Source organism: Podarcis gaigeae, assembly GCF_964106915.1.
Source record: "Podarcis gaigeae genome assembly, chromosome: 10".
NCBI lineage: Eukaryota > Metazoa > Chordata > Lepidosauria > Squamata > Lacertidae > Podarcis > Podarcis gaigeae.
The window spans coordinates 25,554,505-25,798,891 of NC_139686.1; the positions used below are offsets into that span (position 1 = coordinate 25,554,505).

At 42.2% G+C, this 244,387-nt stretch overlaps 1 protein-coding gene across 5 annotated transcripts; it reads left to right on the forward strand.

The window, feature by feature from the left end:
- Positions 1 to 7,472: 7,472 nt before the first annotated feature.
- Positions 7,473 to 235,976, forward strand: ABTB3 (ankyrin repeat and BTB domain containing 3). 5 transcript variants are annotated; one of them, XM_083700016.1, is made up of 19 exons: positions 9,812 to 11,112; positions 148,727 to 148,876; positions 160,783 to 160,987; positions 179,013 to 179,165; positions 199,168 to 199,333; positions 200,342 to 200,431; positions 205,118 to 205,219; positions 209,638 to 209,731; positions 209,821 to 209,956; positions 213,607 to 213,645; positions 214,009 to 214,229; positions 217,068 to 217,246; positions 219,501 to 219,572; positions 224,265 to 224,370; positions 226,035 to 226,137; positions 228,126 to 228,207; positions 229,409 to 229,477; positions 231,615 to 231,728; positions 232,859 to 235,976. In XM_083700016.1, the coding sequence occupies exons 1-19, from the start codon at positions 9,885 to 9,887 to the stop codon at positions 233,066 to 233,068; spliced, it is 3,519 nt and encodes a 1,172-aa protein (XP_083556142.1). In that variant the 5' UTR covers positions 9,812 to 9,884; the 3' UTR covers positions 233,069 to 235,976. The 5 variants fall into 5 exon arrangements, with proteins under 5 accessions (XP_083556144.1, XP_083556143.1, XP_083556146.1 ...); XM_083700018.1 differs by lacking the exon at positions 219,501 to 219,572 and having other exon boundaries at positions 7,473 to 11,112; XM_083700017.1 differs by lacking the exon at positions 213,607 to 213,645 and having other exon boundaries at positions 7,473 to 11,112.
- Positions 235,977 to 244,387: the final 8,411 nt, after the last annotated feature.

Genomic DNA, 244,387 nt, shown 5'->3' on the forward strand with positions numbered 1-244,387 from the left:
ATCACAATTAGGTTCAGTGCTCAGAGAACACCTTCTCCACCAATCTTTTAAATCTACAGATTCTTTTTTGGGGGTGGGATGGGTATAACACTTACAGTTTGGAACAAGAGCTTTTTGGCAAAAGGAATTGCCACTGTCACACAGGTGGTGGGTGCCAAGAGACATGGAGCCAAAGCAGGGAGGTATCAGAATTCTTGAAGGAACTCCAAGGTTTGCAGAAGTAGAAAAATTTTGTTTAAACAAAAATGGGGGCGGGCACAGACCAATGAGCATATTGTCAGTAATCAGACACCGAGTCAGAAGCTGCAGAGGCACCAGATGGGGAGTCATTTCAGGGCACAGAGGTGATTGCTAATGATAGAGAGAGCATTGTACCTGAAGCTGTTAGGCAGAAGCTCCTAGAGGAAACTCCCAGGACTATAGGGACAGAGACTGGGTGCCTTCCACCACATGTCAACAGTCCAGTGGTTCAAGGAGTTCACTGGGAGGAAGCGTATGGAACAGAGGAGGGGGACCCCATCTTCAGGCTAGAGAGCTGGCCCTTTAGGGCTCTGAAGGCCTCTACAAAGAGGTGGAGACTGAAGGAAGGCATCTGGAGACAGAGGCTTAAAAGGCCTCATTCTACTTCCAACCTTTGCTAGAGCAAGTTTCTCACTTACAGCTAACCATGGTCTGGCAAGCTTTGACCCTGCCTCACCTTGTCCTTTGTGAAATCAGACCAGAACATGACAGATGTTGAATGTCAACTGGAAAAGAAAAATGGAAACTGAAGATATGGGAATACAATGGCCTGCTGGAGGAAGGCATGTCTGGAACCATGAAGAGGAGCAATCTTATTATGAGTTTATCCTGTAACATATTGTTGCATGTCACACTTGTAGAACAGGATATTTGGGGGTTTGCACCAGTCTTTATGTAATTTTGGTCAGCAGGTAACAACTTTTAGATATAAACAAGCATTTTTTTTAAAAAAATGCTTAAATCTCCACCTTTATGACTCCTTTCTTGTTGTTACTAATGACAGTTTCCCTCTTAATTATTGTTTACTGTGATCTTATGCTTGTTTCATTGTGCTTATTTCCATTTTGACAGCCACCTTAAATCCTGTGAATGGCTGGGTAAAAATAGCCTTTTCACAAGACTGTCATTCCAATCCAGCAAGAGAGAGACCCTGAGCATCAGTGTGGCTGATGTGGTGGGTGTGCATTGTGTTGCTGCTCCAGCCCCGCTGAACTTAATAGATGCTTCTGATGAGGATGCAGAAGTGAATTCCCCTGGGACCCTGGGTGGCATGTAAACAATAGAACCTATTCTAGTGGCGAAAGCCATTCCTGCAAATTTCAGTCTTGCTACATTGAACAGCGGTGAGCTCCTGCTGAAAAGCCTTTATTAAAACACTATCACTGAAGCATGGTTTGCAGGCTTTTATTTCAAATACAGCTCATTGGGGAGCCGTAGGGCTGCAAAGGAGAAAGTATATCCCCTCTCCCACTAGGACACACTCTGCCACTTTACTAGTCCTCTGTACTGCTAAGCCTTTAGGCATCTGCTGACTTGAAGGATATTTAAGTTACAAGAACTGGAAGTGGCAGCTTGGTGGATCATATTTCTCTTAAGTACATGAATCTCTGTTTAAGTCACCAGCTGTGCAAAGTGAATAAACCACACTCCATTCCCATACTCTAAATAGTTTGTCTGCTACTGGTATGTGAGTGTGGTGTGGTATTTGGGATTGCCTGAGGGGTTTTTCAAAGGAACAGAATCTACCACCGTGTATAGCCTATTCCACACTCCCCTCAATTTCTCCTTTGTTAAGGTGTCATAATTAACCTTCAAGCTATTATCTGAGATCAGGACGTTCAAGGGCAATTTGGGGTGGGGTGAGGGGGCTGGCGCCTTTTCAAAAGAAAACTCTGTTGGAAAAAAAAATATGGGTGTGTTCATGGAATGTACTGCATGCACATTCCTCTAGGATCCTGATCCAGACTTATTAAGGATTGTGACAGAATGCAAGAAGCTGACTGAGCAGCTATAATAACTCTGATCAGCTGGCTAATGTGTGAGATTACCTTCTGTTCTCATGAACTACACACACACATCTCGTTTTAACTAGGGCTGGAACTTAATAATAACAACAATTAATTGCTTAATTGTGTGGATTTTAACTGACCATTCTGTTGGGTAAATGTGCCCATCTGGGTAAATGCAATATTCGTTTGCTTTGAAAATTTAACGAAGAAAAGGATGGGGGAAGAGAAAAAAAATTAAAGACAGTAAAATAAAGAATACAGTGTGTGTGTGTGTGTGTGTGTGTGTGTGTGTGTGTGTGTGTGTGTGTGTTAATAGTAAAAAGCAACAACACACCACTCTACTATTCAATCCATGAAAACAATCCTAAAGCAAGAGGTATTGCCTCTTGTGTAAGAGAGAAATGAGTGCTCTTCTTTTAAGATGGTGCTTCTTGTCAAGCTTATTTTTATCAGCACTTGTATCAGGGACATAAGTAGTTGCCTTATGTGGATTAGGTGCACTGGTCGATCTAGTTCAGAATTGTTCACACTTACTGACAGTGGCTTTCCAGAGTCTCAGGCAGGGGGCTATGTGATAGATAGATAAAATCTGCTGCTTCAATTGCAGTTAGTTGCTGCAATGTTTTAAAATTAATCTAGCCAATTATTACTCTATTAAATGTTCCAGCTCTAATTTTATCTACCACCAGCTCCTACACACCGGCCATCATACTGTGGCTACCAACTCAAATTAGCTTCCGCTTAGTCCTTGTAGCAGATATGACAGATGTGCAGCCTGGCTTATGAGCTATTGTGCCACCTTATGCATGTTTAGGAGGGTTAGGATAGGTTCTGTGTCAGCAGTGTCAATGCACTGATGCAGAATGTCATGTAGTCACAGCAGTACAGGGCAGCATGCTACAACAATAGCAGTACCCCTGTTGCTGGAAATAAAGTAATGGCCTTGCACAAAGCAGTTGTATGATGCAGAATTGGACACAGAGGTATGTGGCATTTGGGATTATTCATAAATTACATTGATTTATGTTTAATGAATTCTGCTGCACTGAGAAGCCTGGAATAAATATATTTTATTGAACTAGCTCCAGGTTAAAAGAAAGGGAGCATTTCCCCACTTCTCTCCCATACTAGACTAGGTACCTCCAGCAATGTGGCCCAGTGCAGGGACCAATGAAGAAATGCATTCTATTTGCACCACTAGGGAGGCCACATTTAGAAACTGCAGGTTGTCTCTTCTGCTCTTTTTCATTTAACCCCAAGAAGGAAGGAGGAAATTAAAAAGGAGGTTTGGGGTTGCTCAGTGCAGCCTGTATGTACACCCATACATTGCCAAAAAAGAGAGAATGCATCACTAAAGAAAGAGGACATCAAGAGGGCATGTAGTTGCAGAAAAATTGCATTTGCTGATTTATATGTATATATGCATATTTAGCAATACTTGCTATCCTGTAAAACAGGAGTGAGTGGCCCACCAGGGGTTCAAATTTAACCTGTAAAGTTGTTTTCCCCAAAATATCCTGTCCTCCCCAACACTTGACATCAAATGTGATGTCAGGTGCAGGGCAGTTAGAGAGATGGCTGCAAATGCTCAGTTGGAGCCTTCAAGCGTGCTCCTGATTGTGCACTGGCAAATCAAAGCAGGTTTTGATTTTACCAACCAGTGCTTGGAGTAATAGCACCAGCAAGTTTCCTAAGGGTGACATCAGGTGACTGACAAGTTGGCTTCTTTGCTTACCTGTCAAATTTGGCCCACGAGGCTGGGATCCAATAAGAATCTGGTCCATGGAGCCAAAAAGGTTCCCTCACTCTGATTTAAATAGAAATGCAATAGATCTCACCTAGAGGGAAGACTGGGACCAGGTGACCTGCACGTTCTCAGTCTGGGGTCAATGTGCAAGTTGTAGAGGGGCAGCTTCAAGGCTCCTGCTGCTCTCCCTTCTTATGGTTCTTTATCTTGAAACCACACTTGGACCAGGAAACCCTTTGGACAGAGAACACATTCAAATGGATGACAGCTTCAGTTCCTCAAAGAGGACTGTTCTCTGTCATTTAAGATGCATGGCATCCTAGCGGCCAAGGAAAGATGTATTGAAATATGGAGTCATTCTTCTTCCAAGCTTAGGCCCTTTCTACTTTGCCATAGCAAGTGGAGAGGCCACAAGGAGTACAGCAGATTACTCCAAGGCCAGATTCACACTATACAGAGTTCCCTGTAAAGAGCGATTGATTGTTAAATCACTCTGGGAATTGTAACTTTGTGAGAGGAGTAGGGTTCTCCTAACAACTCTCAGAACCCTTAACAAATGACAGCTCCCAGAATCATTTGGGGGTAAGCCATGAGTACCGTATTTTTCGCTCTATAAGACGCACCAGACCACAAGATGCACCTAATTTTTGGAGGAGGAAAACAAGAAAAAAAATATTCTGAATCGCAGAAGCCAGAACAGCAAGAGGGATCGCTGCGCAGTGAAAGCAGCAATCTCTCTTGCTGTTCTGGCTTCTGGGATAGCTGCGCAGCCTGCATTTGCTCCATAAGACACACACACATTTCCCATTACTTTTTAGGAGGAAAAAAGTGAGTCTTATAGAGCAAAAAATACGGTATTTAAAGAGGTATCATACTGCTTTAAATGCATGGTGTGAATGTGGTCTTAGTCTCTTACACAAAGCAGAATGAGTCTGTGGATATGTTTTATGCCCCTAGTTTCACAAGAGGGCCATTTTGAGGAAAGGTTGAAGGCTCTTGGGCCAATTCCATACACATATCACCCAGGGAACTACTAGCAAGTCCCAATCCAAGGCAACCAGTCCTTCCATACACTTTCCTGGGCAGAGAGCCAGACCAACACTGTTTATTACATGAGGCAAAAGACAAGATGGCGCCCCGTGCTCATTCCGTGTACAGAGGCTGACTAGACTTGTAGGTAAATCTTGTGTCAGCCCTGACAATGGAATGACATCTTCAAGGGCACCTGTGGGCAGCAGGCTAGTTTAGGAGGTGTATGACAGGGTTGTAGATGGCTAGGGTTCGAGAGGAGTTGGTGGGGTGTTGACCTTTAAAACCCTGCATGGCTTCGGCCCTGTATACCTGAAGGAACGTCTCCACCCCTGTTGTTCAGCCTGGACACTGAGGTCCAACTCTGAGGGTCTTCTGGTGGTTCCTGCACTGCAAGAAGTGAGGTTACAGGGAACCAGACAGAAGGTTGTTTTGGTAGTCATATGCACCGTGTGGAATGCCCTCCTGGCAGATGTAAAAGAGTTTAAGAAACTGCATAACTTTTTGTAGACTTCTGTTTCAAGAAGCCTTTAGTGCTTGATGTTATTGTTGTGGTTGTTGTTTTTCCCATATTTTTTATTGGAATCTTCCCAGATTGGCTGGGGCAACCCAGTCAGACAGGTGGGGTGTAAGGAATAAATAAATAATAGTTGTTGTTGTTGTTGGTATGCTGCATCCCAGCACATGAGATCTGAGGTGATTGCCTCACTCTGCCTAATGGTTGGACCAGACTTACCTGGGTAGATGCAATTAAAAGTTAAGTCATGTGATCTTACTTTAGTTAATCACTGTAGTTTATATTGATGATAATGAGTATAAGGTGAATATTTATAAATGACTAAAAAGTGTTTCTACAAGAGTTATGAAAATATAACACCTTTGGTTAATAAAAATAGATCTCAATCAGAGGCTAGAGAAACTGGGGCGGGGGGGGGGGCGGAAATAACTCTTGCATCAAAAGAGATATATGTTGGGCTTGTTCCATAGTATAAACTATGCTGACCTCTTACTGTTTTGTTTACAGTGATTTAGTTATTCTTGGGTGGAGAAGGGAGCTAACCTTTGGCTGAGTTCATTTTTACTCCCCTTTTAAGGGTGGGCCTCCACCCACAATCCGTTTCTCATTACCCTGACCAAATAATGATACATAAGGGGGGGAAACAGTGTCAGTGTTATGTTCCTCCTGGTATGGTTTGTGGAAGCTGCCTCTGTTTGCTGTCCAGATGGATGGATTGACTTTGAAATGCCTGGCTCACTTCTTTCTGACACCAAGCAAAATAAACTTTAGGAAATAATGTTGAGGTCAGCTACATCCTAGCTGCCCAGGCAGTTTGGGAGTGTCTAATATAGATGGAATCCATCATCATCATCATCATCAATAAAATAGCAACAACATCAGACTAGAAACCCAAAGTGTTTTTCCACCCCAGGAAACAGAGGCCCTCAAACATTTCTACTTTCTGACTTGTTATTTTGACCTTATTTGTTCCTGTTACGCAACAAAAGCTACAGTATCCACACTGGACTCTTGCTGTGAGAGTCAACAAAAGCCTTTCCATCAGTTCTAGTTGTTCCAGTATGTTGACTGTAATATCTAGTGTGTTCATTATTCATCTATTAATTGTAATTTTAAAAAATGGTTCTTAGACTCCCATTTTGGAATCCAACCCATTAGGAAGGGCCTTTGAAAAGCTCAGTGGCATTTCCTATTTGTGTGAACTTCCAGTCAGTTTCTTCTTTATCTATGTGTGCTGTGTGAAATCTAATCTATGTTGCTTCAGGTGAAATCTCATCTGAATTTCTGCAGGAAAACTATTGCATGTTATAATTAATACAGTATTTGCTCAGACATTTCCCCCTGGCAGATCAGTATGCTTGGGACAGGCATGACTAATTGCTGTCCCATAGAGGGAGACAAAATCTGCTACTTGTTTTCTTTATTTAAGACATTCTTTAAAAAAATAAACAGTAACAGAAAAAGGAGCAAACTTGAGAAAATGAATGCTGATGGTAACCATTGAGAGAGTAGCACATAAATCAGTAACAGAGTAGGAACCTGAAGTGTTTCAAATCATAAACATTTCCAAATAAAACTATATTTTAAAGGGATCTGCTGACTCACTGTCTCTGATGACAAATAGATTACAAATCCATTTCTATTTCACCCTTCAAAAATATTGCCCCCGAAGATGCAGGGTATCTGTCCTGGTCTACACTGTTTGCCTCTGAGCTCCACCACCCTCTTGTCCTGCCACTGGTCATGCCTTTACTTTCTGCAAGCTCTTCTTAGTTCTGGACCTGGTCTCCTGAAGGTGCTGCAACCACTCCCACTGGCGAATTAGCTAATCCAGTGTGTTGAGAGCAGAAGAATTCCTGGGCAGCCAGTGTGCCAGGTTCAGGTGAAAGAAGAAGAGGAGGAGGAGTTTGGATTTGATATCCCGCCTTTCACTCCCTTTAAGGAGTCTCAAAACGGCTAACATTCTCCTTTCCCTTCCTCCCCTGCAACAAACACTCTGTGAGGTGAGTGGGGCTGAGAGACTTCAGAGAAGTGTGACTGGCCCAAGGTCACCCAGCAGCTGCATGTGGAGGAGCAGAGACGCGAACCCGGTTCCCCAGATTACGAGTCCACTGCTCTTAACCACTACACCACACGGGCTCTCAAAAGTTTGTGGGTGAAGCATGTTGCCTGCCAGGGCTGCCTCCAGGTTTGAGAAGGCCCTTGGCAAAGCGCCATCTTCTGGTGGCCTTTTTATGTCAGTGCCCCTCCAGTGTGGGTGAGCTTACCTGTGGCAGTGGAAGGCTGCTGTAAATGGTTATCTGTACTGCTTTCTCTCCCTTCTTGGAACTGCCTCTAAATGTGTTGCTTTCTGTGCTTTTAGCCCCTGGCTGTCTGAGTGTGTCTCACTCTCTTGTGGGACTTCCCTGCCCAGCCTCTTCTAGGCTGTTTGGCTCACCTCTGCTGCTGACTGTTGAGCTGACAGCGTGAGCAGGGAGCTGCTGCACCAGCTGTTTCTGACAAACACACCAGTGTGGCTGGTGCTTTACAAAGTACAGGATGGCAGGTCCCTGCCCCAAGGTGCTTACAATCTAAAATCTTGAGTAAATGTAGGGTTACAGTGGATCTTGGTGACACTGCAAGATCTTTTGCTGTTTAAATAGTGGGCTTTATAGGCAAACCCCCAAGTGGCCATGCAAGTGTCCTTCCTTTCCAAATGGTCACTGAAATACACTGAGATTGCTGAGTTTTTTTCCCAGCCATGTGGAAGCACCAGGAGTAGTAGATGCCATTGTTTTTAATGTCATTCCCCATTTGGGGCTTCTTGGCTCTGAAATGGTTCCATTGTGTAGAGTGCACTGAGATGCTCTGTATCAAATCTGATAACCCAGCAGGGCCTGAGGTTTGACATCCTGGCTTAAAGGATAGATGACAGAAGGCTGGGGAAAACCTGCAGCCCTCTAGAGGTTGGGACTCCAACTCCCATCTGCCCCAGCTAGCAGGGGCAACAGTCAGGGACGGTGGGATTTGGAGCCAGCATCTGGAGGGCTACAGCTTCTGCATCCCAGTGCCAAGATATTTCTGGGAAGAGCTTCGTTTTCAGTTTAATGTAACCTGCATACAGTTTCGCCACAGTGAACTGCGTCCTCTAAGGCAGCTCAGGATTAAACATAAACTATCAATACACAGCATCATAATCATGATTGGGATATATGTGTATTACAACTAGGCACCTCGAGGGCTCGTGTTTTGAGTTGGCGTTAGATAATCTTAGGCTGGTTAGGAAAGGCTCGAGCAAATCCATTACTCTGCACCACGCAGAGGCTCTTTTTCTTCACCCTCCTCCTTGTTTTGAAGTACGTGTTGCTGCGCCATCTGGGCTCCCCTGTAACGATGCATTCTGTAGCCAGTGCCAACGGTGCTCGGATCCCTTCACACACACCCCGCAGCCCCACAGCACACGTTAAGGAAAACGCATGAGACTACAGGTCCTCACCTGCAGAGGAGATGCCACACATCCCAAAACGGTTTCCTGGCTCTGAGCTGGAATGTTAATATTTCAGGGCTGTAGTGTGCAAAGCAACTTGAAGGGGGGAGACGACAGGCTCTCCGGCAAGAATCTGCAGCTGCCGCTGCTGCAGCCTTCGTATCTTGGTTTCTAATTTCTACTACCTGCTTCAGAGAAATAAATGCATGCCAAGTCTGGAATTTGTAGGGCTGGTCCAGCAAACGAAAATCACTGCTGCTCATTCCCACCGTCTATTTTGGATCAGCTAAATATATCCTGCGGGTTCCTCTCTCTCTCACACTTTTGGCCCTATTTTTCCTTCCCCTCATCTCTCTCTCTCTCCCCCCGCACTTCTCAACTGCAGAGTAACGGAGAAAGACAAATAAAATCACCCTGGAGCGGGCTCGAGACAGCGACGAAGGAAACCCACCACCCACTTCCAGCTCAGCACACCCAAGCGAACGCGGGAGAGAGCGAGAGCGAGAAGGCTTGGAGAGCCTGTGGATCCCACTACGAATTCCAAAAAGAAGAGAGGGGGAGAAGGGGAGGGGAAAGTGACGCGAGGGGAGAGGGAGGGTTGGGTGGGAGAAAGGTAGCAATGAAATTAGCATCGGCGCTCCCATTGGATCTCTCCGCGTGCGATTTGCATTAGCCTCGCCTCTTCTCCCAGCCGCCCCTCCCGCCTCTGCCGTTCTTTGGTTGGCTTGGGTTTTGCGGGCTAGTGCAGTGCAGGAGTCAGGGAACCGAGGAGGAGACAAGCACCCGAGGCGGCCAGCGCTGCTGCTGCTGCTGCCGCCGGGAGTTGGGCAAGAGACCGAGGGACCTTCGACGCCGCGATCCTTTGGCCGCGCGCTCTCTCCCATGCCTGTGCGCATCGCGTTTGCGGGTGGCGGCGGCGGCATTTCTTTATTTTGATCGCGAAGGAGCTGCTCTGCGCGCGTGCCAAAGCGAGGAAGCTGCGAAATAAGTACGTGAGAGAGGAGGAGGAGGAGGAGGAGGAGGAGGAGGAGGAGGGCGCAGGTCTGTTACTTTCTCTTCTCAAAGTTTCCTGCTGGTGCAGTATGAAGTGCAGCGATGGCAAGGAGAGGTAAGACGGTGGTGAGGACGCTGGAAGATCTGACCCTCGACTCGGGTTATGGTGGTGCGGCAGACTCCGTCCGGTCCTCCAACTTGTCTCTGTGCTGCTCCGATTCCCCCCACGCGGCTCACCCCTATGGAGGAAACGGCTGGCAGCATCTAACTGACTCGATGCACAGTAGACACAACAGCTTTGACACCGTCAACACTGTCCTGGTGGAAGACTCCGAAGTGCTGGACTGCGCCGAGCAGCACTGCTCCAGGCTGCTGCCTGACCTTGAGGAGGTCCCCTGGAGCCTCGACGAGGTGGAGGCGGTTCTCCTCCTCCTGCAGCGCAAAGAGGCCAGGGGGCCGGTGGGGGTGGGCGCCGCCGCCGCCAGCTCCAGCAGCGTCGCCAGCTCCACCACCACCATCAGCAGCAGCGGCGGCGGCGGCGGAGCCCCCCCTTCCAAAGATGCCCTGGCCAGACTCTCCACCTTGGTCAGCCGCGCGCTGGTCCGGCTGGCCCGGGAGGCTCAGCGCCTGAGCCTGCGCTTCGCCAAGTGCACCAGGTACGAGGTGCAGAGCGCCATGGAGATCGTCCTGGGCTGGAGCCTGGCTTCCAGCTGCACGGCGGCCGCCCTGGGCGCGCTCTCGCTCTACAACATGAGCAGCAGCGGCGGCGACCGCTTCAGCCGAGGCAAGTCGACCCGCTGCGGCCTGACCTTCTCGGTGGGCAAGTTCTACCGCTGGATGGTGGACAGCCGGGTGGCCGTGCGCATCCACGAGCACGCCGCCATCTACCTGACCGCCTGCATGGAGAACCTCTTCCGAGAGATCTACGCCAGGGTCCTGCAGCTGGGCGCCGGGGCCGCCGCGCCCCACCTCCACCCCCAGCCCCACCTGCACCACCTCCAGGCGCAGCAGCACCCAAACAACCCCCCGCAGCTGCCGCCGCCGCCGCCGCCCCCGCACCACCACCGGGGCCAGTGCTCGGGCGCCGCCGCCGCCGCCGCTCTGCCTCCTCCGGCTCCGGGAGCCGCTCCTGTCGCCGCTTCGGACAACAAGGACCGAGAGAGCAGCGGCAGCAGCAGCGCCGCCGCCGCCGCCGCCACCAACCACCACCACAGCAACGAAGCGCCAAAGTTTACGCTGGAGTCCCTGGAGCAGACGGTCAACAACGACTCGGAGCTGTGGGGGCTGCTGCAGCCTTACCAGCACCTCATCTGCGGGAAAAACGCCAGCGGTGAGTCAGGCGGGCGATGCGCAGGGCCCTGCCCACCTGTTGTTGTTGGAGTGCCAGGGACGGGCGGGAGAGGGCTGCAGGCGGGGTGCGCGCTTGGCGTGCGTGCGCGCAGCCCGCCCACTAGGGGTGGATGGGGGAGATGTCTGTGCACCTCCCAGGGCCACCCAGTAGGAGGGACATCACACAGTGTTTAGCCCTTTACAGAAGAAGACCAAACATCTTGTGGGCGGGGAATGGCCAAAGGATGACTTGTATGGGAGTTGCACCTGCAAAGTTTGCTTGTCATTATTAGACTGCAATCTATATGCGGAGCTAGTGGTCTTGTTCCTTATGGGAGAGAAGCCTCAGTGAAGAGATGAGACTTGTGTCTAGAGTTGTGCTATAAATCTGTACATGAACTCGGAGGCATCTCCAGGCACTTTTGTTGTGCATACTTGGGAGTCAGCTCCCATTGAACTCATTATTTGCTTGTGAAAATTAATGGTATTTCCTGAGAGGTACCTTGGAGTTGTTGGGGTGGGGTGGGGGAGTGGCAGTGCAGTTGGGATGTTATTTCTCATCCACTGTTGTTGGTTTTACATCCATGCTCTTGATGCTAACGCTAAGTGGCTGAACTTGATTTCCACTTACCTGTAACAATGGAATAAGCTGCTCTCCCAAGGTTGCCAATTCACCCCTCTGACAGGGCTCCTGTGTAGCATGCCAGAGAGAAATGAGTTGCTGCTCATCACCGAATCTCCATACAGGGAAAAGCTTCAGTTTCTGCCTGATGTGCAGCTGTTGAATAAGAAGGTCTCTTCCCTGCTCTGGAATGTGGCAGCTTCAGTCTACTGTTAATTATGTTCTTGCATAAGGCTATACTTTGTGCCCAATTTTGATGGAGAGCTGTATTCTGTGGTTGTCTTTGGAGAAGGGCTGTACACTGTAAAGACAAGGTGTCAGGTGGTTCTAGAGAAGGTGGTATTCTGTTTCCTCTGATAGTATCTGTGTTGAAGCGGGCTGTGGGCTGCATACCTGTAATTGTTTTCAGTGGAGAGATGTACACTGCAGTTCTAGTGCTGAGGAGAAAGCTTGTGAACTATGCTCATCTAAACTGCTTGGAGCTAAGGGTTGTGTGCTGTGCCCAGACATTTATTGTGCAGGGATGCTCATGGCCATGCTGAATGTGGTTGTGCTTTGCACCCACTTGTGTAGTCACTAGCTAAAATGTAGTTCTGGTAAGAAATCTGAACAGAAGTGTTCCTGAAATATTGCCTCTTGCTCTGATAATGGTGTAGAAATGGTGAGACTGTGTTGTAGATGGCCGCACTTCATGTCTACCTGTAGTGCATGGAGATGGGTAATAGGGAAGCAGTTTTTTGGGGGGTGGTAGGGATGTTCAGGAGGGCTGTCTTTCTCCTGTACCCTGTATAATGCATTGCTGGGCATTCTGGGGGAATTATTCCACCTAGGTTGGCTTCATCACCATCTTAGATTGCTTGCATTCTTTTATTCACAATGCTTCAGGGATCTGCTTTAAAATCTAATCATCTGTAAACCTGGCTGGCTTCTAGAATAATTACCTGCTTCTTAGGGGGAAGGGCTATAGCTCAGGGGAAGAGCATCTGCCTTGCATACAGAAGGGCCCAGGTTCAATCCCTGGTATCTCCAGGCAGGGATAGTCTGAAATCCTGGAGAGCCCCTGCCAGTCAGTGTAGACAGGTTTGAGCAATGGTCTGCAGCTTTCTACGTTATTCTCCTCAGCCTCCCTCAAACCTTCAGTATGTTACATTTATTTATTCTTATTTTGTATAGACCTCTGAATCATAAAACTGTCTTAAGTGGTGCACACACTAAAATTATCAGTAAAACACAAATAAAATCAGCAAAATATTTTTAAAAGGCCCAGCATACAGAAAGCAATTGCAGTACGACACGGTTGTATAAAACAGTAAGCAAATAGTTGCATCAGCAACTGTTGGGGAGCTTGGCTCCTTGGTTTCACCAAATCCCACTGGACTTTGCACACTTTCCAGATGTGCCACAGCCAGTTAAGAAGCAGCTGATTTGGCATGCTACAAAAGGGGAAGGAATCCTCAGCCCAGGTGATGGGAAAAGTGCCAGCTCCCAGCTTCCCAGAGACTTCAGATTAATGACTTCAAAATGGCTTTGGATATATCACTGATTAATCTTCATTGCCACTACTCTAGTTCAGCCACACGAGGCCCATCCATACTGTTGTCTGAAGTGGATTATAAGCTTCCTGCACCTCCATTAATTTGCCATTGTCCATATGACCTCCTCCAAATTGCTATCTCCACATACTTTCCTCTCCCTCAGTCTGGATTCTCTCATACCAAGGATACTCTGGAAAGCGGAGGATATGTGCAAATTTGTGATCTTTCTTCAACAAAGGTAACTGCAGAGGTACCAGCTGCAGCGAGTGCGTTGGGTGGAACGGGGGGCTGCCTCACTGAGCTCAGTCTGCCCATTGGTCTACTTTCTCACTTACATCCAATCCAGAGAGCAGCTCTGGCTGTTGGTTTCCTCTTCCTTCATCTCAGTTGGGAGGAGGGAGACAAATTAGCTGGCTCTGCCTGTCATTGGCTTTGGCATCACCTACTGTAGACTGCTCTGCCTTCTGTTTTACTAGTCCCAATGGGCACCAGCCACCACTGAGAGGTACTTTATGCTCCCTCTGTTCACAGCTGTGACGGTCACCATATTTCTTGCCAGCTAGTTTGGAAGCTAGTTTGCTTGCCTAGTCTGGGGAAGTTTGTGTCTGTAGGTTTTACACTGAACAATGGAGGGCTGACAGTGTCCTTCACATCAAACCTTTTGCACACGTGGCACAGAAAGCACATGAGGACACTGAAATATGAATGCGGCCCTTAACTGATTCTAAAAACTGGGTGCACGTGCATTCCAAAAGCCATTGCTGTTGCCCCCATGCATGTGTGCACACAGCTCAAGGAAAGCTCAAGGTCTCCTCCAATTTGCAGGACAAGGCCATTGAATCCCGTCCCATTTTTCCTTCTTCTGCTTAGTGGCTCACCAAGGACAGGGCTTGGTGGTTGCCTTCAGGTTTGGGCTTGAGGCAATCATGAATAAGCCCCACCCTGCTGCTTCCTCATTCCAGTTCCTTCCTATGTCCTCTTCATTCTGAGACTGCTAAGTAGGTTTTTATTTTATTTTTAATGTGAGGTAGCAGTATAATTATTTTAAGAAACCTACCTTTTTACAGTACCCAAGTCCTTTCCACCCCTTAACTTCTAACAATTTTAATGGTACATGGAAAAGCCGAGAACCTGGGATGGATACCAGCTTCTTCGTTGAATTTTGACCCTCTTTTCACTTTACCAGCCCCTTTCCCACTCATCTCTCTCCCCCATTTGTGAGCAAAGCACTGAACTGTTGGTGGCTATCCATAAGGTTTGAATCATACAGATCAAGGATGTCTCGTGGGGGGAAGAGACGGGGACCAGGATTGTTATTATTATCTTCACTTGTGTATCTTCAGAAATGTGCACAGTTCTGTTAAGGACTGGTCGCGGAGGCAGGGGAAACTTCCTGACATTCCTGGCTTTTCCTTTTCAGTAGGTATGTGTGTGGATAAGGATAAAAAACACATATGGTACTCCCTCCCCTCCCCCAGAAACTGCAGTTACAGTGGATGGCATGGTGGGAGGGAGGAAAGAGATATTTGGGGAGGGGGACGTCTCTGAGCATTATTTACTATAACATCTGCAGTGAACTCCAGGACCGAGTGTTTGGCTGAGTACCTCTGTTTTGTCTCCCTCTTCGCTGCTGTGTATATTTTTGTAGAGGCTTCTCATATGTTTGGGCTGCATATTGCGTACACACACACACACACACACACACACACTTCAAAAGCCTTCGTTTTTCCACAGGAAATGGTAGAACTGTAACTGAAGCTGAGAGACAGACAGAGAGAGAGAGAGAGAGAGAGAGAGAAGAAATAAAATTTTGTTACGTGGGAGCTGCTCAACGCAGTCTTTTGCTGGGGAGATTTCATTCATGTCGCTGCTTGTTTACTGAAAGCTTCAGGCACAGAAGATGCAACAAAGCTGATGCATCAGCCTCCCTGGGATAGTTTTTCATCTTTTAAAAAAGGTGTCCAACCAAACTGTAATGCTTCTCCTCCCTGCCAACAAATCCAGACAGCTTCATAATGGGAAAGGCATTACAGTGTGTTATTCAGATGCACGCATACTGTAGGTGCAGGGCTGCAGTATGAGCTTTCACGTTCAATGGGATCTAAGCTGTGTTTGCATTATTATGTGTGTCTCACCTCCACCAAGAGATGTACCCTTCTGATATAAACCTTGGGAGGCAAAACCAGAATCTGAACAAGCCAAGGTGCAGAATGCTGAAATCAAGGGAACAAAACTGAAGCAACTGATTGGAATCTCTTGTTCTGATACTCTGTTGTATTTTAAGATTCTTCTAAAGGGCACAAAAGGATATTTCATAATGACCGACTCATGTTGAACACTGTACAGTGTTAGCTTTCCTTTTGGTATTATGGCCCACTTTGCACATAACACAAAGCCAAACCTAGCATGAATGAGTCAATGTTCAGGCTTCCGGTGAGGAGATTGCCGCTGCTTTGCTCCCCTCCAGTCATTTTGCTCCTGTGCTGATCTTAGACCATGATTTGGCTTAGTGTGTCACCTAAGCCAGGGCTTGTGGCTTAGCTTTGTCCAGATGGCTAAAAACAAGACCGTCCATATACAGTTTAGCTTAGTTCGTAATGGCTCTGGTGGTGCAAGAGATAAACAGGTAGCATTATGAGACACAGCTGAAAGGAGGACCTTCTCATTTTACATTCATGGATTACCAAGGCAAGGTTTAACTGTATCCCTTAGCTTAACAAGACACTGGAGGGACCTGTCAGGAGTAAGCATGGATCAATGGTACCAAATAGTATGGAAAACAGCCCTACTAGAAAAATTAACCAATAAACTGAAATTGACACGGGGTCAAACAGAAGAAGACGCCTTTACCCCGGTATGCCTCCCCTTTATCACATACACAGCCCAACAAGACAATGACAAGAATCCACCAACAGCATACAAATCAATATGGCTAACCTGATCCAAAACACCCACCCACCCCACTCCCATGAAAGCAAAGATCACCACAGTCAATCACAAACAAACAACCACACCCTAGGCCAACCCCAACCTCTCTCACCACCAAAGGAACACAAGTGAACAGCACAAGCAACGCTGACACCAAACCCTACATTAAGCATAATAGAAACATCGCCACCCGACCCCACCCCTACCCATCTTCCCTCCCTCCCCCCCTTTTCCCCCCTCCCCCTAATGTCTCAACAAATGAAATGGATTTGTAAAAATGTTACATGGAAAAAATACGAGAGATGTTACACTTCTGTAAAACAATAAAATCTTTCATAATAATAAGAAACTGTATCCCTTAGCTCATGCTGTATAAGTGAATGGTTAACATTCATTCCTATGGGGGAAATGAAAAAGCAGCATGTGACAAGATTATGCTTGCTAGCTCACCGTCCCAACCCTGCATGGCAATTCTAGGGCATGACTTCATTGATGGATGGGAGGGTGAGGGGTAGAGCAGAAGGATTCAGGTAAGGAGTAGAATCTTCCCATCCCTTCTAATCAAATTTAGCTAGTGTGATATAATAGTGCATGCAATTAACAGTAAGAGTCCATCTGTCACTAAAATCAATGGCATGACTTCCACTGATTACAATGGACCATGATCACACCATCTCTGTTGCAGCTTACTCTAATATTTACGAATGGTCAAGAGTAATGCTCGCTGCTACTCAATGCATGTACCTGGTCATTGTCAATCTTCCCTTATTTGTAAGACAGAACCCTCCAGATGTTGTTGGACTACAATTTCCATTGGCCATGCCATTATATGTACATTCTAATTTTAACATACTTACCTCTTGCAAGATTTGATGATTTCATCATACAAAGAGTTCTCCTTCAATCTAGCAGCTCAGCTCATGCAAAGCTTATTGTTAGAATCACCAGATGCAATGAGACCAGAGATTCTGTACCTCTTAATTATTGTACAGAAGCAGAGGAAAATTCAGCAGTCATAGCTTTTCTGATCCCTGCATGATGAGTTGCACTCACTGAAGCTACCTTGTATAAAGTTACAAGAGCTCTTCTACCTTTTGGTATCTAGGCACACTATCTGTATTGCAGTGGCATGTTCTTGCAGTGGAGGTTGCCTTGATCTGCCAGGCTTAGCATTTGCAAAGCTTTCTGTGCTATAGCGTTACTTAACATCACAACACTGGTGCATTAACCCTGGATTTTGGAGGCAACTGAGTCTTACAGTACAATCCTATGTGTGTTCACTCAGATGCTGAACTGGTTCAATGAGTTTTGCGCCAATATAAGTGTGCATAGGATTGACAGCATGTTCATAGTAGAGCTAGTTAGTGGTTATAATAATGAATCTTGTGTTATTGGATACTCCTGCATTTGGCTTAGTTTATTGCCAAACAGTAGAATGCTATCTTATGTTAAAAGAATAATAGTGTTTAGAAGGCTTGCATGAAGTGTAAACATCTTTTCAGAAGATAAGAACAAAACCTAAAAGCAAAGGAGGTAGATAAGATTATTTCCCTTTGTTGAAAGCTCAGACATACTCTAAATTTTTAGAATACCAAAAGGGAGGTTTTTGCCCCATATATCACCCTGATTCATGGCTGAATTCATACACCAGAAACTCTTTGGTTCAGGTACAGGTATGGAACATAAGGTAGTAGATCAAGGAATTGGCACAAAATTGGAATTGCATTAATCAAGGTTTCACCCCGAACAAGTATATATCTTTTCCATTCAAATATCTGATGAAGAAATAAAGGTGTATTGCATCATAATGAAGATTCTGCCAAGGCAGTTCTTTATAAAATTAAAAACAGCTGCCCTCACTTGGTTGCTTCTGTTTAACCCATTTCAATCTTTTTGGTTCCTGTCTCTCCACTTCTGTGCTGCTCTTTTGTGTACTACTGTTGTTAGTTTATTGTAGATGAGTGCTTTACTGTATTGTTTACAGCGTTGGGTGCAATTGGTAGAAAGCCAGGATATAAACAGTAATGAATAAAACAAAACACGAATTGATTTCATAAGCTGCCTAACAATTTTTGGGCACCATTCAAAGTGCTGATTATGGCTTGGGACCAGTATATTTAAATGACGTATTGCTGATAAATGAAACCAACAGGACAGACCTTTCTGGTAGAAATACAAAATAGGCATACTTAGTAGCAGACTGTAGAGTTCTTGGTTTTTGGAGATCCATTTATCCATTTTTGTTTGGGGTAACTTGTTCTCCGCTTACCTTGATTTCCTTTGTTTGCCCCGTCTGATACTTTTCTTTTTTTAAGGCACCTGCTTTGCTGTTTTTGTGATGGTTGTCGTTGTTGCTGCTATTGTTTTTATAACGGAGTATGGCAACCTTTGCTAACCTGTTGCCCTACTGAGGTTTTGGACTAAAGCGCCTATCAGCCTTAGCCCGGCATGTTGACTGCCTTCACCAGGCTGGTGCCCTCCAAATCTGCATGTTGATCAGGGCTGATGGGAGTTGTAGTCCAAAACATTTGGAGGATACCGAGTTGAAGGCTGATGCATTTTTAATTGAGGTTAGTCAATAGCCACCTTGATGCATTTTTAATTGAGGTTAGTCAATTGCTATCGAGTGCTCTGTGCTTCAAACTGGAAAAGCAGGTTAACAGTCTCATAATACTTAAACAGCTGATGAAGTGGACTGTAGTCTCGAAATGCTTGTGCTTTAAAAAATAAAGTGCATTAATCTTTAGGGTGCTACAAAGACAAAGTCTCTTCATATTTAATCAGCTACTTCAAACCAACATGGCTATGAACCTGGAAAGCATATAAGTAACTTGTGTTCTTTGCCGACTATTGTTGCTGGAACCTGGGTCTATAAAGGTGTTATCCAGTATGAAACCTGCTAGATCACTGAAGGGTGCTCCAAGAGATGTTACATCCTGTGTCTCATACTATACCAGATATTATACTAATGACGGCATCTGGAGGATGAGACCAGTACTGTATGTGCATCAAATCCAAGATGTGCATTTATAGGTAATGCTTCCAGGTGAGGATTTGGAGCTTGTGTTCTCTTGCTTTTAAGTACTAAATATGGAAGACAGGTGGATGGGTCTGTCATTACATTACATACCCCAGCTGTGGAAAATCTCCACTGCTTTGTTCTCTTATCATGTTTTTCTTTCCTTGGTCCTCCAGGAGTAATGAAGTCATAATAGCTTACAATTTTATTGGGCTGCTGCTAGTCCCCTAAGGTATAGCTGGGATTCTTTAAAGGTGAACATACCTATTTCACACTTTCCAAAACAACATGCGAACCGGAACACAAGCCCTCCTTCAAAATTGGCACTTAGCTGAATTTTGCAATGTAGTTCTCTAGCAAAATGTTGTTGTTGTTTAGTCGTTTAGTAGTGTCCGACTCGTCGTGACCCCATGGACCAGAGCACGCCAGGCACTTCTGTCTTCCACTGCCTCCCGCAGTTTGGTCAAACTCATGCTGGTAGCTTCGAGAACACTATCCAACCATCTCATCCTCTGTCGTCCCCTTCTCCTTGTGCCCTCCATCTTTCCCAACACCAGGGTCTTTTCCAGGGAGTTTTCTCTTCTCATGAGGTGGCCAAAGTATTGGAGCCTCAGTTTCACGATCAGTCCTTCCAGTGAGCACTCAGGGCTGATTTCCTTAAGAATGGAGAGGTTTGATCTTCTTGCAGTCCATGGGACTCTCAAGAGTCTCCTCCAGCACCATAATTCAAAAGCAGCAATTCTAGCAAAATAGAGCAAGCAAATATGCATCTACTAGCCATAAGTGTGCATATAGTACTACTACAAATATATTATATATGCATTATATTAGCAGGGGTTCCTTTGCAAAAGAAATGTGTGCATTAGGAGATGTTCATGCTAAAATGCTAATGAAATAATGCTGTAAAAAATATCACAAAGGGAATACAGAGAACTAAAGAGTGGGAAAACGTGAAACAGAGAGAAACTGAAACTGACAGGTTTGCCCATCTCTGAGGACTAGCTATGTGCAATATGAGTGAGAGAAACAAGCATAGTGTGGGGTCTGATATCACTGAGCTAGCATGACATCATGTGGGCTGAGCTGCCATATGGTGAAGCAGTAGCATGCTCACAAAACTGTGGTTAATAGCTTGGCTTGATGGAAAATATGACTCTGGTTGAAGCACATCTATGACTTGTGCACAGTCAAAATCTACCACTACACAATATTCATTTGTGAAAGTAAGAGCGGTGTTTTTTCTATCAAGCCCTTAGCAAGAATATTAGACCTACAAACACTGGGATGCATGGGTGTGTGGAATCCATGGGGAAGTTCCTTTGCACAGTTTCCTGCTGAAGTGAATTGGTTTTGTGCAAAAATGGTTTTTTTAAAAATAAAAAACTTAGTCCTTATTAATTTCAGTGGGGCTTGCACACAGGGTGGATTGTTTTCAGAATGTTTGTGTATGAATGTTTGTGTATCCTGGGAATACAACTTGCAGTCAATTTTCCCTTCGCACATTCTTAAGAAGGTCCGCCTGGTAAGCTGCCTGAAGATGGGTAGCTTTTGTAACATTTGGGTGGTAGGATGAACATCTTCGGATGTGTGTCTGAGAAACACATTAAAAGCTGTAAAATTATGCATAGTAGCTGCCTCCTTGTATCGTTGATGAGAACTGCACATGTCCCTGAAAAGTCACCAAGTGGCCTAATTCCGATTGGGACTGTAGCACATGGGGAGAGGCACATAGAACTCTTCCACTTGCCTTGCCACTTTCTCCAGGAAAAACCCAATGTTTACCACTGAATTGGAACAACCATCAATGGGATTGATGTTTGCTCTGATTTCGTGCTAGTGGACAAGCTGTTATGCCTTTCCTCCAGCACTGTGGTTCTGATGAAAACCATTCCCTACAGAAGCTTTTACTTGACTTGGAAAGGAAGCTCCTGGTGGTTCCTGATTTTGAGAAGCCTCTGTTGCTTCCACCCCTCCTGCACCCACACCCACTAGGGCTGGCTGAACCACCAGGCAGAGTGAGGTGGCTGCATGTGGTTGCAGATGCTGGGTGGTAATTGGAGCCCCTGTTCTTGATCTGCCTAACCAGAACCCTGGAGTTGGCAGTGGCTGTTCATTGCTGACCTGGGCTAGGTTGCCTATCTTGCCTATTCATTTTCTCCCAATGCCTCACAGACTGTTAGAATTCCTGCTCCGTGATTGCAGTCATGGGATTTTTGTCTATCACATGACAGTGTATGTTTTGACTCCACAAAGTGAGAAGTGATGGAGACAGGATGTTTGTGTTACTGTGTTCTGTGAAGTGGAACTATTCTCCTTTGTTCTTTCTCTTTGCTGTCTGATGCTAGAGAGAGAGGGAGCCATGTTGCAGTGCTCCGTGTGTGTTTATATGTAAATAAAGTAGATTAGCCAAAATGCTGAGTTGCTGAGGTCTGTCACGTGAACTGCGAAGACTCTGCGGATCCCTAAGTGTGCTGGTGTCTGTTGGCATTGGTTGCTGTGATGTTCAGGCAGAAGAAAGCTTTTGAAGCTCCCGAACGAACTACCAGGAGGGAGAGAACATGCCAGTCGGGCATGTGCCTCTGCCAGGGCCCTACTCAAGAGTAGGACAAGCTCCTGACACAGACATCACTGGGGGGGGGGAACGCCCCTTGACCCAAGTGAGCAGGCATTGTGTCTGCCTGGTACTTAAAATGGCATTGCAAATGCGTACACATTATCTGGTGACGTGTTGTTATGCTGTTGCCAACCTGTTACAACATTTGTTTGAGCAGCCTGGGATCAGGTGCCAGGTGGAGTAGCGAGTGAGTGGGTGCAAGAAATTGGAGGACAGAGGCACGTGTGTCATATGGCCTGCCATGGCCGCCTCCTCTCCCCTTCTAGGCTTCTACCCTCAGGTGTGGTGGAGGATGCTCTCCCATTGCCAGTGTTGAAGCAAGATTCAGTGGCCAGTCTGTTTGGCTCCTGGATGTGGAATTTGCTCTTTGCTTCAGCTAGCAAAATGTATTGGGGCGTGCCATGCCTCTCACACTGTCCAACAGAGCCCAGCAATCCTCCAGAGATGCTCTTCTTTTTTAAGGGTGTGTGTGTGTGTGTGTGTGTGTGTGTGCGCGCGCGCGTGCAGGTGGCAGCAGTGGAGTAGAGAGGATGGGAAAGTCCCCTTCTACAGGCTTTATTCTTCTTCAGCATTTCTGGATCCAAGCCATTGTATTATTTAAATCTTTGTTCAAAAATTAAGTTAACGTTTAAAAAATCAATTAATATTTAAAGCACTGCTTGATGGAAGTTCAAGCAGAGAGATTAATAGCAGTGCAAACTTAACAGTATATTGTTGGATTTGGCAGTTGCAAAATGAGAGGGTCTGAAAATCTCTCCTATCCTTCCAGCGTCCTTCGTAAGAGAGTGAATTATGCAAGCAAAGCATGTGAACTCGTGTGTACAAACACAAAATCTGAAAAAATTGTACCTACTGCTTTACTTGTCAAATGATTTCCTGTCTATTGAGCCAGTCTGCTATGAAAAACGTAATAGATTGCATGTCTTTTCAGCTTGGTCGAGCCAAACTGATTTTCACAGAGGTAAGGAATTCCTAAGCTGTTCAGACAAATATCAGCACAGACAGCTCATTTAAAGAAATCCTCTGCTTTGTTCATAACACATCATCAGCATCGTCCAGAGGATCTGAGGCCCCAAATAGCCCTCCATTGCTTTCCTAAAGCGACCTGGTCCAGTTGCGCTTGGAGTTCTGAAAAATGACATGTTATATAAGGACCTTCTTAGGCAAAAAGAGGCAGCTAAGTAGGGTGACAGGAAGGGGCAGCAAACTGAGACTTGTTTAATGTATTGTTCTTGCATTTTTACTGCCAGGGAGGTGGAGATGTGCCTGTGGGATTTTTTTGCCTATGGTGCCAAAGCAACTTTTCCTGTGCCTTGAAACTTTGCATCGTGACTTTGGGAAGGGGGTGCCATTTTGTATTGTCTTTTTTAGTCCTGGTACCACCAATAAATTTCAAGGAGTGGCCCTGCATTGGTAGGGCATTTAAGAAGGGGGAAACTGGAGTCACTTACTGAAAATTGAGAGCGGTGGGACGTAAAAAAAAAAACAATCACCATGGCGGAAGAAGAAAAAAGTAATTTAATTTTGCCCTGGGCACTCAGACTGTGTAGCTGTTTCAGTGCTACTGGGCAGAAACCTAGGAAACCCTCTGAAGACAAAACATAATAATAGTGCAAGCAAGCCGGTGGTAGTAAAACAACTCAGAAATGCCTTCTTGGTGACCCCCACAAGTGGCATGTCTGATACTAAAGAAGTTCAAAGCATGAATACAGGCAGTCCTTTTTTTCCTCTAAAAAAATAGGTACTCTCATTTTGACTCAAGAAAGCCACCATTTTATAGTTCAAATCGGGAAAAATAAATACAGTAAATAGACAAAAGTACAAAGATTCACAAAATGTTTAGAGGGATACGTACCCCTACGTCCCCCCAGAAAAAAGCACTGAATACAGGTCTGATGGCTGGTGAGGACTGTAGCTCAGTGGTAGAGCATATGTGCCACATTGACAAGGTGCCCCATTCAGTTTGTGGCATCTCCACTCAAAAGCATCCAGTAGTAACTGGATCAGCATAGGCAGTTTGACTATGACTGCCATCATATCTGGCCATTGGCCATGGTGTCGGGGGCTGATGGGAGCTGAAACTTGACATTATGTGGAGTGAACCACATTGGCAACTTCTAGTCTAGATGGACAAATAATCTGGCCTGGTATAAGGCAGGTTCCTGTAATTGCTCAATATCTTAAACTTACATTCCCAGAAATTTGTATGTGATGATGGGCAGTGTCTGAATGGGTGGTTGAGTACCAGCTCCAGTTGCCCTTCCCAATTAAGTTTGCCCACCTTTCCCCTTTGGTCCATACTTCCTCTGTTCCTCCATTTCTTTAGATTCTTGTCTTTGTACCTTCTTCGCCCAAATCCTGTACTGTCACTCAGTTGCTCTACAGACAGTGACTGTGTTAATGCTACTGTGGTCCAGACAATATCACAGTTACTGTAAGGCACTGTATGTGGGCTACTGTTGTTCTTGTTTGGAAGCTGTAGCTAGTACAGAATGCAGCAGCTAGGGTGCTCAGTGAGACCCACAGTTATATACACACCACAGCTGTGCTGAAATAACTGTGCTGGCTGCCTGTTAGGTATCAAGCCATGTTCAAGTTTTCATTACTGATGTGTAAAGCTCTAAATAGCTTGGGATCCGGAAACCTAACTGATCACCTTTCTCACCTTCCTTATTATCTCCCTGGCCAATCTCTCAGATATTCCAATGAGGCCTTGCTCATAATATCTGTAATTGGCAGAACGTCATCATATGATAACTTGAAAGTGGGCCTTTTCAGTAGTGGCACCCACTCTCTGGGACACTCTCCTACATGGTGTTTATGAGGAGGAAACAGTGGCAAGTTTCAAATGCTTTCTGAAGATCCATCTAATTGTGCAGGATTTCTCTGGTTCACAAAATTCAGTGCACTGCTCTGTTTTAGTGATTTTTTTTTTTTTACTGATGGATACTCTGCTTTTGTTGATGTTATTTCTTTTCTTTTTTGTGTTCTAATGTGGTACATACATTTCATTTTTTTCTTTAAGCATTTTACTGTGTTTTATGTAAACTACATAGAAATGTTTCATGTTAAACTGTGTGTGGGGTGTGTATGTAAATAAATAATCTGGTGCCCTCCAGATTTTTTTGTACCAGGTTGGCAAATGCTCCAGTAAGCTATGATGGCAGTATTTGTGAATTGCAGTGATATCTGTTAAAGCTGAATTCAAATCCCCACTCAGCCACATGTGCCATCTTCTTTTTTTATTAACAGAGCTAGAAACACAAGGTGGATGATTAGCAAAAATATATATTAAAAACCTGCTGAGCCACTTGCAATGCACTGCAGAGGCAATTGGCAAATCCTTGAAGAGTTGAGCAATATTTCCTTTGCTGAGAGGATGCCAAGTTTTTCAGCAGCATCAGAAAGCTAAAAAGAGGAAAGAAAGATAGAAGGTCTGCTTGTGAATCTGAAATAAAATACAATACAGAAAACAACTGGAGAAGGTTTATTTTTCAAAACATATTCTAGAACCTATTTTATGTCATCAAATGCCATAATACCTGGTGGGTGGGGGAATAAATTACTAGAACTGGTGAATGTTTATGGACTAATTGGCACATGGCCTGAAGAGAGCGTGAGCAGTGCAAACTTTCACCTTTTCCTGTGAGTAAGAGCCACTGAACACAGGTGGACTCACTTCTGCTTAGGGCTGAGCTACCCAGGGTTCCAGTTATGACTGACCGGATGCTTATAAGACAGTCATCACAGAGCCTGTTTGATTTGATTTGTGTGCCCTCCCTTTTAGAAGCCATTTCTGTGTTAATTTGAAATTCTTTTTCTTTCTCTCTCTTGTGTGTGTTTTGGTTTTGTGCTGGAATGACAAAGATGGGGCAGAAACAAGATTGCACTTACAAATTGCTTTTGAATTGTCAGCTATCTCTTTTTCTTTATTTCTAGCTTAGACCTTTCTCTATTTGGGGAACCTGTAGCACTCACCTCACAAGCTTCTCTTGGCGGCGGGGGGGGGGGGGAGGAACAGGAAATTGTTAGAAGGTTTCAGATTGAAGGTCTCTGGTCCCCTCTCAGCAACCATGAACTTGGCAGATGGTATATGGTTGTGGCACATATGTGGGCACATCCTAGGTCACAGCATTTGGAACAGACTACATGCAGCTGTTCTTAACCTAGCAGAAAAGGCAGGTAGCTCATTCTGAACTTCTAAAAGGGGGTTTGGATTAGTTCCTAGTGTAGCTATTAAAATTGAGGGGAAATACTGATTCAGGGTTTTTTTGCATATTTGTTTTGGGGAGGAACCTTCCTTGCACTTTCAGTGAACAGCACCCAGCAGTGTCAAACAAAGTTACCAATGGCCACAAGTCATGGTGGCTGTGTGCAGTCTTCAGTAGTGGAAGTAGTATGCCTCTCAGTATCAGTGGCTGAAAATATTCACACGTGGGAAAGTGCTGTTGCATCCAGGTTCTGCTTGTAGGCTTTTGCATAGACATCTGGTTGGCCACCATGAGAACAGAATCCTGGACTAGATGAGCCACCAGTAGGGTTCTTACGTTCTTAGTAAAAGACACAGAATGGGCAATGGGAGCTGGTCCTCAAAGCATCATTACAGAGCCATGTGAAGTAAGTCTCCCCTTCACAACAGGAAGTATACATCCTGACAATCTTGATGGGGGCAGATAGAGCATGAGTGAAAGGGAACCTCAGTGTTGGTGGGGAGATGAAGAGGAAGTGTCTCACAAAACAGTCCGTGCGGACTTCAGTATGAAGCATGGGTACCACATATGAAACAGAAAACAGGTGTTTGTGACAATTTGGACCAGGAGCAAGGGAGCCCCTCAGAGGGATGGCACCCCATTAAGCTTATATACGGTACTTACCTACTGCTTCTCCAGCACTAGGGCAAAACTATCCTTAGGAAGTGGAGGAAATGGATGAGCAGTGATGATTATCAAGTGCACTCCTTCATGCTTTGGATTTGATGCAGCACACTTGCCAAAAATAAGGATGGTCACCACTGAGAGTTATGTTCTGTTTATCATTACAGAGCCACATGGTGCCTGTTTTCCAAGTTGTTAATTTACTTAACTGTTTTGCACAAGGTTAACTATGAAACCTCTAACCATGAATCAGAAAGCTCTAATCAACCAGCAGGCTGTTGGGTGCTTGGGAAAGAAAGTGTTTTGCAAGCCCTATGCTTGGCACTTCCCAAATGCCAAGTGTAGGGCTGGCAAAACCCCTGCACAGCAGTTTCAAGCTGGTTGTAGGGCATTTGGGAGATGCTGTGCAAGGGACTTTGACAGCTGTCAGTAACCTGATGTCAATATGCTATCAGGTAATTAACAGGTAGCTTGTTCTGCCCACCTGCCAAAGTTGGCCTGCGGGATGGGAAGAGATAAGAATCTTACCCCACTGGGCCAAAAAGTTCCCTCCTTCCACTCTAATGTGACATTATACCTCAGGATGGAATCAAGAAGCAGATTTCAACTTTAAGTGGGCAAAGCTCCTGCTGATTTTACATCAGTAGGCTTTGTCTGTCTCCTTCCTATCTTTAATAGAGAAATAACAGGAAGACATTTATAACAGTATTTTGTAGTGTCCTTTCATAATGCACTTTGAAAATTGATCAGTCACTTTTCGAAAGGATTCCAAGTGGCACAGATCTGCTGGAGGGTAACTTTTTTCTTCCTTTAATGTTGAAATAATAGCTGGGTTTTAGCTTTTAATTTAAGTTTAAAAGCAACTGTGACACATTTAGCTGCATCGCGGACAGATATTTCTAAGGCATAATATTCTTCTGACTCTGTTTGTAGGTGATGGCAACCTAGTACAAAACCTGGATACTTTCTGAGAATCAGATGTTAATTTCCTGGCTTAAGCTACTTCTTTCCTCAAAACTCAAAAGGAACTGAATGAGATAAAACACCTAGAATGTTCTCAAAAGCAGCTTGGGCACAGGTTACAAAAAGTACTTGTGTTTTGCATTTGGCAGCTATGGGGTTATGCAAGTGATGTGGAATGCATTTTCACATCAGTGGAACAGGACTGTTCTTATTTGTGCATAGGAAATTGGTTTGTACCAGGGTCAGACTATCTATCCAGCTCAGTATTGTCTACCCTGACCAGCATTATGTCTTCCCTACCTCAGTTACCAGGTCCTTTTAACTGGAGATGCCAGGGATTGAACCTTTTGTATGCCCAGCACTGGAGAGCCAGTGTGGTATAGTGGTTAGGGTGTTGGGCTAGTTGTGTTTCTCTAACTTGGAACTCTAGCTGTTGTTGGACTACAACTCCCATTATCCCTGACCACTGGTCCTGCTAGCTAGGGCTGGTGGGAGTTTTGTAGTCCCAACACCATCTGAAGACCCAAATTTGAGAAACACTGGGCTAGGGCCTAGGAGACCAGGGTTTAAATTTCCACTTAGTCATGAAGCTCACCTGGAGTGACCCTGAGCCAGTGGCAGAATCTTAGCCTAAGCAACATCACCAGGTTGTTGTGAGGATTAAATAGGGAAGAGAGAATGCTGTATGCCCCCTTGACTTCCTTGGAAATTGTTGATATGCAGCGTCCCGTGCACAGCGGAAGGATGAGGAGTACGTGCCACATACTCTATATTGCTTTATTTACATTTCAAAGCTGTTAGGTAACAGAAAAACATCTTGCCTCTGCTGGAGCAGAGAAAGCATCCTCTCTCCTCTAAAGCACGGAGAGAACAACAACTGAACTGCAAAGAACAGTGAGAAACAGGAAACCAGTGTACGTCACATCCAGTCTCCTTTCCCGTGAGAAAACCCAACAGCAACTGACTGTGGAATGTAAACATTGTCTTGTGACAAGCATTTCGCTGCTCAGTGAAGCAAGCAGAAACCAACATCCTCCCCCTTTCTGTGAACATCACTGGGCAGCGTGTTCGTACAATATCAGTACAAACCCAACTTCTGCACATAGGTACAGTGTTGATCCCTTGATACAATCTTGGACAATACATCAGCAGGAATTGCATTACCTGGCATATAGGACACCGTTACGAGTCCCTTCTGAATACGTTCCCTAGCATGTTGCACCTTCAATTGCAAGTGCTTCGTGCTTTGCTTACAACCTTCAGAATTCAGCAAAGCCAAACATGCTTTGTTGTCCTGGTAAACCTGGATTGGACATTTGACAGGAATTTTCATGTCTTTGCACAATTGTAACAACCATTCACAATCTTTAAGTGAATAAGACAGTGCATTCAGTTCAGCTTCACAAGTACTTAAGCTAACTGTTGTTTGCTTCTTGCATGACCAATCAAATAGACCCTGATTGTACATATAGCAAACTCCAGACGTACTTTTCCTGTCTGTAGTGTCACTTCCAAAACTTGCATCTGCAAATATCTCAAGACCACCAGACTTCTGATTGTTAAATCTCAGTCTGTAATGCATAGTGCCTTTCAAATACCGCGCTATGCGTTTCAGAGCTTTCCAATCCTTAACAGTAGGACTGTTGACTTGTCTGCTTAGCAAATTACAGCTAACAGCAATGTCAGGTCTTGAACATCTGGCAATGAAGTTTAGCTTGCCTAGCACACTTCTGTACAGTGTAGTGTCAGAAAATGCTTCTTCAGTGTCATCTACCTGATAACCTGTTGTCATCGGTGTGTCTACAGGGTTAGCATCCATCAGGTTTAGTTTGCTTAACACATCAGCAATTTTACGTGACTGGTGTACTAGAATGTTACCATCTTGATCTCTCTCTATTTCCAGAGATAGGTAGTTGTTTACCTCACCAAGATCTTTCATGTCAAAGTGCTCTTTCAGTTGAGCTAGGGCATTATTGTACATTGTGACATCCTTCCAAAAGAATAAAAGATCATCAACATAAAACAAACAATACAGTTTCTTTTGCCCCTCCTCTTTGACAAACACACATGGATCAGCTTTCCCTTGCTTAAAACCTAGAGAAAACAATACTTCAGTGAGTTTTGTGTGCCAACACCGTGCACTTTGTTTTAGACCATAAAGGGACTTCTTCAGAGCACAAACAAATCCCTGTTTTACCTGTACGCCATCAGGTGGAAGCATATAAAGTGATTCATCTAGAGATCCGTACAGAAAAGCTGTATTCACATCATGGTGACTAATGTGTAGATTCTCCTCTGCAGCTAGCTTGAGCATAAGCCTAATGCTCTCATACCTCACGGTGGGTGAATAGGTCTCATGATAGTCTTCACCTGGTACCTGTGCAAAACCTCTGGCTACCAATCTGGCTTTGTGTCTGACTATCTTGCCATTTTGATCAGTCTTCGCTTTGAAGACCCATTTGCTTCCAAGCAGTTTCATTCCTGGAACTACTGGAACAAGGTCCCATGTTTTGTTCCTTTCCAAGGAATCAAGCTCAGCCTTCATGGCATTTAACCATGGCTCAGCTTCCTTTGAATCCAAATCCTGGATTTCTTGGAAACTTGAAGGTTCAAATACCTTCTTGGAGCTTTTAATAGCTGTTGCTGCTATCTTAGCAAATTCATCAGCAAATCTCTTTGGAGGTCTGCCTTTTGTGGCTCTCTGTGACCTACGAATTAGCCTTAAGTCTTCAACACTCTCCTCTTCCTTCTTAGGAGAAAAGTGACCTATTGTGAACAATGGTTCTTCCAATTCTTGATCAGAGCTTTCAGAGGGTCGCATAGAGGCTTTCGCACTCTTGAAATCCTCTGAATCACCCGATTCAGTGTCAGACTCAGAATCAGAACCTTCATCAGTGGGTGTGGGTTGTTGTGGTTGCTTTTGACTATCCTCAGTCTCATCACTGTCATCAGGATAACATTGGAAAATTCCCACATTCTCCCCCCACTTGGCATTGTACTCAACACTTCTTGTGAGCTTAATTGTCTTTGAGTCAGTCATCATTATTCTGTAAGACCCTTTCTGATAACCTAGAAAGATACTATGCAATCCACGCTTGTCTAACTTGGAGCTTTGTGGTGAGTGAACCCACATGTCAGAACCAAAAATTTTCATGTGTTTGATGTATGGCTTCTTGCCAAACATCTTCTCATAGGGGGTACAACCAATCGCTGAAGATAACCTGCGATTATAACTGTAAACATAACACGAGAGAGATTCGGCCCAATAACTCTCTGGAAGATTTGCATCATGCAGCAAGGTTTTTAACCCTTGAAGCAATGTCTGATTTGCCCTCTCGCAAAGTCCATTCTGCCATGGCGAGCGAGGACTAGACAAATCGTGTTGAATTCCTTTCTCAGTCAGAAAAGCTTCAAACTGCTGAGAAGTGAATTCTCCCCCGCGATCAGTGAAAAGAATTTTTATCTTCTTACCATGCACATTTTCCAACCAAGCACAGAATTCATAGAACCTAGGAAAAGCCTCTGATTTCTGCTTGAGATTGTACACATAAATATATCTGGAAAATGCATCAATGAGAACCATGAAGTACCTGTTTCCACCCAAAGAGGGCGCTAGTGGTCCAACCAAATCAGCATGAACAACCTGGTATGGTTCTGTAGCTTGCCTACTAGACACCTTACCTTTCGCAGCCATTTTCACCTTGTTTGCTGCGCATGCCTTGCCCTTCATGTGGTACCTGCAGGGTTTAATAGTCATACCTTCAACCAAGGCAGGCATTTTAGATACTGCCTCAAAATGCAAATGACCAAATTTTCGATGAAAATCATGAATACATTCTGCATGCAAACTTTTGTTAGTACCTGCAATGCAACAAGTGTCATCCTGCACAACATCATCAAAATACAAAACATACAAACGATCAACATATTCAGCATGCAATACATAATCATTTTTCTTTGTGATGATGCACCTTTTGTTCTTAAAGGAAACGTCAATTTTCCGCTCATTCAGCTGTCCAACGCTGAGCAGATTATGCTTGGCATCTGGCACATAAAGCACATCCTGTATCGATAAGTCCAAACTGTGAAGAACAACAGTTCCGTAGCCTTTACTGGGGATTGTGTGGTCATCCGCCTGGTGAATCGCACCTTCCTGCAGTGTAAAAGACACGAACAGTCGCTTATCGTTGCACATGTGATGCGTTGCAGCCGAATCAACAACGAAGAAAGATCTAGACGTCTTCTGGACCTCTGCAACTTTTGGAGTGAAGCGTGAGACCATTGCCTTGTGCTGCGTTGTCCTGGACACCGGACCTTTGCCTTTGCCTCGGCCTTTTCCACGCGATGAGCTTTCGCTGCGCTGCTCTGTCTTGGCCCTGGGATATTTACATTCCCTTTTCATATGGCCTAGACGTCCACACGAGTAGCATTTCACTGCCTTCAAAGCTTTGGCGCCATCTGGTGGTTCCACTGCACTATGGGATGACGTCTGTGAAGTCTCCCCCTTGCCCATGCAGCTATCACCCTGGCGATCTGCTTCATTCTGAATCACGGCAGTATCACAGGCTACTGTGAGTTGAGCATTTGGCTGAATGGCATCAAATTCCCCACTTGCCTCAGCCAGCCATCTGCAGCTAGCCATCATGATTCTGGCATTAGCCTTCTGCGTCATCTCTGCTGCTTTAAATCAGGCTGCTTTATACAAGCTGTGTCTGTGTACAGCTGCTTCATTCCAAAAGTAAGTTCAAAACAGCCTCTGCCTGTGAGCCTGTGCCACTCTGCTTAATTGCAGCTGCTTCAAATCTCATTCCAAAGGCAAGTTCAAAAGTGCTTTCTCTCTGCTGCCTTAAATTCATGCTGCGTCACTGCTGCAGCTGCTTTATTCCAAAAGCACTTTTAAAAGGTACTTTCGATTTCCCCAGCATAGGAAATTGTTCCTTTGAGCCTTTGCCTGTGCCCGGCAAAACGGCCTTAAAAGTCCAAAGTCCAGCCATAAAGCCATTAATTAGAAGCTGGCAGGCTGCCCGGAGCAGTAGCACATACCTCATCAATCATCTTGACGCGCAGAGCAGGTACCGTTCCGATCCGTCCCTCTGCATTCCGATCCTTTTGCCAGCACTCCGATTCGACTTCTGGAGCCCATAACCATGTATTGTTGATATGCAGCGTCCCGTGCACAGCGGAAGGATGAGGAGTACGTGCCACATACTCTATATTGCTTTATTTACATTTCAAAGCTGTTAGGTAACAGAAAAACATCTTGCCTCTGCCGGAGCAGAGAAAGCATCCTCTCTCCTCTAAAGCACGGAGAGAACAACAACTGAACTGCAAAGAACAGTGAGAAACAGGAAACCAGTGTACGTCACATCCAGTCTCCTTTCCCGTGAGAAAACCCAACAGCAACTGACTGTGGAATGTAAACATTGTCTTGTGACAAGCATTTCGCTGCTCAGTGAAGCAAGCAGAAACCAACAGAAATAAGGTGGGATATATATGTTTTAATACAATAAAGAAAAATAAGAGAAAAAGCCTTTGCTCTGCTTACTTGTACATAGTTGTATAATATAGTTTTGGTCTTTTTGCATGAATTTTGCTGCTTCAGCCATTTTAAAAGCTGTCATATTGAGCAACTTTTCTGGAAACCCTCCCATAGTATCCCAAAGCAGGGCCTTTGGCACTGCAAAACCAGACCTGTGGAAAATCTGACCTGGTGGACATTTGGCAGGCACCAGCTGTACTAGGTTTTTGATGCCCACTGAAGACTTTTAAAAAATTTAGACAAGCCTTCTTAGAGGATTGATCCCAGCTGTGCATACTGTTATTTTATGTGAATGGTAAGAACTGCTTTTTTATTATATACAGATGTGTTAAATTCTTGTATACCACTTTGAAATGTTCTGAATTTAACACAATTAACTTTTTAAAAATAAATATGCACATCATCTTAAAATTATGCCTTTTCCCTTCCAAACCATTGTTTCAGACATATGCAAATATATGCAGATAATCTCATCCAAGACTTTTTTTAAAAAATTGGGGAACAGTAGCTCTAATATTTATTCCTATAACCTCCAGGATTGCCATCTGCTGAAAGCAAGGGAATGCTCAGAACAGCTCAAATACTTTACTGTTTCTGAGCTAACCAAATAAAACTTGATGATGTGTTCTCCATACATGGTGAGCAATCTGTCAGGCAGGGCAAAACTGTCCTGTATAACAGGACTGGTTATTTACAGGGCTAGTACCAGACTTGAGAGGATCCTCAACACTGCGCTGCCACTGGGCTCCCAGCCCCCCAACACCCCCTCCATGTGGCTGTGCAATATTTCCCCTCTCTGTCATTCCTGCTGCTGTGCAGGTGGAAGCATCATCATCACTGACCACCCACCCCCAGAGACCACCCACCCCCAGAGACCCCCTCTTTGATGGCTGGGCGGAGGTGCTGCTTTTGAAATGGATCTAATACTGGCTCCCATCTGCAGTGGATGCTTTCCATCTTAATTTACCCAGAATGCAATACCCTAGCCCTACCCTTGTGAAATGTGGTCTAGAGAGGGGCCCTTCTGAGGCTCAGATTATAGATTCTTTTGTAATAAATAAACACAAAAATATTCAAAATTTTAATTAAAAACTTGCTTCCTGATTAATTAGGAATTCCTTTTTATAATGCAGCCCCTAAACATGTTTACTCAGGAGACAATCCTATTGAGTTCAGTGAAATTTAGTCTTTAGCCTAGAAAGTGTGTTTACAATTGTGTCTTTTAAAAAGGTTTTTAGTCTATTAATTTAACTGCACCCTAGTCAATGCTCACAGCAGCTCTGCTTCAACACTCGCAGTGTGAAAATCTGGAAGGCATCTGGGACTGTCAAGCAGAGACTATCAAGCAGATAATATCTAAAGAGTCCTCCAAGGGAATGTTTACAAAGTCTGGGGCTCTTTAATACAGCCTTGTAAATAAGTCTACAAAAGTTACTAGCCTGCATTTTTTAAAATTAGCCTGTTGGGGGTTGACAGAGGTGGGATAAAAACTTGGCCTCTTCTCCAACAGCCTGATGGCTATTTGCATTGGTGTGGAGGAATGGAGGGCCAGAGCACCCCATCTGTCTTCTGCCAGCTTTTTCACTCATGGCATCCTGCAGGAAGGGCCATAGCTCTGTGGTGGTGCATCTGATTTGCTTATGGAAGGTCCCAGGTTCAATGTCTGGTAGACAATATTGGGCTATATGGACCAATGGTGAGCACTTGAATCCCAGGCTCCTTTAACAAATGCATCTGTGAGACAGCTGTGGCTCACTTTAACTAGATGAAGACCTTCTACAAGGCTGGGTTTGAGACCTGCTCAAACAAAGTTTGTGCCGGTGATTAAAGCAAAGGAGGCAGCCCATTTAAACCGATAAACGAGCAAAACTTTCAAGGAACTCGGCAAAAGAGTTCAGTGCTGAAAAGCAGCCAAGACTGCTGTGCAAGTAAGTACTGGACTGACCTGTTCAATAAATGCAAACGGTGTTTGGCTTTGCTTGATGTATGAAAGGAGTAAGGAAAAACCTTTGCACTTGTGCAGCTGATGTTGTCCCCACTCCCTTTAAGGCACCAGATGCCAAGATGATCACAGAGAGGGACAAGCAAATGTCACAGTGGAGGAGACTCTATCCTGAGCTGTGTGTTCATGGAACAAATGTCTCTCAGAATTTCCAGATACAGGTAGCTTGACATACAGCCCATGCAAAGAAAAGTGTGCCATGGCCTTGGCAAGTGGGAAAGCACCCGAAAACGATGCCATGCTAGTCAAAGGTCTATAGGCATTTAATGTGCACACTTTTAAATCTTTAAATAGCAGCCATGGGAGAGGGGTAGAGATTGTGACACATGGATATTTCCTCTATGATTAGTGCTGGAAGGGAAAATTTCCATTGATGCCAGTGGAAATTTTCCTCCTGGGGTTAAACTACACAGCTCATAACTATTAGAAAACATGCTTCCGTAGCTGTGGTCCCTTCAAAATGAGATCAGACTGGCACCCTCCTTGTTGAACCTCAGGTGCATGGCAACGACTTTCTTATTCCAGCAGGCATTTAAAGTAGTGATCAGTTTTATATTTGGCTTTATGGTGAATGATTATTGTTTTACTATTTATGGTCTGTTTTTATGTACATTGCCGAGAAACGCTTATCTAAGGTATATAAATGACATAGACAGAGCAATAGATAAATATGTACATATATTTAACATCATGTGTAGTTTGGCACAGAGAAAAGTCTCAGCAATAACTAAAGGAGCCATGAGAATAAGGAATAGGTGCCTATTGCCAGTGAATGTTTGTTATTAGACATGTACTTTTAAGAATCACATGTTGCATTTCTAAGGTGTGTCATAAAACATAAAGTATGAGACTATCCCAAGTGTGGGCAGACCAACTTGTTATTACATTTCCATGGTTTCAGCTTGGTTACTGGAAGAGAAGTAATCATTCTGAGGCCATGCATTATACTAACATTGCATAATTTTATTTTCATTCATTTCATTTATATCTGCCTTTTTGCAATGCAACTTAAGGTGGCATGGCATACATAGCACCCCCATTTATTCTCGTAAGAACCATGCAAGATAGTTTATCTGAGAGTTAGTGACTGGCCCAGGGTCACCCAGTGAAGTTTGTGACTGTGGTTCTCACTGATCCTAGATTGACACTTGTAACTACTATACCACACTGACTCTCAAAGATCAATGGTGACACTAGAGACTGCAGAGATTACAACAATGCTAAGATAAATATTTGTGTAAAACTGCTTTCTCCATTAGAATTGAAGAGGAAAGTTCTATACCATAACTAGGGATGGGGAAGAAATTCTACTCAATTCATGTTTAAATATGAACCTACCTAATTTTCCCTTTCCGAAACAATGTACAAACTGAAATGCAGCTAGCTATCTTTTGAAATTTGTACTTCTCTGAATTTCGCAATGCAGTTCTCTTGTAATGTATACAAAAATGCATATACGAAGGTGCATAAAAATGCATGTCTTAGTGAAAATAAGAGACAAAAATTGATTATTTTAGAAAATGCTTTGCAAAATGAGTATATTAGGCAAGATTGCATACAAAAATGTGTGTATGAGGAGAAATTCACACTAAAATGTCTACAAATGTTAATGAGAACCCCCCCCCCTTTTTTTAATGCAAACTGGTATGGAAATGTGGAGAACTGTAGAGTAGAAAAATAACAAATTGAGAAAAACTGAAATTGACAGGTTCTCCCATCCTTGCCCTCAACAAATAGTTGAATCAGGGGCTGAATCCAGAAAAAAATGGCTGAATCACATGGAAGTGCCTGTCTTAGTAAAGGAACACATGTTTCCTTTTGACAGTTAGAATGATCACTTATTGTTCCTGAATCTGTTGTGTACTCCGCAAATGTGATGCTTTCATACATAAAAAATGATGCTTGAAAATCGTCCCCCCCCCCCAAGTTGATCTTCAGTTACTTTCTTCTTTGTTGTATTCTGAATGCCACTATTGAGGGAGGAGAGCTCTGGAGTGATATGCACTTAATCATCCACAAAGTGAACAACTGACACCAGATATAAGTACATATTATATCAAAAGCTTTAGTGTTTCACTCATCTGTAGCAAGCAATGATGAGAGGGATGCTCCCCTCACCTGGCAAATTTGCCATTCCCATCAAGTGGCACAATGACCTGTTGCTATCAGATTGCCTGGTACTTGCTGTCAGAAATAGCTGGCAAAATTCCTCTCCAGGTACTCTTTTTTTTTTTTAAGGGCTTGCTGCCTTAGGGCAATGTCCAGAGCTCCAGCTAGTTAGGCATCAGTTTTGTTCAGAGGTGACTTAGTGTTGGATGGAGAAGCACAACACTGAACATGGGTGAATGTTTTAGGTCATTCTCCATGAATGTTGTAGTTGTGCAGTGATTTTACATTTCGGACTTTCAGGCAGTATGCAAGCCTCAACAACTTGGGGCAAGGTGACTTAATGGATCCACCTTGTCACATACAGTATATCCCTGTCTAGCAAGTGAACTCAGATGGGGCACTGCTCAGAGTATCACATGCCTCAAAGGTGCAGGTATTTTGTACTAGAAACTGGCTTTTTAGTGTCACAGTGCCAGCCCTCTGGAATAGATTACCAGCAGGAATTAGACAGGTACCCAGTGTTTAGGCACCTACTGAAGATGTTTTTGTTAAAAGGCTTTCCCAGAGTGTATACAATGCTGACCTAAATTGGGCCAACAGTCTGACTCCATATATGGTGGCTTCCTATGTCCCCCTATGGCCTTCTTGCTTAAGCATGACTCAGCTGAAACTGAAAGTCTTTGATATTCCTTTCTGCCCAGAAAGATCCAAGGGCCACATTCAGCAGGCAGCCCAGGGCCAGAAGGTTCTTCACTGTGAAGGCTGCCAGCTGCGGTTCAGTGACACAAGGCCACTGCATACAGATCCAGCAGTTTCTGACAGGTCACCCTGTTAACAGATGGACAAAGCTTTCCCTCAAATGTGTCAGGTTCACTAGACTCTGGAGTGGGTTAGGGAGGGAGGAAATTGGCATTGAACGGACTAAGAAACCTTTTCCTCGGGCATGTCAGTTTCACTGGGGACTGCAATGGTGAGGGAAAGCAACAGTGGAACTGGGAGGCAGACTGTGCAGAAAGAGGGCACAGACCATCGACTGTAGCCTACCACATCATGCATTAGAGGCTAGCTGCAGCCATGGAAGCAGAAGAGGAAAGGGGACTGGCCTCTCCCCCCACTAGCTGGAGGGAAGGTAAAGGTAAAGGTACCCCTGACCATTAGGTCCAGTCGTGGCCGACTCTGGGGTTGCGGCGCTCATCTCGCTTTATTGGCCGAGGGAGCTGGCATACAGCTTCCGGGTCATATGGCCAGCATGGCTAAACTGCTTCTGGCAAACCAGAGCAGCGCACGGAAACATCGTTTACCTTCCCGCTGGAACGGTACCTATTTATCTACTTGCAATTTGTGCTTTCAAACTGCTAGGTTGGCAGGAGCAGGGACCGAGCAACGGGAGCTCACCCCGTTGCAGGGATTCAAACCACCGACTGATCGGCAAGTCCTAGGCTCTGTGGTTTAACCCACAGTGCCACCTGCGTCCCTTGGAGGGAATATGGTCACCTTCAAAATGAGAAAACCTGAATGGAGGTAGTGTGCATTAAACCTGGCGCTGATAAATATTACCAAGTGGCTATGAAAGGGTTTGAAAATGCATGTATGGTTTCAGCCATCTAGCAACACGTTTGATAGGCAGGGCTGATGTCTACATCCTGCTCTAAAAAGTGCATTGTCAAGCCCTTTAACAACAACTTAGTTCTCCTTTCCTTGTTTTTTTGCCAACCCTGCTCAGATAAGGTTGTATTTCATTGTGCTGCTTTTTCTTTTACATCCCTTAAAGGAGCTCCCCGCCCTACCTTTTGTATGTAAAAGGGAATGGTTCCTGAATCTGCTTTTGGGAACTGACTGTGGAGTTGGTGCAGTCTTTGTCTTCATCTTAGCATAGACAGACCTAACACAACAGCAGGTTGCTGAAATGAGGAGTAGCTGGCTCAGGTTGTGTCTACAGCCTCCAGTGCAGTTTAGGCTCTAGAGATGCTCCTGCTGAATAATTTTATTTAAATGTAAATTTGGGTTACATCCACAGCAAATGGATGGTGTTGTCATGTATCCCATCTCCCTTGGTACTGGGCAACCTTGGGCCAGTTTACTTAATAGTAGCAATTTACTGTATTGTTTTACTGCTCGAGAGAAGCCAGATTTCTGTGCCTTGGAGCAGAGCAGATAATGGAAACCAAATGGAAATTAAACTGTGCTTGCTCTAGCTGCTTTATGCATGCAGAAACTGTAGGAGGAAAGAACATGTTCTTTCCAGTCCTATGAAATTGCTGGACAATACCCTGTCCAGCTGGCCTGTTTGGGAATCGGAGGTCAGGCAGAGGCTCCTTTTTAAATATGTTTCTTCTCCTTCTGAAGATCTGTTTCTAGCATAGTCAGAAAGGCAACACAGGAAGCCAGACCAGGGAAAAATAAAATCCCATAATACCTTCAGGGACTTTATCAGAATCTTGCCAAGACAGTTGGCCACATCCAGAAAATCCTGAACATATGATGTATGGGGGTGGGGACTACAATTTTTTTTCAAGATACTGTAGGGCCAGTCTCCCTAGCGAAGAAAGATTTATCTTGATGCAGTTATGCAAGCAACTTTTCTGGCATGCTGAAACAGGTGTCTCTTATTGGGTGTTTTGTATGTTCTAAACAGGTATATTATTCCAGTTTTAATCAGTATTAACTTTGCTGTGATTCAATGCTATGGAAACTTGTTAGTTAAACTATGGAGCTTGCTAGCACTTGGGTGGCTTTAGGCAAATTCACGGAGGATAAAAAGGCATCGCTCACTACTAGGCATGATGGCTAGAGGCAGAATGTCTTTGAATACCATTTGCTGGGAATCACAAATAGAAATGGTGCAGTTGAACTTATATCCTGCTCATGGGCTTCCCATAAGCATCAGGCTGCCCACTACAAGAACAGAATGTTGGACTAGATCGGCCTTTGCTCTGACACAGGAGGGCTTTTTTATGTTCTTAAATCCTAGCAGTTAAACAATGATCCAGGCTTTTGGCAACCACAATCCAGAAATTTCCCTGACCCTCAAATGAGAGCTTATATTTCGTGATGGCTTCTACAGTGAACAAGAAGCAGAGTTGGCAACGCTTCCATTGTAAGTGGGAACCATGACCCAGTTTTAAGGTTGATCCCCATCATGCTTTGCAATTTTGGCTATATTACTGCTTCATTAAAATCATTTTGCACCCTTAGCCTCTATTTCTATCAATCTTGTTGTCACTGACATTTCCTAAAGCATATTAAAAGATATGCAGACTAACCTGACTGCTGTGGTGGACTGAAAGCTGCTGCTTTGCATTATGCAGCCTTCATAGAATAACGTATGCAGCATTATGAATTACTCCACATAAGCAACAAGTATTCCTACTGCACACATTCTGCTTTCTGCTTGCCATTAATTAGAATACCTGCTGCCTCTAGATTCTGGGTTTCTCTGTATACCTACCAGGCCAGGTTGAAGGTCCTTTAGTTAATTCACAAAGACTTAAGCACCTTGGGTTCAAAGTAGCTTATACTCCATCTTGATTACTGAGATTCTCTGATGTGGCCATGAGGTTCAGTTGTCCTAAACAAGGGACCAAGCTTTTAGGGTGGCAGGTCCTGCCCTGTAGAACTCACTGTTAGAGGTTCAGCAGGAACCAGCCCTGCCTTCTTTCAAATGCCTTCTGAATGTGGTACTATTTAGACCAGGTCTGCACACATATAAGATGGTGGATACCTGGCTTACTAGTAGTACATGTGAAAAGGATCTAGGGGTCTTAGTGGACCACAAGCTCAGCATGGTTCAGCAGCAGCAGCAAAAAAGCTAATGCTATTCTAGATCCATCAATAGAAGTATAGTGTCCAGATCAAGGGAAGTCATAGTACCACTCTATTCTTTGGTCAGACTTCATCTGGAATACTGTGTCCAGTTCTGGGTGCCACAATTTAAGAAGGATGTTGACAAGCTGGGATGTGTGCAGAGGAGAGCAACCAAGATAACCAAAGATCTTGAAACCAAGCCTTATGAGGAATGGTTGAAGGGGCTGGGTATGGTTAGCCTGGAAAAAAGGTGAGTGAGAGGAGATATGATAGCCATCTTCAAATATCTTAAGGGCTGTCACATGGAAGATGGAGCAAGCTTGTTTTCTTCTGCTCTGGAGGGTAGAACTCGAACCAGTGGCTTCAAGTTAAAGGAGATAGGAGATGCCAACTCAACATCAGGAAGAGCTTTCTGACAGTAAGAGCTGTTCAACAGTGGAACAGTCTTCCTTGGGAGGTTTTGGACTCTCCTTCATTGGAGGTTTTTAAGCAGAGGTTGGGTGGTCAACTGTCATGGATGCTTTAGTTGAGATTCCTGCATTGCAGGGGGTTGGACTAGAGGCCCTTGGGTCTTCTCCCCAGCTCTACAATTCTTTGATTCTATGAATTTTTCTTTTAACCAACCAGTATTTGTTGATATTTTATTGCTGTTTTTATATTATGTTTTATATATATTTATAGACTGGTTGTATTGTATTTTCATGCCATGAGCTGCCTTGATATATTTTAGGAGTAATAATAATAATAATAATAATAATAGCAATAAAATATAGCTGATACAGGACAGGCATTTGTCAGCGAAATGGATTTGCTTGTACTGTCTTTTTCGTCTCTACCTGCACCCTGATCCAGTTCTGACTTCTGTCACTTTTGAGCTATCTGCAAAGAAGACTTGCAAGCCCAGAAGTGGAAAATTACTAACAGCTGTTGTAGCTATGGTTCATCATATTGATCCAAAGGAATGTCTGGAGCTCGAGACAGAAGACATCATCTTATCATAGCTAGGACTACTTACTTTTTGTTTTGTTTTTGCCTACTCTTTTGTTCTACCTTCTTAATGACAGCTCGACCTGCAGACCTTAGCAGGTGATGATTTTCTTTCCATGCCATGAAGTTTCATCTGCCGATTCCTGTTGATCGGTCTTCTGTAAAACGCACAAAAGTAAAGAAGTAAAGCTTGAGTTTTCCCTTGAGTCTTCCCAGCCCTAAGAAGGCACTGTGAATCACAGTCCTGTTGTTAAAGAAAGGTGCTACTGTAAAAGATTTCCTAGATGTGGCTCCCAACAAAAAATTAAAAACAATAAAACTTCAAATATTAAAAACTTCCCTTCAGATGTCATCTAAAAGTCATATAATTGTTTATCTGTTTGACATCTGGTGGGAGGGTGTTCCACAGGGAAGATCCTCTGCCTGGTTCTCTGTAAATTCTCTTCTGCAATAATAATAATAATAATAATAATAATAATAATAATAATAATTTATTATTTATACCCCGCCCATCTGGCTGGGCCTCCCCAGCCACTCTGGGCGGCTTCCATAAAAACCAAAAATACAGTAAAAATAAGAAATGGCCGAGGCTGTTGCAGGCTTTAAAAGTCAGCACTTTGAATTGTGTTCGGAAATGTATTGGGAGTCAATGCTGATCCTTTAGGACCAGTGTTATATTTGGTCCCAGTGGACCACATATATATACTTGCCCAGGGGTGGCCTGCCCCATTTTGTTCCTTGGGGCAAAATGGGAGGGTGCAGAAGCGTCGCTTACTGGGGTTATGTGGTGGTTTCCTCAGTCTGCCTAATGGGCGGGCTGACCCTGTGCTTGCCTCATCATTCTGTGACAGGTCATGATTTTTCTCCTTTTAAGAGATAGGGAAGAAAGATTGATCAATTAAAACTTGCCAAAGGCCATCCAAACTGTATTGTTGACAAGAATTGAGTTCTTCTAGGGCAGCCTTCAGTAGCCTGGTGCTCTTCAGATGTTTAAAGCTACAACTTCAAGCCCCAGCCAGCATCTGGTGGGCACCTGGGTGCTGAAGGCTGTTGCAGGCCCAAATGTAATCCTGTATACCATGGGTGCATTCTACCTGCTGCCATTCCCCCTTCTATGCAGCATTCCTAACCTTTGCATGACAAGATATGCCCGCTGAAATTCTGTTTTTCATTTTTCTTAAAGCTATAGGATACCTTCCCTTTGTCCCTGATCACCCCAGCCCTTTGACCCTCCTTCACTCAATTTGTTGAAATTAATTTAAAAACATCATCAGTTGAGAAGTTGGGGGTGGGGAACCAGCTAAATATATTGAAACTTAATTAAATTGTGGGAGTTGCGAACCCTGTAGCATAGAAATAGGCATTTGGGAAGCAAATAATGATTAGCTGAATAATAATAATTTATGCAATACAACCAGGAGCAGCAGCAGAGGTAACTGGAGGACTGGGGTGTTTGTGTCATTGTTAACTACTCTTTTCATATATAGAGCAAAGGAGACGGGTATTCGCCAGTCATTCAGAAGCTCACACACCTGCTGTAAATGCTTTGCAACACTTACCAAAATGTCTATTGCAGTGTAATTTTCCACTATAAGCAGCAGTTGTCCCAGGAGAACATGACAATATTTTCTCTCTTTTTAATGATGCACCACCTTCACACAGTCATGCCTGTGACAGCTTCTTTTTAAAGAAAAGTTTGGGAAACGTCAAATAATTTATAAAACTGTATTTTAACGTGTTGCAATGTTACCCTTAAAGCAGGGATTGCCTTCTTGATGTTGTTGGACTACAGCTCCTAGAATTCTTGATCGTTGGCCATATCCAACTCCTTCAACCTTTTCTTATAGGAGTTGGTCTCAAGTCCCTTCACCATCTTGAACACATTCCAGTTTGCTGACATCCTTCTTAAATTGGAGTGCTCAGAACTATAGGCGTCAGATGAGGTCTGACTTACACAGAAAGGATAAAAGGGTGGCTTTTAGTCAAATTACTTTGCAGTTTGAACAATGCATTAGTTATCTTTGCTCCTAGTTTCCACTACCTAGAGAAGAGGAAGCACAAGGAGGGTCCTTGTAGCTTAGAGAATGGGTATTTCTAAAGCTAGCCCCAAAATTATCCTGCTTACATTGAATATTTCAGCACTAAAAGATGTGTTCTGAGATCCAAGGCTACGAAAAAGTCACTTGAAATAATATATGGTTTAGTGAATGAAATGCATGAAAATGAAGATGGCTTCATTTTGGGCTTCTGGGAAAGGGGATATTATGGACAATGCAGGCAGGAAGAAAAATTGATGGGTGATTAAGGATTTTTATCTTTAAATTTGCCCATACTGAGATGTTTGAGAATCGCTAAGATAAGGAGGGAAATGTGCACATTTTAATGGTGATTTCCATGAGGACTAGTGAACCTGAACAAAGAAAGAAGAAGTGCCCACACCGGTTTAGATAAATTTGATCTGCTTAAGGTTTTAAGACCCCTATTCCAGTTAAGAAAAACAAACATATGTTTGCATCTGTTGGCCTTTTGACTTAAAACAATTATAATAGGGCACGCATAATTGTAACTCATAAGTTGTGGGAGCTATAGAAATGAACCTTCAAGTTATAATTTCTAATGTCAAGCTTCTGCAATGCAATCAGTATTTCCATACAACAGTAAATAGAAAGATGTTATGTGGATACAGTCTCCAGCTGTGTAGATTAGCTGCCAGCTGTCGCAAGGTAGCTATGCTGTTAGCTTGTTATGCTAATACTGTAATGCCTGTGACTTATAAATCTATGATCTATTATTATGTCTATCTATTTGTTATTATGTCTATCTATATGTCTATCTATCTATTATCAAAGTGGACTCCTTTGGTATCAAAACCTTTTGAAGAACATGAGGTGACGTTCCCTGTGCCTTACTGTAGATTATTTCTTTTTAAAGAAGCTGTGTTCATAAGAGTACGTTAAATATTCTGTTTTAATTTCTGAAATTAGCAATAGCTGCATTCACACACCGTGATAAAGTTTGCAGCTAAACCATAGTTTATTGTGATGTGAATGAGTCTAGGTGAGCCTTGGGCTTGCATGCTCCCCACCCCGTAAAACAAAATATAGTTAATCTTAATCACAGTTAGTTGAGTCTGATGAAATGACAAACCACAGTTAAACAAAAAAAAGGAGTGAAAGCTTCTGAACTCCTTCTCTGCAGGGAAAAATAAAGGGGCAGGATGCAAGGCCAAGACCTGATTAAGCCCAGTCACATAATGATAAACTGTGTGTGATATACAAACATGTCCATTTTGTCTCCTGCCCTTTTTTTTGTAATGAAGCCACCAGAATTGTGTCTGTACAGGCATGTAGTTCTTAAATTGCCCTAGCTTAAACAGTACAGGTCACTCCTTCTGCGTGTGCCTCATTTTATACATTGCAAACAAGCTCTTGCTTCACGGCTGCAGTGTAGTGAGCTTTGTTCCAATTTGCTATCCACTTATCGCTCCCCAAATTCTTCCCTGTTGTCTGAGCAAATGCCTTTCATTTTGCACTTGTGCTGTGATTTGTTTTCCCTAAGTGTATTACTGTACATTTATCTAAATGAAATCTGATCCTATTTGAATTTGCCCATCTCCCTTAGATCTCTGGATCATTTTGTACTTTCAGTCTCTTTGCCACTGCGTTGGCAAATCCTTCTAGTTTAGCGTTATCTATAGTCTCGATCAAAGGACAATATACTTTATCCTCTTGGCTTTTAATGAAGGCATTGAATAGAAGCTGTACCAAGCACTCCCTCTGGTCATGCACTTCTTCTTTGAGGTCATTCAACCAACTTCACAGTAAAATATTTTTAACAAGGCAATATCTGGGATCTGAGGGCAAGAGTTACGCAAACATTTGAGCCCATGGTTGTGACAGGCTGGGTTGTTAGTGTAAAGGCTGATCATTACTGTCCATTACTGCCCATCATTTCCTGAGCCAAGCCAAGATCAGCTCTTTGAACTCACACCACACCTACAGATTCCTCACAGTTTTGGTTTGTTTATTTACTATTATTTATTCATTCATTGTACTTATACCCGAACTTTCATCTTAATAGACCCTAGGGCAGCTAACAAGAATCTTAAAGCCATGCAAATGTCATCACATCATACAAATATCATAAAACAATTAAAATGAGAAAAAAATAAACATCAACTTTTAAAAATACAGCAGCAAAGCAAGACCTACAGCTAGCCACCAAATGCCCAGCAAGCTTTTATGTCTTGAAGCAATGCTGAAACTTCTGCAGTACTGGGGAAAATCTAATCTCAGTTGGAAGTTCTATAAGTGGGGAGCTGGCCCAAAATATTGTAGGAAAAGCCCGTATGGCTAGTTATGTTGTAGAGATCGTTCTCCCCCAGATTTCTTCTGTCCATCCTTATTCATTTGCCTTCAACATATGTCACAGAAGTGTTCAGACACTTAACAGAGTTGCTCTGTGCTTGAAATTATGCAGTGCTGTGTCATGAGCACATATTATTTAAAGATAAGGCATGTAGCTCCTCAAACTTTGAAGTGGTTTGTTGAGTCAAACTGAGCTACATTGAATTCATTGTCTTCCAGCTACATTTATTCCCTGTTAATAGTGACTGAAAAGACATGGCTTTTTGTCTTAGTAGGACACATATGTACAAGTGTATAAAACCATGAGTTGGGGCTGATGGGAGTTGGAGTCCAACATTTGAAGGGGCACAGGTTCCCCATCCCAGCTATAAAAATAACTCTTTTGTGTTGTCTTTTTGCATTGTGCATGCCTTCAAGGTGGTGGGTGGGGTTTTGGTTGTGGGGAGTCAGCAAGAACAGAAAGATACTGGTTTATGATGGGCTTATTGGTCTCATGGTGGCTTGCCTGTAAGGATGCAGATTGACCTTAGCTGAGTAATACAGTACATTATTTGCATGCTTAATGTCCTGGCCTTAGCATCCTGATCTTTTCCACTGGGGAATAGTTCTGCCTGAGACCTAGGGAGCTGCTGTCTGTCAGAGAAAGCATTGTCATGATTGATAGGCAATTAGTAAGAATTGGTATAATGGTAACCTATGTTCCTTTCTTAAAGTTGCAAGTGTGCAGAGAGAACAAAACTTAATAGAGCAATTTTATGCATGTCTTATGCATCCTTCACAGAATTCCCCAAAACAAACTACAGTTCTCATGCTTCTTTGGGGGAGGCAATGTGATTGAATTGTATGGTGTGTGCACAGCCTTATTCTTAGTTAAGGGAGTACCGTATATGGACATATAGGAATGTAGCCCTAAACTTGTGTCAGCGTCGCTTGTGCAGGTTCTCTTTCCTATTCGCTTGTGTTCCTTTAGTGGTGAGAGAGGTTGGGGTTGGCCTGGGGTGTGGTTGTTTGTTTGTGATTGGCTGTGGTGATCTTTGTTTTCATGTGTGAGTGGGGTGGGTGGATGTTTTGGATCAGGTTAGCCATATTGATTCATATGCTGTTGGTGGATTCTTGTCATTGTCTTGTTGGGCTGTATATGTGATAAAGGTGTCTTTATGCGTGAAGGTGTCTTCTTCTGTTTGTCCCCGTGTCAGTTTCAGTTTATTGGTTAATTTTTCTAGTAAGGCTGTTTCCCATACTGTTTGGTACTGTTGGTCCATGCTTACTCCTGACAGGTCTCTCCAGTGTCTGGTTATGATGTTTCTGGTTGCTGAGAGTATGTGGGTTATGAGTTATTTGTGATGTGAGTGGGCATTATTGTCTTGGAAGATGTTTAATAGGGCCAGTTCTGGGGTTATTTCTAATACATACTTGCTTAATTATTTTGCATATTTCTTTTATGGCTGTTGTCCAGAATAGTTGGATTTTGGGGCATTCCCACCACATATGGAAGTATGTGCCTATGGAGTTGCATCCTCTCCAGCATTTTGTTGAGGTTCCTGGGTGTATTAGCGCTAATTTCCTTGTAGGTGAGTTTTAGAGTGAATTCTTTCCTTTTCGTTGATATGGATTTAAAGGGGGGTTTAAACCACATTCTGGTCCACTGAGTGGAGTTAATCTCATAGCCTATGTTGTCCTCCCATTGTTTTTTGATTATGTCTAGGGGGTTCGTGGGGTTTGGGAGCAGTAATTTGTATATTGCGGATACCATCCTTTTGCCGTGTCCCTTTGTTTTTAGGAGGAGGTTTTCAAAGGTTGTCAGGGGTCTAGTTGCTGCTGATTTTACTACTGGATTGTTTAAGAGGGCATGTAATTGGTGGTGTGTTAACCAGGGCATTTGGGTGTCTTCTAGTTTGTCTTGTATTTCTTGTGTTGATAAGGGTTTGTTATTTTTATAGAATTCTGTTAGGCGATATAGGCCTTTGGTTTGCCAGGTTTTTATTTGGAGGTTTTGTGCTGTGTGATGGAATAATGGATGGTATGCCAGGGGAATTAGTGGGTATGGGGTTGGGGACAGTTTACCTATTTTTGCTTTTCATGCTTTAAGCATGGCCTGGGTGTACCTGTTAAGTTTTGTGGGAATTTTCCTTTGTTTGGGAGGAATGGGTATGCTGTGGTGCAGGTGTTTTCAACTGTGTCCCTCTCTAGATGTATCCATTGTTTTGTCTCATCTTCTAGTATACATGGGATTATGTGGCACACTTGGTTGGCAATGTAATATGCTTATATGTTGGGGATTCCCCATCCTCTCTCTGAGGAGGGGAGGTGCAGGTATTTGTAGCTTATTCTTGTTTTTTTGTGTGAGAAGATAAATAAGTGTATTTTTTTCTGCCATTTACGGAGTTGGGTTGGGGGAATCCAGATTGGGAGGGTTTGGAATGGGTAGGTTAGTTTTGGGAGGGTGATCATTTTGATCTGCAGTCTTACTTCTCTGTAGATATGGGTAGGATTGCACTACATGGCTATGGAGTTATTTTTCAGCTCAGTCTGTATTTGTCTATTCAGATGTAAGCTTCACTGAGTTAAATGGAGCTTCATCCAGTGTAAATATAGGTGTGCAGCCTTATATTTCCATGGGGATAGAGTTTAAAGAACAGAATTTAATTAAGCATTTTACCGCTGACCTTGAGAAGGTTTACATAAAAAGCTATGCTCTTGTTTGTACACCTTTGCTGTTGTAGCAGCTACAACAATGTGACACTTTAATATGTAACAAGTATTCCTAGAACCTTGATAAATTGAGCACTTTTCTAGTGCAGTACATTTGACCTACATAGCATTACTTCCTTTTGGAATCTCATCAATTCTCTGTGGATTTCAAGAAATGATAATTGATGGGTCAGAGTCCATACTATGCATTTCCTTTTGTCAGACAATCTTCATTCCAGCTTTAACAGGTTTGCTGGCTATATATTTAACAAAATATTAAAATGTGAAGCCTCCCCAGTCTTGAAGGTTATAATCTAAATAATATTATATATTCATATGGATTGATACATTAAAAGCAGATGCAGTGAAAGAATGGTAATTTGAAATTAGCTAGACATTTCTGGGTCACATTCATATATTGTGTCATGCCAGTATGTCACTGATTTTATTTGAGTTTCACAATGGGAGAAAATTGGCTCATTAATTTCAAACAGCTATCCTTTCACTTCTCTATTACTGATTGTTTATGCAGTTCTCATGCAGATTGATATCCACATCTCATCTGTAAGATCTGCTCTCTCAATTTCCCCTTCATCCTTCAAAGAGTTTCTGGCTCTTTAAGGCTAGGAGGAAGACCACAGACTTCTACTGATATAAGAAGGGCTGCTGCAGTCCGTGTCCCCTTTGCATCATTTGGATTGTTAGAAGATCTAGGCCACATTGCAAGAGCCCAGGATGTGGGTCCAGCAGTGCCCTATTTCCTGCTGGAGTTGCAGCATTGGTATGGGAAGTAATTGCATAATGAACTTCTCATTACCAGAGTAGCACAGAAGAGACACATTCTGAATTGGTTCACATGCTGCAAAGTAATGCCGGAAGAGGCCCAAAGACAGTTGTGCATGCAGGCTCCCTAGTGCAATCATGTGGGCAGCAATATGGAGGCTGCATGTGTTGTTTGATGCACATTGATGCACTGTCAGGGAGTAGCAATTATCCAGAGGAAGCTATTGGTGATTAAAGGCAACATTCAAATTTACATGCTGAGAATGAACTTCACGATGGCCTATTATGGAAGGATGTTTCAGAATTGGGGGCAGGGACACCACAAAGAACTCATAACCCACCTACTTTCAGCAGCCAGAAACACCATAACCAGACACTGGAGAGACTTGTCAGGAGTAACCATGGACCAATGGTACCAAATAGTATGGGAAACAGCCTTACTAGAAAAATTAACCAATAAACTGAAACTGGCACGGGAACAAACAGAAGAAGACGCCTTTACCCCTTTGTCCCCTTTATCACATACACAGCCCAACAAGACAATGACAAGAATCCACCAACAGCATACAAATCAATATGGCTAACCTGATCCAAAACACACACCCACCCCACTCACACATGAAAACAAAGATCACCACAGCCAATCACAAACAAACAACCACACCCTAGGCCAACCCCAACCTCTCTCACCACCAAAGGAACACAAGTGAACAGCAGAGAACCTGCAAAAGCAACGCTGACACCAAACCCTACATACATTAAGCAAAATAGAAACATCCCCACCTGACCCCACCCATCCTCCCACCCCTCTCCCCCTTTTCTTCCTAATGTCTCAACAAATGAAACTGATTTGTAAAAATGTTGCATGGAAAAAATACAAGAGAGAGACATTACACATACTTCTGTAAATCAAGAAAATCTTTAATAATAATAAAAAAAGAATTGGGGGCGAGGGGGGGCTGTGAACATGTTCTCTCTCTTATTTTATCCTCACATCAACCCTGCAAGGTAGGCTAGGCTGCGAAAACACAATTGGCCCAAGGTCACCCAGTAAGCTTCACAACTGAGTGTGAAAAGGGCCACCCAAATGATCCAGGGGATGGAGTGAACCCTATGAAGAAAGGTTGCTGCGTTTGGAGCCTTTAAGGTTAGAGAACAGATGTCATGGAGGAAATGGATAGAGTAAAGTTGTTCTCATAATGCTAGAACTCATGGACATCAAATGAAGCTGAATGTTGGAAGATTTAGGACAGATAAATGAAAGTCCTTTTTCATGCAGTGTATGGTCAAACTATGGAACTGGCTGCCTCCCAAGAGGCACTGATGGCCATGAACTTGGGTTGGCTTTAAAAGAAGATTAGGCAGATTCATGTAGGACAGGCATAGGCAAACGGCCCTCCAGATGTTTTGCGACTGCAAATCCGAGTCCAGCATTCCAACCGCTACACTGCGCTACCGGAGTTAATTACTGAAAGGTGGGCTGTCCATGTTTCCTTGTGTTGCCTGCTGAGCTTTTTTTAAAAAGGACTTCTGAAATAATGTCAGCTTGCTGAATCCCTACATTATGAGATTGTAAATACCGACAAGCTGGTGACCAAAAATTAATGTGCCCCTTTTCAATTAGCACATTATAAGCTGGTTGAGCGGTTTGCTTCTTGCCATAGGTGAAGTCTAATTTTGTTGATTGAGTCTCTAGTCCCATGGCCTTTTTACCTATTGATTTGCTTGTTGCCTCAGCATCTGCACGTCCCGTTCCTTGTCAGTGGAGATGACCTTGTGCCCATGAAATACCCAAGTGATAGCAATTTACAGCTGAATCAGTCACAGCCTCTGAAACCCTATCAGGGAATAACATGACTTGATAAAGGTTTGCCATGTACTCAGGGTTCTGTTTTCATTCTGCCAGAATTTAAATATCCTGAGACCTGCTCTAGGAAAACAGACTACTCATTAACAAGGAACATTTAAAGGTGTTTAAATCAGGGATCCAGAATTATGCAAGGCTAGAAATGTCCCTGCCATGCATTAAGAAAAAGGGCTGGGGAATAAGTTTTATTTATTTATTTAGTTTTTCCCCTATACTGATTAATGTATGCAAATAAATGTATAATGAAATAATAAAAAGGAATAAAAATAAGTGATGTACAGCACACTAAAACAACAACAAATGTTACAAAAATACACACTAAAACCATTAATGTAAATTAATACTGTAATAAAAAAATACCATTTAAAATTCTTTTTGCTCAGTCAACACCTCTCAGTCTCCTGATTCTCACCGAGGATGTCTGTCTATTTGTAGTTAGAACTGACATGTAAGATGATCTGCAGACAGAGATCTTGTAGCAGAGGAGTAATGGTAAAACAGTGGTCAGGCTTGAGGGACAATATGGGATGTTTGCCCACCTTACATGAGGAATCTATTTTATACTTCTTTAACATGACTTTCATGCAACAGTCAGTCAAGAAGTGAATCTCCCATCAGGAATAGGAGTAGCATTGGTTGTTCCTGATATTTATAGGTATGTTAGGTTTTTTTTTTTTTAACCGCTAGACATATCCTAGACAGTGAAATAAAATGAGCCTGTGGAACCGAAGGGAGATGAGCCATCTGAAGGCTGCTCCTTCTTTTTGTTTACCATCAAGCCAACAAGTTGGTTATTCTGGTGAATAACCTGAGCCTGATAATTCTGTTGTTTAAGGTCAGATTGGTAACTGGTAATATACCTCACCAACCAAGCATTAAATGCTGGAAGAGCATGCTGACCTGACTGGAAATCTGGTTGAGCAGGGAGAGAAAGTGGTTTATTGAGTCAAGAACTATGGAGGTCATGAACCCTCTTTGACCCAAGTTCTGGTCAAGTCCTACTTTTTTTTGTCAGGTGTGGGCCAGGTGGGCATGGCTTAGGGAAAGCAGGTTGGTAGGCCAAATTGTGCTGGAGTTTCCCTAACCTGCCTTAGGGTTATGACTAGCAGCTATAGTAATGGATTGAATTAGCTGATTAAAACATACCTCTTTGCAAGAGCATTCTTGAACACTGCGTTTTAGTATTGCCTCTTTTAGGAATTTTGGATCTCTGTGGTATTTTTGTGTTTTTAGTATTCTATGGTCTTTTTGTATTGAATTTTTGTTATAAACCACCTTGTTATTTTATATGAAAGGCAGTCTATAAAGGTTTTAATGGTTTTTTAAAAATAAAAGTGAACACTTGGAAAATGCTATTGAGACTTTTTAGTAGCAAAGGGGGAAAACATGGGGTTTTTGGGATGAAATTGTGTGATGTGTTTCAAATTAATATTGCGGGCAAAATGGTAACAATTTGTTTTATAATAATAATACTGCTTTCTAGTGATGTATAATTAGGATAAATTTCAGACCTGTGTCAATAAAATTTGGAATAAAAATTGGACTTGGAGAAGTTGGATAACTGGGCAAGGGTCAACAATACTGGGATTTTAATAAAGCAGTGTGCAAACATCAGTTTGTTTGTGGAGAGCAGACGGAGACAGGTAATAACATCAGAGAGCAGTACAAAACGGAAGGGGGGGGAAAGACTGAAGTGTTGCCATGTAGAGTTCCTCTCTGAAAACACCCCTTCAGAAACAGAACATGCATTGTGGTGCTATTGCAAAACAAGCACACACAAGTTATTTTGCAAGTTCCTGATGTGCCTTTTTAAAGCCTCTGTGTACAATAAAGAGGATTCTGTGGCTAGTGCTGCAGACCATTATTAATTTGACAGTACTTTTAATGCTCACAAATGAGTACATAAAATAATGCTTTGAAACAGGCCTACACAAATCCCAAGAGTATGGCATTGATAGCCTACCAGAAGCCTTTTGTAAACAGAGTACATTGGTACCTCAGGTTAAGTACTTAATTCGTTCCGGAGGTCTGTACTTAACCTGAAAATGTTATTAACTTGAAGCACCACTTTAGCTAATGGGGCCTCCTGTGCTGCCGTGCCGCCGGAGCACGATTTCTGTTCTCATCCTGAAGCAAAGTTGTTAACCTGAAGCACTATTTCTGGGTTAGCGGAGTCTGTAACCTGAAGCGTATGTAACCTGAAGCATATGTAACCTGAGGGTACCACTGTATAAATAGGCACCCTTAGAGGCTACCTCAGCTATGATGCCTCACTCTGGCGGTGGTTTGTTGGAGTGAGGTCTTGTCAGATGTGAGGTCCTGGAGAGCCCTGATGGGCTTGCAGTGCTGCAGCGAGGGAAAGAAAAACAGATAAACAAGTGGGTGGCAGGTGGGGGAAGGAGAAAGGGGGGGGGGTCAGCGTGTGGGGCAGGGAAGGCAGTGACTGCGCCTCAGGCTTGTGCTAGGCCTGTTCTCTCCTGAGGCTGATCTTGAGGTAAGAGGGGCAAAATAAGGAAGTCACAGACCAATGAAAGCGAAATAAATAAGGTGATAAAACACCCATACAGCAGTGGACTCAAACATCCAACATCATTTCATGTAACATAATACAGCTACGGATAGCAACCATTTATTTATTTATTGAATTTATATCCGGCCCTTCCTCCCCATGGAGCCCATGCGTCAATGTATCAAATACCCATGTGTCAATGAATATACAGTACAAAACTCTCAGTGGATAAACCAGTATGAAGGCTGTGCAAAACAGAAATAATAAACACTCCCGTACTTCTAATCTTGTTCTTGTGAGTGTTTATAAACACTCCCAAGAAAGCTGTATGTAACTTTCTGGTTTACTGTCTTGAGGTAAGAGAAGCAGGTGCTAGCTACAAAATGGACTCTCACATCAGCACTGTACAATGAAAGCACATTTATACCACTTTAACAGTCATGGCTTCCCTCTAAGACTCATGGGAACTGTAGTTTAACACTCACAACTACAGTTCACAGGATTTTTTAGGGGTGGGGGAAAGTTTTAAATGTATGTTGTGGATGTGACCTCAGAAACAAGGGGTGATTATGGTAAGAACAGGCTCTTGGATTCAGATTCTTCTGTGCAGGAATGAGAGGTCTAGACATCCCTAGAATTAGGAATTAACTGGATGCTATTGTGTGTTTGCTGTTGAATTGGGTGTGGAGACGAATTTTTAATTCCTGTTCACATCCTGGCCTATTTCAAATATGGTACTCTTCAAAAAGATTAACTGGTAAATCTGCCCTCCTAAATTCCAAAATGCATATGGAGTGGTGGTGGGGTGGAGAGAGCTGGTGGTTCATCTGGAAGTAGTTTGTCATTTCCTGAAGGATAAACCACACCAGCCTTACCTAATCAGGTGTTGTCCATGTTTTGGACTAGAACTCCCCCTATCCCTGACCATTGGCTATGATGGTTGGGGCAAATGGGAATTGTTGCTCAAATTATCTAGAGGGCACCAGGTTTGGGAAGGCCGAACTACACATTACATACAAAAACACATAGAGAAGCTCTGATGGGATTTAAAAAAAAATGTTAATTATTTATTATTTGTATTTTTAACATGTCATACAGAAAATGAATATTGACCTTAGATAGCTGTCATCCTGAGTGAATGAGATGCTTAGATTTTCTCTCATGCATCTGTTCTCCTGCTCAAAATCAGTACCCAAGTTGTCTTTGTGCTCCTGTTGAGGTTCCAGATGGATGTTTAGGGAATCCTGTGGGTTGTAAAGCAGCTGTGGTGGAATTGTGAGTATCAAAATATCTGGCAAGGGAAATTTTGCACACCCCTTCAAAATTCCAGTCTTCCAAGTCTGTTGAAAACACATCAAACCGCTGAGGCCTTGTTACACATACTAATATGTAATTTGTAGCTTGCTTGTGAATGCATTATTTCCAATTTTCACGTATGTTATTTTAAAGGAAACCTGAGGAAATGAAGCTTCCTAAAGCCTTTAAGGGGCTTGTAATTTCAATTCCCATTAAAGTTAATATGTGAACAGAGCCACCAAACTCCTTAAGATGGGGTTGAAAACAAGCACTCAATATTATGTTTCCATGTTAACAGAAAAGTTGCCCTAGGGGTGTCATTTTAATAGATGATGGACAAGAGGGTAGTTAAGGGCTTTACAATAGTGAGAATGAACAGGAAGAGCCATGTGTCAACAGGAAGAGAGGACAGTCTCTCTGGAAAATACTCCTACATGCTACAGAAGTGTTTGTAGCGCCCACAAGTCCCTTTCTGGCGATTTAACTAGCTTTATGGAATGCATTTCCTCTTAATTTCTTCACCAAAATCAATCCGTTTGTTTTATGACATCTTTATACAAGCAGAGAGACTCACTGTCTTCTTATATAGCAACTTTGTCCCAGTCCCTAAAGCAATAGAAAGCTGGTTTCTTAATCCTTGCTAATGATTTAAACCCCCATTCACTGAACATCAATCATCTCAGCCTCCAGTGCCTAATTTTTCAGTCACTTCCTCAAAAATATTATATAGTTTTCTACAGGCATCCTCTGCACTTTCTTGCACAACATCTTGAAGCCCTCAGTTTCCCCACTTCAAATAAATTACACACATTTCCAAAATTTCAGAACTGTGCTTTTCATGTTTGTTTGCAGACTCTTTAGATAGAATCTGGAAACTTAATGAGGCCTTGAGCTGGTGGAGCCAATGGAATGATGGGACTTCGGAGCTGTTGGTGAGCACAAATAGTTTCAGATAGTGCCTTGGGTCAAGGATAAAAACAGGAAATGTAGAGCACAGAACCCTCATCTTTTGGGAACATGGCCCATGATACAGCTTTGGGGAAGCTTAGCAAATCCGTACTGTATTTGATAGGTTCCTGCATGGAAACCTACCTGGGAGGCCCATATATGGAATGATGTAGAGAGTATTGGTTTCAGGCAGTTTCCTATGTTTCTCTGTACAGTAGTACCTTGGTTTAAGAACAGCTTAGTTTGTGAACAATTTGGATTAAGAATGCTTCAAACCCAGAAGTAGGTGTTTTGGTTTGTGAACTTTGCCTTGGAAGCAGAACATGTTCTGCTTCCTATTGGGTCTGTTCCATTTGTAAATTGAGTCCCTTGCTGCTATGGGAAAGCACACCTTGGTTTAAGAACGCCTTGGTTTAAGAACGCACTTCCGGAACGGATTAAGTTCATAAACCAAGGTACCACTGTATTTGCAAGTCTGTTCCATCCCCTTTCCACATTTATCTGGGATTTAAAGAAAAACTGCAAGATAATTTTGTATTGAAATGCTCTTTTATCATAAAAACACATATTTAAATGTATTTTATCTTAATGTACTTATTGTACTGTAAAATATGCATATGTAGCACATTTTAGTAGATTTTTTTTTTGAGCCAAGAACTGTGTGGCAAAATTAAGAAAAGCGCAGAATTCAAAGGATAATTATCTTCTGATTTGCACATTAGTCCAGAAGGCACAGATCTGGTTAGTTCACAGCAATCAAATTATTCCATAATGCCTATATTAATGCATATTTTCAAGCTATTATTATATAGAGCATGAATAAAAACTCATTGGGGGAAGAGAAGGGTTATTGGCTTTTTAAGTTTGCATGTTATCAGGCAAAATTGCACTAACCTCAAACCTAAATTCAGTATCTGCAGACATTGCTGATGAGAGAGAGGATATAATCCTATATCAAAGTAATGTAGCCACTGATATCAGTTGAAGCTCATAGAGATTAGGCAGAGCAAATAGAAATTGGGAAAAGTTGGGTTCCAATGAGATGTGAAGTTTTTACAGAGCCCTGGAAGGTACTTGCAGTCATCTTAATGTGGAAAACAAATGTACCACCCAGAAATATGCTGAGTGAAGGGCTTTTGGTGGCTCTGAGCAGTGTGTGTCAATGCCCTCAGTCCACTCCCCAGAAGTAGCTATTTGTGTATAGTTGTGGGGCATTTCTGGGCTGTCACAATTAATCTTCAGCATTCCTTTTTGGAAAATTCAGAAATAGAAAAGAAATTATCTTGGTCTTCCCACCCTGTAATTCTGCAGCATCTGAATGCTACTGCAGTATGTCAAAGGGTGAGCGTGGAAATCAAATGTTTGAAGAAACATTGCTGCCCCAAACCTTTATGCCTTTCTCGGATTAGCTTTTTAAAAAAGCATTTGCTCCCACTAGCCCCCATCTTCAGTGCTTTCATTATCACTTGAGATATAATGGAAAAAACATTTTCATCCCTGCAGTAACATGAATTCCCTTGTGCTTGGAGCAGCCCCTTTATTGGGAAATGTCCTCTATAACCTTAACAAAAACAAAATAAAGCATACTGAAGTTTTATGCCTAATAATATGAGGCAGAAAAACTAAAAAGGGATATGAAAAGTGATACCCTTTTATTTTCAAAGGCAATTAATAGGAAAATCTGTATATTTAATAACATGTCCTTTCTTTCTGTTAGTTTGTTACTTGTTTCTTTCCACATGCCTGTACAAAGTATATGCAGGTTTGTGTCAGGTCAGTTGGCTTTGAATGGTGGTACTAATGTTGCATTCTTCACACTGTGTATGGAGAGAAGCATATTTTGTGCAGATGGTTTCAGGGGTACAATTTTTAATCTCAGTCTCAGTGTTGAAAAGCTTTCCACTGGAGGAAAAACCCCTTGTGTAGCTATTTCCTATTCTATAGAATACATGGGTCCTTGGGAACATGTATATGTGAAAATATAATGAGTGAATGCCACAAAATACAACTGGCTTTGCTATGGTGGAGTGTTATAGCTTGAGGCTCTAATAACCCTCTACATTCTTTGCCAAGACATTTGCATTTACTTGTCATTACACATGCAAGGAACTGGTATATTTGCTTCAGGAAATGTTCTTAATGACCTTTAAAATACACCCTCCCCCCAAGAATCACAGGATCTGGCTTTTTGTAAGCTTTTGCATTGGTTGAAGATTTATATTCCTAGATACACGCCTAGACCAGTAAACATTTCTGACTTTCAGTGGTCTTTCAGTTGCTTTTCTGCCTAGACGATTTTTATTTTATCTTCTCCTCCTCTGTTACTGTTGGATATGAATGTCTGAGTAGTCCTCAGGGTACCTTGTCTTAAATTGTCACGAAATCTTCTTCCCCAGTGAACTGAATGGTTTGCCTTCCAGAGATACTTTAGTTGAGTAGTCTTCAGGTTTTTCAGACCCGCTTTTGTCCATGAACTAATGGGACCTAGTTTTAATGTTTTTTGTAAATGTATCATAGCAACATAAGAAGGTATTGTATATTATGTCAGCCTGTTTGACCATATAGCCCATTGTTGTCTACTGAGCTTGGTAGCAGTTCCATAGGCCTGATCACTTTGCCATCACTTGCTATCTGATCCTTTTAACTAGAGATGTCAGGGATTGAACCATGGTCTTTCTGTGTTTTTCTCAATTTAACATATTTTTCAGTACTATAGGCAGGCTTGTTCAACCATCATTCTTTCCTTTTTTCTAAATATCCCTGGGAAACTGTTTGTGGGTAAGTGTAGAAATCCTGAAGAGAATTTTTGCTGCACAACTATATTGCAGTTCCTCATTGGTTGATTTTGTACCTGTACAATGGACTTTCCCCTCTTTTCCTCTCGTATGCCTCTGCACCCCTGAAACTGGCTATGTGTCTTAAAAATCAGCAGCTTGTAGCTCCAACTGTAACAAAAAATCAATTTGTAATTGTTGTCTGAGTAAGCTGTAAAGTACTTTTAATATACCAGATATGACAAGTCACTGGTAAACCATGCTACACATGATGCATTTTATATTGCTAAAGTATCAAAGTGAATTTTGGTATGTAAAGCATACTTAAGAAAAAAACAACCAAGCTTGGCACCCCCCCCAACAATTTCCCCAAGAATTTTCTGTTCCTCTGTAAAACACAATAGAAAAAATATATTATTATTATTATTATTTGAATTCATATACTGCCCTATACCCGGAGGTCTAGAAAGTGTTATAGTTCTCTTCGTTATATTAGGTTTTGCTGGTAGGTGCCACAGAGGCAGCATGGTTCCAAGTGTTTTAAGAGCTTAGATTTTAAAAGTTCTTTTAAAAAATATTATTGTGGTTTGCTCAAATAATCCTGTGTGCAAATTGGTTATCTCATAGACCACAGGAGCAGAGCTGGAGAGACTTCTCAGTGGATTCTGAAGCTGAGAGATTCTTTGATTACATGGATAGCTGAACTTTCAGTTTCTGTTATATGCTCAAAATAGATGCACCTTGCTTCCTGGTCTCCTCAGTTTTCATTTTCTTCTTTAGGCCAAGCTCTAGAAGGCAGTACAATAAGTATAATGACTAGGTTATAAGTACATTCTGGTCCTCTTCACATTTTTCCCCCAATAGCAGTGCTGAAATACTTTTGGATGACTTCATCCTGAGCTGATATTATAGCAACTCAAACTTATGGATGTGTGTACGCTTTAAGAGCTTTTTATTTTAATTCAGTTAATTTGAAAATATTGAGTTTAAGTGCTTTGCTGGGGGGCATGGAGCCACTAACACAATCTTCCAAGTTGAAGGCTAGCATTACAATTAGCCTTTTTGCTGGTGCAAATAGCAGCGGGAGGGGAAACCATGGCTGAAACTCCAATCTACTGTATTCCCCTTGCTGCAACTGTTACCCGGTAAAAAAAAAACAAGTATGGGAGGGCCAGTCATGTTATTCGCATCTACTTTGGCATGTTTGTGATTATTATTGGAAATGCTAGCTACAAATAAGAATGCTGGAATCCCTGGTAGGAAATTGGAAACAGGGACAGATATATACTCTTTATATGTATTATGAACCTCCACATTTCACTGAATTGTAAACTAGTTTTCTCCTCTGTTAATATGCACAGATCCCCACAGCCTCTTGACTCCTGTACATTTTCTATCTCGCTCTGGTAGCCATTGGCAAAATTGACAGCATTTTGCTTCTCACACTAAGGGCTCATCCACACGTTAGAGACGTTTTTATTTGGTCCCCGTGCTTTCCCTGGGAAAAGTAGCAGGTTTTCTGTGGGTTGATATTTGTTCTGATTCAGCAGTAAACTATGTTTTTCCAGTGAAAGCGGCAAGAAAATAGACCCATGCCTAGAAATCATGGGACCCAAACAAAAGAAATCATGGGACAAAGGGAAGTGTGGTTGATCCCAGAGCTGATTTCTAATATTCCACTGTTCTTTTCTTAGAAAGCTGAAGTGTGAAGTATGTTATCCTGAGAGGGCAAAAATCCAAAATAGCTGTTCTGCGTACTTTTTAGATCCTTATGTGCACACAAAAATACATTATGAATGGATTAGGATTAGGGAGGAAAAACCATCCAGACATCAGTTACTTTTATTAGATTACAACACATACAGTTTTACAAGCTTTCTTTAGGCCTTCACTCATGCAGCAAATGGAATTAAACTGTCCAAACAAATTTAAACTATGAACATCATTATATTGTTAGAAAGTTTCCCCTTTGCATGTCATTCAAGATGATTCAGCCAAAGTTTTATCTTCCACAATCATCTGACCTGCATTCCTGCCACACCCTTGCGTTTAGAAGAGTTTTATTTTCTTTCGCTTAGAGACAGTGAACTCTTGACAGTGCATTCCTGAGCAAAGCTAGAGCCAGTGGGTAGGCTTTGGGAGGATATTTTAGACCACTCTTGTGCATCTTTCCCTTGAGCCATCATTGGCTATTGTGAATCTGCTGAACTCTGAATCCTAGTTCAATAAACGTCTTTGCATAAAAACTCCGGGTTTATTTATTTAATTTCTATGCCGCCATTCATCCAAGGATCACAGGGCGGTTTATAATATGCTAGGCTTACTCAGAGTAAACCAACTGGAGTTAAAGGACATGACTAATTTAGGTTCATAAATTCAGTGATTCAATTTTGAGTCTGTCTTAGTTGGATACAACCCATCATGCCTTGAGTTTTGCTTTTTGACTTCCTTCATCTGCACTGCTTCCACCAGCTCCATGCTTAGCTATCATAAACTGTGGGAGCCAATCCAGCACCTGCCAGTGCATCCACACATTGCCAGCCTCCGCACTGCCTGAGACATCCCAGTAACTACTAGCTATGCTGCTGGTGTGAGGTCAGGTGTGCAGCAGCACCCTTCCCCATCAACCATATCTGCTGCTGGTATGTGACCTCTGATAAATTGCTCCCAAGGGAATGTGGCCCTCAACAGGAAAAGGTTGTTGTTGTTTTTTTGCTAATTTCTTTTGTTCTGTTTGTAAATCCATTGTAGGATCATTCTGATTACAGAGATGCATAAACCAAAGGCTATACAGTGGTACTTCGGGTTACATATGCTTCACGTTACATATGCTTCAGGTTACAAACTCTGCTAACCCAGAAATGGTGCTTCAAGTTAATAACTTTGCTTCAGGATAAGAACAGAAATCAGGCTCTGGTGGTGCGGCAGCAGCAGGAGGCCCCATTAGCTAAAGTGCTGCTTCAGGTTAAGAACAGTTTCAGGTTAAGTACGGACCTCCAGAACGAATTAAGTACTTAACCCAAGGTACCACTGTAAAATTCTTTCTGGGAGTGACCTGAAGGTTACAGATCCAAATAATACTATTATTTAAAGTAGGCTGGAAGAAAAAGGCAGGTGAATGGAAACTTTAAAAGTTGATGCCAGCACCTGGATTTTTTATATTTTCCCAAGTTGGACAGGTTTGTGAATAACATTCATGGTGACGGCATTCTGGATTCCTATCTTCACTGAAACATATAGTTTTGACAATTGATACCTACAACATCCTATACAATTTTGGACCTGGTTGGCCAGTTTTATAAATGCAATGTAATAAAGCCTGATTGAAAGCCTCAATTAGTAAACAGGAAAATCCACATGGCTATCATAATGCCAAACTGTTATGGAATTCTGCAGCTTGGGTAAAATTTAAAACGCAGGTAGGTAGCCCTCATGGTAACAGAGACAGTGATGGGAGGAAATTCTGCTATTTTCTTTTTGCAGAAAAATCTCATATGGTCTATGCCCTAGTGCCCATTCTTCTCAGTCTTCCTGCTTTTAGAAATCTATTCTTTCTCTCTCTCTGGCTTTTCCCATGAGCCCAAATCCTTTCTTTGAAGTAGAACACAAACATATGAATTCCAGGTTCTGAAAAACAGATGGATGGCTTGCGCAATAGTGGAAACACCAGAAAAAAATAGTTGGGGAAGCAAAGGGGTGACAAAAATGGAGAGCAGGGATTCTGCCACACAAACTAAATATAAAACTACTGTGACTGAAATCCAGGGGAAGCGATTGGGGTAGTGGGAGATACTTCGGGGTGGGGAGCCCCCAATTAAACATATATATATATATATCCCAGTAGATATCTGACATGCTTTTATTGGGTTAAAAGACATTCCAAAAAGGCATTGCAAGGATCAGTGCAATGAAGGCCTATTCATTATTATCTTAGGGCACACCCATCACCCCAAAGCATGGTAAATTGGTTTTGAAAATAATGAAAACCTTGTCTGAAGGAAGCATTCGGTGTCAGAGGCAAATCAGCAGATTCTAAAATATTTCTACATGTACCAGGGGTAACATAGTGCTAGACTATTTGAATATCCTACAAGCACTCATGTTCAACCAACAGAGATGTGCATCAGGCTACAGAGGGACCATTACTGCAGGATTTGGCATTTTTCAATGGCATGCAAATGATCTAGTGAGTGCAGAAATCAGTGAATACCATAGTAGGTTTTACTGCTTTGTGCTGTGCTCTTTTACACAAATCTACCATTGATTTTACTGGCAGCTTTGGATACTTTTTTCATAGAAATGTATGAGGCTACTTTATACTGAATCAGTATAAAGCTCAGCAACTTTGGGGTTTGTCTAAAAAAAGCTCAACAACTACTTTTGGGGTGTCCTGGTTCTTACTTTTTGAAATATGGCAACCCTATTGAAGCTAACAGCCATACTCCATTTCTGGGGTGGTTTGAGGGGTAGGAAGGATGGGTTGTTTGGCACCACAATATTTTAAAGCCAAGCCAGAAAGTGTATACTATTAGGAGAGGCCTTGATCTGCCTGTCTGTTCCCCTCCCACACCCAATGCATGCTGGGAGTTCAGAATAAGATTTGCAGCTGATGTCATGGAAGGCTCGCAAACACGCTAATATTTGGGTGCATGAGGGCTATCAGTATCAATTGAGAGCCAGTGTGGTGTAGTGTGGTGTAGTGGTTAAGAGCGGTGGTCTCATAATCTGGGGAACCGGGTTCGCATGTCCACTCCTCCACATGCAGCTGCTGGGTGACCTTGGGCGAGTCACACTTCTCTGAAGTCTCTCAGCCCCACTCACCTCACAGAGTGTTTGTTGTGGGGGAGGAAGGGAAAGGAGAACGTTAGCCGCTTTGAGACTCCTGAAGGGGAGTGAAAGGCGGGGTATCAAATCCAAACTCTTCTTCTTCTTCAGTATAGGATAATTTGTGACAGGCTTCATCTATAAATAAAATGGATTCTAGGCGTGCACAGATTTCCTTAAACAGCAGCCTCTTCCACGCACTTGAGTACTATGGATCAAGGCTTTTCAGGTAGCTGATATTGTGACAAGACAAGTGTGAGCCCCTTTGTAGTAATTAGAAGGTATGGGTGTTATCAATAGGATATTCAAAAATAGCTTATGTGAGGGAAGTGAAAGGTCAGTTGGTTCAGCTTTGCAAAAACTCTCACGGCCCAGGAGCACGAGCAATTGTATTGGCAGGAAAAGCAACCAAATAGAAAGGGAAGCTGAGGGAGGCAGCTTACAGGCGGAATAATTGAATTAAGGGAGCATAGTGGAGAATAGGCTGAGAGCACACACCTGAAGGCTGCAGAGGAAGAAGCAGCTTGAAGCCTCAGGGAACTGTGCAACTGAGGAAATTAAGAGCAAGAATCTCTCACAGAAGGTTATTTTAGTATAATTCAAGTATAGAGGCTATACTTCCATTGCTTATTTTGAAAATAGTGGGCTATCTCCCCTGCACCCCAGTGCGTGTACATCTTCCTTGGTTGCATTGATACTTCAGCTGAACATTTGCTGAATTGCTGCTCTTGGTAGGAAAAAGAAATGTATGCACTGTGGTGCCTTCTCATTAGGAAATGTGCACATGGTTTGCCTGTAGTCATGAGAAAAAGTGTAGCAAAAGCAGTTGACTTGCTACTTGCTGTTGAGAAATATCACTAGCCTAAAAATGTGACCACTCAAAGAAGCCTCTTATTGCTAATGCTCTCTTACTGTCTGACCTTAAACAGGTTTATTCTGAAGTAAATACCAGTCAGTTCTGCAAGAGTTGCTTCCTGATTTGGGCCTAGTTAGTACATTGGTACCTTGGGTTAAGAACTTAATTCGTTCCAGAGGTCCGTTCTTAACCTGAAACTATTCTTAACCTGAAGCACCACTTTAGCTAATGGGGCTTCCTGCTGCTGCGCCGCCGCCGGAGCACGATTTCTGTTCTCATCCTGAATCAAAGTTCTTAACCTGAGGTACTATTTCTGGGATAGTGGAGTCTGTAACCTGAAGCGTATGTAACCCAAGGTACCACTGTACTGGGAGTCACTGAACTGAATGGAGGGCTAGTTATAACAGTCACTTATCCTAGAATAAACTACCCATTTACTTGTAGATTCATGTGGAAGGAGAGGATGAGATGAAGGAGAGGTGGAAGAAGCCCTGATAAAATGTGGAGCTCTTGACTTCCCTCACTTTCATCTTTGGGTAACCGACCCATGTAAGTCAGGTGTGGAAAGCCTCAGGCCTGGGACCAAACGGGGGCCCTCCAATGCTCTCTATCTGGCCTGTGGCCTTCTCTGAAGGCCACACCCCTTACAGACCCTACTCCATACACTGCTTGAGTGCTTGTGCCTGACTGGAATGTGTGCATGAGCTGTGATAAATGCACTTTGTTTGCCTGAATGGAGAGAAGTGTGTAGGGATGTGTGCATAGAAACCAGTGACTTGCATGGCTCTGAAAAAAGTTCTTCAGCCCTGTTGTATGCACTAACAGGGTTGCTATTAATCTCCGGCGCAAAGAGGTGACAAGAGTTTTACATCTAACACACAGTAACTGGTAAATGACTGTCCTTGGTTTTAATTGTGTTGTTTTCATTTTTGTAACTCTTATATGGTAGTATTGGGGCTGCTTTCTTGTAGCTTCTTCCCATGTATCTGAAGTGCCCAGCAGCCAATCACAGCATTGGCCTTGTTCTTACGGATCCTGGATGCAGATGTTACTGGAGTCGTGTGGGAAGAAGTCATAGTGAACCCACACTGATGTTGGTAACATGTGAATTACTTTCTACTCAAAAGCAATGAGAAATCCATAAAATGGAATGGAACAAAGTGATTCAGTATGCTCTTTTTTTGCTCTCAACCCAACCAACCAACATTGTTTATACAGATTGTGTGTTCATTTCCCCCCATGGTAGCCAGCGTGTTGTCCATGGTAGCCAGCGTGTTGTCTTCTGGATGTTGTTGGACTCCAACTCTCATCCTCCCTCATCATTGGCCATGCTTGCTGTGGCTGATGCGAATTGGCATCCAACAACATCCTGAGTACAACATGTTGGCTACCCCCTTCCGGGTGTTCCAAACACAAACTAGCTAGCTTGTGTAATAAGCCAGCTAGCTGTGACATGTTGCCAGTAGCAAGCTTGTATATGTACCTAGAATATTTCTCTATGAATAAATCTCTCACCCTGTTGCTGCTCATTAATGAACTGGGCACCGAGAATAGAGAGAATTCATTTGCAGAGCAGATGAGTTTGGAGTCTAAGCCCTTTCAGGCTTAAATTCCCCACCACCCTTGTTTTTAAATACAAAGCATAGGCGGTGAAACAGCCATTGGAAATCAACAGAAGCCTTGTATATCTGAGCAATACTATTAACATTAACAATATTAACCTTTGGTAAATAAAAGAAGAAAAGCTGTTCAGCACCTCAAGATATTTGCTCTGTCCGTGACAAAAAGAAGCATAATTAGCTATGAAATTAGACATGACATTGGAGAGAGCATTTTGGCACTTAGAAAAGTCGGCAGTGGCATCGGATGCAGTTTTGTGTGAAGCTCTTGCTGAGTGACGTAGAGCAACCAAATCCTCCCTTGAGGCTTCATCTCAAACAGAGCAATGATCTTCACCAGTAGTACGGCGCTGCAGGAAACTCAGACAGAATACTAATGATAGAGCAATGCACAAACAGAGCCTTACTTCAGCGTGGGAGGAGGGGAAATCCCCTAAACAAATCAAGAACATCACCACCATGAATTTATTCAACAGAAGTTTTGTTGGTGAAGTTAATAATTTACAATTGTAGCTGATACCATCACACACAATAGCAATGTGCTCACAAGGCTCCTGATGCTATTAAATATGCATGGAACTGCTGGATGAGATTTCAGAGTAATTAGGGTGAGGAAAGAACGGGGCTATCAATATGTAGATGTGTGCACCATAACTCAACAGTCGCTCTAGCATTATAAGATTTTGTCAGGAAGCTGTTCTTCCCCAGCATCTTTCAAATTTAACTGTGTTGTTTTAAAGAGGGATGCTGCCTTCTGTTCCTTTGATGCTGGTGTACAAGAGAGATAAGGGCAAAGCAATAGAAACACCATCAGTTAGCAGATTGGTTAGTTAAACATTAAAATAATGTTACAGATAGGTAGCCGTGTTGAAAATTCCTTCCAGTAGCCCCTTAAAGACCAACTAAGTCAGTTCTTGGTATGAGCTTTCGTGTGCATGGACACTTCTTCAGATACACTGAAACAGAAGTTTCCAGACCCTTCACTATATAGAAGGGTCTGGAAACTTCTGTTTCAGTGTATCTGAAGAAGTGTGCATGCACACAAAAGCTCATACCAAGAACTGACTTAGTTGGTCTTTAAGGTGCTACTGGAAGGAATTTTTTTTGATTAAAATAATGTGAGAATGGACTTCTTCAAATGCACACCTCCTGTTTTGCAAAAATAAAAAAATCACAGCTCTGTTGACAGTGATGGCTGGAGCTTCTAAACAGAGCTATTTAATCTAGGGGTGAGGATTCTTGGGCCCTCCAGATGCTGTTAAACTACAAGTCCTATCGTCCCTGGCCATTGGCCATGTTTGCTGGGGCTGATGGGGTTGTAGTTTAGCAAGATCAGGAAGGCCAAATTTCCCCACCTCTGGTGTAATCTGATGCTGCAGGATACAGTTTTAGCAAGTGCTGCTAGGTGCACAATCAAGAAACACACACACAATGCCTGTTTTAAAATACAGTAGCTGCATTTGTTGCCGGTTTGTTTACTGGCTGACTTCATAGTGCTCACATTAGTATTTAAAGCCTTAAATGGCTTAGGGCTCAAATATCTCAAAGACTGCCTCCTGCTCTACAGATCCTCCTGGCAGAAGGGCCCTTTTGGTAGTTCCAACTCCTTCAGAAGTTGAGTGGGTGGCAACCTGGGAGAGGGCATTCTCTAAATGGCCCTCAAGATACACAGAGATACATCTGGTGCCTTCTTTATGTAGGGTTTTTTAAGGTAGTTGCATGCTGAACATGCACCTTTTTACCCTTGCCTTTGACACCTGAGATACATATTTTAGGACCCTATTCTCTTGATTGTAATTTGTTTTAACTTTTATTAATATTGTGTTTTTAAAATGTTGTAACTTGCCCTGTGGTCTGTGAAGGTAAGAAATCTTAATAAAAATAACAATAACAACAATATATAATTAATAATGGAATTGCACTGACCATTGATGTGGTAGTGGATGCATTGTAAATCTCTGATGCACATGTGTATAAGGGCATGGTGATGGAAACCAAAGCATCATGCTGCACACTTGCTTAACATGAGGATATATTTTGAACTGGTCATAATCATGTAAGAGAACAGCATATCTATAACCCAAATAACAAACACTCTCAGGTTTTTGAACAGTGGAGGATGAAACTATTGCAAAGTAAATAAATGCAGTGCCTACCTTATGAGGTAGGGTCTTCAGCAATTATGTCAGGGTGGAGGAAGTCTGCGACGCAAACTGTCATAGGAAAAAATGGGTTGCAACAATGTGTGTTCCTATTTTCATTTGTAAAATGTTGAAGGGTATGTTATCGCCTGCTCTCCTTTAACAGACAGGACTTTTTCTAGTTGACTAGATAGGCTTCTTTAAACCATTGTGGTGTGGTGATTAGACTGTAGGGATTAGGAGCTGAGAGACCATGGTCTAAATGTCACTCTGTCATAAAGCTAGCTGGGTGACCTTGAGCCAGTCACTATCTCTCAGCCTGACCTACCTAGCGGGGTTGTTTTGTGGATTAAATGGAGAAGGGGATCCCTGTACATCACCTTGAGCACCTTTGAGGAAAGGTGGGATATACCGTAAATGCAATAATGATGGAAACAATGTGGAAAAGAGTTTGCATCGTCTGAAGGCATATGATGTAGCAACCATGATGAAGCTGAACATGCGTAGAGTCTCGTCAGTGCCTGAATGGAAAACCACCAGGGAACCCTTTGTATGATGCCTTGAGTTCCACAGAAGAAAGGCAGGACATAAACTTAGAAAATATGTTCCCCTTTTGGGCCACTGATGTGCCACATCAGAGTAGTGAAAATGTCTATGGGCTGCTGCATTTTATGGACCTGTCTTCAAGCCTACATTAGCAGTCACTAGCTAAGGCACTATCCAGTAGTTTAAGACAGCTTCATGCAGTAGTATTCTGCTTCCTAGTCTTAATGATTCCAATTTGTGGTTTATTTTAAAGTCAAGGTGACCTGAAGAAGCTGTGTGCTGTTTTTAGGGTGGTGGGTAAATGAGTCGATCATGCAATTACACAGGAAACTCCACAAAGCTTCAAACTGCACATCTTGAACATAAATGAAAATGTCCTTTATTTCTCATTGCTTTTTTGCTCACTACTTTGGCCAGGCTCTTCCCATTTTGGTTCTTTTACAGCACCTAGTGAGCATGGATTGGCACTGAGAGCAGTTCCAGACTGTTGCTGCTTTGTGGGTGGGATTCAGTCAAATATTAGCAAATTCCATTTGCTCAGTTAAAGTGAGCATGTTGCTCTCACCAACAGACCCACTTCCTTCCTTTTGTGGTAAGGAAAGCAATGTGAACATACACTTTAAAGTGTGAGTAACAATTGCTTGAAGGGATGTTGTGTAACCTCCCTGCAAACAAATCAGAATGAATGCTTAATAAACAGCTTATGTCATAAAATCTACCTGCAAACAACACAGGGTGAGTGCTAAAAATAAACAGGTCATCTGGAAGTGCCTGCCCTCCTCCAAAGCAATTTATGGATAGTTAGTTTTCAAGATGTTTGCTGAATTTTATCTCTAAGTATGATGTGAACTACCTTGGTGGGGTTAATCCCTGAAAGGTGATCAATAAAAAACAAAATATATTTTCTCAGGCTTTTAATTTTTGATTAAATTGTTTGACTGTTGTTGTTTTTTCTGTTGCTTTGATTACTGTTTTACTGATTCTTCTAAATTTTATTGTTATTTCGTAAACTGGCCTGGAAATGTTTACCACCACTGAAGGCTGAAGTTTATTTTAAAAATGCAAAAATTTCTTCCCTGACTTCTAACTTGTATGCATTACTCAAGACAGCATACAACCTTTAAAATAACCATATCCCCGTAAAACAGCAGTACCAAATGAAATGGAACGCAGTGGAGGCAGGCACATCCCTTTAAAGCAAGTGGGAAAGGAGCAAGAACAGTCTCAGTTTCCCTTTAAGAATCTGAGATCACAGCATCCGAACTTAAGCATATGTGTAAAGAAGGGATGTGTGTTTGCCTCATGGGAGATTTGTAGGATCAAAAAGTGTATGTTTGTGGGATGATCTGACGATAACTCAACCCTTCAACTTTTACATTGTTGGTTTTATTATTTGTGTTAGTTTGACTTCTGTTGCATGGAAAGATAAGTGTTCTTTGATGGAAAAGAATGCATTGTTCCAAGTGACTCTACCTGAAGTCTATCTAGCTCATTTTGACGAGGCTAACAAAACAGTGTGCCGTCATTTCTTAGACCAGTTTTACAACTTTTTTCAGTTAGAATCCAGCTAACTAGAGAACCACATGATAGATCAGCATTGCAACATTTGTCTTGTGCTAGAGTTGCAGCATTTTCTGGCACAAGGAAAGATTCTTAATGAAGTAACGAGCTTATCACATACTGCATTTTTCTCCAACTAATCCCTGAGTGGCAACATTCGTATAAAATAACGAATACTGTATGCCATAACTCCTAGTCCAAAGTATAAATGCTGAAAACCATATCACGCTGTATGTTGACGGATCCCTTCCCTCCAGCTATGTCATTGAGCCACACAGCTAAAAATATAAAACTTGGAAGAGGTGGGAGCCTGCACAGATAGAAATGGCTATCTGCTTCACAAGTCACCTTTCCACACATAAGGAGCTGGGATAAACTCCATGGCTTTGGGGTGGTGGTGGCAGTACTAAACATGTAGCCCCTTTGTATCCTTGTTGTTGCCTGTTTGCACGAGTAACACACACAGAGGGCTTAATTCATGAGTAGTGCTGCTTTCATTGTCATCATTGTCACTTTCATTTTCTTATGGCTCAATGCGCAAACTGCTGCATGCACACTCCTTTTTTCTCATGGTATTGCTTCAGAAGAACAGTACTGTAGTGCAACACAAAGATGAAAGTTAGCTCCTACTAATCCAATTAATTTGTAGACTGTATGGCTTTTTCCAGTGACTATAACTCCTTTCATTCTTGTTCTCATTTTAATGCATGATGGGGTTGAGGATGAGTGGTGGAGGTTTAACCAAGGGCAACTTTAATGGTTAATAACTTATCGGGGATTTGAAGGCAGGGTTCTCAGGTCAAATCGGTCCATGCTATCTACTAGGTCATTGTGGAAATTTAGTTAGAGATTACCAGACTAAAATCAGTATTAGGCTATGTTGGCCATTGAGAGTTCCCTTTTTGAACAGAAGATGGATCCAGGCCAGAATTCCTAGTAATTTTTCATCTTGTCTCTCTCTGCTTTGACACTGGTTTTAACACTGTTTTACTTAGATTGCTCCTTGAAGAATTGTGAATGTGGGTTTTATAATTTTCCCTTCCCAGGAATGCAGATGTTGTCTAGTTGTACCTATCAAAACACTGATAAACATTCACTAAAAATCAAAATAGAGAGCTGAGGCTTTGTTTGTTAAAATTAGATTAACAAGAACTGTATGCAATGATGTATATTCTCTTTGACCTGCCTCCTACCCATCCTGTGTCTACTCAATCTACTGATTTGGTTGGAAGGCAGAATATCAATCCATCTCCCTGCTCCTGTTGTTGAGGAGTTGTCCATGAGGTTGTTTCCTACTTTTACCAATGATTAACTGTATTAAAGGATTCCTCTCAGAACCACGTGGTTCCGAGCTCTATCATTTGCTTTGATCTGCTTATGTTCTTCTGAGGATAAGAGTGTGGGTTTTTGTGTCATGTCTTTTCTGAATGCTGTTACCTAGACTCGTTCCACTGGAGTTTGGAAAACCTCTTCATAAATGGAAATTTCCTCACTGCATCATAAGGTATTGGGTGAATTCACATTCTGTAGGATCAGTTCATGGAGGTTCAATTTCATAATGTGTGAAGGCTGAAAGGGTTGGGATTTTGAAAGTAAAATGACATGTAAGCAGATTGGTCTGTGACTGCTGCAGTTTTTCAAAAGTTTGTACGTGCCGTTTTGTTGAAACCACTATGTGGGGCAATCAAACCACACTGCTGAAATGTTTTTTCTATCAAGATTCTCCCCTGACTAAGCCCCTCACCAGCCTACTCTGTTGAACTGCATTTAAACTGTGATAGACTCTCTTGCTTGCCTGCATGGTGGATTTGTGTCTGTCTCTCTGTGTGTGTGTGTAGTAGTAGTAGTAGTAGCAGCAGCAGCAGCAGCAGCAGCAGCAGCAGCAGCAGCAAGGGTTGTGTACAGCCCCCCAGATCCATTTTGTGACCTATTCCAGCACTTCATGGTAACCCCATCCTGGGTCAATCGGGGTGATCTAACTTGGATGCAGACCACAAACCGAATTTTGTGCTTGCATAGTGTTTAAAATACTAATTAAAATGTGGTTCAGAGGAGAGGGAGGACTCCACCGAATCCTGGATCCCAATTTGGTTCAGGATCTAGGATTCATCTAGAATTGGTGCACAGCCCTATGACATCTGCATGGCTGGAATGTACCCTACTGCACAAAGGTAAGAGTCATGCAGATTGATCCCCTTGCTTTAGCCTTTGGCCCTTTCCACCCTTGACAGGTGTTGCACCTCCTGGAAGGTTGGTCATGAAGAAATCTTCTGCCCTCGGACTGAAGGGGTTCCCAACCCTGTTAGAGCCTTCCATCCTGTTGAATACCTTCTGGATTGGGGAGCACCACGCAGCGAAAAAGAAGCCCCAAAATGTAGCAAAACCATGCAAAGTCCTACTGAATGCGTAAGTGTATTCTGGACTTGGTTTTTCAAATGATAGAATCACAGACCTGGCTGTTCTTCCTGACAATATTTGCGTGTGGTTGAAGATTAGAATAATCACTAGTGACAACAGTTCTCTAGAGGAAAATGGCCATGAAATTTCCGAGTTCTTTACTAAGGGAATTTAATTACTTTGGACCAGTAATAGCTTTACAGAAAGACAATCCAGAGCCAAATAAATTGCTACAATGAAAATGGATTATTGTCTTTTAAGACAAGACTGTCCATATTATGCAAATTGCAGTGCTTAGCATGCATTGATGGAGAGATTAAAAAAAACATTGCAATCAATTTATCATGGAGTTCAGGATACTCAGGAGAGCTAAGATGAACGGAGCATTCCGCATAACATATCTTCTAGCATTTTTCAGCAAAGGGAATATGTAAATCATTTTTTCACTTAATTTTTAGCCAATGGGCTATTCAAGCAGGGTAAACTTATAGAGCTAATTTCCATACCTCAAAATGAGAAGTTCAGTTTCCATTGGGGAACATTGGTACGCAGGTCCTGTATATTTAATAACATTGCTGTAGAATTTGGAGGCATTCTTCAAAGAATGGAGTAGGAGGAACATAGATCTGTACTCTTTTATCCTATTATTATAAGAAGAAAACCATCTGGGTACATATCAGCATCTAGTAAATATTCTTTGTCCTCCAATCCACCCAGGACATGGTGATTTTATTAGTAAAGCATCATGGTGAAATTGAGGTTATCATGGATAGGGCCTGAGAGTTTTAGGTTTACAAAACATTTGCAGTTTAGTGCTGTATCCCTCCAAAGCTGGAGGGTGTTTTTGATTAACCAATTATCCTGAGCCCCTTGAGGGAGATTTTGAGAATTCAGAGTGGGAAGAGAGGATACTGTGAGTGGATGAATATACAAATCTGTTCACTGCTGAGCCATCTAAGCAGCATTTGGGCTATAATCAACTCAATATGTAATGCAAATTAAAGGTCCATATGAAATGGACTCAAGTCAGGGGAATGTAATCATTTCTGTCTGTCTTTGAGGGTGAAAGCACAGTCTTCAGAGGCTACTTCTGGTATTGGATGCTATAAGAATTCCTTGACAAACAGAGTGGAAGTGGTGCATTAGAAGTAATTGTGGTTTAAAGGATAGGGAGTCTCCCCCCTTTTTTTGTTGAACCTTTCATCGCTTCCTGCTCTCACACAAACACCCCCCCCCCCCCGTTTTGCTAAGTGGTGTAATAGAATGTGTAGTTCAGGTCTGGCAAACCCACAGCTCATGGGAAGAGGTGGGGTCAGGCAGTAATGAGACTGAACCAGAACCATCAGGCCTTATGGCATCCCGGCTTATGTTACCATCACCAATAGAGAGTCAGGACTCACAGGCAGAAGCTGAGCCACCTCCAAGCCCAAGAATAACTTCCATACAAGCTGTGAACCTGATTTCCCTGTGTTTATGGCATCTCTTGCTGATGTTCTCCGACCTCCACACATGACCTTGGACTGTGGCATGACCTTGCTCTCTGGACCATTCCATAAATGGGCTGTTACATGGCAGTCAGCTGCTCCTTCCTTCTGTTTTAAGAACAGAAACAGAGTACCCTTACTCAACAACTGCTTTACTTTCATAGAATCCTAGAATTAAAGAGTTGGAGTGGATCACAAGGATCATCTAGTCCAACCCCCTGCAGTGCAGGATTTTTCACCTGACATCGGGCTCAAACCCATGGCCCTCAGGTTAATAGTCTCATGCTCTACCAACTGAGCTATGATCTGGATTTCATCTTCTTCCAGACTTCCCTTTCCCTTATTAAGTGTGTGTGTGTGTGTGTGTGTGTGTGTGTGTGTGTGTGTGTTTTCATTGGGAGTTCAGCTGGAGACTGCTCAGGGACCACATACATAGTGGCTTAGATTAGTTCAAATTCTGTGCTGAGAAAACTATGGAGATAAGTTAATGTGCATAGGTTTAGATAGTTTGATTTATTCTGTTTACAAAATTCAGGTTTTCAAGTCGGTTGCAACTTGAGCAGGAAGAAATCAAATTTGAATAATGTTATGCGGAGAGTTCAAGGAACTGTGCAGGGCACAAAAATCCCGTCTTTAGACCCCTGGAAAACAAACCCCCAAATTTGCTTCCTCTCTCTCTGTTTGAGACACATGGTCAACACTTTTAAAACACCAGTTTTTCAAGTTTTACATGAGCTTTCAAGTTTTGCACATTTTGAAGTTGTAACTTAAATTCTTAGGCTGACAGACATTATGTCCCATGTTTACGTAATAGATCTGCAGAGATTTTGTAGCCCCTGACTTTAATGGAGCGAATGTTACTCTTTTTAGATTTTTTTTATTTTTATGCATGGATTTTTGTTCAACTAAGCAGAGTCACTTTTGGAGATAAAGGGATTTATTTTACCCTTGCAAGATTAGAAGCTCTGTAAGACTCGCCTTACACTGTCAGGGATGCCCAAGGTGATTACTGAGGCTGTTGATTCACTATCTTTGGTTGCTGTCCGGGGTCACTGTTAGGTGATTTGCTCTGAATTCTAAACTGTGCACACCTCTGCATGCAAATACCAGATATTGGCCTAGAGTGCTTCTTACAACCATTAATCTTATACTGAAAGAGAGAAATGAAGCAAGAACCCACAAATTATCTGAGCATTTTTTCTTTAGCTTCCATCTCCAACTTGCTTCTTATTAACCCTCTGATAGGATAAACTATTTGAACATGTGCTTAATCTCAGGTTTAAAAAAACAATTTGATTTCTAAATCACCACACAATGCTTTTGTTTATACTTTTTATGTGTCATATTTAGTGATAGGTAAATGTGTCAATTTCGGTTCCTATGAACAACATCCAAATTTGAACACACGGGGAGAGATGTCTGATATATCTTCTTTATGGTTTTTTATATTTAGTTCTCCACATTGGTTTGCAGAGTTTCTCTCTCTCAAAATTCATTAGAATTTGAGTGCGCGTGTCTTCTAATATACACATGTTTACATGCAATTTTGCCTAATATACATATCCGTGCAAAACAAGTTTCTCTAATATAATTTATTTTTATTTGATTTTCACTAAATGCCCTTTTTGTTCACATTTCTTTGCTTACCCAAGTAATGGGTAATGTCAAAATGGGCATGTCAAACACTGAAATCCCTTGACAGAGAGATTTGATGCACCTCTGAGAGGATTCCTCCTCCTCTGTCTATTAGGTGATTCCCCCACCCTAAGGGGGAGGAAAGCTTAACTTGGGGGCCATGCAAATGGTGACATTCCTGGCAGTATCCTGGCTTCTTAGATAGGAGGGTCCCCAACCTCTCCCTTCTTTCACTGTGCTTATGGTCAAAGTGGGGAGGAGCTCTCTCTTAATGCTTTGGCATCACCATCTGCTTGGTATCATGGCAGTACCTTGCCATTGACATTTCCCACTGGAGATTATGTATGCTGTAGGTCTACTGCTATGATTCCAAATAGAAGGAAGACACCATAGCATCAGGAAGTTCTACAGGCATTTCCTTTACTGTTGAAAGAAGCATGGAGAAAGATGAGTAGGACTCTACAAGAAGCAACTAGAATATTGATCCCCATGCTAAGCTTTTCTTTCTGGGGGAGGGGATAGTGTGTGTGGGTACGTACCTGTCTAGAATTGGGTGGGTGGCCTGCTGGAGGTGTGCTATACTGCCTTACCTGGTTCTTCTCATAGAAATCAAGCAGCAACAATTACCTGTGTAAGTACTCCTGCTCAGTTTCTTATGATAACCCCAGTTAGTGGGATGTATCCCACCCCTACTCCCCAGCCAACTGCTCTAGGGATCAAATACCCCTTGTAGTCTAGGAGGGAAAGTAAATTAAAAAAAGTCTTGTCTAGGTTGAGGACGTAGGAGACTGAATGTCATAAGCTCTAGAAATGTAGCAGAGCCACTCGGGTAAGGCACCACTGATGATGCCTTGGTTCTTTGTGGGCATGGAAGCCTCTACATTGACTGTGTTGCAATTTGCTGCCTCTATTTGTTCTTCTTCAGACTGGCCCAGAGAGCACATAGGAAACTCTTCTGAAACGAAATATCAAAGCTTCTTTTATTAAAGTTAATTTAGCCTACAAAGCAGAAAGTGGTGGTTTGAGAGAAACAAACTAGAAAAAGAACATGTTACATGATTTCCAGCACCCTGTGAACAACATCCAAATTTGAACACACAAGAGGAGAGACGTCTGATATATCTTCTTTATGGATTTTTATATTATTTTATTATTTATTGAATTTATATATTGCCCTATACCCAGAGGTCTCAGGGTGGTTCACAGAATAATATCAAAATATAACAACACCCCAATAACCCCCCACCCCACCCCCCATTTTAAAAGGGCATAGGATGTCAGTCAAATCAGCCAAAGGCCTGGTTAAAAAGGAACGTTTTTGCTTGGCACCTAAGGATGTATAATGAAGGTGCCATGTGAACTTCTATGGGCAGAGCATTCCACAGACAGGGGGAGGGGGGCACTGCAGAGAAGGTCCGTTCTAATGTTGATCCATTACAACATAAACTGAGCATTGCTAAAATCTTTCTGGCTTCAGGTGGATTGAAATACATTCTTAACTAAACAGATTTGGTTTGCAAAACCAGGAGGGGTAGGAGTTTATGTTTAAATGTTTAGACCATATTGTGTTTTGTTTTGTTTTGTTTTGTTAAATCACAGATACTTGAGTTTTGTTTTTTTAACGAGAGTGGATTTGCCAACATTAAAATAAGCGACTGGTAAATTTAGAATTGTTCCTGGCACACCTTCAGAAGAAAATATATTTCTCTGAATGCAATAGCACACACAAGACAGATAGACAGACAGACTAGTTATAACACTGGTTAAATAGCTCCATGGTTGGCAATACACTAGATAATGCAGGGCTAAATAATGCAGTTACTACAGTAGTTATACAGTAGTTATACAACTGTGATGAATGTGCATATCAAATTATCACCATGACCAAAAGTACTGACATACATTTGTTGGTGAGGAAATGTTACAATGCACAAACCCAGTTACCTTATTCTACCAATACTCATAATGCCTGTCATAGAGGTTTTTAAAACCAATGCATCTGATTATCACTGGGGGTCTATCACTATAGTTAATCTATCCACTGTTTGCCTGTTGGACCAAAGTGTCCTCTTATCAGCTACTTAAACTGGTACTTGGTTGTGGCTTGAGAAATACTAAAAATACTTGATATTCACACGGTTTGTGCCCAGCATTTCTGGAAGCTAGATTTCTTAAAAGCTTCTTTGGATAACTGGCAGGGACTTAATCTTTTTTTTTTTTTAATATACTTGCTAGTCAGTAGCAGCCAATGGGGCAGTGCAGGTGGGGCTCTGTTGCTCTTCCTGCTTCCCAACATTGCAGGTTGCTGCTGCTTACTGGGAGATATAGGATGCAGGGATCTTGATGCAGTGCAGCAAATGGGGGCAGCAGCATTGATTGGCGGCACTATGTGTTGCCACAAAAGCAACAGTGACCTGCAGTCTTGAGAAGCTGGAAGAGCAATGGAGCTGGAAGAGCTGTGCTGCCAGCACCGGCTGCGGCTGTTGCTAGTCATAAACTGTAGTTGCAGCTTCAGTAGTTCATTCTGCACTTGTCAAATATGCTGTGAGTCTTTTGAGGCATCTCTGCTTCAATAGGGAGACTTATTAGGGGAAGTTAAGCGGCAAACGATCAATACAAATTGCAAAAAATAAGGCTTTGGAAATGTAACATGTACCCAAAATGGGACTTTTGAAAGGGTGATACAAAGAGGATACTGATTGGGGTATAATTATCTCTAACTACATGATGAGAAATGATGGCGAACATAAACATAATATCAGTTGAAATGAATAGCAAAGGATTTAAGATATTTCTGGAGAGAACTAGAAGGCACTGAGAAAATAACCAGAAAAGGAACAAAATTTGACATTACCTTTCTGAGCATGTACATCCTTTAGTACTGCAAAAACTTCCGTTGGTAGTTGTATGTACAAGCTAATAGGCTTCTCATCTGGGGGGATTACGTCTTGCCCCACACTGTTTCTGCATCTCTATCATCTCCCCGTTTGCTGCTGCTCAGCTCAGCTGTACCTAAAGTGATATGAGGTGATTATTATTTTTTCCATTGGCATTTCTTAAATGATGTTGCTGCCAGTGGAGATAAGCAAAATAAACTTAGTTGCTGCATTAAACCAGAATCCACTTAGAAGAGCATCAGTGCAAGTTACTGAAGCAAGTTGAGCTTTGTGAGACATCGCTTTTAAGCTGAGATTTGTAGAAGTTGTCACATTGCCCCACCTCCCAAAGATTTAACTCACTTTTATAAAATGTGTACACTTCTTTTCATTGCAGTTGTCTTGAATTTTCACCAAATGAGTTGTCTTGGTTGGTTAGGCCCAAATTACAGTTAAGCATGGCTCTGCCCCAATTGTGTGTAGAGGGTGAGGGGTGGTGGTCCAGTTCAAAGAGCAGAAGTGTGGAGAAGGAGTGCTGTGCCCTCTCCATACCTCTTGCACCCCAGCATTTCTCTCTCAACTCTGCTGACATCTTCTGTGGTAGTGATGAGAGACATCCGGCCCTCCATATGTTGTTAGGCTCCAGATTCCAGCAGCCCCAGCCAGCATGACCAAAGGTCAGGGAGTTGCAGTCCAGCAGCAACTGGAGGGTTCCATATTGGGTAACTCTACTGTTAAGTTGTGGGTGAACACAGCAGTTCTTCAAACAGCTCTTGTTTATTCACAGGGCAGAATAGAACTGAACTGAAGGGTTCAGCCAGCCTGCTTATATAGAGCTCCAGTACAACGCAACTGTAACCACTTTCTGTAACTATCCAATCACTGAATGTCACTTTCAATCCCCTATTTGCATATGTGGACCTGAGTGAAAGCTATCTACAGTATCCCCCTGCTGGCCCAGGGTGAGAACTTCAGTACACAACACCTATGCTATTGGATCCCACAGTTCTTTCTTTGGGGATTTCTTACGAAATATACACAACTTGAAATGAAAAGAATCATTGAAGGCTGGAATAATGACTGTTTACATGGCCAATGCTTCCTTCCAGCCTATAGGAGTACTGTAATTCCAAGAGTGAAGGGCTGAGTAGACTTACTGATTTAATTTATAAATCATTTTCTGTGAGAATCCCAAAACTGTACTTCCAGCCTCGGTCTTAAATAGAAATAAAAGCGTGTCAGCTGCTCGGCTCATTCCTGTATGTGAACCAAAGCACATGCATTGAATAATTCAGGAGCCTAAGAAGAATTGTTGACTATTCTTTGCTAGTGTGCACACTGGATAAGAAAACCTTTGCCCCGATTTCTTAGAATTGTAGAGTTGGAAGGGACCACAAGGGTCCTCTAGTCCAACTCTCTGCAATGCACATAACGAGGGTATAGCTCTGCCAAAGCCTGTCTGCTGCTGCTCCTCACACCACAGAGGAAGAGGTTAAAAAGCCCTTTGTGTTTGTGTCAGTAGGGGAAGCAAATGTTGCTGCCCCATCAGCCCTTCCTCAATTAAAATACAGTCATACTTCATGTTATGTCCGCTTCATGTTACGTTCTTTCAGGTTACGTCCCACAGTGACCCGGAAGTACCGGAAAGGGTTACTTCTGGGTTTTTCTGCTTGCGCATGCGCAGAAGCGCAAAATGACGTCACACGCATGCACAGAAGCGGCGAATCGCAACCCGCATGTGTGCAGACGCGCCACTGTGAGTTGCGTTCTTTTCATGTTGCAAATGGGCCTCCGGAACGGATCCCGTTCGCAACCAGAGGTACCACTGTATGGCCCCTGTGAAGAAAAAGGACCAGAAGATGTGACATCAGCCTTGCCCAAACAGGGAGGAAATTGTGATGGAAATGTGATTACAGCCCACTCACACTATTCTATAAATGGCTTTGATTTGAAGGCCAGTGACTGTTGGTGTACAATGAAACAGAAATGTGTGTGTGATTATGAATTTGACATTGCGACTGTCAGCTAAGGCTGGCGTCTTGTCATGTTGTTGTTCCTGATTCTCTATACTTTCCCTTAACCATGCTAGCTCTTTCAAAGGGCATTGTTTACAAGATTTCTAAATGGGGGACTAAAATGGATAAGTCAATATGAACAAAGGTGTAGAAAATTATCCTTATTATTATTATGCTTATCACATGCTGGGGACAAAAACATGGAGGGCAGACATAATCCTGTCTTCTGATCTTCCTTGGTTGATCTGAAATCATAGAAGGGGTTGGGAGCAAGCCTAGATGAATCGTTACTCAGCATGGAAAGTCTTATGTTCTTAAAGAAGTTAACTGGGCAGCTTAAAAACTCAGAACACCAAGTCTGCAACAATGAAACCACTTATTTTAAAGCCATGCCATTTTTTTTTAAGTTAGCAAGGCCACCTTCAGAGTAAATTGTTATAGGTTGGGGTGATATAGTTTAAGATTAAGAGAAACATTTCTTTGTAGAAAAGATATCTAATAATGGGAGTGTTTAGACTTGAGAATTGCTGATTTATCCAAAAACAATTGGCTTAATCATGCTGCATTTATGAGGAACAGAGAAAGAGAAATTGGAAGATTAAACAACAGTAGTGAAAAATTTGTGCTGCAAAACAAAAATTGTTTCCTTCTATTCTGAGCGGAAGTCTGCAGTACAGATTTAGCTATGATTAAATCTTAAATTTTGCAGAATGTATAAAAACCACCCATTTAAGTTATCAAGGATGATTGCTCCTCATGCATGATTTTTCTCTGAAAAGATGTCGAACAGCATCTTTTCATTCTGTCACAGCAAAGCTGCAGTTTCCCGTTTGTAAAAAAACAGATGTTCAGGATTCTGCTTCCTTCCTTCCCAGCTCCAGCACCTGTTCAATTTTAACATTATCCCTCTACTCGGGGTGCTTTCAGATGTATGCTATGCAGGTGACTGGTGCTGTTATCCAGAACATCAGCTACCTGCATTGTACACATTCATAGTGCTGGTGGTACAAACCAGTGCTGTGCCAAAAATATCTCCTGCAGGCTTTTCTTTTAACCATTCTACATCAATTAATGAGAAAAGAAATTGTATTTGAAACTTATTAAAGAGGAGAGAAGAGTTCAGTGAAATACTCATAAGTGGGGTGCAAGGGTGAGTTACAACGAGTCAGGTAAATTATAAATTCCCATATCCCTGTTGAATATGAAATATTCTTAGAGACCAACTAAGTTTGTTACTGGTATGAGTGTTTGTGTGCATGCACATGAAAGCTCATACCAATAACAAACTTTGTTGGTCTCTAAGGTGCTACTGGAAGGAATTATTTTATTTTTTATTTTGTTTTGACTACGGCAGACCAACACGGCTACCTACCTATAACATGAAATATTCTTGTTGAATATGAAATACAGAGGCAATAGATCTTCTTCAAACAATAGAAAAGGAGGGGGGAATCTAGAGTTGCTGCAGGAGATTAAGGAATTATTTATTTCTTTAAAATGACCCCTGCATTTTTATTCAACAGCTCTTTGTTTTAACAACAGACTATGGCCTAAGGGTGGCTTGTTAGTTGGGGATCCACAAATCATGATCCCTGTTTCAGAAGTAACAGAAAACCAAGTCTTCCTGATATATCTCACTCATGGCAGGGGAGGAGCAAAGTGGGAGTAATCAGGCAGTGTACACTAGCATGCTGCTTATTCACAGTAAACCAGTGTGAGGAATCTTTGTTGATCCAGATACTGCTGAACTGCAACTCTCATTCAGCCCAATGGCCAGGCACCACAGGGCTTGTAGTTCAGCAACATCCGAAGGTCCAAAGGCTCCCCACACATGTAGTAAACCACAATAAGCCAAAAAATCTGGCTTATATTGTTGATATGTGCAAAAATGGCAGTGTGTGTGCGTGCGCAGTTCTAGCACATCTGCACAGGCAGCCAAGGAAAAGAACATTGGAAAAGAGCTGCTGTGCTGTTGAAAACAACAGCTAGTCTTTTGTAGGATCTTTGGATATCTTCCTCATCCTTTTGTTGAACAGTCTTCCAAAAACTTGTGGTGGAAAGCTAGAAATATGTGTCTCTAACTTTCAGACTAGGTGCCTCTGTGCTTGAGATATATATGCTGGTGCAGCAGGCACATTAGCAGCAAGCAGATTTGACAGAATCACCTAGAAGGGTATTTGCAGTGAGATACAAGCCTAATTTCCTCTCTTGGGAGACCCTGACATATCTTCAATTGGTCCTAGAAAATTAGAGAGAGACGGGGAAAGAAAGCTTGTTTGGGGGCAAGGAAGCCTTGGCTGTTTCAGCCTTGGGAGAAATACAGTGTGAAGGAAGAATTTGTGCGGCAACAGTGTGTAATGCAGAAAGCCTGTAGGCCAGAGGCCTGAAAGAATGATCAAAATAAAGTGGAGAGATAACTGCCAGGGGGTGGGAGGTTGGAAAAAGTCTGAGACCTTCTTACAGCCTTAGCTTTCCAGGGCAGGATGGTCAAACACCCAGAATTCTCTTGGCCAGTATAGCAATTTACTGTCTTATCTGGAACAGTTCACCCTATGTGATTAATTGCCTGGAACCTAAGCTCACATACTGTTATGACAGTCAGGAAAGGACTCCAGGCCTCTGTGCCTTTTGCCTGTTGTTATTCTTCCCTATTGGCACCTCTTTCTAACTAGTCCAGGGGTAGGAAGCCTGGTGCCCTCCAGAGGCTACAACTCCCATCAGTTGTAGCCGTCATAGCCAATGGTCAGGGATAAGTTGCAGCCCACCCCCTCACCTGCTGTGTGGCACACCTGAAGCCCTGCTTGCTGCAGAAGTTGTGGGGTCCTTTCTTTTTTCATTGACACACCAGTTTTACCAGCTTCAGGGATTTTTAAATATAAGAAGAACCTGTGGCCCATCTAGTCCAGTTCTCACACTGGCCAAACATATGCCTATGGGAAGCCCACAAACAGGATCTGTGCACAAGAATGCTCCCCTGCTCCTTTGGTTGCATTACTTCCTCCAACCATGGAGACAGAACATATTAGTAGCCATTGGAATCCTTACCCTCCATAGATTTGTCCAATCCTCTTTTAAAGCCATACAAGTTGGAAGCCATCACTGCCTCCTGTGGTAGCAAATTCCATAGTTTTACTATGTGCTGTGTACAGAAGTGCTTTCTTTTGTCTGTTCTGCATCCTCTGCCCACCTGCAGTCTGAAGTGCTACAACCCAGATACAAGTTTATCCATTCAGTGAGAATTAGGCCAGTAGTGTTCAGATTTTCAGGTGCCCACCCTGCATATGAGAATGTGGATAACACTGCCTGGAAATACAGCAGAGTACTAAGGATTGCTGTGCAGTTTTTGACCAAATCAAGTCAGTAGGTTTCTGCTGTTGGCATTGTTGGAGTTAGGGGTTCATCCTTAGCAAATAATCATCAAAGCTTCTAGATCCTTGGATGAAAGGTACTGTAGATGCTTCAGATACCTCATGTACTTAATTAAGTTCATGTTCCATGCAAAGAGATCTGGAGCTCATGTCCTAGATATACTGAAAACATTAATAATCAAAGATGAAAAAAGGTAGACATTTCACACTCTCTCTTTTTGCTTCCTGGTGTATTTCAAAGTAAGTATTCCACCCCTCCCAAATCTTTATACTAGATTCTGACACTTGATTTTAGAGGATGAATATCTATTTCTCATATTACATTCAGAGACAAACATGAGTTCTTGCTAGCTGCACAGGAGCCTTCCAGTGCAACCCTATATGTCTACTTGGAAGTAAGCCCTGTTAAATATAGTGGGACTTCTTCTCAGGTAAGTGTGTATTGGATTGTACTGTTAATGTGAATGAACATGTAATATGGTGTTTCAAATGTTACCCAACCTTTGCCAGTCAAGCCAACCATGTTCTTATGCCTATAGGATAAATGGAATGTAGCACCAGAAGAAGAGAAATTAGGGACAGGAATTATTCAAATCCAGAGTTTCAGTATGGAAGGGGAGGGTCAGGCTTGGAACATGACCCTCTTGCATTTGGGATTTACAAGCTAGAAGCTGCACAGTGATAACCCCAATGTAGCCTTCCCCATGCATATTAAGGCATTTCCCCTCCCTGCCTCTGGGGTTAAGTATAGATTCCTTATTGTGTGGTGAGTTCTCGCCCCCCACCAGGATAAATAAAGACACAAGACACCAAAATTTAAGGTTAAATGGGCGAATTAGGCCACAACTTTATTGAATTCAGGAATGAGAGGCATTGGCTTAGGCATTGGTCCTATCGACTATCCGGCTCCAGCCCATTTGCTGGAGACACGGGAAGGGTTAACACCATAGGGGGGGAGTCTCCTGCTGAGGCACGTCAACTAGGAGCTCCCCTGGGTCACCGCTCGGGGGCGTGCCTTTGGCCCACACCTCCATAGGCTTCAGACAGGGCCACGCCCCCCGGAGTCCTTTAACGGACCACCCTTCATTCACTGGGGGGAGGTGATGGCGTTCCTCCCCCCCCACATCCTCTTAACCCCTTCTTACCAATGCCTAACTGCCACATGAGCAATCGCTCGCCGCCAATACTCTCATGCCTGAAACCAATCCCTTGTCCCCTTTGCTATATCCATCAGCTTTGCTATATCCATCTTCCAAATGTCATTTCCCACATCTGAAAGATGCACGCCATCAAGCCAAATATCATTTCCCGCATCCGAACGATGCACGCCATCAAGCCGGTAGAGGGCCTCGCAGTTGCCCGGGTGGTCAATGACCCACCCACCCAGGGCTGCCACTCTACGCACCACCGTCCGATCCAAGGCTTTCCTAGCCCTATTTATGGCTATCGGGCACCTGCTATCTCTCCAAACCCGCCTTTCCATCAACAAGGCCCAAAGAATGGTGATGTTTGGATAAGAGGCCTTAAGTTCCTCAAAGTCACTAAAGATATGCCACATCAAGTCGACTGCCTTTCTGTAAGCTAAATCCTTTTCGCCTAATTGGATAACTAAAGCATCTGGGGGGCCCTCCGCTGCCGCTCTGGCCCTAATTGCGGGCAACATTTCGGCCCAGCGCATTCCGCTCCAAGAGATCCAAGATATATTGATGTAGTTAGGGTGCGGCCCGAGACCGGAATTGATGGCGCGGGCCCTGGCCCAATGCACAATGCTGTGCCCGATTATCCAGATGCGCGCCCTCATAGCTCCTGCACCCTAGATCCCCGTTAATGGCATGGTTTCTATCCCAGTGGACAGTGCAAGGCCTATAATCCAAATGTGCAGCACAACGTCACCTGAAAGCAAAAGAAGGTAACAAAGCCAGGTCAGGTATACTGTGAACAAGCACAAGGTCTTACGAATATATCCCTTAAATGCATCAGACTTCCACTGCCCCCAAGTCCTTCATCCTTTCAGCTGAGAGTCCCAAATGCACTGCTGTGGTGGCGGCCCCAATCCTAAAGGAGTTAGCTGTGAATTTAGCTGAGGATAAATCGCAGGCAGCAATCTCCCTTCGCATAACGCGCGTGGACTGATGCCGTGCATGGCGGGAGCCAACCAAATGTATAAGGAATGGAACTGAGACGGTTGGTCTCATGTACATGAAATGTTTAGTGTCCTTTACTGCTGATCAGTTTTGGGACATTGGACATGCAGGACTAAATTGGATCTGAACAAGGTCAGGTCTCTCAAACTACCCCAGGCAGCGGAATCTGGTTGGCCCTTACAAACCACTTCGCCAATGCGCATAGTGCCAAAGGCAATGGAGTATACAGCTGAAAATAACCGGGCCTTGTCCTCGGACCAACAGATACTTCTTTTTTTAAAAAAAATAAAATATTATTTTAATTTTATTTATTTATTTTGGAATTGGCATAGAATGTCATAAGGGCCTTCTACCATCACTTTTAGGAGGCTGCAGCCTGCGCCAGCCCTACAATAATAATAATAATTTATTATTTGTACCCCGCCCATCTGGCTGTGTTTCCCCAGCCACTCTGGGCGGCTCCCATAGAAACGTATCACACATTAAAAAACTTCCCTGAACAGCAGCCTTACAGTGCCCTTCACACTATGAAGTCCACACCAGGGTCTAGGGATTAAACAACCTTACAGAAAAAAGGAGAGTCTTTGCTGCACGACCCAGCACCCTCCATTGTACCAAGTATTGCAGAGCTTCAGCCTTGGTAGGAGGTGTGTCAAGCCTAGGATTTTTAATTTGCCTTGAGGCGTGTCAAGCCTAGCTTTTATTTTTATTTTTTATTTTTTAGCTATTATTTATTTATTTATTTATTTATTTATTTATTTATTTATTTGCCTTGGAACTCCATAAAGTCCAACCAAGCCTTTTTATAAGATCTAAGCGTGGGCGGGGCTCCTGAAGCTAATACTCCCTTCAGGACATCACATTCCCAAGGCTCCAAAGGTGCTCCCGGAATGGCTGTGGCAATTTGCTGCGCCTGGGCATCCGTGATGTCATTGTTAACCCTAGGGGTAAATTTTGTAGAGAAATAGATGTTTAATTCTAAGCACAAAAAGACAAAGGTCCGGGGCAGATTTGCCACTCTAGGAGAGTGCGATAATTGCTTTGACAGGACACTGACAACTGTTTGATTGTCGGTCCAGAAGCATACCTGGTGATTCCTGAACTCGTCAGCCCGCAAATGCCATTGCACTTTTCCAGGAACTTTAACCCAACCTTCAGGTCTGACTTGACCACTTTAGAGAGGCGCACTCAGTGTTGCGGAGCACGCAGTCCCGCTGACAGCTTAGCCAATCGCCCACAAAAGGGGCGGCCAGGGGACACTACCCAGCATGCAAAGTTGAGGTGACCGAAGCGTGAATTGACTCTGACCAAAGGTGACCTTCTTGAGGGGAAGAAGTTACAGAATTAATTTTTTAAGTGCTGCTAGCCTCTCCCTTGGTAGGCGGGATGTCTGTGCAATTGTGTCCAATTCAATACCCAAGATAGGTTATGGTCAAAACTGGACCCTCTGTTTTGTCCGCCACCAAAGGTACCCCAAGCTCCTTGGCCAGGGAGGTGAAAGCCTCTAAAAGAGAAGCGCAATCAGGGCTATTACTAATGATGGTGGGGGGGGGGAAGAGTTACCGAGGTACAGTGGTGCCCCGCAAGACGAACGCCTCGCAAGACGGAAATCCCGCTAGATGAAAGGGTTTTCCGTTTTGGAGGCGCTTCGCAAAACGAATTTCCCTATGGGCTTGCTTCGCAAGACAAAAATGTCTTGCGAGTTCCTGCGGGGTTTTTCCCCCTTTTCCTAAGCCCTAAGCCGCTTATCAGCTGATGCGCTGATAAGTCGCTTGTCAGCTGATCCGCTAAAAGCCGCTAAACCGCTAATAGCGCTAATCCGCTAAGCTGTCAGTGGGCTTGCTTCGCAAGACGAAAAAACCGCTATACGAAGAGCCTCACGGAACGGATTAATTTCGTCTTGCGAGGCACCACTGTAATGGGTAACCCCTTCAGCACCAGTTCTAAAGCAAAGACCCCAGTCCAAAATTGCAGTAAATGACTCAAAGGCTGCACAAGCTACTGAGCACCCTATCAGCATAGATTTGTCTATGGAATAAAAGGTAAAGGTAAAGGTACCCCTGCCCGTGCGGGCCAGTCTTGACAGACTCTGGGGTTGGTGCGCCCATCTCACTCAAGAGGCCAGGGGCCAGCGCTGTCCGGAGACACTTCCGGGTCACGTGGCCAGCGTGACAAAGCTGCATCTGGCGAGCCAGCGCAGCACACGGAAACGCCGTTTACCTTCCCGCTGGTAAGCAGTCCCTATTTATCTACTTGCACCCGGGGGTGCTTTCGAACTGCTAGGTTGGCAGGCGCTGGGACCGAGCAGCGGGAGCGCACCCCGCCGCGGGGATTCGAACTGCCGACCTTTCGATCAGCAAGCCCTAGGCGCTGAGGCTTTTACCCACAGCACCACCCGCATCTATGGAATAAGCCCCCTCAAATCTAAAACCGAGCCATAGAAATTCCTCAGGGTGAATTGGCAGAGACGGAAAGTCAACTCAAAGGCTGCACAAGCTACTGAGCACCCTATCGGCATAGATTTGTCTATGGAATAAGCCCCCTCAAATCTAAAACCTAGCCATAGAAATTCCTCAGGATGAATTGGCAGGAGACGGAAAGTCAACTCAATGTCGCACTTAGCCCAGAGCGCCCCCCTGCTGAACCTGCGCATAAGCTTTATAGTCTGATCAAAGGAGGCATATTTCCCAGAACAAGGCTTCTGTGGCATTGCATCATTGACTGAGCCACCTCTAGGGTAGGATAGGTTGTGGATCATAGGATACTCTCCTGGAGTCTATGGGGGGACAATGCCTAAAGGTGAAATGAGTAAACCCGCTATAGGTGGCTCTGAAGGGGCTGGCCACCCTCCCGGCCAGAAATTTCTTTTTGCAATAGCTGGCATTTCCCAAACTGATTCTTTGGTTTGGGGGGGTTCCCTGAGTTAGGGGGTAATGAAACATGGATCTTGAAGGCATAAGAGAAACTCTTTCCCAGGGTACTTTGCTGCCTCTATTTTGGGGTATTTATCAAGAAGGGTACTAAGAAGTGAGAGCTTAACAGAAGAGAACACCACAGTCAAGGGCCAAATTCATACCAGTTTGTGGCTGTTCTTTTTGGCGGGTCTGTGAGCTTTTCACGACCCCTGGTGGAAATGCCCCCTGCTGCCCGGAAAGGGCTGTTTACCTTTAAAACATGAAGACGCTGGGTGGTTACCTAGGCACTTCTCACATTCATGCGCATACTTACAATTTGGCCCCTGGCACACACCTGTGTTGTACTCCCAGCAAACCTCATGGTGAGGGACTCGCTTAGCTTCAAATTTTCCAACTTAGAGGGATCTGGCTGCTTCTTTTCCACATAGGGACCCATATGCTCCATCCAGTAATTCTGGTCGCTCAGGACCCAGCAGGTGGTAGGCAGCAGGAAAGCCTTTCTGAATCGTCTTCGGCATCAGAAGGCTTACTTCTTTTGCTCTTCTTGGCCAAATGCTTCTTCTTACTTAGACTTCTTTCTCCCTTGCCCATCATTGGAGACTGGTGCTGTTCTGTAGCCGCTGACACTTCCTGTTGCCCCTGAGTCTCTTCCTCCGATGATGTTTCGGAGCCCCCTTCCGCGGTAAAGGCTGAGGTTGTGAATCCTGTAGAATACTGGGAAAGTCTGGGGTATACTGAGAGGCAGAAAGGTTATAATTGGAAGCATGAGTCCTACCACCCGAGGATCTGGCATTGGAAACCCAGGGACACGTAGACCGTAATTATGTGTGAGGATGCATAAATGGATTGCTACCCAAATGTGGAACCCTAAATAAGGAGGCCGAAGTGCAAGGGAACTCCTCATTGCTGGACAGAAGTACTCACTATTTGGGAAGAGGCTGCAGTGACCATGGGCCTGAATTGTTGGTAAAAGGTTTCAAAAGCAGAGAAAACACTGACTAGGCCTGTGGGTTGCAGGGCACAGGAGGCTACCTTCCTCAGGAGAGTGTTCAGCTTGTGACCTTTAGCAAAAAATTAATTGGTATTGAACTCAATCATGAAGGATGCTTCTGGGCCATTTTGTAGAACCAAATTATCTTGTATAAAACCTGATGGCTCTTTCTTGTTTGTGTGATGCTCCTTTTGTGTGGGGGAGCAGGAAGGTTGCAAGTTAGGGAAGGTGAAACTGAGGAAAAGTGGACAATGTGGTTTATAAATACCCTACATTAGCAATACTTCAGACACAGTACTTGCTGTTCACTCATCAGTAGATCCACTGGTGGAAAGGGCTCCTGTCCGCTGCTTAATCTTGGCTCCTAACAGTCAGCTGAGCTGCTCTACTACATCAGGGTTTCATTTTATTTATTTCATAAAATTTATATACCACTTGATTGTAGGAAGCAGGTTACAAAAAAGAATGTCTGGCACGAGAGGTGGCAACCATGCTCAGAGGTAGGGCTGTAACCAAATGAAATACAATTTAATTGACAAATCATATGAGTCTTAGTCGATTAATCAAGTAACCTATCAGTTACCTTTGCGTGTGAGTAAAACTATATTTTACACCAATTACATCCTGGTATTTTCTTTGTTTTAGATAATGCACGTGAGCATCGTAGGAGGAGGCGCCTTAAGAAATGATCCTCCTGTGTGTGAGGAAACAAAGAATCCTTCTTTTAAGCTTGTGCTTGCCATCTGCATGTATTTTTTATTAGCACTTGCATTAACCCCTCCCTGCCCCCCAAAAAACTTAAAATATGCTGCTGGATTTATCAGGGCACTTAAAAAACCAGTTAATGGTGTAAATCTAAGCAGTTAATCAACTGAATGTTGAAACAAAATAAAAAAAATTCCTTCCAGTAGCACCTTAGAGACCAACTAAGTTTTTTATTGGTATGAGCTTTCGTGTGCATGCACACTTCTTCAGATACGCATGAAATGTATCTTCAGATACACACGAAAGCTCATACCAATAACAAACTTAGTTGGTCTCTAAGGTGCTACTGGAAGAATTTTTTTTTATTTTTTATTTTGTTCCGACTACGGCAGACCAACACGGCTACCTACCTGTAACTACAACTGAATGTTGGCAGCTCTACTCATGAGTAGTCCTGCTCTTTGTCTGCTTGGGCTGCACATCTGCAGCTTCATTACAGCTCCTGTTGGGAGGAGGAGATGGAACAAGGAGGGGCGACTTTTAGTTCCTTCTCCCTGGAAAAAGAGCTACTTGGTGCAATTGCAGCCTGAATTGCCAAGGATGCCCTTGGCCTGTTTGCCCATATTTTTCTTTTTAAAGCCTATGAGCCATTAATAGGTTGAGGTTGAGTTGTTGCGATGACCTTCTTTTTTCCAGCAAATAACAAGTGCCTTTCATTTGCTGTCCTTTGCACACCCCTTAGCCTGAGAGGGAGCAGAAAACGCCTGCAGTGATTCTCTGCTCAGCACTCTCTCCCATTAGTTGTCTGATTCTAATGTGGGACTCATTAACATAGAAAAGCCACCACTCTTTTGAGGCACCACTCTTTTATTCTGCCTCCCCCTCGCAGTAATGAATGACCTGAGGGAGGCAGTTGGCAAAGAAGACAGGCCTGCCTTGGGTCAGATGAGTGACCCAGTCAGGGATGTCAAGAGTTCTTCTTGTTTATTTTTTTTTTTAAGAAAAAAAATCCCCCCTGGGAGGAGAGGGGGGAAATCACTTGCTCATGGCTGGGGTTACAAAACTCCCTCGTGTAAATGCCAGCTAAAATCGATATATGCAAAATAAATAAAGCCCAAAGAACAAGGTCAAGCTAAAAGCAACAACTTAGTGTTGAACTGCTTGGAAGAATTCTGTTTCAGAGGAAAAATATTCCGTAATTTTATATCTATCCCCTTGTGATGTATAGGCATGGATAGGAGTCACATGCCTTTAAGGCATGCATGTATATGCATTAAGAAGTGGGCAGCACCTTGACTGGGAAACAAAGGACTCGCTGGGGAGAAATTTGTCTTCTATGCAAATCTTTAAAGGTCCATGAGCTGAGTTCTCTTCATGTCTGGACTTTGCAACCCCATTTGTCACATTCCCAGGGTCAATAACGTATTCATAAATAAGAGATGTCTGTTTTTGACTAGGAAGTATGTCATTTGCCTAATTCCCTTTGACAATAAACACAGTGCCCAGATCCTTATATGAATGGAGCCAAAATGTAGTGGTGCACCTTGGTAATTTTAGACCCTGGACGTAATGGTCTTACACCCCCCACCCCCACTTTAGACAGCCATGTTTAGATGCAAAGTACATTGTTTGTACTTCATTCATGATATGTTAGAGGAGGGGTGGGCAATGTTAGAGCTGGCAGCCAAATGTGGTCCTTCAGGTCTCCTCCTCTCACTGGCCCATGGGACTCAGGCCACACCCCTTCATTGGCCCTGCTCCATACTTTCCTCAAGTCCTTTTTCCAACTGAAATGTGCCCCTGAACTCTCCCTGCTTGCCTGTGGAGAATAGAAAGATGAATATGGGGGTGTGGGTGGTGTAGAAACCCCAGTGTTTAGTATGGCTGAAATGTAGCCTATTGGAGAAAGCTGTGAGTTGCTCTCATGCTCCATTCTCTGGCCCTGCCCACCATTGGTAGGCTGCTCAAGAGGGAGTTGTCTGTCTTTAAAAAGCAGGAGGGAAATACTCTGAGCATGTCCAATTTCACATTTGAAACTTGCTTAAATCATGAAAACAGGAATAAATTTGAACTTGCTTGTGTTGCCAGGATGCTAAATACATTTACTTGAGAATAAGCTCCATTTTGGAAGTAGAAAATGATAAAATATATGTTGTTAAAATGAAATATATATCCATGTTCATTCCTAGCCAACTTCCAACAAATTATGCTGGGTGGGGTGCTGGTGGATCTAACCTGTGGCTCTCTAGATGTTGATGGACAACAACATCAACCCTGGCCAGCAACAACTAGAGTGGCAAACACTCTTGGCCTAAGGCAAATGAGGGAAAGGCAGCAGGAGACTCACCCAGACCTAGAATCTTCATAACAGAAGAAGACTATATGTGACACTGCAAGACTTTCACCTGGAGGGGGAAAATGGGCCCCCCAAAGCTCCAAGGCACTTGAAAGAAGTATGACTTCACTATGAGGAAGAAGCACTTTTTAAAAAATTCACCTGTAATATTAATATTTTGCCATTTGTAAATGCCTACATTGAGACTGTCTGAATTGCTTTAGTGCAGTTATATGGGGGGAAAGAGTACTCAGCCATGCACTGAAAGGATATATGTTTAATCTACGAAGTTCGCTTTCTTGAAGAATTAATAAGGATGTGTCTGCCTCCCTGCTTATCTGTCTTTTGACCAACAACAGCTTTGCAGATTGCTTCCCAAGCACAGTGCCCAAGTGACTGTGGATAGATAGTGCTGAGAAACCTCACACTTGGGGGAGAGTATATTGGTTTCGGTGAGTCATCCATTGCTGAAAACTTGATGACACATTATTGCAGTAACAGATTTGGGGAAACAAGTTTGTTTCCTTAAAACACAGGCTGCAATAGAATACATTCTTCCCTTTGCAATGGTGACCTGAGGTATGGCAACACTTAGTCAGCCTCATCAGGTGGTGGAATGTCATACATCAAACATGGATTTTATGGGACTACCTTTGCTGTGCCCTTAAAAGGTCATCTTTGTTTTTTCTTACCATTCCCCTAGTTGTGGTTTGATTTGATGTGTTCCCACCCATCTTGTTTCTTACCTTTAACTTTAGGTGCATGTTCTGACATCAGTGGCACTGGTCTGGTTTTCACATAACACGAAACCTTGGTTTATTAAACAGTGGCTTATGGTGTAGTGTAGTGTAGTGTAGTGTTGTGTGTGAGCCCTGTCCAGCAGCTTAACTATGGTTTGTTTACTGCTAAAAAAAACCATGATATGAAGCCATGCTTTATTGTTTGAATACAACCTTTTGTTAGTTTTAACTATGGCTTGGTGTTATGTCTGACCCTAGCACTCTTTCTTAACCATGGTTTGTCTGACCACACACCCCCAGATGCCCACTAAACTAGAAAGACACAAAGCAAGAGCAGCTGGAAAACAAAGCAGACTTTGGAGAAGCTAGCCATGGTTTGCCTGTGAGACATGTTGTGGTTGACTTGTGACTTGTTAAATGGAACATTGCTTAGCTTAACATGTGAACCAGGCCATTATTTTTAGAATCCTTGCCTTAGGGTGGGTTGAGCCTAGTAACACATTTCAGACAATGATTAAACAATAATAAGCAAACAGGGAGGCAAATCAGCCTTCCCATAATAGCTGATTTGAATGGCTTGTGGTGGCAACAGAGACTCCCTCTTCACCACTGTCTTCTTCCATCTTATGGTGTTGGTTGCAACTAGTAAGCAGGTGGCTTTGACGAAGAGTAGCAGCCACAGCTGAAACTTCCCAAATACTCTTCTTAGATCTTTTGGGGTGGGGTGGAGTGGGAACAGAGTTTCTTCGTTTTGTTTTATACTTGCTTCTTATTAACACCTAGTGCCTGCTGCTGCTACCACCACATTCCTCATTGTGCCTGCACACAGAAAACAGTGATGAGACTTTTGTGTGCTTGTACTTCTTTTTGCCATTGTGGTAAGGATGAGCACCTGCAGCAGACTGTTCTGGTAGGTAGTAGGCCCCCTAAGGAGGCATGAACCTTGGTAGATACTGTTCTGACCTTGAGCAGAAGCCTACAGGGCTTCAGCACCATGGAAAGGTCGAAGTGAGCAACTTGCTCATCAGTATCTGGGAGCTGACTGGAGCCTTTTATGACCCAGATCTAGATCTCCCACTTCCAGAAGTGGTTCACAGCTCTCATAATGTCTAACATTTGACCATGCTGGCTGAGGATGATAGAAATAGGAGTCTAACAACATCTAGAGAGCTGCAAGCTCCTTACCCTTGCTTTGCTAAGCTTAAAAGACAGCAGGGCTTCCATTTAACTCCCACCAATAGATTGATTGGGTCTCTTGCTTAACAAATACCATGACCCTGGTTTGTCCAAGGGTACTAGGCATTTTAAAATTGCCTGGTCACTGATATTGAAAAGAACTTATGGAGGCTGCTTTTCTAACTTAATGAGCCGAGCCATGCTTTGCAGGAATGTTCAGCCTTCCACAGGCAGACTTCCATGGAAATGGACACATGTTCTTGCCTGAGATTTTCCATTCTAAATCAAGAGATTATAAATGCGTTCCAAAAACGGATCTAAAGGTTGACCACCTGCTAGTGTTCCCTACCTCTTAACACAAAGAACAGACCAGCTTCTAGGTGCAAACTCCCTCATTCAGAGCTTCACACTTCTGTATCAAAGAGCTTATCTGAAATGTTGTTTCTGCAGGGGTAGGTAGGAATCATGCAAAGGGCACCCATATGTTATATGCCGAGTACAGCTTGGAACTGAGTATCACCTTAGCAGTGGGCTGTAGGTTTTGGACTGCTTCTGTATTCATATAAGAAATCTGATTAGCGGGTTGGCTAGCATGAATTAGTGTTGCAGAGACATTGCTGGTGGCTATCTGGCCATTTCTGTTAACGGTCAGCAATTTGTTGTAATTTGGCATGTTCTATACCTATTAACAGTTTCTCTTCTTGTTAGCACCTGGCATGTTGCCTCACTTAGCATCTTCATCTGATTAGTATTGGTTAACTTGAGAAATGGTGTGCTTGGACTTCTGTCTCTTTTTGATGCTTATTCTGCTTGGCCCACTGTGATTTCTCCCAGGGGATTGTCCAGCTTAATTTGTATTAGTCAATTTCTGCAGTGAGTAGAACTGCTTACTAGTAACTTTTGAGATTTAAAGATTAATTTGGGTTAGACTGGTGCCTAAAAAAAGCCCTGGTTAAATTCATGCATCTAGCAGAATCAAAACAATTGATTGATGGAAACTTCCTTATCCCAGAATCCTATTTGTTTAACCTGATATCTCTAGCACCTAGCATAGACTTATTCAAACTGCAGTCTGAAAAGATTTTAATTAAATAAGAAAATGTGATGGTGAGATGATCTGTAAAGCCTTGTCTTCATTTATACAGTAATTAATTTTATACAAATAAAAATCTATATGCAACATCCCAAGATTTTCTTACTCCCTTCCAAAGGTGAATGCACTGGAAATTCTTCTGTGATGCTTTGTTTTTCTGCTTAATCTTATGCATCAAGAGAGGTACAGGACTAGGGATACAGTATAGGAAGGCATAAGTTTCTATCACAGCCCATGTTCATCATACGCAGCGCTGTTTTGGTTCTGCAGCAGTTTAGCTTCCAATAAAAACTATTATTGGATAATAAAATTAATGGCCAATAAAATTATGTTTTTATCATGTTACTCCACTTCATTTTAGCGCAAAGGAAACACTTTGCAAATGGGAAAAACTGTTATCAATTACATATTGTTTGAGGACTAAAAACAACAGTGAATACGAATCATATTGACTGGATAACTAACATGGAACTATTCAGTGAACTTTGGTAATTCCTTCTTCCACTTCGATAGGAATTCTCCATCCTCTCTATACCAGACTCATGGGTTGTATTCAACATAGCACTAAGCAGTGCACAGAATGATTTCCCCCTCGCCTCCTCCCATGCCCCCCTCAGATCTGGAGTTTTCTCCAACCCTCCAGAGCAGATTGGGGGATGACACAGGTAGTGCATGGGAAGGGGAGAGGGGGAAGATGCTGCAAAAATGTCATTGAATGCACCTCATGTAAACAGAATATTTAAAAAACAAATAATGTCTATAATTTTACAAAAGTTTAGTAGATACTCAAGAAACCTTTTAAAGAAGCAGCATGTGGATGGCTTAGCTTATACATCAACTTTGAAAACTTTATTGTGTAGCTTTGGCAGAATTATTCAAGCCCTGTTAATTTAATTGATTGTCTGTATATTTTAAGTAGAGGGGAGTTCTTCGTGTTCATTGGGAAATCTTACAGCCTCAGATGCTCCTTGGCTAATTACTGGATCAAAGTGTGGCATGCAGAACATGAGCAGATGGGGAAAGGAAGATTAAATCCATGATGGACTCATTACATTTTTAGATCTAGAACACCAGAGGGTTGTCTCAGCAATAGTATTCCAATTATGGAATACCCTCTCCTCTGGTGTTTAGGCTGGTGCCAACTTTGGTCATTTATCAGCATCAGCTGAAGATTCTCCTCTTCTGCCAGGCATGGTGAATGGGGCTTTATGAGCTTGAGAGACAGTATGCAGGCAAGTAAGTGATATAGTCGATAGATGGACATGGGTGTATTTTAAAGTATTTTTTATTAATATGTTTGTGTTTTACATTGTTGTGACCTGTCTTGAGATCACATGTAGTATGGGACAGGATATGAAATGAATTAACAATTAAAAAAATAAAAAAATATTTGTTTCAGCATCAGAACCAATAATTCAGAGAACATTTCCCCAGTACTGCTCCATCCCAACAGTACAGTAGTCCTATAACTGAATATGAACAACTGAGGCCAAGTCTGACTTTTCTCAGAAGTCTTAGATTTTTTGTTATGATGCAACAGATACAGATTTATTGTCATAATGTTAAAAATGTCAGAATGTGAACAAAGGATTTCACTCTATATTTTGTCTACTTGGGGACAGATGGATTCGTTTGTCTGAAGGAAGTTTATACTGAAATTCTTCCGTGTGTGTGTGTGTGTGTTTCATCTGCTTTCTTTCTGGACTTGGAACAATGCCTTCTGTATAACTTTGTTTTGTTTTGGTAGCGTTGGCTGAAAATAATTCATTTCTAAAAAGACACTTTTAAAGGCTTCCATAAATTCTTTTGCCTGTTGGCATTTTGGATTTGTAAAAAGATTCAACATGAAGCTTTATTAACTGTAGCCATAGTAATTTCAGAGACACTGGTTATGCTGGAAGGCTTTTGGACACTTTGTATTCATAATGTTCTGAGAGTGTCTAAGACAGTGTGATCTATAGCTTTTAATCAGCTAATGGGTTGTCTCCCTCGAAAAAAACCGTAACTGCATTCAATCTTGTTAGAACAGAAAGGGGTTTTCTTAACTTGGAGTAGGATTCCATATGTTCTAGAGCAGGGGTGGGGAATTCCTGGCCCTCCTGATGTTGGTGGACTCAAAGTCCCATCAGTGCCAAGAAGCATGGATGGACAATGGTCAGGAGTGATAGTAATTGTAGACCAGCAGCCACAGGTTCATGTCCCTGTTCTCTACTCTCTGCTAAGGCTGCAAGTGTTGGGCCATTAGAGTGACACAGCAAGTAATACTAAGTTAAGAATAACATACTGTTTTGGTTAAAATACTGGTGTAGTGGCTGAAGCGAGTAGATGTTATGGTTGAACTGGGGTCTGGGAGACCAGGGCTTGAATCCCCCACTCAGTCATGAAGCTGGCTGTGTGATCTTGGGCCAGTCATTGTCTTTGAGCTCCTTGGAGAAAGTTGGGATATAAATGTAGTACATAAAACAGAACAAACCACCTTGGGATATTTTATTCTGCAGAGGTTTTAACTTTGGGGGAGTTATTCTGTCCTGCTTGCCAAGTAGAGAGATTTTCCAATGATGGTAAAAGAGCAGAGTTACATTAGTCAAGCAGAAAATTCATCTTTCATCTCTGGAATTGGAGATGGGAAAGGAGTGACAAGCATTTACTGGCTTCTAGCTACTCCTCATTGGTCAACGGCACAAAGTCATTCCATCTCACTGTTTACAATGCAATGTGCTTGACAGTCTCCCTCTCAGGGGGAGGGTGGACTGATGTGCTAGAACAGAAGGAGGAACAGGACAGGAGTGTCCTGCTAGGCAAAGCCTGCAGGGAGGAATGCACAAGCCAGCTGCCTCGTTAGTTAATTTCTGTGCTATCTGACCCAACATTTCATCTCATTTTAAAAATAAAATAAAGGTAGAGTAGAGAAGATGCTTACAATGATGCAAGGCAATCTATATTTGAGGTATAGCTTGGCTGGAAGCACCTTTTCAGTCATTTTATCCGCTGCATTTTTTCACATGTGTCAGTTTCTACAAATATGAAATGTAGGTACAGTATAAAGTGTGCCTTTTTATATTTTCTAATTTTAAATGTAATAATACAGTGGTACCTCGGGTTACATACGCTTCAGGTTACATATGCTTCAGGTTACACAGTCTGCTAACCCAGAAATAGTGCTTCAGGTTAAGAACTTTGCTTCAGGATAAGAACAGAAATCGTGCTCCGGTGGTGCAGCAGCAGCAGCAGCAGCAGCAGCAGGAGGAGGAGGCCCCATTAGCTAAAGTGGTGCTTCAGGTTAAGAACAGTTTCAGGTTAAGAACAGACCTCCGGAATGAATTAAGTACTTAACCTGAGGTACTAGTGTAATTAAATTTCCCCCTATTTTGTGCAAAAGAACTCCCTAGTGGATGTTAAGACATTTTCTACTAATATAATAAGGCTGGAAAGACTGATTACAAAGGTGTAGATACAAGATGCAAATTCTGTAAGGGTAGAATGTCATGATCCAGAAAAGATGATGTTGCACTGTAATGCAGCAAAGTCTGAAGATGTTTGTAGTCAATATGCAGATGACACTCAGCTCTGTCTCTGTTCCATCTGAATCAGGAGAGGTGACTGAGCTGTTAGACCAGTGCTTGGAGGCAAATATGGGCTGGATGTGGACCAGTAAGAAGCTTAACCCTGAGGTGTTATGTGTCCTGAGTTCTCATGTCTGGGAGGTGAGGAGGCAGCCTGCTTAGGATAAAATTGCACTCCCCTGGAAGGAGCAGGTTCGCAGCTTGGGGATAGTCCTGATTTCAACACTGGAAGATCAGGTGCCTTTCTTCAGCTCCAGTTGGTTCACAAGCTGGACAGATATGACTTGGCCACTGTGCTCCATGTTCTGGTAACTTCTAGATTGGACTAGTATCATGGGGGTACTAAATGGGGCTGCCCTTTAGAAAGCAAAATCAACTAGTCCAAAATACAGCAGCTAGATTACTGGCTGGGGTTCCAGTTTGGTTTTGGGGGACTAATTCAAGGTGCTCACATTAATGTTTAAAGCTCTAAAAGCCTCAAACCAAATCTGAAAGATCAAACCTTACCTGCAGACCCATTCAGGTTTTAAAGTGGGCAGGGCCCCCCTCTTGGTAGTTCCTCTGCCCTCAGAGGCTCAGGGGGTGGTAGCCTAGGATTTGCCATTTTCTGTGGCATCCCTAAGTTGTGGAATTTCCACAGAGGAGCATCTGTTGTCCCCTTCATTATTCAGCTTCTGGTGGTTGCTTGAAGATGCACCTCTTTACCCTGCTTTTGGCATTTTAAGGACCTACCTTATTTTTGTGATTGTAAGTTGTCTTAAACTCTTTCTAATACATGGATGTTGCAACCTGCCTTGAGACCTTAGGGTGAAGAGTCTCTGAACAAATATATGGATGGGAGGCCACTTAGGAACCTCAGGTACCATGCTTTGATCTCCTTGGAGGAACAGTGGAATGTATACACAACAACTGAATACATTGATACCATCTGGAGATTTCATCTCTTGATAGGGTACGTTAGCCATTCTCCTCTGAGTAACACAAAAGATCAGCATTGCATTGCACCACTCACCTGGGGCATGTGAAATCCCTTCAAGGCAAAAAGCTTTGCAGATCCACTGCTGAAGTCTTTTTATGACTCATGTGCAGGTGGGCAGGCTGGTAAAAATTAACCTGAGTCAACACTGTTCCCCCACCATCCCCCTGTACACGTTATGCTTAGTCTTCCAGAAAGGGATTTTATCTCAGACTCAGAAGAGTGTAATTTGGGGATAAGAACTTGTTGAATTTAATTGCTTATTTGGAAGATTTGGAACACAAGAGGGGGTAGGGAGGGGAAGTCCTAGTTATTGGCAAAAGGTTTATAGATTGGATTTAATTTGTTTTGATTTGTTTTAATTTGGAAAACCTTAATAAAAATTATTATAAAACAGAAAGGGATTTTATCTCAGACTTGCAGTCAGTGGAATAAATTGAAGCCCCGGCTCCAGCTTTCAGATCAAGTCTGATTCCGAATCCTTCTCAGCCACACTGTCAATTAATTAAGTGTTGTTCTTGTTTTGTTGCTGTTGTAGTACTTGATTATTTATTTATTTCATAACATTTATACACCACTTGATGGTAAAAAACCTCAAAGCGGTTAACAAAAGACAAAATAGCAAATTCAATAAAATTTACAACTCTACTTCAAAGCCAACAAAAATTGAAATACTAAAATAGATTAAAGTTACCCCAACTTTCTAAGCATCTGGGTAGGCTTGCCTAAAGAGCAATGTTTTTAACAGGTCCCGAAAAGAGTACAGTAATAAAGGCACCTTCTTGATATCAATAGGCGAGGAGTTCCAAAGTGCAGGCGCTGCCACATTAAACAATTGAGTTCTTACAAATGTGGAATGGGTGCCAGTTTGCTGATCAAAGCAATCAAGTGGGCACGTGTGGGGTAAGGCAATCTCCCAGGTAAACTGGTCCCAAGTTGTTAAGGGCTTTATATGCTAATAGTAGCACCTTGAACTTGGCTCAGTACAGTGGAACCTCGGTTTTTGAACATAATCCATTCCGGAAGATAATTCGACTTCCGAAATGTTTGAAAACCGAGGAGCAATGGGTGGTCAGCAAAATCTATTGAGAAAAACGTAAAACACACAGCAGAAGCCATTCGACTTCCGAGATGTGTTTGAAAATGGAAGCAATTACTTCTGGGTTTTTGGCGTTTGGCTTCCAAAACGTTTGACTTACGAGACGCTCAAAAACCGAGGTTCCACTGTAGCAAATTGAAACCAGTGCAGATCTCTGAGCACAGGTGATATATGCTGGCAAGGCCTCACTTCTCTTCCAAGCAGTTCTGGTTCTGATCTGGAGGCTGGGGGAAAGAGAAGCAATAGGTAAAATATAGTATCGGGCCATGTGGGATTTTTGGACCAGGGCAGGGACTTTCTTGGACAGGAGCTCTAACTATACAAAACCCTCATCACTTACAATGTGTCTTTGTACCCCCTACTGATGCAAGCTCATTGCTGTGCCGTAAGGTGACTTATTTTGGTAACACTCTTCTGAGTTTCAAAGTTGCTTTCATACCCTCAGAGTTTTGCATGCCGATGAAACAGAAGAGCCTTATTTCCATTATTAGTTCTGCCATAGCTGTTTCCTTTCATCTTTGACATTACAGTTCTGATGCTGCGTTTTAAGCGTAAATAAATAAATAAATCAAATTGTGTGTTTTGAATTGAGTTCTAGGAAATGACAACTCAGTGGAGATAACAGAGAGTGTGCAGTGTTGGGCCAGGAACCTGAGAAGAGGGTCTTTCCATGAACTACAGCTACTTAAGGATTGACAGAAATATTTATGCTCTTCAAATGCCTTGGGTACAGTCAGTAGCTGGGCCATTCAGAGCATGCAGTAATGCATTAAGACAACTGTGTTTTTTTGGGGGGGAGATCTTGACCTCCAGACTGATTGGCTCCAAATTCTATGTGATGCTCCAGAGGTTTTGTATTGCTGACACAAGTGTGTTGGATGCTGAACTCTGTAAGACCAACACATATGACTTTCTAGAGATTCAGAATCATAGAGTTTTAGAGATGGAAGTGACTGTGAAGGTCATCCAATCCAAACCTCAGCTCCTTGCTATCCTCACGCAACTAGAGCACCCTTTCCAGATGGCACTCCAGACTCCGCATAAACACCATCAGCAAAAGAGAGCCCAACACTTGCCAAGACAGCCTGATAACAATATTATCACAAGAATATCGGCTGCCGTTTACAGTTGCATTACATCTACCAAATTCCCAGGCCAGGATTTCTCTGGCAGCAATAAAAACCAGACTTAACGGTGCATTCTGGGTAAATAAGATACTTTTACTGTCTCAAAAATTAGTTCAGGCTCATAGAAGATAAAATGAAGCGTGGGCAGTTGTGGGTGCCAGAACAAGAGCATACAGAAGTATTAGTGCCCAGGAATTGACTGCAGAAGCTTTGTGCTAAATGGTGCAGGTTCCCCACCAGGGTTCTGAAAATAGCAGGATTTGCAGGTGAGCTAGCTGTTTGGGGCATAGACACTTCACACAGTTGGATGAATATGTTTCTTAACTGGATTAAGCTACAACTGCAAGAGTTGAATTGCCATGCAGGAGGTGCTCTTTGGACAAAATGGGTTTCAGCTAAACAAAATAACATTGATTATTCCCTTGGTTACATATCCAAGTCTGGCAACCACATTCAAAGGAAATTGTTCAGCAAGATAAATTCAGTTAGCACAGCCCTGCAAAGAGTAGGCTCAGGAATCCAGGTGTCATCTTGGCAGAGATAGCTGGCTAGAATCTGTTTTTCATCCTGTCCTCCAGTGCATTCTTGCAGAATAATGTTTGAGCTATCTTAAAAATACTGTTGCATGCCAGCCCATTCTCCGAGCGTTGTGAGACTCCAGGGGTTTGGTTTCTTCAGAATGAGGAGCAGTTGAGGCTGTGGTGTCTTTAGGATATATGGGTTATTTACACACATATACAACCTGAGCATATTATGGAGGGGCTCACAGCATTAGCTCTCTCTTTGCCATTTCCCCTGCCCACCACCAAACCAAAAACAACAATCAGTTTTTTTGGGTTTTTTTAAGTGCTCAAGAATTCAGACCTGAGAACCCTCATCCTCTGGTGGTTGAGATCTTGTGACATAACGGAGGGCAGTGCAATTGTCATGGCAGCAGAGGTGGAGCTAGCTGCTCGTGCACCTGGAGCACATGCTGCCTGCAGGGGCGCCACCTGCACTGAGCGTCAAGCGTCCCAGGGGGGCTGGGGGCGATGTCACCCCCTTCCTCCGCCAGTGCATGGCAGAAGGAACATCTCAATTCCACACATTCCTGGGTGAAGCAGATTTCCTTGAGCAGCCTTGGATGTTTGGGACTGCAACTTCCATGGCTGGGGCTGATGGGAGTTGCAGTCCAACAATATCGGGGCTGCAGTTGGAGAAGCCTGAGCTTGAGCCATTCCTTATTTATTACATTTTTGTGCTACTTTTCCTCCCAAGGTGCTCGGAGTGGACTACATGGTTCAATTCCTGCCCTTTTGATCCCTGCAACAAACACGTGAGCTAAGTTACACAGAGAAATAGAGTGACTGACCTAAGTCAGTAGGAGAGTTTCATAGCTGTGAGAGATCTGGGTCTCCCTGCTCCTAGTCCAGCCATGTCACCAGAGGCCAGCTGATGACTTCATGCAAGAAGTGAGAGGTGAATTGGAAACTTCATAGCTTGCTTGAAGCCACTGTTTTACACCAATTCCTCAAATATACACAATTTCCAAACTAACTAACTAACTAAAGCAAGCAAGCAAACTTGTATCCAAATTGCATATTTAAAAAGACAACACTTCTTGCTGGGTATCTTGGACCTCATGCCCCATCCTGCCTCATGTAATCAATTATATCTCCACACATTCTCTGTTAATATACTTAGTTATCCTTTCTTGAGATGCACCTTTTGATCATCCCTGCTGCCCTGCACCCTTTCACTCCCCCTCCTCTCACACATGCTTCCTCATAGTTGAGCAGGTTTTTTTTTTAAGGTGCCAGTACCCACAATGAATTTGTTACAATAAGTGCTGCACTTTTAACATGGGGGGGGGGGGAGGTGCTGGTTCTGCGTACCCTTGAGTACCTCCAGAAAAAAAGCACTGGTTCTGAGTCTGCTGGATTCATTGTCTGTTCCTCCTGGCTGCCAGCTGCCTCCCTTATCTGTCCCTTGCCTCCCTATGGTGTCAGGTTCTCCATCTTTCTTTCATTCCCTGAAGTCTCAAAATAACAGAAGCATGTGGACTGAGGTGATGCTGGGTAAGAGAGAGTTCCTTTTATCTCCTGCTACTGCAGCTTTTGAAGCTTAAGTGCCTCTTCTTACAAAGTATGGCTCCAGGCAGCGGCTGCTATTGTAAACCACTTTGGGGGTTGTGATCATGGGGAAGCAGGATAGAAATACAAAAAGTCAAGTGGGACCAGAAATAAGAAGTCTCAGAGTGGTCCTCTTCAAAGTTCAAGCCACCCATGTCCTTTTCCAGCTCACTTAATTCCCTTCCTCCTCCTCCTGTCACTTGTCAATAGTCACTCAATAGTTCATGGCCACTAGGAATAGGGGAGCAATTTGATTTTGTCTTCATTTTAGTGAAAAACTACCTAATTCACAGACCTTAAACCAATAGACCAGATGAATACACAGCTATCCTTTGAAATTTGCACTACTCTGAGTTTTGTGATGCAATTCTCCAATCAAAATGTACAAAAAGGTACATATTAGGAGAAAGTGTGCATTAAAATACTTATGTTTGTGGAAACAACATTCAAAAAAATGAATGATATAAATTATTATTATTATTATTATTATTATTATTATTATTATTATTATCCTGCTCTGAAGGAACCCTGGGAGTAGAAATGCATGGTAAGAGTTTCCTTTTGTCCTTCAACTTCTGTATTGCAAATTCAACTTCTCTGAATTTACAATGCAGCTTTCAGCTAAAAAAAGATGCATATTTTAGGAAATCCTACTCTGAGCAGACCCACTGAAATTAATGGAAAGTTAGTCATGTCCATGAACTTACATTGGTCTACTCTTAGTAGGACTTGCATTGGATACAAACCATGCAAAATTGAAACAAACTGGAAATAGAATGGTCTCAGTTGAAGGAGTTCAGATTGAATGAAATTCATGATCAGCTCCTTCAGCCCATGTGTGTCTTCATGCCAAACTGGGCTCCTTCCTATCTCTCTCACTATCCAAACTGCAGGGGATGGTGATTGCTATTCATTTTGCATGGTTAAAACTTTGAACCTGCAAAAAACCAAAACCAAAAATCAATCACTGACTCATTTAAGGTATTCCCCTTATCCTGCTTTCTACTCTGTTTTTCCTTGCAAGCACTGAATGGGAAATTGGGAAGCTGCCAACTGGGTTTGTGCCCACATTTGTTCCATGAATCATAGAGAGATTGATGTTAAATATGTCTGCCAAATCCATAAAACTTCAATGTATAAACAGAATTTTCTTCCAGAACTGAGTAGGTTTTGGCTGTACAATTAGTGTACTTATGTGACTGACTTCAGATTCTCCCCGTCCCCTTAGTCTAGTCTATTTTTCCATATGTATAATATGGAGTTTGTCCAGGTATACAAAAGGCTTGCTTTAGACCTTCTGTGCCATTTAAGTTCAGTTCAGGAGGAATCAATCTCAGCTGATACAAGTAAAACTTCTGCTTCGTTCCAATATAGTGGGTGTCATGGGTGAACAATGTCATTTTGTGTGTATTGTAATTGCTTTCGATTCTGTGGAAGTTAGATGAATAGCAAAATGGAATTTTCAGTATTTCTGTAGCAAGAGGTCAAGGGGGAAGGACAGCCCTGTTGCTGAATATATTATACTGAACCAAATCTATGTTGCCTTTTCTCAGCAGAGCCATCTGTTTTTATTGTACAAATTAGCTGGGCAGCAACATCTAATCCTCTAACTGGTTGGTGGAACATCTAATCCTCTAACTGGTTAGATTACTCAATTAATCCAGTTAATTAATCCAATTAATCCAATTAAGCCAGTGGATTTGTAACTGGCTGACTGACCGAACCCAAAGGGTGCTCATCAATGGTTCCTCTTCATCCTGGAGAAGAGTGACTAGTGGGGTGCCACAGGGTTCTGTCTTGGGCCCGGTCTTATTCAACATCTTTATCAACGACTTGGATGATGGACTCAAGGGCATCCTGATCAAATTTGCAGATGACACCAAACTGGGAGGGGTGGCTAACACCCCAGAGGACAGGATCACACTTCAAAACAACCTTGACAGATTAGAGAACTGGGCCAAAACAAACAAGATGAATTTTAACAGGGAGAAATGTAAAGTATTGCACTTGGGCAAAAAAAAAATTGAGGCACAAATACAAGATGGGTGACACCTGGCTTGAGAGCAGTACATGTGAAAAGGATCTAGGAGTCTTGGTTGACCACAAACTTGACATGAGCCAACAGTGTGACGCGGCAGCTAAAAAAGCCAATGCAATTCTGGGCTGCATCAATAGGAGTATAGCATGTATATCAAGGGAAGTAATAGTGCCACTGTATTCTGCTCTGGTCAGACCTCACCTGGAGTACTGTGTCCAGTTCTGGGCACCACAGTTCAAGAAGGACACTGACAAACTGGAACGTGTCCAGAGGAGGGCAACCAAAATGGTCAAAGGCCTGGAAACGATGCCCTATGAGGAACGGCTAAGGGAGTTGGGCATGTTTAGCCTGGAGAAGAGGAGGTTAAGGGGTGATATGATAGCCATGTTCAAATATATAAAAGGATGTCACATAGAGGAGGGAGAAAGGTTGTTTTCTGCTGCTCCAGAGAAGCGGACACGGAGCAATGGATCCAAACTACAAGAAAGAAGATTCCACCTAAACATTAGGAATAAATTCCTGACAGTAAGAGCTGTTCGACAGTGGAATTTGCTGCCAAGGAGTGTGGTGGAGTCTCCTTCTTTGGAGGTCTTTAAGCAGAGGCTTGACAACCATATGTCAGGAGTGCTCTGATGGTGTTTCCTGCTTGGCAGGGGGTTGAACTCGATGGCCCTTGTGGTGTCTTCCAACTCTATGATTCTGTGATTCTATGATTTTAACCCGGTTAAATCAAGAAGCAGATTTTTAATGTTTTGAATTTTATTTTTAGTGCAAGAATATGGCTACTGGTCTTATAACAGACATTCCTTCCTATGTAAGAAATAATGATGTGTGGTGCTTATTCTGAGATGGTGTTTGCTGTGACATATGCATTTTTCATCCAATAACAAAATAATTGTATTGTTTTATTTTAAATTGTTGGGGATTATTTTTTCTCATCTGCAAGTGTTTGTGGAGTAAATTGATTGCTCAACTAAATTCACATGATTCGGCAAATTCATAGAAGATAAGGCTATTAATGGCTACTAGTCATTTTAGCTGTATATGACCTCCAGGATCAGAGGCACTTTGCCTCTGTGCTACTTGCTGGGGAACAACAATAGAGGAGGGCTTTGTATGGGAATCTGGTTGACCACTGTGAGAAACAGGATGCTGGATTAAATAGACTTTTCTGATCAGGCAGAGTTCTTCTTATGCCTTTATACACAAGCATCTGGAACAATGTGCTTCCTGGGTTTCTCAAAATACTTCAGCTTGAAAGTCAGATACAGGTCTCTCTTTTTTTAAGCTGAAAGTGATTCTTCTGTTTGACTTACATAAAACTAAGTCTTCAGGTTTTGCAAATGAAGAGGCAGTAATAGTAACTCATTTTCCAGGTCAAAGAAGCTGGCGTCTGGCTTTATGGCTGAAGGTAGTTTTGTGGCAGAGGACATTTAATTGCAAAAGATCTTGCGCTCTCAGTTGGTGGCTCAAAATTCAGTCTGCCCTGAAGCAGATGCTGTAAAGCAGGTGTGTGTTAATTTTTTTGTACAGTTGGCATATCAAAACCCTAGCTGAATAAACAGATGGTAGGAGACCGCAGGTACTATAGCTCTATGCTTAGGTATATATTCCATTGATAGGTAGAAGAAACATTGGGGCAGTCGTGTATGATCCCTTTAAGTTGCAATCAGCAAACCTTACATACAGCAATTGCATTCTTTGTGTTACTGCTTATAATGCTACTACAACTAGTTGTTATATATCATCTATAGTATCTTCATTCTTAATAAACATTAGCATTGCAACAAAGACTGAAGCTAGCAGCCAAAGTGTGGAAATTATGATAGCAAATACAATACCCAGTGCAAAATATGTAGTGTATGTATTACTAAGAATAGGGATTCAGATCTAGCATTGCCATCTGCAGTCGTGGATTATAAGAACATTAAAAAGAGCCATGCTGAATCAGACCAGGTGTCCACCTAGTATAGGAACTTAGACTTTGAGCTTAGACAGATGATATAGCTTCAAATCCTGAATGCACTTAATGGTTTCCTATATGACATATGCCTTACCTGCTAAGGCATTTGTGTTATTTAAATATACCCCTTTATCACAAAACACCAGACTTATTTACTACGCATATTATACATATAGTTGCTTGATTGTAGGGTTGTTGTGATACAAGGCGACATTCCTTCTTAAAAGGTGTTATGGGTTAGTGGCAGAAGTAGGATACTCTGATATGGGAGGATCTGGCTGCCAACCACAACAGATACAATGACTGCAAAATTGATTAAAGATTCAGGTCATCATTTTCTGAGTTACTCTTCCTAAAAGTGACAGCACTATTAGAACACAGTACCTGCAAGTGTTTGTGAAAGTGTTGTCATTCCACACTACATTCCTGTAATCCCACATCCACCTGCAGAATACAAAAGGGTAACTTCCCTTTTGTTCCCCTGGCTGTGTAATATGTGCTCTAGAAAACAGCTTGATGTGTAGAGCATTTGGGGGGGAGGGGTTTGGTTGCATGGGGTTCTTTGCAGGTACTAGATTAGTGAGGAAACAATGGGGAATAAACAATGAAATATAGTGGCCTAAAGCTGGTTAACTGTTTCCAATCTCACAAGCATAGTTTGGAGACTGGGAAAGTATTGGAGGCTCTGGTACTCCCTCCCCTCTCTTTCCTTTTCAGAGCTAACCATGGTTCAGCCTGGACCAATGTTGATACAACTGGCCAGCTTCAAGCCAGAGTTTGCAACCATGATTAGAAGCCTGGTTACAGCTAGCCATGGCTAGTGATAACACCAGTGCTGATAAAATGCTGTATTTTGAATATGACTAAGAAGGGAAAGGGGAGAGAGTGTGCAAACCTGCAGCACAGACTCCATGCTGAAGCCATGGTTAAAAGATTGGGGACATAAGTAACAAGGAATCACTGTAATTTTATGGTCTGAGAAAAAAAACACCAGTATGCCCCTAATAGAAGGGCTATAGAGCGAATGGATGTATGTGCAAAGAGACTCTTAGGGCTTACACATTTTTAAAAGTGTAAATGTTCCTGGTTTTTCCTGGACCCTTTTGAATAGTGTTCTGACCTTAATGTTTTCTGACCTTACTGGAAGGTTATGGTGAAATGAGCTAAGGTTTGTATGAAGAAGGGTAAGATTCCCACGGCTGTAGTGTAGTTTCAGGCCTCCTGGAGCACCTAGAGGCACTGTGCATACCACAAGGATGCTCCCTCCCCCAGGAGAAAGCATCCCCAACGGCTGTGCACAGAACTACAAATAAGCCTTTAATTTGAAGTGCTAGTCAAGCTGCCTTTTGCATTTTGTATGAATAAGCTTGTTATAATAACCCATTTACTATGCACCAGTCTCTCCAGCTGCTCTCTTTACATTGAAGCATGTTGTTATTTTGACCACCTGGTCAAAGAGAGCATCTGCTTTAAATTAATTAGGTTCCACTTCTTCTCTCTTTTTTTAGTTTTTAATTAAGAGGCTTCCTGATCCCTTCCTTTGCTTTCTTCCAAAATCCTCTCCAGCTCTTTGTATGTGCCGACAAAAAGGGAAGTAAATCATCTGATAAATAAAAAGCAATGTCATATTGGAGTCGAACTACAGTGAGCCCTGCCAAAAAGATGCACAGAGCACTGTCTGAATCCAGCTGATTTGCCCTCCAACTGATTTTGACAGCGTAGTTGCAAACAAAAATAGTAATAAAAAAGGGATCCTGCTTATACTGCAGTAAGCTTAATGAGCAAAGGAAAACTGCACAATCTTGCAATAAGAGGATAGAAGGCAGAGAAGGCACTAGAAATAAGATGTGTACATCTTGTTGTGTTGAAGATTCTGGTCACCACAAGACTCAGTGTAGCAGACCCTGCCCACAAAACAATAATTGAGTATGAAAGGTAGAGAAACAGACTTCCTCTCCTGTAATATGTGTCTCCTCATCTTGTCTACTTCTTGCTCTCCGCTTCAAAGGGGTTGGTTTGCACAAAATACATTTTCAACAAGCTTGCAGTGCTTCTCAGTGACTCTAAGCTGCCATAGCTAATGCCCCGCCCCAATAACTTAGGCAGCCTATGCAACAGATCATAGAATCATAGAGTTGGACCCTGAGGATAATCTAGTCCAGCATTTCTCAAACTGGGGTCTCCAGCTGTTTGTGGACTGCAACTCCCATCATTCCTAGCTAGAAAGACCAGTGGTCAGGGATGATGGGCAGCTGGAGACCCAGGTTTGGGAAGCACTGAATGCCCTGCAGTGCAGGAATATACAGCTGTCCCATATGGGAATTAAACCTGATGGAGTCATTACACATAAATAGATGAAGGCACCTGAGATGTACTATGAAGTTGCTTTAATTGATTAATTAAAGCAGGGTAACTTATGGATCAATAAAAACAAGGTATCCCCTACCCTCAGGCTCACAATCTAAAATACAAGACAGAAAGGGGAAGAGATATGTGGGGAAAGAGGAACACAAAGAAATCAAGGCACCACTTCTTCAAATGGCCAGCTGGAATAGAAACAGCTTTAGGAAAAGATGCAGCAAAAGGAGTTTGTCCCTAAGCAGAGCCAGTGGAGTGGCCCCAGGGAGGATAAAAATCAATGTTTTAAAAAAAAATATCAGATTTTTAAAAATTTAAATTGGATTTTTACAATCAAAAGCTTTTGGAGTAAAAATCTTTCTAAAGATAGTTTTCTATTTAAGTTACATTCTAGTCCAAAGGCTATTCATCAGGAAATATAAAATCATTTAACCACATTGGTTAACAAACATGGATACATATGCTATAATGTTATTGTTTTAGTTAAATAAATAGTTTAAATTGTTATTAAGGAAATGTTTATTTTTCTCCTTCCAATAAAGTATAGCAGAAAAGTTTTCCAAATATAAACACTAATTTCATAATTATCTGTCTATGTATTTCTAATAGTATAACCAAATCAGTAATTTTTGATATACCGTATTTTTCGCCCTATAGGACACACTTTTCCCCCTCCAAAAATGAAGCAGAAATCTGGGTGCGTCCTATGGGGCGACCCCTCTCGCTCTCCAGGCTTCAGGAAGACACCTGCAGCCTAGGCAGCCCTGTGGGCGTTCCCCGCAGGGCTCCCCACGCTGCGGATAGCAGCCTGCCGCCCGGCGCGAGCAGCGCCCACGAGCTCAGGGGACAGCAGGGAGGCGCAGCGCTGCCATCCCGCTGTTCCTTGACCTGGTTCGGTTTCCCCGACCTGGTTTTTTTTGGGGGGGAAATAAAGGGAAAAAAATCCCCTTTATTCCCCCTCCCCAAAAAAAACCCACCTAGGTGCGTCCTATGGGACGGAGCGTCCTATGGGACGAAAAATACGGTAACTATAAAAACTACTGAACATTTATTATTCCAAAAATGAAACCTTCATCTGGTTGTAAATATTAAGATTATATCAGCAAGAACGAGTCTTTCTGTAAAAAAAGATGTAAATCAAGTCTTACTGACTGGTGATTTAAATCGTGATTTAAATCAATTTGATTTAAATCAAATCCGCCCTGAGTGGCCCTGCTTCCCTTCTCTCTTTCTGCTGCATCCTGATGGAATGGCTGCTGCCTGGTAACAGATGAAGACGGAAGTTGCTCCAGGAGAGGACTATCCCTCAGATACATCACAGTATTTCTGTACAGTATTTTATTTTATTTTTTGGTCTGGCATTTCCAGAATCTGGGTTTGAGAGCAGAGTCATGGAAATAGTGCTTCTATTGTGAAGTGAGGGCACTCTTTGTGTCTAACTGCACAGAATAGGAGGCCCAGGCAGCTTTCTAAGGCTTGATACGGTTTCCAGCAGGGCTTTCTTGACGCATGCCCTTCCAAGTAGTACAGACAGGATATTACGGAGTGTGGCAAAGGAAGGAGGAGCAATTATTCAAAGTACTTTTAATCTTTCTTTAATTAGAAGACATGCTAAATTAAAAGGCCCAAGAGTGATCCCGCAGATGTCAGCTTAGTTTGAGATATTAATTGGTATAAGGAGCTAATGTTGTGCTAAGCTGAATATCTGCATTGTTATGCTTGTACATACTGTATTAACATTTTAGCCAACTTGACCTATATACGGTTCATGCAGCGTATTGTCTCCTCTCCACCCACCCCTTCCAGTTCTGATATTGGGGAAGTCTTATTTAGAAGTTAACAAACAACCGGGCATTTCATAATCCCTTCTCACCCCACCCCCCACTTTAGAGGCCAGATCCCCTTTGAACCCTTTGAAAAACAGTGTTCTATTGTGGCAGCTTTGTTGGGGAAGGTAATCAGGATGTATCTGAACTGTATACAATCACAGTTGGATGCTTACAGAAAAGCCATGCCCCTTGCTTTGAAAAATGGAACTTTGTGTGTATTTAGTTAGTATTTGTGCAGCCAGCAAAAAAGGAGGAGAAAGTTAACTGTGTCTCTCCTCTGGTGCTCTCGGCAAGAATCCAGTGTGTAGAATTTCAAAGGCACTAGTGTAGATTCAACTGAATGTATTTTCCCCATCCCTCCCAAAAAAGAATCTTAAATTTTGTTCCAAGTCAGCTGAAGAAAAACTGCAGCTAATTTGGTATAGATGGCAGCTTGCTAAAATGAGACCCAAGATGGTTGTAATGCAGAGACTGAAGAAGGCAACGTTTGCTTCCCTGGAAGGTTATCTTTCTTAGGCAGATGGAGTAACATAGAAATGAGCAACTCTGTGTGCTTCTTACTATAATTTATTTATGAATACAAATGACTCCAATATGTTCCTTGTCATTTTTTCCTTCCTCAGCAATCACAAGACCCCTAGGTAACTGAGCATAGATGGAAAAGAGCTGGGCATATTGGATTCAGTTCTCTCATGCCCTGCTGGTTTATTTGCATCCGGCTTCCTCCTGGTTCACCCACAAAGCTAAGCCATGGTTTGTTAAACAATTGTTTAATGATCATGAACTATCCCACAGACAATCAAACAAGCCATGGTTTATTTCTCCAAAATTTGGATTGTTTTCCAGCTGCCTTTGTCAGTTGAGTGTCTCAAATGGGATAGGCAAAACAAACCATGCTTAAGGAAGGGTGCTATGTTTTTGCATAACTCCAGGCCATAGCTAAAACAAACCAAGTTCATAAGCCAAAAACAAACCATGGCTTCAGATGGTTGTTTGTTTACAGTAATCAGAAGGTAGCCAACTTTTTCTGGGCCATTTTGAAAAGTGAGCATAGCAACCAATCATATTGTTAGGAGTCATTCTGCAAAGAAACAGAACAGATGATTGTAGCTTTAAGAATTGTTCTGTGAGTGGTTTTCTAGGCTGATTAGGTACCGCTGGTGATGAGTACAAAAGGAGGAGAAGTTGTAGTTTGAATTTGCCTGCAAAAGAGAACACCCACATGCTTTATGTTTGTAAGGTTGTAAATAAAACTCTTGCTTGAGTATTTTACACCTGTCTCACGGTTCTGTCATCTGCTGCCAGGAGGATACAGCGTCAATACATATGACATCAGGTGACTGAAACGTCAAGTCACTACTGCAAATGAAGCATCAGGAGTGTAGTCTTAAATGTGCCCCCAATTCTTCCTTTGCAGCCATAGCTTGAATTTGGCGCTTTTGTGGCACATTTTTCTGCCACTGTGCAGAAGCTCTTTTATGATTTTATTGTCTAAATTATGCCAATAAAGGCTGAATGAATGAATTCCCATGCCTGATGTCATATGACTTCAGGCATGAGAAAGGTGGGTCTGGTTCACCTGACACACACAATCTCTGAGGCCTAATGGGATACACGGGCTAGAGGTTCCTCACTATTGCACTGAACACTTCTGAATATCAGTTTCTGGAAACAGGAGAGTTGAGAATCCTGTTGTTATGCTAAGGTCCTGCTTGAGCATCATATTTCTGGATTTGCCTTGGTACACCTATTTTGTATTGCCACCAGTGCTTAAAATTAGGCACTTAGCACACAGAAACATTCTTAACAGCGCAGTGAATTTGCTCATGCACAGCTAAGGGTGACAATACGGGGGGGGGGGGGGGACTGAGCAAGCTAAGCTCCACTCTGGAAGGGGGAAAAGATTTGGAGCACTGTCCTATGAATATAGATTTCTCTTTCATATGCAAGAGCATTGACACACACCTGGTTCTGAATAGTTAAATTGGCTTTTATCTCTTGCATCTGTTAGGAGATCTTTCCCCATGCTCTGATGAACATTTCCTTCTGCTGATCAGAGCTCCAGTCACTTGTCACTCAAGTACTTCTGCACCTGACAAGTGAGTTCTTATATGAGCATATAACAAGCAGCAGTATGGGTGTTGAAATGACAATTGTGTGTGTATGTGGCACTTGGCAATCACAGTTCTCTGGGCATTTATTTATTTACTTCCTTTATTTTGCCCAGAGCAGCCTAAAGCCAAACAAAAAACCCACATTGATACATTAAAACCAAGGGGGAAACTAATTAACACTAAAACCACCCCACCCTGTCTCATTCTCACATTTGAAATACATATTAGAAGATTTTGAATTTGTTCAAACAAATATATGGTAGCAAGTGTGGTTTCTTGGTATGCTGAAATTAATTGCTAAGTGCAACCAGTGAGACTTCTGATCCCTGTTGAATTAATGGGATTGGAAATATTCAAGGCTGCAATAAAAATGCTGTTAATAACATAGGAAGAGCCTGCTAGATCAGGACAGTGGCCTACCTAGTCCTTCAAACTGTCCTCACAGTAGCCAACCAGGTGCCTATGGGAAGCCTGCAAGCAGGACCCAAGCACAACAGCACTTTCCCTTCGGTTTCCAGCAGCTGATATTCAGAAGGACGCTGCCTCCAACAGTGGGGGAACAACATATCCATCAGAGTTGGCAACCACTGATAATCTACAAATTTGTCTAATCCTCTTATAAAGTCATCAAGTTGGTGGCCACAATCACTGCCTCTTGTGGGAGCTAATTCCATAATTTAAGTATAAAGGTAAAGGGAGCCCTGAGCATTAGGTGTAGTCGTGACTGACTCTGGGGTTGCAGCGCTCATCTCGCTTTATTGGCTGAGGGAGCCGGTGTACAGCTTCTGGGTCATGTGGCCAGCATGACTAAGCCGCTTCTGGCAAGCCAGAGCAACGCATGGAAACGTCGTTTACCTTCCTGCCGGAGTGGTACCTATTTACCTACTTGCACTGTGACTTGCTTTCGAACTGCTAGGTTGGCAGGAGCTGGGACTGAGCAACGGGAGGCACCCTGTTGCGGGGATTCGAACCACTGACCTTCTGATCGGCAAGCCCTAGGCTCTGTGGTTTAACCCCCCCCCCGTGTCCCAATTCAAGTATGTGCTATGTGAAAAAGAGCTTTATTTTGTCCCTTCTGAATCTTCCAACATTTAGTTCCATTGGATGTCCTTGAGTTCTAGGGTTGTAAGAGAGGGAGTGAAACTTTTCTCTACTTTCTCCTTACCGTGCATAATTTTATACATTTCTATCATGTTGCCCCTTACTCACCTTTTCTGCGAACCGAAAAGCCCCCAGTGCTGTAACCTTTCTTCATAGGGAAGTTGCTCTATCTCCTTAATCATTTTGGTTGCCCTTTTCTGAACTTATTCCAACTCCACAATGCCCTGTTTGATGTCAGGCAACCAGAGCTGTACATGGTATGCCAAATGGGGTCATATTGGCAATGACTTCAAGAATAGATAAAGAAAATTGAGAGTGGATGGGTGGGAATTAGTAATGTACATTTTCCAGTAATAATTTTTCCAACTTCAGCAGAGTTACTGCAAAAGTTAGGATATGGGTCAGCAGGGAGAGAATGAAAGTGATATATTAGAATTCTTATCCTGTCTTCTAGGTGGATTTTGAAACTGTGTGAATGAAGTGGAAATCTTGGCTATGAGGCATGTATGTGTATGTGTGTCTTTTTTATTATTATTCCCTCTGTTGTGGTTTCAACCTTCTGTGATTTAACAGTGTGGTGTTAACAGTCATCCAAATTCCCCCACCCTCTCACAGAAGGTTTTAAAAAGGTCTTTGTTTTATGGTTACTCCTCCAGCAATTCCTGTTCTGACACAGGGGAAAGGAGTGACTGAACATTTTTGCAAGCATTAGTGTCTGCACAAATCATGTTAAGTCCACATTCAGAAGGTGATGAAAAGGCTTGGACATATGATTGCACACAATCTACATTGCTGATTTGCAGTGTATAAAGTAAGGTTGGGTAAATCAAATAGAAGTGAAAAGTGATTACAGAACGCCAGCTGAACCTCCCCCCATGTTGTGGGATGATGGAAAGGTGGATGTTGGGGTTAATTAGTAATTAGCAATAAGGCGTTGGGGAACAGCAATGCATTCTTGTGTGAGGTTGGCTTCAGTTATGTTTACTTGAGCATAGGGGCATCATTGTGTGAAAGGCAAGCTAGCAGGAAAGCATAGAGAGTATAGTCAGGCGGTGTTTGCAGGTTATGCTAAATCATGGTGGATGAGTCTGAAGAAAATATTGGGCCCACTTGCTCCCCTTTTCCACATGGTGAGAACGATGACTTCAGCTGAATTCAATTTCACATTTACAAAATCCCAGATTAACACACTTGAACCAGGAATCCTTGTTTAAAAGAAATTTGGGTTAGTTTAACAAGTCATTGTTAACAGCTTCATAACCTATGGGTTCAAGTTGCGCTGATAAGACACTTACATTTGAACATAATGCTATACTGGGATTATGTAAAAAGCGAAACTAAACTCTGCTCCACAGGGGAGAAGGAAAGCTCAAGCTTGTCAGCATATAACACTACCTTCTGGGCACACCCTTGAGGATCCAAATGACTTAATTTCCTCTGATTGCACCCTGTTTCTCCAAACTCAAAGCCACCAAAGGAGGGGAGGATCATTTCCTAGTGCAGATAACTCTATAACTGTGGTGCCTACAGTAGAAGCCTTGTCAAAATGGTCTGCCCTGGAGGTTCTGGAATTTGAAAAGGAACTGAAAAGGAGTTCTGCAGAATATGGAAGAAGTGGACAGCGGTACGTTTCTCTCTCTCTCTTCAACCTGGAGCCATTCAGTGAAGGTTGGATGGTTGCTTATGCAAATTCGGATTAGGCAAATTCATGGAGGATAAAGCTACCAGTGGCTATTCGCCATGGTGGTTATGTATTACCTCTAGTGTTGGAGACAGAATGACTCTGAATACCATTTTCTGGGGATCACCTGTAAGAAGAGTGCTGTGGCGCTCAGGTTCTGCTTGTCAGCTTCCAATAGGCATCTGGTTGGCCACTGTGAGAACAGGATTTTTGACCAGATGTGCCTTTGGCCTGATCCAGCAGGGCTCTTCCTAAGTTTTTTTTTATGTTCCAGCAATTAACCAGTGTTAAAATGCCAGTGCTAACACACCCAAACTTGAGTCATTTTGCTCCCAATTTACTGCAATGAAACTAAAGCAAGTATCAGCCTGAGGGCAGCAACAGGTTGCATTTCCAGATAATGAGGCACTGAGGATCAAGGATGGTTTCAGAATTCCACATTTAAATAGGAAAAGATCAAATAAATGAAGTAGGGAATATCTTCAACTCTCAAGGAGGACAGAAAAAGGTTCCAGTAGGAATACCCTGTTGACTGCCTTTATATACTTAATTCTTTCACCTTTTCTCCTCCTTTTCCTAAGACTGCATTCCTGTTAAAACAAGTTAGCTCTGTGCTTTCAGATTTGATCTAAGAACAGCCTCCCACCCCCAAAGAAGAATGGCTTTGTTTTTAGGGAAAATACAATACTGAATTGCAAAAATTTCATAGACTTGAATTCAATTTGCATTTTGTGTTTTGGGAGGGTGAAAATACATTTTTTAAAAATCATCTGTACATGAGGATTCACTTGTGATTGCTTATGTGATTCTGATTTACAATGTTAGCCATGCACTTCCCCCCATAGCAGTTTTCCAGCTCCAGGCTGGTACAGACATAGCGTCAGCTTGCCTGTTAACTAAGGTTAAGGAAGTAGGAAGAGTGAGCCAACAGAACATGATGTCCCTCTCCCAATCTCTGCCCTGCTGTGTACACATTCACCCCACCTACTCCTCCTCTATCACAGTAAGGCCATATTTGTGTCTGAATGCCCTTAACCCTGCTTACACATGGAAGTAAACTCTGAAAGCAGCCTTTGAAACCCATTCCTAATACCTTGACCCTAGATTAAATTGGAATTGCCTCTCTGCCACTGGTTTGTTTAAAAATGCTATTGTGATTATTGTGAGCCGCTTTGAGCTCAACATTTGTTGTTGGAAAAGCGGAATACAAATATTAAATCAAATCTATTGACTCCACTAGGATTTTTGCAGGGGTTTCAGGCGGAAAGGCCACAAATGCTTAATTACCCTCTGGTATGCCTATGCCTGCCAAACAGGTCTCAAGACTGTGTTCTGACATATTGTTTAGCTTCCAAAACTGATGCATGACAAGTAACAAAGGTATGTATCTAATAGCAATTTTCTTGCAACTGGCAAAGGCTGCAATCCTGCACATTGTTATGCTTCTTAAATCCCATTGAGGTGAAAAGCTGATTGATAATCTGTGCAGGGATATAGCAGAAGAACTAAGTATCTCAGCATCTTGTAAAGTAGCTAAAATGCACACAGATGTTACACACACACACACACACACACACACAGCCCAACATACTTTTTCAGCGTTAACACTGCAGTCATGCACTCTCTGCCTTGGGAGTAAGCTTATCTGAACTCAGCAGGAGTAGTAAACAGGCATAGGATTGCACTGTGAAATGTTCAGAATCCTAGATACTGGATTTTAGGATTACTTTACAATTCTAAAAAGCTCCCCCCTGCTCCCCCCACCCATCCAAATTATACCGTGTAAAATCAATCTAGTACAGAGGAAACAGTTCAGATCCTGTTTGAAGCCAGAGCCATAATCATCATAATTAGTCTATGTTTCTGTTTGCCTGCACTCTTCCTAGAGAGAGAGAGAGAGTGAGAGATGATATTCTGTCAAAATGGAGTAAAACCCTTGCATCTGCGGGTTCTTTTGGAAGGAATTGCATTCCATTGCAGCACGCTGGTCTTCCTTCTCTCCCTCTCCCTCTCCCTCTCCTTCTCCCTCTCCCTCTCTCTCTCTCTCTCTCTCTCTCTCTCTCTCTCTCTCTCCACCCCCCTCCATCTCCACCCTTCAACAGTAATGACAGTGGAGATATGAAATACCTCCAAGAGATCCTGTGGCAGAGACTGGCTGGAAGGAAAAGAAGAGGACAAACTCTCCAGCAAGTTCTACTGGGCAAGCCTTATTGAAAAGGAGAGTTGCACACCAGAGCACATAGTGGTAGTAAATCCAACTTTGACCCAGCCTGGGCTTTCTCAAAGGCATGGGAACATTATACATGGTCAGAGCATTGGTCAATCTGGCTGAAGACTGTGTACACTGACTGGCCACAGCACTCCAGGGCTTTCGGCAACAGACTGTCCCTCACCCACCTAGAGATGCTGGGGATTGAATCTGGGACCACAGCCCTTCATGTGGGCCTCAGGAGGGGGAGGTTTTCCACGCTTGCCCCTTTTGGAGACCTGGATCAGGAACAGCCACACAGAAAAAAGGCTACCCAGAGTTTTGGGACTACAGCATTTCATTCACTTCTGTATTCTGGATTAAGAAAAAGGTGTTTGCAGAGATAAAACAGATGGAAATTAGACAAATTTTGAGTTATAGATCAACTTGAATTTATGACATACATGAAGAATTAACAAACAAGACTAATAAAATAAACTACTATTCCTTCAGTTTCTACAAAGGAAGGTGTCTTGTAAAGTTCCTACATATTTTTTATGGAATGACTGTATTTGAGTAGCTCTCTCTCTGTATGTTTGTGGTGTTAAAGTGTTGATTTCAGAACTATTCAAGTGTTTTCCCCAGGTCCCATAAGAAAAGAAGACAGAATCTCCAGTAAACTGAAAGAAGGATTTGGAAATGGAAATAGGAGGGACTAGGCAGATGTGGCAGAAAAAAATATGACTATTTAATTTTTCCCCTGTTAATATTCAGATTTTGAGCAGATGGTTTGCAACATCTGTGTAGATTCAACACATATGTAAAAAGGACAGTAGGGCATGTTGAAAAGGATGTGGAGAGGAAAGGTTGTCATGAGCATATGTGGCTGTGTTATGAATTTTTGCAAAAATGGACTAGAGAAGATTTAAAAGATCTCTAACCATGGTATTTCCCTATGCCTAAAATTAACCTTGTTAAATGACATTTAGAGGTGTGTGGACTTTTTAAGTTGCAAAACCATTGGTAATTGATTTGCTTATAGTTGTAAAGTTATTTGTAGCTTTGTATTAGAAAATGTTCAGGTTCCTTACATGGCAAGCATTGATGCATTGTAGTTTTGAAAAAACAAAACAAAACCCTATATGGACAGTTAATGGTGTTCAGAAGAAAATTGGCCCCCTTTTCTGACAAATAAGAACAATCTATTTCTGAAAGGTTCAAAATCATTTCTATTTTTTTAAAAGCAAAGGTTGTTTACTTTGGCAATCCATCATGGACTGTACATTTTTTAACACCCTAACTGGCTTGGAAACCAGATACAGTACCCTAAGTTCCAGTTTCTTGTGTGTGAACCTGCCCAAGTATTAACGCCATCTTTGGAAGCTTGCTTCTGGGCTCTCCATCATTACAGGTGAGGTGGTTGGTGAGGATAGAAGAAGGGTCTTCTCAGTTGTGGTGCCTCACTTTAGAAATCTCTTGCACCAGGCAACCCCCCCCCCTTTTGTCCAGGCCTTGTAGGTCTTTTAGTTCTGTTCTTTGTTGGTACTGATATTAACATTTTATTGAAAAGTTTAATTTTATACATAAATTATTTCCACCTCCCCTTCTCCCATCTTCCACCCATAGACATACCGGTATATCTGCAGTGACTAAACAATATGGCAAGGTCTCTGCTAACTTCTTTGGTATTTTAATGTTCTTTATATATATATATATTTAATCACTTAGCTTTTTTTGTAAGCTGTTCTAGAAGTCCTTTTTGACTGAAGTGTGATATTAAATGCTTTTAATAAATAAATAGAATTAACATGTAGTTTAAAACCTTTGAGTATAGGATGGGACTGTGTGGTTGAATAGGATGTTGCTGTTATTGTTATAATGCTCCTTCTCTGTTTGGAAGTACATTTTTCTTTAAAAATCAATTAACATAAGTATAAAAAAGAAGAAAAATACATTGGCCAATCTAAGTACTAATGTAATGGGTGAAACCCATCTAAAGTAATGGATTTGCAAAGAAAAAAGAAAAAAGTTGTGTTAACAAATGTATTTATCCTCAATTAAAAAAGGTAAAAGTAAAGGAACCCCTGACAGTTAAGTCCAGTTTCAAACAACTCTAGGGTTGCAGCGCTCATCTCGCTTTACTGGCCGAGGGAGTCGACGTTTGTCCACAGACAGTTTTTCTGGGTCATGTGGCCAGCATGACTAAGCCACTTCTGGCGAAACCAGAGCAGCACATGGAAATGCCATTTACCTTCCCACCGGAGCAGTACCTATTTATCTACTTGCACTTTGACGTGCTTTCAAACTGCTAGGTTGGCAGGAGCAGGGACCGAGCAACGGGAGCTCACCCCGCCATGGGGATTTGAACTGTCGACCTTCTGATTGGCAAGCCCAAGGCTCAGTGGTTTACATCACAGTGCCACCCGCGTCCCAATTTACATTTTAGTATTATCTCTCTCAAAAGACACTGAAGATCAAGACAGCCTTGCAGAAATGAAGAGGTTTAGAAAGTGCGGCATGAAAATTATTTTGGACTGAATAGGTGCACTCCAAACCATGTGGAATCCAGATGTTTCTTAAGCTTTCTGGTAAGGTAACACATCCAGAGCTGATGACTAAACAAATGGGAATTTTGTTACTGAACACAGTAGGACTTTTGAGAAGAGGATGTGAATAGGCAGGGCAAATGCTACCCCCTCTTTTTTGCTAACTTTGATAGCAAACTGAAAGAATGACAAGGAAATGAAAGAAGATATAAAACAGAAAGCAAAATGTTGCCATCCTTCCCACTGTTTGTCACAGTGGTTTTGCTGAGTGCTGTTCTATGTGTCAGCTAGCCTGTCTTCTCTCCCACAATGTGCGCTAAATAAATCCTTCAAGGAGTATTGTCTCAGAATTACCAGTGCTAATTGTTCAGTGGCTTCAATTACTGGTAATTTGTACTGCAAAATTTGAGTGCTTTGGAAGGGAGTTAGGACGTGTTCCAACATTGTGGCTCTAAGCCTGAATCCAAATTATTTCTAATATTATAGCCATCATAGAGACAAATTTGAGCACTGTTCAGCCTCATTGTGAGAGTTGAAGGTTTGAAATAATCTGATAGGCCAAGGGCCAATGTGGGATTCCTTCGCAATGCAAATATCATCTGAAAATGGCTCTTCAGGGCTGCAGCAAGAGAGAAAAGGCTTAAATTCACCCTCCATGCCTCTTTCGATCCTGTTGGGTATCAGTCCCCACAGCCGGATCAGATTGCATTATTTTAAACTGTACGTTAAATGCAAAGATGTGGTTAACGTGACATCTAATGTGTTCCATAGATCGTATATTTTTTCCTTTCCTAGTCTTTTCACAATGTCATAGTAAGAAATGTTGCTTGGCTGTAAAAGGAGACTGAAATGACATTCCAGGAATATTAGTAGCTGATACGGGTGTAGACAACAGATTTAGATAATGAAATTCTTTTTCGCCAAAAAGAAAAGGAGGAAAAAACAAAGACACACACTCCTGTTTTGAGAATTAATGACACAGTTTCTAAATGTCACACTGTCAGCATCCTCATAAATTTCAGGCAAACCCTTTGTGCAGACTTCTGCACATTAATATTTGTAGGGTTCTTGGAAATCTGGTGCTGCTTATTATAGCAACGAACCTTTAAATTGACCTTAAAGCATATGATATAATGAGATGGCTTTTCATTACAAGAATATGTTTTAAACACCAGCAAAGTGGAGGGAGCAATGTCTTTTCAGAATGTTTCCCAGTCTTTTAGCAGTTATTCAGCTGCCCTACTTAAGGGAGAGGAAGCTGTTGCCTTGGTTAGGCAGGATTTCACATAAGTCCTTTCTTGTGCACGCACACCCCTTTGCAATACAAAGCTTGAATCCTGGGAATTGAAAAAATGTTTTTACTACCCCACACCAGACAAATTTGCTCGTTCCTTTCTTCTCAGGAAGGAAACTGGGATGAATGAAAGGCAGAAGAAAAACAACCACAATCTTCTCCAAAACATAACAAACCCCACCAGATTTGGGAGTAAAGTAGCAATGGGGTGCTTTGTCTCTGCCTTGAAGATCTATCAACTAATGCCTAGAAATCTTTGGGGGAATATGGCATGCATCTGTTTGATACCAAAAGTAGCAGGGCCATGCCTCTGTCTCCCAGTAATTGCTCCCTGTAACAGCAAACTCAAGGGGTGACACTGAGAAATGGAATATCCTGGAAACTCATAGAATCATAGAATCATAGGGTTGGAAGAGGCCACAAGGGCCATCGAGTCCAACCCCCTGCCAAGCAGGAAACACCATCAGAGCACTCCTGACATATGGTTGTCAAGCCTCTGCTTAAAGACCTCCAGAGAAGGAGACTCCACCACACTCCTTGGCAGCAAATTCCACTGTTGAACAGCTCTTACTGTCTGACTATAACCCTGAACAGGAGCACTCTTCTTAGGAGGTAAGGACTCACTGCAGCCTTTTGTTGCAGGTGGTTCAGTTTGTGCTTATAATACAAAACACATGACAGGATGTCACCACAGCCCATATTTCCCTGCTTCTACAAGTGGCAGCCATGAAGTGGAATGGAGCCAAGGAAACTTGCAATGCAATGATATCACCTCATGGCCATAATCCAGCACAGAGTTGCATTTATGCTATTAACTATGCCTAAGACTGCATTGGCCTGTGCATTTTGTATTATTAAATGTTACAGGAGAGGGAAGAAGAGGAGACATGTGGCAGTGCCAAGTGTGGAATTCAGTGCCAAATTGTCTAGTGCAGTGATGGCCAAACCTGGCCATCCAGCTGTTTTGGGACTACAACTCCCATCATCCCAGTGGTTAGGGATGATGGGAATTGTAGTCCCAAAACAGCTGGAGGGCCAAGTTTGGCCATCACTGGTTTAGTGGAATGGGGGGTGGTGGTGGCAGGGATTAACAGAGCAAAAGCCCCCTGAATTGGGAATGCAGGTGGGCAAAGAGCATATTGCTTCCGTGCTTCAACTGTAAGCTTTGTCGAGGAATCTTCCTAGGAGTTTTTGGAAACAAAAGGTTGGACTTTGCAAACCTGGTGTCTTCCAGATGTTTTGAACTACAGTTCCCTCAATCTCAGCCAGTACGGCCTGGGTCTGATAGGAACTGTAGTCCAAGACATCTTGAGAGCACCAAGCTGACAAAGACTGGACTAGATGGACCTGTGGTTTAATCCATCAGGGCTTTTCTTAATGCACTTAAGCGCTGGAAGAAAATAATAGTAATAAAACTAGTAATAATAGTAATAAAATAAATAAAGTAATAAAATAGTAATAATAGTAATAAAATGACAGCAGTTAAAAGCTTGACAGAAGCTGATATACAGTAAGCATCACATTGTAGTTATCAGTTAGGAAGATGAAACAGTAATAAGAATGAGAATTACTGTTTTTCTTCAAAACAAAATACAGAAATGTTGTGTTAGTCTTTTTGCAGTAGCCATGGTAACAATGTCATAGTAGAAGATCAAGTCAAACTAAGAGAGAGATACCAGGTGATCTTTCTCCTAGATGAGGTGATGAAATGCACCAAGCACATGAAAAGCATGATTAAGATTCTTGCCGGATTTTTCTTACAGCAAAGCAAGTAACATTAAACAAAGCCAACTCAGCAAAATACAGGAACCTTGATAACACTTAAAACATGCAGGAAGAAATAATAAAAGTGACTTGAGCAACTTGGAGTCATTTCCCCCACAGAAATGTGTTTGTCATTTAAATGTTCCATGTACATTCTCATAATCTGTTGAATTCTCAGTTCTGTTTAATGTGGGTCTTGGATGTTGCACATGAATTATTTCCTCTCCATCAGACTGCATTGTGGGGTGCAAAATTGTAATAGGTTTTCTAGGAAGAGAGGAGAAATGAGGAAGGGTGTGTGTGTGTCAGTGAAGAAAACTACAGGAGATGTAGTTACTATCTCGTGAATGTGCAGAACACTTGTTGCTTTGAAAGCATTGTATATGTTCAAGGCTGCCAGGCTGTTGCAAATAATTTAAAAACTATCAGCTCTGCCTGAATTGCAGAAGAATTTTAGATACACCCTGAAGGTGTCTGGTTAGGTTGACATAGTCGCTTCTTGTAGGGTGACCATGTGTCTTTCTTGCTTCAGAGACGACAGTCTTCTATTTTGAAGGGCTGTCAAATGACTTTCATCTCTTTGAAAGAGGCGTTTGAAGGGCTCTCCACTCCAAGCCCAGTTTAATGATAAAGAATCATAAGAAGTAAGAGCAACCGTTGCTCATCACACTTAACAGCACCTGGTCAGCAGACTGAGCAGGCCCACACATGGTACCTGATGTCTTCCTCACTAGTGTGCGATGTATTGTATTTTTATTTAAATTATAATAATTGTTTCTGAATTTTCAAAAATTGTAGAAACTACCAAATGCAAATGTCATGCCAATTGGTGTCCTTATTTTTTTGGTGATGCAAATCCTCTTTTTTGCACTAATTAACTGGTTGCTTTAGCTCAGGGGTCAGCAAACATTTTCAGCAGGGGGCCAGTCCACTGTCCCTCAGACCTTGTGGGGGGCTGGACTATATTTTGGAAAGGAAAAAAAAAGAACGAATTCCTATGCCCCACAAATAACCCAGAGATGCATTTTAAATAAAAGGACACATTCTACTCATGTAAAAACATGCTGATTCCTGGACCGTCCGTGGGCCTGAATGAGAAGGTGATTAGGCCGGATCTGGCCCCTGGTTCTTAGTTTGCCTACCCATGGTTTAGCTTCATGGTGGCCAAAATACCATTAATATTGTATCTGTTTCTTTCCTCTTCTTCTCAGACAACAGTATGCCATTTCTTCTCTTCACTTACTTGGAGTTTGAATACCACTGCTATGTTGCCACTGGTATACTTCCTAAAAGGAAGGCTAGGAATCCATTTAATGATGATGATGTTGGCTGTTTCTAATGCAGTTGCATCAACCTGCATATTTGTGGTCGTCCTCTCTTTTTGCCATACCCAGCTTCCTGAAAGCCATGATACAGCATTGTGCCGAGAGAGTCCACTTGTCAGATCCTATCTACTTATTTACTGATACGTTTGCAATCATAGTATCACTTATGCTGGCTTAGTGAGAATATATATGAATTAATATGTGCAAGTAAAGATCCAAGGAGGCTGTGAACACATACAAAATGATTCTATGCACACTTCATACATCAGTATGTGTGTCTGTTTTCCTTATCATGGGAACCATATAGGCATTATTATAGAGTCAGGAGACCCCCAACTTTTCTGGTAGCTGAATAGTGAGCCCATGCAGAACTGTTTGGGTTCTTACCACAGTATTTAAAAGGTATGCTAGTACTTTATGGCTGTGATCTGTTATCTTGTGCATGTTTGCTGTTTTTGTAATGCTTACACATCCACAACATGTTTTCCTTGTAGTTCTATCATACAGAATCTGGGATAATTCCAACTCTGGTTTTCCTTGGCTGTGTTTCTACACCATACATATACAGCACATTCTCTCTCCACCCAGTTTCCCAGCAAAGAGCCCTGAGGACTGCAGTTTACCCCTCAAAGCACTACCATCCTCAACACCCTTAACAAATTGGATTTCCCAGGATTCTCTGGGAAGATGGAAGGAAATGTGCTTTATAAGTTCACAGTGCATTTCTCTTTTTGCCTTCCCCCTCTGTCTAAAGTTAAACCTGGCCAGGCAGAAATGGAAGATTCTAGGAGGCTTCCCTCTTAAGCCACTGATTGCTTTAAAAAACCAAACGCTACTGTAGAACACTTTGCTGCATTTTCTTGGATTTCTGAAGAATCTTACAACTCTTGTTTTTTAAAAGTATGAAGAACCAAATGCACTATTGCATTTTATTTTCTTGCTTCAGGGTTTAATACAATTACAGGGGTAGAGATTCAGTATCCTTTTAAATTTGGATTGACAAGTACAGCTTTAATCAGGAAGTTTCCTTTCCTCAGGAATTAGGTGTTAGTAGATGAGCTATGGATGAGATGCCTCTATTATCAGGCTAGGGTGGATTTGTGCTGTTCTTTGTGTATTTCCACATTACTTTATTATGTAACTTTTACAAAATGTAAACTTACGCAAACCACTTGCAGAGAAATATGATTTCAAGACATATTGTGACCTCAGAAGTTCTTGTGTTTCAGAACGATAGAACAAAGCAAAAAGGGCACTTTTGACTCCAGTGAAACCATGTTAGACATCTTTTCCAGAGGTTAGCCTTTTCTTAGTGAATCACTTTAAAGTATTCCCCAGATTATCTGTTAAAAATATATTTTGCAGTATTCAAAATAGATCAAACTTGGGTAGCAAACAGATTTGTCTTGTTTCTTTGTCTTTTCATATCACATGCATTATGATTACCTGTATTTGTGCAGATATGCAAAATAAGTATCAGTTTTAATGTTGAACTCACTAAAATATATGGTAGTATTGCCGATGACAGAGAAAACAGATTTGAAATCATATTATCTAAGCTATGGCATGCTTACTCAAGCTGGATGTATAAATAACCCAGTAAAGGAGATTCTGTAGCTGTGCTCTTAGCACCTTCCAGAAGTGGCCCTTCCACTAGACAAAGTGAGACAACTGCCTCAGGCCCAGATGCTGGAGATAGCATTCTCTTCCATTGAGCTGTGTGTGTCACACAGCCTGGCCTGTGCCCTCATCAAGTACCCTGGTGCCCTCAGTTGCCATGGAAGATAATATCCCATTGCCACTGTTGAAGTAACATTCAATTGCCAGTCCAGTTGGCTTTTGTATGTGGAAAAGGGCCAATGTCTGCCCTTTACTGCAGGCAGCAGGAATTTTGGACTAGTCCTGACATCTTTGTACACATACTCCATAGTTAATCTGTTGCCACAAAAACAAAGAAGAGTCCTGTGGCAACTTCAAAGACTATCAGATTTTGATGATGAGGGTTAGTCTTCAAGGTGCCACAAGTTGTCTGTACAGTCAAGGGCATATATGTGTATAGGTATTGTCCTTTGAGGTAATTGAATGCAAATCGTGAGCTTCCACTTGAGATCCCAGGTTCATCCCCTCTGAGAGAGAGCTGAGGGCATTGCATGATCAGGTTCACATGGAAGATCCTATTATGGATAAAGGATCATGTATGCATGACTGCCCCAATTCCCGTGATAGTGGTGATACTTTTTCAAACAACTGCCATCACAGGGATCAGGGTGGCCGTAGATACCTACACAGAGACAGTGGACAAGCTAATATCCTGGTGAAGTGGGCATGGTGATTAGCAGTAGATTCTGCATAGAATTCATTTATGGAGCAAGATGTGGTGACTACTAGCTCATATGCCTTTAAAAGAGTAACTTAGCTTAGATGTCTTTAAAGGGGAATTAACCCAGCCCTGGAGGATTTAGTCATCATGATAGCTGTGTGGAATTTCCAGTTACAGAGGCGGTATGCTTCTGAACAGCACTCTGGGGAGCAACAGTTGGCGATAACTCATGCATTTGCACTCTGCTTATGGGCTTTGCAGAGGCATCTGGCCAACTACTGTGGGAAGCAGAACACTGAACTGTATGGACCTCAGGTCACATTCAGAAATACTCCCTTTATGTTCTTCTGTTGGCAGCTGCACATGTGAACCAAGCCTTAGCTTCCATTATGTTTAAAATGCTGCTGCTCTTGCTCCGCAAGAAAGATCTGCACGTGAAAAAAGCGTCCAATCCTAATTTTAGTGTGTGGGTGGACATTCTTGAATGCAGTAGTCTGGCTGCAAAATATTTCAGTCTCGGCAAGAGGAATATGGCAACCACCCAGAAAGTAGTGCCTCTGGCTTTGGCTTTGGCCAAAGCCTGTGTAGACTTTGTTAATCTCATGTTTTGGATTGTGCATCTAACCTATACATCTTTTAATCTGCAAAAGCAGTGTGAGAGCCAGTGGGACATGTGTGAACACTGGTGGGTTTGTTCTACAAGAGCATCAAATCCACCTTGATTGTATAACCTGAACTTACCAGGGTGCAACCAATAGGCAGTTGAATCCCACCTGCAAAATAATGACTGACTGAAAGCAGCCCTGGTCCCAATCCATTGAGAGCAGCTTTTGCCAAACTGGTGCTCTCTACTTGGTTTGAAGAAGAAGAGTTTGGATTTGATATCCTGTTTTATCGCTATCCAAAGGAGTCTCAAAGCGGCTAACATTCTCCTTTCCGTTCCTCCCCCACAACAAACACTCTGTGAGGTGAGTGGGGCTGAGAGACTTCAGAGAAGTGTGACTGGCCCAAGGTCACCCAGCAGCTGCATGTGGAGGAGCGGAGACCCGAACCTGGTTCACCAGATTACAAGTCTATCGCTCTTAACCACTACACCACACTGAGAGTTAAGCTACAACTCCCCTCAGCCCCAGCCAGATTGTGCTGGCTGGGACTGAGGGAAGTCATAGTCCAAAACACCTGGAAGCCATCAGGTTGGCGATTGCTGATTTAGGACTTTAAAGGTCAATATTTTGATTTTAAGTTGGGCCCAGAAATGCACCGGCGCCCAGTGCAAGTGATGCAGTATAGATGTTGCATGTTCTGCCTTCCTGCCTCTCACCAGTGCCTGGGCAGCCATGTTTTGCACCAGTTGACGTCCTTCAAGGCCAGATGTTGCATGACTGCTACTTGGTGCTTGTGTGAATGTAAGCTTCCCCCAAGGACATGACGACTACACAGATAATGCACCCATTTAGGAAATTGCACTTACTGGCTTCATGAACTGCCATGAATTAAACTGTACAAACAAGTCTTGTACGCTTCCAAGGTTAGGGAGAAAGTGGCAAGCCAGGAAGAAAGAAGGCTTATTTTTAAATGAACGATTTTCATTTTAAGTCAGATAACACTTCGGATTTGTCACCCATGACTGCATCTCATTAATTATTTTTGTACAATTTCATGAAACGTTTTATTTGTTCTGATTATCAGTATTTCTCTTCAGTTGTGACCATTGAACTATATTCCATCTCCCCCTCTCCCTTTCTTTCTTTTTTAAATGGCCATTAGCAAGAGTTGAATGAGCTTTTCTCTAAAGGGAGAGAAAAGTGATAAAGGGGTGCGCCAAAGTTTAAACAAAAGCAGATGACTGTGATAGATTCTCTGGCAGGGAATACAAAGGAGTGCCACTATGAATCTCTTGACTAAGTGGCTGAGAGATACTTAGGGAACAGCACAATAATAATTCCACTAGTAGGAATGTTCGTGAAGCAATGTTTTAAAACTAATAGACTGCTTCACTAAAGTACTTTAAGCCTCTGTTGAACAGTACGAGATGAATTAATCAAACTCATAACTTAGTTTAGAAAAATGTGTCGTCCCCCTTATTTTATCGGTTTCTTCAGATTTCTCAGGGCTGTTAGAGACACCCTTGTTTTATTGGGCACACTGCACAGCTGCCTCTAATCTTCCTGGGTAACGTTACTGCAGCAAGCTATGTGGTTGTTTTCAGGAAACCAGTTTCTTACTTCAAACCACTCACTACATTTCTTAGCAATACTTGCCTAAGAAGGCACAAGTATTGGGCATACTTTACTGCAGGGGTAGTCAATATGGTGTCCTCAAGATGCTGTGGACTGCAACTCCCAGTTGTGATCCAACAGAATTCAGAGGACACAATGTTGGCCATCCCTGCTTTACTGTATTCGTGGTAGTTCCAGGGGTGTGTTGGGTGTTAGCGGAGGGGTAGTGCCTCTTGTGAGGGGCATGTCGAGGGGCTTAACGCCTGGAGGGACACTCCATTGTTTCTTGAGACTGACTTACTGGGTAGTACTCGTGAGATTTCCAATAGAAAAGTCTGAGGTTTCTTCCCTTTTGCCATTGAAGGTGAAGGTACCCCTGCCCGTACGGGCCAGTCGTGTATGACTCTAGGGTTGTGCGCCCATCTCACTCTATAGGCCGGGGGCCAGTGCTGTCCGCAGACACTTCCGGGTCACGTGGCCAGCGTGACAAGCTGCATCTGGTGAGCCAGCGCAGCACACAGAAACGCCGTTTACCTTCCCGCTAGTAAGCGTTCCCTATTTATCTACTTGCACCCGGGGGTGCTTTTGAACTGCTAGGTTGGCAGGCGCTGGGACCGAGCAACGGGAGCGCACCCCGCCGCGGGGATTCGAACTGCTGACCTGATGATCGGCAAGTCCTAGGCACTGAGGTTTTACCCACAGGCGCCCCTCCTTTTGCCATTAAGAACACAAAAAAGGTCTTGTTCGATCAGGCCAAAGGAACCTTTGGAATTATCCAACTGTTTTCAACTGTTTTCCAGCTTTCTTTCTTTCTTTCTTATGATGCTTTCCAGACTTTGTATACACATACACTACAGTGAAACAAAACAGCAACATGTACACACCAAAGCAAAGCTATCCTTTACCCACTTCTATTACATAAGGATATGGATATCACTTTCTGTGGTTTGCACTGCTAAAGACAGAAAAGTGTTATCATCACAGTAAGATAACTAGTCTAGAAATGCAACCTCACTCTGCTCTGTTTTAAATTACTCACCAAATCACTTCCAAGTTTATATTTTATAACAATAAAATTGCATTTTTGTGCTAAAATAAATAAAGTTTGGCTAAATGTTTGTTTCAAACTCAAGCCCTAAAAAGCCAGAAAATGCAAATAGATACTTTTAGCATTTACTTCTTTTGCACTGCCAGTCTTGTTATTGTGTGTGGGTTATGGACAAAATCTAGAGGTGAGGGCATATTGAAATTCACTAGGCTGAAATTAGATATGCTTCTTCCTCTGGGTGTATCTCTAGACATTATGGGGAAGAAGATGTATTTCTTGATTCTCTCAACTATGATGGGATTTTCAGAATGCTGTTGGGCTATTGGTGTAGAGACATGCAAAGACTTATTTTTTTTCAGCTGCCTTTCCAAATCTAGATATTATTTACTTCTTATGAGCACAGCAGGCAGATATTAAAAGGAAAGGATACATTTCTCCATCTGTCTAGTCAAATTTACCTCTCCCTCTTTATTTATTTTTACTACATCTAGGCTTGCACAGATTTGGCTACATCTAGATTTGGCATTGTTTTGTCCCATGCAGCTGCCCCATTTTAAAACAACAATAGATCTTTTGCTGCATCTTGATTTGCAAAGGCAAATAGATAAATACCTGGGCATTTGCACAGAAGGAAGGAAGAAGACAAATAAATGCACAATGGCAAATTGTGAAATGTTGTGGTTTCTGCTTCTGATTGATTTTTTTTTGGGGGGTGTAGGGGCAATGCCTATAGATTTTGCATATTGAGAAATAATCTATTCCTGGTTCTCAGACTATGAGAGAAATATGTGGTTGCATTTGGTATGTTTTCACCTGAAGTTCATTTGCAGGTGTGAGGGCGCCCAACAAAAATCACTCTCCTTAAGCTATTTGCTGCATGAGGTAAATGGCAACTGGAACTGAAAGTAGATTCTGGCCCTTAACAGATAACAGCTTCGGGAGATGGGGGTTGTCACTGAGGCTATGTGGAGGGACAGCTTAACCCCCTGCATTCTGGACCCCTAATCCTAAATGTCCCTTTGTTGCTGCTGCTTGAAAAGAAACCCAAGATATGTGAAATGCAATGGTAGATTTCACATATCATCTAATGTGAACACTGGGTTAGGAAGCCAGCATATATTGTAATTGCCCTTGCAACTGAGGACATTTTTTCATATGATGAAACTTAAAACAGTTTTTCTTCTCCCTTGAATTAATCTGCAACACTACATGTTAAACTATTGGCTAGAATGTATGTTTGATTTACAAATGGCTCCCTTATGCTAGGAACTGCAGTTGATTGCAGGCAATTTTTCTTGTGTTTTCATTTAATCCCTTCTGCTTTCTAACATTCACATATGGCAGACATAGCCAAGGAGAAACTCCAAAGAACTTTGTACAGTCATGTGTGCAAACTATTTTTAAGAGAGCATTTTTCTTGGGAGCAGTGCTTCTGTTCTGCAAACTATATATATATAAAATGAAATTGGGAGAGGGGGGTGTAGGAGCAGAGTATTATGATTTACCTTCTTTGGTATTGTATCACAGAGATTAATTGTGTAATTGTTGTTAATTGTTCTCAAGATGTATAGTACTATGTATCTCACAGTGTGTGTGAAGCATTTGTAATACTGCTTCCTTTATTGTAGTCATACATCTCACTCTATGGGTCTTATTTTCAAGTGAGATATTTAATCCTCTTGCAATAAAACCTAAGGCACCAATGTACTCATCAAATGCAAGTACTGTACCAATTTAAATTAACAGACTAACAAACTATGAAGCACTTACCAACATACACAGCTGCTTCCACCCCATCCCATGTCCCCCAAGTTTTAATGCTGTTGTTTCTATTGTGCATTTAACTCTGGATATTTATATTTTAATGTTTCAGTTTCTTCTGGTTTTTATATCTTGTAAACAGCTAAGAAGCCTATTGCAACATTAGGACATGTTTAATTTTTCAGTTTTCAAATGTGAGGGGTACTAAAATGTTATAACAAGGCTTGGGAATTCAAAATATATTTTGGTTAAATTAATATAATTAAGTTTTGCTTCATATATATATGTGTGTGTGTGTGTGTGTGTGTGTGTGTGTAAAATGTGTTTAAAATTGCATAGAAATAATTAAAAATCATTACCAAGGCAAAATTAAAATTCTTTGGACAGCTTATGTGCTTTTTTATCAGATGTAGACTTTCCAAGCTAAATGTTGTCTAATCACAAAAATAATGGCAGATTTGAATTCTTCACACCCCAAAAAACATTTTTAAGATCCCTTACTGATAAAATTTGCAAATATTAAGTTTCTCTCCCTAAAATGACACATCTTACTCTGGCATTCACACATACATAAAGCACACACCCCAGTCATCAGCTAATCCCTCCCTCCCTCTCTCACACACAAATATCAAATATTGGCAGCTAAAAAAGCCAATGCAATTCTGGGCTGCATCAATAGGAGTATAGCATGTATATCAAGGGAAGTAATAGTGCCACTGTATTCTGCTCTGGTCAGACCTCACCTGGAGTACTGTGTCCAGTTCTGGGCACCACAGTTCAAGAAGGACACTGACAAACTGGAACGTGTCCAGAGGAGGGCAACCAAAATGGTCAAAGGCCTGGAAACGATGCCTTATGAGGAACGGCTAAGGGAGCTGGGCATGTTTAGCCTGGAGAAGAGGAGGTTAAGGGGTGATATGATAGCCATGTTCAAATATATAAAAGGATGTCACATAGAGGAGGGAGAAAGGTTGTTTTCTGCTGCTATGCTCCAGAGAAGCGGACATGGAGCAATGGATCCAAACTACAAGAAAGAAGATTCCACCTAAACATTAGGAAGAACTTCCTGACAGTAAGAGCTGTTTGACAGTGGAATTTGCTGCCAAGGAGTGTGGTGGAGTCTCCTTCTCTGGAGGTCTTTAAGCAGAGTCTTGACAACCATATGTCAGGAGTGCTCTGATGGTGTTTCCTGCTTGGCAGGGGGTTGGACTCGATGGCCCTTGTGGTCTCTTCCAACTCTATGATTCTATGATTCTATCCACACACACTACCCATCCATTAACCAAAACAAAACCAAACCAAGCCAACCTGCTCATGCACAATTACCTATGCTGTGTGCTACTTTCTAGACTAAGGTTACCAGACGTCCCCGGATTTACAAATCTGCCCCCTGACAAAATCCATCTATTTAGTAGGAAGTTGAAAAGTGTCCCCCAATTCATTGAAAATAATCTGGTAACCTTTTTCTAGACTACTTTATTGCTTTGTGTCCCTCAGCTATGATAGCTCTTCAAAGAATTTAGTGCTGTTGCTGCTACTGCAGAGTTTACATTGTAATACATCCCTTCCGTACCTTGAGCTACCTTGGTAGTTGTTTTCCCAGTGCCCATTGTACTTTGTGCCTCTGCCCTGGGAAGAGAAGACCTGGCAAGCGGGAGACCGAAACACAGAGCACACAGAGCAGAGGGTTGTTCTAGCTACTACATTCTGTGATTTGATGGTGTGTGCGTATGACTGCCTACTAGACTAATTGCAGACTTGGGCAGTGGCATCAACTAAGGGGGTATTTGAAGGCACATGAGATGAGGTTCACAGGTTGTCCATCTCTGCTCTAGGGAGGCATAAGAAGGCCAACAATGAGCAAGGGATTCTAGTGAAAATGACAAGAGAGAAACAGAAAGTGGGTCAAGGGCTGAGAGCAAACTGCAGTTGAGTGTGTATCACTGCATGTGACACGTACACTTCATGGTCTTCATGCCACTAGGGACGCACAAGTATGATCAATTCACACATACTTTAGTGTAGGAAATGCATCGTATGTGAAGAAAAGAGTTAATTTATTCAGTTTAGCCCTCCCTATGTGTCCACATGTCCACAATCTGCTCTGCTTCACTTTTAGAAAGCTTAGAGCAGTTTTCTCCCTTCCAGTCACTAATCAAGTCTGCACCTCCTGAAGCTTTACCATTAATCTAGGTTAAGGTGCTCCAAGACCACTGGGCAAACTGATGTTGAAGGCCATGGTTAGTGTAATTCACAAGGAAGGATGACACGCACCATACAGAAGAGGCCCAGGGTGGGTATGCCTTACAAGACAGAATGGATATGCACAAGTAGAGCTTTTTTAATTCGTTTTATGGAGGAGTCACCCCTCTTTAAGCTAGTATTTAAAGTGAACAGTGGCATGTTTCTTTAATAAATGGGAATGTTTTTGTAAAATTAGCTGGCAAAGATCCAAATACTCATTTGCATCATGTACCAAGATCTTTGGCTATGCAAAAAAAATATGAATACAGTGGTTGCTTCTCCTTCCTTTAACTTCTGTGACGTGCAGAAAGAGGGAACAATATTGTCCTTGCTTTTATATTTTTTCACCTTTCAAGCTGTGTGCATATTTGTGTTTGACTCCTTATCCTTTACCATGTGTGCAAAGAGAAAAGAGTGTGTTACTGTCTCCTTATCCTTTCCTTTCATAATACATTCTTTGGTGCTGACATTCCAGTTATGCGTCTCCGTAACACCACCTCAATCATAATTGCATTCATCCATGAAAAACCTTCACCCAGCGTATTTCCCAGGGTTCAGAAGATATGTCAGAAAGCCTTTTAAAACTTGCTTTTCTACCATTACCTATATTAATCATATTCCCACCCTACATTCCCCTCTGCATAATAGTCTTGGCATCTCCCCCCCCCCCCCCCCGCTTTGTGAAATTATTTTCACATTGTCATTCATTTGCAATGTATGCTTCTGCCATTGTGGCCTGTTTCCATATCTCCTAATGTATCTTTCTTGCACTGAAAAGCAAATTTTGGGTGAATTGACAATACTACTCCTTGGATATATACTGGAGACAATTGCATGCTACAGACAGGATTGCATTGGATGGAATTAACTTGTGTAATTTGGAGAAACCAATCTGAGTATGCCTGCTCTGGGGAGCTAGTGATAATCAGTGCTGTTGAGATTGTAATATGAGTGTGCGTTATGTCTGTGTATTTAAGGGTAAAAGCATGCCGATATAAAATGATTTGGGTATCACAAGAATGGCTTTTGTGGGTTGAGATTCCAGTACAGAAAAACAGAGTGGAAAGGGTTAGTAGATTACACAGACTTACCCACCCACCCATTACCTGTACCATATGCTCATTTAGTGTTGCAGAGATGAGGGTTGAGGATTGACTTTATATGCAGTCTTGTGGTGGAGTCTTAGAGAACCCCCCACTTGGGTGTAGGGAGAGAGGATGAACAAGGAAGGTGAAAGGTTACCTGCACAATAGTACCGGTAGTTTTTTCCCATCTCACAAGAGCAGATCAGGAAAATAGAGAATGGGGGAAAAATATTACGTCTGGATTTGGTATTACTGTCTTACCATACTGGTGTATACATGTGTGGTAGTATCTTCATCCAACGCTTCATTTGTCATATTCTGTTATCCACTGCCTCTAGAGTTCCCAGACAGTAATATCCTCCTCTCTCTGCCTCTTGGCCCAGGCCCCATTCATTTTCAGGTAGTGGCCAGGTGCAAGTTATCCATAGGCAGTATCAAACAGCAAAGATAGCAGGAAGGAGGACTGATGGGGTACATTTTTTTATTAGGAAGGCGGTTCAAGTTCAAGACCTCTCCATTAGCTTTCTCTGAAATTTTGCAATGTTCTACAAGGCAGGTAAAAATAGAACACTGCAACGTATCAGAGCCCCCAGATGTGCTTTGTGCACCTCTAAAAATAGCTTCAGTGACACTTTCTTCTGCCAATGGACCTTGTAGGCAAGGATTAAAGTAACCACGGAGAAGTGGTAGACAAAAGACAGAAATACTAAAATAGAACAATTGGTGATACCCCAAATATAAATTCCTGGGTCCAATAATAGCTAGTAAATCACAGCACTGGAGAGAACTTGCTTCAGATTACAGCACTGTCTGCATCTTTGGATTTTGAAGTGGTATATTTGGATAATTATGTCATAAATATGCATACCAAGTTCTGCTGCAAGATCTCACATATTCATATTACAGTGTCTTTGCCTGACAAGCTTCCCCTGAAAATGGGTGTGGGTAGTCAAGCTGATGTCTGAACTCAAATTGAGAGCACACAAGCTGACTTTCATTCCACTCTGTCAATCTTCAAGGGAGCTATCCCATTACGATGCATTTTGCATCTGTCTCTCTCTCCCCACTGCCTCCCAGGTCTTTAAACAGGTGCAAAAGTTGAGTTAGTATTCAAATAGCATTTCCCCCCACTCTGATCAAACTTTTTTATGGTATAAGGAATGACCCAATTGCAAAATACCATTCTAGTATAATAATGTAATATTGTTACAATAGTATAAAAATGGATTTTTATCTCTTTCATACCAATGAGCAATTTGTCTTCTTCCACTAATTAGTTCTTCGTTAGAATGACGGCATGTTTGAATCTTTAGATAGGATTGAAATAATGGGTACTTGATTGATGTACTTACTAGTTTATTAATTGCAGATACGTCTGCTATTGTGGAGCGCTTTGATACTGTGTAGGGTTTCAAAGGTTTGTCAATCAACCACAACCCCAGAGTTCCATGATGCATGTATATTTTACTGGAGGGGAGTAGCTGAGTAACACATGTCCATAAACAGAGGCTTCTGTTCACAATGGATGAATTCGTTCCTGTTACTGGGTAAATCTTAAGACATTAAAAGAGAAATAGGGGCATACGCAAGCTGAGCTGCTGCTATTCCCCCCACCCCAATGACAAACAAGTACTATATTGTGCTGTGATGAAACTACAATAGTAAAATAAAACAGAAGTGTTTAAGGACCAGAATGTACATCCTAGTTTCAGTGTGCATATAAATGCCTATATTAGTGAAAATATCATACAAAAATGCATTATATTAGTGGAAATTGCTGTGCAAAACCGTGTATATTAGGAAAAAATGCATACCAAATGAGTGTATTAGGATAAATTTGTACTAAAATGCTGATGAAATTTCACAATGACCTTTTATATATAAAAAATGCAATCTAATGTGGAAATGTGGATAACTGAATTTGAGAAAAACCAGAATTGACATATGTGCCCATCCCTAACTCACATAGCCACTATTTTGTACCTGACTCTGGTTGGTGTGTAGACTACAGTGTTCTAGTAAAAAAACAAATTTGGTAAGCCTAAAGTCTGCCTACCCCTAGTCTAGTGTAGCCCCTGAGCACTGAAGCCCTCTTGGAATCTGCAAGACCTTGTCTGTTATTAGCAACCCCAGCTGATGGCCAGACATGCTCTTAGCAAAAGGAAGGGTTAGCTTGCCCCCCCCCAATGGTTGGGAGGGAGACATTTCCAAATAATCCTCCTTTCTGCTGGAATATACTTTTGACTTTAGGAAAATCAGACTTGGTCCATAACATGTATTTATTTAAATATCATAGGAGCCATATCTTTTCCAATGCAATATTCTGCCGCAATTACATACAGTTTCAAGGGCACTGTAAGTAGGTATGTAATAGTTAATAGTACTTTACAAGAAAACTGAGGGGAGATTAGGGATAATTGTAAGTATTTGGGTGTGGAACTGGTGAAGAGTCTTTTTATTGCCTTATCTTTCTCAGCTTCCGTCTGTTTACGTGCAGAGAGGTGGGGAAATGATTTTCAAAAATGTAGAGGTCAGTTGTGTCATGAAGTTAATACTCCAAGTCATGCTTAGTCACTTGTCAGTTGGGCAGATTTGTATTTACTATGTTCTTTCTTTATTGTTTTTTACACTCAGTTCTGCCTTTCTGATTCTCAGACTTGCCAGTTGTTAAGCAGGAAATAGTCACTTCTATGCCAGTAAACTAGGGGTCAAAATAAAAGTTCAGATTTAACAAAATTATTACATCATGTTCGAGACAGTTCCCTAAGATGATATATCTTCATTTTGAAATATTTGCCTCCTTGCCTCATATGTTGACCCAGTGCAGATGTTATCATCAATCTCCTTAAATATATTTATGAGATTGGGAGTGGGCCACAGACTTGTATATTCCTTTCCCTTCCCATGTCTCCTATCCAAAAAACAATTTCTCCACTTAGCATTTATTTCCTTGTCATTAACCATGGTTTCCCATTGCATGTGCACAGATACAGCTTCTACTCTGGAGCATTAAACCATGCAAACCATGGTGTGGAGACATTGCTCCAGATGAAGAACAGCCAACATGTTGTTCTCCAGATGTTGTTTGACTCCGAACTCACACCAGTCCCTGAAAGCATGGCCAATGGCCAGTGATGATGGGAATTGTAGCACCAACAACATCTGAAGGGTGCCATGTTGGCTACCCCTTCTTCAGACAGAGAGAAAGGAGGGTGAAGGTAAATATTCACTCAGTTTACATATTTTGACTCAAATAGATTTGTTGTGTTGCATCTGCACTGAAGCTCCCTAAACAGAACATCTGGTTGACATTAAACTTAAATTATCTCTGTATGATTTAACAATCTGTTGTTGTGCTTTTGCTGTTTTACCATTGAGGGTGATGGTCGGGTTCTCCTTTGCTATTCCATCTTCTTCATAGAATCATGGAATTGTCGAGTTGGAAGGGACCCTGAGGATCATCTAGTCCAAACCCCTGCAATGTAGGAATCTCAACTAAAACATCCATAACAGATGGCCATCAACATATACTTAAAAATCTCCAAGGAAGGAGAATCCACCACCTTCCAAGGGAGTCCATTCCACTGTCAAACAGCTCTTACCATCAGAAAGTTCTTCCTGATGCTAAGTTGAAATCTCATTTCTTGTAACTAGAATCCATTGGTTTGGGTCCTGCTTGTTCCATCTTCCATGTGGCAACCCTTGAAGATGACTATCATATCTCCTCTCTGTCTCCTCTAATTCAGGCTAAACATACCCAACTCCCTCAACTGCTCCTCAGCTGCTCTTTGCTTATCATCCTGGTCACCCTTCTCTGCACCCTCCTGGCTAGTTAATAACCTTCTTATATTATGGTTCCTGGAACTGGACACAGTATTCCAAGTATGGTCTGACCAAAGCAGAACACAGCGGTACTATTACTTCCCTTGATCGGGGACACTATAATTTTGTTGTTGCAGCCTAAAATAGCAAAATATAACCACTCAAGTTCATTTTGATTCTTCCTCATAAACTGGTTCTTCCAAACACATCCCTTATATTCAACTACTTCAAATTTATCTGCATTTCCTGAACACTGAGATAAAAAGATACTTCCTATTACAGTGGACGTTCGGGTTGCAAATGTGATCTGTGGGGGAGGCACATTCGCAACCCGCACCGCCGTGTCTGCGCACGCACGGGTCGCGATTCAGCGCTTCTGCACATGTGCAACGTGCCGAAATCTGGAAGTAGCCCGTTCTGGTACTTCTGGGTTCGGCACGGGGCACAACCCGAAAACACGCAACCTGAAGCATCTGTAATCTCAGTGCCGTTTAGAGAAGAAAAATAATATTGATCATTGCTTCAGCATCTCAGCTTGAAAGAAAATTGCTGTTATAATAGAATTTTATTCACTTTGTCCCGTATACGTTAACAAAATAAACTACATTTAAACTCCACATAAAAGTATAGTACATTTAAACCTCTAATAAAAGTGTACATAAAATGAAATTCTCATTGTAAAAACACTTCAAAATCAGGCATTAAAATAAAATATTGAAATAAGGAAGACTGTAGTTGTCTAAAATAAAATACAGATACCTTTTCCTAAAACTGGAGGCTTTTACTGCAAAAGAGGCTACCTCCCAAGTTACATATTGATCACTTCCTTGTAACAGAAAGCTTAATTCTTAGGTTACTCTCCAATAGTTCGTGTTCTTTCTTAAGGACTCTGAACAGCAACTATAAAGAACCTTATAGATCCTTATAATCCTCTGGGCCGTTCTATCTGGCCTTCATTACTCTCTGCCGGCCACACCCTTTCCTGGTTCTGTTTTGTACCTTCCTTGATAATTTATGCCTGGGTTATGTGTCCTTAGACACATTAATTTTGCTTGCTTGGCTTGAGGGATGTGCCCCTCTGTCCTCCTGTACAAAAGGAAAACAAACATTCATTGCTGCACCCTCTTTTCATTTGGCCCCGCCCACCCCTGACCTACAGCCCCTGCGGGTGGCCTAGAAGGGAATGTGGCCCTTGGGCTAAAAAGGCTATAGGGTGTTCTCTAATATCAGAATAAAGCTGACATCCAAGAATATAATGAGGCAAATAGAATTGCTGTTGAATTATGCAGAGTTGCATCCATGAGTACCTTTTATATAATCACATCAGAAGTTTATTTACAGTTAATAGCAGTAACCTCTGATTCCATTCTAACAACTGAAGTGCAATTCTTCCATTAAACAGAACACTTTGACCTTCTTCTTCCTTCTTTCTGGGCTTGTCACTCTTTCATCCCCTCCTCCCATTCTCATTTTCACTTCAAGGAAGGCAAATAATAATAATCTTGTGGCTCTGTCTTTTGCTGTATTTGTCAAGTGGTGGGAAATGTACCTTTGAGAGTAGGAAGGGCTAGTCGTGTCTTCTGGCTAATTCATATAATCAATAAAAGGGTGAGCTATCGCATACCCTCCAACATTCCTCAGCTGAAAATTGGGACGCAGCTTGTGCTGCTGCGTGAGTCAGCTAACCACCTCACCTGCCACAGCAGTCCTTACCTGGCAGCGGCTCACTCCCTTTCCTCCTCACTCGCTTCCTCCACCCGCTCTTTGCCTCAGATCATGACAGCAATGGCAGCTTTAGCGGCAGCAGAGAGGGTCTGGTAAGAGCATCGCATGTGTCTCCCACCTCCGCTCTAGTGGTGAACTGCTTCCCCTGTGCACAAGGGTTCTGCTTCAGAAGGGTTCCTCAGTATAAAAAGGGAGGTGTGAGGAGGTCGGTGAAACAAGTGAATGAAAGATAAGATATTGAAATTATTGGATGTGTCTTAAATTGTTTTTGTTTTGTTTTGTTAGTTTAATGTCTTAGTGTTAGTGTTATGTAGTGTCTTTGTTTTTGTATTGTACTGTATTGTTTTGTTTAATTCTTTTTCTTTTGTAGTGTTTAAACTGTTAATAAATATTATTTTTTTAAAAAAAGAAAAACAGAAGGGTTCCTCAAGCACCGGCTCATCATCCTCACCAAGTTTGGCAGCAGTGGTGCTGGAGGGATAAAACAGGACTATATAGATCAACAGACAAAACAAAGTGCCAGGCTCTCTAGCATGCTTTAGAAAAGCTGTGCTTCTTTTTAGCACATTTGCAAAGAAGGAGACGAGTGCATGGCTTTTACTACATTACGATGTGAGTTCTGACAGTAGGATGGCAGAACTTCCCAAGCAGATTGAGAACATTCACTTTCCACTGCTAATAACCAGAAGGTTCAAGTTGTGCATATGTTTCTACCCTCTGGGAGTTATTGACTGGAATCCAGACTTAGTCATGCCTGGAGTAGAGTCATTGAAATCAATGGAACTTAAGTTAGTCAGGGTGAGTCTGCTCTGAGCACGATTAAGTCTGTATCCTACCCACTATGTCATTGCTGCTGTACTAAAACGTTTGTTTTTAATCATTGCAAGCCAGTTCTAAGCTAAAAGTAATTGGATATATGAAGCTATTGTGTATCACAGCACCTAAATAGTCCATTTAACCCAGTTTATTAATTGCCTGCCCTGATTCATAGTGGCTAATCATGGCCTCAAGCAGATTGAATGTAAGGGTTTGTCCACATTTCTGCTTGTCCTGCCACTTTCCCCTGGGAGAACCCGCTCTCTGCTGAATCGAAGCAAATGTCAGTTGGGTTTTCTGCATATTGATGTTTGCTCTGATTCAGCTGTAAAGAGTGGGTTTTCCTGGGGAAAGTGGCAGGGCAAACTGAAAACTGCTCAGATCCATGCCTAGAAAGCATGGGACAAGCAGAAAACCTCAGAAATTTTCTAGGCACTGGACAATTGAAGTGTAAATGAGCCCAAAGGTTTTATAAATACACAAAAACATAAGAAAAGGCTTGATGGACCCTGAACCAGAGTCCATCTAGTCTAGCAGCCCGTTCATAGCCATGGTCAACAAGATGCTTTTGGAAAGTACACAAGTAGGGGAGATGGCAATTGTATTCCCCTCATTGTATTCCCCACATGCACAATTGTATTCCCCGCATATGCCAGTGTGGTGTAGTGGTTAAGAGCAGTAGACTCGTAATCTGGGGGGCCGGGTTCACGTCTCCGCTCCTCCACATGCAGCTGCTGGGTGACCTTGGGCCAGTCACACTTCTCTGAAGTCTCTCAGCCCCACTCACCTCACAGAGTGTTTGTTGTGGGGGAGGAAGGGAAAGGAGAATGTTAGCCGCTTTGAGACTCCTTCGGGTAGTGATAAAGTGGGGTATCAAATCCAAACTCTTCTTCATTGTTTGTTCCTAGTATTTGTTACTAAAAAACTATACTACTCATGAACATGGAGGCTCTATTTAACTATTTACTATTGAGCCTTTCTCACACTCTCAGAGCTCAGCACAAATCCACTGAGGATTATAGAAGCTTATCATTTCCATCACACATGGACAGACACTAGCCTTGCAAGGGGGTCTATAGAAATTGGTAGTCCACAGTAGGTGCCACTTGTGTTAGTAATTTCTGGCACATCATCAGTTTTCAGGGACTGTCTGAATGAAGAGGAGTGGTGGAAGGCACCAGCTGGGGAACCTCCAAGGGAAATCCCAGAGGAGGAATGCTCAGAGCCCGGGAATTGGTAGTGGGACACTGAGGAGAGGTCTGAGGATTAGCTGGATGCTGAAGGGACAGCAAGGTTTAGTGAGCAGGAGGAACCTGTGAGAGGGAGCAGTTCAGACTCTGAGGCTGAAGCAGAGGAGGTGGGTCAAGAGACTGCTGGAGAACCTGTGGCACTCTAGATATTGTTAGACTCCATATCCCATCACCTTGACAATTAGTCATGCTGGATTGCCAAAGGTTACCTACCCCTGGCATAGGCTTTCCTCTGATAGCTTGAGGGAAATGGGTGTTTGAGTCCTGGGCCATGACTGTAAGTATATGTATGTACAATTAAGCCCCCAGAGTTTCAGGATCCTCAACCAGGTTCATCATCTATATGTCACTGGAACAGAACAGAGATTCTGGAGAAAACTGAACTGGACCCAGCTTCTGCTATGTAATGTAGTCATGTGCAGAGTGGAAGTAATGAGGCTGATTGACAGGAACCAGGCATATCAGGAAACATGCAATACCAAGTAACAGGGCAGTACAAAGAAAGGACATTTATTAGCATAATTTTCCAGTGACACATGAGAACAGATTCTGCAGTTAGAGTTTATAGAGATGTTGTGCAGGAGTCTTTGATTCAGAATGACAGGCAAAAAATATGGCAGGAATAGCCAGCAAAGCAGAAGACGTCTCTTGCATATTCAGACTATAGGAGCCTGACATGCCTACCTACTTGTCAGATTTAAACAGTGTGACTGAAGCAGAAAAAATACACAACTCATTAAGACTGTATTGAAATAAGGAAGACCTTGAACTGAGTGGGGGCATATGGAGTGATTGCTTCTTCAGGGATGCTAGGCTTTTCAATTAGAACAGGTCATCTTCAACCTTAACATTTTCTAAATAGAGCTAATGTGGTCTCAGAGCTTGGATAGAAGTGGGCTCACATTTTGGCCCTTTACTCAGCCCCTTTTGCTGAATGGCTGGTAAACTGGCCCAATACACTGGATTTATGTGCTTCTCTCAAACATACCCTTGCTTCCCTGTATAAGCGGTGTATAATAAGTCTAACTAATTCACATAACAACTTTAAATATGCCCCCCCAAAAGCTGAGTGAATATATGTTGGCTTGGCTTACCAACCAGTCACTATTGGTGTCACCACTCACTTCTTTTGACATCTCCTGAGGCCTCTGACATGCACAGAAGGCTTGGGAGAAATGCAAGGTCTTCTCTCATGTGTTGGAGAAGGCAGGAAATATTGTAAGTCTCTCTTGTTGGTCAGAAAGGACTTGTGCTGCTCTTACCTTATTGAATACAACGGTATAAAAAAAAGCAAATTTTGTTGTGGCGCAAACGTTTGTGAACTAAAGATAGTCCATAATAAAGTTGTTTGTCCTCAATACTTTGTTGTTCTATAGGATAGTTTTATACACAGTTCACCTTTGTCCCTCAGAAGTATTGCAGCAGCTATATAGAAGCAAGCTTAGCCGGTGTCCTGCCCAAGCTGTGAATGTTTCCTAAAACACTTTTCTACAACTCTTTGCAAAGCACAGGAATTCTGTGTCCCACGCCCTGGGATTCCGTCTCAGCAGATTAAACTCTGTCAAAAAGATTCCCTGAAGGCAGGATTTTTGAAAAACACAATGATGCATGATGCTGAATTTCTGGAGTGGCTGGACATAAGTAGGACATTCAGCTACCGAGCATGTCACTGCCTGCAGGTAACTGGAGTAACTGCTTCCAGAGTCCTGATTAATTCAGCACAGTCTCCAAAACCTTATCCTCTGCTATCTGTGTGGCAACTACTATTCAGAGCATCAGCAGCTTTCCTTTATTCCCAGAGGTATCCTCACAAGTACAACTGAGTTTGTCACAGGCATCAGTATTGGCATTCTCATCAGAGAAAGGCCAATTATTTAATGGGGTAGGGAAAACGAAGTGGTCCTCCATTCATCAATAACAAGATTGGGATACATTAGGACCTATTATTAGGCAAAAGGGGCTTGAGGGGACTTGCTGGATTTGCTTTCAGATGTGTATTTAGGTGTATATTCTTTGGTGATGAGCATTAGGGCCAGTTTATTGGCTTTATTTATTTACCAACCACTTTGTGCCCTATCTTTTTAACCAAAAGTTTGATGATGACTTGGTCAGCTTCCATGCTGTTTTTCTTCACATATGTTCTTAAGATGTTGCGTTGTAGGAAAGTGACTAGAAGATGAGGAAATTTGTAATTTGGACATCAAGACAAATGGTCCTGGTGTACACATTCTACTTGTTGAGCGATTCATACAGGAGAAATGATGTGAGACTAGACAGGGGCCATGGCTTGGTGACAGAGCATGTGCTCTTCATGCAGAAGCACCCCCAGTTGACACATGGACACCTTTGGTTTAAAACGGGTCCCAGGATTCAGTGCTGGGAAATATATCTGCTTAAGAAGCTGAAAGGTCACTGAGTAGATAGGGGTAGATAGAATTGGGGTAGGTGGACCAATGGCTGTGATTCATTACAATGTAGCTTCACGTGTTTGAACAGACCTTTAAAATGTCCTTTAAAAAGGAATAATGAAAAGCTGCAGTAGCCTTGATTTTAAAAATTGCACTGAACACCCCCCTTTCCTTCTCTTTTAACTCCAGGTGTCCCTTGCTTGCCAGAAAGTCTGAATCTTCACAAAGACCAGCAAAGGTCAAATAAGCCAGGGGAAGTCCAGATGTTTAGCCAATCAGAGTTACGGACCATCGAGCAATCTTTGCTTGCAACGCGTGTGGGAAGTATTGCAGAACTCAGTAAGTACAAAATCATTCCTAACCTTTCCCTCCATTACTTTTTATGAGCAATTATGTTCCGGTTTACATAGAAAAACACATCAGGGTTGTGGAGGGAACCTGCTGTGGCAGGAAGAAGCAGAGTGACTTTTATACCCTGCCGGTGGAGCAGCTTGTAACTCAAGTTTGAATAATGGTTAAACACTTTGCAACGTAAGATCCAGGGAAGAAGCCAGCCATTTCAAGCTTGTTCGCAGATTTTCTAGAATATTGCGTTTTTGTATTCCCAGAGATGGAGAATCAGCTATTGTTTGTTTCTCCTTCACAAAAGGCTTTGGTGCAGGCCTGAGACCTGCCACAGCACCTGTCAAAGCCAGTGTTCGAAACTACCATTGTTCTTGGCGCATTTTGCAACAGGGAATTTCATTACCGCAAGTAGCTTCTGAGCTCTGGGAGCAGTACCGCACCTAAGATTTCAGATTAAAACTGCAGAGTGGAAGGAAAGGAGGACCTTTTTCTGCCTCCCCACTTCCAGCTACTCTCTGAAAACTGGAGAAGAGACCCTCTTAAGAATATTAGGAGGGTGGGCTGGAGAAGGACTCGATCATGTGAAAAATGAACATAATATTTTAGCTGCAGTTCATTCATTTTCATCTTTGTATTCTTGTTATTAAAAAAGCGTGCCTAGACATTCCATTGTTGCACCCATAACCCAGGCTTAAGGTGCAATTTAGCTCCTAGCTTTCATATCTCAGTTTCTGACACTGGTCAAAGCCTTTGCATGTCTGCTGCCTCCTCCCATGTTCTAATACTCTTATGAGGTGCCAGTGGCGTGTGGTCATTGGACCAAGGGGACTAAGATTGTTCTCTAAATGTTCCCTAGGTGCCTCATTCCCATAGCCTGGGAAGCTTCTGCCCAACTTAGGGAGGGAGGTGCGAGGCTCTGATGGGTCCAAAATCCATCCTGCTATCTTCCCAAATCCCATCCAGCTTTTGGAAGGAGGCAAGAGGGCTCTAACATCTTGTCTGAGCTTGGACACCTCCTTCGCAAAGCCCAGGAAGCTTCTGCCCGGCTTAGGGAGAGGCACAATGCTCAGGTGCAAGACATCAGGAGGTCACAATGTCACAAGCATGAAATCAACCTCCCACACCCCTCACAAGTTAGCATCTCTGGCCCTAACTGTTCCCCTATGAAGAAATTCACCGCATGCCACTGTGAGGTGCAGGCTTATGGCTTCACAGCCAGCCAATATCATGCCCCCCATTTTAAAAAAATTATTTACCACACAGCCTGATTAAGAGTTCTGGAGAATTCAGAAACTTGCTTGCTATTTGTGACATTTTGCTCACTGAATGTTAGCAAACATACTTTTTGAATGTTATGGATGGAAATGCACATGCATGAGGAATCTGCGTGATTTGGCTGTGGGCTTGAAAAGGGTTACACGTTTAAACTCCCCTCTCTCAATTCTGCTTTCACTTTATAAAAAACAGCATTGCAACTCGCATACAGAAGTTTGCACCTAACTTCAAGTTAGCCCTAAGGGACGCGGGTGGCGCTGTGGGTAAAAGCCTCAGCGCCTAGGGCTTGCCGATCGAAAGGTCGGCGGTTCGAATCCCCGCGGCGGGGTGCGCTCCCGTTGCTCGGTCTCAGCGCCTGCCAACCTAGCAGTTCGAAAGCACCCTCGGGTGCAAGTAGATAAATAGGGGCCGCTTACTGGCGGGAAGGTAAACGGCGTTTCCGTGTGCAGCTCTGGCTCGCCAGAGCAGCGATGTCACACTGGCCACGTGACCCGGAAGTGTCTTCGGACAGCGCTGGCCCCTGGCCTCTTAAGTGAGATGGGCACACAACCCCAGAGTCTGGCAAGACTGGCCCGTACGGGCAGGGGTACCTTTACCTTTACCTTTTTCAAGTTAGCCCATTAATCCCTGCTCTGCACTTATTCATTCGTAGAGCACTGTAAATCAAGAATGTGTTTTCCTGCTTTTGCACTTTAGTTGTTACCCTTGTTGCTCCATTGCCTGCACTTCTCCATGGGTGGGGAACCTTTTTCAGCTCAAGGGCCACTGTCTGCCCTGTGGAACATTCTGAGGGCCACATACCAGTGGTGGGCTGGGCTAGAGAGAAAAGTTGGGTGAGTAATGTATGTGACTTTTAACCTTTATGTGTGGCTGGAATGTAGCCTACTCTTGGCTGGCCCAATACATTTTGGCCTTTGAGGCAAACCACAAAATGGCATCCCCATCTCCACTGGTGAAGAAGGGATGAGTGAATATCTAAATCAGAAACAAGGGGTGGGGGACTAAAGACTTACATCGGGATCTGCTGCCCCTTTGGATCCTGCCGCCTGAGGCTGTCTCCTCACCTTGCTTCATGTGAGGGCTAGCCCTGAGCCTACTCTACAAGTCAGAGGTTTCGACACACAAATCTTTCGATCCTCCATCCAGACAAAGATGAGGTTAAGTACTCAAGTAGGAGTGGAACAGAGCCACAGAATGGTGAGGCCTGTGGAGGGGGCATGGCCGGGGGGGGGCGTGTCCCAGGGGCCCTGCATTGATGTCTTGGCTTCACTAAAAGGGAGTGAGCAACTAAAACCTATTGTGTTAGCTGTCCAAGCGAGTGCCCAAGATAGGTCCTAGACAGAAAAGTTGGTAGAGTCATCTAAGCACTCCCCTAGTGGCATTTGGAAACTCTGCTGCTTCATTACTCTTCAGAGGCAGGCCATCCTAACAACTCCATCACTGTGGGGTTGGAGTGAGCAGCAAACAACATCGTGATCTGTCCATGACAAGTATAGACTCCCTTTCCCCCGCTGGTCATTCCTGTCTTACCCAATACAGAAACCCAGACTCAGCCATGTGATCTGACATATTTGCAAGAGTATGCATATGAAGGCAGTGAGAAGCAAGGTGGGGAAGCAGCTTAGAAAATTGCTGTGATGGAAACTTATTGGAGATTTGACATTATTTTGTGTTTGGCAGCTTATTAAAAAAAATACGAGAAAGAAAAACTAACTAACTGTGAACCAAAAGTCCTCATATAAAACCTAACGCAGACAATGAAATAGGGGGTGGAGAACCCTCAAAAGCTGTTACAAATTCTGGGGATGGAGCAGGGAAATCTAAGAAGTAGGACTTACTTCCACTACTAGGGATTTATCTTTGTGGCCACCATTTCTTCCCCTAATGGCCCTTGTAAAAACACTATGTGATATACAGTATACTGTTGCTCTTGAGGGTTTTGGAGACAGGAAAGTGGCACCTACCAGTCAGAGGTTGTCTGCAGGAGGTCCAGGTGGTGACAGTAAGTCTCCTCCCCCCACTTAGTCCCCACTGATATAGTGGTAAATTTTGACGTGCAAGAGCTTGTCACAACAGCTCCTAGAGCCACACACACACACACACAAACACACACACACACAAAAGAGCTGGTGAGGGGTGGTACAGTGGTCAGTATATTGAACTTTGATTGGAGGGACCTCAGTTCACATTTCTCAGCAATGAAGTTCAGTTGATGGCCTTGAGTAAGTCCTCCTAACACAGACCTGTCGTCCATTCCCCACCCTACCCAAAGCTTAGACTATTAGCAATTACCACTCTGGCAGAAGACATTATCAGTTGCTCTTGTTGTGCTCTCCTGTGTTCCTTCTCCACTACCCCACAGTTACCCTCTTGCCCCTGAAAGCATCAGTCAGAGTATACCTCCCCTCATATTCACGGCATGTTCACTCAGCCCTAAAAAGAATGCACCAAGTGAAAAAATAAAACAGCTTTGTTTGCACCTCTATAAATGGAGAAGCAAAATGGAGTATTTGTCTAGTCTTTCACCCAACCCTGCTGCTCCTAATTGTCATTGAAGGACTTCTAAAGACTCCCTTCATCACTGAGCCACCTATTCACTGATGTGCTGATTCTACATTTCCTAAAATAGGCAAATGAATCGGCATGTTCTGTCAGAAGCTGCTGCTGCTTGCTGTCTCCTGACATGCTGATAATAGCACCACTATTTATTCAGAATGTGTTTACGGGCTCTTGCATTCTTGGAGAGCTTTTGTTCCTTCAGGCATGGTTAATCAACTGAACTAGAGACCCTGGCACAGGGAGGGGGCAACAGGAATCCATGGACCTCTTTCTCTTCTGACATGTCCTCCAGCTGGGGCTGCAACTTCTTGAACTTGCTGTGTATCCATGACTTTAACACAGCTGGGCACATGGAAATTTAGCAGTGGAAACTCTCCCTGGCATGGCTATGGGTTGATGGTGGTTGTGGGAAATTAACATGGCAGCTCCCAGCCACCCACTGGAATGCTTCCCACCACTGCTGCTATGTAATTCCACCTGGGTTTATCAGCAGAGGATGGAGCCCACTGGAGGGCATTTTCCCCAACCTGGAGCAGGCTTTAATGGACAGCATAAGGAAGCTGCTAGGGCCACTTTTCCAAATACCCCACCAAAGTCATTCTCTTCTTCTCCTAAATTTGTCAAGCTGCCAGCTTTCACACTTCCTCAACCAGATTTCACCCAAACATCTGATAAGTAGAATTTTCCCCACCACCCAACTGTCCACAGCAGCTGATCCCTTCTCTACTCTGTCAGAGCCTAGTTTTGCTTCTGTACTGTAGTAGGGAATGGGGCTTCCTCACCGCAGACACAGATTACATCAAGTAATTTAAACAAGACGTTGAACCTGGGTTTGGAAACAAAGGTGCTTGCCTGAGGATGATTGGCAGTTTCTAGCATCCTCCTTGACATGCAGTTTTCATGTCCATTTACTGCTGTTTCCAAAGTAACGTAGTTTCTTGGAATTAGAATATCACTTCTCAAGAAATACACACAATAAAACATCATGTTCGGATGCAAGATCTGTCAAAGATGCATTTTCTTCCATGGAGGAAAACAATGAAAGCTGAACGGCATGTTCAGAAATACAGCATGGCAGATCCCTCCTGGGAACATACCACTTCAAATTGAAGGTGGAAGCCTGTATTCCTGAATGTTTCTTTGCAGTAAACAAACTCCCAGCTTGTTGAAGCTAAGGACCTTGGTAGTACAGGGATTCTGGCAAAGGCAAAATTTTAGGTTCGGGCAAAGCAGGACAAGGTAAAACAAAGCAGGACAAGGTCTAGATTCTGGTAGATGATGAAGAGATTGAGGACCAACATAACAGTAGTTTATCATTTTTTGAACTGGGTGAAATGTATAAAGAGAACTTCAAAAACATAAATTCAGTCTATCCCAAAGCTACTTAAAGACAGCCTCAAAGTAGAATCATATCACCCAATCTCACTGATAAACCAAGACTACAAAATATTAACATCAATCTTGGCCAACTGCCTAAAATGCTTCCTACACAAACTAATTGCCCCAGACCAGACTGGCTTTGTTCCCGATCACAATATAACAGACCTCGTTAGGAAACTACTGAATTTGAACACAGCTAAACAACCAAATCCACACTGATGATCATGTCCCTTAAAGCCTTTGACTGCATGGAATGGAAATGCCTAATAGAAGTACCGTGGTACCTTGGGTTACAGATGCTTCAGGTTACAGATGCTTCAGGTTACAGACTCCGCTAACCCAGAAATAGTACCTTGGGTTAAGAATTTTACTTCAGGATGAGAACAGAAATTGCGCGGCGGTGGCAGCGGTAGGCCGCATTATCTAAAATGGTACCTCAGGTTAAGAACATTTTCAGGTTAAGAACGGACCTCCAGAACGAATTAAGTTCTTAACCAGAGGTACCGTACCACTGTATTAACCAACAAGACACTGCAGGGACCTGTTGGGTTTCCATGAACAACTGGTACCAAGCCATAAGGAAACCACCCTACTAGAAAAGCACACAAGCAAACTGAAACTATAACAGGGACAAACAAAGGAGGACACTTTCACCCCTCTGTGGCTTCCCTTTATCACATACACAACCCAACAAGATAATGACTAATCCCCCCTGCCATTAACATATGAATCAATATGGCTAACATATGAATCTTCTACCATTAACATATGAATCTTCTACCAATCAGACACAACCAACCATACCTTGGGCTCTCTGACCTCACGCTCAGCCAACAAATAAGACACCAGACATGTGACCCTGACAAAAAAGCTCCACTCAAATATTCTCCCTCATCTCTCCCTTCCCCCTCCTAAAATTTCTCTCTCTACTTTCTCCCCCCTCCCCCTCTCTTTCCGCCTCAACTTGACATCGTCTACAACAAAAATGGTTTCAAACTGACTGTAATTTGTTTGTATGATGGGTTCTACAATTTAAAAAACAGAGACACTGAATATACTTTTGTTACTTATGGAAAATCAATAAAAGCATATTTTTAAAAAATATGAATTCAGTAAATAAATTACAATTGAAGTTTAACAATCAATAAGGAAGCAGAACTTAGCTAAGAAAATTCAAAACAGAACCATTTATGTTTTAATGGGCAACATGATTGCTTTAATTCTGTCTGCACTTCTAGATGATACCATAAAAGAAAACAAGACTTGAAGATAAGTTGCTTTAGAAGCGCATAAGGATAAGCTAGGAACAATTAAGCCAAAACCCATGTGATTAATATTTTATGTTAATATTAACCAGGTATTTAATATTTTGCAGCAAAAAAAGTTGAAAAAGAAATTGCAAACCTGCAACCATTACTTAATCATTTGTGAACCTTTAATATGATGTCCAACTAATTAATGGTTAAAACTCAATCCCTTTTATCGCCTCATCCCTCAAGTCACAGTTAAAGCTATTGTGCTAAAAATTAGAAATTGCTTAGAAATTAGAAATGCTTAATATTGAATTCTTTTGCTTTTGGTCAGCTTACTTGTCTTATCCTTACACCAGCTTAACTTTGCATCCCCTCTTTATTTTGGCCATTGAATGATGATTTTGTTGATGCATTACAAATTTCAGTTATTATTGGGAATAGTAATCAGAGCAACAGATGGGCATCAAGAAAGATATACAACAATAATAATTTACTCTTTGTATTTCAGTATTTCATTCTGATATGCTCCATCCTTGATTGAGGACCTACTGTTGCTAGGCAACTCATAAGAAATGGTCCCTTGTTTAGATTGCTTTGGTTCCAAACAAAACAAGGCAAAGCATTGAAAGGGAAACAGAGGCACAACATCTGGATTAGGAATAACAGCCAGGACTCTTAGGCCCAGCACAATGTTCTCCAATGTTGCATCTCAAATGACAACTGCCTACCACCTAACATCTTCAAGATACTGAATCATGCTAATGTTAGAATGGTGTGCCTATGCATCCATGATTGGTGGTTTCAAGTATATGCACCTAAAAAGAGAGGAAAGATTAATTTCCCCCACTTGTATACTGCCTAAAAGGGTCATTTCAAGGTGGTACATAATTTCATAGACATATGCATTAAAACAATACAATCATAATACACTAAGTGAAGTGCAGCTGATTACTCAAATAGTTGGAGGGTTAGCTTTCTATGTGCACAAATCATATAAAAAAATGCATGGTGTGGTTTGCATGGTGTGGAGGTACTGTAAATTACAAGGTATTTCCAAAAGGTTTGTTTCTGGCAGTGCAGTGAGCTGGTTTGCACAACACACTAGAACATGTCCTTTTAGGGGGTGAAACTTAATTTTTGCAAATTTATTCAGTGAGGGGTCTTAAAAAATATGTTTTTGGGTGTGAGGAATTCAAATCTGCCATTTTTGTGATTAGACAAAATTTAGCTTGATAAGTCTATGTTTGATGAAGAAGCACATAAACTGTTTTTGGAAAACCAAAGAATTTCAATTTTGCCTTTTGAAAATGTCAGGTAATTGGTCCATATCGCATATAAATTATAAAGGGTTTAAACAATAATTCACCTGAACTGAGTAATCTTAGGGTAAGCATCCTGATTCAGGTAGTAGCAGCTCTCAATTTGTCTTCATTTTTTCCTCTATATTTTGATGAAAGTTGGCTAACCAAACGTTTCTACAAAATATTACATGGTTTCAAGGGATTGGTATGCAGTGGAGCACACATGCATTTGGCCCTGATTCTACAGGATGACTGCACACAGAATCCATTCTCCCTTTTTCAATCTCTTGGGGAATTATAAACATCTGAGGGATGTAGGATTCATTCTGATCATAGTCATTTCCTAACAGCAGGAAAAGCGGGTGGGGAGTTGTTAAAATTAAAGGTTTGAGTCATAAGAATATTGTAAAGCAAGCAAAAATTGCAATACTCTGAAATCATGGTGGCTGCAGTTTGTTGGTTTATTCCTCCTGTGCCAGCGGTCATCTTCTGTTTTTGGTTTTAAGACTATATTTTTCTGGATGATTAGTCTGTGCCTTTTTGTATTCTTGCAAGTTACTGCAGCAACAGTTCTCTTGCATGCAGGGACACACTTGTGTGTGTGTGTGTGTGTGTGTGTGTGTGTGTTTGTACTTACCGGATTGCGCTAATTGATTAATTAAGTGATGACGGCTACATCACACATATACTTACAGCTATGGTGTCCTTTTGCCAGAATCCTTCTTAGTAGCAAGCCCACAATTTGTGATATCTTTCCTACTTGATTTATTGCCAAATTCCAGCCTGAGTTTTCTACTAATACCCCTTATTAAACCTAAGAAATCTTCATGGCTCCTCCAAATTTTACAGTGCAGCTGTCCAGCAAACAGCAAAAAATGAAAACATACATGCACAAGAGGAAGGTGTTTATAAAAATGCATATATTGGTGAAAATAACTTATACAAAATTATTATATGGGGCGGAATTGCTTTGCAAAATGTGAACACTGAGCAAAAGTGCATACAAAAATGTATACACAAATGCGCTACAATGATGATTAAGTTTCATGGGAACTTTATAAAAAAATATGGAAATACAGAGACACCGAGAAACCAAAATGGATACACTTGCCCAACTCTACTTGTAACAGGGTGTAATAATATAAAAATAAGAATCCATTAAAATCTCTCTCTCTCTCTCTCTCTCTCTCTCTCTCTCTCTCTCTCTCACACACACACACACACACACACACACACACACACTACCATCACCAGCAGTCCTTTGTCCACTGGCTGCTGGATGAAGCCAGGTTGACTTTCTCCTTGCCACCATCTTTATAACTGGTTGGCAGGAGACTGTCATTCCATATGAGGCTGAGACTCCAAAACCACAATTCTAGTAAATGAATGTTGCCAGTGGAGTTTTACTCCCAGTCTCTCACACCTACTCCTTTAACTGTAGGTATTTATATTAAGATCGTAGTTATTCTGAAGCGTATTCCAGCTCCACATATGTTCCTATTCAAAACTGCATGAATACCAGGAAATCTTGGTTATGCAATCATAGGTCTCCAACAGAAGATTAGCAGATGTAGGAAGAAAGAAGAAAGTTTCTGCTTCTTGAAATAGAGGTGGAATTTGACCATATGCTTTCAGTCACAAGGAAAACAAATACTGTGTGCTGAAATGAATTTCTTGCCAGGAGCAACATATTGGAATGTGTCTGGCTCCTTTTGCCAAAGGAAGTCATCTGATTCAGAAACTGTGGCTTCAGATTTGGGTATAACATATGTTCCATGTGCGATAGCGCTATTTCCTAGTGAGAAAATAGCAGCAGCCTTTTCCATTGGTGGGGGTGCCTTTGAGATATTTCCTGAAGGGAATATGTAGATTTGTCAATTTGTTTGTGTAGTGACACTTACTACACATTATTTTATTTTAATTGTATTCCATTCTCAGCCCAATATAATGTGCTGCTTCCCCCCACCCCCTTATACATTGCTGAAATTGCAAGATACTCACTACCCTGGGCATATTGTTCAGCAACCAACTGGTGCTTGGACATCATGGGTATATGTAGATGATAGTATCTGTGTGATTGGCACTGAATAACAAAAGGGGTTCATGCATTTTCCCTAAGGATTTTCTGTATTTTCTTTTCTGTATTAAAAAAAGGATGTAGGAAATAGTACTGAGTTAAATCACAGGCAGAGCAGGAGTGCCATGTCTTCATAATATTAAGCTGCCTTATACTGACCAGGTGGAATAAAACATTTCTCTCCTACATCGGACTCTACAGCCATAGCAGGCACTGTTACCTTCCAACAGCTTGACCTCACCCCCAAAGGCATACTACTTCATTGTCTCCCGAGACAGACGGATGCCAGAGATACTGACTGGCCTTAGACTGGTGCCACATCTAACCTGGCATTGTCTACTTAACCGGCACCAGCTCTCCAGGGTCTAGGACAGAATCTTTGCCATCGCCTGCTACCTGATCCTACCTGGGGTTGCCAGGGATTAAGCCTGTGTGCAATGCATGTTCTGTACCACTGAGCTACAGATTCTTGGTAAAGCTCTCTAGAGCAGGCATCCCCCACTCGGCCCTCCAACTGTTTTGGGACTACAACTTCCATCATCCCTAGCTAACAGGACCAGTGGTCAGGGATCGTGGGAATTGTAGTCCCAAAACATCTGGAGGGCTGAGTTTGGGGGTGCCTGCTCTAGAGTCTCGGGCAGGGGTCCTTCCCCTTCTCTCCCACTGAGCCATGGTTCCTTCTTGCTCTTTAAAGTGAACTGAACCTGTATCCTGAGATCATCATCTGCCGCCCTTCTTCCTGCACCCCCTCCACAAAAAGTCCAGAGGGTGGCAACACAAGAACTGGCCTTCTCCCCAGAGATGTTCATCTGGCACCTTCATTATACACCTTTAGGTCCCAGGCAAAAACCTTCCCCTTCAACCAGGCCTTGGGCTGATTAACATATGATGCCTTTTAATTGTGTTGTGGGGTGTGGATTATTGGTTTGTTTTTATTATGTGTTTTTTGGGGGGGGTTCTTTTGTTTTCATGTTGTGAACTGCCCTGAGATTTATGGATGAAGGGCATTATACAATTATATATATATATATAGAGAGAGAGAGAGAGAGAGTGTGCCCATACTTCTGAGCTGAGCTGTTTGTATGAACATCACCACAGCTTCCCAGAATGCCTTAGTCCATTATAAAGAGAGAATAATTACTTCCTGGCTGCAGAATGTTGTTGGATGTTGCTGTGCCTTCCCATTACTACTTTCAGTAATACAAAATGGATAGAAATTGTAATAATAAATAACTGTTTCTTGGAAATGTATTATTTGCCTTGGGAGTGTGTGAACAAGCCTGGTATTAGGGGTCAGCATGGTTGGGCACCTGCCCGTGATTTGGAGTTGAGCCTGCTAAGCCTGTAGCATGCCACACAGGGGCTGTGATGGTGGCAGGATGGCAGAGGCACCACCACCAAGCAGGTGGCGTTGGGCAGGGGCTCAGTGGTAGCACCATGCAGCGGATCTGCTAAAGCCTGGTGCCAACGGTACATCAGTAATGTTTGCTCTTCTGAATAAATCTTACAACCTAACATGATTTTCCACTCTTGATGCAACCACAGCCTCTATATTTCAGAATGGTGCTTAAACACCATTTCCGAGCACAATTCAAAGTGTTGGTGCTGACCTTTAAAGCCCTAAATGGCCTCGGTCCAGTATACCTGAAGGAGCGTCTCCACACCCATCATTCTGCCTGGACGCTGAGGTCCAGCGCCGAGGGCCTTCTGGCAGTTCCCTCATTGCGAGAAGCGAAGCTACAGGGAACCAGGCAGAGGGCCTTCTCGCCCGCCCTGTGGAACGCCCTTCCAGCAGATGTCAAAGCGATAAACAACTACCTGACATTCAGAAGACATCTTAAGGCAGCCCTGTCCAGGGAAGTTTTTAACGTGTGATATTTTACTGTATTTTTGGTTTTTATGGAAGCCTCCCAGAGTGGCTGGGGAGGCCCAGCCAGATGGGCGGGGTATAAATAATAAATTATTATTATAAAATTATTATAAACAAAAGAAGGCCTGAGGCTGAGATATAATTACACCCAGCCATAGCAATGATCCTGACTTCTCCCTTTCCAGGCGATCTGGTGTCTCGAGCAATGCATCACCTGCAGCCGCTCAGTGCGAAGCAACATAGCAACAGCACCCCCATGCACCACAAGCAGGGCTCGCTCTACTGGGAACCGGAGGCCTTGTACACGCTCTGTTATTTTATGCACTGCCCACAGATGGAATGGGAGAACCCGAACGTGGAACCCTCCAAAGTAACGCTACAGACGGAAAGGTAATGATCTCCTTTACCAACAGATCCACAGTTTTCTTATTAGTTACCGAACGCAGGCTAGGCACTGTAGATTTCTCCATTAAGTCTATTTTGGTTATGATTGCTTTTTCTTCCTGGAATAAATTTCGCCTGCCATTAAGTGCTCTGTGGCTGACCCAGAATATATCAAAAATGACACCCAGTGGCTACATACTGCAGATTGGTTCCAGATGTCTATTTTGGAGAAATCTCTTTCACCCCCCACCCCCCCAAACTTTGTTCTCTTTTTGTCTCTTGGCTGTGCCTGGAAAGGAAAATTAGAGGTTCTGTTTGTAGCTTAACAGGTTTGGTTTTAAATGTGTTTTTTTTACAAATTTAATGGGCTTCAGCAACTGTAATTTGGGACTCAGGGACTGAGTAGAATATACGCAGTATGTGAAGAACAAGTTGTGGAGTCTATTACATTGCTAGTAATGCCTGTTGACATTCAGAGGTGACTTTGAAACATGTTCATCATTTAAGCCCTAGTTTTCTGGTTTTAGCCAGACTTAGAAGGCCAAAGAAGAGCCAGGATAAGAGTTCCGTGCGTAAAAGTGTATATGTGTGAAATAAAATGTCCCAACTTGAGAAATTTGTTTGAAATAAGGGGAAATCTTTTGGGAGATGTTAAAGATCCGCATGACAGAGGACTCTGGTATAACCTGGGTTGACCAAAAGTCAATCATGCTTCTGCTGCCTTCCAGTAGCCCATGAATAGATTTTGGATCAGTAACAGCTGTTTGCAGTAAAGCATCTTGTGGGATCTGTGGCTGAGTGTATCTCAAGAAGTCAGTGTATTTTGTTATGGGAGAGCTGCATAACCTGAAGCCCAACTGAGTCCACCAACAAGGCTGGCTCCATATATGAGGGGCCTCTCAGCTACATGTCATCTAGAGGGCAGCACTACTCCAGTTCAGCTCCCCTACTTCTTTGCACACTTGCCCTAGAATGGGCTTGCTTTTAGTACAGTGGGTGACAACAGCAGAAATCTGCAGCAGCAACCTGCCATCTCGATTTTTCCCACAATACCTCTACATCACAGATGTTGCGGAACTACAGTTCCCATAATTCCCACTTATTGGCCATGGTTGGTGTTCATGTGAGTCCAATAACATCTGAAGGTCCACAGATTCATCATCCCTGCCCTACATAGCATAACTTTGGGGCATTGTAGGAATGTCAGAATGCTTCCCACTTCCTTGCTGCTCTCACACAGTAAATTTGAGGCAAGTAACACAGTTAAGCAGGAGGGACGACCTGAAACGCTACTGGACCCTCAATAGCTGCTCAACTATGTTGGGTACTGCTTTGGGAGAAGGGTTATAGTTCAATGGTGAAGCATCTGCTTTGCTTAAAAAGGGGCCCAGTTTCAGTCCCAGGTAAGCTGGGAGAGGCCCCTGCCTGAAACCCTGGAGAGCTACTGCCAATCATTGTTGAATATACTGAACTAGATGGGCCCATTTTCAGTCCCGGGTAAGCTGGGAGAGACCCCTGCCTGAAACCCTGGAGAGCCACTGCCAATCATTGTTGAATATTCTGAACTAGATGGGCCAGTGGTCTGACAGGCAGCTTCCTGTTCCTAGTGGTTCAGTTAAGCTTCTGTTTTTGCTGCAGGCTTTCATACATGGCTGAAGGGCTGCATTTGGTTTGGTGAGTCACAATTGTGCAATCCTGGGTTATGGGTTAGGTCAGTTTGACATGTTTCACCTGAGTTCTCTGTTCAAGTGCTCTCAAATTGATAAAATAAGAAAAGGAAAGGAGTTTTGATATATTTAAGTATACTGCTAATATGATCTACTATTTATTCAGTAGTTATTAATTTATATGCTGTACAATGATAGGGATGGGCAGGCATCAAGCTTGAGGGATCTATTTTGTTTTTCTCAGGACCCCCAAAGTCCACCAGTTGCAGCCAAGTGCAAAACGGTGGCTTAGAAAGGGAAGGCAGATTTAGAAATAAAGATCAGGGTGCCTCTGAGTATATATTAGGACAGGAATTAGTTTTCAGTACCAAAACTGAACTCACTGGGGTTTTTTTGTACAAACACTCTTTCCTTGTGTCCCTACCCTCCCACCAAGTTTCCATTTCAACAACCTAATCTGGGTGGGTGGGGTGGTAGTGGAAGTTGTTGATAATACTAAACAATTCGGAATTAAGAAATCCTTGGTGATCTCCTGAAAATCACCTAGAGATCCCAAGCTACTTTTTTCCTGCCTTTGCCATACAGAATGTGGAAGTCGCACAGCCACTGCTAAAAGGACTTAAAATCTACTTTGGACAAACAAAATTACCGTATTTTTTGCTCTATAAGACTCACTTTTCCCCTCCTAAAGCATAAGGGGAAATGTGTGTTCGTCTTATGGAGCGAATGCAGGCTGCGCAGCTATCGCTGAAGCCAGAACAGCAAGAGGGATTGCTGCTTTCACTGCGCAATAATCCCTCTTGCTGTTCTGGCTTCTGAGATTCAGAATATATTTTTTCTTGTTTTCCTCCTCCAAAAACTAGGTGCGTCTTATAGAGCGAAAAATACAGTAGATAAAAGAAGTAGAGTTGACAGGTTGCCACCCGGAGCTGCTCTCCTTCACATGTCATCCTTTGTTTGGTCCCTTCACAGGCCTTCCTCCCTCGTCTGTAGTAGCAAGCAGAAAAAAATACAGCTTTTTAACATGGCAGATAGGGCAGGACTTGGGCAGACGATGCCCCAGCTGGATCCCACTGCCTCCTTGCCCTCTTCAAGATTTATGAAGCATTTCTTGGTTGCAAACTGGCACCTTTACAAAGAAGGGAACAGAACTTAGGGTATATATAGCCAGGTGCATAGAACAATGTGACAAGCAGGCAAGAAGGATTAATGGTGATTCACACAAGGTCATGTTTAGTTGTATATATTATATTTTCCCATCCCTGCTTTCAATAATGAATCTTAGTTTGTCTATTCTCATTCCTTTGCACTGATGCACATTTCAAATAGCATGAAAATAATAATAAGGAATAAAAATAATAAAAGGTAATAAAATGCAGGCTAGTTTTGACATTTGTCAACAACTGCCCCATCCCCTAATTTAGTTACGCTGCTGCACTTATTAAATTGTTAGTATTCTTGAAGCAGTTGGACTGTATTGAAATCAGACAAAGGTCTGTTCCTTTTTAAGCCCTATTTGACAAATTTTCTTTCCCTGGAAAACCACTTTAGGAACTGTGGTAATGTGGTAAAGGCCAGAGTAAGCTTTCTGTACTGTTGCCAGGACCTTGTGGTTGGCTTTGGAAGGAACAAAGATACCTTCTGCTGTCTAATCAGATGTGCTGTGGTGTTTAGCAACAGAAATCTCAAGTGCAAAGGATATTATAGAGGCCCAGATCTTTCCACGGACTGAGTTATGTAATCTGCTTTTTCTGTTCCAGTTTTCATGCTGCCTCACAAAAGCAATTGGTTAATGTGGCTTTCAAAAGTTTTCTTTTGTATTTTAATTTCCACCAAAGGGATACTGGTGGTATTCCCTATTGTAAGTCATCCTTTTTAGTGTGTGATTTATTGGAAGCATTTCCCCTTGTGAATCTCCCTCTCCCTCTCTCTGATGCTTGAAAGAAAAATGAAATTATTCTTAGTCACATTTGTTTCTAAGCATTTTGCTTTATCTTATCTGACTTCCAGGTGTTTTTCTCTATTCTTATTAACTTTGCTCTCATATTTGCATTTTGTTTTGTTTATAATGGAAAGAGTTAGATTGTTTCTCATTCCCTGGCTGTTTTATCCTGGCTTTCTAAATTTGACCCTCTGTAATTCAAAGTGAGATGTCCTTGGATGTTGTCACTGTAAGTGGCTTCCCTGCTTTATAAACACACACTGCTTTATAAACAGACACACTTCTTCCCAGGGCCGGCCCACCCATGAGGCAAAGTGAGATGACAGCCTCAGCTGTCAGAATCGACAGGAACAACAGACCTCAATGTACAGTAGATCTTTATTTCCTGCTTGTTCCTGATACAGATCTTCATTCACCACTTCTTCCCTGACAGGGAGGGGGCGCCATTTTGTGGTTCACCTTAGGTACCAAAATGTCTTGTGCCAACCCTCCACCCTCAGACAGAATCTTAAAAATAAGAGCACAGTTGTGCAGATTATTTAAATGGTGGAACATGAATAGCAAAAATCTATTGCAGGGACGGCTAATCCATCTGTCACATGCACCCCTCATATTGTTTGTGCTCCCCAAGTTCTCCTTCCAAATTTGTCATTAAAAAAAAAAGTTTTGACAGGGCCTCTGCTGTGACGTCAACAATTTATCACCCCAATTTTATCCATTTAAAACAAAAAATAAACAAACATATTTTCCCCTGACTTTTGTGCCCCCTCAATGCCCTCCAAGATGTGTCAGCCTTAGGAGGAAGGAGGGAAGGAGAAGAGGAAGGAGAGGAAGATTAACTATTTTGCTGAGCACTTCAACAGGTTCCCTCCTTTAAGTAATGCCAAAAGGTTTTGTGGCTTCCCAAATGTGTCCTTAAAAATAAAGCCACACCCATTTTTACGCTTTGGCCATCCCAGAGAGAATGTCACTGGTGAGGTGCTATAGCATTGTATTTTTCAATATCCATACAAGTTGATAAAGATCTGGGAGTGTTTGCCTCCAAATAATCTACACCCTCTCAGCCTTTCAAGTCTGCTATTGGTTTTGTTCCTCTCCATTCTGTGTGTGCTTGTCAATATGATATACACCCCTCCCCCAAAAAAATTACAGTCACATTTCAGGGGGTGAGGGTAGTGTCTTCTCAGTCTTGCTGCTCCGCCCTTTTGAGCAAACGGTATCACTCCTGGGGTGAGGAAAGTGAGTGCGGCATCACTCCTGTTCTCTACTGCTTCTGCATTGTGGTGTTCCCTACTGACATAGTTTATTTCTGAGCATTATGTCCTATGGGTTTTCTGGATGTTAAACAAGATGTATAAGTCAGCCCTCCTTCTCTGGGCCTACCTACATTTAAATGCCTACTGTTGCTTTACACCTGAAGCCACTTTTTATAGTCCTAATAGGATCGGCAGGACTAAATCAAATTCAGTGGCATGCTTCCTCCTTCTTAAGTGTGCTAACTCAGTAGAGGTGCTACATTGATTGCTGGGGGTTTCTTGCAAGAGCTGGTTGGCGCATTGTCTCTGCTTGCTAATTTGTGTGGGCTCCCTTTCCTTGATAGCACCTCACCTGCCAACTATATTGGCACAACCCTTAACATTTCCCTCAAACTTGCTGTACAGTATTTCTTCTCCTATTATTCTGACTGAAAGTGTAGTTTTAACTGTCTTGGAATCCACATTAATTTTATTTGGCAGCATACTGGAATTCCTCTCTGATGTTTGGGCTGTTTTTTGGGTTCATACTATGGCCTTAGGGTGAAAATTTCATTATACCATTTCTGCTGCCCCCCCCCCCACTTTTCTTTTTCCCTTGAAGCCTCAAATGATTTGAAAGAGTCTGTCAACCATCCCCATTCCCTACCCTGCCTTTTAATTTCCAGTCTGAGTTGTGTGTGTTTGTCTCATATTGTTGAATGTTATAGCAGGTGTAGCCTCATTTTGCATATGTGTTTTCCAGCCAATGTATAGTGGGACCTGTTAAGAAGTAAAATGGAGTTGGGGCGGTGGGAATGAAGACACATTAAATTAACGATAAACCACCAGAGGGCTTTGTGTATGGCCTATTTTTTGTTTTAAAACTCTGGGAATATATCACTAATATTGCTGGCTCCCATCAGGAGTGTTTTCCTGACTAGGTGTCATAGCACATGTCTGCAGTAGTTATAACTATTGTTGTACATAGGAAATTTCCATAAGCACAAATGCTTATAAAACAATTATTTCTTTATTAAATTGATATGGCCCCTTTTGTGCAAAGACCACAGGGTGGCTTACAACATAGAACACAAATTTCAGTAGGTGGCATAATATCTGTACAACATAAAAATCAAAGCAGTTCTATAAATACTACTATAATAATAAGGAAACATAATAAGATACATGTTCTCATAATAGCAACGGCATAAAATAGGAGAGGAGCAGTGGGGTGTCTAAGTTACAAAAACAGTGCACAGCAACAAAATCTTCTGTCTATCCATGTTGTTGTTGTTGCTTAGTCGTGTCCAACTCTTCGTGACCCCATGGACCAGAGCACGCCTGTCTTCCACTGCCTCCCGCAGTTTGGTCAAACTCATGCTGGTAGCTTCGAGAACAGTATACAACCATCTCGTTCTCTGTCGTCCCCTTCTCCTTCTGCCCTCCATCTTTCCCAACATCAGGGTCTTTTCCAGGGAGTCTTCTCTTCTCATGAGGTGGCCAAAATATTGGAGCCTCAGCTTCATGATCTGTCTTTCCAGTGAGCACTCAGGGCTGATTTCCTTAAGAATGGAGAGGTTTGATCTTCTTGCAGACCATGGGACTCTCAAGAGTCTTCTCCAGCACCATAATTCAAAAGCATCAATTCTGCGGCGATCAGCCTTATTTATGGTCCAGCTCTCACTTCCATACATCACTACTGGGAAAACCATAGCTTTTACTATACGGACCCTGTCTATCCATAGGTAGCTCTTATTTCTGACCCCCACGGAAAATGGACAGGACCCCCCCCCAGCTCTCATCTGGGAGCTTTCCTCTTCTCTCCCAGTCTATTATCCTCAACTTCACTTCCTGCCTTTTCACCATCTATCTGCCACTTTCACATATACCAGAAGTTGAGAATCTTTTTTTTCCTACTGAGGCCGGAATCCCTCAGGGGCAATTTGCTGGAAATTTATCATATGCTAATATGTTTATGTGCAAATCTAGAAATAATTCCTACAATTCAAATAGGAAAACAATGCATCTTACCACGGTGGGAAAGGCTTGTGATCTGGTGCATTGTGTACCTTCTCAGTTTCCAGGCCAAGTGCTAGCTTTCCATGGACCACTTAAAGGCCCCTGCTTGCCCTCCTTAGGGTTCATTATCTTTAAACCAGGCCTGCCGCAGACAGGCCTTTAAACAGAGGAGTGTCTCCTGCAAAATAGGGTATATGGCCACCTTTTTTTTATTTCCCCTTTCAGTCAGGTTTAAAAAAAAGAGCTGTGTGAGACTGTAAATCTTTTTTTCTGAGAAATTTTTATTTTTCCCCAGTTGGCAAACATTTCCCACAGCCTTTCAGCTCTTCCTTTTTGGTAGCTTTAATGCCTTGCTTGTTGAATAAGGGAAGTGCATGAATGTTATAAATCTTGCAGTTTATAAGTATAAACAAAAAACACACACACCTGATTAATTCTTACAGGCTCAGACTTGCTAAACAAATTACAGGTATAGCCCCAGATGCAATACCCCACCCCTGCAGCATATTAGACATTGGGGTCACATTTTTCATCTTTCTTTAGTACTTTTCAACTCCCCCCCCCCCACCTTTAACATTACTGTACAAGTTCATTATTTGCTTGAGAAGGCATAAAATAAGAAAGAGGTTTCAAGTCTCTTAACGATGTCAGGAAACAGAGAGTGGAACACACTGTATATCACACTGAATGGCTATGTGGGATATGCCCAATTGGGTTGTTTTTTTGCTCTGAAATTTGAGCTACAAGGTGTAGAGAAACTCCAGATCCTAGGACTTGCCACCTTTTGTGCGCTATTGAGCAGGTTTTGGTTTGGGTTTATTTTTTCAAAATCGTGTATCTGGGAAAAGAGGTACAAGTTTGCGTTTTATTTACTTTAATTATATTGTGCTTTTGTGAACACATGCACCCATGAGTTCTCAAGGCAGCTGAGAATAAGTCTCAAATGACACATGACCGCAGTGGCTCTGCCCCTTTCATGCATACTGCTCCATTTTGCATGGTTTTACTTGTTTTGTAATTGTTAATGGTTTTATCTGTTTTATAGCTGCATAGTATATTACTGTAACCCACACTGGGACCTTATGGTGAAGAATGGGTAAGAAATCTAAACAAACAAAATACAGCATGAGCATGAAGGATATAATTCAGAGGACATTAAAGTCAGGTAAAACTTGCAGCTTTTGAAATATGTCATTTTCAACACATCTAAAATTTGTGGTAGGGACTTTTAGCAACCACTAGCATCAAATTTCTGAATTTTTATATGGTCACCTAGAAGAGAAAATCTTGATGTGTTCCTCTCTCTGGCCATTGCCCTCCTTCCATTTTCAGTGGCTTTTTAGTAGTTACTATGTACCATTAGGGCTGGATTTTGGAGCCTGGGAGAGAAAAGGAAAATGGAGGGACCTCTTAGGTGCCACCATCATTGAGATATCGCTTTGCCACTTGCATGATCGGTATTAGTCCTGCACTCACTGATTCTTTGGTGTTCACAGCCAGGGGCAGACTGCCTTTAGATTTGCAATGGATGAACATCTCTCCTTTCCTATTTTGGATGCATCCTAAAAACCAGAAATACACTCACAGATATTTTAGAAGCTTAGCATTTTGTTTACAGTACTTACATTTTTAATGTTTATATTGTTTAGCTTTTTAAGAGATTATATATGGTTATTTTATACAGAGCTCCTAATTAATGCGTAAAGTGCTTTAAAAATATTTTTTTTAATGCAGTCATTTAGAGCAACTAAACTTTTCTGGTTGTAAGTTCAGTTGCGTAGTGAAGAGAAACCAATTAATGCATGCTGCTAATGCAGTGTCGGATTACAGTGTTATCCCACAGAAAGCGATCTCTAGTTTATTTTTATCCTACTGCCTTTCAAATTACCGCACCGCTTTAATTTTGCCTTCCTTATTTTCTTCACAAGATTACAGAAACATTTAAAGAAATCCCTGTTGGTGCTCCATGTTGATTCTACACACATATGTACCCAATCAAGACATTTCACATATAATTCAGTCCTGCACAATCTGTGACTCACACAACCTATGTGTCAGACCACAACCCACCAGCCATGGATTCATAGTTTGACAACCAGTAAGCCAACAGCTTGGTGGGGCTGTGCTACTTCCCTGACCTCCCTCTGACTGAGTCTCAATTGTATTCCCCAGCTGATCTGCCGCAAAGAGGACGCTCCTCTGCTGCGCTTGCCTTAAATGCAGCAAGCCACACCCCCTGAGCCAGCTGATTGGCTAGCCAGGGGGATGACATGGCAGAGGATTCCCCTTAGAATCATAGAATCATAGAATCATAGAGTTGGAAGAGACCACAAGGGCCATCGAGTCCAACCCCCTCCCAAGCAGGAAACACCATCAGAGCACTCCTGACATATGGTTGTCAAGCCTCTGCTTAAAGACCTCCAAAGAAGGAGACTCCACCACACTCCTTGGCAGCAAATTCCACTGTCGAACAGCTCTTACTGTCAGGAAGTTCTTCCTAATGTTTAAGTGGAATCTTCTTTCTTGTAGTTTGGATCCATTGCTCCGTGTCCGCTTCTCTGGAGCAGCAGAAAACAACCTTTCTCCCTCCTCTATGTGACATCCTTTTATATATTTGAACATGGCTATCATATCACCCCTTAACCTCCTCTTCTCCAGGCTAAACATGCCCAGCTCCCTTAGCCATTCCTCATAAGGCATCGTTTCCAGGCCTTTGACCATTTTGGTTGCCCTCCTCTGGACACGTTCCAGTTTGTCAGTGTCCTTCTTGAACTGTGGTGCCCAGAACTGGACACAGTACTCCAGGTGAGGTCTGACCAGAGCAGAATACAATGGCACTATTACTTCCCTTGATCTAGATGCTATACTCCTATTGATGCAGCCCAGAATTGCATTGGCTTTTTTAGCTGCCGTGTCACACTGTTGGCTCATGTCAAGTTTGTGGTCAACCAAGACTCCTAGATCCTTTTCACATGTACTGCTCTCAAGCCAGGTGTCACCCATCTTGTATTTGTGCCTCTCATGTTTGTTTTGGCCCAGTTCTCTAATCTGTCAAGGTCATTTTGCAGTGTGATCCTGTCCTCTGGGGTGTTAGCCACCCCACCCCTGATCGCTTGGGGCTGGGGGTGTGAAGCCCACAACACCACCACCTCCCGAGGTCGGAAGTAGCTTTCTGGGACAGAGGAGGGAGGTGGCAGTGGGGACAGCATTGTGCAAATGCACCAATGAAAGCCATTCTGTGCACCGGCCAGAGTGTTTGCACCTCACCACCACCTCACCCCTCCTTATCCACCCTGATAGGCAGCAGCAACTCAGTTGGAAGGAGGTCAGGTAAGTGCCATTATCCCACCATGCCACCCACTACTGTTTGACAACCCCACTGCTTTTGGTATACGAGACTGGCAGCAAAAACAGGAGGTTTATCAAGCTCCGGGTGGGTTGCTTGTGGAATGCCCTCCCTTAGGAAGGCTTGCCTAGTGCCAAAGCTGGTATCTTTCTGGCCCCAGGGGAATATCTTTCCATTTGCCTGGGTCTAACAGTATATCAACGTATCTCATTTAAATTAGTTGATTTTATTGATTCTGCTTATTCTTCTCTGCTGTGCTGCTTCCTGTGGTTTTAGTGGTTTTTTGTTGTTGTAAGGGCAGAGGGAGCATAGCATAGTGCCAGAGCAAATCCTCTGCTTGCAGAACATCCCAAGTCCAGGTCCTGGTATCTCCAGTTAAAACGAGCTTAGGTAACAGCTGATGTGAAAGAACTATGCCCTAGACCCTAGAGAGCTGCTCTCAGTCAGGATAGACAGCAGGAATGGAGGAGAAATTTGGTCAGTTCAAATTTCACATCTTCAAGGTAGTCCTGATTCAGAAACAGCAGAGCAAAATTACATAATTTTATTTCTTAAAAGACCCTGATGTTGGGAACGATGGAGGGCACAAGGAGAAGGGGATGACAGAGGACGAGATGGTTGGACAGTGTTCTCGAAGCTACTAGCATGAGTTTGACCAAACTGTGGGAACAGTGGAAGACAAATAGTGCCTGGTGTTCTCTGGTCCATGGGGTCACGAAGAGTCGGACACGACTAAACAACAACAATTTCTTAATGGTTGAGCATCAGTCATGTTGCATGGGCAGAGCATAGCTTTGTTGCTGACCCTTTTAAAAAAAGAAGGAAGAAAAAGGCTCAATGCTGTGTGCTCCAGCACATAAGAAGGGAAATGCAAAACCTGCAGAGAGAGGATTTTCCTGAGAGCTAACACTGATCTTCTGAAGCCAAAGCCTGGAGAAGCTGTTTGACAGTTTCATCTCAGCAGCAAGTCCAGCAGAAGTCTTGAGGCAAAGTCTGAAAGGAGGTTGCAGTGGATGAAACAATTGTATTTCTTCACATTAAATTTTCATTTTGCCCAAAATGAATGGTTGACATATTTGAGGCTTTTTAATCTAGAAAAAGAAATGGCCAGCATATCTATCCTAACCATGGCCACAACTGCACTATACATTTTAAACAGTATCGTATCACTTTAAACAGTCATGGCTTCTCCCAAAGAATACTGGGGACTGCAGTTTCTTCAGGATGTTGGGAGTTGTTTGAACACCTCATTCCCCTCACAGAGAGGTTTAACCCTCTTCCTAGATACAGGGCATTGAAATCCATGCTATTGGAGCTTCAGGGTGTGTGTGTTGTCATCTGAGGGATCAGCTTCTGGCCTTGTCTCTGTAGACACTGACTCCTCAGTATCCTGCTCTACCTCAGCAGAGGATGCCTCCTCCAGTTTGAAATCCAAGTAAACTGGCTGCACTATGCGCAAATTCAGGAGGTATTTAAAATAGATAAAAAAGTTGGATTCCAGGTGGAAAAATCGAAACTAGAGACTGAATTGTTAGAGCCAAAAAGTAAACTACTTTCGAGAATGTATAACTTGCTGCTTAAGTGGAATACACAGGATGAGACAGTCAAATCCGCCATGATAAAATGGGCGCAGGACGTGGGGCACAACATTATGTTTGTAGACTGGGAAAGGTTATGGAACACCGGTTTGAAATTTACGGCATGCACTGCCTTGAAGGAAAATATTATGAAAATGGTATACTGGTGGTACATGACCCCAGTCAAGTTAGCCAAGATATATCATCTGTCTGACAACAAATGTTGGAAATGTGGAGAGGCGGAAGGGACATTCTTTCATCTCTGGTGGATCTGCCCGAAAGTGAAGGCCTTCTGGGAAATGATCCATAATGAACTAAAAAAGGTACTGAGATTTACCTTACCTAAAAAACCAGAGGCCTTCCTTCTGGGCATGGTGGACCAGAGAATGCTTAAGAAGGACAGAACTTTTTTCATGTATGCTACCACAGCAGCAAGGATCCTGATTGCAAAATATTGGAAGACACAAGATGTACCCACGCTGGAGGAATGGCAATCGCAGTTGATGGATTATATGGAACTGGCTGAAATGACTGGCAGAATCCGAGACGCGGGAGAAGAAACAACTGAGGAGGACTGGGAAAAGTTTAAGGACTATTTGAAAAAACACTATAAGCTGTATGAATGTTAAAAAATGCACCTTTCAGGAAATTCTAGCTTCAGCAAAAGTTAATGAAATGAAAATTAAGACACAAGAATTCAGAGGTAAAATAATGAAATAACTTTATTGTGTTTAATATAAAACATATAAGAATTGAGCTATAGTAAAATTGAAAATAGGGAACATGATAAAATGGAAGTTACAATAAGTTTTGAAATAAGTTAACAAATTGCTGATGCTTTATAAGACAGAGAACGCAGGGTTCGGAGGATGTGGGGAAGTCCTATAGATTAGATGGAAAAAGAATATGGAAATTTGTTATTTATATCCTTTTTTCTTATAACCACTCTTTATTCTTTTTTCTGTATTTCTGTATCTTTAAAAAGCAATAAAAAATGTTTAAAAAAAAAATGAAATCCAAGTAAACGTGGATCTTGACAGGGTCTAATGCTCCATCTCCCTAAGGACTGGATCCTGCTCTGGACCTTCATGTGTTCCCTTTAGGTGAACCTTCATGTGCCCCCAAGGAAGTCTTACCCCAGAATTTGAGATGGCCACAATATGGTACAGGCATGGAGAAATCAGTTGCGCTGCTCATTATTAGTGATGTCATGGAGCAGATATGCTTTCCAAAAGACTCCTGTGATACTTGCGTAGACTTTGGTCTTTCGCCTGGGGGAAAAATTCCATTGTCAACACTGGACGTTGCACTGAGATATCCTGTGTTCTTACCTGTGAATAAGTCCCAGCAGATATGCATAGGATTGCACTGAAAGCTTTATTTATTTATCATTGTTGCTTCAGTTGGAATAAAATGTCAATATCTTGAAATCTATATATCTTCCTTTTTGTGCCTAGAGAGTCTACGCTTTCTCCCTTTACTTCTCTCTTCTGTCCCCAAGGCAAAGCCTTGTTCTAGCTGCTTGTTCATCTATCATTTATGCATTTCTTTGATTGCATGGTTTAAATATCATACCAAACATGTCCTGCCCGTCTTTTTGGCTGGAAGCATACATACTAATCAGAGGCTCTGGGGTGGACCAAGGGACTTCTCTCCCCAAATCATATCTCCATCATTACTATTTTTTAAAAAAACCCTCAAACTGTATTCCTAAAGGCACCCTTCCCAGCACTGACCACCACCACTGTCAATTTAGATTAAGTTGCTCATGGAACAATCATGGAAGACAGAAGAGTTCTTCCCTATCAGTCCACTTTGGATTGGTAGCCAGGTTTTTGGGCTGCCTATTGGCCTCTAAAGCTATATATAGTGAGTATGGAGTAGTGATAGACATTCAGCAGGTAATAAATAATCTTGCAGATTTTTTTTAAAGCCATGCATAGTTTAAGGTGCCTGTGAATGCTTCCCATCATGTCCTGAGCAGGTGCTCCAGAATCTTGAGCTTTTTTCTTTTTCAGTAAGTCTGTAGCCCTCGTAGAAGGAAAGTAATGGGCAAACTGTGCAGATAACTTCTAAGTGATTTATGTGAGGGTGGTGGGGTTACCTTGTATGTTTTTCCTGGTTTTGAGGAATTCTCCCTGCTGTTATTAGACAGCAGCAGCAGTGTTTGTGTGTATTTGTGAGATCACCATAATCAAGACCAACAGGACCTAGCTGATTTCTCATGGTAAACATGATGATGATAGTGACCATCTGAATGGGTTTCCCCAGCCACTCCGGGGGTGCATATCTTTCTGATTTTGTTTTATGCCTCCCCCTCTTCATGGCTGCCATTTTGTGACTGGCACCTCCAGCACTCTTTCAAAATTCAAAATGTGTTTGGTGGTCCAAAAAGGATGGCAACCCTTGGTTTGTGTGGGGGTGGGGGTGGCTATTTTTCAAACTTTGAAGATGGGCAGCATATGGAATGTTTATGAACATCCCATAGCATCACAGGAGCTCAGCCACTTGGTGGCAAAAATGGTCCTTTCAGCAATGTAGCTTTCTGCTGCTTCTGCCTTAGAAAACAATGATGAGAGACAAAGAACCAAAGTGAAGGCTCACCAACACCATCATAGTGACACTTCTTGCTAGCAATTGGTGTAATCCGCTGTTTTGCCATCCTCATCTTCCCAGTTCAGGTCATATTTCTTCAGGACCTCATCCAAAACTGCAGTTGCTTTCTATGTGGGGTAATCCCCCTTTGTCCTTACACACATTTTCCTTTGGGAAATGTTATATATACCAAGCAATACCTGTAAGAAGCCTAGTGAGCTCATCATTTTTGTACACATTGTGTCATAAACCTGAGCACACCTTTCCCCAGAACTCTGCATCTTTGTCTTCTGTTTGTATATGTGGGGCAAAAGGAGCACCCTTTAGCCTAGAAGATTGCCTGAGGCAACCTGTGACTCTCCTCAGCTCCTGGTGATGTTTTTTGTAGGGAAATGATAAATCTACACCTGGCTGGAGCAGGATGAGAAAATAAGTGCTCCGCTCTTCCTTTGCTGGCTCAGAAAACAAAACCTGGTCTAGTCAGCTTAAGTATGTAAGGGTAATTATTACAATGGGCAACAATTTTTTACTTTTTGAATGTTGTCTAGATTTCTACAACTGATTTAGGGTATTTTTGCACTGCTGAATCAGGAAATGGCATCAGTTTCTCTCCATCAGGTCAGGTTTACTGTAAACTGAATGGTGGGCATTGATAAGGGTAAGTACATATAAAGTGCATGTTGCTTCACCATTTTTCAAACTTCAGGGCTTGAACATCCATTTCTTGGAACTCCTGGAATGCTCAGCGGCAGGGAGGTCTCTCTTCGGAGTCCAACAGTAGTCAGCCATCATGACTGCGTCCCAGCAACCCTGATACCTGGTCTCCATCCCTTTCATGTCCTGATGGAACCTCTCCCCCTGCTCGTCACTCATTGAACCCAGGTTCTCAGGAAACCGGTCCATATGTGAAAATAGGTAGTGCATCTTGACGCTCATGTTGCAGCCCAGGTTTCTGAAAGCAGTCAGCATATTGTTGACAAGTTCTGCGTAGTTTCTGGCCTTATTGTTGCCAAGAAAGTTCTTCACTACCAGGACAAATGCCTTCCACGCTTCCAGTTCCACTTCGTTCATTGAGTTTCTGAACTCTGGATCTCTGATGAGCTGATGAATCTGAGGACCGTCAAAGATGCCAGCTTTCAACTTCTCCATGGTCAATCCTGGAAAAGCCTGGCACAAGTAAGTGAAGCAGTCACCATCCTTGCTTAGAGCCTTGGTGAACTGCTTGATTAAGCTGAGCTTGATGTGCAGCAGTGGGAAGAGTATTCTGTCTCTGTCCACCAGAGGGTTGTTGATGACGTTCCTTTTTTTGCAAGGCACCAATTTCTCCCACACAGGCCAGTCCTTCTTCATGTAATGCTGAGCACGGTCCCTACTATCCCACATGCACAGAAAACATGCGTACTTGGTGAAGCCAGACTGTTGTCCCAACAAAAAGTCTACCATCTTCAGGTTAATACAAATAAACCACTTATGCTGATCATAACCAATTTTCTCCAGCACATACTTCACCACTTCATAGTTCTCCTTCAGTGTACTCGAGTGAGCCAGGGGTATAGAGGCAAACTGGTTGCCGTTGTGTAGCAGAACACATTTCAGTGATCGCTTGCTACTGTCAATGAACAGTCTCCAATCTTTGGGTTCGTACTGAGGCACTCCAAGCTTGAGCAGAAGCTGCGCAATATCTGCACTCGAGGCATCTTCATCACTAATGTCAGGAAGTTCTCCGAAGATAGGCACTGGAATTTCATCACAATGAGCTACAGGACGATGTGCTGATTGAAGATCAGGATTAACTTAGTTTTGATCCCCAAACTTTATGCTTTGCTGCACCAATTTATGGAAGATTTCGAGGTTTTATGACTTCAAACTGATCGCTTTTCGACATAATCACCCAGAACTATCGGACCTGAATACTTCTTGTCATTAAAATAATCATTTCCAATCAAAACAATTATTTGACATGGCATTTTACCCCCACCAACTTCTTCTAAAGTGATCCACACAAGCGTACATGTGAACAAAAACGTAAAAAAACAACATGTGGCCATAGCTCAAAAACTTGACCTGATTGAGCAAAACCAATGTAATTTTTGGATTCAGCGCATCAGATTCATCCTAAATCAACTGAAAAAACGCAGACAACAGATTTGTTGTTGACCAGTGTTATGAGGGGAGGCTTGTGGGATAGGGCACCCAGCCAGGTTCAGAACATCTTTCATACAAAAGGGGGGGGGGGAATTGAATAGACCAAGAGCTGTGATGAGCTGAGAAACTAAGAATTAAAAATAAGATGGGCCTACCAGAGAATCTGAATAAAAACTGAGTCCTTCAGGGTGACTGAGGCTGGTGATTATGAGCAGAATTGACTGAGAATGGTTTTGAACAAGCCGTGGTGGGTTGAATGGGAGTTTCTTGAAAGCTTTCTTATTATTTTGAATGGCTGCAGTGATCATATATAACTCTTGAAAATAAGGGGGAAGGAAATCTACCCTATTTTCTCCTTGTATCTATGAGGTTTTCGCACTGCAACTGCTTGAAAATAAAGATGACAACAAAGGATTGCAGTGTGGAGTGGAATTGTTCTAAAGTGGTATCAAATATGTCTCTTTTTATGAGATATAAATGTAAGAAATCAATAAAATAAATAAAAACAAAATAAATGTTTCAAGAGCTGCAGTGGTAGGAAAATAGAGTAAGAAGTTTGGGCTCAGCTCATAGTTAGCCCAGATATTTCAAACTGATGAAGTTAATCCGCCAAACACCCCTATTCCAAACTTCAGTTGCATTGCTACCTATAACGGGAGAGACCATTCAGGTGTATGCATAGTTTTGTGTTTGCACAGCAAGGTTTCAACTGGGTTTCCCAAACTGCATTATTTATCTTGTATGTTCATTTCCCCAGTAGATTTTTACACAGGCATCAGATGCTCTTTTCATGATGAGAGTCGGAAGTGCTCACCTTCCTGCAAGGCACTGGGCATGCTACAATGTTAGAATTACAGTAAGAGACCCCATTACATTCCTGGATCTTCCTGCTCAAAATCAGTGGTTGTCATCCTGAAAAACGTTCTCTTGATAGCAGCCTGAAAAGAAACATACTGGTTTTTCATGAAAACTGTAACAGGGTCATCCTTCTTGGTCATTTAAATGTATTTTTAATATTGGGCAGACTTAAGTTCAATCATATTCTGGACCAGGTTTGGCATTACACTAGTTTTGAAATTAAAATTTCATAATGTCATTTTTTAAGCTTCTGTTGCCTTTTATTCAAGAAGGGGGAGTGAATGGTCTTCCCTCTCACTCTGTTTTGATCTGGGGTTGGGCAGATAGAGCTTTGGTAAAAAGGTACTTTATAGTGATTTTAAAGAAATCTGGTGGCCGTTTTCATGGTGATTGTGGGTCTGAAGGTTTTAATAAGACTCAGGTTGACACAGAAGCGTGCAAATCTCTCCCATACTGTTCTGTTTGGGTTAGAAAGGTTTTTACTGTTTCACTTGTTTTTATAATTGTAAACTGTTTAACTTCCTTTTTTAATAACTGTTTGATTATATTATTGTAACAACGTTGAAGGGCAGGTAAGAAATATTCTACGCAGCACACAATATACTGCAATGGGAGGAAAAATAGCTTCTTTGTCTTGTTCTTCGTAGGCCGTTCATTGTGCTGCCACCTCTGATGGAATGGATCAGAGTAGCTCTGGCTCACGCAGGGCACCGTCGCAGTTTCTCCCTGGACAGTGATGATGTACGGCAAGCGGCCAGGCTATTGCTACCAGGAGTTGACTGTGAACCTCGGCAGTTAAAGTAAGTCTGTGCAAAAAAAACCCAACCCAAAAACCCCCCAACCTCAATGTGATTCGTTAAAGAGATTGCTGTGGTTTAACAGGCCGAGCAAGGGTTCAGTTACATATTCTATCTGCTGATTTGCAAGTTGCTTTCTAATCTCCCCCGCCCCCTTCCCATTTAGCTTTTTTTAAAAAAACCTGTATTTCCTTCACATGGACGTTGAGCCAGTTTTGGAATCTGCAAGGCTTATGTGCCTGCATGTTTAAATAGCTAGATCAAGCCCCCTAAGCCTTTTCTTTTGAATTCTGTTTGTATTTCCCCTTTTTAGCCATCAGATGCTGTTTCCGTAATGAGAGAGTGAAGTGCTCACCTAATTAGCTCAGTCTTGCTGTGTTCCTTTGCAAAATTCAGAGGTGTTATCTAAAAGGCATCTTCCCCTTCTTTGCAGCAGCCATGGTTTAAATAGCATATTTTTCACTGAGAAGTACTTCCAGCTCCTGCTGTAAGATTTCTGTTTTTCATGCTGAATTTCTGTTTCTGGAAAAGAGGTTGCTAAGAGGTTGCATTGCATATTTTTAAAATAGAAAAAGTATGCAGCGGTATTGCAGCTAGTGGTTTCCAAATGCCGCTGTCAATATGTAAGTTATGCATACATTTTTTATTTTTTAAGAGCTTGTTGCCATTGTGCTCATGTATGTGAAGGTACAAAAGTGTTGGGTTTTGATGTATCCTTCATTGTGGGATATTTTATTTAGATTCGCTTTTTATATGGAATGACTTATGCTTCAGCATTATGAGCCTGTAAAGGCAGAAATTCGTCATCTAGTTGCTTAGTAGCTTCAGAGGAGAATTAAGCTGACAGTCCTTGGGCTATTCTTCAGAGACCAGTAGATTAAAACCCATGTGTGCATATTATTATTATTATTATTATTAATATTATTATTATTATTAATTTTCAGCAGCTTCGCAGTGAGTTATAAAAGACTCCCTTCTTATATGTGGAAAGGATTATATGTATATCCCTTGAGACAGCAGCCGCTGTGTTGGCAGGGTCTGATGTTACTTGCTGCAATGCAAAAATAAGTCTATGCATCTCAGATTGTTTAGAACCATGAGAGACTGTGCATGGTAGTAGCTTATGGGGAAATGACATCACTGATTAATTTATCAGAAGCCCCTTATTAACGAGCCAGATTAATGAGTTGCCCCTTTTTTGTATGTTAAATCTCCAAGGAAGAGAATAGACATGTTTCTGTATGCCTTCCTCTTATTTTTGTAACTTTGCCCTGGTGTTTGTGTTGTTGTTGTTGTTTAGTCGTGTCCGACTCTTCGTGACCACATGAACCAGAGCACACCAGGCAGTCCTGTCTTCCACAGGAGTGTGATTGTGTTATGGACAGGTTTTTGCTACCCTGCTTATTACACACTTATGTGTACAGTGGCACCTCGAGTTAAGTACTTAATTTGTTCCGGAGGTCCCTACTTAGCCTGAAACTGTTCTTAACCTGAAGCATCACTTTAGCTAATGGGGCCTTCCGCTGCCGCTACGCCGCCGGAGCACGATTTCTGTTCTCATCCTGAAGCAAAGTTCTTAACCTGAAGCACTATTTCTGGGTTAGCAAGAGTCTGTAACCTGAAGCGTATGCAACCCGAGGTACCACTGTATTTCACTGAGCATAATAACATACCTCTGTTTGATCAAACTGAAGGCTTATCTACTCCACCCTCAGGGCCAGCCCTATCATTAGGCATAGACTGAGGTGGCTGCCTCAGGTAACAGAAGGGAAGCAGGGCGTGGTGCAAGGTGTTGGGAAATGGCCTGCCTCTGCCCCCTAAACTAGACTGCTGCCCTCAGGAGGATGCCAGTGTTAAAATAAGAATGGACTTGCAGTTCTGTCAGCTTATTTTATGTGAAATGGGGGTGGCATGTTGTCCTTCGCCTCAGGCATTGCAGTGTCTTGGGCCAGTCCTGAATCCAGCATCCTGTTTATCACACTGGCCTACCAGATGCCTCTTGTAAACCCACAAAACAGGGTATGAATGCAAGAGCACTCTCCCACTGTTGTTCCCCAGCAATTGATATTGAGACTTGCTGCTTCTGAATAAGTGCTTAGGGCTAAACAAATATTTCCCCTCCCCCCATATTAAGGATCACTCAGCATTTTCTCCACTTTTGCTTCAAATGTGAATTTGAGTGAATTGGATCTTGCCTTCTCTTCCCAGAGCAGCTGTATCACACCCACTGGTGTAGTTGGGTAGTAGGATGAACTTGCAAAAAAGTGGTAGCACCCCCAATAATGTGTAAAGTAAATTGTAGCTCCAGTAGCAGCTTGCAGCGGAAGAAAAGAACAAAGATTTATTAGCGCTAGGAGCCAGTGACACAGCATTATCATTTTCACATAAAGACATGATAAATTTGTGTATATATATATATATATTGCCACAACATAGCCAAGAGGCCAGATTTCTGTTATCAGAGAACAAATACTTGAGGAATAGGGGCAAAAGCAATTTAAGAAGTAATAAGACCAAGTGTGTTTCAGGCCATCGCTAGAAGCATCAAAGCAAAAAATATTACAGAGATCAACTATGAAAAATGACTCTCTCTCTCTCTCTATATATATATACATGTGCACATGTGTACAAACACACACTTAGGGTAAATATATATTCATGTGTGTAGGCATATACACATATCTTATGCAGTATTAAACAGTATTTAACAGAATTTTCCCTTACAGGTAGGTTTGGGCAAGACAATAAGGCTGTGGTATAAGGGACAACAAGAACCCATAGAATTTTTTCTAGAAGTGCAGGATGCAAGTTAGTCCTGTCTCTGTCTGCTCAAGAGAAACATATATGCAATGGAAACTTTCTAGGTGCAGGCCTGCACTTTAAAGCTCCAAGTCCAACTGGTTTGTTGTTTTTTTTGCCTCAAAGGTCTGTCTAGCCCAGCAACCTCTTTCTCACAGTGGCCCACCAGATGCAAAGAGGGTCCTGGATTATAACTCATTGGCAGAACACATGTTTGTATAAAGAAGGTTCTGTCACTGGCATCTCCAGCTACAAAAATCAGATGATAGGTGATGGGAAAGAACTTGTCAGAGCTGTTTCCCCTCCTTAAGAAGACCTCTTTGGACCATGAAATGCTAAATAACTATTGCCCAATGGTGAATGTTCCTTTTGTGGGCAAGGTGTTGTGAGTATGTGGTATTGGTGGCCTGGCTTCAGGCATGCTTGGAGGAAACTGATTACAGTGGTACCTTGGGTTACAGACGCTTCAGGTTAAAGACTCCTCTAACCCAGAAATAGTACCTTAGGTTAAGAACTTTGCTTCAGGTTGAGAACAGAAATCACTTGGTGGTGGTGCGGTGGCAGCGGGAGGCCCCATTAGCTAAAGTGGTACCTCAGATTAAGAACAGTTTCAGGTTAAGAACGGACCTCCAGAACGAATTAAGTTCTAGGATCTGTACTAGGATCCATTTCAGTCTGGCTTCAGACCTGGTCATGGCACTGAAACTGCCTTGGTCATCCTGGTTGATGACATTTGTCGTGAGAGAGATGGGGTGGGAGTGTGACTCTGCTTGTTCTTCTCAATCACTCAAATGGCTTTTGATACTGTTAAGCACAGTATCAGATCCTGGAGCATCTCAGGGAGGTGGAGGTTTTGGGCACTGTGTTTCAGTGATTCCGCTCCTGCCTCCACGGCCTCAGAAGAAAGTTCAGTTGGGGCTTTCTCCCACGATTGCAGCCTTAATGTATCATTATTGTTTTGGTATTGCCAAAGAGGAGGAAGGTGCTTGTGGTATTTTCAAAATAACATGGCCACTACTGGGCACTATGCACCTTGACTTGGGGGCAGTAGGGGAATTTGCTGCTTTACCTCCTGCTAGTGCTGCTTCCAGCTTAAAAGATGCTAGAAAGAGTAGGGAAGCAGGAGGTCTTTTGAGAGCCAGCTAATAATACAAAATGAGTTACCCATCTAATGAGATACAGCACCCTTTTCATATGCCTCTCTCCTTGAGTGTCCTTGTCCTCATCCCAAATTTTGAATAATCCTCTAATTCCAGCTATGACTGCTGCAATAATTAGGTATGGAAACACCAACCCAGCATGCGGCTGCAAACAAACTCCTTGACAAACATACAGCAGTCCCTAGGTACAGATGATTCCAGAGGATAAAGAGGATTTGAATACTTACAAGGTCATATTCAGGTTTCCTGATGGGAATCTCATCCTCTTTTGCTAACCTTGGCGTCTAACACCAGTAATGAGGAATTATTGAAGTGTTGTCTCTTCTCCCCCCTAGTTCACTTCAACTCTTAATGCTATGGGAGATACAACTTCAAATATTACAAAATGTATGATTTCCTCTCTTATTATGTACATGTCATGTTTAAGGTAAAGGGACCCCTGACCATTAGGTCCAGTCGTGACCGACTCTGGGGTTGTGGCGCTCATCTCGCTTTATTGGCCAAGAGAGCCAGCGTACAGCTTCCGGGTCATGTGGCCAGCATGACTAAGCCGCTTTTGGTGAACCAGAGCAGCACATGGAAACACCGTTTACCTTCCCGCCAGAGCGGTTCCTATTTATCTACTTGACTTTGACGTGCTTTCAAACTGCTAGGTTGGCAGGAGCAGGGACCGAGCAAAGGGAGCTCACCCTGTTGTGGGGATTCGAACCACCGACCTTCTGATTGGCAAGTCCTAGGCTCTGTGGTTTAACCCACAGTGCCACCTGCGTCCCTACATGCCATGTTTACTCAAGGCCAAACTGGATGAGACATGAATGGGGCTCCTGAATTGGATCGGCACTGGAAGAGAGGTAGTTAGTTCACCCTCCTCATGCCATTTCTCTGACCTAGTTTGCTCCCCCAAAACTAACTGCCCTAGTGGGGAAAACGTACAAGTACCTTCATATTTCCTCCAGAAAAATAAATAGTAACTTTGAGGAAGAATCAAGGGAAATGATGCAGGGAAAATACAAAACTCCCAGCTAGCCCAGCATCCAGCTTTGATCCAATTTACCCCCTCCTATGGTTGAGCAGTCAGGCCTGTGTCAAAGGGACCCTCCGCTTCCTTTTCAAATTTTCAGCCACTTCCGGGTCTGTTCTAAAGCTGCTGCAGAGATTGGATCTCTCACTCACTCACTGAAGTTGCATCCTTCTGGCTCTTCTGATGTACTGTGTACCTTGAGGCTGAGCAACATGACTGTAGACCAACTGCAAGCTTTGCATATGCAAAGAGCCTCCTGGAACTTGGCATACACCTCAGATTTCCTGCTGATTGCCTCCTACTCCCAAATAAGAAGAGAGGTGTTGGTTTAAATCACTGATTTCCTGTTTGGGATTTAAAGATCAGAGAGGAGGAATATAGGAAGCCACCTTGTATTAGGTCAGACCATTGGTTCATCTAGCTAAGTATGGCTTGAACTGTCTGGCAGCAGCTCCGCAGGATTTCAGACAGGGAACATTTGCAGACATACCTGGAATTGATCCTGGGACTTAACTTGCATACAAAGCAGTTGAGCTAAGCTGCCCTACTGAAAATAAAGCAAATAGATGTGAATTCGTAGCATTTTTAGTTAAACATACTTACTCAGAAGTAGGTCCTGTTAATTTCAGTGCAACTTATTCCTGGGTGTGTAGATACAGGACTGCAGCCTAAATGTATGATTTAAACTACTCAGCCAGTGCTGTTATTGGGAATCCTGCTCCCTGCCTGTTTCCCCCCTCTCTTGTTTTTAGAACCTACTCCTGATTCTCTTCAAAAATAAGTTTGCATTTCACAAATGAATATATGGCTCTCTTTAAAAGGAAATTCTACCCACCAGACAAAACTTTTGTCTGATTGCAATCTCTTTTCCTGTCTCCATACGTGGGACCCAAGTGTTGATCTTTCGGCAAGGATCTTTCTCCCTGCCCGCCCTTGCCTTCTACTGTTGCCCAGCACGCTGCCCCTTCCATTAGTAAAAGCAAAAATCTTCTCTACGTCTTTTTCATCAGGCAGGAGAGGAGGCTACTGGAGTAAATGAAATGCAAACACTGTGAAGCAGCTTACCTTCATATTGAGTACCTTCAGTTGCCATTTAGCAAGGATAGGAGAACTTGGGGCTCTCCAGATGGTTGCTAGGTTTTTCTAGGGACTGGTGTGTCACCTGCCATGGCTTGGTGGGCAGAATCTGGCCTGTTGGTAGTGGGCTCACCACTGCTCCCTTTGACCATTGCCAGCTGTGCTTCTGCAGAGGGGATGCTTTCAAGTTTGTCCTGTTACCTCTGGGTTGCAAAGAAAGCAGGCAAAGCAGTTTGAGGCTAAGATGCAAGTGGTTTGCGTAAGACCACCCCATGAGTTCATATGTCTGAATAGTGCTCTAGTCTGAATGAAATACAGTGGTACCTCAGGCTACAGACACTTCAGGTTACAGACTCCGCTAACCCAGAAATAGTAGCTCGGGTTAAGTACTTTGCTTCAGGATGAGAACAGAAATCGTGCTCCGGCGGCACGGTGGCAGCGGGAGGCCCCATTAGCTAAAGTGGTATCTCAGGTTAAGAACAGTTTCAGGTTAATAACGGACCTCCAAAACGAATTAAGTTCTTAACCCGAGGTACCACTGTACTGTATCTTTCTACTGTTTTTGGATTTTTCTTAATCAAAGAAGATAAATATTCAGCTGTTGATATTGTTGAGAATTAAGTACTCCTATCTTTTTGCATACAAGTGCCATTGTTGTTTGATCAAAGGAAATCTGTTTGATTGCTTTTGCGCTGGAATTTAAATCACAAACAAGAAGGAAGAATACATATACTGTAAAACAACAGGGCATAAATAGCTAATCACAATCCCAGGAGAGGTAGCTGTGTTAGCCTGCTGCAGCAAAAACAACAGTCTTAGCTTCTTAAAGTCTTAGTCTTGTAGCTTCTTAAAGACTAACAAATGTTCCTCCAATAAATTTTTTAGTCTTCAAGCTGCTGCAAAGGTCTTTATTGTTTAATTATAAATTACTTTCCTAAGTTGAAATGAATTGAGATTCTGCTGTTATCCATGCAACCTGAACAACTTAAGAGGGTGCTGGCATGGGAGCACGTGTTGATAGAAAAACTGTCTTTTTCCAAGTAATTTCTTTCACATGAGAAGCTGTGATGGGTGGCTATGTGCTTTTTCAACCTTTTCCTGGAGCTTACTCCTTTCCAAAACCTGCAGCTGAACTCTGACAACATGGACAGATTCCCACTACATCCGTTAGGGTTTAAGGATCTCTCCTCTATAGTGCACCACAATGAATCACAGGGTAGATGCCCTCATGCACATTGCTGGGATTTCCCTGACTAACATGTGTTCAGTCAACTAATGGTGGCTGGGAAGGGGGATCCTTTTAGTTTGAACAGTGTGCAGATTTCCAGCAGTTACCTGAGCAATGCACATTTGATTGTTCTGCCAGATGTGCAGGGTGGTCACTAGGGTTGAGATACATCAGGCACCCACTATCTGTACTTTCCGGGGCTGGGGGGAATGGAATACATTTTTCTTTTCAAGAGCTTCTCTAGCTGGATGAAAAGGTTGCTGCCTTAGGTGTTCATTGTGCATAATTTTTAACCTAATTCCAGATGATCATGGCGATTATAACTATTTTAGCTGTTTTTTTTTAATGATGAGATTGTAAATTGCCTTAAGACATATATGTAAAAGGTGATCCATTAAGTAGTTGCCTGATACAAAAGAGGACAAGAGTCCTGCACTTTTTAATAGCTGCATCTCTTCTGCACAACAGATGAAAGTGAAAGTGTCCTCTCCTCTTTTGCATCTGGTCACCATAAAGGTTGCAGCACCTTTTCTCCTCTCCCCCAGGCATTCACAGATATTTAATTCTTGCTGTTTCTGTGCTGTTTTTTGGTTGTTTTGTTAAAATAATAGATTTTAAAACTGGGTTGCACTGATAGCTTCTAGTTTGATTTGCAAGCTGCCCTGGAAACCTTATGGTCAGAATGCAAGATCATCACATTATTCGTATGTTGCCTTTCCATGCTCAAAGTGGCTTACAACAATACAAACCAAAATCAACTGTCACAAGTACAATATCATAATAACAGCAATAATAAAATAAAATGCAGCAGCAGAAAAAGCACATTTCAGTAGCATACAACGTCTAGCAGCAGCAAAAAATAGTGTTAGAAGCATTTTAAACAAACAGTCATATGGCTTTAGCAAAAGACTAGTGTGGTGAAATCTCTGAAAGAGGCTCCCCTGTTCTGAAATACACCTGAATATTCTTTGTGACCAGCACACAACACATGCACACAACTCAGTGCCTCATCACTGGATGACTCGCACATAAACCGTCTCGACAGAAAGGATTGTGTAGGAGGTGAGGTGTAATCTGTCTGGGCTGCTTGATTGTGGTAGCTGTTTCATACAAGAACGTCATCCATTGATAAAAGTCATTAGCTGATGTGCTAATGGATGATTTCAACATACCCATATCTTTCTCCCTGACATCACACAACTTCTTGCAACAACAATAAAATATTGCACACCAAAAAAAAAATGGGGAAAGATGGGAAATGAAGCATATAAATGTTGAGCACACCTCTTGGAACAGACCATAGCTCAGTATGAAATGATGAATATGAAAATGATGCATCACTACATTGGCTACCTCTGAGTAGACTGAGAAACAGCACAAGGTCAAGTTGTGAGCTTCATGGTTGAGTGTGAATTTAAACTTACAATATCCGTTGCTCTAGTCCGGGTTCAACACTTGTCTCCCCTATAAACCACTGCTTTTCCAGTTCCATTTTCACAATTTATAAGGTAAGCGGTGGAGCCTCAAACTTATTTATTTTAAAAAATTAAAAGGAAAATGAACACTAGCTGATTATCTACTTCTTCACTTTTACAAGCTACAGAAAACAGTAGATTCAGACACACATGTATGGTAGAGGTGAAGGGGGAAATTTCACAGTTCTTTGATGTCATCTGTCTTTTCTTGCCAAGACAAATGTATTTCTTGCAAAGGATTGGCATTATCTTTGGACACATACTTCTAGCATGGAGCCAGTCCTGTTTTGTGGGTATGTGTGTGGCACTTCAAAACCTGCAAGCAATCTCTTAGGAGCAGATCTGTAAATCTAGACTGCTGCATTTGAGTAGCTTAGCTGTATTTGTATTGGCCGACGTTCTTAAGGGTCACCTGTACTAAAGTTTCAACTTCAGTTGTAGAAATAGTTCTCCTTTGCGGTACCAACTTCACACGCCAATGCTTCAACATACAGTCCTACAGGTTAACATTCCCTAACTGTTCCTTGAAGGCCTTTCAATGTGTTCATCTTTTTGGCTTCTTTATTTCTTGTTGTGCCACATTGGCCTAGTGCAATCACAATGGTCTCAGTCTTAGATTGTGAAAGGTGCAGGTCTGTGTGCTGTTCTTTTGTGTCACTGGAACAAATTATCTACTTCCCTTTAGTTACAGAAGAGAGACCTAACCAAGTTCAAATCTTGGTTAGCTCGAATTTTAGATTATGGTGGCCAACCATTCAGGCATGGGAAGAGAATTCACTTCAGGAAAGGAGTGCAGTCTTGCAGCTCACATTGAGTTGTACCCAAAAGTGGCCTAACAGTGTAAGCCTCTCCCTTCCTCCAGACCTGATCTCAGATGGTTGAAATAGGTAGGTGATAATCAGGTACCTTGGATTGTGTAAGCAAAACTATTTGCTACTATGAGAATTCAGCACTGGCTACAACCCACCACCTCTAAACTATTGAGCACAGTGAAGGAATTCGTCCCATTCCCATCTGTACTTGCCCTGTATAATAGTATAAATGCATTGCTGCATACTCATAAATAAACTGCTTGCTTTGTACTTTCAAATCCACTTTTTCTGGTGAAAGAAGTTCTCAAACTTCGCTTTCCAGAGCAAAATTTGTCGAGAGCAAAATTGTTCAATGCTCCTTATATTCAGTGTGGGATGCAGTGGCTGTCAAACTGCTCCTTCAAAGTGATATTGCACTGAATGGTTGTTGTTGTTTTAAACAGTGCAGCTGCTTAGCAATAAAAACAACAGCACAACACTTGGTATATAGAAAGGATACTCGATGAAGCCCAGATGAAGAAAGGGAGGCATTCCTAATATTCTCAAAATTCCAAATGACTAATTGTGTAACTAGTTGGGGATAGTTATAAATAGCCCAATGATTATCTCAGATCCTGTGGGCCTGATTTACATTTTATCATTCAGAGTGAGTGGCTGATTTGTAACTAGTTGGGGGCAGTTATAAATAATGCTATATAAGCATCATAAACCCTTTATGCTCTCAGGTTCTGTGGGTTTGATTTGCATTTTCTTTATGGCAGCATAAAGAGCGCTAACTGGGCAGGAATTTAATCTGCAATTATTAATTAAGCTATCTGCAACTGAATTTAATGGAATTCTTGGAGGCCTCCTGTAATTATCCTTAGCATGTTTTAATATCAAATCCTCATTCAGAGATGGCAACCCACAGAACTATTTTTAATTATTATTTTTTTGAAATCACAGGTTTTCACCTGCACATATTGAACGTGCCTAGAGTGTCATTCAAATGATCTTGGCCCTGTCCCCATAAACAAGTGGAGAGGAGAAGAGGCAGAGCTTGTGCACCAGATGGGTGAAGACGAGCTCCTCTTTGCTTATTGGACCAGATTGCTTATTGGACAAACCAACAATTAAATGATAATGAGGCAGAACACTTCATTGTATGGAATATAATATAATGAATAAATTGCTATACATCAAATAGAGCTTGAAGAAGTGATCTTGGAGATCATCTAGCCTATGAGTAGGAAACCTCAGGTCCTGGGTGAGGCACAAATACAGCCCTTCACGGATTTCTCTGTGGCCCTCGGGGCTCTCCTTGGCCAAGCCCTCTCCCCAGCCACACACCTCCCCAGCTCTGCACTAAAGTGCTCTCTTCTGCTGGAATATGTCTTCGAACTGTGGGGGTGCCTCTTGCTTGCTTTGATGGGCTATGGAAATATGTGTTTGCTTGCATATAGAAACCTCTGTGTTTATCTGGGTTCAATGTAGCCTACTGAACAAAGACAAGAGTCAAAATAATTTTTCTGCCCACTTTTGGCCTTGGCCCCATCCACCCCTGACATGAGGCCCCTGGAAGGTTCCCCATGAAGAAATGAGGCCCCTGGGCTAAAAAATTAAAACATTTCCCTGTTCTTGAGCTTGTCCAACCTCTGCTCAGTGCAGAATGCAGCCATAGCATTCCTAACAAATGGCTAGGATGGTCAGATGAAAAGAGGGATATGGGGTTCCTACACATTTAATTATTGTGCAGTAGTGATACTAAAGATGTAGGAGCCCATTCCTCTTTCACCTGGACACCATACAAAGGATGTCCAGCAAAGGAGAGAGCCCACTACCTGCAAAGGCAGTTTTGTTGCACCATCAAACAGCTCTTATGATACACAGATAAATACCAAAAGTTCAAGGATTGGGAGGACATAGGCATTTACACAATCCGTCACCTGCCTCCCAGAGGGAAAGCAATTCCAAAGAGAAACTGCAAGGTCAGTTTAAAGTCCTACCTGGTTTCAGGTAGCTCAGGCTTATTCATTTGCACTTCATTTGGAGCACAGGGGAGAGGGCCTACGCATACTTACCTTGTTTGAATCCTTATGCAGCAGGCCAGCATATGACCTGAAAAGTGCTGCTTCCCTAATATACAGCAAAATTGTACGGGAATCAGATTTTGTTGAATAGTGGGTAGACATGGCAGACGACACAGCGATGTCTCCAAAGCAGCTCTTTATTTTGTAAGCTGGAACAGCAAACTGAACAGCAAACAGCTCAGCCGGCCTGCTTTTATAGGCAGCTGGCTGTCAACATTGTATCAACAACAACCCAGGGTTTCCCGCCTAAAATAACTGACGTGGACCTGAGTGAAAACTACATACACAATACTCCTGGTGGCCAGGGTGAGAACTTCAATACATAACAGATTTAGGCCACCCAATTGGGCATAGATGCCACCCTGCACCACAGAGAACTAGTAGGCTTCCTACTGACCACAGCATAGTTAGCGATAGCTCAGCAATGGAAAAACCAGACTGAAATACCCCATAGCATTTGGGAAAATAATATGTGGGATGCAGCAATGTCTGAGCGCCTCACTAGACACAGGAGGGCAATTAACGGCATTACAAATGGGACACCTTCCGAGAAAGGTGGACCCCTTTCTTTAACTATGTTAATTACCAAAATCAAGACCTTGCTATACCAACTGCTCAGTATTCTAGGCGGAGAGGTTTTGTTAAGTAATATGTTTGAATGTTGAATGTGTAAGTGTATGTCTAAAGACAATGGATAAAACAAATACCATTAGATGTACTGCTGGATAAGTGTTTAATGGTTTTTGTTTTTGTGTTTGTATTTTGTTTAAAAACCAATAAAAAATTGTTTTAATTTTTTTTTAAAAAAAACCCCAGCTCTTTACCTTTAAGAAGTTTCCATTGATTGATTGATTGATTGATTGATTGTACTCCTAGCTTGTCCTTCACCAAATGGTCCCAAGGCACGATGCAAAACATGTCACAAGTACAATTTACATTAAGATCATAAAATAATCTCCCCAAACAACCATTGCCAGGCAAAAACGTTTCTCTATAATTAGGCCTTTGGCTGATTAGACATTCTATGGCCTTTTAAATGTGCTTGTGGAAGGTGTTGGTTTCTGCTTTCTTCACTGTGCAGCGAAGTGCTTGTCATGGGACAATGTTTTGCATTCCACAGTCAAAGTACTGTTGGGTTTCCCACGGGAATGGGAGACTGGATGTGACGTACACTGGTTTCCTGTTTTTCACTGTTCTCTCGGTGTTCTTTGTTTGCGAGGGAAGAAGTTGCTCCTCTGCTCTCCCAGAAGCAAGATGCATGCTTGTAATCTCTCAGCATTGAAGTGTAAATAAAGTAAAGTTAAGCATGTGGCATATACTGCTCATCCTTCCGCTGTGTACAGGAGTCTGCAAATACAACAGAAGGGAGGTTGTTGGGTTTGTTTTTATTTTTTATTTTGTTACATACTTGGTGTTCTTATTTTGTATTTTTATGCTGTGAACTGCCCTGTGGACTTTGGGTGTAGGGTGGTATACAAATGTAATTGATTGATTGATTGATTGATTAATAATAAAGCAGCATAGAACAGCAATGCAAGATGTCTAATTAAAGCATCTAGCTAAAATCTGCTTCCCTGAGATTTCTACCCATTGATTCTATTCCTGGTTGCTACCTGAGAGGTGCTGGTAAGAGCTGCATGACAGGCAAATATCCAACACGTGCTGATTTTGCCATCACTTCATCTCTATCCTGGAAACATCTACCTAGTCTTGGGTTCCTTCTTGCTGCATAAATGACAGAACCCCCACCAGTCCCTGTTTGGCAAACATAGCTAGAAGAATCTGCACATACACCATAAATTTGGAGCACCCCACCCCACTCCCTGAAATTCTGGAAACTGTAATTTACCCCTCACAGAACTGCTGTTCCCAGCACCCTTAGGAAATTCCAGTTCCCATGATTCTTTATGTTTTTTTTTTTAATAAATTTTTATTAGGGGTTTTTACAAAATAAAGTACAGAAATAAACAACCTTTCTTTTATCTCAACAAAGTTTCATAACTTCTTTGGACTTCCTCACATCTCCCGCTGCCATTTTCATCATCATAAATTTTTCCCAGCAATTTATCATCTAATTTGCAAATTTTATAACCACTCATTTAAATATAATCCTCTGTAAATTAGTTTCTCTTAATCTCACTTTACATCCCATTTCGATCCGATTTTGTGGTGGCCAATTATTTATGATCAAACATCCTACTTAACTTTCCGCCAAATCACAATATTTTTGTAAATAAATCTTAAATTTCCTCCAATCTTCTTCAACCCTCTCTTCTCCCAGGTCTCGAATTCTGCCAGTCATCTCGGCCAGTTGCATATAGTCCATCAGCTGCATCTGCCATTCTTCCAGAGTGGGTAGATCTTGAGTTTTCCACTTCTTGGCGATAAGTATCCTTGCTGCTGCTGTTGCGTACAAAAAGAATGTTCGGTCCTTCTTTGGCACCATCTGGCCGACAATGCCCAGGAGGAAGGCCTCTGGTTTCTTAAGGAAGGTATACTTAAATACCTTTTTCAGCTCATTATATATCATTTCCCAGAAGACCTTCACCCTGGGACAAGTCCACCAGAGGTGAAAGAATGTTCCTTCATTTTCCTTACATTTCCAGCATTTGTTGTCTGGCACATGGCATATTTTGGCTAGTTTAACTGGGGTCATGTACCACCTATAAATCATTTTCATTACATTTTCCTTCAGAGCATTACATGCCGTGAAGTTCATCCCCGTGGTCCACAACCTTTCCCAATCCTCAAACATAATATTATGCCCAATATCCTGTGCCCACTTTATCATGGCCGACTTAACCATTTCATCTTGTGTATTCCATTTCAACAGCAAGTTATACATTCTTGAAAGTACTTTAGTCTTAGGTTCTAACAATTCTGTTTCCAACTTCGATTTCTCCACCTGGAATCCTAACTTTTTATCCTTTTTAAAAATTTCTTGAATCTGAGCGTAATGTAACCAGTCTCGCACTTTATCTTTCATTTTTTCCAAACTCTGCAATTTCCAATTGTTACCCTCTTTCTCTATTATTTCCCAATATTTCGGCCATTTGGCCTCCATATTGGGTCTTTTTCGGGCCTTAGCCTCCAGAGGTGATAGCCATCTTGGAGTTTTATTTTCCAATAGGTCTTTGTATTTTGTCCAGACATTAAACACTGCTTTCCTGACAATATGGTTCTTAAAGGCCTTATTGATCTTAACTTTGTCATACCATAAGTATGCATGCCAGCCAAATGCATTGTTAAAACCTTCTAAATCTAACACATCAGTGTCCTCTAGAAGTAGCCAGTCTTTTAGCCAGCAGAAAGCTGCGGCTTCGTAGTACAACCTTAAGTCTGGCAGGGCAAAGCCCCCTCTTTCTTTCGCATCAGTTAATATCTTAAACTTAATTCTGGGCTTTTTGCCCTGCCAGACAAATTTAGAAATATCTCTCTGCCACTTCCTGAAGCACTCCGTCTTATCCACAATTTGCAATGTTTGAAATAAAAACAACATCTTAGGCAATACATTCATCTTAATAGCAGCAATTCGGCCTAACAAAGAAAGCTTCAATTTTAACCAACTGTCCAAGTCTCTCTTAATTTCAGACCAACATTTTTCATAATTATCCTTAAATAGACTCAGATTTTTTGCTGTTATGTTTACCCCTAGGTACTTTACTTTTTTAACCACAGTTAGTTCTGTTTCTCTCTGAAACCGTTCTGACTCTGCATCTGTCAAGTTTTTTCCCAACACCTTAGTTTTCTGTTTGTTTAGTTTAAAGCCCGCTACCCGACCAAAGTCCTGAATCAATTGTAACACTCTTTTTGTACTAGATTCTGGCTCTTGCAATGTCAAAACAAGGTCATCTGCAAAAGCTTTAAGTTTATATTGTTTCACTCCGATCTGAATCCCTTGCACCAACCGGTCCCCTCTAATCAAGTTCAAGAGCGCCTCCAGGACAGAAATAAACAGCAAGGGGGAAATCGGGCAGCCTTGTCGTGTCCCTTTTTCAATCTTAAACTCTTCTGTAACCACATTGTTAACTATCAGTTTTGCCTTTTGTTCTGAGTAAATCGCGTCAATCCCATTTTCAAAACCCCGCCCCACTCCCATTTCTTTTAAATTCCCCTTCATAAATTTCCAAGAAATATTATCAAAGGCCTTCTCCGCGTCTATAAAAATTAGAACTGCTTTAGTGTTAATATTTGTTTGCAAGAGTTCCAAAATGTCAATAATGTTCCTTGTATTAGCAAATAAATGTCTTCCTGGGAGAAAGCCTGCCTGGTCTTTATGAATTATCTCATTTAAAACTCTTTTGAATCTTCCTGCCAAAACGTCAGCAAATATTTTGTAATCCACATTTAAAAGGGAAATGGGGCGGTAGTTCTTAAGTTGTGTCTTTTCAGTTTCTGATTTTGGTATCAATGTGATGAAAGCTTCCTTCCACGATTCAGGCGCCTTCTTTCCCTCCATAATTTCATTGCTGACCTCCAGCAGTGGTTGAATCAAATAGTCACTTAATGTCTTATAGTACTTGGAGGTCAAGCCATCTGGCCCTGGAGACTTGCCCAACTTCATATTCTGAATGGCCTGTTCTATCTCTAGTCGTGTTATTTTACTATTCAGGAGTGATCTATTTTCTTGTGATAGTTTTTTAAGTCCATTTTTCTCCAAAAATTTTGCAATCTCTTCCTCCTTTTGTGGCCCTTGAGTGTATAATTTCTTGAAATATTTCTGGAAACATTTTCTAATTTCCACCGGGTTCTGAATATTCCTTCCTTCTATTTCCAAATTTGTTACTATGTTCAGCTTTTGTCTCTTCTTCAACTGCCAAGCCAGCAGTTTCCCACATTTATTAGCCGATTCAAATGTTTTTTGTTTCATTGATTTAATCTTCCATTCTATTTCCTGATTTATCAGTTTGGAATATTGTGCCTGATGAAGTTTAATTTCTCTCAAAATCGGCTGTGACTTCGGGTTTACTCTTAGTTTCTTCTCTAACTCTTTAATTTTCCCCAAAATCTTATCCTTTTTCTCATTTTGTAGTCTTTTCTTTATGGCGTTCTGTTGTATCAAGAACCCTCTCATCACAGCTTTACTTGCGTCCCAGATTGTTCTTTTTTCCACAGCAGTGTTCAAATTTATCTCAAAATAGTCCTTTATTGTTTTTTGGGCCTTCTTGATAATCTCCTGATCTCTAAACAAGTTGTCATTCATCTTCCATCTAAAGGAGCCGGTTGGTAATAATGTCATGTCCATTTTCAACGCGTTATGATCGGAGCAGGTCTTTGGGCAGATTTCCACTTTCTTCACCTTAGGAGCCAGACCTCTAGAAATCCATATTTGGTCAATTCTTGTCCAAGTCAGTTGGGCTTCAGAGAAAAATGTTCCTTCTTTCCCTAAGGGGTTCTTTGTCCTCCATATATCAATCCAGTCCATGTTGTCTGTCATTTCAAAAAAGGTCTTTGGTAGTCTGCCTTCTTTAGTAACCTTTTGGCTTTGTGACCTATCCATGTTTGTAGAAACGATCCCATTCATATCTCCCATCATAATGATGTTATCATAGTCCAGATAATCCAGCATAATCTCATGCAACTTCTTGTAGAATTCTGATTTCCCTTCATTTGGAGCGTAGATTCCTAATATCAAAATTTTCTCTCCTTGGTGCTGTATTTCAATTGCCAAAATTCTTCCATGTTCATCTTTAAATAGAAATTTTGGTGAGAGGCTCTCCTTTGCATATATCACCACTCCTCTCTTCTTAACTAAATCCGAAGATATAAATTCTTGGCCTATCCTTTTATTTACCAATATTTTTCTGTGGAGCCTAGTCACATGTGTTTCTTGTAAACAAGTAATGTCTAGTTGCTCCTTTTTTAATAAGTGAAAGATTTTCTTCCTTTTTTCCGGGCTGTTGCAGCCATTTATATTCCAACTTAAAAGTTGCAGAGACATCCTGGATAGATCTGTTTAGTTTCCTTGGGATGGTATTTTGTTCTGTGAGTCTTCAGGGTTCTGAGGTACAGGCACCTGTGGTGGTTCAGACCCTGAGGGTAGTTCAAGTCCTTTATGAAGGTCCTCACCGTAGGCAGTCAAAAACTTATCCCTATCTTCCAAAGTTCTAATTTTGATCTTCTTCCCTCTAAAGGTAAAAGATAGTCCTTGGGGAAAGTCCCACCTAAAGATGATTGAGTTGCTTCTCAGCAGTTTTACTAAGTCCAAATATTCAGATCTAAGATCCAACAGCTGTTTAGGAATGTCCTTAAAAATCTCAATTCTTTTGTCCGAAATGTTCAAAGAGCTTCCGTAGTGCAGGCCCAAAATCTTGTCCCTTTCCTCCTTTGATCTCAACGTAATCAAACAGTCTCTGGGCCTTTCTCTCTTTGTAAGTCTTCCAAGTCTGAAGGCTGACACAATTTTAAAATCTTCCTCCTCTAAACCCCAGAACTTGGAGAATTCTTTGGTCAGAAACTCAGCTAGATTACCTTCTTCCACTTCTGGTATCGATCTTATCCTTAAATTAATCTCCCTGTTCCGAAGTTCCAACATAGAGAAATAGGTCTGATGTTCTCCGACCTGCTTACTGAGCGGCCTTACTTCTTTTTCCAACTCTCCCACTCTTTGGCTGGTCTCTTCGGCCAGTTTCTGATTTTCACCTGCAGCCTCCTTCAGTTGTCCGATTGCTTGTGCATTCTGTGCAACTTGCCCAGATAATTTGTTTAAAGTTTCTGTATTAAGGTCAATTTTCGCAGTTTGTTGGTCAACTTTCCTCTCCAAAGACTCCAATTTCTCAAGAATTCTCTCTAATACAGAACCAGATCCTCCTGAGGCCATCTCTTCTAGTTGTAAATCCTCAGTTTCTTCCTCCCCTGCCTGTGACAGGGAGGTAACTTTTTCCTCCGAGGGCAAAGTGGGCACAGATGATCTGCGTGCTTGTGAGGCTGCAGTTACGGTTGTCAGAGTTGTTTGTCTGGTTCTTAATCCCTTTCTTTTTGCGCCACTCATTCCAAAAATATCTAGCAGTCAAGGTCAAGCTGAGTTATTCCCATGGGAAAGCTACGGCCCAGATGGTAGCAATCAAACAGAGGGCCGGGAAATAGAAAGTAAAACAATGTTTTTGTTGTAAGTCCTCAATCCTCTAGGGGGAGCATAAAATGTCCTAGGAAGAAGAGTCCATTCCACATACAAAATCTAAACCAATTCTTAGGGATCTTCACAAAAGTAGTTTTAGCAGAGTTGGTTTTAGGTTTGCCACAATATTTCAAGTTGTGCTTACTGGAGTTCCAAAATGCAAGAACGTAACCATTCTGAACTCCCTCAGACTGTCTCCAAGTTTAAATAGAATGTATCCAAATTTGCAGTCTGACAGTTCTACTGCTCAGGCAGTTCTGACACCTGGGCTTCTTAAACAGAATTGTAATCCACAAAGAAAGGAATATATAAGTCCTAATAAAAGTCCAAAAATCAATTGCTTACAGTCTTTAAAAGGAAAAGTAATTTCTGCGGGTGCTCAATCTGAGCTGTCAAAAGTTCTCTCTATGCCTCCACTCCTCCTGCTCTTTGCTTTAAAAATCAATGGCTGCGGAGGACGGACTTCCTTTTCCTCGTCTCTCCGCTTTCAGCTTATTTTCAATATTTTAGTCCCGAAATTTAGTAAAGTCCTCAATTACTCACGGGTTGTTACGTTTTGGAATCTTGTGTTGAAGGAAGAAAGGTCGGCGCTCACCGGCAACGGCAACGCGGCTTCGCTCCGCTGAATGCGCATAGACCCACAGCGCCGCTACCCCCTCTGCGATCCGGAGCCCCTTACGGGGTTCCCTCAACGTTTCGGGGGTAGCTCCTGGCGCCCGCCGGGTCCCGAGACCGCAGGCTTCCGCTGCCTGCGGTTTTCCAGAATGGGTCTCCGCTTCGCCGTAGCGGACGACCCTTTTCCAGCGTAGCTTCCCTCTCCCGGTTAGGAAAGGGCAGCCATTACCGTTCGCGCCGCCTCCGGAAGAACCCCCACCAGTCCCTGTTTGGCAAACATAGCTAGAAGAATCTGCACATACACCATAAATTTGGAGCACCCCACCCCACTCCCTGAAATTCTGGAAACTGTAATTTACCCCTCACAGAACTGCTGTTCCCAGCACCCTTAGGAAATTCCAGTTCCCATGATTCTTTATGGGAACTCATATGCTTTAAATGCATGGTTTGTATGCAACCGTGGTGAGGTAGGATTCATTGCATATAAGCTTTCATTGACAAATTGTAATAAAGGATGTTTGTAGCTACGATGGTCTTTATAGTTCATAGACAAAACGTGGTAGTGGTCAAATGAATGGTGGAAGTCTGCTTTCAGATTATTTCCTAACATAACTGTTTTCTTCAATTTGCAGAATCGACGACTGCTTCTGTGCTTCTCGGAAGCTGGATGCAGTAGCCACAGAAGCCAAATTCAAGCAGGACCTTGGGTTCCGAATGTTGACCTGTGGCCGTACAGATCTGGTCAAACAGGCCATATCTTTGTTGGGGCCTGATGGAATTAACAGCATGAGTGATCAGGTAAAAAGAAAGAAAGAAACTTACTGATTCTTTTTAAACAATGGGTTGACAATTTGAAATTGTAAAATGGGTTTTAATTTTTTTATATATAGACTATTGAAGAAAATACGCATGGGATTCTTCTCAAAGAATAACCCATCAGAGTTCCACACACACTTTTCTCTTTCTTACAGTCAGGTTAAACCTTTTTCTGAGATGCAATTTGGAATGTGGACTGTGGAATATGGACTGGGTGTGTACTCTCATGTGTGGGGTGAAATAGCATCTCTCTTCCACATCCACCTATTTTCTCACCTGTCCTCAAGTTAAGAATGTGGTTGTTTTTTCCCCTGTGACTCATGTGCTACACATAACTATTCTTTCCTAACTGCATCTGTGTCTAATGCCATTGTGAAAGTTAACACTAATCACAAGGGATATGTGTTGATCAGCTGCAGTGGGCATTTCAGATTAATACAGATTGCAGCCAGGAAGTCTTTGAAGTGAAGGGTCAGTTAATCTAATTTTCCTCCAAACAGGGCAGCGTTTCCCTAGAGCTAGCAACTTTCAACAGTGCTGTCTGGCATTTCATTTAAAATTAAGTCATTGTGTATCATGGACAATCGTACAAAAGCATCTACTCCTCCAACCGTTAGCAATATTGGCAGTCAGTATAAAGTGCCCAAGTCTAACCTGTCAAAAAAAAGCTCATTAAATTGCTATAGAGGAACATTTTCACAAAAGAAGGGCCCAATATTCTGATTTTTGTACAAGAGAAGTGTAACACAATGGATTCATGACACTGCAGAAGACCGTGGAGTTTTAATGTTTATCTTGATGAAGGCAAGGCAGTGTTCACAAAATCTGAGCAAAGGATTTTTGCAGGAAATTCTTAAAATTATCCACACTTTTATTGAAAACATCCTACACCATAAGTGGCAAGCCTTTTTATGACATCTCCGAATCAAGCCTTAAATAAAACCATCCCATTGGAAGCTGATCAATGTGTTGACTTTAATGTTCCCACAGGGCATGACTCCACTGATGTACGCTTGTGTGAGGGGCGATGAGGCCATGGTCCAGATGCTACTGGATGCTGGAGCAGATCTTAATGCAGAGGTGAGACCGTTTTTGTGGTTACATGTGTTTAGCTCACATTTTCATGAACATGTCAAATTTATGGAGAGCTGCAGCTATCTGAAATCAAGGATGCGAACCTCTTTGGGTCTTCCCAGAGCAACTTGGTATTGAAATAAAATCTATTTAAGAAGACTAAAAAAGAAAAGAAAAAAGGTTTTCTTTAGTGTCAAATCCAGATTAAATGTCATAGGGCTCTCATCCTGAACCATATTCAGGAGCTTCAGAGCTCTCATCCATCTACCACAATTTTTCCTCCAACATATGATACATGGATTTGGTGGAGAGGAGAGAAGCATCACCCTCTGGAGTCAGGGCTCACTGATATGAGCTGCAGTGGTTAGCTGTCAACACCATCAAAGACCTAGCTCTTTCAAGGTGGTGGTAGATCTGTGTCTGTGCTGTACCACTTCCAACTGTTGTCAGGAATTGCTTAAAATGAGTGTTCTTCCTTTAAAACCAAAACCAAAACGAAAAGCCTCCACACAACAGACTATGCATCAAAGAGAAGAGTAACTAGGCTAGCCTTCTACCTAATGTGCTAGTTTCCTAAGTGCAGGGAAGCATTTTGTATAGAGGAATATTTGGCTATCTGAGCCCCCACCTGCATTCTGCAGTGGTACAGTCCAGACACAACTTAGTCACTTCAAGAGAAACAGGCCAGCAAATGACTTGTTGATTCAAATCGGAGAGCAGTGTGGAGAAGCAAAAATTACAAGCGACAAAATTTGATCCATAAGAGATCTTTGCCTTTGTAGAGGCAGCTGTTTACATATGATCTTGCCTCTGCTTGGAACATAAAAAATACTGTGTGGTTGGGATGATGTTGTTAGTTATTCTTACAGCAACTGTGTCAACCTACCTACCCACAATTTAGGGCTTGCCCCATACTTTCTAGGCACAGGTCTGAGCAACTTGATTTTGAAAAACCAGTATATGAATTCTGTAAAATGTCCCTGGAATGCATTTGGTAACCAGGTTTGATTTGGACAGTCTTACAACACAATCCTATGCATGTTTGCCTGGAAGGGAGTCTAACTGTATTCATTGGGCCTAACTTCCTGGTAAGTGTGTATAGGATTGCAGCTATGAAGTGCTCTACTATGCATACCTACTTAGAAGTAAGTCCCATTGAGTTAAATTGGTCTTTCTCCCACGTAACTTTGTGTGCACACATAGTTGAGATTAAGGCCAACTGAACTCAATGAGAGACACTTTGAGTAGACCTGTACAGGATTGTGCTGCACAGCTACAGACTTACGGTACTGTTAATGAAGAAAAGCTTATTTATTATATTGAATAAATCTGGGATTTTTTTATTGTGATCATTGTCTGACAAACTCAGTATGCCAGTTTCATTTAATATATTGTGATAGGAGTGTCTGTATAATATTCTTGATTAAAGACCAACTTCTTTTCCTGTCTACACCAAAAATTTGTAGGTTATCCATCAAACAGACTCTGCCTGTCTGTGATCTAAACTATCAATATAGAAAAATAGTGTGTTTTATATAGCTGTCAAGAATAATAATTTCGGTATATGTTGTCTGAACATACTGGTGTATATTTGGTTCATTATTTATATTCCATTTGAATCATGGCAGCTATCAAGTTAATTTGTCTAAATTAGCATACAAGTTTATAATATAAGAAAAAAATGTGTTAAACAAACCAAGTCATTGTTTCCACAAAGATTGATATAATTACAGTACAGTGACTGAAAAATTGAGATCTGAGGCTGCAATCTTTATACACCCTTTCTAGGGAGATTGCCCTGTTGAAAGTGGTGGGACATAATTCTGAGTAGGCATGCAAAAGGATTGCATTGCAAATGAGCCCTTTTACCATCCTTACCAAAGCAGGTGCATATGAGAGAGAATCTGCATTTTGCAAAGTTCCAAAATACGTTAAGTCAGTTTGGTTTGTTAGCAAGTGAAATCCACTATTGTCTGGTTACTGTTCGCTGAAATGTGTGGTTGGTTGTTAACTTCCGTTCTCAGGATGTTCTCACCTCTGATGCTAAGAGGTCATCAAGCCTGCAGAGCTTCACTTGAGTATATTGCCAGAGTGGAATAGACAGGAGAGAGCCATTTACACATAGAATGTATTTTCGTAACACAGTCGGCTTTGCCATTCATAACAGAGGTGCAGGAAATGCACAAAGCAATTTAAAAAGCATCATTTCTGAAACTTGCCTTGGAGTCGATTTGCACACACACAAAAATGCTTGGCTGTGGGTGAAACAGTTGTCACACATTAGCAATCACAGACCCTTTTTAGTTATGCACTAATAGAATGCAATCCGCTTACCATATAGAAACAGCATTAATTGCATGTAAGCAATTTAACATGAACATGCTTTCAGATTAAAAACAAAATACAGTATCACCGGTGGGGCCGCAGCAGGATTGGAACTGCAACGTGCTGAGAAGGGTGTGTGTGTTTTAACCCTTCAACCTCTGTAGCAGTTCTGATAAAACACGTGTATCCCTCCAAAGTCCAGGAGGGAACCTCCTGATGAGCCTCTCTCTCCCTAGACGCTGCAGTCCCAATTCTGCTCTCCCTGCAGCAGCTATTTAATTTTTATAAAATGCGCACATTTTTTTAAAAAATGTATTCTGTTGGTTTTCATAGGTGCACGCTAACTGTTCTCACAGAATTAACTTCAAACTTCATTTGGTCCCAGGTTTCTGTTCACACTTTCCAGAGAGGCAGCCATATCACAGCAAAAACAAGATTATTGTGGCATAAGCTGTTGTGGGCCAGAACCAAATTGTGAGATGTAGTAGTCAGACTTCAGCACATGCCTTTCCCCTGATTTTTATGTTTTATTTTTACCCTGTGCCAAGGAAAAAGAAATGTACTCCTGTTGAAGCTAAGGGATATATATCCCATCTGCTTTCATACAGTCTGAGCATGAGAACTGCAAAGATAGAAAGTACATTGCCGAGATTTTGCTGTCCTTTCAATTTCCTTGCTTACCCTCAAACCTTGCAAAGTGGCCTAGCATGGGAGTGCTCAGAGCTGAAATTGAGATTCATGGACATCCTTTGTTATACATGAAACAAAAGCATGATTGGGTTGGCAACTGCTGTGGCACGCTCAGGAGCAATCAACTGCAACTACTCTCATGAATCCCGAATTCTTACTATGTTTGGCCACTTTAGAAGCTATAGCTATTGCCATAGGGATATCTGTTTCCCTTGTGAAGAGAAAGTGCATCTCCAAAGGGAAAACAGTTCCTTTAAAATGATAGATTGATTTCTTTGCTGTCAAATCATCAGTGGAACAGAAAATAATGCAGGGGTCAATTCAGTCTGTGTGTGTGTTTGTGTGTGTGTGTGTGTGTGTGTCTGCACCTAATCAAAAACCACTGTAGTCAATTAAAAAAGAACATGGTGTAATTTTAGGGCTGAAAATGGCATTTAAACATTAAATCTAAATGAGTGATTTTTCACACCATCTTTCTCCAGGAATCTGTTTGCTTTCATTTGTTTCACATTTTTTAGAAAACTGACCTCATTTGTACCTCTTGGCTTAATTAATGCTCGAATTGGAACATAATTATTTTCACATTCACACTTCTCCATATTTTGCAACACAGTTCTTGATTCAAAAAGTGTACTAAAATGTTAAAAAATTCATACTGTAGAATAAACTAACATTTAGTAGTGCACATGAAGATACAAAATGCATAGTTAAATACAAATGTTGGAGACTAGATATCTCACATATGAATTTGGAAACAGGACAGAAAAGATTTATGGATGAACACAGCGATCTCTTTCTAAGAAGTGCATCAGAAAGGAATCCTAGGAATCTGGAGAGTGTTTGGGGGCATATTTTATGTTGCTTACTAAATTATAGTGGGGTATTTGGGTTTCAACATTGCCTTGTGTACTGAAAGTACTCCATAGGACATACAGTACTCACTGTTCCCCTTCATCTCCTTACTATAGGGGGAGCTGTAATCAAGTTGTCTTTCAGGGACGAGTGTCCACCATTCCTGATCTTCTCATTCAAGAATCTCCATAAAGCTTTCAATGAAGCACATTGTTCTTTGGAATGCAATTTAAAAACCATGGATCTAGATGATAGTTATTAGATCCTCAATCACAGCTCGTAGCTAATAGACTAATAGCAATCAGGTACAATAGAAGTGGCATAGGCTTCAGTTAAAGGCACAGAATAAAGTTAAGGAAGTGTGTTGATTTGCTAACTAACATTTTGATTAGATAAAAGGGGGATGGGAATGCAGAGGGTTGTATCCAGTGGTGACTTTGCCTTGGTGGAAAGGGGTTCCATTAGCCAAAGTTGGAGAAACTGATTTTTTGCTGACCACCCCACCTTGCCTATTTGCAGCTCTCCACCCTGTATCCTGTTCTGTTACAGAAGGTCCTTAGGAACTGCTTTTAGCAGGGGATGAACTGTAGGGTTCAAGTGGGTAGCAAAACGTGTGAGAAGAAGTACTTTTCCGCAAAGGCACCGGCACTACTGGATGCAACCCAGAGACAATAATGGTCTAGAGTGCCTTTTGCATGCTTGCTTGCTTTTTCCTCTGTACCAAAGTGTGCCTGGCATTCTGACGAGCTTGTTTTGTTTAGATATAGCCTTTTTCCCTCCCCTCAAGAGCCATTTATGAAAGAAAACTCCTTTATCTGTTTATAGGTTATCAGTACTCCTCATAAATATCCATCCGTCCACCCCGAGACCCGCCATTGGACCGCTCTGACATTTGCTGTGTTGCATGGACATATTCCTGTAGTTCAGGTATTGCTGTATTTCCCTCTGCTCCATCTCATATTTTCTTTCCCATTTGTTAGGTTTTAATTGGCATTCATCCCCATAATTGGCAGCCATCCTCATATTGGTTCCTCCTGCTTCTTCTTTGTTTGCTGTATAGATATAGGTAGAGATAGATTATATATATATATATATAATAGCATTATTATATATAGTTATCAGTAGGACTGCAATCCTAAGCATGTTTACTAGGGAGTAATCCCTAGTGGACACAATGGGACGTACGTCCAAGTAAACATCTGTAGGATTGCACTGTAAGCCAATATGAAGCATAAACAGGGAACTTTTAAAATGAAGCTGTACCAGTTATGTCCTGCTGACTCGTTCTTGGCCATGTGTTTTGTGTTCCTCTGTATTTGTGTTTTTCTCTTTCTTTTTTTAATTTTAGTGAAAGTAAAAACTCTGTTCCTTTTTTTCTAATGTTAGTGAACATAATGTTAATCTGGTTTCTTCTCCCCCGTCCCTGCAGTCCTTTGTTATGTTCCAAAGCTAAAAAGACTAATTCAACTCATAGATAAGAATAATGCTAAATAAAGAAAATGTAGAGCACTCATTGCCAACCTGGTGCCGACTTGGACTGCAACTCCCATCAGCCTCAGCCAGCACCTGCTATTCCTCTCTCAGAACACCCATCCAATGAATTCTGATAAGTCAACAAACAAAAAGAAGCATTCATTTGTGCACTGCATAATTAACAGTGGAATGCATGGCCATGAGATGCTGGTTATTATCACAAGCTTGGATGGAGGATGGATATATCAGTGGTTATAAAGCCTTGACAGCTGAAACTGGAACCTCCGCATTAAGGAATGCTATACCTCTGATGGACCAATTGCTGGCCACAAGCATAGTGACTACTTCTATCACGCCCAGCTTATGAGCTTTGCAGGGGCATCTGATGGGTTTATCTCATCTAACTGTGATCCAGGAAGGCTGTTTTTATGTTGACTGTCTCTAATATGATTTTCCCCATGGCATTATTTTGTGGTGAACGGATGTATCTGCAGCATATCATCTAATGCCCTGTCTGTTTGTGCAACTGATAGGGATGTCCTCCTATGGGTCCATGACCAATACCGTCAGCCCAATACATTCTTCCAGTGCTATCTGTCGCCACTTTCACAGTTTCCTTGAGTCAGTCATTTAAATCATTTTCATTGTTTCTAGAGAAGTGTGGCATTTTTCAACCACACCACATCACTTTTATCTAAGCAAATTACATACACCAGATTGATCTCTCAGGTGCTTGCTAGTGTGGCTGGGCTGCAATGTAAAAATTGCACACCTTAATCTAGAGCCCTACTAAATTGTTATGCTGCTACTTTTGTTGAATAGAGAACGAGGAGATACCCAGAATGAGGCGTAGAGGGCACACATCCGACCTGTTCTGTCTCTCTCCCCTCCCCCATAGTAACAATATGCATTTCCAATTCTTTCTCACTAGATATACCAGTCGGGATTTATTTAATTTTCCTTGAAAAAGTGGCTATGTAATACTTCTGAAGAGTTTAATTTGCTGATGTTTTTTATATATACAAATATCTTAGTTACTCTGACAGACAGACAAAAATAATTATTTGCATTTAGAAGGTTCCTGGTTTAGTCCCTGGAACCTTCAGTGAAATGGATCTTGGAAGGGTGATCTGGGAGAAATAACTGTCTTATAAACAACATTTTGTTTATTTTTGTTTATTCATTATTGCTTTAATACCCCAACTTCCCTCCAGGAATATCAAGGTGCCGTACGTGGCTCTTTCCCTTTCACAACAACGCTGGGATGGTAGCTTAGGCTCATCACTAGTGACTGGCCCAAGGTCACACAGTGAGCTTCATGGCTAAGTAGGGATTTGAACTTTGGTCTCCTAAGGTCCTAGTCTGATACTCTAACCAATACACCACACTGGCTTTCTGGAGAATTGCTGCCATTTTGCACAGTACTGGGCTTGATAGACCAATGGTCAAAAGTCAATAGAAGTTCACATGACTACACTGATCTTAAATAAACTAAGGCTGACCTTTAGGTGAAAGGTTTCCCCAAACCCTTAGCTCTTTTTTACTGCATCTTCACGAAACTCCGAGAAACCCATTAAAGTGAGGGTAGAAGGTGTTCCCCTCAATCTGATGAGCTTCAGAATGATGTTATGAGATGCTTCCCTTATAACATCTATTTCAGTGAAATTGTTGGGGGTTTTAAGTGCACAAATTAGTCATGTCCCATTGATTGCTAGTTCACATAGCCTTCAGGCATGTACATGACAATTAGGTGCGCTGTGCAGGGAATTATGAATGGTCTACACTTGTTTAAATGGCCAGGTATTTCTGCAATGAACTTAATGATTGAAAAAAATAAGGTGTGCAGGTTCTTTTCATCTGAGCTGAACTTTTTACAAGCCTTAATTTGGGTGTGCCCAAAGAATTTGCTCCATCACTGGCGTAGGCTGCCATTTTGAATTGCTTTATTTTATTAACATATTTTTTAACAACTTTCAAGATAAAAACTTTTTCAAGGCAAGAAAATGTAATTCACCAAAACATCTGCATAAAACATTCCACTTGGGTGCTACACAAGCCAAAAAATATTGTGTCAGTAACGGATTAACTACAACTCATAAAGTATAGGTTAAATGTCATTAATAAATTAAAAGCAGTCTGAAACATCCAGGTATTTAAGGCTCATTTAAAAACAGGTCCCGTTCACATACTACATTAAACCACAGCTTTGCTGTTCTCCTATTTCTCCTGTTGCTGAGTGGAAGCTATGGTTTAATGCAGACTTTGCCAATCTGGCCCCCTCCATATGTTTTGTACTACCACTCTCGCAGATGAAGCCAGCAGATGCTGACGGAGGCTGATAGAGTTGTAGTCCAGAACATCTGGAGAGCACCAGGTTGGTAAGACTGATTTAATGAGATGAGCTACCCAGGTGTGCTCAGGGGGCTGCTTCTCTGCAGACTTGGGCAACATGAAACATGTTGCACTTCTCAAAACCCTTTAATTTCCAGCTCTGTTAGAGTTTGTCATTCTAATACAAACAACCCCATGCCTAAAGCATATACCACTCTTAACCTACATATGCTGTCTGTAGAACATTTCCCCAAACCCACACCTTTTTTAATGCCTGTAACATATAAACCTGGTTTATTGCATGAAAATCAAATGAAAAGTTATATAGAAAAAAGTGGAACTTTCAAGACCCCTCAAGCAGGGCAATTGCAACGCTGGCCTTAGATATCCTGTGAGAACGTAGCAGGCAGGAGGATATTTGAGAGCAAGTAGGGACGCGGGTGGCGCTGTGGGTAAAACCTCAGCGCCTAGGACTTGCCGATCGTCAGGTCGGTGGTTCAAATCCCCGCGGTGGGGTGCGCTCCCGTTGCTCGGTCCCAGCGCTTGCCAACCTAGCAGTTTGAAAGCACCCCCGGGTGCAAGTAGATAAATAGGGACCGCTTACTAGCGGGAAGGTAAACAGTGTTTCCGTGTGCTGCGCTGGCTCACCAGATGCAGCTTGTCACACTGGCCACGTGACCCGGAAGTGTCTTCAGACAGCGCTGGCCCCCGGGCTCTTAAGCAAGATGGGCGCGCAACCCCAGAGTCGGACACGACCAGCCCGTACGGGTAGGGGTACCTTTACCTTAGGCGTCTGGCTGAAACCAAATAGCAAGCCAGCTGGTGATGTATCACAGGACAGCCCCCCAGAGAAAGCTGGCAGGCCAAATAAACTTTTGAAACAAGGGTGGAGAACCTTTGTCCTCCGAGTGCTGTTAGAGCCAAACTTCCATCATGCATGATCATTGACCATGATGGCTGGGACCGATGGGAGTGAGGAGTTCCACAGCTTGTGGATGATCACAGGTTCCCCACCCATTGTTTTGGAAGATTTTGAGGGAGAACAAAGAGCACGTGGCTGTTGTTAGGAAAGATGGCTGCCAGGGCAGTTTAGTGGCTGTGGAATTCAGAGGCCTAGCTTCACTTTTCCACCACCAGGATTTTTCCAATGGTGGTGCAATATAATTTTTATAGGGAGTCAAGAGAAAACAAGGAAAGGAGCTTACTGGCACCCAGAGATGAAACACTAGACAGTTGGGTTAGGTGAGCTTAAATGCATGGAACATGACATCTCATTCCATCCAATGCCTTCTTCTTTCCTACTTGTCCGCATTCCTCCCTTTATTGAAGATGAATGAAATACTGTCTGAATAACCAGCAACAGAAGTGGGGTGGACAAAAACATCCCTGGGTGGTCAATTGGCAACCAGTTGTTGTGTAACTTGGCCCTGAATTGGGTGGCCTTTAAGCCAGTTAAACCTCCTTCTGCATCAGTGGAGCCTCCCAAATTCTTACTGTCACATTTAAATCATCAGCTTTAAATGGTGAATTTCCTTTTGTAGCTGTTGCTGGATGCAGGAGCCAAAGTAGAAGGTTCTTTGGAACATGGTGATGAAAACTATTCAGAAACTCCCTTGCAACTGGCAGCAGCTGCAGGTAAGGATTTTTCTGATCATGAACATTACTTAGCTTAAAAAAAATGTGGCTAAAGGGAGTGAAAAACACTCACTTTTATTGATTTACAGGAAATTTTGAACTCGTTAGTTTGCTTTTGGAGCGAGGTGCTGACCCCATGATTGGAACCATGTACAGGAATGGCATTTCCATGACTCCTCAAGGTGATATGAACTCCTTTAGCCAGGCTGCTGCACATGGACACAGGTAGAGTTGGAAATGCTAATTTAAAAGTTTTAAATGTTCTCTTTGTGTCATGATGCAAAAATTGCAAACTGTGCTTTTGCGTTGTACATATGTTTTTACATACGTAAGCATGCTACCAGATATGTGAATAGATATTAGCCACAACAGCTAAATGGAACCTAGCTGTATTTCTGGGGCAGTATTTCTGAGTGCGAAAAGCATTGCTAGAAACAGACAATGGGGGAAGGGCCTTCTGTCATTGCTGAGCTATAGGTGGCTGTCGAGAGAGGAGACTGTTGGGATACTGCGAGGGAGACATAGGCCATCACTGCCTCCATGCCGACTCCGGACGTCCATCGACCTCCCGTAGATACAGTATCAGCAATTAGCGACATGAGCTCCAGAAAATAGCCTTCCACTCATCTGGAACTGATGCATGCTCTATCAGCAGAATTCACACAGCGAAAGTTGCACTCAGGAGAGCATTATTTAGAAAGTTTATTCAGCGTTGGTCAGAACAAAGAAAAACATGTTCGCCTGCTAGCGTGTTCAGGCACCGAGAGAGAAAACGAAAGCAATAGCAAACATAAACATCCTGTGAACAGGAAATACTGACTCACATAGCCTGCTCCCTTTTAAGGTGGAACGGAAATATCCTAACAAGTCAGTGCTGGGAGATCAGTACAAAGAGAACAAGCCAGGAGTCCCAAAAAGGGGAGGAGAGAGAATACCATTGCCTAGACAAAGTTCCAGCCTGAACAGGAAGCCTTTATAGCTATTCTAGACAAGGAGGACTAATGGTCATCCAAGGTGAGCAGAGTCACATATATTATCTAGGGAGATGCTCCAAGCCATAGCTCTGATGGCTCAGCACATGGTGTAGCTGTCTGGAGCAACTCTTGACACCCTCCCACCCTGCTTGCAATCTCCCAGAAGCATCTGGCTGCCCACTGTTCAAAAAGAGCAATGTAACTTTGGTCTAATCTTGGAGGATCCTTTTGTTCTTAGTAAAATGTCTGTGAAAGGCAGTCTGCCTGTTGTTGTTTTTTTGAAATCTCCTGGAAATAGAAGTTCATCATCATCAAACCTTTTATTGGCATCACGTACAAACATCCAAAACAATCAATACAGAATTACCACTTCCCCAGTTGCACAAAACATTTGCTAAAAGAAAGGAGGCATAGCAGTCTATCGTCACATCTCTAGGTCTCCAGGGAGATCAGACGTCTGCAGTATATTTCGACAACAAAAAACCAAATAGAGATATTTAGCCACTAACTTGGTGAGCTCCTGATCATTCCCCAGTAATAGAAAATGTATGACCTCCAACTCTAGTTTCCATTTGGGGATACAGAGTTGATCTAGAAATTACTGACGGAGATCAGCATATAGTTTACAATTAAGAACCATATGTGTAAGGGCAAGTTCTTCACATGGGCAAGTTCTTTCTCCTTCCACCCTGCCTGAGAACCTTCCCCAAAGGAGGTTGGGGAAATAGAAGTTAAGGCACTGGCTGCAGTCCCATGATCCACAGATGCAGCTTAACTAGATTTCCTCCTTAGTTTCTCTAGGCAGCAGATCTCAGTGTGCCTTTCAGGATTACATGTTTATGAAAAATGGACTTCAGAAGGGGGTTCACTGCGAGGTGGTTATATAGTCCTGTCCATTGCAGAATTGAAAGATCTCAACTATGGTCCCTGTGCACAGATGAGGAGCTTGGTAAATAGTGGGAAGTTTTGGGAGAGGTCTGTGAGAATCAAAGCTGAGCGCAGGAAGCAATCCAAGAGCTGTTCAGTCTGAAGGAATAGTGAGGACTGCAGGCACAGAACTACTGATCTGCCAAGTCTGGAGAAAGCAGCCATGGCAAGGCAAGGCGGGTAAAGAACCACAGGAGGTCAGCCCTAAAGGGGATGATTTAGAGGCTGGGCAAGAGGGGTCAAGGACAGAAGAAAGGACACAAGAAATGAAAGTGATTTTAAGGTGGGAAAGAGAGGTGGAATAAGCATGCCAGATACACATATCTACCAAAGTGTGAAATAGAAAGATTGAGGCCTGGTTCATAAATGCACATGTATCACTGAAAGGCTGATAACTCTGAATGTTTAAATAGTTCCACTGAAAATAATGACCTCTGAGGTGTCATGAGGTGGCAAACAAGCTCTCTATGGTGTTAGATCAGCGATGACCCACTTTCACAGCTATGTCCTACCTTGGTGTTGCTCTTAGAAGGGAAGGGTCTGTATGTCTGTGCAAGAAGGCAAGGACTGCAAGGAGTTAAGGTGGAAAAGGGGGACAACAGAAAGGCAGTTTCTCCCAATCCACAGTACAAAACCCTGAAGAGTTACCTTTGCCACCAATCTTGCTTTACTGTTCTCTGAGCCCTTCCAGCAAAGTTCTACTCCCACTCCTTCATTTCCTTCCTGAGTTTTATTAATTCAGGGGCTGAACTGATACCCTTCTATAAAGGGAGCTTAGCTGTCAAAGCCTGCATTTACTTATTTAGAATTTTTTTAAATATACCATTGTATCAAATATATATATCACCACGGTTTACAACAACATAAAGACATAAAACCAGACAGTAAAATCATAAAAAGTTAAAAGAAGTCAAAAGCATAAATAAAACCAGCAGATCACTACTCATGTATTCATAATTGCCTTCTGCTTTGTGCTTTGCTTTGAACACACAAACTCTCAATTTACCCGGGGGATCACAGGATTGCTACTGTATGTACAGGGATGGAGAACCTGTGATCCCCCAGATATTGTTGGAGCGCCAGCTCCCATCAGCCCAAGCCAACATGGCCATTGGTCGTGATAGGAGCTGGAATCTAACAGCATCAGAAAGGCCACAGACTCCCTACCTGTGACTTAATGCATTGTCACCTTCAGGGTCTACAAATGGCAACAGTTGTAACTGAGCACAGAGTACACTTGAGATTCTCAGGAATCTGAATTATCTGCCAGATACCCAGTTCTGCCCTAAATTCTATAAAGATGCGCAGGAAAATATCAACATCTCTAACTGTAACGTGGAGTAAGAATTTGCTGCAGCCTCATATTGGCTAAGGATGAATACAGATGTGACATCTGGATAGCAGTGGGCTTGTTTGTAAGCTAGCAGTGCAAGCATACCTTTCCCCTGTTGAGGGTTGAGCTCTGAATAAACAGATTCTGCATGCTTGTAATCAAATCTGATAAGCTAGTGTGTGCAATGTCGCCAAAGAGCCTCTCCCAAACCCAGAACAGTTTGCAACTGTTTATTTTAGTTTTTTCATTTTTAAAAAAGGTGGATGAATGTATAAACAAATAAATGTACAATTGGTTCTTTAAATGAAAAGAGATGTAGCTTCCTTGAAGCTTTCGGTGGTGGCCCCAGGATTCATTTTGATGGAATTTCTATCTATTGGGCAAATCGTACACCCAGCCAGGCAGCCAGGTCCATCAGTGAGCATCTCTTTAAATACCACATCTGTCTTCACCCTGAGAGCTGTGGATTGTGCTATCGACTGGAAATATTGAATATGTATCCCCCTTTATTTCATTGCATGGCATAACACACACCCGTCCTCTTGACTAACAGGGGAAATATCTTTCCTCCCTCTATAAATACATACACACACTCATTAGCCCATCTGCTCTGGAAACATTGCTTATTCTATCCCCCACAGGACTGAACATGCGCAGCTAGCAAGATCTAAGCATATAAGGTAGGTGGGAGGTAAGGGAGAAGATGCACCCTGGTTTTGATTGATTGTTTCTAACAGTTCATCAATTGGGAGTGTCTCCATTGAAGATGAATGGCATCACACAGGTGTAAGCCTGTTGATGAGCAGAGGATGAGAGTCTCTGTCCTGGATGCTGGACTTGCAGCTGCAAGCCCAAATAAGTTATACTGCACCAAGAAAGGCATTGCTTGAAAGCTGATTTGCTAGAGGATCTAGTTAGGTGAACTAACTAGATTTAGCATTTGCTAGATAGCTAGTTGGCTCTGGCTTAAACTGTTAAGAGTTCCAACCCAATGGCCTTTCTCCTCCCCCACCCCCACTCTCTTTTTGCCCTGTGATTGACAGGAACGTGTTTCGTAAGCTGCTTGCTCAGCCGGAGAAGGAGAAGAGTGATATCCTGTCCCTGGAGGAGATACTGGCTGAGGGAACTGACTTGGCAGACAGTGCGCCAGCTCCTTTGTGCGCCAGCCGCAACAGCAAAGCCAGACTTAAAGCTCTGAAAGAGGCTATGTATCACAGTGCTGAACACGGATATGTGGATGTAACCATTGACATCAGGAGCATAGGTCAGTTTTGGTTTCTTCCGTTCTTTTCTCTCCCATGAGCAATGACTGTCAGAAATCTGGTTTGATGGCCTCTGTCAGCTGAGCTGACCATTTTTTATTTGTCCCAGAGTTCTTGTCAAGGCAGAAATTGGGTAACTTTCAGATGTGCCTGGGAATTCAGGAGAGAATTTGAATATTAAAAAGGGTTTAAATACATGGCTAGAGGTTTTTGTTCTTCCTATCTTTGGCATTTTTGTGGATTAGATAGTAAATTGGGATTGTCTCGATCTGAATTTGAAATCCCTTCAAATTACCTTTTAAATATGCTAAATGATATGTCTGACCATATTAAAGCACTTGTTTAAGTCACATCATCAGAAGCATCTCTTTGGATGTGCCCCACCTGTGCTTCTTCCCCTACCGCCACCTCCTGCCATCTCTCTTACTAAGGAACTGCAATTTCTGTGAATTTTCCTATTTCTGTGATCATGTCCCAGTAGACTTTTGTGCTATACTTTGGGTATTTGTAGTTCATACACACACAAAGCAGCACAGGCATTACTTTTAAGCAGGGCAGTCACTCTGTTGAAGGAATCATATCCACTTAATTGTTTGAGAACTAAAAAATCTGGATACACTTGCATGTGAATAAACCATCATTCGAAAGAAAAAAAATGCCTTCTTTGATTTTACACCTAGGCACCTTTTTAATTGATTAAATGATGATTGATTTGATTAGAATGACATGCAACCCTCCTCTTAAGTGAGCACACTTTTATAACAAGAGACTGGTTGGGGGGTACTTACTCATGAATAGATCCTTGGGTGAGAAGGGCTCTGTTTGACATTGCAGGCCAGAATCCTTTGCATACCAGAAACTCAAAAGCAATTATCTTCTGGTCCTAGTCAATTTTTCACTTTAAAGACTAGGAAGGTCTTTCTTCCTTAGGAGTGAAATTGACTAGATTAAGAACTCCTTGTTCTGGCATTGAAAAGAGAAGCTGAAGGCCTGTGCAAAAAAAGGAAGAGAGTTAAAAGCAGCAGTATCAAAGGCCCAAGCAAAACAAAAACATGTGTAAATAAGGAAGGCTACTTTATTCCCATTTCAAGAGCACACTGTTTCAAGAGAGGAGTTAACACACCTGCAATTAATAAACACATAAATAAAAAAAATGTGAAAATAGTATGTTATTCTACAACATCAATAGCTGCTTATTTATCAAAAATAATTATTATTTATGTTGTGGATTTGAGGCATTAAAATATTTAAAAGAGAGGCCAGTGTGAAACCTCTAATGCAAATAAATTTTAATTCCTTTAATTTAAGTATGTTAGTTGACTTAAATCTTTAAGTATGTTAGCATAAGGCAGAGGTACAGAACCTGTGGCCCTCCAGATGTTGGACAGCAACCCTCTATGCAACAACATCTGGAGGACCACAGCATTCCCATCCCTGTTATAAAGTAAATAGCAAAACTATCCAGGAGAGAGGACAGGTTCAAGGCAACCTCTATGTAAGGAAAGAAATACTTAGTAGGTTTCTTACTATGCTAAATGCTTACATCCAGAATAAGGATAGGGATAAATTTAGTACAGTTCAAATGTTAATGCGAACCTACTGAATTCCCCCTTTCCAAAACAATATTCAAACCTGAAGCACAGTCATCCATCAAAACTTGCCCTTCTCCAAATGTTGTGATGCAGTTCTCCAACCCAATAATGTGTACCAAAAAATCACCCATCCCTACTAGACTGCTATGGCAGCATATCTGTCATGCTGTTATTTCTTGGTTAAAACTAAAAACACTTTGTCAGCTATATTTTTAAAAGTAAAATATTAGCAAAATTCTACTACAATGAAAGTGTCATGATGCTATGCTGCTAATTTTTAACAAATAAAGTGGGCAGGGGAATCCACTCGATCACTCCCACTTTAGCAGTGTGTGTCCCCCCCCCCCAATAACCCCTTCAAATCTATACATCAGATCTAAAAGAAACATGAAATACCATGGGGTTGTTGGTTTCTTTGGTCATTTCATGGGTTGTAAGGGGAAACCTCATTTAAACGAATAAGTACTTACCACCAAAAAACTAATTGATTTATTGTGTTTAATGATCACTTGTAATTGTTTTCCAAGTGGCTGTCAAAGGAAATTGGACTTTGCATACCCATGGGTGTCTATGCCATACCCATTGGTGTAGCTGATGCCTAGCAAGATGAAATTATGGGGGTGGGGGGGAAGTGCTGTATAGCATGGCAAGCCAGTTGCAGTTCTGCTTGCAGCTTACTTACAGCAGAAAAGCAATGATTTATTAGTACTAGGAGTCACCAATCTGAAAGCAGCTGAGACATATGGGGGTTTATAGCTCATTGGGGAATGTTGACGAGTGTCAGTTCCAGGTGGGGGTTTTTTGCATGTGCGTGCAAGATGCTGTCAGTGTGCCCACCTCCCGCTGAGTTTGTACACTTCCTCCTCACCATCACTGTTGTCGCTGCCTGTTCACTTGCCTCTTCCGCTCAACATCCTCTCCCCAAGGGAGAGGTGGCTCTTTCTGCATGTTCTTTTTTCTCATTTTTCTGCTTGCTTGGAAAGGCCAATTGAAAACAGTAGCAACAGTAAAAAAGAGGAGCGACAGGCCCAGGAGGTTCTAAGGCTTGACAGTGGGCCCCCAAATGAGGTGTAGGCTTTGACAGGTGCCCAGTGAGGCCTACTGCTAATGGTGATCCCAGCAGAGGAAACAGAATAGGTGGGATGGAATTCAAAATGTGGTCCAGCATAAGATCTCCATGTTGTTAATCTAAACCTGGGTATTTAAGATATGTGCAAATCTTTAAGATAACTTTAAATTTTTATACAGGTGTCCCATGGACTCTGCATACTTGGTTAGAGTCCTTGCGAACTGCCTTTCAGCAACACAGAAGACCACTCATACAATGCTTGCTGAAAGAATTTAAATCTATTCAAGAGGAAGAATACACTGAAGAACTTGTCACGCAAGGGTTGCCTTTGATGTTTGAGATCTTGAAGGCAAGCAAGGTGGGTGAAACTGGCATTATTACACCACAATTGGGATCTATTACTGTTATTATTTATTTCTTCACTGCTCTTCTGTACGTAAAACACTCAAAAGTGGCTTAGAAAACAAAATGCCCAGATAAAAATATTAAACTATAATAAGAACATTGCATCACTAAAACCATCACAATTTGAGTGCAGAACAGTCTTTACATTAGCAAATGATCAAATGTTAAAAGCTTGTTGAAATAAAAAAAGTTTTCAGCTGAAGTCGCCCTGCTAAGATAGTATGCAGATCCATGTAGGACTGGGAGCAACTGTTAGCCAGTGTCAGCAATACTGGGCTGGATGGACCCATATTCTGGCTCAATGGAAGGCAGCTTTCTGTGTCCCTAATTCAGTGAAGGGCACAAGAAGAGGAAGGAGTCGGGAGGGAAGAACATGCGAACACAGCTGTCTTTCTCATAATGCTAAGCCATAGATTCGGGTCTGAGCCACTAAGGACAGATCTACACCGTACATTTCAAGCACATGCAATTCACATCTAAAGCTCATGGCTTCCCCTAAAGGATGCTGGGAACTATAGTGTTTTAAGGGGGTTAATGATTGTAGCTCTCCTATGGTGTGGAGCTGCCCTTAGACATACAGTCAATTTCGCAAATGCATAAAAGCAACACTGTCGCTTTAAAAAGAGAGAGCCAGTGCTCTCCATCCACTGCAAGGATAGCTTAATGTTCACACTCATGGTGAGCTCAAGAGCCGACAGAAGCCAAGTCCTTGCGGTAAAAGTGAGAGTCATGCAGGTCAGGCAATAAAATACAGGCAAGGGAGGCTGATATCCAAAGGAGCTGAGATGTTAGTTTAATCTAGCTGACTACTTAGAATGGTCCAAGAAGGGAATTGTGTCTGTGTGTGTGTGTGTGTGTGTGTGTGTGTGTGAGAGAGAGAGAGAGAGAGAGAGAGAGAGAGAGAGAGAGAGAGAGAGAGAGTGTTTTCAGATCAAATGAATTACTTTTCCCATATTTGTTTTCCTCCCTTTAAGGTTTTTGAGATGAGTTGATATGACCTATTTGGTTTTTAAAAACACTCCTTACATGTTTACTAGGAATCTTTTTCCAGGCCCATTTTGAATTTCATGCCAAAGAGTTTGATACAGGCGTATGTTCACACATTTTGAATATTTCCTTTAAACAAATACTAAACAGTTTAAAAAAAATGCAGTAATTTGACAAGGGTATGTATTAGTATTGTTAGAGATATGAAACACACACACATATACACACACGTAGGGAAATTGGAGATAAACTTTGTTTCACTATATATAAACTAAAAAAAAGGGGGGGAAAGGACCCCTGACAGTTAAGGGCAGTCACAGATGACTCTGGGATTGCGGCACTCATCTCGCTCTATAGGCTGAGGGAGCTGGTGTTTGTCCGCAGACTGTTTTTCTGGGTCATGTGGCCAGCATGACTAAGCCGTTTCTTGCACAACAGAACATCGAAACTAGAGCAGCGCATGGAAACGCCATTTACCTTCCCACCAGAGTGGTACCCATTTATCTACTTGCACTTTTTTATGTGCTTTCAAACTGCTAGGTTGGCAGGAGCTGGATCTGAGCAACGGGAGCTCACCCCGGTGCGGGGATTCGAACCTCCGACCTTCTGATTGGCAAGCCCAAGAGGCTCCATGGTTTAGACCACAGCGCCACCCGTGTTCCTTATATATATAAACTAGGTAACACAATACAGTGGAATCTTGGCTTTCAAGCATCTTGGAAGCTGAACAATTCGGAACCTGAATGCCTAAAACCCAGAAGTGAATATTTCTGTTTTCGAACGTGCCTCGGAAGTCGAATGGCTTCTGAGGTGCATTTCTCCAATCTCTCGATGGAATTTTCCGACCGCCCATTGTGCCTCGGTTGTCAAACGTTTTGGAAGTCGAACAGTCTTCCAGAATGGATTACATTCGACAGCAGAGGCACTGCTGTAGAATAGAAGATAAGGAAAGGCTTCATTAAGTTCTGTGCATGTGGAAGGAAATAAATTGTGCCAGGAGGAGGGGGATGTGTAGCATTTTTTCGTAGCTTTTGCATCTCTATTTACCAAATCAAATAAAAAAGACAAATTTATAAACTTTCAGTGAACAGGGAAGGATGGAATGAATCCCTTCCCTCTGCTTAAGGTGTGAATTCTCCCCTGAGGTAGATTTATTCTAAATGCTGGTGACTGTTGTGGCATTACCTGTCATCACTTTCAGTACCTCTGTGTTAAAACAGTTCAGAATAACCTGGACCCGAAGTCTCCATAAATGTGCGTCTTGCATTCTCCATATGAGAAGTGAACATCAGGTACACCAATGTGGCATGCTAATATAACATGCAATTAACTACTGTCACAGAAAATATAGTGCAGCAGCATGGATTTATCTGGAAACTAACCTTGGATTACCCTGCACTTAAATCCTTAGTCATAATATCTCCCAAAGGGATATTCCAACAGTGGTTTCACGAAGACCCCTGCTGTTTTTCATAACAAGGAAATGCTTGCTGAGACTTCCTGTGTTGGAATAAGAATGTACTGATTCTAGGACTTGTATGCCCTCTTCTGGTCTGATACTCATAGACCTCAGACTATGTTCTTAAATCTGAGCTTTTGCTACACATGTTTTAAAAATCCTTTCAAAAGAGAGTCATGTCATTGCTCCCAGCAACAATTTATGCATCACCTCTGATTAATCGTGCTCTGTTGTGGAAGACCCTTAGCTCGACTCTAACTAACATTTTTAAAAATCTATTTTGTCAAGCTATTCATTGCGTCTAGCTGTTACTACCAACCTCTTGAGGTTCCCTAGCTCACAAATGTTGACTAATATTAATGATGTATGTGCTTCTTAATAATGTACAAGTAATCTTACAAAGCAATGTTTAATCAGTTTTCATGGAGCTCGTACATGATTTTTACCCAAAGAAAACTCAGCGCAAAGAGAACAAGAGAGAATCAGGGCAGGCTGCCTTTTTAGAACTAAAAAATGTCCAGGGTAGAGAAGGATATAGCGCCATCTGTAGAAACCTAGGATGCTTCCAGACTGCCACTGTTTTCAGGTGGGATTCAATTATATACCAGCAAATTCAGGTTAAACAGCTATAGATGATTGGGAGATCCTCGATAATACACCCATGTCCCCAGAATATTGGATTGCTGGTGATAAGAAATGTGGCAAGAAAATGCAGTGGAAAGTGTGTGATGGTGCTTGATGCAACATTATATGCAACATCATATAATCTTCCTGCAAGCAAATCAGGACGGATGCTCATTAAATAGCCAGTGGCATCTAATCTCCCTGCAAACAGGTCAGAATGAATGCTCAATAAAGAGGTTATCTGGAAGCACCGTCAGCAACAGGATATTGCTCAAGTGTTGAATGAGTTACTACTGGATAAGGAAAAGATGGTCATCTGAAGAGTCTTACACAAGGGCGGGGGAATACAATAATAATCCCACATTTGTTGGTATTGTTTAATCTTACAAGAATAAGCTGGAAAAGCTAAATAGATACTTTGTGTGATAGCTGTTCAAATATCAAACTATGGAATGTCTTATGTTTAGGACAATACATTTCCTAGCCTTGTGCCATGTTTGTTAGCATTACCAATTGCTCAACATCTCTTCACTTCTGACTTCAGTCTAGACACTTACTTTAGCCATTCATTTTTAAGTAAGCAGGGACCATCAGCCAGTGGTAGACCATGTGCTTGTGTGCAAATGATCCTAGTTTCAAATACTCTCAGATACTAGGGCTGCCAAAGACCTTTGTAGCCGAGAGGAACTTGCCTTGGAGTCCTGCTGCCTATTGAAGCAGACAGTATGATTTGGCTTAAAGCAAGCTGCACAATAAGAATTCATGGGCAGTTCATATATTTTCTCACACTGAACATTGGATAAACTTGGGACAAGGTGATGGGAATCTGCCTTAAACTGAATTATTTGGTCCATATAGTACGGTATAGTTTGCACTGGCTGGCACAGGTCTCCGTGATTTCAGACTGGGGCCCGCTGGGGCCGTGGGAAGGCCTGGTGGGGCCCAGCCCCTTGCTTGAAAATTGGGGGAGCCTTGTCCCACCCACCCCTGCCACCCCAGATGGCGTCCCTGATGCACAGTCTCCTTCTTTCCTTTCTGTAATGTATTTAAAACATTTGACTGCCTCTTCCTCTTGGCAGAAAAGGCAGAAAAGAACCAACGTGGGAATGAGAAGGCAGGCACCAATTCTAACTTATCTTCTGTTACAAAGTGTTGGATTTTTATTTTTTACTGTGGCACTAAAGGATTGCAATTAAAATACATAAGGTGAAATAAATTAGAATTTAGTGCTCCTCAGAGACTCTCCCTCCACTCCAATTAGGTAACCTTTTGCTTTGGTTGGTGCCCAAGCCTTGATTACTTACCTTGGAGCAGGTCTACCAACAAGCTTGGCAGAAAGGAGAGCAAAGCGATCACAAGCTTCCTAACTTACATTATCTTGTGGCAGTCTGTTTCTTTCAGCCAGGGATAGCCGACATGATGGTGTTGCTGGACTCCAACTCCCATCATGCATCACCATTTGTCATGTTGGCTGGGGCAGATGGGAGTTGGAGTTCAATAACATCTGGAGGACACTCCAGATTTATTTATTTTTACTACATGGTAAAAATACTACATGGATAGTATGTAAAGTAGAGGGCTGGGTGGGAACCTTTCTCTCTTAAAGATTCATTTTCCACAAGTGAGGATCTTTTATGTGGGCGAGTATTTCAGCAGCAGACTCTCTGACCTGGAATCACTCTACTATGTGATTTTCTGGCCCCTGTAAGAGTCATACATGTTTCTGTCCTTCATGTACACTGGCTCAGCCCCATCACCAAATCTAAATACATTCACAATGGCATGCACATTTTTGTTTTCTTTCAAATTTGATGGTTTGTACAAATCACCCATTTAATGGTTTGTATATTGCTTGGAGCAATTATTATATGAGGCAACTAATAAATACATTTAAAAGCATGCAATTCATCTAGCATTTTTGTGGTTTTCTTCCCTGATTTCCTAAACATACATTATGGTCATTTTACAGTATCCTCTTTCATTACACACTTCCAGGGGACAGAATGCTAACCATTTTCTCATCTTTCCCAGGAGCAGTCAGTTCCTTTGTATCCAACTTTTTCTATCCAGTCTTAGTTCATATCAGTAAATTTCTTTACAGAGTGTTCTCTTAGCTTTTAATTTCAAGATCACCATTTGATTTCAAAATGTTCCTAGCACATGGAGTCTAATTTAGTGTTTGCTCTGTAAGTGAAACTGAATATCTTTCTGCCTATTCCTAATAATCCCTGTGCAGGATTATTGTGTGTTAGGTGACCTTTTCTACCTGTAAGTCTTGCTTGCTTCAAGATTCCTCTGAAGGGAAATGTAGAAGATACTGGATTTCTGGTGGCATTATATCAGGAGAAAGTATGACTAAAAGTCTGCCCTTGGCTCTGTGTGATCAGTTCCCATTGATGTCAAGTTACATATACTTCCTCCACAAAAGACTACAATTTGGCCTTTCTTTTTAACACCTGCAGATTTTCTGGGCTTCTCAGGAGCCCATGGCAATACACTTCAGTTTTATTTTATCGTTTCTCATCACTAGAAACCATTGTTTTGTTGTTTCTCATAGCTAGAAACAATTGTTTGATTATCAGGCACCAATATGTCTTCAGGTGCTCACCTAGACCATGGGTAGGCAAACTAAGGTCCAGGGGCCGGATCCGTCCCAATCACCTTCTAAATCTGGCCTGTGGACAGTCTGGGAATCAGCGTGTTTTTACATGAGTAGAATGTGTCCTTTTATTTAAAATTCATAGGAATTCATTCTTTTTTCCCCTTCAAAATATAGTCCGGCCCCCCACAAGATCTGAGGGACAGTGGACCGGCCCCCTGCTGAAAAAGTTTGCTGACCCCTGCCCTATTCCATTGCAGTAGCACATTTAGAAAACATGGTCATATGCCTTTCTGGGCAGGTTGGATTTCTCTACCCAGAGCAGTGGCATGTCCTTTTTGGCTTATGAACATAGGAAGCTATCCATTTGTCCCAGAATTGCCTATATCAGTGTCTCCCCACCTGTGAGTCATGACTTGCAAGTAGGCCGTGTAGCCTGTGCAGATGGGTTGCAAGCTTTATAAGTAAATCCAATATAATTATAGCTTGTGATCCCTAATTGGTATGATAAATACCTCTTAACAGCTTTTTGTTTTGTTGGCATATTATAAGGTTGTGTTGACACCTATAACCAAACTTCGGAAATGCTTGAGTCTTACATTTTAATGCTTGGGGACTGCTCTTTGGTGACAGAAAAGTCCAAAATTCATGTGACAGTAAATTGATGGGCGACCATACCAAGTAAATTTGGACTTGTGGGTTACCATACCAAAAAAGTTGGAAGCCTTTGGTCTACACTAACTGACAATGGCTGCCTAGGGCCTTAGATTCAGACAAAGGTCTTTCACATCACCCTTGAATGGAGACATCTGGAATTAAAGCATAAACCATACCATTAACTTATGATCTTGTCCAGGTAGGTTTTCTCAGTGAATGCCCTCAGGGATGTAGCCTTGAATACGTAGGCTTCACATGCTGCAGTTTCAGTACACTTATCTGAGAGTACACAGACCTTTACAGCCTCTACAGGAAGTGTAGGATAATTCAGAAATCCTACAATTCTCTGCAGCCTTGTCATGTTTTAACCGAGTGCCACTCTAGATATTCTAGATTCTAGATATAACCACTGTTATATGGATTAGTTGATTTTAGGAACAGCGGGGGAACCTAATAATGTCCCAGGGCAGTTGTTTGAGATGATGACAGAGAAAGTTAGAATATCAGCAAAGGTTTGCATGCTCACATTTTCTGGAATCCATGAGCATATGCTAGTCATTCATCTAACTCCCCAAAGTGACTCTTCTGATCTTCAAGTTATATTTGCATTTAGTGTTTATTTTGTTGTATTGTTGTTTGTTTTAGAATGAAGTGATTAGTCAACAACTGGCTGTCATATTCACTCATTGCTATGGACCCTATCCTATTCCTAAGCTTGTTGAAATCAAACGCAAGCAGACATCTCGTTTAGGTAAGTGTGCTGTGAGTTGTAGAACATGTGTGGCACGGTCTGTTGATCCGCACTGTTGTGCAACACACATTTGGTTCATTGAGGTTTGGTCACTGGGGGAAACCAAGATAAATAACAGAAGTATAGGATCATATAGACATGCTTAATCATGATGGACATCGCATACAGTTAGAAATCAGAAGGGACCATTAAATCAGAAGGGCCATCTGCACTCAGCCACATGCATACATAAGGGACTGCATCCATTCATGATCATGCCTTTATACATGAAATACACATGGTTTGGCTAGACAGAAAGGCACACCAGTTGTTCTGCAGCTGTCCTTTCCTTCGGAGGTCACCAAAGCTTGAGGATTGATGTCTTCCAGAAAACTGAAATTTTGTCATCTAGACATTGCCACCCAAAATTTAGAATTTTACACCAAAATCCAAGTTTTGAAATGTGCAATATTTGGAATGCAGATAGCTAGGTTTTTTTCATTGTTATAAATGGTGGAGGTGGTAGAGAGAAAGAAAATGTCCTTGTCATTATACCCTAGAACCTGATGTCCTCTGATACAATTGTTAGGCAGTAAGTTCAGAATTGACAACACGTAACTTGTGGAATTCACTGATACATGCTGTGGTCGTAGCTACTAGCTTAAACTGATTTTTAACAGAGTAATCCTGTACTCACAACATGCTGGGATCAGAGCAATGCTACCACTACACTGGAATTCATATTGTAAGATCATTGTGCTTTGTGTTGTTACCTTGTTGTGGATCTGAGGGCTCTCCCACACTTCCACTTGTCCCATGCCAAAAACACAGTTTTCCACTTGACCCACACTTTCTAGGCATGGGTCTGAGCTGTTTACGCCTTTCCCCGCTCCTTTCCCAAGGAAAACTCACTCTTTAGTGCTAAATTGGAGCAAATGTCAATCTGGAGAAAACCCGAGTTGCTGTTTGCTCCAATTGCACACTAAAGAGCAATTTTCCCCAGGGGAAAGTGGTGGGGCAAGAGGAAGAATGGATAAGCCCTGAGATAGAGCATTGGATATATAAGGAAGAAAATCTTTAACCAGGAAGCCTAGTGCTTTTCATTTAACACTCTCATTACAATCAGTGAAGGTGATGGTTATGACTGCGGTCCTATTTTGGGTCTTTGTCAATTATGACACCACTGTGTTGTCAAACAGAACAAATTAAAGCAATTGTCCATGCTAATGTGGGCACAAGTGGGCACAGTCTTGTTAATGATGGAAAGGTGCACCAGATTTAAAGATCTGTTTACATAGCTGTGGACGTTTAAAGATAATGGTCTAAAAAGGAAACAAAATCTTCCCTAGATTGTCACTATTTTGCCTGAGGGATTTAGTTGCATACCAGCAAATTTAGGTTTGTACAGTTACAGGGGATTAAAGTACTCTGATACAAACTCACTTGTAAATATATATATATATTAGAATTGATTTTGTTTAATTAAAAAGTGACAAGAAAATGGATGACAAAGTGTGGGATAACAATTGATAGAAAGTTATCCAAACTCCACACAGACAAATCAGAATGAATCTCAATAAAGGCACATGCCTCTCTCAGGCAGCTATCAGGATCAAGCACAACCTGTGTTTTACCTTACTCCCAACTAAAATGTCTTCCCACTCATTTTTGTTTTGTGATTCCAGATCCTCATTTTCTTAACAATAAGGAAATGTCAGATGTTACGTTCCTTGTAGAAGGAAGACCCTTTTATGCGCACAGAGTATTATTATTTACTGCATCCCCAAGGTAAATATATGTATTTGTAAATAAACCTGATGGAACCTAATTTGAGTATCAGGGAGAATACAAAGCAGGAAGCATTTATAGGTTATACAACAGGAGCTTGCAGTGAAAGTTGTATTTTAGCAAGAGAGAACGCATCATAAGCTGCAGAGATTCCCTGTGGATGGTACCTTGGAAGTTCAGAAAGAGACAAGCTTTGGGGCTGTAAATGTATAGGCTAGTAGAAAGATCTGTTGGGAACAAGAATTGGACTTCAAAGTAGGGGAGGGAAGTTTGCATAGAGGAGAGGTGGGTTATATATGTTATTCAGAGCTGCCAGACTGTTTTCCTGCAGCAGAAAGTACATCTGCTGAAATCCCCTCATTTACACAACTGTTTATGGTGCAGAGGACCTGTCTTCTATTCTATCTGACCAACAGTGCAGGAGCCTAGCTTCCAGTGGCTTGTCAAAATAAAAGAGTGCTAGCTGGTCTTTAAAAGGAGATGTAAGCTTGAGCAGAAAGCCTCTAGGGCCATTCCAGAGGAAGCCCTGCTCCTAGGGGATAGCAATCAACCATCCAAGAGGTCTTTGGTGGCTGGCCTTACATTGTGTAGAGGGAAACGTAAGGGACTCATAACATAAATATGTAAAATGTCATATTTCCCAGGCTGCCTTTTTGTTCCCCCTGTATAATCTCCCCCCCCCCCAAAAAAAAAGAAATTGGACAGCTTCAGTAAAACATATTAGACTTAGAATGCAAATACTTTTCTTGCTGGATTTGATAAATCTCTTGTTTCTGACAGCCTTGTATTTGAATCATGCAGCTGGCAACTTAGGCAGGAAGGAACTGCATGCAAGGGAGTGCATGGAATGTAGGTGCATCAGCAGGCTGGTGGGGTAGGACAGAGTGTTCCACCCCTTCTCTGGGCCTAGCCTAGAAACCCAACAGGACTCCCAGAGAAGGGAAGCCCTTCTGCCTTGCCCAGACTAGAAATGCAGCAGAGCACTGCTGGAGAGGCTGAGCTCTCTTTTTCTCCTTTGCAAACCTACAGCAAGCCAGTATTTTTTTTTTATTTTTGTTGGCAGGCCAGTAACTTTTATAGGCAATTTTACAAGGCTGTTTTAAAGCTTTCTGCCTGCCAATAAGTTTCATATGGGCAGAGCTCAAAAACATTAAAAGTTTGTAGGCAATATAAACAAGTCTAAGCTACTGGGGTTTTTCCAGCCTTGCATATCAGCCTCTTCTGACGTTGCTGCTTTGCCAAGTGGCTGTTCCTGTGCCTTTAAGAGACGCTTGATAAAGATATGCAGAAATCAGTGGATGAGACTTTTCATGATTCTTAAATAAACATAATCACTTGCTGGTTGCTATGGATCACACTCTTACTAAAAGGGCAGCTGCAGGATACCTCAGGGACCACCTTAGCACTTAAACGTTCCTGTCCCGTTGCTGCAATTTTTAGGAGGGACACTATTTCTGGTTCCCCACATGCCTGAGGGCTGCTTCACTTGCACTAGGAAGTAAGGCTTTAAGTCCAGTAGTACCTACGCTCCGGAAGTGCCTTCCTATGGTAAGCAGCAGCAACCATGTGCTTTCGACAGTTAATTGAAAACCTTTCCATTTAAGCAGGCTTCCCTTCGTATGTGACCCTGCCATTTATAATTCACTTTGGATTTTTTTTAAATGTTATATTTTATGTATTTTTTAATTATTTCTTGCATTATATACTACTTGATGTGTGCCTCTCTGGTGTTCTTTCGAAGTTTGTCCATATAAATAAATGCAGGGAGCAGCTCAAGAACTGACAACCATCAGCTTGGTACAATTTTTTTGAATTGCGTTTAGTACCCCAATCCTAGAATGCTGTCACTGTGTACTTGAGTGACATCTTTGTTATGCTGGCGTGCAAGCTGGTAGCCACCAGCCCATGAATTTTTTCCATGGCATATTATTCTCACAATCTGTCCTGAAAAATAACAAAAATCAGTGTGTTTGAATATTTTTGCGTAGGTTTAAAGCCCTCTTGTCCAGCAAACCTGCATCTGACAGCACTTGCATTGAAATCAGTTATGTGAAGTATCCCATTTTCCAGGTAAAGTTCAATACACTGCGGTGTCTTTGTATAATAAGCCAATGGTAATTTGCGGGAGAGAAAAAACATAACCAGTTGGAAGCCAGATCACAAGTGAATGGTGATTAACTATTTTATGGCCTATGTATGTAATCTGTGTTGCAGTGTGATATTGTGAAGAGCCAAATAAATATGAATTTTATACCAGTGTAACCCAGAGCTAAGGAAATTCTCAAACCTGAAACGATGACGATCAAGCAAATTAGAAGGGCTAGTTGCACAGGATCCTGGAGTACCCCTCCCCTGACCAGTACACCTCCTTCTCAGAGATCTGTGTAGTTCCAGAAATGTCACTAAGTAGTGGGTGATTCACACAGATTCAGGCTTATCTTTACAGCTTTCATTATAGTGGTTTCCACCCTCCTTTTCTGATATTCTAGTTCCATTGCGCTTGTTGTCTCAAGGCAGGAGAAATCTGCATCTGAGTTTGACATTCCTTTTATCCCTTGCTTGTGCCTGCTCTACATTCATCAGCTTGCTAGATGTTAAGGATGCATCTAGTTCTTTTCTGTATGAAATAGACAAAGGGTGCTTTTCAGACAGGGGCTTAATTTGCAAATAGGTCATTGGTAAAAGTCTGTATTTTTTATGTACCATAAAGGGTAACTCTGGATTAAGGAAAGGAAATATGGGCTGACATTTTGATGCCAGTGATATCATGTGGACAACAAACATCTGTCTTAGAAGCACCCTTGGTCCTCACTAAGCCACAAGGATCTCCCGTCTGAGCTTGTCTTAATACCCTGCTTGTATGCAAGGCAGAAGTGGGTCAGAAAGATTTCCATTCAGAGACAAAAGCCCTCAGGAGCCAAAGTCTGATGTCAATAAAGGACTCCCATGTGATCCATTGCTGGCTGAGATGCTACCTTCCTGGCCATTGTCTTGCCAAAGTAGTACATGCTCTGGTTATCTTCCACCTAGACTACTGCAATGGGATCTATGTGGGGCTACCTTTGAAGGTGACTCGGAAACTACAATTAATCCAGAATGCGGCAGCTAGACTAGTTACTAGGAGTGGCTGCCGGGACCACATAACACTGGTCCTAAAGACCTTACCACTTATTTTATCTTGTGTGCAGTAGCCCATAAATGGGGTGGGAAGAAGAAATACGGAAACTACGCTTGCATTTTTTGTGATCTATCAATCTCTTTGTTATTTCAGCTCATAATGCAGTATCTGTACTATGGAGGTGCAGAGTCACTTCTCATTAAAAACAATGAAATAATGGAGGTAAGAAGCAGCTTGCTCTACTGGTTCATTATAAATATGCAAAGAAATAGTAAAATAAAAAAGTAGACTTCACCAATTGTGAAAGGGCTGTGATTCCACATGAAATAAATTAATGAATCAATCAATCAATCAATTGTCGGAAATATGAAACTGGGAGGGAATAGAAAAAGGAGAAGTTCATTCACCAGATCAAAATTCAAAGTGTAGTTCAAAGCAGGCACAAAGCCCAGTTAGTCCTCCTGTTACGTTGCCTGTGTATTTAGCCAGCATAAGAACAATAGTTTTCAAAGACTTGAAAACAGTAAGATAACATAGAAAACTGCCTTATACAAATCAGGCCAATAGTTCACATAGCCTAGTAGTTTCCCCTCTGCAGTGGTCGTGGTTTCATACAGGGTTTTAGTTTCCAACCCTTTCTGAAGATTCCTGAAATATGAACCCGGGGCCTTGTGGCCCTTCCCTTCTGCCTCTCATTCTGTCATTGCACACATATGCAGCCATATATTTTTGACCCACGGTGATCAAACAGGTTTTTCAAGCACTATAAAAATCAATGCACTATTTTTTAGCAGTGACCACATTTTCAGAGGGGGCAGGGGATAAACATGAGATTGCAGAAAGGCAGTAGACTCTGTCATTTTGGGGGTCATCTTATTTTATGCATTCATTTTGAAACCTCCACGTTTTCCTCAGTGAAGTCTGACATTTGATCTGACTGGTTTTGTAGCTTGCCATTCACCGGCAATGAGTCCTCTAGGTTTGGTTTCATCACCTCCTTTCCTCTTTGCGGTGGTCAGAGGTAAAATAGCAAGAAGAATTATCTGAATAATATGATGCAAATTTGCCTTAATTCAGCTGAGCTTCAGTTTGGGCAGCATAAAACATTTGAAAGAAAAAGAACAGGAAATGAGGTGAGGGATGAAAAAACTTAACTGCTAATTCACCCCCCTCTTGTTCCCCTCCCTCCCTCCCTCCCTCGCCCCCTCCCTTCCTCCCAGGACTCTGGTATATATTGCCACATGGCACCCATATCTCCACAGCAGTGCAAGATTTCAGGGGTTCCAGGCACTTACCCAGGGTCTGTGTTTCCGTTGGAAATGAGGCACAGCAGAGACTGTGGTGTCTTTAGGATATATGGTTTTATTTACACACATATACATCTGTAATGGGAGTTGGGGTTGCTTGTGCATAAGCCACAAACTGCTCCACGCTGATTGTATGGCTAAACCTTTCCCTGGCTTGACAGCCCTTAAAACTCGACTGTCTCAGTCACTGGCAGAATCCGTCAGTGGGCGTTTCCTGAACTTTTTCCAACATAGAAATTCCTTGACTCCCAGTCTCCTCCTAGCTTCTCTGCGCGGAAGCTTTCTGCGCAGCGTAGGCGTGCCAAGCGGAGGTCCTGTGCTCTCCCCGCTGATCTCACTGGCAGAGTCGGAGCCTTCCCTCCGAAGTACTCTCAGCCTCCCCTTTCTTCCTGTTGTCACCTTGATTTCCTTCCCCAGCGGAAGCTCTCCCTCTCTCCTTGCTAGTTCCCTCTCCGGCATCATTGGGGAGCCTTACCTCTCCTCTTGGCTCCGATGGCAGTTCCCTGACAACAACCTTAGTCTATATGGACGGAGTGCAGAGCCTTCACATCCTAAGAGGGTCTTGTCTTCTCCATAAGTACAGCATTAGATTCAAAGAACAGAAAAAAACCATCCTCTGTGTCTCTTTGTTCCAGCCTGTCATCTCCAGCTCACATGGTGTTCCGCCCCTCCTTCTTCCTCTCACTGCTAAACCTGTTTCCTCCTACATATGTCATCCAGACTTGAAATCCGAACCCTTCTTGTCCACCAACACATAGCTGGAGCAGGCACCCCATCCCTCCTTTGCCTGGCAGTCTTCACCTTCTGTTGGTGTCATTGATGGGCCATCACTGGCCTTTGTCACCTGCTAATGGTCCATTTTAGTGACTATGCCAAGCTGTCCTGGTTTGTTAGCATAAATTAAATCCAGGGGGTTTCAGCATTTGGCACAGTTTAATCAAATATTGTTTAGTTCTAACTTTTACTAAGTTCAAGGATTATGGGTGCCCTTGCACCCACAAACTCTGGAACCAAAGCACATAACAATATTTTCTTTTCTCCTGTTTTTTCAGCTTCTGTCTGCTGCTAAATTTTTCCAGCTTGAGGCATTGCAACGACACTGTGAGATCATCTGTGCAAAAAGTATCAACACAGAAAACTGTGTGGATATTTATAATCACGCCAAGGTAAAACTGCATTATTCATTTTTTAAAAGTGTTTTTATACCACCATTTATATGGCATCACAGTGTGGTGTACAATCAAATGTGGTACACACACATATATATATATATATTTTAAAAAGCATGCCCAACCGACAACTGAGCAGAGGATTTCTACCTCAGTGTAAATAGTGACTTTGTAGCCTAGCCAGGAACATGCTCACAAGACTCCAATGGCACGTTCCCTTCTGGCATTCACCAGGAGTGGTGTTCTAGGCAGATATACTCAAGAGTCTCTCCAGCTGTCATTGAAGAACAACATGGGCATCTTGTATGTGATATTTTCATGTGTTGCTCTTCAATTGCAGCTCCCACAACTCCTTAAGAGTCTTCACACGACTGCCTAATTTGTCCATACACATCCCTTCTTGATTTGCCATCTTTCAAATTCCTTAACTGTGTGTGAGCCTTGAGTGGGAAATCACAGCCATCGCTTTTATCATTCATGGCTTGGAGCAACAGAGCAACTGAGCTTAGGCAGGCCTAATAGAATTTCTGGTGTTTTTGTCATTGAAGGGCAAACCTCCATTCTAAACTGCACACTTACATCCAAAGGTCCCTTCCATTTAAGCAGCAGAGTTCCATCTTGCAGTGTAGGTTACTGTTGAAGAAAAACAAGTCCAAATCTCTTGTCTTGCCTGCAGAACTACTTCCATGGAGGGTGGACAAACAGAAGTACACACACACACACACACACACACACACACCACATTGCTAGACTATGGAACTTGGGACCACCAGTTTTAATGGCTTTAAAAGGGAAACAGGCAAACTCATGGCAGAGAAAACTATCAATGACTGCCTGTCAGGGTGGCTGTGTTACTTCCAGTATCTGGGGCAGTATGTTTCTGAATATCAGCCCTGAGTGGGAAGAGTACTGTTGCACCCATATTCTACTTGTCGGTTTCTCATGTGCTTCTGGTTGGCCACTCTAAGAACAGAAGAATTGTTTGGTTTTCTTGGTCTGAACCAACAGGGCTCTTCTTAAGTTCTTAGGATTTCTGGCCTATATCTGTGTATAAATTTGACTATTTTTTTTTCTTTTCCTTTTCTTTTCTTTCTCCCTGCCCTGGGCCTCATTTCCTCTGTCTTCAGTTTCTTGGAGTAACAGAACTAGCTTCCTATTGTGAGGGTTACTTTCTAAAAAACATGATGGTCCTCATAGAAAACGAAGCTTTCAAACAGCTGCTGTACGACAAGAACGGAGACTCGTCTGGCCAAAACGTACTACAAGATTTACAGAGGACGTTGGCATCACGGATCCAGTCGATTCATTTGTCGTCTTCAAAAGGCTCCATTGTATAAAGTTCAGGAAGAGCCTGATGTTTCTGACGGGGGGGAGGGGAAGCACCACAAATGAAAACGTTGCTGGTGCAGTTTCTTAAGAGAATATACAACACTATTTTTTCCTATGGGAGTATTACATTGCGGTTGTGGGCCAGAGGTGCTGTCACTTGCTTGAAACTTCCTTTGGGCAAAAGGTTATGGTACATGTGACTCCTATGCATTTTTGGAACTACAAGGATGTATTGCTGTTCTGTGAATTGCTGTTCAGATTCTGAATGCGGAAGTGCTGTCGTGCAGCTAATGCCAACTGAAGCTGGGCCATGTACCCGTACGTAGCAGAAGCCCGTCCTAGACCAAGAATGCCACGAAACAATTATTTGACAAAACCAACACATCAGGTTGTTTTTGTAACACAGTGTCATACTTCTTCTTCTTCTTCTTTTTGAGACCTGCACTCTCCCTGCCCCATAGTCCATTGTATTGTGCATTTGAGAAACATATGATCTGGTAGTATGGCAAATTTTTAGTGGTGGGAACTTTTTAAAAATGTTCATTAAAAAATGGGGTGGCCTCTTAGGGTTCCCTCCCACTTTATTTTCTTAAGCTCCAAATTTTGTTTTCAACATATTTGAGAATGTATGTTACATGTTAAGTTTGGGGTTCATTTTTTTCTAATTTTTGGGGTTTTTTATGGTAAGATGTACACTGTGTGAACATACATCTAAAAAGGTTCTGCTCATATACTTTACTTTTATAAGTCGTATAATCTTGCCCCAATGGCTCATGGTTACACCAAAGAGGTGCATTACCAAGGACTCAGTAGTTGGGGTGGGGAAAATTGCATGCTAACTGTGGTTTGGGGTTTAAAACAGCAATGAAATTTTAACATGCATTTGCATGGTAACGGTACCTGTGAAATGTTACGTTTGTGCTTAATTTTGCCAAGAAAAAGAAAACAATGCAATGTTAGTTCTTTGTCAAACTCCATTTGTGAAATATATTTCAGAGTTTCGTTTTCTGGGGGTTCACAATTCCCATGGAGAATAATTTTAGAGAAGATGATTTGTAGTTATTATATGAGAGAGGTCAATACTGGGTCAACAATTCATGGGAAATGTTGGTATTTTGCTACTGGGAAGAGGTTATGAAGAAGATGATTTATTTTAATTATATATTAAATATGTCCTATAGACTGATTTCTTGCCGTATAATGAGAATGTGTAGGTTATGTGCTCATGGAAGCCTGTAGCAGGCCTCAAGTTGTTTAGCAGCATATTTTTAGCAAGACGAACCTATTAAGTGCCACACAGATTCCTGACCATTTAGTTTGCAGGGACCACAGTAAAAGATCATTTCCATCAGAATGTTTATCAAGCTACCTTTTCCTTGATGAAGTTGTGTCAATTTGCTTGCCCTGCCTCGCCCCACCCTGTCGTGCCCCTGGGAAAATTATGTCTGGAAATTTTCATAATGCCAGTTCAAAGAAAATCCTAGGTCTTTTCTATAAGGTGCTAATTCACTTTGACAGATTTTTTTAAATGTTCAGGAATCCAGTTTTCTTTTATATTGGACAACAAGAAAACAAGGGGCTGTTCTGTGGCTCTAAATGTCAAATCCTCCTTTTTTGTTTTATACCATTCCTGCAGCAACACTGCAAAATTGCCTAAACTACCGGTAATGTTACAGAGGCACAGCATGGCAATTGAATAATGGAGTAATGCTCACCCCGGACCCATTGTCTGTAATGGGCAACTTGGCTTACTGTGAATTTTGCACTGCAGTGCTGACAGGGACAATAACCTGACCAGTGTGATTACTGTTCCCTTGGGTGCTTCCTTGCTGTGCTTCCTTGGTCACCGCAAACAGCCGTACACAAGGGATGAGTTGCTGTAACCCTTCTATGACATTTGAAGGGCCTCCTGAGTGTTAACTGCTGAGCTGCCAAATACAGTAGTGAGTGTTGGGGATCAATGCAGCAGGGAAAAGACTCTTGAAGGATGTTTTTCACAAGCAATACCAAGAGTCATCATTTGTGAATGTTGTTAATATGGGGATAGTAAGCAGGGGTTGTTGGTTGTTTTTTTAAAAAATTGAATGCATGTTCTATTCAATGCAACTGGTTGTGCAATTTTCAAATGCCAAAAGCAATTTTATGCTTTATGGTATGTGATGCAAGGCCACGGTCAAACTGTGGCTTCTTGTAGGCCATCATTCAGCATTAACTACTTGTGAAAACAACCAAAGGCTATTGCTACTCACAGACCAGTTCAGCTCTAATATAAGGGGCAGCCGACCTGGCGGCCTCCATACATCAGTGGACTACAACTCCCATCAGCCCTAGTCAGCATGGCCAATGGTCAAGGATGATGGAATTTGAAGTCTGCTGACATCTGGATGGCACCACATTGGCTACCCCTGACCTAAGGCATACTTTTGTAGCTGAACTGGGTGGGGGAATAGAGGATTATATTCAACTAAGTTTTTCCCATAGCTTTTGAGTTCATTGGGTCTGCTCTGAGTAGGACTAGCATTGGGCTACAACCCAAGTTGTAGTCTTGGCTATTAATTTAGAAACTATATAGCGCAATGGTTTGGATCTTAAGATAACGGAAGAAAGTTATTCCCTCCCAACTGCCTGCACCCCATGCTACATTATTCAGGAGGTCTCCTCCTTTGCAGAGGGCTGCAGGCAGGAGTGGAAATCTAGCTCAAAAAGACAGAAGGCCCCCAGCAGGAGATATGAAGCGGTGGTCAAATTGGGGCCCCTTGCAAGTCAAACCTACACGTTAAGCACCTCAGCCAAGAGACAAGCCAAACAAACATATGACTATATAAAAAAACCGAGGTGTTGTAAAGTTTGCTGTAGTCTGTTTAATGGTGTGAATGTATATTAAAATCTTTTGATTAAAATGCCACTTAAAAATAACTGAAAATTAATTTTCTAGGTATTTCAATTTCATTCTGTTGAGCTAACAGAAGTAAATGGTTAAATATGGAAAACCTGACAGAAGTAAGAAGTTAACACCAGGACCTCAGTAATAGTTAAGTGGGCTGGGACTGTAGGTAAGCTGGCTGTAAAGGTGAATGGGAAACCTTCCTTGTGTGGAATTTCCTTTCTTAGGATTCCAAGCCAATGATGGGGTTGCAAATGGAAATGATGACAAGAAGTGATCGCTTCCTTGCTACAGCAACGCCTTCTACTTTTGGTTATCCTTCCAGATGTTTTTGCTGTGTTCTTCAAAAAGAAGATTGAAGCAGGTCTGCCATGTCCCTCAAATGTCTGAGCTTTACAGGTATATCACTGTCAATGCATCTTGGATTAGTGTCATGGAACCAATTTAGGTAACCTCCCCTCCTCTCCGCACTCCCTCCTTCCTCACTTCTCCCTCTAAATCTAAAATCCCTCCATAGATTCCATCCCTTATAGCATTCGAGAAAGGGTCTTAAGGATACAGTATATGATTCTGAGTCGGTGAAGTATTACAGTGCGATCCCCAAAGGGCATCATGTGAGAGTGAGGCTGTGATTTAGCTGAAACCAGAACTCAAGCCTTGCTGGATCAGACCCGTGATCCGTCTAGTCCAGCCTCCTGATTCCCACAGTGTCCAGCCAGATGCTGCCAGGAAGCCTAAAAGTGAGCCATGAAGGCAGCCGTCCTACCGCATTGTATACCCCTGGTACCTGGTATTTAGAGGTGCACTGTTTCTGAAAGCGCACACCCATTTAGCTGCCCTAGTTCGTAGACTCTGACAGGCTTATCCTCCATGAATGTGACTCATTTTTCTATTTGCTCAATTACATAAATATCAAGAAATGAGTAAGCAATCCAGTCATCTCCCCACCCCCAAATAAGCCATATAATCCTAGCTGGGGATTGTTATACACTTTTTTTATTTAAAAAAAAATTAAATAATTAAAGGTTTATTGGCATGAACATAATAAAAATGATGGATATGGCAAACAAAAATAAATGTAAAAGTAGAAAATAAAACACCGATACAGAGGAGGGGTAAAAAAGAAATCAAATCTAGCACAACGATATGAAACATTCTTTGTCTGAAAGATCAACTGTTGGGATTCTTGAAACTTTTCTTTATCATATCTATCCAGGTGGACTGTTTGCTGCATCTTAATATTTATAACCAAGTTTTATATCCAATATCTAAATATTTCTCTGAATTTCTGACTCACAGTTAATATTTCCAACAGACCCTTATGCCTTTAAGAGCAGTGTAGGAAGTATAAATTCAGTGGGTGCAACCTTTACCCTATGATAGAGATACATAGCTAAGAAAGCCTGCACCTGCACCTTTTGAATATATCTTAATTACACAGTTCGTAAATGTTACCATTTCATCAGCTTCCATTTAACTCTTCTGCAGTGTGATCCTATACTTGCCTGTTCCAAAGTAAGTCCCCCTGATTTCATTGGGGCTTACTCCCAGGTAGGTGGGTATAGGATTGCTGCCTAACTCACCTCAAAAAACCTAAAAATGACTCTTTTCACTAATAAGTTGGTAATTTTTCACTCTCCCCAGTTTTTCCTAAAATTTCCTTTAGGCCCCTGCAGCCAGTTCCACAATAAAACAGCTCTCATCTTCTTCCTTTTCTGTAAATTATTTTAAAATGGTTAGGTAGAGAACTATCCTTAGGTATGACTCTTAAAGGGTGATATTTTCTCTCAAGAGCCTAAAACAGGGCCTTCCAGGGGAGGGGGTGGAATCACACAACTTCTTCTGTATTTCAGAACTTTTCTATATCCTTTTATAAGAGCTAATTTCCATATGTTTTCCAGTAGGAAAATGATCAGTTGCCTAAGGATTATACTGTGTTAGGCAAAGCCGTATGGTGAAGTTTATTGCCCATAGACTTGAAAAACTGAAACAGGATCATAGGTGGCCATGTGTTTGTACTGAAAACAAAACAAAAAAAAAAAATTCAAAAGGAATAAAATCTGAAGCGAGAGAAGGAGGATGAGGGCTGGATACAGAATGCTAACTGCACTGGACAATTTTTTGAAAAGGTGACCATGGTGACCTTGAAACATTTTTTTCAAAGACAGGTGTAATATTTATAGAGCAGTGAAGGCAGGTTTGGAAGGACCCTCACTGTGTTCAATGCTGCTTTGTTTTGTTCTTTCTGGGGTCAAGGGGAAACAGCTATGGCAATGAATTGGCTAGTTCCAATGACGTCACCAAAATACAACCACAATCCTGTAACTTTCTTTTTAACATGCTGATGGAGAAATGTATATGTGTGCCAATAAAGTTACATGTGTGACAGACAGCTTAAAGTATAAAAAGGCAGGAAGTCTGCATGGAAACAAGGGAGGGGAAAACTGACAAGCAAATAACAAGGACATTCTTTTTGTACAACTTCATAAGCAAGGACACAGAACCTGCTGTGACTTCTCTTCAGATGTTACATCTGCCTTTGTTCTTAAAGATGTGAAATAGATCAAGAGTTTCTAAGGTAAAAAGGGAGATTGGTAGTTGGGAGATCTTTACATCAAATATTACCATAGTCCCTGAATAAGTCACTTAGCTGTTATTTATGGGGGTTTAGCGGTTTCCCATTTGTCCGCAGTGCCTGTTACAGAATAATTTGCTCTCATTGTGATTCCAATAACTAATCCAGGGATAGGGGATCTCTGGCCCTCCAGATATTGTTGAACTGTAGCTCCAGTCATCCCTGCCCATTGGCATCCTCATTGAGGCTGATGGCAATTGGAGTCCAGCAACATCTGGAGGGCCATAGGTTCACCATCCCTGGCCATAGATGGAGGAAATGGAATAGGGACGTAGAGCACTTCCCTCCTCAGGCTGCCAAGACCCAACCTTGTGCCTGTTTTTCTCTGTTAGAGAAGTAGAAAGTGTTGCATATGGACATCAACATGAAATGAAAATTCGGCTTTAACAGAGTTTAAATAGTTCCATTGTGTAGGCTGATGTGAATTTGTCTGAATGTACTTTTCTGATCAAATTTGATTGTCTTCATTCAGGCCACAATCTTTTATCCAGTAAGCCCCATTGAATTCAGTGGGACTTACTTCTGAGTGGGCACATATAGGCTTGCATTGTCACCTTTCTTCCTTTAGTACTGATACATTCCTATTGAAAGGTCTGTGGGAACATCAACTACATTCTCCTTAGCACTTTTCTGAAGCACGTGCAGAAGAATTCTTCAGTCTTCTAAGAAATAATGTGTGTGTAGAAGTATACACATGCTGGGGAGTAAAAGAGGAACATGACTCTATCATTTTATTTTGATTTCTTTTTTAAAGTCACATTTGAGCCTGAAAATGTCTGGGTTTGGAAATGATTGGAGCGCCAAAGTACACCTAGTAATGACAATCCTAAAGCTAAAGTCCAGTATATAATGTTATATTTTTAGGAGCATGCCCAATATATTTTAAATTTGCATGTAGAAATATGAAGTGTGAACGCAACAAACACAAATTATATACAGTGCAATCCTATACATGTCTATCCAAAAGGAAGCCCCATTCAGTCAACTGGGACTCACTCTCAGGTAAGTGGGTCTAGAACTGCAGTCATATGCCAAGTTATCTGCTAATTGCACTCAATGGCAACCCCATGTTTGCCCCTCTGTGTTGGCCTGAAGCCAGAAATGGAGAGTTTGTGGCCCTCCAGAGTTGGTGGATTCCCATCAGCCCCAGCCAGCCAATAACCAGGGATGGTGAAAACTCTAATCCAGTCACATCTGAAGGTCACAGGTTCCCTATCCCTGCCTTGAGCTTTCAAGCTACTAAAATCAAATCCAAATTTTGAGTCATGGCAATGTTTATTCATCCTGCAACCCTTCTTTGGGGGATAAATTAAATATCCGGCCATTTATTATTCTGGGTTCCTTAAATGAATCCTTTCTTTTTTTACTTTCCATTCAACTGTTAAAACACTCTCCACCCCCCACCCTGCACACATATATACCCTTGGCCAAATATTCCCGTCTTGTGTTTCGGCTGCCCACAGGCCACAAGCCACTTAACATTTGTGCCACTTCAAAGTAAACAGTCTGTGAACTGCAGCTGTTCTCTTTCTCAATAGTGCCATTAAGCGTTGCAGTATAGGAGCCCCATTAAGTTTCCTCCACAATGAAACCATTATGTAAAGGCAAAAGGATATCATAACCCAGTTTGTTTTGTCAGAAACCTGAGGCTAGCCAACTGCCAGAGAACACAGGCATTCTTCAGGTTCAGTGTGGGTAACTTTGAAGGTGGCGTCCCGACCCCCCCCCCCACCTCCGCCACTCACCCACCCACCTTTGCAACAGCACCAGGTCTTGGCATGCCAGTTGCTGAAGGCAACACCTTTCAAAGACTTTACACCATTAAAGTACCTCTGTTTCTGCTCTCTCCCCTCCCCCCTCTCTTTTTAACTGGAATAGGTTAAAGCTGTCAAACCAAAGCCCTTGCCAGATTATCACTGAAGTAGTTACACCGTGCTCAGCAAAATTCCACAGAGAATGTATTTATTTCCTGCCTTTAACTTCTGTGTTGTGCTGTAGGATATTAAACTTCTTATTGTGGCTGTATTCCAAATTAGGTTTTCATCTCAAAATGCACTTTTTTTAAAGGACACAAAGGAGCTATGAAGTTCACTTTCCAGGGAGTTCTATAGAGCAAAGATGCTTTGACAGTGTGATCGGCTGAATTCCGTCTCCATTGTTCCATTGGCCTATAGGGGGTTCAGTTAGGGATTTCACAGTGCTGTGGTGAAATTCTCTTTCATGAAAATGCACAGAGCAGTACTATGCATGGTTCTCTGGGAGCCTTTCCCAACCTAGTGGCCTCTGGATATTCTTGGACTCCAACTCCAATTACTCCCAGCCAGCATGGCCAATGGTCAGGGTCTATGGCAGTTGTAGTCCAATATCACCTAAAGGGTAGAGGTAGGGCTAGATCACTGGTATGTTCTGTGGAGGTGAGGATTATTTGTATTCTGTTGGGTTCTATGTTGTCTGGTGAACTATCTAGAATTCTGAGAAACTTCTGTTGTACAAAAAAGACCTGTTCGACTACGTTGCTCTCTGGAATACCCTGTTTCAAGGTTCTGATGAATGGGTGTATAGTTCTATTAACTCAGGGGTGTTCTCTGACAAAGATATGGGGTATTCTTTATTATGTATCCATTTGTGTGTTTGTCCGCATACACATACACGGGATCTAATAGATAAATACAGGCGTATAAGTAAATTGGGGGAGATATAACCCTTCCTGGCTTTCATTCAGGTTCATTTACACAATGGCCGAGACAGAGATTTAAAAGCTCCTGAGTCCTAGAACAGTTGTAAGTCACTTTGGATTGCCTTGGGCAAGATAAAGCAACTGATAAATTTTAATAATAGTGCTAGTGGTCGTGATGGAGAACCTGTAGTCCTCCATATGGTTTTGAACTGCAGCTGAGGTTGATGGGAGTTGGAGACCAATAACAGGTACCCTATCCCTGTCTTTGAAGAAGGCCAAGCCAATTGACTGTGCTCATGTTTTAAATATTATTCTTCACTCCAGTTCTGTCTTTGCTAGCAAATCAGTGGCAAATTAGAGGGGATCAGAATCTGCTTCTTGGCAGCAAGCAATGAGAAAAGGTTGTGCACCTCTTGAGATCTCTGTAAGGCCTTCTAGCCATCACAAAGTAGCCTGGGATCAGCCCAGGGACTGGGGGCAAATGCTGTAAGTTCCCATGGGCTCCTATGGGAGGAAGCAGGGTATAGAAACAACGGCAGCCACAACAACATTGTGATGATTAACGCACTAGATGAAATTGTGACTGGCAAGTGCATCATTTGATCTGCTGCCTGCTAGAGATAGCCACTTCTAAAGTTCCGTTTCTGCCATGAGGTCATGCGGTTTCCTTGAGCTAGCCACCTCTGAACACCTAGCTTTGATTTTGCTGTACTTGCATCAGTGGCCTGATAGATAAAAGAGTTGGATTTGAATCTGGGAGATCTGGTCAGAAGTTCTGTCTTCTGTCGTGGAGGCATGCTGTTCCCTTGCACAAGGCGCCATCTCTTTGCCTCAGTTCCCTGAACCTACCTCACTAGCTAGTGTGACTTGTGCCTTTTTGGGGCATACCCAGTGTTTGATAGGTGGGCGCCTTAAACTCCACCCCAACAAGCAACCCCTTGGCCATTCAGAAGAAGCACAGTACATGTGCATGTGGTCCTATCTTGGTCTGCCAAAATGCCCAGAGGAAGAGAGTGGGCGTTACGCTGCTAGGCATCTCTGCAGGGCCATCATTTGCATTACAATAGTAGTTCCATGTGTATTATGCAGTTGTGACCAATCTTTTTTGATGAGTACACCACCAAATCCAATCTAAAACTGAGAGGGTGCCACATCCCAAATGAATGCAGCTGTTTCACCTTCATCCCACTTATGACTCAGTGTGGTTTTGCTTCTGGGCCTGATGAGATGAAAAGTGTTGGAGAAGCAAGCACAACTGTAGATACGGCTTTTTGCTGTGACCTTTCCAGGAGTGCCACACTTCCCTGCTACTCATGCCACAGGTTGCTAAGCTGTGATGGTTAATGGGTGACCCTGAACTTCATGATTTGCAACTTCATGAACTGATTTGCAATTGAGAAGGAGATTCTGCATTAGCCATATGGTGGCTGTTTGCTCCTTCTGTCTCCCAAAATACTACCTGTGAACACACACCAAAATTGATGTCCTGTGTGTGCGCACGCTTTTTTAAAAAGTGCATAGACGATCCATAGACTGGTGACTAGAGCCATGCTGCTTTTCATGGGACCTGGTTACTTTTGGAGGAGAAAGCACTGGGGAACTGTTCTATAATCAGTTTGTTTTCAGATTCATAGAGCAGATATGGCAGGGATCCCAGAACAAACAGCTTTAGATGTGTATCAACCCAGAGCAAATGTAAGTAAACTCCAAACAGATCCCCCACCTTTGAAATCTCTCTGTAACTTTCCTAATTAGCTCAAAACTCAAAAATGGTTGTTTCAAGCTGTCTCTTCTCTGCACCTTTTGCTCTAATGGGTCGAATTAGTTTCACAGTTTATTCCCACCTTAGCCAAGATGATTCTCATCTGTCATGAGGTTAGGTCCAGCTTCTGTGCTTAAATTTGGGAGAGGAGTGGGGGACATTGGGGAATGTCTATGGAGGAGATAAACCCAAGTGGTTTACGGAAAGATACAATTGTTTTTGCCAAGAATGGTGAAATCATGAGTGTGGGTGTGTTGTCACAAACCACCTTGGAAGCTGCAAAGGCAGAATGTGTAGCTATTCTCATTAGTTTGGGTTTATTGAATGCTGCTGCTGCATTTTGGCATCTGAAAGATGAATTTCCCAAATTCGACAAAATGTTAGCACCTGCTGTTAGGGATCAGTCAAGCCGTGTCAAAACTAAAAGGAATAATAGGACTGCATGCCTTAGTCATCTCTTCCTCTATGACATAGATAGTCTGTGTGAATATAGGCAAACAATGGCTGTTACAGGAAGTTATGTGTTCCAGGGAGACTGCCTCTCAATTACAGTTAGCTCGCCCTGATGACAAGCACTAATTAGCCATGATACCCAAAAGATTTATCTTTGTGCAACACTTGAATATCCACAAATATTTAATACAAAACTCTAAATAGGAATTGGTATATCACATGCACGTCATAGATTTAAAGCACATTTATACAATTTTAACACTCATGGCTTCCCTTAAAGAATCCTGGGAACTGCCATTTATCCCTCACAGAACTACAGTTCCCAGCATCCTTAATGGACTATTATTGTTCCCAGCATTCTTTGGGGGGAAGCCATGTACTTTAAATGTATGAGCGCCAGTGGAAGATTTCTGCCCAGGCAGAGTGGGGGCCAATTTCATTTGAGCCCAAAGTGGTGGCAAATAGTTAAAACTCCCCTTTCCCCCATGTCATGGTTCTGACCTGATTTGAAGCCCTCCATACTAGCGATTGGTTACAGAAAAAACAACTACTCAAGGGCAACTTAGATCACATCCTTAGATTTTAATTCTAAGAACTGCTTTGTAGCATGTGGGAAACTGCAAAGCTTTCTTCCAGGTAAATATGTTTACTATTTTGGCATGCAAGTTATGGAGCAGTAATGTCCACTGTGCAGATGGCAATTAAGTAGAGGCAAATTATTTGGAAGACGGCATTATGAATAGAAAAGGGGTTTTGGTTTTTTTCAAATAGTGTAATGGAACAAGTTTCCTGCACTAAGGAAATAAACATGCAAGGAAAGCAATTTATTTTACTCATTCCTCGGAAGCAGAAAAAGAGGATGCCACGTATACAATGCTAGCAGCCTATCATATGAATGTCGGTTTGCTAATGTGCT

What these genes read in the sequence shown, in the direction of transcription:
- ABTB3 (XM_083700016.1), top strand. Translation starts at nt 9,885, where the DNA reads ATGGCAAGGAGAGGTAAGACGGTGGTGAGGACGCTGGAAGATCTGACC. An exon ending in TGTGAACCTCGGCAGTTAAA is followed by an intron (nt 179,166 to 199,167) that starts GTAAGTCTGTGC and finishes TTCAATTTGCAG; the next exon opens with AATCGACGACTGCTTCTGTG. An exon ending in GACATATTCCTGTAGTTCAG is followed by an intron (nt 205,220 to 209,637) that starts GTATTGCTGTAT and finishes TTCCTTTTGTAG; the next exon opens with CTGTTGCTGGATGCAGGAGC.